The 231936-nt window shown below is 43.1% G+C and overlaps 1 protein-coding gene and 2 non-coding genes across 3 annotated transcripts; 2 read left to right on the top strand and 1 right to left on the bottom strand.

Annotated features, from left to right (window-relative positions):
- Positions 1-53814: 53814 nt before the first annotated feature.
- On the bottom strand, positions 53815-174116 carry LOC126214885 (synaptic vesicle glycoprotein 2A-like). The gene is made up of 9 exons (XM_049941530.1): positions 174022-174116; positions 153540-153701; positions 147990-148152; positions 140726-140847; positions 132982-133223; positions 80885-81054; positions 76063-76227; positions 55871-56181; positions 53815-53975 (listed from the first exon to the last, which is right to left on the bottom strand). The coding sequence occupies exons 1-9, from the start codon at positions 174026-174028 to the stop codon at positions 53815-53817; spliced, it is 1503 nt and encodes a 500-aa protein (XP_049797487.1). The 5' UTR covers positions 174029-174116.
- Positions 77559-77633, top strand: Trnas-cga (transfer RNA serine (anticodon CGA)). Its single transcript has one exon. It is a non-coding gene; the product is annotated as a tRNA-Ser (tRNA).
- Positions 77860-77934, top strand: Trnas-uga (transfer RNA serine (anticodon UGA)). The gene has a single exon. It is a non-coding gene; the product is annotated as a tRNA-Ser (tRNA).
- Positions 174117-231936: the final 57820 nt, after the last annotated feature.

Below are 231936 nucleotides of genomic sequence, written 5' to 3'. Positions count from 1 at the left end.
GGATATCAAGCTCTGTTCTGAACTTCAGATAAGAATTCAAACCCCATGTGGAAGTTATTTTATTATTTATGCCATGTGCTAGTGGGGTATTTAGACTGAATTTTTGTCACTGCACATGTTTGGAGAATGTTTGGTTGCTTAAAAATAGTTTTTTTCCTTGTGTTCAACACCTGTCAGTATCACAACATATACTAAATATAATTACAGTCTTTTTGATATCTCATGTAATTTGATTACAACTATACGTAAAATTATAGGAGAGTACTAATAGTTTTCTGACAGTATCAGTTATGTCATTTTGATATCTCACATAATTTGATTAGCAAGGTATGTAAAATTGCAGGATAGTGCTAATAGTTTATTGACATTATCAGTTAAGTCTTTTTGATATCTTATGTAATTTGGTTAACTCTGTTTGTAAAATTATAGGACAGTGCTAGTAGTTTACTGACACTGTCAGTTAAGTCACTGTAGAACTTCTGTAACTTGTATAGATTTTTCTATAAATACATTTCTGGGATGTTTTGTCTTTAATAATTCAAAATTAGACATAAATGAAGAACAGTTTCAGAGCAGAAATAGACTTATTGCCCCTCACAGTGGTTTTCTTATAATTACTTTTGAGGTAAACGTGTATATGAATCAGCTAATAAGAGATATGTGGTAACACATGAAGATGAAACTTTTTGAAGTAAATTTGAAATTTGACTGTTCCAAGCTTTTTTTCTGTGCACATCTTTCAACTGCATATTCTAATTTTTACAACAGTTATGTATGGAATGGTTATGTAGGAGTGCAAACAGTTGGTAATATATGTGTACGGTGTCTGTTCTTTTCGACATGTCTGAAAGAACAGACACTCTAGTGGATTGTTACAGCCATGAAAAATGAAATTTCAATTGTTTACAAACATCAGTTGTGTACGGGACATTGATATAATCGATGGGGAGAGTTGAAAATTTGTGCCCTGCTGGGATTAACCTGGGATCTCCTGCTTACTAGGCAGGTGCTCTAACCCCTAAGCCACCGAGGACACAGGAACTGGTGCGGCTGTGTGGATGTATCCCAAGCATTACACCATACACATGTAATGACCGCAATCCCAAGCCAAGTATCATTTCTGTGCAGATGCACACACATGCTCGAACTCATGCGGGAATGCCACGAGCATTGAGATCAATGGGCATGGAGCACTACTTTTGTAGGGTGTGGAGTAAGTTGAGGATGTGTCTGTGGGGGAGGGGGGGGGTGCTTGGGATAAGTCAGCTGCACTGACTCCTGTGGCCTCGGTGGCTTAAGGAGTCACGGAGTCACAGCTCCTGCCTAGTAAGTAGGAGATCCCGGGTTTGAATCCTGGTTGGGCACACATTTTCAAATCTCCCCACTGATCCTATCAACACCCCATACAAAGCTGCTGATGGTAATTCATTGAAATTTCAATTGATAATACTTGCATGATGTTTGCATTCTTCTACAATGCCTGCTTTTGGCAGACAGGCATAAAATCCTTCCCATAAATCTGAGGCACTCATTAAATTGCAAATGTTATTGCATTGGAGCATAACTTGTAGCGTTTCTCAACAAATTTAATAAACACAACACATACACGTAACAGAGACTTTAGTCATCAATAGTATATTTTCCTTTACTGTTTACAGCAGTCTGCCATTGCTGGGGTAACTTTTTGATTCTGCAACCATAAAAATCGTGTGGTTTGAGGCTATGAACTCATTGAGCCATGTTCAGAGAGCATTTTCTTCCAGAAAGGAAGTTCCTTGAAGGTTGTTGGATACACTACTATCTAGACTAAAATTCGATTACATGATAAATCAGTCAAATGTAAAGGCCATACATTCAACTAAATACCTAGGAATTACAATTTTGAACAACTTAAATTGGAATGAACATGTAGAAAATCTTGTGGGGAAGGCTAATCAAAGACTGAATTTTATTGATAGGCCACATAGAAAATGTAACAAATCTACTAAGGAGACTCCTACAATACACTTGTCCATCCTCTTTTAGAATACTGCTGAGTGGTGTGGGATCCTTACCAGATAGGACTGATGGAACACATCAAGGAAGTTCAAAGAAGGGCAGCACGTTTTGTATTATCGTGAAATGGGGGAGAGAGTGTCACTGAAGTGATACAGGATTTGCGGTGGACATCATTAAGACAAAAGCATTTTTTTGTTATGGTGGAATCTTCTCACGAAATTTCAATGACCAACTTTCTTCTCCGAATGCAAAAATATTTTGTTGACACCGACCTACATAGAGAGAAATGAACATCATAATAAAATAAGGGAAATCAGAGCTTGTACGGAAAGATATAGGTGAGAATTAATCTGAAGGTGGTTTGATGAACCCTTTGCCAGCCACTTAAATGTGATTTGTAGAGTATCCATGTAGATGTAGAGTGGAAAAGGTGAAAATCTGAGGGCACACGATCAGATGAATAAGGTGGGTGCAGAATGCCTTCCCAACCCATCTCCTCTATCTTCTTTTTTGTCAGTGTAGCAGAATGCGGGCAGACATTATTGCAGACTAGCATCACATCACACTGTCTTCCTGCTTGTTGTTCTCGGATTGCGTCTGCAAGATGTATCAGTTGTTGACAATAAATGTGAGCAGTGTTGGTTGCACCTCACGGAAGCAATGTCAAGTACACCATACTGTCACTGTTCCACCAGATGCATAACATTATCTTTTGTGGACGCATGAAGGTCTTTGTATGCGGAGTTGTATCTTTGTTTGGGCTAAACCATTCCTTTCTTTTCCCAATGTTAGCATGAAGACACCATTTCTCATCACCAGTAACAATACAGGACAGGAGCGTTCGCTGTTTTTCATGAGCCAGTTGATGGCGAGCAAGCTTGGCTCAGAGCATGCGGTACCCATATCCTCAATTTTTCAACCTTCCCCATTGCATGCAAATGTCATCTGATGGTGGAAAGATTGCATCTGATCATGTCTACCATTTCTTGAGTACAATGAGATGGATGATTGTGCATTAATGTGTCCAAATGATCTTCACCAAACCCTGAAGGTCTTCTTGAATGTGGAGACTCACTAATGTCAAATTGATTCTCCTCAAAATGAGAAAATCAGTATCTCCATTTGACACTCCATTTTCTGCTGTCTGCAGTTCAGCTCTACTCACTGTCTCCAAATGACAAAATGATAATAGCTCCGGTGAACTACAAACAAAATAAGACAATCGATAAATGAAGCCATAGCAATCAGAACATCAACATGCAAAACAAAAATGCTGTGAACTTATGCAATAACCTAACTAATACTTTCAGGGCACCTTTTCAATCCTGTGACCTTCTCGGCCTGAGAACTGTTACAGACAGTTAAAGAAAGTTCTGGCCATTTCACTGGGATGTGCTTCCTCGGTTTAGCCAATACTGACCTATAGTATGCTGCTGTAGCAGTAGTGTGAGATGGAACTGTATGCTGGTAAATCATTCTGTGAGACTCGGTCATAAAGTCCTTACTTATGACTGATGGCACAAAACAGAGGAAAACTGTAGTCCCAACAAGTCCAAAACAAACAGTTAAAAGGGGCTGCACGCACAAGAATTGAGATTGCCAATATTAACATCTATGGTTCTTATTTGTCTCTGATGTCCATGAGGGCTGATCAACAATGACAGAGACAAATTTTTATTACTCTTTTTCGATGTTTGCATGATCTTTTTCAAAGTAATCGCCTCCTCCTCGAATGCACTTTTTATAGCGTCTCTGCGAGTCCATGAATATATGTTACTGACCATCCTTTGTTATGTTCAGAAGAATTGCCTCAGCTTTGTTGAACACTGCTTCAGAGTTCTCAAATTGAATGTCCCAAAGCCTCACCTTTATTGATGAGAATAAAAAAATAAATAGGATGGTGCAATATAAAGGCTATAATGTGGAAGTGGTACACAGGTAATGTTGAATTGAGCGAGAAACTCTACGACCTGATTTGATCCTCCTCAAAATGAGAAAATCAATATCTCCATTTGACACTCCATTTTCTACTGTCTGCAGCTCAGCTCCACTCACTATCTCCAAATGACAATATGTGAACTCAAATGGCTCCGGTGAACTTCAAACAAAATAGCTTGCAGCAGGTCATGATGAAGTTGCCACCCTGTCCAAGAAAGTTCTGGCCATTTCATTGCAATGTGCTTCCTCAGTTTAGCCAATACTGATGTACAGTATGTTGCTGTAGCAATAGTGTGAGATGGAACTGCATGCTGGTAAATCATTCATGAGAATCAAACAATGTCATCACTATCACTTTCCCTGCAAAAGGAAGCACTGTTGCCTTGCCTGGTGTAGCAGAACTGGCAATTTCCACACTGTGCTGGCTCATTTCATAATGATGCAGCCAGTGATAACTGATTACAATTCACAGCTTGTCTCCATTCGCACACCCACATACTCGACGGGTACAAACACAGGCCACAGGGAGATGATCATACATAATCATAAAGACACTACTATGTGAAATTCTGAACAATTCATTGAGACTTAGTAATGATACCTAATGATCCTCATAGACAATGACAGTAGCTACGTTGATCTTGGCTTCAGTCATAGCAGAAGCTGAAACACTAGGCCCACCTTGCTTAACACTAACAAGTTGGTGTTCTTTCAAGCCTTTGAACTGCCTAAGTTGCATGAGGCAATGCATCTACATTGTATGCTTGCTGCAGCTTTCGTAAGTTTCAGTGGCTGAATGGTTTGAATGAAAACAGAATTTTACTGTGGCATGCTGCTCTCTCACATTGTCTCCATTGTTTGGTATGTGAAATGCCAAGAGCGTTTCCAAAATACGGTGTTATTATCAACCTACCGATATGAGAGTGCTGCTGCCTATGGAAATTATACATAAAATATTCAAATGTTGAGGGTACAGATAGGAAACTATCACCAATGCTACAAGAAAAAAATCAGTCTCAGTCTCTGTTCATCAGCCCTCATACATTTGTCTGGCGATTATTAAATGGCAAGCATACACCTTTATAAGAGGGCTAATAGTTTTATGACATCCAGTCCTGGTAAGGCATATGACAAAGGTTGTCCGTGGTATCATACCATTAGGGCTTCCTTCTGACCTTATTCTGGTACTACAATTACATCTACATTTATAATCCGCAAACCTCCTACTGGTGTGGGGCAGAAGGTACTTTTAGTACCACTATCGGAGCCCTCTTCTCTGTTCCATTTAGAGATGGCTCACGGGAAGAATGATTATTGGTAAGCTTCTGTATCAGCTCTGATTTCACCTGAGTACAAATGACAGCTCCACCAGTGCACTGCCCTTTAATATCTTGTGTACGCGACATATCACTATCAGCAACTAAAATGACAACAGGATTCACCTCAGTGTAAGTTACAAATGTTCCTTCAGCTCAGAGCAGTCAGCCCCAGTGAAAAGCAAGAGTTCTGCACAAGATGCTGTAAAGCTAGTTTGCCCAGCTGTAGCTTACAGCAGGTCATGCTCCCCAACTGTGTAAGTGTGTTAGGCAGGCTGTTGGCTGATCATAGTCTCTAGGGAACACTAAAGACTGACAACTGAAAAAGAGATCACAGTGCAGATAAGAGATGGGTAACATCAAGACAGATAATGAACTTATCATAATTTCTAGTGTTTTTCTGCCAAAACTGGTCATGCTAGCTATTGTAGACTGTCCATAATTATTATGGATTTATGGCCTTAATGACAAAAGTTGTGAGAAGTTACTGAGCTATTATGGAAAAAAAAAGTAGTACTGTTTACATTTTGCTGATCACATGCTACTAAACTGTTTTATATATAGTAATGATTTCCTTCCTGAGTATGCAGTAAACCTGTCTACAAAAGATTTCATCACCACGGCTTAGTGAATGTATTGCAACATTGTTTGCAGCTAATCCTGAACTGCCGATGTTTGCAACATGCTGTCGGTGTGTTTGCAACATAAGACCATTGTTCCACAGCTGTGTAAGTACAGATCAAAAAACATCAAAAGAACATTGTTAGTGGCCTGCTACCACTAAATACCACTGTGCAGCATCAGTATTTGATTTTGCTCTTTCTGTAGCATTTACTGAGTGTATGTTTTTACATTTCTTCCTTTACAGAATGAAGTGGAAAAGAAACTCATCACACTCTGTGATGAAGAGGAGTGCATCTGGAATTTTTGAAATCTTAGTTACAAAAATGTTAAACATAATTATGACTGCCTTAAAAAAAATTAAAAAATTGTTTATTGCTTTTATCAGCAGCAGTGAAACACACAAAAAAATTAAGTCTCTTTTTCAATACTGCAGCAACTAAAATGACAACAGGATTCGTTATCTGACTCTGGAAAAATCTGTTGTCAGCAAGTTACATCAACTGCCACCATCAAAACAAGCAGTGACAGCAAGGAAATGAATGACTCTTTCTATGAGGCAGAAATGAATGTATGCAGGAGGTAGCAGTCAGTAGTGAATGTGGAGGTGACAGAGGGATTGTCAACTGCAATACCCTGTCAATTCATTGAAAGCATCAGTGACACCATGGCAGAAGAAGATTTATTTATTGAAAATGATAATAGGTTTTAATTTTGATCTGTAAATTAAAAAAAATACACTGAGGTAAGAAAAATCGTGGGATATTGGATTTAACAAGTTGTTGAAAGTCCCTTGCAGAAATATTGAGCCATGCTGTCTCCATAGCCATCCATAATTGTGAAAGTATTACCCGTGCATGATTTTATGCATGAATGGACCCCCTGATTATGTCCCATAAACGTTTGATGGGATTCATGTCAACCAGTCCACACCATTATGGAGCCAAAACTAGCTTGCACAGTGCCTTGTTGACAACTTCAGCGAATGGCTTCATGTGGCCTTTTCCATACTCCAACCCTACCATCAGCTCTTATCAACTGAAATCAGGACTCATCTGGTTCAGGCCATGATGTTCTAGTCATAGGGTCCCACCAATATGGTCACGAGCCCAGGAGCTGCAGGTGATGCCATGCTGTTGACAAAATCAATCATGTAGGTTCTCTGGTGCAAAAGCCCACCAATGTCAAATTTTGTCCTGATGTCCTAATGGACCCATTCATCACACTTCCTACATTGATTTCTGCAGTGTTGCTTGTCTGTTAGCACTGACAACTTCACCCAAACGCTGTAGCTCTTCAGTTGTTAAAGTGAAGGCCGTCAGCCAATGCGTTGTCCACGGTGAGAGTTAATGCCTGAAATTTAGTATTCTTGGCACGCTCTCAACACTGCAGACATCAGAATATTGAATTCCTTAATGATTCCCAAACTGTAATGTCCCATGCATCTAGCTCCATCAATCATTCTGTGTTGAAAGTCTGATAATTCCCATTGTGGGGAAGGTTTTATAGTTACCCTGCTAAAAGGACACATCAGACAACAGACATTAAAAATTACTGATGCCATAATTTTCATCATTGTGTTGAAGTGATACAGCTACTGCATAACGCTCTGAAAGCATTGTATTCTTTTTTTAAAATTTGTGTTGCATTAAAAACGTTTTTCTGCTATTTTCATATACTTGTAACAAAGGCAAGTTCACTGATAACAAATGATGTAGTTAGGTTTTACCTGCTTAAACAGTATGCTAAAATTCCCACAATTTTGTGGATTCTTCAAAGATGGAATTTTTTTAGTTCATAGTGGCTAGAGAGAAAGCACTACATAAGTTTTAACAGTGAATTGGAAAGTACCAGTCATGGCCCAATTTAAGAGTCCATCATGTTATTGAGATACAATTGTGGAGGCCTGTACTGGACCCAGGGCTCAGTTCTTTGGGATGTTCTGCAGCACTCAGGGGAGTAACATTAACTCATGCTGCTAGAAACCAGGTCTGACAAGCATTCTCTGCCATTAGAACAATATGATATATTAATACAGAGCACAAATAGTAGCTAATCATATACAGTATACACATTATGAAACAAATTAATAAAAATCATGTGTTCAGGTGGAGCTTCTAGACTCATCTGATACTTTATAGAAGGCATAGCCCAGTCGATATATGAGGCATGTCCGGAAAGTACCGTTTTGGAAAAAGCCTCATAAAACATTTTTTTCAAATCAAAATTTATTTTTGAGAGAAAGAGCATTACTTAAACTACTGTTTTTTGTAGTTCCCACCATAGTTCAGACATTTGTCATAGCAGGAAACCAACTTTTCTATGCCCTCTTCACAGAAAAATGACACCAATGAAGACAGCCACAGCTGAACACACCGTTTGTGTCATTTTCTGGCTGTTGAGTTTCTTCCTAGATGTGAAACCATCAGTGTGGTATGACAGTAAAAGAATGAGAAAACTCCATCAAGCAATTTGAAACGAAAGGTGTGGAATGCTCAGTCGAGGCACAGTGTTGTTGCAGGACAACGCACATCCTCATTTTGCTGGTGTCACTCAAAACCTTATTCAGCAATTCAGTCAGGAGCAGTTAAATGCTTCGCCATACAGCTGCAATCTCGCATCTTCCGACTACCACTTGTTCTTGAATTTAAAGTGCGATTTCAGGGTAGGCGCTTTGACACCAATGAAGATACAAAAAAGGTAAAGACAGAACTGAAGGAAGTAGTACGGGAAGTTACTTGTGTTCTTTTGGCAGAACCAGGAAAATCGGGAGACACCGTGTTATTTGAGCTAGGACAGATAAGGCGAACTTTGGCACAAGACCTTCCCCAATGGAAGCAGCAGGTCATTGAATAGGTGCAGACACTAAAGAACAAAGTGAAAAGCCCCTCGCATCCGATGGGTAGCGAAGGGAATCACTCCCCATACCGAAATGACAATAGGCAAATTCATTACGGCACTCCACTTGATCACACGTCATACCATAGTCCGACAGACACAGTGCATAATCACACTGAAGTGAACAACCCACCAACACTCAAAACCCAAAAGCAGGAAGAACGTGTATTGAAACACAAAACATATCCAACCTTTCACCCGCAAAAACGTGACATACACCCGATCGTATTTTTGCAAAACTTCTCTGGGGTATTTCCGAACAGTTGGGCAGACAAGCAAAGAATACTGTTTGTAACGGGGTATATAACAGGAGATGCCGCGTTATGGGGAATATAAATGACAGACAAGTGCACGACCTATAATGAATTCGAGCTGATGTTTCTGAACAAGTTTTGGAGTGATGGTGTTCAGTAGCGCTTAAGAAAAGAAGTGTTCAATGCCGAAATGTTCAATTCGAAACGCGGCAGTCTCAGAAGATATTTCGAAAAATATTCAGCAAAAATTAAATTCTGGGACTCGCCAATTACAAATAATGACGCGATCATGACTTTGAAAACTAAATTGCCCGTCTCTATAAGGGAGAAGTAAGTTAATGTTTCCGATGACGATACCGAAGCATTTCTTTCCGTATTAGACACATTGGATTTGGTTCGCGAAGTCGCGATAGCAAATGGTGGTAGCGCTACGAATTGAGAAAGCAGACGAAACAGTGGAGGAAGAGTGCGCGGTAACGGCGCTTACTACCAACTGTCCGGCGGCTACAAAAATCAACAGGTGTCATACGGAAATGGACAGTTTCGACCGAAGGATAACTCAGCACTCAATTATCCACAAAATCAGTACGGAAACAAACCACCACAGCAAGGAAATTATCAGATTGGACCAGACTTTAACAAAAAAATGGTTCAAATGGCTCTGAGCACTATGGGACTTAACTGCTGAGGTCATCAGTCCCCTAGAACTTAGAACTACTTAAACCTAACTAACCTAAGGACATCACACACATCCATGCCCGAGGCAGGATTTGAACCTGCGACCGTAGCGGTCGCGCGGTTCCAGACTGAAGCGCCTAGAACCGCTCGGCCACTCCGGCTGGCAGCCTTTAACAGGACGCGTGAGTGGAAATCAAATAAATGGCATGGGACGCGTGGAGGACAACAAAATTTCGCTAATAATGACAACACAATACACTATATGGCCCAGAACACATCCCGACCTCACAAATATAAATTTTTACGGTCACTCAAATGATGATGCAGGAAATCCGAAGCCGAAACGGCAAAAGACTGCACAAATCTGTTATGCGCAAAGTGGATCGTACACGAGACAAGGTCCTTGCCCACCACACTTCGTGCCACAGTCACTCAACACCAACACGAAACGGAGGAGACGTTAAGGGCGATATCCGATAGGGAGAACCACCACAATGAGGAAAACTAGAAACAGCATTTTTTTGCCTCCACAAGAATGCTGCAGAACGAGATGGGGGCACGGAATCTATGAACTCATTTCAAGTAGGTGCAATAAGGTATGACAAAGGCACCGACTTAACGTTATGACTTATTGCAAGAGACTGACAAGGACAGTGACGACATATGGGACGAACAAGTTCAGGCTTCTACCAAGATTTCAATAGTCAAGATGCTCATAATCGCTATTATTGATACGGGAGCCAATGTTAATGTTTCATCTTCATGTTTGTTCAAGCAAATTTCTTCAGTGAGTAAAGTTTTATCGCTCCGTATACAAGACTGTACGGTGTCTGGAGCAATAGGGCCTATGACACAGCATGTAATCTTGCAAGCGCAACTTTAAGTAAATATTGACTATTTATGTTATGTCCAATTTTCTTGTAGTAAAGAACCTAGCGGTACCATGCCTCCTTGGAGTGGAGTTTCTCAAACTGACAAAACCAAAAATTGACATGGAAATGGGACTTGTAGATTAACGGTGAACCAGCAAGAGGTAACAATAACAATGTTATGCACCAAGGTGAAACCAGTGCTTAACAAATGTCAATTTAAGGTGCGGTACTTCACTGACAGAGAAAGTTACGGACAGACAGATGATGAAACAAATCCTGTAGATATTTGTGAAGACGAATATGTTGACTTACTACCTGACAAGACCGAGTTAGATAAAGCTTTTGAAGCGACTGGTTTGGCTACGGATCAAAGGAGTGAACTTTTCAACTTGCTAGTTAGTCATGTGCAGATATTCTTCAACAAACCTGGAGTAATAAAGGGATATGAATATCGTATGGACTTGATTCCCCATAAGACCTACTGCAAAACGAGCTACGCTGTTCCCCAATCACGACGCGAAGCTGTCAAACGTGAGATTAGGAAAATGTTAGTCCGGAATGTGATTGAGCCGTCACGTTTTCCGTATTCGAGTCTCTTGTTATCAGTTTTAAAATCTGATGGAAGTGTGAGATAAGTTTTAGACGCAAAATAATACCGCCGATTCGAACGAGACCCGAAGCCTTGGAAGAACACTTGTAGAAGTTTAATGGAGTTAAATTTCTCACCACGACTGACTTAAAAAACTGGCAGGTGAGATTAGCGCCTTAGTCTACAAAATACACGGCATTCATATTTGCAGGCCGATCTTATCACTTTACAGTCATGCCCTTTAAACTGAATGTGAGTTCGGGAGTTTTTATCTCTGCGATATATGTTCTAGGACCGGAGTTTTTGGATGAAGTAACTGTGAATATGGATGACGTCCTAATAGCTTCGAAAACATGGGAAGACCATGTGATGACACTGCAGCAGTATTTAAAAGATTTATGAATTATGGAGCTACGGCCAATCTTCAAAAGTCAAAATTCGGTAAGAGAGAGATCAAGTTTTCAGGACATATCATCACAGCAGAAGGGATTAGGCCCGATTCTGATTAGTTGGCAGCGATTAAGAATTTTCCCATACTTACAACAAAAAGACAGCTGAAAGGTTTTTTAGGCATTGTGTCATTTTTCAGGCGTTTCATGTCGAGTCAGGCAATGCACAACGAAGCTCTTCATAATCTGTTAAGAAAGACTGTATTAGAATTCGGATTCTGAGTGTAAGAAAGGGTTTGAACAAATTAAAAATAGTCTTGTTAACAGCAATATTCATCATCCTAAGATAGATAAAGAATTTTGTATTATGTCCGATGCTTCGTCTGTGGACATTTGATCCTGTTTGTTCCAAACTGACATCGTTGATGGACGTGAGCAAGTTGAAGTAATCAGCTTCGCTAGTCGAGTCTTAACAGAATGTGAGAAGTTGTATTCTGTTACGGAGCTCGAAGCCCTTGCCATCATCTGGGCATTTAAAAGATTTAACTACTACATACACTCCTGGAAATGGAAAAAAGAACACATTGACACCGGTGTGTCAGACCCACCATACTTGCTCCGGACACTGCGAGAGGGCTGTACAAGCAATGATCACACGCACGGCACAGCGGACACACCAGGAACCGCGGTGTTGGCCGTCGAATGGCGCTAGCTGCGCAGCATTTGTGCACCGCCGCCGTCAGTGTCAGCCAGTTTGCCGTGGCATACGGAGCTCCATCGCAGTCTTTAACACTGGTAGCATGCCGCAACAGCGTGGACGTGAACCGTATGTCCAGTTGACGGACTTTGAGCGAGGGCGTATAGTGGGCATGCGGGAGGCCGGGTGGACGTACCGCCGAATTGCTCAACACGTGGGGCGTGAGGTCTCCACAGTACATCGATGTTGTCGCCAGTGGTCGGCGGAAGGTGCACGTGCCCGTCGACCTGGGACCGGACCGCAGCGACGCACGGATGCACGCCTAGACCGTAGGATCCTACGCAGTGCCGTAGGGGACCGCACCGCCACTTCCCAGCAAATTAGGGACACTGTTGCTCCTGGGGTATCGGCGAGGACCATTCGCAACCGTCTCCATGAAGCTGGGCTACGGTCCCGCACACCGTTAGGCCGTCTTCCGCTCACGCCCCAACATCGTGCAGCCCGCCTCCAGTGGTGTCGCGACAGGCGTGAATGGAGGGACGAATGGAGACGTGTCGTCTTCAGCGATGAGAGTCGCTTCTGCCTTGGTGCCAATGATGATCGTATGCGTGTTTGGCGCCGTGCAGATGAGCGCCACAATCAGGACTGCATACGACCGAGGCACACAGGGCCAACACCCGGCATCATGGTGTGGGGAGCGATCTCCTACACTGGCCGTACACCACTGGTGATCGTCGAGGGGACACTGAATAGTGCACGGTACATCCAAACCGTCATCGAACCCATCGTTCTACCATTCCTAGACCGGCAAGGGAAGTTGCTGTTCCAACAGGACAATGCACGTCCGCATGTATCCCGTGCCACCCAACGTGCTCTAGAAGGTGTACGTCAACTACCCTGGCCAGTAAGATCTCCGGATCTGTCCCCCATTGAGCATGTTTGGGACTGGATGAAGCGTCGTCTCACGCGGTCTGCACGTCCAGCACGAACGCTGGTCCAACTGAGGCGCCAGGTGGAAATGGCATGGCGAGCCGTTCCACAGGACTACATCCAGCATCTCTACGATCGTCTCCATGGGAGAATAGCAGCCTGCATTGCTGCGAAAGGTGGATATACACTGTACTAGTGCCGACATTGTGCATGCTCTGTTGCCTGTGTCTATGTGCCTTTGGTTCTGTCAGTGTGATCATGTGATGTATCTGACCCCAGGAATGTGTCAATAAAGTCTCCCCTTCCTGGGACAATGAATTCACGGTGTTATTATTTCAGTTTCCAGGAGTGTATATGGTAAGAAGATCAAAGTCTTTTCTGATCATCAGGCACTCTTTCTTCTTCAAACTTTTAAGCTTCAACAACCCCGCTTAACCAGGTGGAGTATGTTTATACAGGAATATGATTTTCAAGTAGTATATGTTAAAGGAAAAGACAATATTATTGCCGACGCTTTATCCCGATCACCAGAAGGATTGCCTTGAAACCAGCGAGTTAGTGGAACAAATGTCTAATTACCGAATTATCTTAATGAAAGACCCGATCCACAGAAAATATTTTCTTCAGTTGTGTAAAGATATCCGAGCTCTCCAAGATACTGATCCAAAATGGACAAAAGTTAAGCAGATCCTCACAGAAAAGCCTAATCATAAAGTGTCGAGATTTTATAAATTGCACAATCTGGTTCTATTTCACAAAACTTCTGGACCTATAAAACGATGGTGCGTATGTATTTCAAAAGCTTTTGTTGAACATCTATTGAGGCACACACACATTTTCTGGGATCACTATGGCCCGGAGAAACGTAAAAGAAAAATTTCTTCATATTGTTATGTTCCAAATCTGCATCACGAAGTACGTAAGTTGCTAAGAGATTGTACCATCTTCCAGAAGGCAAAAGCACTAAATATTTCTTCGTTGATTCCCCTCAATCCTATTCTTCGGAAAACAACCAAATCAACTCCTGAATATTGATATGGCTGGACCGTACCCGGCTGGACGGGGAGGTGCAAAGTATCTAATAGCCATTCTCGACAATTTTACAAAACACATTAGATTGTATGCAGCAAAATCTTCTTGCGCCAGGCCAATTGTAAGGCGTTTAGGAAGTGACTATTTCCCACGATTCGGCGTACTCTAGCCGATGCTGTCCGACAATGGTTCGACCTTCATTTGTCGTACTTGGCGTGAATTTCTCGCTCGCCAAAGCATTCAGCACATTTTAATAGCCTATTACCGACCTCGAGGAATTTAATCGATTCATTAGGACCTATGTTCCTAACAGGCAGACTAAGTGGGTCGAACTTGTTACTCCGTTTGAAGAGATTATTAATAATCTTCCACTCTTGTCAACAGGCTTCACACCGCATGAACTCATGTCAGCCAACAAAGAGTGAAATGAATGGATCAATCCTCTTCCTAAGGTGGATGACCAAGAAACTAGTTTAGACACCAAAATCAGGCAGGCATTGATTTCACTGACAACGTATGAAAGCCTCCGTAAGAGGTCATTTGACAAAGGGGTAAATAAGGTTATTGAGTTTAGAGAAGGTGAGAGAGTCGTACGAAGTGCTCATTTTAAACCATCGAAGCTATGAAAGAAAAATCTTAAGTGGCAGCGCGTTTGCGAAGGCCCGTATGTTATTGTCAGGAAGTTACTTGCTAGCCGACCCCGTGACTGGAAGGATTAAAGGCCTGTTCCACCATAGTGACATAAGAAAATCCCGCAATGGTAACACAAGAAATTTACAGGCGTTAGTAGTACGAGGCAATTACAAAGCATCACCAGAGAACAAGGTAAGTCGTCGACGTCGAATGATAACTCAAGAAAAAATGACAAGTCAGTAGTTAATACGTCTGGAGGTCATCATACAGTGCTGACTGTTGAGGAAAGCTTGTACCGATCTGTTAATTGAATACAGATAAAGGAAAAGTCAAAGGCAGAACTTAGTACTATATTAAAACAAATAAGCCCTCGGTCACAAATATTAAGTCAAAATTGACCAGGTTTCGATGCTACTATGAGCGTCGTCTTCAGAATTAAACTAACTGTTCTAAAACATAATAGGTATATAAGACATTAATAAACTAAAGTGTGTACCGACTTTTTTTTTGAGAAACTGAAATCACTCTGAGGGCAAGTTGTAGTCCTGTGTAAGATAAAAGGTCATAACTCTTCGTGACTAGAATCAAAGAACAACAGAGGATATCGTAATGAGAGCGACACATTACCTAAAAAAAAAAAGAGTCAATTATAATATACTACAGAACATGTGTAAATTCCGATGCTTAGAAGAAGTAATACATGTAGAAAACTCCATTACGAACAGAGTTTTAAAGTCTATAGCAGAGAAGTTATGCTGACACAAAAGTAAAGGAAGGGGTAGAGATAACGCTATATTATAAGTTCCATGGAAATATTATGCTTAAGAAATGCCAGCTGCATGACTAAATGTAGCGATTAATAACAGGAGTCCGCAATGCTTTACAGAGTGATGTCGCAGAAGAAATAAAAGTGAATGGATGACAGCTTCTTGTAGAAGGCTACAGAGTCAAGTAACCAAGTGAATCAAGTAAATAATTGGTCAAATAAGCAAATGCATAGAGGCATGTAAATGAATCAATTATATTTTCCAAGTGAATGGCATGCAGAAAGCAATTGCACCAGCATAAGCGCTCGCATATAAATGTTTCTTGTTTAGTATGATAATTATTATAATGTCCAGATTATTTAAATGCTGATTTTTGTGATCCTTCATAAAATCTTATCCAAAATACCGACTCCTGATAATCCTTCAAACATACTATTCCAAGGATCAGCTCATAGACGTTTACTTGAACTATCTGGGCGAAGCAACTCATATGAAAAGCGTGCAGGTTCGCGACGAGGTTAGTTAAATTTTACTTGTTGAAGCCAATTAGAGTCAAGCCAATTGTTTGGCATGCAATTGAGCTTGATGTCTTTGTAACGGGCAATTAGTTAGTCATCGCCCATATGTGTTTAAGCGAATAGTATTCCGCATGGAAAAGGAGGCAGTCTCTCTGTCTGGAGGCTGTCCTCAATTAAAATAACACAGTAAACATAAGTTAATGAACACATAAACAAAAGAGTGATAAAAAGAGGCATGTTCTCAAAGAGGAAGTCAATTAGTTTGTCTTTGAGACAATTTAAAATGTAATAAGAATTTGACGGTAAAGAATAAATGAAATTGGTAGCTGAGTTTATAAGAGGAGATTGAAAAATAGACTTAAGTGGAAGACGTTAATTTTAACTGGTAGGCAAGAGAGTGCCCTAAAGAAAATGATAGACAGCAGTTCTGTACCGGACGTGACCATTAGATTAAGAATATGTATGTATAATAAGCAAACTATGTAAATATTATTAGTCAAGGTATCTTGTTATCCTTCTGTGAAAGTGTTACTTCTACAAAGAGAAAGTGAGATGGAAGGACGATGTTTAGTTCACGAACGCCTATCAAAGTGAAAGTGAAAAATTTGTGCGTCGAAAAGCGAGTCTGTGTCTCGACTCTTTATACCACACTTGTGTGCATCAGTTTTATTTTTAACGTGTGCAACGGTCAGTGAATAAGTATCGTTCGTCATGCAGCCCTCGCAAACCAGCAAAATAACTTCTTTTCACTTTACCTGTGAGTCCTTTACGGACAGTTGACATGTGGTACACCGAGATGACTTCGTACAGGCTTCCTCGCTAAAGCAACAGCAGCAATCCTCAAACAATGTGCTTTAAACGCAGCACGTCATCGGCGGACAACACAACACATACCCAATCTACGATTGCGCGCGCGATACTGGCCGGTGTTTGACTGTCAACATTGCTGCGCAGCGGCGTATGAGAGAAATAATGGGTGAAACTTTAATGGCCGGGTCCGCGTGGCTCGCTCCGACAATAATTGAGACTTCATACTACTTTGAAGGACATTGTTCTATATGTACTTAGCAAACATCATATTTTAGAGACTGAAACAGAACGATTTGTATTAAGCAAGGAATAAAATGGTCACGACTAGAATAAATTTCAGTAACGGTCAGAACGACGTTTATATTTGCCTTAACCGCTGTGCGAAATGAAAGAAAGAAAGAAAGAAAAAAAATATCTTTATCCATCCTGAACCCATTGTAAATAAACCGATAATTTTAAGTAATACTAATGCAGACTATTCTCTATTTATGTTCCATGTTCCATGAGTTGACGGAGAATGGTAAATTCCATCCAGTCAAGTGGTAGGAAAGGGACTCCAATCGTGAGCGATTCTTGACAAACAATTCGACGGCACAGAGTGAGCCACAAACGAATGTACAATGTGTATAAAATAAGAAGGAATATTACGATGAAATAAACACGAGCCTATCGAGCTTGTAGAGGCATTGAAAGTTTGGAAAACTTGTGAAAGAATAATGGAAATGTCATGTCAATTTCATAGTTTGTAAGCATTTTAGGATTATTTAGGTACTTCTATTTATATGAATTTTTTTTCTCTGCGGCAATGCCTGTCATCTCCACTTAATGTTCAGGGTGATCAAAAAGTCAGTATAAATTTGAAAACTGAATAAGTCACGGAATAATGTAGATAGAGAGGTAGAAATTGACACCCATGCTTAGAATGACAAGGGGTTTTATTAAAACCAAAAAATACAAACGTTAAAAAAAGTCCGACAGATGGTGCTTCATCCAATCAGAATAGCAATAATTAGCATAACAAAGTAAGACAAAGCAAAGATGATGTTCTTCACAGGAAATGCTCAATATTCTTCAACAATAGCAGTAGCCGAGGAATAATGTGAACAGCACTGTAAAGCATCTCCGGAGTTATGGTGAGGCATTGGCGTCGGATGTTGTCTTTCAGCATCCCTAGAGATGTCGGTCGATCACGATACACATGCTACTTCAGGTAACCCCAAAGCCAATAATCGCACGGACTGAGATCTGGGGACCTGGGAGGCCAAGCATGACGAAAGTGGCGGCTGAGCACACGATCACCACCAAACGACGCGCGCAAGAGATCTTTCACGCGTCTAGCAATACTTTTGTTTTGTTCTAATAAAACCCCATGTCATTCCAAATCTGTGTGTCAATTTTTTCCTCTCTATCTACATTATTCCGTGGTTTATTAAGTTTTCAAATTTATACTGACTTTTTGAGCACCCGGTATATAGCTCTTTATTGTGACCAAAACACAGCTGCAGTTGAAATGCACAAAGACAATTTTTACTAATGGTCTTTACAATGAATATTTTCTCTGTTATGGTATATTTCTGAAACGTCAAGTGTATAGTACTATATGACTACTCAATTTCAGCAACTGACATGTATTGAAAACCACTAATATGACGTGTGACAAGAGGACGGAAGTAATACCTCCGATATTACTCCCCTCCTCATGGGAGGCAGTGTAATATTAGTATCCGTTTCGATAGCTTAAATAAACTTGCATTCGATAATGTAACCATGCAGGCTCATAAAAGCCATATAATTTGTGTAAAAATTTCTTAGATCGTCGCTGAGCAGCGACCATCTGATATTTCAAAGAATATCTTACGCGCCACAGCGCAGAATACGAATTGTTCATAAACTGTTTCAATAGCGATATTTTGTGTTTCTTATTTTTTGACAGCTGAAGAATTGTAATCCTCTTCTGTTATCATAGTCCTGATATATTTTTTAAACATGGAGGATGCATATGTGGTGTGGTCCACAATCACTAATTAGTTATTATAAAATATTACTATTTTGCAGTGCTATGTAAGAATTTATGTGTGCATATAAGATGAAATATTGAAGATGTTAAAGGACTTTATTTAAAGAAACAGCCAGCAAGATAGAAAATTGAAATTGTACAGAGCCTATTGTTAGCAATACTGACTAATTAAATTGGTTATTGTGCTCTCAAATGCTGTAGTGCCTGCTTATTACTTAAAGTATTACCATGCTATCCATCTCCTATTAATGGCAATGGTAATATCAGTGTTTTTATAGTTTTCATACAGCTAACAGGGACCGACTGCATGTCGGCAAATGTCGTAGTTAAGGCAGAAGGCGCATTGCCATTTACCTTGTTTGTAATTTAAATCCGATTTCTTTTAACGTGTGGTGTGGTATAGCAAAGAAAATTTCCAGCTCTGTCTGGTCCCTTAGGTTTCTCTGTTCCTAGTTGCTATGTCTCATATCCGGTCGTGACCGAACATGATCACGACACAAATAAATTAAGGGGCATTGCGAACTCTGTTCTTAATCTTGAGAACGCTACGCCTTCTGCAAACAATTTGAGGTGACATATGAACTATCACATACAGTACTTAAGTTTTTGAAAAGTCTTTGCTCTTCCGGGCAAGAAGTGGTGCAAAACTGACAACAGATTTCTGAATCTCCACAAGAGAATAATAATTTAATCACAATATAAATATATTTAAAAAAAACACCATAATGAACAGAGATATGTGGAAGGTATAATGATGCAGAAAAGGTTAGAGGAATTTTGAAGAATAAAAATAATAATAATTATTATTACCATAATTATAAAAATTATATTACTGAGTTGGTGCATACGTTTGCAACGTTCCTCCATAAATTTAATAAACACAACATGTACACATGACAGACCTTAGTCATCAATAATATATTCTCCTCCACTGTTTATAAGAGTTTGACAGTGCTGTGGTAACTTCTCGATTCTGAAATCATAGAAATCACGTGATTTTGAGGCTAAGAAGTCATCGGGCCATGTTCGGAGTGCATCCGAAAAGGAAGTTCCTTAATCTGAGGGCACAAGTTATGGTGAATAAGGTGGCTGTGGAATGACTTCCCAACTCAGCTTCTATGGCGTGTTTTTTGTCAGTCTAGCAGAATGTGGATGGGCATTATCATTGAGTAGGATCACTTCACGCAGTGTTCCTAGTCATTGTTTTTAGATTGTGCCTGCAAGACGTCTCATTTGTTTAAAAATAAATGTCAGCACTGATGTGTACACCTTGGGCAAACAACTTTTAGTTCTCTACACAGTTTCTGTTCCACCAGATGCATAACATTGTCTTTTGTGGATGCACGCATGTCTTTGTACTAGGAGTTGCTGCTTTGTTTGGGCACAACCATTCCTTTCGTTTCCTCACGTTACCATAAAGACACTATTTCTTGCCACTAGTATCTACACAGGATAGGAATGGTCAGTGTTGTTAATGGGGCAGCTGATTATGAGCAAGCAGAGATGCACATATTGCCACCCACTGATTTGCATGATTTTTGGCTGAGAGCATGCAATACCCATACACCCAATTTCTGAACCTTCTTCATTGTGTGCAAATGTCACATGATGGTGGACTGATTAGAGTTTGTCACATTTACCAGTTCTTGAGTACAATGATGTGGGTCATTGTGGTTTAATGCATTTAAATGATCTTCACTGAACCACGAAGGTCTTCCTGAACATGGAGGGTCACTATTGAAAATTGATCCTCCTTAAAAGAATAAAACTATTTTAATTCTGTGCTCTGTCCAATGGCATTATCCCTATACATGGCACAAGTGTTTCTGGCTGTCACCCCTCTACTGAACCGAAAAAGAAGAAAATGTCATAAATGTTACGATTTCTCCACTTGGCACTCCATTCTCTAGCATGCACATCTCCACTATCTCCAAATGCCAGAATGGGAATGTGTAAACTGAAACAGCAACAGTGAGCAACAAATAAAAAATGAGAATTGATAAATAAACTCACAACAACTGGAATTCCAACATGCAAAACAAAAACACTATGAACTTATGCACCAAACTAATAAGAAGAAATATATGTAAATGAAAGAGAGAGGGACTTTCACTTGATTAAAACAATGAGAATGTAACAAAAATAATATGTATAATTTTAAAATAGCACTTGAGTTCACAAGATTGCAAGAAGTGTACAACAGAACTTCTGGAGAAAGAACAGCCGATGCCGGTGTGGATACCCTCAGCCACGGAGCTCCTTCAACTTCGCTTCTGATGGCAGCAACGTCGATGCAAGGCCGCATGCTGCAAAAGAGGAGGAAGGACCTTCCATTAGTTCATGAAGCAGCATAGTGCAGACGGGTGGCAAACATTGTAATACAAGATGCACAAACTGCCATTCAGTTTGGTCACATTGCTGAGGTTGTCCTACATGAAAGGCAAAGTAGGATTTATTCTATGTATCTGCTGGGAATGGGTGACAAACCACACAACTGCAGTGGTCTGTGCCTGGAGTCATGCAACACCTTCGCCATTCTTGTGCCTTCTGCAAAGCACAATTTGTATGTGTGTGTGTGTGTGTGTGTGTGAGTGAGAGAGAGAGAGAGAGAGAGAGAGAGAGAGAGAGAGAGAGGGAGGGAGGGAGGGAGGGAGAGAGAGAGAAAGAGAGAGAGAGAGTGTCTCACTAGTCGAGCCATTCCCTGCACATATGGGTGCCAGATTGGGGAAGCGCTGGGTTATTGAAAGTGTGTGAAATTTAGTTTGAGTACATAGAGACTGTGCTTTAATAAAACCAAAGAAACATTCATTTTCATAGGAATATTGGTTCTAGATTGGGTACATATAAAGCACTATTGTCCACTATGAAAGATTTCCCAAATTTTTAGTTGTTAGAATGATGGTACCCCAACAGTGGTGTGCTTTATCATGCAACTGGTTTACAAGTGTTACATTTGTACTTCATGTATCTGGTTGTTGCATAACGTCTCCAGGAAGCTGCCTGTGGTTTCAGCAACAGCACTACGAGAAATTGTCATGCTCTATATGCCCTCTTCTTGATCTCTTTCATCATTACTTTCCTGCATACCTTTTAATTAGTTGTTCATCCATTAATGTCTCACTGATAACCTTAGTGATGAGTGTGTGTAAGCCGATGTTAATGTTCAATCTGTTTCACAGTTTTCCTTGTTCAGCCACTGTATCAATTTCCCTACCTGCTGGAATCTTGCAGAAGATGTCAATATACAAAGTATCAGTAGCCAACAATTCCGAATTAACTGACTCGTTGCTGTCGCTCAGTGCTGGATCCAGATTAGCATCAATGGCTGGCTGCACTTTTCTCCCACTCTTCATTATGGTGGCATTGTCCACGTTATCCTATGCTTCTGATGTTTGGAAAATATTGTCATGTAAGTTGACTTCTTCCCACACCTTCGACGTAGACTCAGTGAATTCATTTTCGTATTTGTTCAGTAAGGAGACAAGAAGTACATGCCGATTATGATAGTTCATTGATTTCAAAATTCCATGGCCTGAATTAGGGCTGTCATGTTGGGTGGAAGAAGCACTGCTTATGTACCATTCGACCTTAGAGTTACATCAGGAGGATCACTGGGTGGATTGTCAGTTGGAAGGATAGCTTTCAGAAGAACCTTTTTTTCTTCTTCAGCTCTTTTCTCATAGCAGCTACAAATGTTTTGTGGAATCAATGAGAAAATATTTCTTTGTTCTTTCATGCTTCCTTCAGAGCTCAATTTTGTACTGGTAATCTATTTCTGTCTATGTGTTGAAAACAATGTGGATGTTGAGGCTTCCAATCTTTATAACTCCCATTTGCATTACAACGTGTCATTAATGCTACATGCTGTTTCTTTTGGGTGTACAAATTACATTGCTTTGAAGGAAGCAATTTGTAGGAGATGGCCATTTCATCGGCATTGTACAAGGCATTAGCAGGTGAATATTCTTCCTCTGATATCTTCTGTATCTTCTTTAGAAACTCTTTTGTATATTTTTCAATAGCTGACCAACTTTCCTCAGTGACTGTCAGCTGTTGCATGCTGTGTCATTTCTTCTAGTTCAGCAGGCACAAATCACTTGCTGCAGACAAGTTACTGCCACCAAGTTGTTTGTTAAATGCAACTGCTTTTTCTTTATTATCAAGAATTCCTTTACTACATTTTCGTATGAACCATCTTTAAACAGCTACAGCCAGTTCATTATTCTCACAGTTTTCATAACCTTCTGTTTTCACAACTTGCTCTCCATTTGAGTTTCATGCTGTCAAATAGCATCAACTTTCCTTTTGAAGTCATAAATAGTTGCTCATCCAACACTGTACTTTGCAACAATGACTTTCTGCTAAGGAACTTGATCTAACATCTAAAGTTTTGAGCTTTGCTTGAGATCTAATGTAACAAGTTTCCTTGTAGAAGCAATGCTACTGAACTATAAAGAAAGCCACCATTTCAAACAGTGTAGCATTGTTTAACATGGTAATAAACTAACAAACACTGTTGTGCACAGTAATTCATTGTTGTGCAAGTCACTTCTACTTGAATGACTAGATGCCAGAAGGGGGCCATATTACTGAGAGGCCTAATCATTGAGGGCAAGATAAGTGAGAGTTCAGTGCATTCTAATACTAATTTTATGTAAATACCTGTATAACTTTTTTAAGTATGAGAGTATGTGCTGGCTCTATGGTGTAAGCTAAAGGCCAACAAATTCAATCAAAACAAATGTCTCGTCAAATGAAGGTAGTAGCTTTTGTCAATTTCAATAATTTTTATTTATTTTTGGATTATTTTAGTCAAAGTGTGAAAGAGTGGCAACATGCCATTGCCAGCCAGTGTCCATAGAGGGGAGCATAAATAACAACTGATTTCAAAAGTACCCAGAGATACCCAGTTGGAGCCATGTTTTTCTTTCTCAATTTCTTAGTCTATTGACTGTTTTAATGCCATCCTCCATCTTGTCCCATCCCAGCTAATTTTTGAACATCTAACTACTACACCCAACATCGTCTTTTTTCTGTACTAAATATTCTACTATCCATCCGCCCCAACTGTTTTCTCCTCTACTGTTCCTTCCAGTGGCATGTCAACTGTTGCTGGATGCTGAAGCAGATGTCCGGTTAACGTGTCCTTTCGTTCTTATTTTTCTTTTTATATTTAATCTGACCGTTTAATTTTTAACATTCTTCAATGGCCTATCTTTCAAATGCTTCTGGTTTCTTCTCCTCTGGATTTCCGGTGGTCCACACTTCACTTCTGTACAACACCGTGCAGTAGGTGTACATTTTCAGGCAATTCTTCCTCATTTCTATATGTGACGTGTGATAATCTACAGCTGACATCTTTCTTGCTTCAAACCACCATGTGTAGTCTTGTTCCCTGGACAGGAAAACTCTTTCACCCTTTCCACTACCGTGTTCCTCACAGTCACGACTTTAAACGAATGACTGCTCTGCTTTCTACCTCTCTTCGCCTCATTCGTCTCTGCTTTGTTTCTTCTGAGGCTATGTTCTACACTCACCATTTTGTCAGTTCCTTTATGCAGGTTTTCTGCATGTTCCATACATTCAGCCACATTGGCTATGCCATCTATGATCATCAGCACTGGTATCCGTTCTCCGTGCTCTCTTATTGCTCTTTCAAAATTTCCTTTCACTTCCTCTGTTGCTCCTTCCATGTCAAAGTTTTGCGACTCATTTTAGTTATGAACCATGTTGGGCAGCTAATTTATGTTAATTACTTTCATTACTTATAAAAAAAGCTCTTGACTGCAGCATTTGCAGTTAATAACAAATAAATGATCTACACAAATGAAAATAGAGTATATTACAATCTTTTTTTTCTCTCAACCAAAAATGTCTATGTTGGACAACAGATTTACTGATTGCAGTTAATCTTTAAAAGATTCAATCATAAACCCTTGATTCAATAATAATGTCACAAGGGCAGGTCTGATGTGTGTCATTGATTTTGGCCACTTTTTGCAAGGATGTTCTACATTGAAAATAAACAGACATGTGTTTTGGCTTTTTACTAAACATGTCATAGCTTTTGAAGAAAATCAAGGCCAAAGTCTATTATGGAACATTCTATTTTCAATGCATAGCATTGAAGAATAATGTAAGAACAAACATATTGTATTAATATAGAAGGTGACCCAACAAGGACTTTACAACTTTAGAATCAGATAGAAATTTATTGAGATAACTGATAGAATTAGTAAATGTGTCATTTTGTAGCAAACAACCTCAGCTTCACATGAAAATGCCATGCGTCATTTCGGATCGATGTGACTACCATTTGTGGTGCAGCAAACATCCCACTGGTAATCAATTTATTCCCACATCAATTGCAGCAAATTGGGTGTAACTTGTGCAGCAGCAGCATGGATTCAATTTTACAGATTGGCTAAATTGTTTGGTGAGGGAGGAACACACACATCATCTTTAATGAAACCTGAGAGAAAGAAATCCTGTGGTGTCAAGTATTAGGAGCAAGGTGGCCATGCAACTGGCTCCCAACAGCCAATCCAACAATCTGGAAAGCGATAATTGAGAAAACTTCAAACTTTCCTGAGGAAATGAGATGGTGCATCATCTTGATAATAGTAAACCATACCATCTCAGTCATCTTTGTCGATCTGTGAAATGAAAAACTTTTCAAGCATATCCAGATACCCAAAATATGCACCACCAAAGGTAGCCATTTTGACAGTGCACTATGCTCACACCCCTGGTGGTGGAATGGGGTATTGATGCACTACATGAATCAAACATGAGTTTGTTTCCTACAAAATGAGACATCTACCAATTCTGTAACTTATCTACAGGTGTTGTACTTCCAGATTGCTGGTCTGTATTTGATTCATGGGTGTTTTCTCTTTTTTTCTTTTCCTTTTTTTCCCAGTGTATTTGATAATCAGATTTTTCTTTGCATTTTTTTAAGTAAAACATTGGGAGATACATTTAATAATCAAGTAAGTATATGTAATGTATTCACAGATTGCTTAATCCTCATTGTCTACTTGTAAGTGCTCTCACAATCAGTGGGGTTAAATGTATAATAGAAATAGGGAAGACAAATATTTTTCTCACACCATGCCCAATACACAGACCACATCTCACCGCATTGACATGCTTTCCGATACAGTGCCCATAGGAAAACATATCTATTTCAAACTGTTATAGTCAGATTTATTAGTTATTAATATGAATGTGTACCAAGCATATAAAAGCATTTCTTGAAAGGTACATGCGTACAACTGGTTACAGACCAATGCATGAATCTAGATAGCATCCACCCTGTCTTGCAATTCTCTGCTCTACTGTGATATCACCTAATTTTGAAGCTGTGCAATGAAATTCTTTATCTGTTGAAACAGTGAACATCACACAGTTGACAAATAGAGGTACACTTCTGTAGTATCGTTTTCACAGTCAGGTCAGTTGAGCACCATTATCTACAAAAATCCTATCGTAGTGCATCATGTAGCACAATGAAAATAACTGTCAATATATTATACATACTTATTTGATTATTAATGTCACCTTCTGATGTTTTATTTAAAGAAAGGGAAAGAAAGGTATACTCATTATCAGAATATTATCAGATACACCCTAAAAAATATCATATCAAAACAAAAGCATGACCAAAAATCAAACACAGACCAGTGATTTGGTAGCCTAATGCCCTGAGAACTTTTTTTTTAATCTCATTTTGTACGTTATTCTTTGCATTTGTTGTTGACAGCACTTCCAGATGCTGCAAAGGATGGGTTACTTAACAGTCACATACAGCCACTCACCCAACGAAAGATATGTACTGAAAGACTGGAAAGACACACAGGTCACACTAACATTCAAGAAAGGCAGAATGAGTAATCCATTAAATTACAGGCCCATATAATTTAATGTCGATATGCAGCATGATTCTGGAACATACTTTGTGTTTGAACACTGCCAGACGCTTAAATTTGATTTGCAGAGTATCCACATAGACGCAGATTATGAATTATCTTGAAGAACAGTTTATTGACAAATAATTAACATGGACTTAGAAGACACCATTCGCATGAAAGAGAACTAGCTCTTTACTCACACGAAGTGTTGAGTGCTATCAGCAAGGTATGCATTTCCAGAAGGCTTTTGAAACTGTACCTCACAAGCGGCTTGTAATCAAAGTTGTGCTTATGGAATATCATCTCAGATATCCAACTGGATGATTTCCTATCAGAGAGGCCACAGTTCACAGTAACTGATGTAAAGTCATTGAGTAAAACAGAAGTGATTTCTGGAGTTCCCCAAGCTAGTGTTAAAGGCCCGCTGTTGTTGCTTATCTATATAAATGAGTTAGAAGACAATCTCAGCAGTTGTCTTAGGCTTCTTACAGAGGCTGCTGTCATTTATTGTCTAGTAAAGTCATCAGAAAATTAAAACCAATCACAAAATGATTAAGATAAGATATCTGTATGGCCTGGAAATTGGCAGTTGATTCTAAATAATGAAAAGTGTGAAGTATCCACATGAGTGCTAAAAGGAATCCGTTAAATTTCAGTTACATGATAAATCAATCAAATCTAAAGCCCATAAATTCAGCTAAATATCTGGGAATTATAATTACAAACAACTTAATTGGAAAGGACACACAGAAAATGTTGTGTAGGAGGCAAACCAAAGACTAAATTTTATTGGCAGAACACTTAGGAAATATAACAGATCTACTAAAGAGAGTGCCTTCACTACACCTGTCTGTCCTCTTTTGGAGTACTGATGTGTGGTCTTGGATCCTTACCAGACAGGTTCATTGGTTGATTTAGAGAGGGGGCAGGAGTGGGGTGGGGGGAACCAAACAGCGAGGTCATCAGTTGCATTGGATTAAGGAAAGAAGTTGGGCATGCCCTTTCAAATGAACCACCCCAGCATTTACCTGAAGCGATTTAGGGAAATCATAGAAAACCTAAATCAGGATGACCGGACATGGGTTTGAACCATCATCCTCCCAAATGTGAGTCCAGTGTGCTAACCACTGCACCACCCCACTCAGTTTACCAGTTAATGGAGTACACTGAGAAAGTTCAAAGAAGAGCAGCATGTTTTGTATTATCACAAAATATGGAAGAGAGTGTCACTGATATGATGCAGGATTTGGGGTGGACATCATTAAAACAAAGGCGTTTCTTGTTGTGGCAGGGTCTTCTCACAAAATTTTAATCACCAGCTATCTTCTCCAAATGTGAAAATATTTCATTGATACCAACCTACATTGGGAGAAACAATCATCATAATAAAATAATGGAAATCAGAGCTCGCTCGGAAAGACAGATATTTGTTTTTTCCACACGCTGTTTGAGAGTGTAATAACAGAGAATTATTGCTAAGGAGCTTCAGTGACTCATATGCTAGACACTTATGGGCGATTTGCAGAGTATCGATGTAGATGTAGTAGACAGGGCCTGAATGCAGTGTACAACTAACTGACAGTCGTCATTTACAAGGAAAACCAGACCTGTGCAATGTGTCAGAGGTTGCTACAGTGTCCCACTGATGTCCCTCATGAAGCCTGTCAATCTCTGGCCACTATGAGTATCACTCTCCAACAGCATTTGAGAAATTTTGAGCAAGTCGGTGAGATACGTGGACACAGCCATAGCATAGCCTTCACGTCGACAGTGACCTTCCATTTCTGTTGAGTAACATTTCCTTTTCCCAAACTAAAATAAATATGCATTGTACAAGAATGTTCTTGTCTAAAAGTGCATTGCGTATTCTCAAATACTGTTTAGCTTCCCTAATATCTGCAAAACTGTCTTCTGCTGGTTCACGAAAACGTCAGTTCTCTTCTGTTACTTTCTACTTTATTATGAACATACAGGATGACAACAAGCGACAGGATGGTCCCTCAGGCCTTCACCTACTGTGGTCCTCTGGAAGATGCTCATGCCATTATCGTCGAGCGATGTGCCTCCCTTTACTTCCCTTTCCTACGACTGCAGGTGGTGAGGTACATAACAGGATGGTTGATCTCCAGCTTACCCCCCACACAACTCTCTAGCATGGATGCCTCAAATGATGCTAAAACAGTTTTGTGAAGTCGTTACAGTGTCCACTTTGCTGACAATACAAGTGTTATAACGAATCCTAACTGAGTAATTTGAACACACGAATACATAAATAATATTGTCTTGAAAATAAGTGACTGGTCTCCTACAAATGGACCGTCACTGAACTTAGATAAAGCAGAATACATCCAGTTCAATACTGCACAGGGCCTTACCAAGTCGTCAGAAATGTAAGTCAGTAAATGAAACAGAATATTCTAAAACTGTAGGTGCTTGCATTGCTAATAATGTCAACTGGAAGTAAAATGTTATGGATCATCTTACATGTGCAAGCTCTGCAACTTTTGCACTGTGGGTAATATCAGATTTTGGAGATCAAAATGTAAGTACATAGACTTAGTTCTCCTATTTTCATTCACTTCTGCTGTATGGCATTATATTTTGTGGTAACTTATCATTCAGAAAAAAATGTGTTTCTTAGATAAAAGAATTTAATGAGGACATGTAATGTAGCAGAGGAGGGTAATATTTACTGTACCTATTGACACCATGTCAACTAACATATTCAGTACCATAACCATGTATTCTATCTGTATTTTGTGTGCACTGACTGATTTAAGTATTCATATTTTTACTGTTGTGTGGATTTTAATTCAACTTCTGTTTCTCATTTGTGCAACTTTTATCCAATTAGTTAATTTTGTTATCGAAATTAGTAATCGCCAACATGTTAATAGTGCTAAAATCAACTATAAACATTTTCTCATACCAGAAGAAATACTTGCAACAGAACATAGTTCATACACATACAATGGAATTATGATAGTAATAAAATGTACAAAGTACACTGAGGTGACAAAAGTCATGGGATACCTCCTAATATTGTGTTGGACCTCCTTTTACCTGGCACAGTGCCAGGTCTCGTGACACGACACATTGTCATCCACAAAAATTCCATTGTTGCTCGGGAACATGAAGTCCATGAATTGCTGAAAATGGTCACCAAGTAACTGCATATAGCAATTCCCAGTCAATGGTCAATCCAGTCGGACCAGAGGACTGAGTCCATTCCATGTAAACACAGCCCTCACCGTTATGGAGCCACCACCAGACTGCACAGTGCCTTGTTGACAACTTGGGTCCAGGGCTTCATGGGGTCTGCATCACACTTTAACTCTACCATCAACTCATACAAACTGAATTCGGCACTCATCTGACCAGCCCACAGTTTTCCAGTCATCTAGGGTCCAAGTAATATCATCAGGAGACCAGGAGAGGCACTGCAGGCAATGTCATGCTTAGGAAAGGCACTTCAGTCAGTCGTCTGCTGACATAGCCCACTAAAACCAAACTTCACAGCACTTCCCTAACAGATATGTTCATCCAACATTGTATCTGCTCTACAACGAATTGCACTCCAGTGAAGGATTTATGAATGTGTAGTAATATGATGTTTTTTTTGTGTGTGTGTGTGTGTGTGTGTGTGTGTGTGTGTGTGTGTGTGTGTGTGTTTAAGACAGGGAGAGAGGGTACATTGAACTATTTAAGTATAAATCACTGTATGTACACGCAGGGTCAACATTAATGAAACTGATGAACTGCCGGGAGGGGTACCTGACTGTGAATGGAGGAAAATAGGTCCTATGAACATGTGTCTGGAAATGTATGGTGTGCATGCAATGACAACAGACCATCCTGGAACACAGTACAGAGCTGCATCACATCCTGGTCACAACAGATGTTCAAAGTGAGCTCCACAGGATGCAGTGTACACGTTGACACATTTCTCTCCAAATAGCGCCAGAGGTGTCATGAACATGCAGTTGAAGGGTCTGCACACCAGAAACTGGTTCAGCATACACAGAACTTTTCAAATGCCTCCAGAGGTAAAACTCCAGAGGGTTTAAGTCCGGTGATCTGACAGGCCAATCTACAGGGCTTCCGTGCCCTATCCTGTGTCTAGGGAACATGTTGTTAAGGTGTTTGCGAGTGATAATGCATACGTGGATGGAGCTCCGCCATGCAGAAACCACATAAACTGTCCTATTGCCAAAGGCACATTCTCTAGCAGCCCAGGCAAAGTATTCCACAGCAACTCCAGGTACGTTCCTCCACTGAGGCATTGTGGAATAACTGGTACAAGTATGTGGTCGCCAAGAAACCCTGCCCACACATTGTAGCTGAACCAACGCTGATAAGATGTTTCATCATTCCCCTAGGATTGTCTGTAGTCCACAGATGACCATTATGCAGATTGTTGATGACAGGTAAAGGTTACTTCGACGGTAAAGAGGATTGATGACAGAAATCCCAGCATTGTGATCGCCTGGCGAAAAAACCATCGACAAGAGCCTTCTGTAGAGTGAAATCGGCTGCTGATAATCCCTGCACTCATTGCATGTGATAGGGATGGTAGCGGTTGTCATGCAGGATACACATAATCGTACTTTGGCTCACACCATATTGGCAGGCCACTTGCCAGCAGCTTGCACTGGGGTTCGTCTCATTATCCTGTACAATCCAGTCCTCCAAAACTGGTGTACGCACAGTCCGCTGTCTCCCTGCATGTCCGTCTATCTGAAAGGACTCGTGATCACACAAACGTCCAAAAAGGGCTTGAAATGTTGTTCGATGAGGTTGGTGTCTTTGAAGGTACTTGTTTTGATACAATTGTGCTGCCTCTCGACCGTTTCCACCTGCTGGCACATACACAAACACCATCTCGGCTTGTTTCTGACATGGATACTGGACCATTCTGCTGCTTACAATACGCTGCGTCAATCACACAGTCTGCAACAAACAAGGAACACATGGCACACGGTCAAAGGAACTTCCATTCGTCAGCGCCATCTACCGTGGCAATGATACATTTCCAGACAGATGTTTATAGGACCGTTATTCATTCATTTCCAGTCAGGAATTGGTCCCTGCAGCTTGTCGATTTTGTTAATGGTCACACTGTACGTGAAAATATAAATAAACACTTTGGTAAACATGTTGCGTTATTTTCTTCTGAGAACATGTACTATATATAACTGTAAACCTACACTTCTGGCCATTAAAATTGCTACACTACGAAGATGACGTGCTACAGACGCGAAATTTAACCGACAGGAAGAAGATGCTGTATATGCAAATTATTAGCTTTTCAGAGCATTCACACAAGGTTGGCGCCGGTGGTGACACCTACAACGTGCTGACACGAGGAAAGTTTCCAACCGATTTCTCATACACAAACAGCAGTTGACCGACGTTGCCTGGGTGAAACGTTGTTGTGATGCCTCGTGTGAGGAGGAGAAATGCGTACCATCACGTTTCCGGCTTTGATAAAGGTCGATTGTAGCCTATCGCGATTGCGGTTTATCGTATCGCGACATTGCTGATCGCGTTGGTCAAGATACAATGACTGTTAGCAGAATATGGAATCGGTGGGTTCAGAAGGGTAATACGGAACGCCGTGCTGAATCCCAACGGTCTCGTATCAGTAGCAGTCGAGATGACAGGCATCTTATCCGCACGGCTGTAACGGATCGTGCCGACTGATCTCGATCCCTGAGTCAACAGATGGGGACGTTTGCAAGACAACAACCATCTGCACGAACAATTCGACGACGTTTGCAGCAGCATGGACTATCATCTCGGAGACCTTGGCTGCGGTTACCCTTGACGCTGCATCACAGACAGGAACGCCTGCGATGGTGTACTGAACGACGAACCTGGGTGCACGAATGGCAAAACGTCATTTTTTGGGATGAATCCAGGTTCTGTTTACAGAATCATGATGGTCACATCCGTGTTTGGCGACATCGCGGTGAACGCACATTGGAAGCGTATATTCGTCATCGCCATACTGGCGTATCACCTGGCGTGATGGTATGGGGTGACATTAGTTACAGGTCTCGGTCACCTCTTGTTCGCATTGACGGAACTTTGAACAGTGGACGTTACATTTCAGATGAGTTACGACCCGTTGCTCTACCCTTCATTTCATCCTTGCGAAACCCTACATTTCAGCAGGATAACGCACGACCGCATGTTGCAGGTCCTGTACGGGCCTTTCTGGATACAGATAATGTTCGACTGCTGCCCTGGCCAGCACATTCTCTAGATCTCTCACCAACTGAAAATGACTGGTCAATGGTGGCCGAGCAACTGGCTCGCCACAATACGCCAGTCATTACTCTTGATGAACTGTGGTATCGTGTTGAAGCTGCATGGGCAGCTGTACCTGTAGACACCATCCAAGCTCTGTTTGACTCAATGCCGAGGCGTATCAAGGCCGTTATTACGGCCAGAGGTGGTTGTTCTGGGTTCTGATTTCTCAGGATCTATGCACCCAAATTGCGTGAAAATGTAATCACATGTGAGTTCTAGTATATTATATTTGTCCAATGAATACCCGTTTATCATCTGCATTTCTTGTTGGTGTAACAATTTTAATGGCCAGTAGTGTAACTCGTTCTCTATCATAGTGAGAGGACACTGTTATGGTCGACAGGACATCCAAACATTCAACTAACGTCTACATACCAACAACGTATCCTCCAAGGATGGCGATGGCGAGGACGCAGTTGGAGTCTATGAGGGCACCCAGCATGAGTGACGTGATGAAGGTGCCCAGGCGGCCGAAACACAGTGACAGGCACACCGCCATGGCTCTGCAATAAGAAAATGCACACTAACAGCTCTATAATGTGGGTAATTGAGAGGTAAAACTCGGTGATACGCGATGATCGGTGGAGAGAGAGGGGTGTTTATGCAGGATCCCAGCTGGCATAAAAACCTTACCGTGCGCCACTCTGAACAACCTATGTTCCCCTTTGCTGAATAGAGAGGTCTTATATTAATGTCAAGTCTGTAAACTAGAACAGCTGGTCTCTAGTATTAACGTACCTTATTGTCGATTCGATAGGAGAAAGTGTATGTACCTTCATTGCTTGCATAGGCTCAGCTTGAATTTGCTGTACGATCAGTTTGTCCGATTTGCAGACTTTGACATACTTTTGTTTTAAACGATAACATTTACGTTTGGGGTAGTATGCCGGTGCCAGCCCCATCATACAGGACACGTACGAGTAAGTATCAAAACTCCCAAAAATTTCAATTTTGTATGAAAATGGTTACGCATACATTGGAATACCCATACATGCCTCTTACATTGGTGTGGCAAGTGGTGACAGGCTTAGTGGTACCGAAAATACACCAATCAGCCAAAACTTAATGATCGCTATCCACCATGACGTTTGATGCCGCATGGTGGCATTCCGAGCACGTGACTCAGTAACGAAAGTACGTAAACAAAGCAGACATGGAGACGCATCAGCCTAGCGAAGATATGGGCTGCAAATGGGTAAATACATTGAGATCAGTGGCTTTGAGAAAGGGGAGGTTATCATTATGCGTAGCTTGTGAACGAGTGTCTCGAAAACAGCGAAGCTGGACGAACGTTCATGTGCTGGTGTCGTGAGCATATATAGAAAGACGTAGAACAAGACTGAAACTACCACTAGACGCTAAATAGTTGGACGCCCCTCACTCTTCACAGAGAACGTTATGTTCAGAGAACTGTCTGCCCTGCAAAGTAGGATAGATGGTCATCTGTGATGTCTCTGCGGAAAGAGTACAACGCTGGTGCATGCGGAAGTGTTCCAGAGCACACTGTTCATGGTACATTGTTGAACATGGACCTCTGCAGCAGACCACCTTTACACGTTGTCATGTTGGGCCAACGACTTCGTCAGTTACGACTGCATTGGGCACAGGACCGTCGGGATTCGACCGTCGATAAATGGAAACATGTCTGCTCTTCAGATGAATCTCATTTTTTGTATACTAGGACTATGGTTGCCTTCACAAACTACGTCATTGAGGTGAAACGTGGCTCGAAACGTGCAGTATGCCATGGACACAGGTTGGTGGGAGCAGTATCATGCTATGGGGGACATTCTCCTGTGCTTGCATGGGACCTGGGGTAGTAATCAAAGACTTGCTGACAGCTGTGCATACCTGCATCCCTTCATGCTAGATGTCTTCACTGAAGGCGATGCCATCTTTCAGCGGTATAATTGTCCATGTCTCAGACACATAATCGTGCTACAGTGGTCTGAGGAGCTTTATATTGAACGCGTATTGATGTCTCAGCGAGCAAATTCGCCCAATGTAAATCCTTCTGCGTGGCTATTGGGAGCCATCTCCAAGTACGCAAATTGGTAGCCCATTACTTACGTGAATTAAATCACCTGTGCGTAGACGTCTTATATTACATAGCTTCAGAAACCTACCAACATACGGATCCAAGATATGCAGAATTAGTGATTTATTTCGTCCCAGAGACGGACAAACAAACTATTAAGCAGGTTTTGACTCATCAGTATAAGACTGGAGTGGAAAACACACATCCTGACCAGAAAAGTGAAGCGAAGGAGGAGACAAAATGAAACTTCATACTTTGAGAGGGTGCCTGATTACAAAATCGAGTCTAATTTGCATAGAAGCTGGCAGGATGAGCTCCCATATCAGTATTTTATTGCATCCCCCCCCCCCCTCCCCACCTTTGGTATGGATGCAAACACTGAATCAGTTGGGAAGGATTTCATAAATCCACTGAATCCTTTCCTCAGGCAACCTGGCTGGCCATTATATTTTCTAATTGGCCCTTCACATCCTGGGTACTGTCACTGGGATGGGCTTCTGATGTCCAAGCTGGTCTCTCATGTGTTCTATCAGGGACAGATTTTTTTTTTTGGGGGGGACGGGGGGTTGCTGACCACAACTCATCATTATATAAACAGTTCACAGAGACAAGTGCTACCTGTAGATGAGCATTGTCCAGTTGAAAAATGAGACCATGATTTTATCGCATGAGAGGCAACAGTTGAGGAAGCACAATATTCACAACATACCGTTGTTCCATCAGAGTTCTCCCAATCAGTACCAGCCATGACTTAAAGTCATAGCCGATGGCTCCCCACATTATAACACCAGGACTAACATCACTGTTCCTGTGCAGTACATTAGAAAAATGGGACTTCTTCCCAGGTTGCCAAGATACTGGGTAATGATTGTCGTCTGAGGTATGGCATAATCACGATTCATCAGTGAACACAATGTGACGCCATTAATCAGCTGCCTATGCTTCCTGGTCACAGCACCAATGTAAATGCAGCTGTTAATGGCAGTCTTTAAATGGGAATCTTGATGATGAGTGTGACTACCCTCTCATTCCTATGCAGTCCAACACTGGGACGCTGTCACATCTAAATCGCTCATGAATTTAGGCATTGCACAATTCGACCCACTGGCCAAATGGAGGCCCACAATGAGGCCCCTTTCAAACTCTGTCAGGTGCCGATAATGTGGCCTCACATTAGTAGATGGCTCCTCACAGTGATCATTCAACATTTGACATTCTTCACGCCCCTTATATGAAGGGCTTATTTCAATAGTGGTACAAATCCATTTTTGTTCATTCTGAGATATAGAGTCCTAAAGTTAAATGAGCGCTGAAAAATCTGCAGTTGAGATACTAGAAATATTCAAGCATATGGCTTCTTGCTAGAGATGTACCTTTCTTTCTGTTTGTTTGGACCATTAATGTCAGAAGCATTATAGACAGAAAAGTGGAGGTAATGGACTTGTACCACTATTGAAATAAGCCCTTCATGTACACTGTCATGCTTGGTGATAACACTAAACATGAACAGTATCAATACACTCTAGTAGTCGTTCTAATTGTTGTAGAGAATTGCAATTCTAATCATTTGCAAACCCACCAATGATGTCTCTATTAACATCTGACCATATCTTCTGGATATTTAACTTTTTTGTCAGGCAGTGTACTTCATGCACTTTAAGATAGGAAACCCAACTTACATCATCCACGTCTGCACCAGTTTTATTTTTCCTTCCTCATAATTTGTTCACAATGTCCTAAACTTGCTCTCTAGCTGATGCTGGTAGAAGGTACAAGCATTTTATGTCCTGCCTACGGCAAAATTTGCGATCTAATAGTATAGTGCCTGTGTGTACCATACCCTTTACAAAATGATTTTTTTTCCACTCACCAGCCAAAACATTATGACCACCTACCTAATAGCTGGTATGTCCCCCTTTGGCACAGATAATAGTGATGACACATCGTGGCATGAAAGCAATGAGGCCTTGGCTAGTCGCTGGAGAGAGTTGGCGCCACATTTGTACACCAAAGTCAGCTAATTCCTATAGATTCCAGGGAGGGGCCGATGAGTTCTGATGCCACATTCAATCACATTCCAGATATATTTGATCAGGTTCAGATCTGACGAGTTGGAGGGCCAGCACATCAATTGGAATTCACCACTATGTTCCTTGAACCACTCCATCACACTCCTGGCCTTGTAACATGGTGAATTATCTACTTGCAAAATGCCACTGCCATTGGGAAATGTGATCGTCATGAAGGAGTGTATGTGGTCATCGTGGATTATTTGTTACCTGAGAGGCAGTTTCTTACAAAGATGGTTATTTCTTACATTTTTGGGGTAACACGTGGAACTTATTGCTCTGTAGGGAACTTGTTACAATTTTGCTGTAATGTGGACAATTTGTTACAGTTTTATTGTAACATAGAGAGGTCCACTGGACTCATGGATGCCCACGTGAATGTCGCCTAGAGAAAAATGGAGCCGCCATCAGCTTGTCTGTGCCCTACAGTACAGGTGTTGAGGAGCTGTTCCCTTCGAAGGCGACGCATTCGCGCCCTCTCATCAGCACGATGAAGAAGGTAACGGGATTCATCAGACTGTGCAATGGTCTGTCACTGCGCCAACGTCCAGTACTGATGGTCACGTGCCCATTTCAGTCGTAGTTGCCTATGTTGTGGTGTTAACGATGGCACATGCACAAGTCATCAGCTGTTGAGACCCATTGTTAGAGTCATAGACGCACTGTCTGTTCAGACACACTTGTACTGTGCTCAGCATTGAAGTCTGACGTTAGTTCTGCCACAGTTCGTGGTCTACCCTGTTGTACCAGTCTGCCCACATACAATGTACAACATGTGTAATGAGGGGTGGCTGTCCAAACCCATGATGTCTGGACATAGTTTCGCCTCGGTTTCCCCACATGTTGAAGGCACTCACCACAGCACTCCTCGAACACCCAACAAGTCATGCAGTTTCTGAAATGCTTGTGCCAACCCTGCAGGCCATGACAATCTGCCATCAGTCAAACTCATACAGATCATGCACCTTCAGTGTTTTAGACATGGACCGCACACTCACTGATACTAGATGCACCGTATGTGTGTGTCTGACTAGTAGTCATTCCTTGCCAGGTGACACTCTACTGCCTGGGCATGTTTATATCGACAGTAGGTCGGTGGTTATAGAGTTCTGGCTGGTCAGTGTATTTGCCACCATATGCAAGGACTATGACCGTTGCAAATCGTGCTAGCAACTACTTATCACCACTCTTCCTGAGACGATCTCTGGGTTACATCTTTTAAATTTTCGTGTCTGGCAGATACAATTCTAGCACATGTGATGACACCTTCTGAAGCACATTGTTCCACATATCACACAGTATTCTGTCCATAACAATATCATGTATGCTTTTTATCACTCAATATGCTCTTTTATTCTTCTGTTACATGTCTATGCTGTCCACAGTCAAAAATATCACTGTTTACTTTTTAAATCCAAAAATGGTTCAAATGGCTCTGAGCACAATGAGACTTAACTTCTGAGGTCATCAGTGCCTTAGAACTTAGAACTACTTAAACCTAACTAACCTAAGGAAACCACACACATCCATGCCCGAGGCAGAATTCGAACCTGCGACCGTAGCGATCGCGCGGTTTTAAATCTCATTCAGAAATCTTGAGGATGGTTGGTGACCAGATATAATGTGGATGAACCATGAGAATTGATACATATCACCCATCAGTAACCTTTCACTAATGTTAGAAAATATCTCCTAAACACGCGTTACACTATTTGTCCTATCCCATGCTTCCTTTTCCTCACATTAACTTGTTTCTTATTTCTAATTTACTATCAGAGTAATTGCCTGGCATAATGTCATGGATCTTCTCTAGAGCCAGTACACTGCTCCTCTATACGAGGTCTGTTAGAAAAGTATGTGACTTTTGGCTAGAAAAAAGAAAATGGCTTACCGGGAGCGGTAGACACCTAATCACCTTCAAAGTAGTTCCCTTGGGACTCCACGCACTCCTCCAGGTGTTGCCGCCATTGTTGGAAGCATGCCTATTTCGAAATGGAGTTTAGCTCAGCTGCCATAATACCCTCTCTTGTCTGAAATCACGTTCCTTTCAGTGGCCTCTTGTGTCTGAGGGACAACCAGAAGTCGCTGGGAGGTATATCAGGAGAGTAAGAAGATGCGTCCAGGTTTTCGTCAAAAAACGTCTGAATCGAGTGCGAGGAATGTGCTGAAGCATTGTCGTGATGGAGGTGCCAATTTCCTGTTGACCGCAAGTTCGGTCTTTTGCGCTGCACAGCATCATGTAGGCGACGGAGGACATCTGTGTAGTACTCAGTGGTGATTGTTTGACACTGTGGTGCATACTCATGGTGTGCCACATCGCAGGACTCAAAGAAAGCAGTAAGCCTCACTTTGACGTTGCTGCACACTTGGTGGGCCTTCTTTGGTCTCGGTGACGATGAATGCTTCCACTGTGACGATTGGGATTTGGTTTCTGGGTCATACCTGTACACCCAGGGCTCATCACCAGTGATTATGTTGTTTACGTAGCGTCACCGTCTGTCTTGTAAGACTTCAAGGCATAATTGCTTTTGCTCCTCTTTCAGCAGCTATGGCACGAATTTCGCCGACACTCTCTTTGTGGCCAAATTTTCTGTCACGATGGAATGTGCCGAAAACGTGCCGACGCCCACAGCTTCTGCAATTCCTCTGATAGTCACATGTAGGTCCCGCATCACCACAGCATTCACTTTGACAATGACCTGGTCACTTCAGCATGTTGATGGGCGTCTGGAGCGTGGCTCACTATGCAACGACGAACAGCCGTCTTGAAACCGGTTGTACCACTCCCTAACCTGTGTGATGCCCATAGCATCGTCAGTGAAAACTGTCTGAATCTTCTGAATGGTTTCCACTTGGCTGTCGCCCAACTCCTGGCAAAATTTGATGCAGTAGCGCTGCTCCAGCCGTTCCGTCATTTCCCTCGCTATGAAAAACTGACACGAGCATTACACACTACCTACATCTACATCTACATACATACTCCGCAATCCACCATACGGTGCGTGGCGGAGGGTACCTCTTACCACAAGTAGCATCATCTCTCCCTGTTCCACTCCCAAACAGAACGAGGGAAAAATGACTGCCTATATGCCTCTGTACGAGCCCTACTCTCTCTTATCTTTGTGGTATTTACGCGAAATGTAAGTTGGCGGCAGTAAAATTGTACTGCAGTCAGCCTCAAATGCTGGTTCTCTAAATTTCCTCAGTAGCGATTTACGAAAAGAACGCCTCGTCTAGAGACTCCCACCCGAGATCCTGAGGCATTTCCGTTACCTACCAGTAACAAATCTAGCAGCCCGCTTCTGAATTGCTTCTATGTGCTCCCTCAATCCGACCTGATAGGGATCCCAAACGCTCGAGCAGTACTCAAGAATAGGTCGTATTAGTGTTTTATAAGCGGTCTCCTTTACAGATGAACCACATCTTCCCAAAATTCTACCAATGAACCGAAGACGACTATCCGCCTTCCCCACAACTGCCATTACGTGCTTGTCCCACTTCATATAGCTCTGAAATGTTACGCCCAAATATTTAATCGACGTGACTGTGTCAAGCGCTACACTACTAATGGAGTATTCAAACATTGCAGGATTCTTTTTCCTCTTCATCTGCATTAATTTACATTTATCTATATTTAGAGTTAGCTGCCATTCTTTACACCAATCACAAATCCTGTCCAGTCATCTTGTATCCTCCTACAGTCACGCAACGACGACACCTTCCCGTACACCACAGCATCATCAGCAAACGGCCGCACATTGCTATTCACCCTATCCAATTTATGTAGATAGAAAACAACACCGGACCTACCACACTTCCCTGTGGCACCCCAGACGATACCCTCACCTCCGACGAACACTCACCATCGAGGACAACGTACTGGGTTCTATTACATAAGAAGTCTTCGAGCCACTCACATACTTGGGAACCAATCCCATATGCTCGTACCTTAGTTAGGAGTCTGCAGTGGGGCACCGAGTCAAACGCTTTCCGGAAGTCAAAGAATATGGCATCCGTCTGATACCCTTCATCCATGGTTCGCAAGATATTATGTGAAAAAAGGGCGAGTTGCGTTTCGCAGGAGCGATGCTTTCTAAAGCCGTGCTGAAGCATGGACAGCAACTTCTCTGTCTCAAAGAAATTCGTTATATTCGAACTGAGAATATGTTAGAGAATCCTGCAACAAACCGATGTTAAGGATATTGGTCTGTAATTTTGAGGATCCGTCCTTCTACCCTTCTTATATACAGGCGTCACCTACGCTTTTTTTCCAGTCGCTCGGGACTTTGCGTTGGGCAAGAGATTCGCGATAAATGCAAGCTAAGTAAGGAGCCAATGCAGTAGAGTAGTCTCTGTAAAACCGAATTGGAATCCCATCACGACCTGGCGATTTATTTATTTTCAACCCATTCAGCTGCTTCACAACCCCAGGGATGTCTATCACTATGTCCTCCATACGGGAATCTGTACGAGATTACTGCTTGCCAGCAACTGATTCTATTGACGGCGAGAAAAAATTTACGCAAGTGCACATAGGTTCAACGTCCGCATAAAAGGCGTGGTAGATTCAAATCCATCAGGTGACAAAAAAAAAAATAATAATAATTAAATAAAAAATAAAAAAATAAAAAAGTAAAATAGACTTCCTACCTTTGATACGGTCATTCAACTGGCCATATCCCTAAAATCACACTGAGGGGATCTCCCAATGTTGTACAGTAGGCCCTGTGAATCGTATCAAGACCTCAGAGTGTGCTTATTATAACAGTTTCGCCAGTATTGCCACTGTCAGTTTATAAGCCCAAACACCAGCTCTCTCTGTCAAGACGCTAGCTTCAAAGTACTTGCTATATATTCTGATCAGCCATGGCGGTATGCTATGTATATTTTTGGCTATATTCACATTTAACGGATAGTGGCTGAGTCTGTGATGCTGACACGAGGTAGGAAGTTTTGCGTTTCGTGTAATATGATGCCTAAATACCCATATTTTTCTACTCTCTGAATGGCTTCTCATGAATCTAATCATAGGATTTCAGCCTATAATTATGTACATGATGTAAAAAAACTAGCAACATAATGAACATAAAACTGAACTTGAACATTTACAAGAATTTTAATCGTTGTTCTACACAGCATGGTCCATCAAAGCACCATCCAAACTGATACATGCATGGAGACGAAGAGCAATGTTGTCACAAGCAGCTTGACACACTAGTACTGGCATCCTGCGCAACTCTTCTCTGGTATATACCAGTAGTTTGGCAAAACTGCATATGCAATAATACAATTTGTCCCATAAAACACCCCATAAGAAGAAGTCATGTGGTGTCAAATGGGGAGATGGAGCTGGCCACTCCATAGGCTCATGTCGACTGATCCAGTGGTTCAGGAATGTTCCATTCAGCCACTTCCTCACTTGTATGGCACAGTGTGGCGGTGCTCCACCTTGCTGCCACCACAGGTCACTAATGCTGTGCTGACAGTAAAGGATGCACAGAGTCTGTAAGGTATTGGAAGTAACGTTCTCCAGTAATGGTATCACAAAAAAAGGATGGGTCAGTCAACCATTATAAGAGAGACCACCGCTAACCATGATATCAGGGCTTATTTCACGCTTAATGATGCTTACGTCAGGGTTTTTTTTCCTCACTCAACTGTGTCGGCTAACAACTCCCGAAACATGAAGAGCCAAAGAAACAGGTACACATGCGTAACATCGTGTAGGGCCAACGTGAACACGCAGAAGTACCACAACACGACGTGGCATGGACTCGACTCAGTCTGAAGTAGTGTTGGAGGGAACTGACACCATGAATCCTGCAGGGCAGTCCATAAAATCCGTAAGAGTAGAGGGGGTTGGCACGTTGTAAGGCATCACAGATATGCTCATTAATGTTCATGTCTGGGGAGTTTGGTGACCAGCGGAAGTGTTTAAACTCATAAGAGTGTTCCTGGAGCCACTATGTAGCGATTACGGCCGTGTGGGGTGTCACATTGTCCTGCTGGAATCACCAAAGTCCATCGGAATGAACACTGGACACGAATGGATGCAGGTGATCAGACAGGATACTTACGTACGTGTCACCCGTCAGAGTCGTATCTAGACGTATCAGGGACCCATATCACTCCAACTGCTAGCGCTCCACACCAGCTTGAACAGTCCCCTGCTGACATGCAGGGTCCATGGATTCATGAGGTTGCCTCCATACCCAAACATGTCCACCCACACGATACAATTTGAAACGAGACTCGTCCGAAGCAACATGATTCCAGTCATCAACAGTCGAAAGTTGGTGTTGATGGGCCCAGGTGAGTCAGTCATGAAGGATACACAGTGAATCTTCGGCTCTGAAAGCCCATATCGATTACGTTTCATTCAATGGTTCGCACACTGACAACTGTTGATGCCTCAGCATTGAAATCTGCAGCCATTCGCGGAAGGGTTGCACTTCTGTCACACTGAAGGATTCTCTTCAGTCGTCGTTCGTCCCGTTCTTGCATCAGTTTTTTCTGGAGATTTGATGTTTTACAGGATTACTGATATTCACAGTACACTCGGGAAATGGTCGTACAGGAAAATCCCCACTTCATCGCTACCTCAGAGATGCTGTATCCCACCGCTCGTTGCGCCGACTATAACACCGCGTTCAAACTCACTTCAATCTTGATAACCTGCCGTTGTAGCAGCAGTAACCGATGTAACAACTGTGACAGACACTTGTTGCCTTATTTAGGCGTTGCTGACCGCAGCGCCGTATTCTGCCTGTTTACATATTTGAATACTCATGCCTTCGGCGCTTCAGTGTAAAGGACTGATAATATTTATGATTAATTCTGAGCCGTGGTAAAATTTGCTGTTTTGAAGAGAGCGCTGCAGCGCGTAGTGTAAAGTAGTCGCTCTCCGTTTCTGGCGGTGGTGCCGCTGTGGCAATCGCAGCTTTGGTGTCTCCCTCTGGTGGGAAAGCGAAAAGGTTGCCTGTTCACGTGCATTCAAGGGGCGCGATGAGCTCGCCAGTCGGTCAGTCTGTCAATCTGAGTCTAGTCAGTTGGTCAGCCGGCTCAGTGTTGGGCGGTTAGTGTCTGTTTGTCTTCGGAGTACTAATATGTCTGTCCTTTGGATCAACTTTAAAGTCAGAAAATGAGAGTCTTGCCACTCCGCCAGTAACAGAATTCAGCTAGAGGTCGCCCGGTCGGGGCTGAGTTGCTGCATCTGAGTCTGCGCGTTAGGCCGCCAGTCTGCTCGAGTTGCTCGGGCAATGGTCATTGGCGGTTGGATTGGTCGGTTGGTCGGTCGCGCACTGAGACACGAGATGACTTGTCCACCTTGAGCGTCGGCGCATGTGAGGTCCCCACGTGAGTCCAGTGGGCAGCGCCGTGTAGAAAGGGTTAGTGGCTTTGCGGTTCGCACGAGAGAAACAGGAGCGAAACCACGACATCGAGCTGGCCGGGGTGAGCTGCGACGCCGTGAGACGGGAGATCAGCGCGCCTTCCTGCGTCCGTTGAAGCGGCTGGCAGCGGACGGTTCGGCAGAGGGTTGGGGGTGCTGCGCCAGAAATCGCAGTTTATTAGAAGTTAAATGGTTGGAGATATGTTGTTTCATTTACTTGTTAAATTTTACTTGTTTTCATGGTGAGGTCACCAGCCGCTTTGTTTTGGGGTCGTCTCACCGTTCTTCTCCGTTTGCCCACCCGCGGGAAGGTAGTTATTTGTGGAATGGGTGGTCCGTTTTTCCCTTGTGGAATTGGGGAGGTTTAGAGCAATCTGTGGTTCGGGTTGTTTAGTAACCCCCCCGCCAATCTGCCGTACGTTAATAGCTGCCTCTGTCATGTTTGTCGGATTCGGTGTTAACAAATTTATAGAATTAAGGTAAAGGCCGAATTCGTGAAATACGTTTTTGTCTTGCCTATCATCTTGCGAGGCGGTATATGTGTAATGTAGAGCATGTTTTACATTTTATGTAAGTCTGAATTTCATGGCTTTTATTTAAATACGCATTTTAATGAAGCTGTCACCCTTCCACCGTCAGAGCCCTTTTAAAAACAAACTGCACTTTTGGTGGCAAATAATTTCTTAGTGTGAGTGTTTGTACCATTTCCATCCCTCTTACAGGGTGCATAGTTAATGTGTTTGTGTGAGTTGTTAAAATTTTTAGTTTAAAGTAATTTGGTGAGTTGCAGATTTGCACCAGTGTAGGTTTTCAGAGGTCGTTGTGAGCGGTCGTGACTGCGGCCGTGTTGAAAGGGGGCGGAAGCTTCTCAGCCCGAAGGTTGCTTTCTGATTGTAATTTGAAGTCTGTTTTTCAAAAGCCTTTTAGGAATAAAATTCACATTTGTTAAAGGTAATTTTGTTTTCCATCAGTTACTTCCTGGCAACTACTTCCACGCTCACCTAGTGTGGTTAAATGTGTTAATGTTCTTGGTGAATCGCTAGTACATAAATTCTTTAAGAAAAGATTTTGTAAGCTAAAATTACCGGTTCAAATTCCTTCTATCCTTTGCTTAGTACTGCCTTTAACTCTTATTTTTCAGCTGATGATCACCGTACAGAAACTTGTAAGCTTACACAAAACAGTTCCTCAGTGCATGTTGGACTGACTCTGTTCGTGTCGCTCGTATGCACTCGAAAAGAAAATGAAATCTGTCCACTTCATTTGGGAATGCTTACCTGAGATAGGTGGGGACGGTATCGACGACGACGACGTTGACGACGGACACGCACATCCCGGAGAGCACGATGAAGGCCATCGGCAGCAGCAGCACCTCCAGGTCTGACTGCGCCCACAGCACGGCCACCCCACAGGCCCCGGACACCGTCAGGCACACCGCTGTAACGGGAGCGGCACTCGTCAGTAGTTCTGGGGAATGGTCGGGGAGGGTCAACACCTAAACCTGTGCATCACTCTGGAGCTTCCACAGAATGAAGTAATAGTGCTCCCACAATACGATGGCGGCGAGGGGCAAAAGTAACGGGAATTGGGCTGCGGTGGAGAGGAAGAGTGGGGGAACCCATTGTTCGACCAGGTGTCCGTTTTGGTCACGCCACGTGAGTCAGTGTGCGCAGTTGTGTCGCTGTGAGTGCATTGGTTCGCCCGTGAGAGTTTTTTTAGAAAAGCAACTTCCTCCATTTCGGCAAAAACGTGATGGCAGACTGTCGAGAGCAACGTGTGGCTGTGAAATTTTGTTTCCTGTTGGGGAAATCGGCCTCGGAAACTATTGTAATGCTTAAGACTGCTTGAGGGGATGCTGCCCTAAGTAAAAACAGACTCTAAAACCGGTTTTCAATTTTTTTAAATGGACAAATGTCAGTTGTAAACTATCCCCGTTCAGCACGCCAGTCAGTGTCAAGAAGTGACGAAAACGTCGACAAAATCAATCCCTTCGTTCGTGAAGACCGTTGCCGAAACATTAATCAACTTTGTGAGATGTCTAGATTATCATGGAGTTCAACTCAAAGGATTTTATCTAAAGTTTTGCTCATGAGAAGTGTTGCAGCCAAATTTGTCCCTCATCTTCTCGCAGACGAGCAAAGCGACCATCGACTTAGGCACGTTTTGAGATTCACAATCAGCCCAAAGAGGACCCTGAATTTCTTTTCGAAGGTGGTTACTGGTGACGAATCGTGGTGCTATCGATACGACCCCGAAACAAATCAGCCACCCACTGGAAGACAAGCGACTCTTTTCGTCCCAAAGAAGCTCGCCAAATGAAGTCAGACATCAAGAGGATGCTCATTTGTTTCTTCGATTGCAGAGGTGTTGTGCAAGTGGACTTCATTCCCCTGGGTCAAACTGTCAACCAGGAGCTCTACTTGGAGATTTTTAAAAGGTCGAGGGAGAGTATCTGGCAGAGAAGGACAGATCTTTGGCGCACAGGCGACTGGTTCTTCCATCATGATAACGCGCTGGCCCACACCGTCCTCTCTGTACAGTAGTTTTTCACCAAAGTGAATTTAAAAACTGTTTTGAACAATCGAAGATCCGTTTGAGGAAGTGCATTGTGGTCAATGGAGAATACTTTGAAGGTGATCAAAATTTGGTGTAAAAATATTAAGAAATAAAAACGTTATGAGGGATTTCCAGTGTTTTTTTGGTCCCCTCTCGTAGCCTCCAGAAGCACCATATTATTCCTCTCCATGCACATGGCATTACAAACTCAGAGGGGAGGATTATTTTTACTTAATGAGTTTGTATATTCAGTCTACAGCTAAACTGACACATCAGTTGACAAACTGCCTATTGGTGTCTGTCTCGTGTTCTTTGGCCAATGCTTGTTTGATGATTTTTCTGATGTTTCGCCAGTGATCCTGGGTCACAGAACATAATTGGCATTGAAAGATGGTGATGCTATGAAACTCTGGGGCTCCAGTTTAGGACCATTATTATTTTTCTCTACGAGTGTTAAACACTGATGTGTTGCAGAATTGTTGAGGCTGTCGTGGCCACTTGTTGACCAACTGCCTGTTGGTATCTGTCTCGGGTACTTCAGCCGACGTTCGTCTGATGATTTCCCTGAACTTTCACCCTGCCCGGCCTACAAATGGTTCAAATGGCTCTGAGCACTACGGGACTTAACTTTTAAGGTCATCAGTTCCCTAGAACTCAGAACTACTTAAACCTAACTAACCTAAGGACATCACAAACATCCACACCCGAGGCAGGATTCGAACCTGCGACCGTAGCGGTCTCGCTGTTCCAGACTGTAGCGCCTAGAACCGCACGGCCACCCCGGCCGGACACGAGTGATCCTGGATCACAGAACATAGTCGGCATTGCAGCTTGGAGCAGGTGGAGAAATCGGCCGTGGTGGAGTACGTGCTGTGTGAGACTGACCGCATAGTAAACTTCGCCGACACAGAAGTTCCTCTCTGTAGAGAAGACCTATTACATCTGCTTGTCCAGAGAAGCTACAGAATTACACAAACATGAGAAAAGCTTCAACAAGAAACAAGAAAGCCTCATGGTGAACGGATCCTGGATTTCTGTGCTGCAGCAAATTACTGTTGCAGGTAGCAAGGGGAGAACTGCACCGGAAATGACCACAGAAAAGCCCTTGGACGTTGGCGTACCAGGTACATGTTGTTGTTGTGGTCTTCAGTCCAAAGACTGGTTTGCAGTTCTCCACACTACTCTATCCTCTACGAGTCTCTTCATGTCCGAGTAACTACTGCAACCTACATCTTTCTGAATCTGCTTACTGCATTCATCTCTTGGTCTCCCTCTATGATTTTTAACACCCACACTTCAATACTAGTGATCCCTTGATGCCTCAGAATGTGTCTTGCCAACCGATCCCTTCTTCTAGTCAAGTTGGCCACTAATTCCTCTTTTTCCCAATTATATTCTATACGTCCTCATTAGTTACGTGATCCAGCCAGCTAATCCTCAGCATTCTTCTGTAGCACCACATTTCAAAAGCTTCTATTTTCTTCTTGTCTAAACTGTTTATCGTCCTTGTTTCACTTGCATATGTGGCTACACTCCACACAAATGCTTTCAGAAAGGACTTCCTGACACTTAAATCTGTACTCGATGTCTTCTTCAGGAACGCTTTTCTTGCTATCGCCAGTCTACATTTTATATCCTCTCTACTTCGATCATCATCAGTTATTTTGCTGCCCAAATAGAGAAACTCACTCACTAATTTAAGTGTCTCATTTCCTAATCTAATTCCCTCAGCATCACCTGATTTAATTCGACTACATTCCATTATCCCAGTTTTGATTTTGTTGATCTTCATCTTATATCCTCTTTCAAGACACTGTCCATTCGGTTCAACTGCTCTTCCAAGTCCTTTACTGTCTCCGACAGAATTACAATGTCATCAGCAAACCTCAAAGTTTTTGTTTCTTCTCTATGGACTTTATTTCCTACTCCAAATTATTCTTTTGTTTCCTTTACTGCCGGCCGAAGTGGCCGTGCGGTTAAAGGCGCTGCAGTCTGGAACCGCAAGACCGCTACGGTCGCAGGTTCGAATCCTGCCTCGGGCATGGATGTTTGTGATGTCCTTAGGTTAGTTAGGTTTAAGTAGTTCTAAGTTCTAGGGGACTAATGACCTCCGAAGTTGAGTCCCATAGTGCTCAGAGCCATTTGAACCAATTTTTTCCTTTACTGCTTGCTCAACACACAAATAGAGTAACATCAGGGATAGCTACAACCCTGTCTCTCACCCTTCTCAACCATTTCTTCCCTTTTCTGCCCCTCGCTTTTATAACTGCCATCTGGTTTCCATACAAATTGTAAATAGCCTTTCACTCCCTATCTTTCACCCCTGCCACGTTCAGAATTTGGAAGAGAATATTCCAATCAATATTGCCAAAAGCTTTCTCCAAGTCTGCAAATGCTATAAACGTTGGTTTGCCTTTCCATAACCTATCTTCTATAAGAAGTTGTAGGCCAGGTACCTACAAAGTGGCAATTATTGAACCATATGAAAATCGTCATAACTTCTGAACGGTTTGCATTAGAACGTTCAAACTGCACGGTTGGTCACGGGGCATGATGGGAATTAGTATGCACATATTTGGTTTGGTTTAGCGACGAAGCTCACTTTCAGTTGGATGGGTTTGTCAATAAGGAAAGTTAACGCATTTAGGGGACTGAGAATCCGCATTCTGCGATCGAGAATTCGATTCGCCCTCAACGGGCGACTGTGTGGTGTACAATGTCCAGTCACAGAGTACTCGGTGCGAGGTTCCTTGATGACATGGTGACTACCGAACGGTCCGTGAAGGTTTTGGAAGATGGTTTCATCCCCATTATCCAAAGTGACTCTGATTTCGAAAAGATGTGGTTCATGAAAGACGGAACTCGACCTCATCGAAGCAGGACAGTGTTTGATGTCCTGAATCAGCATTTTGGGGACCGCTTTCTGGCTCTGGGGTACCCAGTGGCCACTGGCATGGGCCTCGACTGGCCGCCATGTTCTCCAGATCTGAACACATGCGACACCTTTTTGTGGGCCATATTAAAGACAAGGTGTACAGCAATAACCCAAATTTGTTGCAGGTCATCGACAACTTCAATGTTCCGGATCATGCAGAATTTCGCTGTTAGTGTACACTACATCATCGCCGATGATGGCAGGCATATCAACACGACATAACCTAAATCCCAATATCTGTAGTGACGGTTACATCTACATCTACATCCATACTCCACCTGACGGTGTGTGGCGGAGGGCACCTTGAGTACCTCTATCGGTTCTATTCCGCCGGCCGGGGTGGCCGAGCGGTTCTAGGCGCTACAGTCTGGAACCGCGCGACCGCTACGGTCGCAGGTTCGAATCCTGCCTCGGGCATGGATGTGTGTGATGTCCTTAGGTGTTAGTTAGGTTTAAGTAGTTCTAAGCTCTAGGGGACTGATAACCACAGCAGTTAAGTCCCATAGTGCACAGAGCCATTTGAACCTTCTATTCCAGTCTCGTATTGTTCGTGGAAACAAAGATTTTCGGTATGCTTCTGTGTGGGCTCTAATCTCTCTGATTTTATCCTCATGGTCTCTTCGCGAGATTTACGTAGGAGGGAGCAATATACTGCTTGATTCCTCGGTGAAGGTATGTTCTCGAAACTTCAACAAAAGCCCGTACCGAGCTACTGAGCGTCTCTCTTGCAGTCTTCCACTGGAGTTTATCTATCATCTCCGTAACGCTTTCGCGATTACTAAATGATCCTGTAAAGAAGCGCGCTGCTCTCCGTTGGATCTTCTCTATCTCTTCTATCAACGCTATCTGGTATGGATCCCACACTGGTGAGCAGTATTCAAGCAGTGGGCGAGCAAGTGTACTGTAACCTACTTCCTTTGTTTTCGTTCGGACTGCATTTCCTTAGGATTCTTCCAATGAATCTCAGTCTGGCATCTGCTTTACCAACGATTAATTTTATGTGGTCACTCCATTTTAAATCACTCCTAATGCCTACTCCCAGATAATTTATGGAATTAACTGCTTCCAGTTGCTGAATGGCTATATTGAAGCTAAATGATAAAGGATCTTTCTTTCTTCCTTTCTATGTATTTGCAGCACATTACACTTGTCTGCATTGAGATTCAATTGCCATTCTCTGCACCATGCGTCAATTCGTTGCAGATCCTCCTGCATTTCAGTACAATTTTCCATTGTTACGACCTCTCGATATACTACAGCATCATCCGCAAAAAGCCTCAGTGAACTTCCGATGCTATCCACATGGTCATTTATGTATATTGTGAATAGCAACGGTCCTATGACACTCCCCTGTGGCACACCTGAAATCACTCTTAATTCGGAAGACTTCTCTCCGTTGAGAATGACATGCTGTGTTCTGTTATCTAGGAACTCTTCAATCCAATCACACAATTGGTCTGATAGTCCATATGCTCTTACTTTGTTCATTAAACGACTGTGGGAAACTGTATCGAACGCCTTGCGGAAGTCAAGAAACACGGCATCTACCTGTGAACCCGTCTCTATGGCCCTCTGAGTCTCGTGCACGAATAGCGCGAGCTGGGTTTCACACGATCGTCTTTTTCGAAATCCATGCCGATTCCTACAGAGTAGATTTCTAGTCTCCAGAAAAGCCATTATACTCGAAAATAATACGTGTTCCAAAATTCTACAACTGATCGACGTTAGAGATATATGTCTATAGTCCGCACATCTGTTCGATGTTCCTTCTTGAAAACGGGGATGACCTGTGCCCTTTTGCAATCCTTTGGAACGCTACGCTCTTCTGGACACCTACGGTGCACCGCTGTGTAAAATCGAAATGGTATCCCATCAGGTCCAGCGGCCATTCCTCTTTTGAGCGATACATGTTGAATGAAATGTGTGCACGCTGTTACTAATTTACAGTTCTTTTCATATAGTTCAATAATTGTCACCCTATATAATCTGCAGCCGCAAGCTCGACACCACCACCAGCAACGGCGGGTGAAGCTTTGACAATGCCAGCCACTCGTGCTGGTGAAATGTCGGAAAAATAATCAAACTAGCGTCGGGCGAGGAACCCTAGACAGAAGCTAACAGGCTGTTTGTCAAGTGGCCACGAAAGCCTTAACAATTTTGCAACACATCGGTGTCTAACATTCAGAGAGAGAAATAATAATGGTCCTAGAATGGAGCCCTGTAATTTCTGAGCATCGCAAACTAAGAGTAATTATTAGCGACGATTGTTTTTAGCCAATATATTGGGTTGTCTCATAAGTTCGTTAGTTTTACTCGCGCGTTCCATCTACATCGTCTGCAAATCCTGCACCCGCCATGTCTCCCAGGGTAACACAGGTGTCTAACCACCCACACGACGTAGTGGCAGTGGTGGGGCGGCCAGAACTTCCACCCACGCCGCCCACGCCAGACAGCCCCGCACGCTATTCGTTCGATTCTTTCGTCAGTCGACTGAATCGAGTTATCGAGTAGTTGCACTTTCCAATGTAGCATGCACGTCCGCGTCATCGTATTTTATTCGTTTCTGGCACAAAGGTAGCTAACACATACCTACGAGAAAAGCCGCGGCCATTCCAGTGAACTCGATACGTTATTCCGTCTGGCATTCGTTCGAGAAAAGTCGCGAATATTCTACTGTTTTCTTGTACAGAGAAACTTCCATACGTAGCGTTATACATACAAACTATTCGCCGAATAGGAAGCTAGTTCACATTCATGGCTTAGCTCTATTGAACACTCACCCTGACATTGTCCTATTAACGATGTAATTAACCAATTTGTCAGGAAGAATAGGCACATAAATTCATCACTAAAGGAAGGGAACCACAACTGTGACTTTTTTATAAGATGGCATTATCTCGTATATGTGTATAATCAGTTTAAATAAAACTTTCTTAAACTCTGCATGTGATCGTTATTATTTTTTTTTTTTTAGCTCCCCCTCGTTGAGGTTTTTCTGTATTTGCCACTGCGTAGAGGTCAACAACTTGACGCGCTACTGGATACGTCACTGAGTTTTTGTGCCTGGCAGTGTATTTACAATCTATGGAAAGCAAGAAGCGACATCTCCGACATCTTATGCTGGTTTACTATCGTAAAGGGAAAACCGTCTCACAATGCGGAACTCATGAACTGAGTGTAGCGAATCTGATCCAGCATGTGTCCACCTGTGACTCATTATTCAGACGCAGTCAGAATGCTCCTATTCTGGAGCAGCTGGTAACTATAGATGAGAAGTGGTTCGCATACAGCAACGTCCAGAAGCGTACACCATGGCGCAAGACAGGTCAGCCACCACTATTGGTTCCTATACCAGGGCTGCATCCGAGAAACGTTCTGCTATGCATCCAGTGGGATTGGAGAGGCGCCCTGTATTACGAACTTCTTCCGAATGAGATTACCAATTCCAAGAAATACTGTTCACAATTGGATCACCTCGAGGCAGCCACTGATGAGAAACGATCGGATTTGGGAGATGTCATCTTTCAGCACGACAACGCTAGACCACATACCTCTCTGGTGACCCATCAAAAGCCGTGTCTTTGTGAGTGGATTGTTTTACCCCAACCGTCCTATTCGCCAGACATTGCTGCTTCCGACTTTCATCTGCTCCGTTTCTGAATGGCAAACGCCTTACCTCCTTCGAGGACTGCAGGCTGAACCTCGAAGAGTTCATCAAACTGAAAATCCCCACATTTTGAAGGAATGGCATTTATAAGCTTCCAGAGAAGTGGCAATATGTTGTCGACAATAGTGGTGTATACTGCAGGAATCAAATAGTTTGTTTACAAAGCAGATTCGAGCTTGGGTGTGAATTGTGGAAGCAGACAGGCCGGCAACCAGTCTGAGTTGTTCCATATCCACAGCACAGCTACTGTGCTGTGGATATGGAACAACTCAGTATTTATACTTAAAGGCTATATTTAAAATATCGCCATTACCTCGTTCTGCGTCTCCCCTCCCTTTTGCATTCATGGGTGATACGTGCATGGTCATAATACAACATGCACACTGTGGGACCATAGGTCTGTCGAAATATAATTATTTTCGTCACACTGCCACAATTGCAACTTTAGTGTTTAGGTCCGCCATTGCAACAACTGTAGATAGGATATTTTATGATTGCGAGAAAATAATTATAGAGTTACACAAGCTGTAATATTGCGTTCCCTGTTGTTTCTCATATATGTTAACGGTCTACCGTTTAATACACATCAAGCAGAATTAAGTCTTTTTTGCAAACGAAATATTCTGATCAATCCCTATCATACGAAAAAGCAGAAACGTAGCTGTAGCTGTAGCTGTAGGTGGTGAGTAAGAACATTAAGAGTCAACCCGTGCACTGAAGCTGAGACGATGCAATACCAGGTGATCAGTTAGGCCTAGTTAGTTAGCCATTTTGCAGGATATATAGCAATGACATGGATCTACATAGCTTACAGAATATTAACTTACAAATGTTTAAATATAGCTACACTATGCCCACTTACAATTGAGTTCACTTGACAGTAAACAATATTTACTTTAATGACACAAATATGCAACACCTTTGCAGAAAGTAAGTCACAAGTTTCTAAACAAAAATTACCTTCTCTGTTTCTCAGACATTTCTAACTAATCAAAGAATTTGGTAGCAGCATTATCCACATCTTTCTGAGCTAAATCAATAATAACGAAGAGTAATGATGATTTTTCTTATAGAATTGTGGTTTACGTACCACTAGGGAATCCAGAAACGTTTCGCAAATATTTATGGGAATTGGATATACTTTCTTAGCAGGGGCTTTGGAAATTGTCTCAGGACGCAAATTTCGCCCACTCCTAACAACTTCGCCTTCTTTGAAGGTATGAAGCTCGAAATTGTTATGTATTACACAGAATATGAATGTGAAAGATCTCGAAAAGTTATTGACCAGTTTACTTTAAATTTTTAGACGGTGCCCCTATAAACATTCGGACTGATACAGGCTGTGTATTTTTTTAAACAAGAGTATACAGGTTTTTTGTTAAAACCGACTGCAAGGAAGAAAATTCTGTGCTGTGAAAATGTGTGGTTGCGTTTTAACAGAAAACTTATGTATTGCTATTTAAGAAAACATGCAGCCTGTATCAGTCCGAATATTTATTAGGGTACCGTGCAAAAATTTTCAGTAAATGCGGTTATGAACTTTTCGATATTTTTGCTAACATTTCTCCTTTATAGTATAGATTATTTCTTCTTTTATAAGGGAAAATATTACTGTGATGTAATGGCTTCTGCAAACAATCCACTGTAGACCAGCGTAATGTAAAAATGTAGCGCTGCACTGTTCATTCGTTTCTCAAAACTAGTCGCTGCACAGACTCTACACACGCCGTCAGTTTGACATCAGGACCATGACAACAATCTTATCATTAGCTTGTGCGAAAAACTGAGTCAATATCCCTCTCAAATGAGAGGGATTTTGAGCTCAGAATGAGGATAACATAGATATACCTTTTGTCATGCACTTCACAGTGATTCACAGAGTACAGATATAGATGCAAGAGTGAACGAAATTATCAAATAGAAGAAATACGAGATACACCAACGACATGTACATTTGCCATCTTGCATACGACATCTTTGGTCGAAAGCTGACCGTAAGTGGGGAGTCCTCAGTGGTGCGTGAAACTTACCGAGGATCGTCTTCTTGCTGACGACTTTGATAATGGGGCTGATAGCGATGTAGCTGACAGCAAAGCCCGCGCCCGTGATGAGCGTATTCTGGAAGCTCACTGGGTTCACCGTGGCGACGCACACCTCCAGTGCTGGAGGCAGATCCAGGGAAGCAGCCCCAGTGGTGACCTCACTGCCCCATCTGGTCAGGCTGTTCGCCATCACGTCCGGCACGGTGGTCGTCCAGTTGGCTCCAGGCTCTGCACTCAGGAGCACTGCTGTCCAGTTGCTGACCATCACATTCTCAGCTGCTGTGTAGGTCTCCATCCCACTGAAATTTATTTATATTATTTTCCTCACAATACTGAGTAAAAAAGGCTCTTATTCTAATTTTTGAGAAAACACTCTTATGTAGTTTTATTTGTTTTCCCAAAATATCACAAACAGCATACCCAAAAACTGATGACTGCCATGAAGATTGTGTATGAGCAACCTGTGGGAGTAGTTCGTATTGATGATGAAAACACAAGAGAATTCCCAAGGAAGAAAGGCGATAACCTCCAACCCTTATTCTTTAACGTCCTTTCGATAAAATAATGAAAATATGCAAGTGTTGAACACACAGAAGAAGCTTCGAAAGTGGATAATAAGCTAAAGCTGCTCTATGCAGGAGATATAGTTGTAGTGTAACATGCCATTTCGTTGAGAAATGCCATGGGGCACTCTTAGGCTCTTCGGAAAATGGAAGATATTCATGTGAATATAGAGAGGAAAACTACACTATTGGCCATTAAAATTGCTACACCACGAAGATGACGTGCTACAGACGCGAAATTTAACCGACAGGAAGAAGATGTTGTGATATGCAAATGAGTAGCTTTTCAGAGCTTTCACACAAGGTTGGCGCCGGTGGCGACACCTACAACGTGCTAACATGAGGAAAGTTTCCAACCGATTTCTCATACACAAACAGCAGTTGACCGGCGTTGCCTCGTGTAAGGAGGAGAAATGCGTACCGTCACGTTTCCGACTATGATAAAGGTCGGATTGTAGCCTATCGCGATTGCGGTTTATCGCATCGCGACAATTCTATTCGCGTTGGTCGAGATCCAATGACTGTTAGCAGAATATGGAATCGGTGGGTTAAGGAGGGTCATACGGAACGCTGTGCTGGATGCCAACGGCCTCGTATCACTAGCAGTCGAGCTGACAGGCATCTTATCCGCATGGCTGTAACGGATCGTGCAGCCACGTCTCGATCCCTGCATCAACAGATAGGGGCGTTTGCAAGACAACAATCATCTGCACGAACATTTCGATGACGTTTGCAGCAGCATGGACTATCACATCGGAGACCAAGGCTGCGGTTACCTTTGATGCTGCATCACAGACAGAAGCGCCTGCGATGGCGCACTCAACGACGAACCTGGGTGCACGAATGGCAAAACGTCTTTTTTCGGATGAATCCAGGTTCTGTTTACAGCATCATGATGGTGCGTTTGGCGACATCGCGGTGAACGCACATTGGAAGCGTGTATTCGTCATCGCCATACTGGCGTATCACCCGGCGTGATGGTATGGGGTGCCATTGGTTACACGTCTCGGTCACTTTGAACAGTGGACGTTACGACCCGTGGCTCTGCCCTTCATTCGATCCCTGCGAAACCCTACATTTCAGCAGGATAATGCACGGCCGCATTTTGCAGGTCCTGTACGAACCTTTCTGGATACAGAAAATGTTACGCCTGCTGCCCTGGCCAGCACATTCTCCAGATCTCTCACCAATTGAAAACATCTGGTCAGTGGTGGCCGAGCAAATGGCTCGTCACAATACGCCATTCACTACTCTTGATGAACTGTGGTATCGTGTTGAAGCTTCATGGGCAGCTGTAGCTGTACACGCCATACAAGCTCTGTTTGACTCAATGCCCAGGCGTATCAAGGCCGTTATTACGGTCAGAGATGGTTGTTCTGGGTACTGATTTGTCAGGATCTATGCACCCAAACTGCGTGAAAATGTAATCATATATCAGTTCTAGTATAATATATCTGTCCAATGAATACCCGTTTATCATCTGCATTTCTTCTTGGTGTAGCAATTTTAATGGCCAGTAGTGCAGTTCACAGGCCGAACTTTTTAGCGTGCAGTAGAAGGGTCCAGCCCAAAGGATGGATCATTAACGTTCTGGTAATGCTATAGTGGCATTGCCTGCATGCTCTCGTCATATTGGACCGCACAGTGGATCAACACAAGTGTGCATCTATCCCTGGGGACCATGCCAACCTCTATATACAGTTTGCTTTTCCTTGGTACGATAGCATCTACCAGCAGGACAATGCAACGTGTCACACAGCTCACAGCGTATGACCATGATTCGAAGATCACGAGGATGAGTTTATCATACACCCGTGGTCACCAAATTTCCCAGACTTAAACCCAATCGAAAATATATGGGGCCACTTCGATCAGGTTGTACCCACCATGGGTCTTTAACTGTGAAATCTGTCTATGGCACTGGAGTTGCCATGGCTTCACATAGCTGTAGGCAACTTTCTAGAACCTCACTGCTTCCTGCATGTCTTCCAGCAGTCTGCGTTGCAGATGGTGGTTATTCAGAATTTTTTTCTCAGTTAGAGAATTGCAGTTCATTAAGAATGTGTGGTGTCACTGCGAGACACCACACTTGCTAGGTGGTAGCCTTTAAATCGGCCACAGTCCGTTAGTATACATCGGACCCACGTGTCGCCACTATCAGTGATTGCAGACCGTGCACCGCCACATGGCAGGTCTAGAGAGACTTCCTAGCACTCGCCCCAGTTGTTCAACCAACTTTGCTAGCGATGGTCCACTGACAAAATACGCTCTCATTTGCTGAGACGACAGTTAGCATAGCCTTCAGCTACGTCATATGCTACGACCTAGCAAGGCGCCATTATCCTTTGTTATTTATTTTGGGATGCATGTACAGTCAGACCGATGTTCACCAATTATAGATTAAAGTTAAGTATTTCACCATCTGCGTCCGTTTTTCTAAGTTCTAATTTCCTTGTCATTTTCCAGACCTTACGCCAGCCTGCGTGAGCTTAAACGCGTGCCTTTCGGCTTCCTCCAAACCCCGTGAATTGGCTCTTGCCAATTCACAACATATGGCGACGAGGATGGGATTTTGCGTTCGTATTTGCCCTGATTTACTTGTGTCATGGCTTCGCCACAATCTCCAGATGTACTGTCCGAATTTTATCGCTTGCAGAATCAGCAGACGCAGGCCTTATTGGATGCCATTGGACAGCTCATCCAGGGTCAGCGTGCAATGCAAAACGATGCGGCAGCCGCCGCTCCACCGCTCCCGCAGCCACAACGCGCAGTTGCACCACCTTTTCGTCCTTTTGATGCTGCACTGGAAAGCTGGACGGAGTGGTCACGCCAATTTGGATTCCATCTCGCCGCCTACAGAATTCAAGGTAATGAGCGGCAGCCTTTTTTGCTTTCTTGTGTCGGAGTGTCCACCTACCGTGTGATAGTGAAATTATTTCTCTGACGCGACGTAGCAACTCTGTCCTACGACGAAATTTTGTCTGCATTAGATGCATATTTCAAAGAATCAGTCAATGTAGTTGCAAAAAGGTATACCTTCTTTCATACCAAACGTACGGCAGGACAATCTAATCGGGAGTGGGTTGCAACCTTGCAAGGCCTTACTAGGGATTGTGCTTTTGAGTGTGAATGTGGACTCCCTTATTCAGATACTATGGTGCGTGATGCAATTGCACAGAACGTTTCTGATGTTCGTGTAAGGGAACAGATTTTGAAACTAGTCAATCCCTCCCTTCAACAAGTGATGGACATATTGGATCGGCAGGACACACTTGACTTTACTCAGGAATCATTTGAAACTTCACCAGCCGTGTGTCACATTAACCGGCCCGCCAGGCGAGCTGCATGGAACAGTAAACAGCCCTCGCACCCGTCCGCGCAGCTGCCACCAAGCTCTCCGCCACGTGTCCCGCGCCGGCAAGCACATGTAGTGAAATCATGCCCGTGGTGTGCTACTAGACATTCGCATGAGAATTGCCCGTCACGCCAGGCTATTTGCTTTTTCTGTAATAAAAAAGGACATGTTCAGAGTGTTTGCCAGAAAAAGCTCCGATCAGACACTCACAACCATTCCAGGCCCTTTGCTTCGCGCCAGAATCGGAATCGAACCAAGAATACTCCGGCTCGTGAACCTTCGCCCATGGAAATTCATGCAGTTCATTCCACTCCGTCCAGTGCCACTCTCTCTAACAGTGACTGTGTTCGTCCCACAAATAGTGTGCGTCGACATCGACGGAAATCCCGTCAAGTCGCAAGTGATTCTGTACCAGTGTCTGTTCACGTTGCACGAGACAGTCGCTCTTGTCGTCAGCAGGACAATAAACTTTTTGTAGACTTGGACATTCATGGCAACGTGATACCATTTCAGCTTGATACCGGAGCTGCAGTTTCCTTGATCAATCAAGACACGTACACACAGCTGGGCACCCCTCCGTTGCGTGCCGCAAATGTTACGTTAAGTAGTTATTCAGGACAAGCAATCCCAGTGTTAGGACAGTGCAACCTTCCTGCAACATACAAGGGACAAACAAAACTTGTGTCATTTTACATCCTTCGTTCTTCTTCTGCAGTGAACTTGTTTGGTTTAGATTTATTTCAGTTGTTTAACTTGTCTATAGTCAATCAAGTCCTATCAGTGAACCAGACTGTGCCTTCAGACAGTGTTTCTCGTCTATGTGCAGAATTTGCAGACATTTTTGCACCGGGCCTTGGTTGCGCTAAGAACTATGAAGCACATTTGGAACTGAAAGTAAACGCGCAACCAAAATTTTTCAGAGCGCGCAATGTTCCTCACGCATTGCGTGATGAGGTCGCAAAAACATTACACGATTTGGAATCACAAGGTGTGATTGAACGTGTGCAGGCTTCTCTCTGGGCCTCGCCCTTAGTAATTTTGCCAAAACCTTCTGGAAAATTGAGACTTTGTGTGGATTTCAGGGCAACAGTGAATCCACAACTAGTGATTGCAACTTTTCCTTTACCCCGCCCGGAAGATCTTTTTGACAAACTGTGCCCGGGTAAATATTTTTCGAAGTTGGACCTCGCAGATGCGTACTTGCAAATACCGGTGGACGAAGAATCCCAGCGCGTTTTGGTGGTTAACACGTACCGTGGTTTGTACCGATTCAGACGACTGCCATTCGGGTGTGCATCCGCCCCTGCATTGTTTCAGCAATATCTGCAAAATGTTTGTGCGTCGGTCCCTACTGCAGCGAACTATCTGGACGATATTGTGATCTCCGGAAAGACAGAAGAAGAACATTTAGCCAATCTCAGAACATTATTTCAGGTCTTGCGACGAAATGGTCTTCGCTTGCGGAAGGACAAATGTGTGTTTTTTGCTCGTGACTTACCCTACCTGGGACATGTAATCAATGGCCAAGGCATACATCCCAGTCCCGAGCACCTCCGTGCCATACAAGACTTGCCTTCGCCGCAGAATTTGAAGCAGCTACAGAGTGTGCTGGGAAAAAAATTAATTATTATCATCACTATGTGCGCCACGCCTCTTCCATTTCAGCTCCGCTTCATCGCTTACGCCGTAAAGGTGTTCCGTTCGTCTGGACGACGGAATGCGAACGCGCCTTTCGCCAGTTGAAATCGGCGTTGCTTTCCAATACTTGCCTTACGCCATTCGATCCCCAGAAGCCCCTTTTGTTGATGGTGGATGCATCGGATAACGGGATCGGTGCTGTGCTTGCGCACAAAGATGGATCGCATGATCGCCCTATTGCCTTTGCGTCCAAATTGCTCTCGTCTGCGCAAAGAAATTATTCACAGATCGAGAAAGAAGCTTTGGCTCTCGTATTTGGTGTTACAAAGTTTCATGATTTCTTGTATGGTCGTCACTTTACCATCATCACAGACCACAAACCTTTGACATCGCTTTTTCATCCGAACAAGCCTGTACCTCCACGAACAGCGCAGAAATTCATTCGCTGGTCTATATTCCTCTCGCAGTACCGCTACGATATCGTGTATCGGTCCACTGCTAAGCACGGAAACTTCGATGCGTTGTCCCGTTTGCCTGTTGCTGAGGATAGAGCATTCGCTTCTTCCGAACTTGCTTGCATGTTCATTGATGCGGAAACCGATGACGTGGTCGAATCGTTTCCGATTGATTTTCGTCGTGTAGCTACATCCACAGCTGCTGACCCTGTCCTTGCTACCGTTTTGCGTTTTGTTGCTACGCAATGGTCCTTGTCAAAGTCACGGATCGAGGATCCGTTGGTTCGCCGATTTTTTGCTCACAAGGAGAGACTTTTTGTACGACGTGGTGTTTTGCTGTTGCGTTCTGCTAATGATCAGTCCAGGGTCGTGGTCCCACGTTCGTTACAGTCCTCTGTCCTACGGCTTCTCCACCAAGGACATTGGGGTATAGTGCGAACGAAACAACTTGCTCGTCAGCACTGTACTTGGTTCGGACTCGTTGCTGCGATTACGAATATGTGCTCTTCTTGCATGGCGTGTGCTGAACAACAATCCGCACCACCGCTGAAATTCTTTGCATGGCCGAAAGCCACTTCCCCTTGGCAACGCTTACACATCGATTTTGCTGGTCCTTTCTGGAATGCTCGATGGTTGGTTGTCGTAGATTCATTCAGTAATTTTCCTTTTGTTGTCCGGATGTCTTCCACGACGTCATCTGCCACCATTCAAGCGTTATCCGCTATCTTTTGTATTGAAGGTCTTCCACAGACTATTGTTTCCGACAATGGCCCACAATTCATGTCCGCAGAATTTCAGGCAAGGCCAATGGTATTCAACATCTGACATCCGCGCCGTTTTCGCCTTAAGTCAAACGGTGCCGCTGAATGATTAGTCCGGACTTTCAAGTCACAGAGGTTGAAGCTGAAAGAGTCGCATTCTCGGGAGGACGCGTTATTCCTCTTCTTGTCCTCGTATCGCTCTCAGCCCCGAGATGGTCGCTCGCCGGCTGAGTTGCTCCACGGTCATCTTCATCGAACCTTGATGTCTTTGCTACATCCGCCGCATCAGGTTCCTGTGCAGCGGCAGACACCTGCTTTTGCCCCAGGCGACGTTGTCTCCTATCGTAACTATCGAGGTTCACGGCGTTGGCTCGAAGGGCGCATTCTTCGCTGCCTCAACCACGCTATGTATCTGGTTTTGGGGGCCTCTGGTGAGGTGCGCCGGCATCTCAATCAGCTGCGCCTCTGTCGTCGCACGGGTTCTGCCGCTCCCCGTCTGCTTTCAGCGATGGTGCCGTCCGGTCAGCGCCCTGGGGACCCATCTATTGGCTCTCTCTCATCCCCAGGTGTTACCGACGCTGCCTTCCATTTTGCCCCATGGCGACGCGCCGCCGCCTGTTCTCCCGCCGGCGACGCCCGCAGTGGACGCGTCGCTGCAACCGCCGGGCGCGTCCCTGGGTCACGCGCCGCCGATCGCTTCCCGTGACCAGCTGTCCTCCGACATGGAACTCTTGCCCGCTCCGGACCACATGGCGTCTTCGCCCGTCGGGTGCCCTGACCCGATGGTGGTCGACCCTTCGGCTCCTCCTGTCTCTCTACGGTTGCAAACACTGCATGTTGGCGAGCACCCTGGAGTAGGTTTTCAGGCGTTTCCTAGCTCCCTTCGGGCCGAATGGCAGGGTGCGGGTGGCACAGCCTCGCCTGTTGTTAGGCTCCCCACCTCGTCGCATACGTCAACATGGGGTCCTCCCCACGGCGGGCGGAAGCCTTGTAACACAACCGTTTGCCGATTTGCGGGGGAGGAATGTGGTGTCACCGCCAGACACCACACTTGCTAGGTGGTAGCCTTTAAACCGGCCGCGGTCCGGTAGTATACGTCGGAGCCGCGTGTCACCACTGTCAGTGATTGCAGACCGAGCGCCGCCACACGGCAGGTCTAGAGAGACGTCCTAGCACTAGCCCCAGTTGTACAGCCGACTTTGCTAGAGATGGTTCACTGACAAATTACGCTCTCATTTGCCGAGACGATAGTTAGCCTAGCCTTCAGCTACGTCATTTGCTACGACCTAGCAAGGCGCCATTATCCTTTGTTATTTATCTTGGGATGCATGTACGATCAGATCAATGTTCACCAATTATGGATTAAAGTATTTCACCATCTGCGTCCGTTTTTCTAATTTCCTTGTCATTTTCCAGACCTCACGCCAGCCTGCATGAGCTTAAACGCGTGCCTTTCGGAGAATGTACTTGTATAAAATGCTTTGATGAAAATTTTAATCCGTTTTCGTAATTCCAAAACATAGAAAAACCTGCAAATATGTAACAAATTTAAAACTGATAAACGGTTGTGGATAAAGGACGAAGGGTATCACTGATAAATGAACGTGAGGGGCATATGCAGAAGGAAGAGGCAGCAACAGAGCACCTCTGGAAAGCAAAATGAACCCCAGGAAGCTTCTTCATCGCCTTTGCAACATGTCTCTTCTACCTGACTCTGACATTATAGAATGGATAAACAAGATGAGAGACATAGTACCATACTTGAAGAGGAGTAAACCAGTAGCTCTTGTGCTGGTAATTAAACAAATGCTGTGCTTTTGTGAATGTTGTGGCACACTTCCCATATTAGGTACTATCTATTACCTGCATATCAGTTGTTTTGTTATGATGGGTGGCAGTGAGTAAGTAAGGTATATAGTATATGCTATAATATTCCGGGCGGGAAGGAGCGCCTGGTCCCCGGTGCGAATCTGCACGACGGATTTGTGTCGAGGTCCGGTGAACTGGCCAGTCTGTGGTTGGTTTTTAGGCGGTTTTCGATCTGCCTCGGTGAATGCGGGCTGGTTCCCCTTATTCCGCCTCAGTTACACTATGTCGGCGATTGCTGTGCAAACAAGTTCTCCACGTACGCGTACACCACCATTACTCTTCCACGCAAGGGGTTACACTCGTCTGATGTGAGACGTTCCCTGGGGGGTTCCACCAGGGGCCGAACCGCACAATAACCCTGGGTTCGGTGTGGGGCGGCGGAGGGGTGAAGTGGACTGTGGTAGTCAATGTGGGGTTGTGGACCACCGCGGCTGCGCCTTGGACGGAGCCTCTTCGTCGTTTCTAGGTCCCCGGTTAACACACAATACAATTGCTATAATGTCAGCTACCCTCACTTGTCTGCCTGTTCAGCTATGCATAGCTCACTATTGCACCCCCATCCCAACTGCCCCAACATACGATGACATGATATGGCATGTGCAGCAGGAGCGTGCGTCTGTGCATCATGCTACTGAAGTAGGTTTACATTTTACGATATGTATATTATGCAACAAATTTAATAACTTTTTGACATGGTCTATGTTCACTAATGTGAAAAAAAGATGTTCTGTTCCCTACATCACCCTCTTAGGAGTGATTTTTTTTTCTTTCTATACTACGCTATGTCTTGCCCGCCCGGCTAGCCGCGCAGTCTAACGCACTGCATCCTGAGTGGGAAGGCGTTCCGGTCCCCGGCACCAATCCGCTCAGCGGATTAATGTCAAGGTCTGGTGTGCCGGCCAGCCTGTGGATGGTTTTTAAGGCGGTTTTCCGTCTGCATCGCCGAATGTGGGCTGGTTCCCCTTATTCCGCCTCAGTTACACTATGTCGGCAATTGCTGCGCAAACACTGTCTCCATGTATGCGTACACCATAATTACGCTACCACGCAAATATTTGGGGTTCCACTCATCTCATGTGAGACATTCCTGGGGGGGGGGGGGGGGGGGGGGTTCCACTCGGGACCGAACCCTACAATAACCCTGGGCTCGGTGTGGGGTGGCGGTGGGGTGGGTGGACTGCTGTGGCCTGTTGAGGGGTTGTGGTCCATTGTAGGCTACGGCAGGACGAAGACTCTCCATCGTTTGTAGGTCCCCAGTTCAATGCACACACAACCTATGTCTTTCCTGAGGCATCAGGCTAATTCCACACCAAATTTCATCAAATTCCTTTCAGCAGTGCTGTCATTACAATGTAATAATATTATGACGGCTTGATGAAAAGAAATAGCTTCGAATTTCTTACGTGAAGATTTTTAAAGCTTTGTAAATAAAACAAACTTTAGTATTTTAAACATAGCTGCGCAACAGCAACGGTTCCACGTAATAGGATTAAAAACAGCCGACCAGTTGCAAAGGATAAAGTAATCTTTACCGTGGTTTCGATAGATTTAAATCTATCTTCTTCAGAAGAAGATAGATTTAAATCTATCGAAACCTAGGTAAAGATTACTTTATCCTTTGCAACTGGTCGGCTGTTTTTAATCCTAAAACAAACTTTATCAACATTCCATATATTTTTTCTTCATGTCTACATATATTTCTTGTCAATGAACAAAGTTCCACCACGTCTGCTTGTACCACTTCATCACTATGAAAGTGAAGTCCTCAAACGTGTTCTTTAAGTTTTGGAAACAGAGGAAAATAGGATGGGGTTCAGTCTGAACCGTATGGGGGCTGATCGATAACAACTGATGCTCTTCAACCAACACATTCATTGCTTTATTTTGCTCAGTTTTTTTTTCGAGTCATTTCATTTTTAACTCCATATTTCCTGGTTTTTCCTACTGCTCTCCTCTTATGTGGCAATAATCCTACGCACATATTTCTTTTGTAGTGTTGATCTGTCCATACCATACACTGTAACTGGTACCTTAACTGCAATCTAAATTCGCATTTTGATTTTCATACTTATCTCTTTCAGTGAGACTGCTTTCTTAGTTGTTCAAAACTGTCCACTTTTTTAAGAGTATACTGAGTTGTTCTTCTTGTCTGTCCTGTTTTGAAGTTCACATTACTTTTCTTTTGTCTGCATTCACTATCACTTCTTTTCTTTTCAGTTTCCTCATACCATTCCACTACAACCCACTAAAGGCTTTCTGGAGAGCCAGCCACCAGTACAATGCTGCGTACCAAGTGCCCACCTACCACTTACATACATCCTCCCAGAACAGCACATGACTCTTTTTTAGATTCGATTTGTTTGTTAATATCTTGTGGATGATACAGGCTCTTGTAAATTTATCTTATAGAGCTGATCCTGCTATTAAGTTCCAGCTAATAATCTTCTTCACTAACTCGGATCCTCTTCCCTGAAGATTTCATTCATTAGCTGGAAAAAGAGTTTATTTCCCTCCCTAAACAATCAAAAGCATTCATAGCCATAGTTCCATCACTCCAACCACATATTGTCAGATTAACCATTAATACAATGTACTTTACAATGAGCATAAGGTTCCTCTTCCTCTATGGTCCGTATACAGTAGAATACGTCCATTACATTACATTTTACATAACGTTCGTTGCTAATGCAGACTCTTTGGTTATTCCTTGGCGGGCCACCATAACACCTTCCATCAGTGGCTGCACAGAATAGTATGTCCACCTCGGCAAATGACGTCTTCCATTCACCATTCTTGCCCACAGGAGGTACAGCTCCTCCCTTTATTCTTGCCTCTGCACAAACGGAAGCGTGACAACAGGGTTTGGCTCTACTGTAGCTCAATTAACTTAAAATAATACACTACTGGCCATTAAAATTACTACACCAAGAAGAAATGCAGATGATTAATGGGTATTCATTGGACAAATATATTGTACTAGAACTGACATGTGATTACATTTTCGCGTAATTTGGGTGCATAGATCCCGAGAAATCAGTACCCACAAAAACCATCTCTGGCCGTAATAACGGCCTTGATACGCCTCGACATTGAGTCAAACAGAGCTTGGATGGCGTGTACAGGTATAGCTGCCTATGCAGCTTCAACACGATACCACAGTTCATCAAGAGTAGTGACTGGCGTGTTGTGATGAGCCAGTTGCTAGGCCACCATTGACCATTTTCAATTGGTGAGAAATCTGGAGAATGTGCTGGCCAGGGCAGCAGTCAAACATTTTCTGTACCCAGCGTCGTGCATTATCATGCTGAAATGTAGGGTTTCGCAGGATGTCGCCAAACACGGATGCGACCATCACGATGTTGTAAACAGAATCTGGATTCACCCGCAAAAATGACGTTTTGTCATTCGTGCACCCAGGTTCGTCGTTGAGTACACCATCGCAAGCGTTCCTGTCTGTGATGCAGCGTCAAGGGTAACCGCAGCCATGGTCTCCGAGCTGATAGTCCGTGCTCCTGCAAACGTCGTCCAACTGTTGGTGCAGATGGTTGTTGTCCTGCAAAAGTCCCCATCTCTTGACTGAGGGATCGAGACGTGGCTGCACGGTCCGTTACAGCCATGCGGATAAGATGCCTGTCATCTCGACTGCTAGTGATACGAGGCCGTTGGGATCCAGCGCGGCGTTCCGTATTACCCTCCTGAACCCACCATTCCATATTCTGCTAACAGTCATTGGATCTCGACCAACGCGAGCAGCAATGTCGCGATACGATAAACCGCAATCGCGATAGGCCACAAACCGACCTTCATCAAAGTCGGAAACGTGATGGTACGCATTTCCCCTCCTTACACGAGGCATCACAACAACGTTTCACCAGGCAACGCCGGTGAACTGCTGTTTGTGTTTGAGAAATCGGTTGGAAACTTTCGTCATGTCAGCACGTTGTAGGTGTCGGCACCGGCGCCAACCTTGTGTAAATGCTCTGAAAAGCTAATCACTTGCATATCACAGCATCTTCTTCCAGTCAGTTAAATTTCGCGTCTGTAGCACGTCGGCTTCGTGGTGTAGCAATTTTAATGGCCAGTAGTGTAGGATTTTTTAAAAAATTTTATTGCTATGTGTTTCCAGGCAGTGTAGGCCAGCCCAGCCAATGTGCTGATCGAGTAAGCCATTCGACGGTATTGTTGGCATTATGTCAAACAATCCCAGCCAGAAGGGCTTGCTGTACTGGGACATCGTTGACGAAGAGTGAGGTAATGTTTTGTAACTCGGGCACTTGCTTGCTACCACGAAACTCCCACACCGTGAATTTAACAGGGCTGAGCAACCCGTGCTTGAGCGGTACAGAGAACTAGGAAAATCTGACGTGACAAGCAGAATGAAGCAAACTTACTCATCTCACTCTAGTATGACTCTGACAGAAGGGTAGATATAAGAGTATTTTATTTATTTTTTATTTTGCGTATGGCAATACAGCGACAATATTTTAATTAAGTACAACAATATGTAAACGAAATGTATAAAAAAACAATGTGTAAATAGTACATGTGTAAAAAACAAGCATTAGCACAAAAGGATAAAGTACAAACACTCAAGACAAAATAACTGCACGTTAAAAGCTTGGCAAGTCTGAGTAGAAACTGATTCATATGTTTAAAGCTCAATATCTAGATTGCACAGCCAATCCAAAGGAGAGCGTTTCACATATATAAACTCAGAGACAGGTGCGGCGTATCTTTTTAACGGGCATTCCTCAATAATATGGCGGACGTTCTGCTCTGGTGCTCCACAGTCACAAGCTGGTGAGTCGCATAGGCCCCACTTGTACTTATATGCATTAAATCTTGCATGGCCCGTTCTGATACGGTTTAATTTAGTCCAGGTGCATCTCTTCAGGTCAAAGCCCGGTAATTCCAGAGTAGGATCTTGGATTCGTTGTTTATTAATACCAGAATCATTCCAAAAGTGCCGCCATTGCTCCTTGATGTCAGGTTCTTGTGTATTAACCCATATAGGCTTCCGTGACTTCAAGCGGGTCGATGGTATTTCGTTCAAAACATCATGGATTGGTAGATTCTGTGGGTAATCTGAGTCATGAATTTTTGATCACTCTCTTGCTGCTACTTCTTGCCTTCTCAATTGTGGAGGTGGGATATTGTTTAGAGTATGCAGCCAAGAGAGTGGGGTGGATTTAATAGTACCCGTTATTATTCTCATACACTAGTTCAACTGGACGTCGATTTTCTTAGTATGAGTGCTCGAATGCCAGACAGCAGAGCAATATCCGTCAACAGGATATACCAGGGCTATTGCGGCAGTACGTAAGGTGGATGCTTGAGCTCCCCAAGTCGAGCCAGCCAATTTTCTCAGGATGTCGGTGTGACTCTTTAGCTTTTGGCTTACGTTTTCTAAATCTTTTTGTAAGTCAGGAAGCGGTCTAGTGTTATGCCAAGGTATTTGGGGTTGAAGTTGTGTTTGACTCTTTGTTCACAGAAGTTCACATTCAGTTCCTGGTGGGCCATTTTATTGTTCAAGTGGAAAGCACACACCTCAGTCTTGGTTGGATTAGGGCAGAGTCGCCATTTTTTATAATAGGAATTCAAGGACTCCAGATCTTCTGTGAGTACGTTCGCTCCTTCCCCAAGTGTTTTAGTTTGTACAACTAGTGCCAAATCATCGGCGTAGAGTATAAATAATCGAGCTTAGGGGCTCAAAGCAGCCGCTCGTGCTGCCATTCCGTCTGCGTCTTGAACTGGAGAGAATGGTAAGCAATTGAATTTCAGAAAAACCACGATTCACCATTGGTGATGGAAATCGGTTGCCAACTTGCCATTGATTAATTCATCGAGTTTCGGCATGAGGCACACAATACCTGAGGCGTGGCAGCTGCGAGACTTCCACCAACATGGGGAGATGGGGTCTAGCTGGCCTCTGCCCTCTGACTTCGGCTGGTGGACTGCAGGCTGCCTACGATTCAGCTGTGGGAGGCGCAACCTCGTGGCCTCCTAGCTGCCTGGACGTCTTTGGCCACTGTCCTGGTCTAAGAATGTGGGGTGATGGTGGCATTGCTTTTAGGCATCAGGGCATCTGGCATAGGCTATTGCACTTATACGCATGATTGGAGACAACGAGATGTGCGGCTGGTCCTTAGCTGACACAACTCTGAAGGATATGGGTGGCCCAGGCTTGCTCGAGGAAAGGGGGCGTTCTTTTTGTGAATCGCGGTTGTTAGCATCCGACTTAGTAAATGAATCGACTTCATTTACTTCCGGTACGATGGACGTCCAAACATTATGGGCAAATTTTAAACACATTGTAAATCACGCATTGGACAAGTACGTGCCGTAAAAGTGGGTTACGGACTGGAACGACCCCACCGTGGTTTAACAGCGCAATTCGGAGAATACTCAGGAAGCAAAGACAGTTGCACTCGCGGTACAAGAAAGATCGGGAGAATGAGGACAGGCAAAAGTTAGTAGAGATTAGTGCTGCTGTAAAAAGAGCGATGCGCGAAGCATACAACCACTACCACCGTCATACCTTAGCAAAAGATCTTGCTGAAAACCCAAGGAAATCCTGGTCTTACGTAAAATCGGTAAGCGGGTCGAAGGCTTCCGTCCAGTCACTCACTGATCAGTCTGGCCTGGTAACGGAAGACAGCAAAACGACTAGCTGAAATTTTAAATTTAGCATTAGAGAAATCTTTCACGGAGGAGAATCGTACAAATATACCGCCGTTTGAGTGTCGTACAGATTCCCGTATGGAGGACATAGTGATAGACATCCCTGGGGTTGTGAAGCAGCTGAATGGGTTGAAAATAAATAAATCGCCAGATCCTGATGGGATTCCAATTCGGTTTTACAGAGAGTGCTCTACTGCATTGGCTCCCTACTTAGCTTGCATTTATTGCGAATCTCTTGCCCAACGTAAAGTCCCGAGCGACTGGAAAAAAAGCGCAGGTGACGCCTGTATATAAGAAGGGTAGAAGGACGGATCCTCAAAATTACAGACCAATATCGTTAACATCGGTTTGTTGCAGGATTCTCGAACATATTCTCAGTTCGAATATAATGAATTTCCTTGAGACAGAGAAGTTTCTGCCGGCCGAAGTGGCCGTGCGGTTCTACGCGTTGCAGTTTGGAACCGCGAGACCGCTACGGTCGCAGGTTCGAATCCTGCCTCGGGCATGGATGTGTGTGATGTCCTTAGGTTAGTTAGGTTTAACTAGTTCTAAGTTCTAGGGGACTAATGACCTCAGAAGTTGAGTCCCATAGTGCTCAGAGCCATTTAGAGAAGTTTCTGTCCATGCATCAGCACGGCTTTAGAAAGCATTGCTCCTGCGAAACGCAACTCGCCCTTTTTCCACATGATATCTTGCGAACCATCGATGAAGGGTATCAGACGGATGCCATATTCCTTGACTTCCGGAAAGCGTTTGACTCGGTGCCCCACTGCGGACTCCTAACTAAGGTACGAGCATATGGGATTGGTTCCCAAGTATGTGAGGGGCTCGAAGACTTCTTAAGTAATAGAACCCAGTACGTTGTCCTCGATGGTGAGTGTTCATCGGAGGTGATGGTATCATCTGGAGTGTCCCAGGGAAGTGTGGTAGGTCCGCTGTTGTTTTCTATCTGCATAAATGATCTTTTGGATAGGGTGAATAGCAATGTGCGGCTGTTTGCTGATGATGCTGTGGTGTACGGGAAAGTACGTCGTTGAGTGACTGTAGGAGGATACAAGATGACTTGGACAGCATTTGTGATTGGTGTAAAGAATGGCAGCTAACTCTAAATATAGATAAATGTAAATTAATGCGGATGAATAGGAAAAAGAATCCCGTAATGTTTGAATACTCCATTAGTAGTGCAGCGCTTGACACAGTCACGTCGATTAAATATTTGGGCGTAACATTGCAGAGCGATATGAAGTGGGACAAGCATGTAATGGCAGTTGTGGGGAAGGCGGATAGTCGTCTTCGTTTCATTGGTAGAATTTTGGGAAGATGTGGTTCATCTGTAAAGGAGACCGCTTATAAAACACTAATACGACCTATTCTTGAGTACTGCTCGAGCGTTTGGGATCCCTATGAGGTCGGATTGAGGGAGGACATAGAAGCAATTCAGAGGCGGTCTGCTAGACTTGTTACTGGTAGGTTTGATCATCACGCGAGTGTTACGGAGATGCTTCAGGAACTCGGGTGCGAGTCTCTAGAGGAAAGGAGGCGTTCTTTTCGTGAATTGCTACTGAGGAGATTTAGAGAATCAGCATTTGAGGTTGACTGCAGTACAATTTTACTGCCGCCAACTTATATTTCGCGGAAAGACTACAAAGATAAGAGAGATTAGGGGTCGTACAGAGGCATATAGGCAGTCATTTTTCCCTCGTTCTGTTTGGGAGTGGAACAGGGAGAGAAGATGCTAGGTGTGGTACGAGGTACCCTCCGCCACTCACCGTATGGTGGATTGCGGAATATGTATGTCGATGTAGATCTGGTGGTGCACAGGCACAGCAGCAGCTGCTACCACGACTGAGGACAACAGGCGTCACTGGATGAGACTTAGGCATTGTTGCATTCTGACGTCAGCTGTGTTTACACACACAGTGTACCTTGAGACCAGCCAGGGTACCCTATAAGGTTGCTTGATTAAACATCTGTCAATGCTATCACTGTTTCACTGCACGCACTCCCTCAACATTTCTCTCGCCCTTCATGAGGCATAGTGACCCAGGAAGGCGAGTGCCGAAGCAGCATAAAACACGATTCATCTGCAAAGGCCAACTGTCGCCAGTCAGTGGATATCCAGTTGTGGTATTGCTGTGCAAATTCCAGCCTTCATCATCGAAGAATAGCTGTCAGCATGGTTGCATGAATCAGGTACCTGCTGCTGAGACCCATACGAAGCAACGGTTGCTGAACGGTCATTGAGGAGACACTGTCGGCATCCCCTAGGTTCATCTGGATGGCACTTGCTCAACAGTTGCGTACCTATTCGCCCACACACGTCTCCACAGCCGTCATTCACCAGTCGTGGCTCACCAATTTCCTTGAACCCAGTTTTGGGTAGTGCCATTTTGCCGTGCATGGTATTCTTTAACCGTGGTGGCACGTGAACACTTTACAAACCAAGCCATTTCGGAAACATCTCCAACCTCGGCCAAAACGTCAACGAAGATGCCCTTCTGGACATCAGAGAAGCCGGCCGGAGTGGCCGAGCGGTCCTAGGCGCTACAGTCTGGAACCGCGCGACCGCTACGGTCGCAGGTCTTGCCTTGAGCATGTATGTGTGTGATGTCCTTAGGTTGGTTAGGTTTAAGTAGTTCTAAGTTCTAGGGGACTAATGACCTCAGCAGTTAAGTCCTATAGTGCTCAGAGCCATTTGAACCATTTTTGAACATCAGAGAAATCGCTGCATTTCTGCATTACATCAACAACTGCACTGTTTTCCACACAGTCCACCTGACACCGTTTATTGACCCTCCACTGCTATTTTTGCCACCTGTGAGTGGTTATTGTACATTAACAGCAAATATAGGTGGTGGTCATGTCAGTGTGACTGGACCGTGTAGAACGAACAAGGGATATTGAATGTATCCAGAGAAGGGCAGCATGAATGTTAACAGGTTCGTTTGGCTTTCAGTTATCCCACAAAAGCCAACTTATAACCAGTTCTACGTGTATAATGTAGGAATTAGTAAAACTCCCTACATATCTCTCTCATAGCGACCATAAAAATAAGATTAAACTAATTACAGTACGCACAGAGGCATTTAAACAGCAACTCACCGAGTAATGCACAGTATTGATTTAGATACCGAAAATAATGAAAATGCTGAAACGCACCTCTGTTATGGGGTTAAAAGATTTAATATGAGGACAGGCTTCCGTACACACTGGCTAATTAATGAAGTGTGATTGTACCGTACCCACTGTCAATGACCAATGACCTCAGCAGTTTGGTCCCATAGGAACTTACCACCACCAACTGTCAATTTAGAGCTGGTGTTGGACCGTAAATTTCTCTTACATGACCTGCGCTTGGTCTTTTTCGTACTTACCATTTTTCAGTGCACATCGATTTGGCTGAAATCTGGATAGTTATTCGCAGAAGCTAAATTATTAACATTGTTATTACAAATGTTACTCACAACTTTTAAAAGATACAACACTGTATTTTAGTTTACGACATCTATAGAGCTGCTCAAATAATGTAGTCTATGTAAAACAGTCATTCCAGAATGAATTTTCACTCTGCACCGGTATGTATGCTGATATGAAACTGAGAGGGGAATGGAGTCAGAAGCAATGGAATCAAAAGACAGAGCACATAGTGGAAATGAAAAATACAGAGAGTGGAGACCATACATAGGATGGGGAGGGGGGGGGGGGGAGGGAGGATTTGACCCTTCCAGACCTGCGAACTATAACACATAGGTATAGGGGAGGGCGTATTTTGGAGCAAAATTTTAAATACATATGTGTAGGGGTAAAAGTAAGTTGAACCTCCCAGAATTTTTGAGCTCCCAAGATATGGTGGAGGCAGTGGCATTGAGAGTGAAAGACAAAAAGAGACAGGGTATGTGGGAGAGGAAACAGTGGCAGTGGGATACACTGCGAATAAATGGGAGAAAAAGGAGACTGTGGGTAAAAGATACATATAGACAGGGAGATGCTGAGTATGAAAGCGTAACTACAAAGAGAGACTGGGTAAAAGAATTTAGAACAAAGTGCGGATTGTTCGCTTGCCAAAATATTTGTTAAGCAAGATGAAATGGGTAGTGAGTGAGGTAACTGGTTCCCCAAGTTTCTGTCGAAGTCTTTTAAAGAGGAATATTCGCATTTTTTGTGCTCCAGCAGAAGTATTTTTCCAGTGGTAATTGATTACTTGGGTAACTGATAGCCAAATTGGGTAGGATATAAAATGCAGACTGGTAACAGCTAGAAAAGTTTTTGTATAAAGCTGATGTTTGACAACATCTATTACAGGTGTGTTAGCAAGTCTTTTTAAAAGTTTCTCTGGAGTGTAGCCTTATATGGGAGGCCAACAGTTCATATGAATAGAGAAGTAGAGAATACAAGCATTTGAAATGCGGTGCTACAGAAGATTGCTAAAGTTTTGATAGGTAGAAGAGAACGAAGAGGTTCAGTATCGAATTCGAGAAGGAAAGAAATTTATGGCCCAACTTGACTAAAAATGGGTTCAACTGATAATACATATTGTGAGACATGAAGAAATAGCCCACTTGATGGTAGAGAGAAGTGTATGGGACAAAACTTATAGAAAAAGCCCAAGGTTTGACTGTGGGTGTCAAGTTCAAATGTATATACTTTGCAGTATCTACTTAGAGATGAAGAGGCTTGCACAGGGCAGGGGAGAACTGCATCAAGCCAATATTCAGACTGAAGACCACAATGTCGAGGAGATTTATGGAATGCCTCAGTGGGACACTATCAGACGAGAGCCGAGCAGACACCCAACAGCTCCACTAGGGATGGCTTCTGAGCTCCTGCCTTCACCCTACGCGTCGCACGCTGAGCTTACCTGGAGTAGTTGGCCTGGAGCAGTTCCACAGTGACTGGTGGTGGCTGCTGGCCCGCCAGCACGGCGATGACGTCACACACAGTGGCAGGCTGGTTGGGGTAGGCCTCACTGTACTGGCCCATGCGGTTCAGCAACTCTGGCAGCCAGATGAGGAAGCCGTTGGAACTGCAGGATCGTGCACAGGTGAGAAATGATTCGTGAATGAGTACCTGCTTGTTTGTAGCTCACACTTTTCACAACTTGCTTTTATGAAGAATGGGTCAATATGAGCAGCCAGTCATGAATTATGAACTCGAAAAAATGAAAATTGTGTAATGAATCTCTTGTTTATTTGGGTGGTACACATCTGTAGTGCTGGTATGCAGTGATATCCCTGCACATTGCAAGTGAAACTGAAACCAAACACAGCAGTCAAAGTTAAATTGCTGAAGCGAGAGGCTATGGTCGATGTATTAAAGTATTCCCAGATGTTTTGTCTATGACTGCGAGAGATACCTTCAGAGTAAAACAGCGACTAGACTGTTTTACCTCTGAAGAGGTCTCCCGCAGTTGAAGATGAAATGTCAGAGAATATTGTACTTTTATACGTCTTATACGTGAACCATGGCCTCTTAGCATGGAAGTTTCACCAGATAAATATAACTTACTAAATCAGGAGGCACAGTCGCTACTCTGAAAAAGATTCTGGTTCCTAACCTGTATTAAACACCTTGTGTTGTGGTAGCTTAATATTTACTTGATTATAATGGTATTTTTGAAGCAAAAAGAAACAGTATCACATTTTCGTGCCCATAGGCAACAATCTAAAAACGGAAACTCTGCTGCAGAATAGAAAGAACTTCCAGGAACCGCAGATTTGTCTGTCTCTGCCTTAGTTCCAAACAGAACATTGTCTCGACTCAACGTCATACAAATTTAAAAATCGCTGTCATTCAGTTCTTGTGTGATCACTGTACTGGAATGTTGCGCCTAAAGATCTCGCCGAAGAATTCTCTGAACACTTTGCTCCAACCATTGCACAGCAGCTGCAGCTGTAGATTTTGATGCACAGCGCTCTGAATTTGGCTCAGGTGAATCTCTCGCATCAGCTACATTTCTCAGTTCTGTGATGATGAAGGAACAGTCAGAAGATTTAAGTTTAAATGCAAACCTGTTTGCCTGTCGATTGGAGCCAAAGTGTGAACCATTTTGTGATGTGAGATTGCATCGTCACATCATGTGCAAATCTGACACAAAGCGAACTCTGCAACAGTATCAGCCAATAGCCATTTCAACAAACTCCTCGGAACTGAAACGATGACGCTTCCAAGGACAAGGTGTGGCTGCCAGAGAAAATCGTATGTATACATCAGATCAGTATTATTGCTCGCATCACGGTATTCCCTATTATGCATAGCTATGACACTTGAAGATTGGGAAGATTGGGGACATTATTGTGCCCCAACAAGAATATATGTACCGGCAGAAGTAGAGCTGTGAGGACTGGGCGTGAGTCGTGCTTGGGTAGCTCAGTTGGTAGAGCACTTGCCCGCGAAAGGCAAAGGTCCCGAGTTCGAGTCTCGGCCCGGCACACAGTTTTAATCTGCCAGGAAGTTTCATATCAGCGCACACTCCGCTGCAGAGTGAAAATCTCATTCTGGAAACATCCCCAAGGCTGTGGCTAAGCCATGTCTCTGCAATACCCTTTCTTTCAGGAGTGCTAGTTCTGCAAGGTTCACAGAAGAGCTTCTGTAAAGTTTGGAAGGTAGGAGACGAGGTACCGGCAGAAGTAAAGCTGTGAGGGCGGAGCGTGAGTCGTGCTTGGGTAGCTCAGTTGGTAGAGCACTTGCCCGTGAAAGGCAAAGGTCCCGAGTTCGAGTCTCGGCCCAGCACATAGTTTTAATCTGCCAGGAAGTTTCAAGAATATATGTGTTTAACGTCCAAAACTGTTGCTGGTAGACATGGGCTATTAGCAGGAACCTGTTCTTACAGATCCAGTGTTCACCATATGATATGAACGGTTCAATTCAGGATGGGAAGTTGTAGGGCCGAGATGCTCCATTCTTCTGGTGTGCTGGGCACTAAGAAATGATTGAGTCTTGCGTTTTCTTCTGGCAATGTAGATGTAGATGTACATGAAAGACCCTCAAGGACCACGCTCATTGATATATGTGGATACTGAGTGAATGTAGTGTTAGTGATTCTCTTGTCATGGTTATCAGCGATCAGAAGGGCTATCTGTGACCCCTTCTGTTTTCACTCTACAGGCTGTAACTGCCAGTGTTTAGAGATGAGTAGTGTTTGCATCATTCACGCTAGGGTAGAGCCATGCACTGGCGACGAGTACATAGTCCTACTGAACAGTTTCATCCATTTGAACTGAACAGGATTGCATTGTGGGCCTGCAGGAAGATGGATGGACATATTGATCGGCTGCAGCACACGTTGGGCACAATGTATAGGTGGCGTATCGTTGCTTTCAACAGTGGTCTGTGGAACACGTCCACACCTGTACACCAGGCTCTGGATGACAGACACAGGTCCAGATTGATGCCAACAGCAATGGCCAACTGAACATCAGACGAGTAAGAAATACTGGCACATGTTTCACTTGCTGTGTAATCAATAACCATTAAGTGCTGTCTGGTAGCAGGACTCTGATCACACATTCCTCTGGCCAGCCTATATGCAACAGGACTGATCATGCATTCCTCTGGCCAGCCTATATGCAATAGGACTCTGATCAAGCATTCCTCTGGCCAGCCTATGTGCAACAGGACTCTGATCGTGCATTACTCTGGCCGGCCTATCACAAGGCTATCGCCGGGCACAGCTACTCTCTTATCATGAAAGAGTCAACTGGAGAGTGTCATGTTGCTCTGTTGTCTTGAACGATGAGAGTAGGTTCCGTTTGTATGCGAGCAGTGGATGTACACATGTATTGCGTGTACCTAGTGAGCTGCCTATTCCAGAGTGCACAATGCGCAGGTCCCACACCAGGTTTCATGGTTTTACAAGTCACAGTGAGATATGGTGTTTTCGTATGGCAAAGAAAAAATGGTAGAGATATGGTGTGAAAGTGAATCGATGAATCCTCCGCCACGCAATAATGAGTGAATTGTGGAATAGTCATATAGATATATACTACTGGCCATTAAAATTACTACACCAAGAAGAAATGCAGATGATAAACGGGTGTTCATTGGACAAATATATTATACTAGAACTGACATGTTCATGCAGTTTGGGTTCATAGGTCCTGAGAAATCAGTACCCAGAACAACCACCACTGGCCGTAGTAACGGCCTTGATACGCCTGGTAATTGAGTCAAACAGAGCTTGGATGGCGTGTACAGGTACAGCTGCCCATGCAGCTTCAACACGATACCTTAGTTCTTCAAGAGTAGTGACCTGCGTATTGTGACGAGCCAGTTGCTCGACCACCAGTGACCAGACGTTTTCAATTGGTGAGAGATCTCGAGAATGTGCTGGCCAGGCCAGCAGTCGAACATTTTCTGTATCCAGAAAGGACTTACAGCACCCGCAACATGCGGTCGTGCATTATACTGCTGAAATGTAGAGTTTCGCAGGGATCGAATGAAGGGTAGAGCCACGGGTAGTAACACATCTGAAATGTAACGTTCACTGTTCAAAGTGCCGTCAATGCGAACAAGAGGTGACCGAGACGTGTAAACAATGGCACCCCATACCATCACGCCGGGTGATACGCCAGTATGGCGATGACGAATACACGCTTCCAATGTGCGTTCACCACGATGTCGCCAAACACGGATGCGACCATCATGATGCTGTAAAAAGAACCTGGATTCATCCGAAAAAATGACGTTTTGCCATTCGTGCACCCAGGTTCATCGTTGAGTACACCATCGCAGGCGCTCCTGTCTGTGATGCATCGTCAAGGATCTCCGAGCTGATCGTCCATGCTGCTGCAAACGTCGTCGAACTGTTCGTGCAGATGGTTGTTGTCTTGCAAACGTCCCCATCTGTTGACTCAGGGATCGAGACGTGGCTGCATGATCCGTTACAGCCATGCGGATAAGATGCTTGTGATCTCGACTGCTAGTGATACGAGGCCGTTGGGATCCAGCACGGCATTCCGTATTACCCTCCTGAACCCACCATGTTCTGCTAACAGTCATTGGATGTCGACCAACGCGAGCAGCAATGTCGCGATACGATAAACCGCAATCGTGATAGGCTACAATCCGACCTTTACCAAAGTCGGAAAAGTGATGGTACGCATTTCTCCTCTTTCCACGAGGCATCGCAACAACGTTTCACCAGGCAACGCCGGTCAACTGCTGTTTGTGTATGAGAAATCGGTTGGAAACGTGCCTCATGTCAGCGCGTTGTAGGTGTCGCCACCGGCGCCAAACTTGTGTGAATGCTCTGAAAAGCTAATCATTTGCGTATCACAGCATCTTCTTCCTGTCGGTTAAATTTCACGTCAGTAGCACGTCATCTTCGTGGTGTAGCAATTTTAATGGCCAGTAGTGTAGATGTACTGGGTTGTGTCATAAAACGAGCGTTTGAGTCAGTGAGAGATGTGAGAACATGTTCCATATTGTTTGACTCTGGAATTGCGTGAACACAGGGCTTATCACCTTTGAATGAAACGTGGAAGTGACACTAACATCGACCAGGTGTGTTAACAGTACTGGAGCGTAATGCACGCTACTCTTACAGACTCGAATAGTCGAGTAGCTTAAAGCCGTGACATCCACGACAAAAACTGATGAAGTCTTCGTGATGCAATAGGGCCATTTAGTTACCTGTCTCTGGACTGGATCAGACACTTACGTTAACTGGAGGCGACACCCACCTGGCGTAGAGCCCGAACTGAATGAAGCAGGCGACGACGGTGTAGAGCAGGTATGGCGGCTTGAACAGCGGGACCGTCTGCCTCCACATGTGGCGAGCGATCGCTAGCGGAGACTTGGTGTTGACGCCCACTGGCGATGACGTCAGCGCGTCCCCCTTCAGAGCCGCCACCTGGACACAGGCACGGGCGGCGAGGTCAGAGGCGTCCCAGCGACACACGACGCGCTGCTGGGGACTTCATCTACCGGGTGATCAAAAAGTCAGTATAAATTTGAAAACTGAATAAATCACGGAATAATGCAGATAGAGAGGTACAAATTGACACACATGCTTGGAATGACATGGAGGTTTATTAGAACCCAAAAATACAAACGTTCAAAAAATGTCCGACAGATGGCGCTTCATCTGATCAGAATAGCAATAACTAGCGTAACAAAGTAAGACAAAGCAAAGATGATGTTCTTTACAGGAAATGCTCAATATGTCCACCATCATTCCTCAACAATAGCTGTAGTCGAGGAATAATGTTGTGAACAGTACTGTTAAGCATGTCCGGAGTTATGGTGAGGCATTGGCGTCGGATGTTGTCTTTCAGCATCCCTAGAGATGTCGGTCGATCACGATACACTTGCGACTTCAGGTAACCCCAAAGCCAATAATCGCACGGACTGAGGTCTGGGGACCTGGGAGGCCAAGCGTGACGGAAGTGGCGGCTGAACACACGATCATCACCAACGCTTTCTCGCTGGTGCCCGCAGAGTCTAAGTCCGTTATCAGCGTGTGACGTAACGAAGGTCATTCGTTCCCTATATAAGCGATATGGCTGACGCTACAGATCACTTTATTAATAATTATAGTACAGAGTTACATCACCAGTTAGAGTTACATTCTCAGCAAGTACACCAAGTCCTTTAATCCATACATGTATTTTTTCATCATTACTAACTTTACGACAGGAACGGGTATACAATGAAAAATGGGGTGTTTTCTTTTTTTTTTTGTTCTAATAAAACCCCATGTCATTCCAAGCATGTGTGTCAATTTTTACCTTTCTATCTACATTATTCCATGGTTTATTAAGTTTTCGAATTTATACTGACTTCTTGATCACCCGGTATCTATACTCCGCGAGTCACCTTACGGTGTGTGGCGGAGGGTACTTCTGGTACCAATATCTCTTCCCCTCCTTCTCTGTTCCATTCGTGAATGCTGTGTTGGGAGATCGACTGTCAATAATCTCTAGTACAGTGGTTCCCAATCTGGGGCCTGATTACCTCTCCAGACGGAGTGGCCGAGCGGTTCTAGGCGCTACAGTCTGGAGCCGCGCGACCGCTACACTCGCAGGTTCGAATCCTGCCTCGGGCATGGATGTGTGTGACGTCCTCGGGTTAGTTAGGTTTAAGTAGTTCTAAGTTCTAGGGGACTGATGACCTCAGCAGTTAGGTCCCATAGTGCTCAGAGCCATTTTTTGAACCTGATTACCTCCTGAGGGGTAAAATGAAATTTTCTGAGGGGTAAAAACTAAAATATTCGATTCTGTTTCAGTCACGAAACTAATTTATTTTCAAAAGTTCGTCACAATTTTCTAAGACTCTAAAGTTATCGATAAATACTTTTTCTCAGTTACCAGCATTAATGCGGTAGAGGTCATAGGTTTCTCATATAGTCCATCCACTACACACATATCTTGCATTTTGTGCCGCATATCGTTGATGATAAAAGTGAGACATATACATAAGCAATGCTAAACATCTGAGAAAACTGTCTTCTGCAAGTTTCAGGTAGTACCTGCAGTAGTCCAGAAATTGCGTTATTACTCGCTTCGAAACAGATACATAAATTAAATGTAAACGTAGGCTTCCGTGGCCGTTGTCACAGTCAATAAAATGCTTCTGGGTTTGAGGCCGCATTGTCGTCTCTATAAAATTCCGACGTTTCGGCGACTGTTGCAAGGCGCCTTCCTCAGGGTGTATTGCTAACTCCTGAATGAGCTTTTCTTTTTTCTTTATTGATTTTCAATTCCCCCCGAAGGGGGCGGGCTGGCAGCAGCTTACTACGCTGCTCTACAGCCTACAGACTTTTTTCAAATAAAGGAAGAAGAAAGAAACAAGGAAAAACAGGCGATAAAATGGTGATTTAAAGTGTAAAATGGCGTAAAACTGCGGAAAGTTAAAACAGAAAGCAAAAGGGGTTGGCAATGTAGATAAAATACACAGGAATCAGACAAGTAACATAGTAGACACACAATTAAAAAAACACAGCGACAGCCTGGTTTCTGTTCGCAAGAGATAAAAGGCACACCCAGCGACAGTATGATGGCCGTTCGCAACAAGTCCCAAAAAACACAGCACGGAACACTCACTGTAAAACACGCACTGTAGAACACTCACTGGAGAACACTGCACGAAAGTGGCAGCACAAAGATGACACTCCCGAGCCAAAGGCAGATGGGGGGGAGGACCTGCAGGAGGGGGAAAAACAAGGAGGGAGGAGAGGAAAAAAAAACGAAAAGGGGGGGGGAACCAAGGAGGGAGAGGACTAATAAAGGGGGAGAAGGGCAGACGCGAGAGGGAATGAGAGGAGGGAAATGTAAAAGGACGCGGGGGAGAGAAGGGGGCAAAGAGAGGGGAGGTGGGGGAAGAAAGAGGATGGAAGGGGGAGGAGAGGGAGCCTGGGAAAAGGACAGAGGAAAGGAGGGGGAGTGAGGATCAGAGTTGATAGGAGGGATAAATGGAGGGAGAGAGGGCATCATCCGGGATGGGGAGTTGATGGAAGCCACCTTGGGAAAGGAGATGTAGCGTGTAGAGATGGAGGGTAGGGGGGATACAACGCTGAATGAGCACTAGTTTGGTTACTTATATACTGTGGAGGAGTGCTGCCATTGGATGTGATGGTGCAGAGGAAGGGCACTGGGAGTCCATTGTATTGGTCTTTGCATTGCATGTTGTCATTGGCGGAAATAGGCCTTATCCATTGGAGTTTCATTTACTGCTTGCCACTGGTGGAAATCGGCGAATAGGGAACTGAGCGGTGACTACGGCGTAGCGTTGTTCACTAACTCCCTAGTATCGACTAGGCCGCGTCAGCACTCTGTGTACCCTCCGGCGCTGTGACCTTCCGCGTGACTATTACTTTGCGAGAGCTGTCCTTCCGTAAAGCTGTCACTGCCGGCAGCCAAGACGGTGGGAGTCGGTACCCGACTTCTCTATTCATACTGTCGGGTCGCTTGGCTATTTCTACAGCCTCTCTAATCTTCTTCCTCAAACTAAACGGCTGTTTCGCCAGTACGCGGGCCTCTCGAATTTCGATCTTCATCCTGAATTGAGAGTGCGACACAGAAGATACTTAATAAGAGCTACTATAGTGCTGTAAACAGTATTATTATTATTATTATTATCATCGTTATTACTGATACTATCAGTGGCTATGGTCAGACACAAAGCATTAACAGAAGAAGTCTTCCAATTTCTGCTAGTTGAGAAGTAAGGAGTGCAGCAACGTAATGATTTACGAACAGAAATTATAGTGCACACATTTTAACTTGGTTGATTCTAAACGGGGTTGCAGTGTGCAGTTCAAGCAAGTGCCGCAATGGAGAGGAGAAATGCAGGGGAAGAATGCCTTGTAACAAGTGTCTACCCTCACTGTGGATAGTTAGCTTTGTTATCTGAGTAGGAGTTGTAGGTAGCACTTGCGATTCAGCTCCAATTCCTTCGTCGTTCATTCTAACACACACACACACACACACACACACACACACACACACACACACACACAAACAAACAAACAAACAAACAAAATATGATCCATCTTTCATCATTTTAAAAATAAAAGTGTTCCAAGAAAGGTCTTTAATGCAGCAGTTTAATTAAGTGCTAAAGTTGGTTATAATGTGGGGGAGGTGGGGTGGGGGGTAACAGACGGCACGGGGGGGGGGGGGCGGATGCCGGGGGCACTAACTAATGTCTAGTTGCACTCAGGGTAATGGTCTAAGAAAGGCTAGGATACACTGCTCTAGTATTAGCTATAATTTCTCCGATTCTCTCATGGCGGTTAATTCATGAGATGTTGTTGTTGTTCTTGTGGTCTTCAGTCCTGAGACTGGTTTGATGCAGCTCTCCATGCTACTCTATCCTGTGCAAGCTTCTTCATCTCCCAGTACCTACTGCAACCTACATCCTTCTGAATCTGCTTAATGTATTCATCTCTTGGTCTCCCTCTACGATTTTTACCCTCCACGCTGCCCTCCAATGCTAAATTGGTGATCCCTTGATGCCTCAGAACATGTCCTACCAACCGATCCCTTCTTCTAGTCAAGTTGTGCCACAAACTTCTCTTCTCCCCAATCCTATTCAATACCTCCTCATTAGTTATGTGATCTGCCCATCTAATCTTCAGCATTCTTCTGTAGCACCACATTTCGAAAGCTTCTATTCTATTCTTGTCTAAACTATTTATCGTCCATGTTTCACTTCCATACATGGCTACACTCCATACAAATACTTTCAGAAACGACTTCCTGACACTTAAATCTACACTCGATGTTAACAAATTTCTTTTCTTCAGAAACGCTTTCCTTGCCATTGCCAATCTACATTTTATATCCTCTCTACTTCGACCATCATCAGTTATTTTGCTCCCCAAATAGCAAAACTCCTTTACTACTTTAAGTGTCTCATTTCCTGCCGGCCGCTGGTGGCCGAGCGGTTCTGGCGCTACAGTCTGGAACCGCGCGACCGCTACGGTCGCAGGTTCGAATCCTGCCTCGGGCATGGATGTGTGTGTTGTCCTTAGGTTAGTTAGGTTTAAGTAGTTCTAAGTTCTAGGGGACTTATGACCTCAGCAGTTGAGTCCCATAGTGCTCAGAGCCATTTGAACCATTTGAATCTCATTTCCTAATCTAATACCCTCAGCATCTCCCGACTTAATTAGACTACATTACATTATCCTCGTTTTGCTTTTGTTGACGTTCATCTTATATCCTCCTTTCAAGACGCTATCCATTCCGTTCATCTGTTCTTCCAAGTCCTTGGCTGTCTCTGACAGAATTACAATGTCGTCGGCGAACCTCAAAGTTTTTATTTCTTCTCCATGGATTGTGATACCTACTCAGAGTTTTTCTTTTGTTTCCTTCACTGTTAGCTCAGTATACAGATTGAATAACATCGGGGAGAGGCTACCACCCTGTCTCACTCCCTTCCCAACCACTGCTTCCCTTTCATGTCCCTCGACTCTTATAACTGCCATTTGGTTTCTGTACAAATTGTAAATAGCCTTTCGATCTCTGTATTTTACCCCTGCCACCTTCAGAATTTGAAAGAGAGTATTCCAGTCAACATTGTCAAAAGCTTTGTCTAAGTCTACAAATGCTAGAAACATAGGTTTGCCTTTCCTTAATCTAGCTTCCAAGATAAGTCATAGGGTCAGTATTGCCTCACGTGCTCCAATATTTCTACGGAATCCAAACTGATCTTCCCCGAGGACGGCTTCTACTAGTTTTTCCATTCGTCTGTAAAGAATTCGCGTTAGTATTTTGCAGCCGTGACTTAGTAAACTGATAGTTGGGTAATTATCACATCTGTCAACACCTGCTTTCTTTGGGTTTGGAATTATTATATTCTTCTTGAAGTCTGAGGGTATTTCGCCTGTCTCATACATCTTGCTCACCAGATGGTAGAGTTTTGTCAGGACTGGCTCTCCCAAGGCTGTCAGTAGTTCTAATGGAATGTTATCTACTCCCGGGGCCTTGTTTCGACTCAGGCCTTTCAGTCCTCTGTCAGATTCTTCACGCAGTATCACATCTCCCATTTCGTCTTCACTTATGTCCTCTTCCATTTCCATTACATTGCCCTCAAGTACATCACCCTTGTATAGACTGTCTATATACTCCTTCCACCTCTCTGCTTTCCCTTCTTTGCTTAGAACTGGGTTTCCATTTGAGCTCTTGATATTCATACAAGTGGTTCTCTTTCTCCCAAAGGTCTCTTTAATTTTCCTGTAGGCAGTATCTATCTTGCCCCTAGTGAGATAAGCCTCTACATCCTTATATTTGTCCTCTAGCCATCCCTGCTTAGCCATTTTGCACTTCCTGTCGATCTCATTTTTGAGACGTTTGTATTCCTTTTTGCCTGCTTCATTTACTGGGTTTTTATATTTTCTCCTTTCATCAATTAAATTCAGTATTTCTTCTGTTACCCAAGGTTTTCTACTAGCCCTCGTCTTTTTACCTACTTGATCCTCTGCTGCCTTCACTATTTCATCCCTCAAAGCTACCCGTTCTTCTTCTACTGTATTTCTTTCCCCAATTCCTGTCAATTGTTCCCTTATGGTCTCCCTGAAACTCTCTACAACCTCTGGTTCTTTCAGTTTATCCAGGTCCCATCTGCTTAAATTCCCACCTTTTTGCAGTTTCTTCAGTTTTAATCTACAGTTCATAACCAATAGATTGTGGTCAGAGTCCACATCTGCCCCTGGAAATGTCTTACAATTTAAAACCTGGTTCCTAAATCTCTGTCTTACCATTATATAATCTATCTGAAACCTGTCAGTATCTCCAGGCCTCTTCCATGTATACAACCTTCTTTTATGATTCTTGAACCAAGTGTTGGCTATGATTAAGTTGAGATGTATGAGGGAGGAAATAATAGAACTACATTATGGCTGCCAGTACTAATTTGTATCCAGCTCACCATCGTCGAAAGGCAGCTCTCTACAACCATTGCCAAGTTTCTAAAAATGAATCGATCCCTCTTCGTGAAGACTTACTCTCGTTGCACAGCAAACGCGTCAAATCCAGAAGACCAACGTATCAAGTAGGGGTGCATATGTTCTCAACGGAGTTCAACCACGACGCTTAGTGGAAATGTGTGTGGCAAACAATGGAAATCCAGAATCACGAACTTACTGACAACCCAACTGTTAAAGTTCCAGTCTTTCAGCGTTCTATGGAAATGTAGGTGCAGTTGAACAGATACCAGGCTGAACAAGGGATGAGCAAATACAAAATGCACAAGTGAGCCTTTTCGATTCACAGTATGTGTGGCGACTTTCAGACAACGAGGCACTTTGTAAATGAGTGTCCTAAAAGGTGTTTCCCCAGTGAAATTGAGAAAGGGCGTGAGGTATCCACTTTGGCGCTTCACTGGATAGAGTCTTCAGACATTCCTGTGTAGTCTGGGAATTTAATGTTTATACACTGAAGCAGCGAAGAAACTGGTATAGGCATGAATATTCAAATACAGAGATACGTAAACAGGCAGAACACGGCGCTGCGGTCGGCAACGCCTATATAAGACAACAACCGTCTGACGCCGTTGTTAAAAACACGACGGTTGCCATCAACGCGGATGACACAGCCATCCTTGCGCAAGACTGGAAACCGTCAAACTTTAATAACAGACGAAACTTCCTGGCAGATTAAAACTGTGTGCCGGACCGAGACTCGAACTCGGGACCTTTACCTTTTGCGGGCAAGTGCTCTTCCGACTGAGCTACCCAAGTACCACTCACGCCCCGTCCTCACAGGAGACGAGATACTGGCAGAAGTAAAGCTGTGACGACGGGGCGTGAGTCGTGCTTGGGTAGCTCAGTTGGTAGAGCACTTGCCCGCAAAAGGTATAGGTCCCGAGTTCGAGTGTCGGTCCGGCACACAGTTTTAACATGCCAGGAAGTTTCATATCAGCACACACCCCGCTGCAGAGTGAAAATCTCATTCTGTATTAATAACAGACTACAGACAGCACTCACAACCGTCGAGCCTTGGTTGGAGAAGTGGCGTATTAAAGTAAACGTCGACAAGTGAGAGGCAGTTCTGTTCACTCGCAGGCCAAAATTACTGCGCAGACACCAAACTTGCAGACAAATTACACTACATGCAAGCCCAATACGCTTCACTGCGAGAGTCAGATACCTCGGTGTTTGGCTAGACCGGAAGCTTACATGGGGGGACTACATACATGACCAACAGGGCAAACGCGAGGCTCAAACAACTCTATCCTATGCTCAAGAGGAATAGTACACTGAATAGGAGGGTGTCTAGGACATTACACATGACACTGATTAGACCATTGATGACATACGCACCTCCCGTCTGGGGATACGCAGCGTCCACACACCTGGACCGCCTCCAGAAAATACAGAACAAGGTATTACGTATCATAAGCAATGCTCCCCGATACACGCGGACAGCGGACCTTCACCGAGAATAACGACTGGAGACTCTCCAGGTGGTATTCAAAAAACTGGCCACACGTCTACAAGAAATCAAGTCACTCCAACAATCCACACACCCTACACCTGGGAAGCTACGATCACAACCATAGATGGAAACACAAGAGCCCAAAGACACTCCGTAGGGACTAACCATCTATGGTAACTTCGTAACTACGCAAACGACACAATGAGACGAGCCCCTCCACATTAGCCATTGACTAGCTTGCCAGCTGAGTCTCTGCCACGAGAACTGGCAATCGCAGGGAAGCCAAACACGACTCACAAACAAACTCCCAACACATACCACACTGCCAGTTCTTTCGAGGACCATCGAACTGACAAATCTACAACGACATGGCTGTGTTACAGGAGCACCAGCAGCAGCAGCAGCAGCAGCAGCAGCTGGCCCAGGAGACATCGCCGGCAAAGCAGCAGCAGCAGCAGCAGCGCTCACCTCCTCGACAGGACTGATCATTCCATGACAATCTGGCATTGCTTCTATGGTATTGATGCATGATACCCAACCGCTACCGTAACCTTACCTTGCACGATCTGTCGCAGATAGCGAGAAACCGCTACTGCCCTTACTACCCACCCTGACACTGTCGTAGAGGTTTTTTTCCCTTGGCACTTGCTTTGGCACTTTTTTTCCTCTGCCCTTTAAACCGCTCTTCTTTCAAGCTTGATTCTGTCAAGCTTTTTCGACCACTTCTGTCTCCCAGATGCGTCCGTATTAATGGGTAACCTTACCCAGGCGTACGGATAACATCGCAGTTCCTCGCTCCTGCGATCTCCTCGATTCTAAATACTAACAATGCAGAGGTGACAGTAGACCTTTTGAGTTGGCCACCATGCTTGTGCGAGAGTGGAGGGGCTCACACCTATGACGGAGTTGTTAGGTCTGTTACTACTGCTACAGTAGCAGGTTATCAAGATTTGAGTTTGAACGTGGGGTTATAGTCGGCACACGAGCGATGGGACACAGCTTCTCCGAGGCAACGATGAAGCGTGTGTTTTCCCGTACGACCATTTCACGAGTGTACCGTGAATATCAGGAATCCGATAAATATCAAATCTCTGACATCGATGTGGCTGGAAAAAGATCCTGCAAGAACGGGACCAACGACGACTAAAGAGAATCTTACAATGTGACAGAAGTGCAACCCTACCGCAAATTGCTGCAGACTTCAATGTTGGGCCATGAACCATTCAACGAAACATCATCGATATAGGCTTTCGGAGCAGAAGGCCCAGTCGTGTACCCTTGATGACTGCACGACACAAAGCATTACGCCTCGCCTGGGCCCCTCAACACCGACATTGAACTGCTGATGACTGGTAACATGTTGCCTGGTCGGACGAGTCTCGTTTCAAATTGTATCGGGCGGATGGACGTGTATGGGTATGGAGACAACCTCACGAATCACGGACCATGCATGTCATCAGGGGACTGTTCAAGTTCGTGGAGGTTCTGTAACGGTGTGGGGCGTGTGCCGTCGGAGTGATATGGAACCCCTGACACGTCTAGATACGACTCTGACAGGTGACATGTACGTAAGCATCCTGTCTGATCAACTGCATCCATTCATGTCCATTGTGGATTCTGACAATTCCAGCAGGACATTGCGACACTCCACACGTCCAGAATTGCTACAGACTGGCTCCAAGATCAATCCTCAGAGTTTAAACACTTCCGTTGCCCACCAAACATTATTGTGCATATCTGGGACGCCTTGCAACGTGGCATGGAAGCAGTGAGGCGTTGGTAGGTCGCTGGGGTGAGTTCGCACCAAATCTGCACACACGTAATTCCGGTAAATTACTGGGAAGGGGTGATGAGCTCTGACGCCACGTTCAATCGCATCCCAGATGTGTTCTATTGGTTTCACATATGGCGACTTGGGGGGGACAGCACATCAACTGGAACTGACCACTGTGTTCCTCGAACCACTCCATCACACTCCGGGCCTTGTGACATGACGCATTACGTAGTTGAAAAATGCCACTGCCGTCGGGAAAGGTGGTCGTCATGAAGGGGTGTCCGTGGTATGCAACGAGTGTACGATGCTGCTTGGCCGTCATGGTGCCTACTGGACCCATGGAAGGCCACGCGAATGTTCCCCAGAGCATAGTGGGACCGTCGCCAGATTGTCTCCATCCCGCAGAACATGTGTCGAGGAGGTGTTCCCCTGGAAGGCGATGAATTCGCACCCTCCCATTGGCATGACGAAGAAGGTGTCGGGATTCATCAGACCGTGCAACGTTCTGGTACTGCGCCATCGTCCAGTGCCCATTTCAGCCGTAGTTGTCAAAGTCGTCGTGTTAACATTGGCACATGCAAAGGTCGTCGATTGCGGAGGCCCATCGTTAGGAGTGTTCGGTGCACTGTGTGTTCAGGCACACTTGTACTCTGCGCAGCATTAAAGTTTGATGTTAGTTCCACCACAGTTCGCTGCCTGTCCTGTTTTACCAATCTGCCCAGACTACGACGTCCGACATGTGTGCTGAGAGGTGGCCGCCGAACTCCACGATGTCTGGACGTGGTTTTATCTTGGTTTCCCCACGTATTGAAGACACACACCACAGCACTCCTCGAACACTGGGCCAGTTCTGCAGTTTCCGAAATGCTCGTGCTGCTCGAACAGACTCAGATACCGGGCGCTTATAATTCTTATCGGACCAGTCCCGTACCCAGCCTCTGTGCTGAGTCTGGCGAACCGCCACTTACCATCCGGCGGCAGCTCCTGCTGGTGCGCCAGGCTTGTAAGTTTCTTGCAGCTCCCAGCTCGCCTGCTCACAATCTTGTTGCCCATCCACCTCTGGACCGCCTTTTTTCCCGCCGTCCCCGGGCTACGTTGCCGTTTGGGATCCGTGTGCAACGTGTACTAGAGTCCCTCGGTGTGGAGTCTGTACAGCCCCAAATCCAAGGTTTTAACCGCCTGCCACCCTGGTTACTGAAGAGGCCCGGAGTGATTTTAGATTTATTGCAGTACAAGAGAGATTGCACTCCAGCCACCGTTTTTAATGCAGCATTTTCTGCCATTTATCTGAGCACTACGACTATGTAACTATTTTTACGGATGGGTCGAAACAAGGGGATTCTGTTGGTTGCTCAGTTGTTTTTCATATCGTGTCCTCAAGGTCCGACTGCCTCAGACTTTTGCTGTCTTTGATGCAGAATTGTTTGCGATCTTGCGGGCACTGGAGCACATGAGACATTCTTCCTCTCCTAAATTTCTTGTCTGTTCCGATTCACTCAGTGCCCTTCACTCATTGCAACGTTTGTATCCGGCAGACAAAATTGTCCAGACTATCCAGGACTCCCTCCTCCGACTACAGCGACTGGGGAAGGTTGTAGGTTTCTGCTGGGTTCCGGGGCATGTCGGCATTGCTGGGAATGAAAGGGCAGATCTCGCAGCCGAGGAGGCGTGTCTCGCCCCACAAGTATCTCAGTGTGCTATCCCCTTGCACGCACTCACCTCGCTGTTGAGCTCACGGGTCATGCGTCGGTGGGAGGATGAGTGGCTGGAAGTGACTGACAATAAGCTCCGTATAGTCAAGCCCACAACGCGTGTGTGATGTACTTCCTTCCAGCCCCGTCGACGGGACGAGGTTCTCCTCACTCGGCTTCGGATTGCCACAGCCCTATGACGCACGGCTTCCTACTCCGGCGAGAGGACCCTCCAATGTGTGGTGCTTGTGGCGTCCAGGTCACTGTGCGCCACGTTTTATTGGATTCAATTTATTTTCTGACCAGCGGGTCGCGGCTGACTTGCCAGCGGACCTGCCATCTCTTTTAGGCAACACTCGGACGAATGTGGTTAAAGTTTTAAAGTTCTGTGCCCTGTCAAATGTTTTTACAAAGATTTTAGGGAGAGGATTTTAATTTGCTCACTGTGTGACAAGCTCGCCCATATTTTATCCAAGTGGCCAGCCAATAACAATTTCCTGTGACATTCTTGTTGCTATGTTTCCCCTTTCCTTAGGTTTTACTTTCTTATGTAGCATTTTCCTTCTTTTCCTGCTTTCTTTGTGTGCTTTAGTTTTCTTAGGTCTGTCCACATTCGTTCCTTTTAATGTGTGTCAGGGCGCTGATGACCTCGATGTTGAGCGCCCATAAGCCCCAACACACCACCACCACTATAATTAAACTTTTCTTATTCAACACGTTATAACTCGGAAACTAATTACTGTACGAGGGCCCGCATCTCGTGGTCGTGCGGTAGCGTTCTCGCTTCCCACGCCCGGGTTCCCGGGTTCGATTCCCGGCGGGGTCAGGGATTTTCTCTGCCTCGTGATGGCTGGGTGTTGTGTGCTGTCCTTAGGTTAGTTAGGTTTAAGTAGTTCTAAGTTCTAGGGGACTTATGACCACAGCAGTTGAGTCCCATAGTGCTCAGAGCCATTTGAACCATTTGAACTGTACGAGGACCAAACTTTATAGCATTAATGTCAAGGATATGGCGAAGACAAATAATGCAGAATCGGTTGAATTGAAACGCGCCGGCCGCGTTGCCGAGCGGTTCTAGGCGCTTCACTCTGGATCCGTGCGACCGCTTCGGTAGCAGGTTCGAATCCTGCCTCGGGCATGGATGTGTGTGATGTCCTTAGGTTGGCTAGGTTTAAGTAGTTCTACGTTCTACGGGACTGATGACCTCAGATGTTAACTCCCATAGTGCACAGGGCCATTTGAAACATTTTTAATGTGCTGCTACGGTACATCATACCATTACATACCGGTACTATTGCTGCTACAAAGAGATTCAATATGGCGCCCGTCAGTCTCCAGAAGGGCAGGATTGCAATCTGCACGGCAGAACGAAGTATGTTCGTAGGTAGACTGGCTACCTCTCTCGATATGCTGCGCTTCAGATCAGCACGTGTGTGAATGTTTCTTGGTAAACCCTGTCCTTCAGGTGCCTCCACAACCAGAAATTACAGGGAGCGAGAGCAGGTGATCGTGCCGGCCAAGCATTTGGAAACGATCGGCTGGTAATTCGATCGTTTCCTAATGTGTTTCGGAGAAGCAGGTGAATTTCACAAGCCCGCATCTCGTGGTCGTGCGGTAGCGTTCTCGCTTCCCACGCCCGGGTTCCCGGGTTCGATTCCCAGCGGGGTCAGGGATTTTCTCTGCCTCGTGATGGCTGGGTGTTGTGTGCTGTCCTTAGGTTAGTTAGGTTTAAGTAGTTCTAAGTTCTAGGGGACTTATGACCACAGCAGTTGAGTCCCATATTGCTCAGAGCCATTTGAACCATTTGAATTTCACAAACGATGTGCAGTAGGGCCCCATCTTACACGAAAACTGTTGAGTTCAGTGCTTCTCTCTCTTGTAGGGCGGGTATGACATGCTGGCGAAGCATATCCCACTAATGCTGGCCAGTCACACTGTACATGTTTGGTCCTTGAGCGTCAGTCTGTTCAAAAATGAATTGGCCAATGATGAACGTAGCCACACCATACGGTGACACGTTCACCGTACAGAGGAACTTCATGCACAGTAACTGGAGGTGAAGACCCCACACTCGGCTATTCTGTGTGTTCACCTCACCCACCAGAGAAAAATGAGCTTCGTCTGTCCATAGCATGCTCCAGGGCCAGGCCCCATCAACTTCAGTCCTTGCAAGAAAGTGGAGATCGAAGTCAACACGTCGTTGTGCGTCCTGTGGTGCAAGCTGCTGTACGATATGGATCTTGTTCCGGTACCGTTTGAGAATGTTTCGAAGCACCTTTCGTACAGTGGACCACGGGATGTTCAGCTGTAGTGACACAGCACGTGCACTGCCTGAAGTCGGGAATTACGCGCAGCGTTGTCTGCCACAGCAACAGCGATGTCATCAACCACTTGTGGTGCAAACGGTCGCCGGCCGCGGTGGCCGAGCGGTTCTAGGCGCTTCAGTCCGGAACCGCGAGTCTGCTACGGTCACAAGTTAGAATCCAGCCTCGGGTATGGATGTGTGTGAAGTCCTTAGGTTAGTTAGGTTTAAGTAGTGCTAAGTTTTAGGGGACTGATGACCTCAGATGTTAAGTCTCATAGTGCTCAGAACCATTTGAACCATTTTTTTGCAAACGGTCGTCGGTCTCTTCCCGGAGCGACGCCCAGTTCTGCAGTCGATTCCAACTTCTTCATCAAGCTCCGCACAGCAGGTGGAGAAAGAGGACCCTTCTGTAATCCTTTCAGCCGGCGATATTCTCTAAGTGCAGCTGCAGCATTACTGACGTTTTCATAACAGAGCTTCACCAATAATGCCCTGCTCGTCTAGTCCAAGCTCATGTTGACACGTCAACTAGAGTGCAATGCGACTGGTCAGGTGTGCGAGACAATGAATCACGATGACTGATCACGGCACCTGTTGACCGTAGTTGGACCTGGACGGTGGAACTGTGACGGATAGAAATGGTGCACCCCATACTCTGGACATTAATGCTACCAAGTTTGGTACTCGTACGGTAATACACTACTGGCCATCAAAATTGCTACACCAAGAAGAAATTCAGATAATAAACGGGTATTCATTGGACAAATATATTATACTAGAACTGACATGTGATTACATTTTCACGCAATTTGGGAGCATAGATCCTGAGAAATCAGTACCCAGAACAACCACCTCTGGCCGTAATAATGGCCTTCATACGCCTGGGCATTGAGTCAAACAGAGCTTGGATGGCGCGTACAGGTCCAGCTGCCCATGCAGCTTCAACACGATATCACAGTTCATCAGGAGTGTGGCGTATTGTGACGAGCCAGTTGCTCGGACACCATTGACCAGACGTTTTCAATTGGTGAGAAATCTGGAGAATGTGCTGGCCAGGGCAGCAGTAGAGCATTTTCTGTATCCAGGGAGGCCCATACAGGACCTGTAACATGCGGTGGTGCATTATCCTGCTGAAACGTAGGGTTTCGCAATGAGCGAATAAAGGGTAGAGCCACGGGTCGTAACACACCTGAAATGAAACGTCCACTGTGCCGTCAATGCGAACAAGAGCTGACCGAGACGTGTAAACAATGGCACCCCATACCATCACGCCAGCTGATACGCCAGTATGGCGATGACGAGTACACGCTTCCAATGGGCGTTCACCGCGATGTCGTCAAAGCACGGATGCGACCATCATGATGCTGTAAACAGAAGCTGGATTCATCCCAAAAAATGACGTTTTGCCATTCGTGCACCCAGGTTCGTCGTTGAGTACACCGTCGCAGGCGCTCCTGTCTGTGAGGCAGCGTTAAGGGTAACCGCAGCCACGGTCTTCGTGCTGATAGTCCATGCTGCTGCAAACGTCGTCGAACTGTTCGTGCAGATGGTTGTTGTCTTGCAAGCGTCCCCATCTGTTGACTCAGGGATCGAGACGTGGCTGCACGATCCGTTACAGCCATGCGGATAAGATGCCTGTCATCTCGACTGCTAGTGATACGAGGCCGTTGGGATCCAGCACGGCGTTCCGTATTACTCTCCTGAACCCACCGATTCCATATTCTGTAACCCACCATGTTCTGCTAACAGTCATTGGATCTCGACCAACGCGAGCAGCAATGTCGCGATACGATACACCGCAATCGCAATAGGCTACAATCCGACCTTTATCAAAGTCGGAAACGTGATGGTGCGAATTCTCCTTCTTCCACGAGGCATCACAACAACGTTTCACCAGGCAACGCCGGTCAACTGCTGTTTGTGTATGAGAAATCGGTTGGAAACGTGCCTCATGTCAGCACGTTGTAGGTGTCGCCGCCGGTGCCAACCTTGTGCGAATGCCCAGAAAAGCTAATCATTTGCATATCACAGCATCTTCTTCCTGTCGGCTAAATTTCGCATCTGTAGCACATCATCTTTGTGGTGTAGCAATTTTAATGGACAGTAGTGTAGTTTCAGTGTTATAACGCGTGAAATAGCGAAAGTAATTATAAGAAGCCGGTATTCTACACACTGACGACACGCTGATTGATACTACACGCACCGTGTGTGTGCATGACTAACAGTCATTCCTCGTTATATCGATAGTAGGTCATAATGTTCTGGGCCGGCCGGAGTGGCCTAGCAGCTCTAGGCGCTACCGTCTGGAACCGCGCGACCGCTACGGTCGCAGGTTCGAATCCTGCCTTGGCATGAATGTGTGTGATGTTCTTAGGTTAGTTAGGTTTAAGTAGTTCTAAGTTCTAGGGGACTGATTACCTCAGCAGTTAAGTCCGATAGTGCTCAGAGCCATTTAAACCGTAATGTTCTGGGTCATCAATGTATGTACATACAGGGTGATTCCATGACGATGTTACAAGCTTGATAGATAGGTAGATAGAGAGAGAGATGACAGAAAAGGATAAATGTATCAGCTTATCAATTTGAGGTAAGGATTCCTGTACTGGAAACAAATGAGTCAAAAGTTATAAGTGAAAACTGTTACGATACCTCTGATAGTGAAATACGTGTACTGGTGATGCTGTCGCTTAGATTGTAGTGTTGTGTCTAGGAAGCCTGCCTACTCAGTTCACTGGACAAACAATCAAACAACCCGTATTAATGTGTTTTATTACAAAAAGACAATTGCAGGTACTTAACTTCGGCAATTACACAGATGTGTTGCAAGCAAAGGGCGACATACGAAATAATGTCTTTGCAGTGACTGCTGATCTCCGAATGACAAAAGTGTGTCCTGAACTGCTATCCAAGTGGCTACCGTTGATGCTGCTATAGAAGTGGGCCGCCATCACTCGGGCGCGGCGCTCATGTCCTCTTCACACAGGGGCCGCTGCTCGAGCGTTGTCGTCCTGGAAGGGAGGTCGGTCAGCGTACGACTGGCTCACTTCTTCTCACAGCCTTCTCTTCCCTGTCGTTCCCGACTGGCGTGCCGCGCTTGACTTTACGCCGTAAAAGGTAGTATGGACGAAAATAAGAAATGTTCAGTAAACATGGGCTTTAAAATGCATACCTTATTCAATAGAGCAGATCTGGTTCATAGTAGCGAAAACTTCTCGGAGCTTTAGAGCCCGTGTTTACAGCACTTTTTTTCTAGTTTTGGTCCATGCTATCACCTCTGCCTGTCACACAATCTTAACAACAGCAATGCCAGCACATGTACTCCATTGTCATATGTATCAGAGCGGTTTTCGCTTATAATTTTCGTTTCCAGTACAGTGACCCTTACCTAAAACAGATGCATTTATCCTTTTCCATTGTTCTAGAAAGTGTGTAACGACATCAAGGAATCACACTGTATATGCATACATTTACAGGCGCCTGAGTCTATAACTTTGACACTCTGTAACGTCATTGGATGACGTTTCCGGATATGGGTTCCTGTGTAAAACTTTACCTACCAAGCCTCCTCCACAGCCTCTGGAAATATGTAATACGAATTGTGAAACACTGTTGTAATAGCTAAAAAAGTTTTTTCAGTGGCTTAAATTTCTGAGGGCAGTAACACTAACGAATAAAATGGGCGTATGTGTCAGAAAGTTTTGATTTAAATCTCTTGAAACTGCCACGTACGTTTAATGCATAGTTCCCTTGTTTTCCAAACGTACCCCCGCAGGGATCTTAAATAGCAATTTTCGTACAACACGTGAGTTTCTTGCCACACCATCCTGTTTTGTAACATAGTTATAGGCCACATTGGCCTTTCAAAAATTAGTGATGAATTAAAAACCGACTATGACTGCCATATCCATGTGTGCTTCACTTTCACTGAAGTTGACTTTATATTGGCGACACCTGACGCCAATTGTATGAGCACAGATTAATTTTTATGATCGATAATAACTTAACACATTCCCGAGGAAACTGAAACACTTACCTGTTAAGGCCTTCAATGATTTATTATGAAATATTATCTGCAGTTGCATTATGTGAGCTCGCTGATGTAATTTTCGTTGTCGTCGTAGCTGAGATGTACAGCTAGCGCCGCACAGCGGTGTTAGCGCTAGTTACTTGGCTGTTAATGCAACGGAGCTAACAATAAGTAGATCTCGTGGTAAGGCAGTTCTCGTGAGTGCCATGTAAACACCACAAATGCGGCATTTGGCAGGGTAGTGATCATAATACGTTATATTATTCACTTTTGTGAGATCGTAATCGATATATGATGCAACAAATTGCGTCATTACTTTTAGCTTCATTTGCGTTACACTACTCGTTATCTTCCATTAGTAATTTCTTTATCAGCCATCGTCTTCTGATTTAAACAAGTCCACTCGAGTAGACTGCATCTGCAGAGATTTTTTTCTTGAACCGAAATTTTATGTTGGTGACAAACTGCAAACCTAAACTTTTCACTCTATGTAAGGCCATAGGAGCATGGTGTTTTCCGAATATACTTTTGACCAGAAAGCGATTCTGGTAGCTAGAGCCCAAGGTTTTCTGTATCATGCCTTTTGCGTTCTTGAGGTAGTATTTCCATAGAAACTTTCATTTCCTAACACATATTTCTTTATTTCAACAGAGAAGTGAAATACTAATTTTCATACATTTAGTTTCAAAAAATTTTTTAAATATCGAAATATTTTCTTAAAATTTTTCATCCCCTATTTTACCTTCACAGGAGTCGAATTTCCAAAAACAATGACATACTTATTGTTTTATTTGTAACTGAGAAGACAAATTCCACCGTTCATAGAGTTATTAGCTTAATGTTCATATATTTCGTTTTAAAGAATTTTTAAAATAGCGGAATATTTTCTAAAAACATTTCATCCCCTGTTTCACTCTGACAGGAGTCGAATTTCCAAAGAACAATGACATACTTATTGTTTTATTTGTAACCGAGAAGCCATATTCAACCGTTCATAGACTTTGCTTCATAAAACATTTCATCCCATATTTCACCCCTTAGGGACTGAATTTCCAAAAACACTGAACCACATATTTTTTAATTGTAACTAAGAAGTTAAACACTAATTTTCGTAGATGTAGCTTCAAATATACTTTGTTATTTCCGTAATAATGATTTAATTTTCAAGGAAATCTTTCGCCCACTATATCACTTCAAAGGGCTTAAATTTTCAAAAATGCTGAAACAAGTATTTCTTTATTTCTGATGAAGAAACCAAATACCGATTTTCGTAGGTCAAGATTCGAAATAGCATAAATGGCGACGTTTTTTAAAAAAAAAAAAGTGTTTCATCCCCTATTTCACCCTATTGGTGGGGAATGTGACTGTTTTCAGAAAACGTCATATTGAAATTTTAGAATTCGGGACCCTCCTTAAACTCTACACTGATGTGACGAAAGTCATGGAATACCTCCTAATATAGTGCCGGACCTCATTTTGCCCGCATAGTGCAGCAACCCGACCTGGCATGGACTTAAGAGGTTGGAAGGCCCCTGGAGAAATACTGAGTCACAATTGCGAAACTATTGCTGGCGCAGGATTCTGTGCACAACTGACCTCTCTAGCATGCCCCACGAAAGTTCTATGGTATTAATGTCGGGCGATCTGCGTGGCCAACTCGTTCGCTAGGATCGTCCAGAATATTCTTCGAACCAGCTGCGAGCAATTCTGGTCAGTGCCATGGCGCATTGTCATCCGTAACGTGAAGACCACGAATAGCTGCAAATGGTCTCCAAATAGCCGAACATAACTATTTCTAGTCAACGATCGGTTCAGTTAGACCAGAAGATTCAGTACATTCCATGTAAACGCAGCCCAAATCATCATGGAGCAATCGCCAGCTTGCACAGTGCCTTGTTGACGGGTCCATGACTTCGTGGGGGTCTACACCATATTCGAAACGTACCATCAGCTCATACCAAATGAAACCGGGACTCATCTGACCAGGCTTCGGTTTTCCAGTCGTCTAGGGTCCAAACGATATTGTCACGAGCCCAGGAGAGGCGCCGCAGGCGATGTCGTGCTGTTAACATAGGCACTCTCGTCGTTCGTCTGCTACCATATCCCAGTAAAGCCAGATTTCGTCGTACGTCCCGCCTCAAGTTTTGCGGTTATTTCACGCAATGTTGCTCGTCTGTTAGCACTGGCAACTCTAAGCAAGCGCCGCCGCTCTCGTTCGTTAAGTGAAGACTGTCGGCCCCTGCTTTGTGCGTCGCGAGAGGTAATGCCTGGAATTTAATATTCTCGGCACACTTTTGACACTGTGAATATCGGAATACTGAATTTCCTAACGATTCCGAAATGAAATATGTCATGCTTCTAGCTCCAGCTGCCACTCCGCGTTCATAGTCTGTTAATTCAGTTCGTGCGGCTGTAATCACGCCGGCAACCTTTTCACATGAATCACCTGAGTCCAAATGACAACTACACCAATACACTGCCGTTTTATACCACGTGTACGCTGTAATATAGCCATCTGCATGTGTACATTTCATTAGACGTACCATTAGAAGCCGACCTCGGGGAAGATCAGTTTGGATTCCGTAGAAATGTTGGAACACGTGAGGCGATACTGAACCTACGACTTATCTTACAAAATAGATTAAGGAAAGGCAAACCTACGTTTCTAGCATTTGTAGACTTAGAGAAAGCTTTTGACAATGTTGATTGGAATACTCTCTTTCAGCCGGCCGGGGTGGTCGAGCGGTTCTAGGCGCTACAGTCTGGAACCACGCGACCGCTACGGTTGCAAAGTTCGAATCCTGCCTCGGGCATGGATGCGTGTGATGTCCTTAGGTTAGTTAGGTTTAAGTAGTTCTAGGGGACTGATGACCTTAGAAGTGCCATAGTGCTCAGAGCCAATACTCTCTTTCAAATTCTGAAGGTGGCAGGGGTAAAATACAGGGAGCGAAAGGCTATTTACAATTTGTACAGAAACCAGATGGCAGTTATAAGAGTCGAGGGGCATGAAAGGGAAGCAGTGGTTTCGAAGGGAGTGAGACAGGATTGTAGCCTCTCCCCGATGTTATCTGTATATTGAGCAAGCAGTAAAGGAAACAAAACAAAAATTTGGAGTAGGAATTAAAATCCATGGAGAAGAAATAAAAACTTAGACGTTCGCCGATGACATTGTAATTCTGTCAGAGACAGCAAAGGAAGAGCAGCTGAACGAAATGGAGAGTGTCTTGAAAGGGCGATAGAAGATGAACATCAACAAAAGCAAAACGAGAATAATGGAATGTAGTCGTATTAAATCGGGTCATGCTGCGGGAATTAGATTAGGGAATGAGACGCTTAAAGTAGTAAATGAGTCTTGCTATTTGGGGAGCAAAATAACTGATGATGGTCGAAGTAGAGAGGATATAAAATGTAGACTGGCAATGGCAACGAAAGCGTTTCTGAAGAAGAGAAATTTGTTAACATCGAGTATAGATTTAAGTGGCAGGAAGTTGTTCTTGAAAGTATTTGTATGGAGTGTAGCCATGTACGGAAGTGAAACATGGACGATAAATAGTTCAGATAAGAAGAGAATAGAAGCTTTCGAAATGTGGTGCTACAGATTAGATGGGTAGATGACATACCTAATGAGGAGGTATTGAATAGAATTGGGGAGAAGAGAAATTTGTGGCACAACTTGACTAGAAGAAGGGATCGGTTGGTAGGGCACATTCTGAGGCATCAAGGGATCACCAATTTAGTATTGGATGGCAGCGTGGAGGGTAAAAATCGCAGAGGGAGACCAAGAGGTGAATACACTAAACAGATTCAGAAGGATGTAGGTTGTAGTAGGTACTGGGAGATGAAAAACCTTGCACAGGATAGAGTAGCACGGAGAGCTGCACTAAACCAGTCTCAGGACTGAAGACCACAACAACAAACCATATGTATGCTGTAATATCGCCATCTGTATATGTGCACACCGTTGTCCCATGACTTTTGTCGCCTTAATGTACATCTTTGAAACGTAGGTAGTGAATAAAAGTCAATGACAGTTAACGAAATTTACATTTTTTAAATTTTCTGTGGAAATACGGCCCAACTTCTCTGTGTACAGATTACGGAAAATGCATTGGTATGGCTAAGATTGTGCTGAAAGAGATTTTTAGCTTCTGGACCCTACTTGTAGTTCAGTTGCCTGATATACATTTTGTAGCTGTGGGCTCAGCAACCGTGTATGGAATTATATAAATTTTAATAGTCAACTGACAGGACTATGTTCATCAGAATGGTAAAAGCTACCTAGAAAAATATATAAAACTAAGCTCCTCCCGAACAGACCATCAAGGCCTATATTATGATTTAAATTTCTTTGAAGCTGCCAGATAGATCAAAAGTGTAGTTCCCTTGCTCTACATACTTAACTCTGCCCAGAATGTTTCAAATCACATTTAAAGTGCAGTAGGACTACCATTACTACTTGATATTGCGTTTAATTAATATTTTAAGGCATTCAACTGCGTTCCAAAAATTAGTAATACCAATAACGACGGCCAATACCAAAACGCGAAGCTGTATATTGTAGTTGACTTTATATGATCGACAGCTGACGCCATGTGAATGGACACAGATTAATTTCGTGGTCGATAATAACTTAACACATTCCCGATGATACTGAGACACTTACCTATTAATGCCTTAAATGATTTATTATGAAATAATATCTGCAGTTACCGTACATTACGTGAGGTCGCTGATATTATTTTCTTTGTCGTCGTAGCTGGGATGTACAGCTAGCGCCGCACAGCGACGTTATCGCGAATTACTTGGCTGTTAAAGCAACGGTGCTTAACAGTTCAGCTGATCGCGTAGTAAGGCAGTTCTAGTGAGTGCCATGTAAACACAACAAATGCGGCATTTGGCGGGGCAGTGAACGTGATACGTTATAGTATTAACTCTTGTGAGATCGCAATTGATATATGATACAACAAATTGTGTCATTTCCTTTAGCTTCATTAGCATGCCACTACTCGTTATTTTCCATTGGTAATTTGTTTATCAGTCATCGTCTCCTGATTTCAACAAGTCATTTATTACTTATTCAAATACACGCATACACTCCCTCATCTAAGCTCTATCCAATCCAAATCCCACAACTGCCTCCTCGAACTCCTCTCTGGCCGGACATGGGGTTGAACCCCTGTACAGCTCCAAATCCTTAATCCGTCCCATCCTCTGCATGCCAGTCCCATCTGGATATCCACCCCCACCCCCCCCCACATTCTATAAGTCCCTCCAGATCCTCGAGCACCATGCACTCTGCCTCGCCTTCTCTATATGCCTCCCGTCCCCCACGCGAATCCTATATGACGTGATTCCTTTCCCCCATCTGCTCTTCCTCGAACATATCTGCAGCCACTACACCTCCCGCCACCTTGATCCCCCTCATCCCCTGGTTTCTCCTCTCCAAACCCCACCCTCTGCCACATCTTCACCATTGTGTCCCCTCTACCGTTCACCTCTACACCCTTCATCTCCTTTCCCAAGGTGGCTACCGTCCCCCTCACAGATGATGCCCTCTCTCCCTCCATTTATCCCTCCTATCAACTCTGATCCTAACCTCCCCCTCCCTTCCCTTGTCCTTTACCCGGGCTTCCTCTTCTCCCCCTTCCATCCTGTTTTACCCTTCTACCCTCTCTCTGCCTCCCTTCTCTCCCCCGAATCCTTTTGTGTTGCCCTCCTCCGCCTTTCCCCACTCCCTCTCACATCTGCCCTGCCCCCCTTATGAGTCCTCTCCCTCTGTCAGTTCCTCCCCTCCTCCCCCCACTTCGTTTTTCCTCTCCTCCCCCCTTTTTCCCCCCTCATCTATCCAGATCCCCCCCCATACTCCCTCTCACATCAGCCCTGTCCCCCTTATGAGTCCTCTCCCTCTCTCAGTTCCTCCCCTCCTCCCCCACTTCGTTTTTCCTCTCCTCCCCCCTTTTTCCCCCCTCATCTATCCAGGTCCCCCCCCCCCCCCCAACTGCCCTTGGCTGTGGTGTGTCATGCTCTTGCCTACTTTTTAGTGCAGTGTTTTAAGTGATGTGTGTCTTTTCTCAAGTGTTGCAAACAGAAATCACACTGTCGCTGGGTGTGATTTTTTTTATATCTCTTGCAAAAAGAAACCAGACTGTTGCAGTGTTTTTTTAATTGCTGTATACTATTTTACCTGTCTGCTTCCTGTGTATTTTATTAGCATTTCCAACCATTTGTTTTATGTTTTAACCTCCACAATTTTCCGCTATTTTACAATTTAAGTCACCGTTTTCATCGCCTGCTTTTATTGTTTATTATCTTCTTCTTATGATTTAAGAATTCTGTAGGCTGAAGGGCGATGTACTAAGCTGCTGCCAGCCCGCCACCTTCGGAGGAAATCGAAACTCAATAAAGGAAAAAAAAATGCATACACACACGCACACACAAGCTTGCGTGTTTTCTGTTAATTCTTAGTTGCTTCTCTACAATTTCTAAGTTAGCCCCCGCTGCTCCACTCGAGTAGACTGTACGGACTACAAAGATTTTTTTATCTTTAACCGAAATTTTATGTCGTTGACAAACTGTAAATCTAAACTTTTCACGTTACGTAAGGCTACAGAAGCATGGTCTTTTCCGATCAGAAATTTATTCTGGTTGCTGGAGCCCAAGGTTTTGATTAATCATGCCTTTTGCGTTCCTGAGGAGAGATTTCCATGGAAACTTTCATTCCCTAACACATTCAACAGAGAAGTGAAATACCAGTTTTCATAGATTTAGTTTAAATTTTTTTTAAAAAGCAAAATATTTTTTTAAATTTTAACCCCCTATTTCACCCCTGCATTGGTTGAATTTCCAAAAACAGTGACATACTTATTGTTTTATTTGTAACCAAGAACACAATTTCAATCTTTCATAGACAGCTTTAAAATGCGTTCGTAATGAAATTTTTTATAAAACATTTCATCCCATGTTTCACCCCCTTAGGGACTTAACATTTCATCCCATATTTCACCCCCTTAGGGACTGAATTTGCAAAAACACTGAAACACATGTTTTGTAATTGGAACTGAAGTTAAACACCAATTTTCATAGATGTAGCTTCACAATTAGTTTGTTAGTTCTGTAATAATGGTTTCATTTTCAAAAAAAATCTTTCGCCCACTATTTCACTTCCATAGGAGTTAAATTTCCGAAAATGCTGAAACACGTATTTCTTTATTTGTGACGAAGAAACCAAATATTAATTTTCGTAGGTCTAGCTTTAAAATTGCCTTAATAGTGACATTTTTCAAAAAAAGTTTAATCTTGGCCGGGGAATTTCGAAAAATCCGTACTTAAACGACGCCAAACTAAGTTTCTATTCGTAGCGATATGGGCTCGGCAATGATAGTCTATCAATCCGGACATTTGCTTTTAGATTATTATTACCATCTCGCTGAAGATGTGGTTCATCTATGAAACCAGATTAAAGGCTGTTTGATTTTACGCCAAACACGTTTTGCTTTCTTTTATATACGAAGTAGACTTAGTGAGCTCCAATACATGTTTCCTGAATGCATGTAATAAATGTGTTACGTTTGCATATATGTTATTGTATTACAATTGTTTTCCGTTATTCTGTTATTGTTTAAGAAACATTTTTTTCGTGCACCAGTTTCGTAATGTTAAATTACTGCTTAGTGCTCACCATGATCATTTGTTGGTTTTCTCATTGCCGAGTGTTGTGACCTCATCCCTTAAGTAAATGAATGTTGGACTAGACGTCTCAACCACAATGACTTCAGCTTTTCTTAATACTCGTACACCGGGAAGATGTAAGCCGTTAACCTTCTTCGTTGAGTTTTGCATATATTGTATTTATACAAGAAGAAATTTATTTCTTGATGAGTCTATGAACGTTTGATAAACCGAATCTCGATATGGAAAGAAGCATTTATATTGTGAGCAGTACAGAAGGTGATACGGGATGTCTCTGTTTCCGAAACAGTTCGCCAAGATACACTACTTGCCATTAAAACTGCCACACCACGAAGATGACGTGCTACAGACGCGAAATTTAACCGACAGGAAGAAGATGCTGTGATATGCAAATGATTAGCTTTTCTGAGCATTCGCACAAGGTTGGCACCGGTGGCGACACATACAACGTACTGACATGAGGCACGTTTCCAACCGATTTCTCATACACAAACAGCAGTTGACCGGCGTTGCCTGGTGAAACGTTGTGATGCCTCGTGGAAGGAGGATAAATGCGAAGCAGCTATTTTTCGGATATTTTTCTGTCTCTTCCCTTTATGGTAACGCCAAACCTGTTAATTACAGATGTTGTTGAGTCTTAGTTGTGTTGTATAGACACGTGTGATGGGTACCTGGCTAGTGGATTTTCATGCAGCGGCCCGTAGTTTCCGAGAAAATCCCTGTTGAAGTTTTATGCGACCACCGATACCCATGAAGTTTCATACGTTTCAAGCGAGAGAGCTAAGCACAGGGGCTAAGAAGGCTCATGCTTACCACGCTGGAGGTATGGTTTCAAACCTTGTCGGTGTTCATTTCTTTCAATTTCACCGTACAGAATATCGTTAAATCGTATGCGTCGTGCAAAATTGTTCGAAAACAGTAATTTTTAGGTGTCTGTATCCTCGCTTCTGTTGTAACACTGAAGAATGTGAGGATGTGTTGGAATAACGATGTGGGCCCATCAGTTGTACAGGACAATATTACTGTCAATAAATTTGAGCAAGTGAGTCGCTTCTTACCCTTTCAAGACAATTTAGCAAATACTAATGGAGAAGACAAGCTCAGAAAGATAAGGCCTATTTTTACGCACCTGAATGAAAAATTTAGTTCAGTTCATGGAGGAGTCATTAACTGTAGATAAACAGATGTGTGCTACCAAAGCCAGGCACCATCTCAAAATTTACATGCCAGATAAACGCCATAAATATGGCTATAAACTGTTTTTACTGTGTGGTGTATCTGGGTATGCTTACAAAAAGGAGATGTATACAGGACATGAATATGAATGGGACAAGAATGATGCAGAGCTGGAGCTTGGTGCCAGCAGCAATGTGGTTGTTAGATCTTGCCGGAATGTACCAGAGAATGTAAATGACAAAATTTACTTTGATTATTATTACACATCAATGCCGCTAATGCATTATTTGAAGGGAAGAGTCATTTTTATCTCTATGAACTGTTAGAAGAAATAGAGTTCACAATAAGAAACTCCCAGACGACAAGTCCCTGAGTAAAGAGGAAAGGGGTAAAAATGAGTTTATTGGAAATTTTGAAGGAACAGATAGATGTACTCTGGAAGGACAACAAGACAGTCACGTTGGTATCCACGTTTGTAGGACGTGACCCTGTAAGCAATGTAAAGACATATGATAGAAGTAGGAAGGAACATCTTTTTGTATCTGTCCAAAAATTTTGCAAATTTATAACAAACATTCGGAGGAGTCGAACTTCTAGACAGTTTCATTGGCAGATACAGAATCATAATGCGGAGTAAGAAGTAGTACTTTCGAATATTTTACCATCTTGTTGATGTAGCCACAATCAACAACTGGATTTTGTACCGCAGAGTTAACAGCGTCCGCAACCCAGTGTCTCAAGCTAAGGAGCTCCAATTAGCAAATTTTGGGATTGAACTGACTGAAAATTTGCTCAAAATTGGTTTCATTTCTACACCAAAGAGAAGATGGCCAAGTTTTATAGAGAAACCACGAGCAAAGAAGAAGAAGACAGCTCCACACCATCCAACTAAAAATGTCAGATTCGACCAGGTCGGACACTAGCCTGTTTATTTAGATAAAAAACAGAGGTGCAAAAATGAAAATTGCAAAGGTTATACCATTATTAAACGCAAAAAAATGTAACGTGGAGCTGTGTCTTGCAACTTTCACTAAATATCATGTACCGTGATTTTAATGTTTTCAGGTTTACTTTACAGAACTATCCTGCTTTAAATGCCACTGAGATCAATAATACGAAATTTAAGTTCAAAATCAGATATCTTATAAAATCTTTGTTCGATAAAATGTATTTGTTAGTTAATTTTCCTGTTTCATTTGCTGTTGTAAAAGTTTTGGCAACTGGAGAGAGTGTTATGTCTAAACACATGATGTAGCCAAATGGCAACAAGTAATAAATAATGACTTTCACATTGTTAAATGAGTTATATACTGTTTTCAATATTTTCCCATTCATTGGTGAACATTTTCTACCACATATATACTTTTTGCGCTAAAATAAAAATTCATGCAGTGTAGGGTTAAACTTCACGTTCAAGAAATCGTTCACACAGGAGAATCGTACAAACATACCGTAATTTGACCATCGGACAGGCTCCCGTACGGACGACATAGCAATAAGCAATCCCGGCATAGAGAAACAATTAAAAAATTGAAAGCAAGTAATTCACCAGCTTCGGCTTTCCAAACAGTACTCTACGGCATTTGCCCTTTACCTAACCTGCATTTATCGTGAATCTCTCGCCCAGCACAAAGTCCCAAGCGACTGGAAAAAAAAGCTCAGGTAGCTCCAATATATACACTACTGGACATTCAAATTGCTACACCACGACGATGACGTGCTACAGACGCGAAATTTAACCGACAGGAAGAAGATGCTGTGATATGCAAATGATTAGCTTTTCTGAGCATTCGCACAAGGTTGGCACCGGTGGCGACACGTACAACGTACTGACATGAGGCACGTTTCCAACCGATTTCTCATACACAAACAGCAGTTGACCGGCGTTGCCTGGAGAAACGTTGTTGTGATGCCTCGTGGAAGGAGGATAAATGCGTACCATCACGTTTCCGACTTTGATAAAGGTCGGATTGTAGCCTATCACGATTGCGGTTTATCGTATCGCGACATTACTGCTCGCGTTGGTCGAGATCCAATGACTGTTAGCAGAATATGGAATCGGTGGTTATAGGAGGGTAATACGGAACGCCATGCTGGATCGCAACGGCCTCGTATCACTAGCAGTCGAGATGACAGGCATCTTATCCGCATGGCTGTAACGGATCGTGGAGCCACGTTTCGATCCCTGAGTCAACAGATGGCTACGTTTGCAAAACAACAACCATCTGCACGAACAGTTCGCGTTTGCAGCAGCACGGAATATCAGCTCGAGGACCATGGCTGCGGTTACCCTTGACGCTGCATGACAGACAGGAGCGCTTACGATGGTGTACTCAACGACGAACCTGGGTGCACGAATGGCAAAACGTCATTTTTTCGGATGAATCCAGCTTCTGTTTACACCATCACGTCGGTCGCATCCGTGAATGGCGACATCGTGGTGAACGCACATTGGAAGCGTGTATTCGTCATCGCCATACTGGCGTATCAGCTGGCGTGATGTTATGGGGTGCAATTGGTTACACGTCTCGGTCACCTCTTGTTCGCATTGACGGCAATTTGAACAGTAGACGTTACATTTCAGATGTGTTACGACTCGTGGCTCTACCCTTCATGCGATCCCTGCGAAACCCTACATTTCAGCAGGTTAATGCACGATCGCATGTTGCAGGTTCTGTACGGGCTTTTCTGGATACAGAAAATGTTCGACTGCTGCCCTGGCCAGCACATTCTCCAGATCTCTCACCAATTGAAAACGTCTGGTCAATGGTGGCCGAGCAACTGACTCTTCACGATGCGCCAGTCACTATTCTTGATGAACTGTGGTATCGTGTTGAAGCTGCATGGGCAGCTGTACCTGTACACGCCATCCAGGCTCTGTTGGACTCAATGCCCAGGCGTATCAAGACTGTTATTACAGCCACAGGTAGTTGTTCTGGGTACTGATTTGTATGCACCCAAATTGCGTGAAAATGTAATCACATGTCATTTCTAGTATAATATATTTGTCCAATGAATAGCAGTTTACCATCTGCATTTCTTCTTGGTGTAGCAATTGAATGGCCAGTAGTGTAAAAAGGGGAAGTGAACGGACCCGCAAAATTACAGACTAATATCCCTCTGTTTGCTTCAGAGTCCTTGAACAAATTCTCAGTTCAAATATCATAAACATTCTCCAGACTGAGAAGCTTATATCCAAGAATCAGCATGGTTTCAGAAAGCATAGCTCGTGCGAAACTCAGGTTGTTATTTTCCGAGAACCATGGATGAAGGGCAATAGGCAGAGTCCATATTTCTAGATATCCGGAAAGCATTTGACACGGCGCCGCATTGCAGGCGGTGAACGAAGGTACGAGCACATGGAAAACTTCTTAAGTAGTAGAACCCAGTATGTTGTTCTCGACGGCGAGGGTTCATCAGAGACAAGGATATCGTCAGGAATGCCCCAGGGGAGTGATATAGGATTGCTGTTGTTCTCTGTATACACAAATCTGTGGTTGTTTTCTGATGATGTTATGGTGTACGGTAAGGTGTCGAAGTTGGGTGGCTGTAGGAAGATAGAAGACGACTTAAAATTTCCAAATAGTGTGAGGAATAGCAGCTAGTCCTAAACGTGGAAAAATGTAAATTAATGCGGATGAGTAGGAAGATAAAACGTGTAATGTTTAGGTACAGTATTACTAGTCTCCTGTTTCACACAGTCAAGTCGTTTAAATATCTGGGCGTAACGTTGCAAAGCGATATGAGGTGGAACGAGCATGTGAGAACCGTGGTAGAGAAGTCGAACGGTAGACTTCAGGTTATTGGGAGGATTTTAGGAAAGAGTGGTTCACCTGTAAAGGAGACCGCATATAAGACGTTGGTGCGACCTGTTCTTGAGTGCAGCTCTAGTGTTCGGGATCCACATCAGGGCATATTGAGGGACGACATCGAAGCAATTCAGAGGCGGGGTGCTAGATTTGTTACCGGTAGGTTCGAACAAAACGTAAGTGTTATGGAGATGTTTCGAGAACTCAAATGGGAATCCCTGTAGGGATGGCAACTTTTTTTTCCAGAAACACTATTGAGAAAATTTAGAGAACGGGCATCTGAAGCTGACTGCTGGACTGTTCTACTGCCGCAAACATACGTTGCGCGTAAGGACCACGAAGATAAGATACGAGAAATTAGGGCTCATTCAGAGGCATAGAGACAGTCGTTTTTCCTTCAGTTGCGAGTGGAATAGTGAAGGAAATTTCAAGTAATGGTACAGGGTACCCTCCGCCATGCACCGTACGGTGGCTTGCGGAGTATCTATGTAGATGTAGATGTTAAGTCAACGTGCCTCGATTGCTGGCACCTCTCAACTTCCTCTCTGACAGCAGCTCATTCTATGCTGCCTGTTGCTGTCCAGCGCCATCTGTTCGCCGGTTTTTGCACTCGTTTTTTTGGTTTCAATAAAACTCCTACATCATTTCGGAAATAGCTGTGAAGTTTTATCTCTCTACCTACATTTTTTTTTCGTCAGTCTTCTGACTAGTTTGATGCGGCCCGCCACGAATTCCTCTCCTGACACAACAAACAATAACTAGTTACTACGGCATAAAGAGACTAGCTAATTACCAAAAAATACACACAGTACTCGTCATATGTTATTTACTGAAGAACACTGTATACATTCACGAAACGTATTTAATTTCGCGCATTAACGATAGAAAAATCACTCCACGTATCCGCGAGTTTCGCGGCAGCCTAGTGACGGAAAACAACTCTTTCCGATTGACTTCTATAAGGCTCGTGACGGACACCTTCACTCTTCGAGGTTCACAACTATGAAATGACGAAGAGGCAACTGGGACAACAAACTCTCCCCGCGTACATTCTGTCCCGTGCCTCGCTGTAAACAAGCGTCACGCGGTTGGCTATCTGTGATCCCTCGTGAAGAATTCGCAGCACTATCACTCGGAGTTGTTTTCATGTGACAAGGCTTAAAAGTTCAATACTGTACTAACTCACTATGTTTGGGAAATTAGTTTGCCTACCTTATTATTATCATTCCGCATTGATTTACTTACCTTATTAACCCTCCTATCCCTATCAATTGAGATATGGAACAATACAAACGAAAAGAATAACATCCGCTAGGTTTCTTCGAGATTCGAACCCGGGTTCTCCAATTCCCAGCAAGTTACCTTTTTTTAATATATATATAGTTCGTTGCGTTTGGTCCTGGCGGAGGTCACAAGACATCCGTTCAAGTTGTTCGTTGATTCCTTGACACAGTTTTTTTTTATTACAGAGAGCACACAGCCCTCTGACCGAAACCGTTTCCCAGCCAGTTACCTTGGCCGTTGCGCTATCGGAGCTGTTGGCGAAAAGCGTTTACCATGTGGGTACAGAAGCGGCAGTTGTAAAAGTTTCTTTCCTCGATTTCTGGAAAAGTATGCGTTTTCGGATCCCATACCTGATGATGCCTATCGATCCCTCCAATTTTGAGTCGATTGCTCGTCATAACCTATAGGGGTGATTTTCTCAAAATTGCGGGGGTGTTGACCCAAAATATCTTAGAGTTCTTCGTTTTAGGTTGTACACAAGCGACCTGCCAAATTTGATCCGAATCGGTTGGCCGTATCTGAGGCCTTCCCCTTGTAAGATGAAGAGGGACAAGATACGACAAATACCAGGCGATAAAAAAGTGGACATACGACCGATTTGTCGAATCTCGTTGTAGTAACGCGAATGTAAGAACGAGAATACTTACGAGTGCGCTGCAGGTGCAGCGCTTCAATATACTGCCAACAAGGATTTTACGTTTGCTGCATTATCTTGGGCAAGAAATTTCATTTCGGAGTATAAAATTCGTCAACGGCACGTCACTTAATACGTCTCTCATAAGGAGGTACAAAATATAGAAGATATACCAAAGTGGCGGCTCTTTCCAGCACGCAAACGGATTCACTTACGACCGGTTTTAATCGTGATTACGTGATGAACACCGATCAAACAGGGTGCGAGTATCGGGTGAACATTCGACGCACGTTATCGCATAAGGGAGAAAAACGAACCCTTGTCGCAGTTGGTAGTAAAAACAATCTAACACATTCGTACACGGCGCAATATGCCATCACAGCCTCTGGAAAATTGTTGCCTAAGGTTTTCCTGTGTTTACAAGAAACGAATGTTACATTTAGTCCTCGGGTTATAGAATAGGTCAATCGTTTAACCGACTCATTGAAAAATGTTTACATTAGATGCTCCAAATCCGGGAAACTGACGAATGCGATTTACAGAACATTTCTTGAGAATGTTTTAAAACCATACTTTTCTGATAACAAGTTTTGTCTAATGTTGGATTCCTGGACCGGACAAATTAATACTACAATATATGACACAATGTTTCTAAATGGCGAGGGTCAGCCGAAGTGCGTAGTAAAAGTAATACCCCCAAACTGCACACCTGTGTGCCAGCCGTGTGATGTTTATTTCTATCGCCAGGTTAAAAACTTTATTTCCATTCTCTAGAATTGCAGTGTGCTTCTGGAAACCCAGCGGGAATTTCACAACCGCACGGATGCAATAACTATTCACAGCATAATTCATAACCAACTTTTAGCACCGATTTTTCAGGCAATGATATCATATGCATGGTACGCATCAAAATTAATTCCCGAAAAAGACATTTTTAAATGTAAAACAAGTTTGTTTTCCGCCGACTCTTCGGAGCAGTATAGCTGTCGAACGATTGTATTCATTAGATGTTCTTGGTGCCGTGAGTATCTTTGTTTCGAATGTTTATATGACAAGTACCATCTATCTAGTTGTTCGAAGAAAAGTGAGGACACGTAACAGTGATTGGAAGAGCCATTGTAAAGTGACCTGGAGTAACATTTTAGTTGTTTACTATCCCAAGAGGTTTGACAGATTTATTTGCCTACATTATTATTATCATTCCTTATTGATTTACTTACCTTATTAAACCCCCTATCCCAATCAATTGAGATATGGAAAAATACAAATTAAAGGAGTAACATCTTCTAGCTTTCTTCGAGATTCGAACCCAGGTTCTGCGATTCCCAGCCATTACCTTGGCCGTTGCGCTATCGCTGCTGTTGGCTTAAAGCGTTCACCATGTGGATACAGAAGCGGCAGATGTAAAATTTTCTTGCCTCGATTTCTGGAAAAATATACGTTTTCCGACCCCATACCTGATGATCAAGAAGGCTCTATTTACAATTATCTATCGATCCCGCCAATTTTGAGTCGATTGCTAGTCATAACCTTTAGGGGTGATTTTCTCAAAAACGCGGGGGTGCTGACCCAAAATATCTTAGATTCCTTCGTTTTAGGAAGTACACAAGCGACCTGCCAAATTTGAGCCTATTCGGTTGGCCGTGTCTGAGGCCTTCCCCTTGTCAGAGCAGCACTTGCAACCTACGTCCTCAATTATTTGCTTGACGTATTCCAATCTCTGTCTTCCTCTACAGTTTTTGCCCTCTACAGCTCCCTCTAGTACCATGGAAGTCATTCCCTCATGTCTTAGCAGATGTCCTATCATCCGGTCCATTCTCCTTATCAATGTTTTCCACACAGTCCTTTCCTCTCCGATTCTGCGTAGAACCTCCTCATTCCTTACCTCATCAGTCCACCTAATTTTCAACATTCGTTTGTAGCACCACATCTCAGATGCTTCGATTCTCTTCTGTTCCGGTTTTCCCACAGCCCATGTTTCACTACCATACAATGCTGTACTCCAGAAATACATTCTGAGAAATTTCTTCATCAAATTAAGGTCGATATTTGATATTAGTAGCCTACTCTTGGCCGGGAATGCCTTTTTTTTGTCATAGCTAGTATGCTTTTGATGTCCTCCTTGCTCCGTCATTGGTTATTTACTGCCTAGGTAGCAGAATTCCTTAACACCATCTATTTCGTGACCATCAATTCTGATGTTAAGTTTTTCGCTGTTCTCATTTCTAATACTTCTCATTACCTTCGTCTTTCTTCGATTTACTCTCAGTCCATACTGTGTACTCATTCATTCCGTTCAGCAGATCATGTAACTCTTCTTCACTTTCTCAGAATAGCAATGTCATCAGCGAATCGTATCATTGATATCCTTTCACTTTGAATTTTAATTCCACTTCTGAACCTTCCTTTTATTTCAATCATTGCTTCATCGATGTACAGATTGAACAGTAGGGGCGAAAGGCTACATCCTTACCTAACACACTTTTTAATACGAACACTTTGTCCTTGGTCGTCCACTCTTATTATTCCCTCTTGGCTGTTGTACATATTGTATATGACCCCTCCATCCCAATAGCTTACCCCTACTTTTCTCAGAATTTCGAACATCTTGCACCATTTTACAATGTCGAACGCTTTTTCCAGGTCGACAAATCCTATAAACCTGTCTTGATCTTTCTTTAGTCTTGCTTCCATTATTAACCGCATCGTCAGAATTGCCTCTCTCGTGCCTTTACTTTTTCTAAAGCCAAACTGATCGTCATCTAGCGCATCGACAGTTTTCTTTTGCATTCTTCTGTATATTATTCTTGTAAGCAACTTGGATGTATGAGCTGTTAAGCTGACTGTGCGATAATTCTCGCAGTTGTCAGCTCTTGCCGTCTTCGGAATTGTGTGGATGATGCTTTTCCGAAAGTCAGATGGTATGTCGCCAGACTCATATATTCTACACACCAACGTGAATAGTCGTTTTGTTGCCACTTCCCCAATGATTTTAGAAAGTCTGATGGAATGTTATCTATCCCTTTTACCTTATTTGACCTTAAGCCCAAAGCTCTTTTAAATTCTGATCCTAATACTGGATCCCCTATCTCTTCTAAATCGACTGCTGTTTCTTCTTCTATCACATCAGACAAATCTTCCCCCTCATAGAGGCTTTCAATGTTTTCTTTCCACCTATCAGCTTCCCCCTCTGCATTTAACAATGAGAATCCCGTTGCACTTTTAATCTTATCACCATTGCTTTTAATATCACCGAACGTTGTTTTGACTTTCCTGTATGCTGAGTCTGTCCTTCCGACATTTCTTTTTCGATCACATTTTTCCTGCAGCCATTTCGTCTTTCCTTCCCTGCACTTCCTATTTATTTAATTCCTCAGCAACTTGTATTTCTGTATTCCTGAGTTTCCCGGAACATTTTCGTACTTCCTCCTTTCATCAATCAACTGAAGTATTTCTTCTGTTATCTATAGTTTCATCGCAGTTACCTATGTTTTCCTTTCCAACTTCCGTGATGACCCCTTTTAGAGATGTCCATTCCTCTTCAACTGTACTGCCTACTGATGTATTCCTTATTGCTATATCTATAGCCTTAGTGAAATTTAAGTGTATCTCATCATTCCTTAGTACTTCCGTATCCGACTTCTTTGCGTATTGGTTCTTCCCGACTAATGTCCTAAACTTCAGCCTACTTTTCATCACTACTACATTGTGATATGAGTATATCTGCTTCTGGGTACGGTTTACAATCACCCGGCCTTTTCCAAGTATAACTCCTCCTCTTGTGATTCTGGAACAGGGTATTCGCTATTACTAGCTGAAACTTATTACAGAACTCAATTAGTCTTTCTCCTCTCTCATTTCTTGTCCCAAGGCCATATTCTTCTGTAACCTTTTCTTCTACTTCTTCCCCTACAACTGCATTCAAGTCCCCCAAGACTATTAGATTTTCATATCACTTTACATACTGTATTACTCTTTCAGTATCCTCATACACTTTCTCTATCTCTGCACCTTCACCTTGCGACGTCTGAATGTATACCTGAACTATCGTTGTCGGTGTTGGTTTGCTGTCTATTCTGGTAAGAACAACGCTGTCACTGAACTGTTCACAGTAACACACCCTCTGCCCTACCTTCCTATTCATAACGAATCCTACACCTGTTATACCATTTTCTGCTGCTGTTGATATTACCCGATACTCATCTGACCAGAAATCCTTGTCTTCTTTTCACTTCACTTCACTGACCCCTACTATATCTAGATTGAGCCTTTGCATTTCCCCTTCCAGATGTTCTAGTTTCCCAACCCTGTTCAAGCTTCTGACATTCCACGCCCCGACTCGTAGGACGTTATCCTTCCGTTGATTATTCAATTCTTTTCTCATGGTAACCTACCCCTTGGCAGTCCCCTCCCGGAGGTCCGAATGGGGGACTATTCCGGAGTCTGTTGCCAATGGAGAGATCGTCATGACAATTCTTCAATTACAGGCCACATGTCCTGTGGATACACGTTACGTGTCTTTAATGCAGTGGTTTCCAGTGCCTTCTGCAGCCTCATGCCGTTGATCATTGCTGATTATTTCGCCTTTAGGGGCAATTTCCCACCCCTAGGACAAGAGAGTGGCCTGAATCTCTGTCCGCTCTTCCGTCCTCTTTGACAAGGCCGTTGGCGGAATGAGGGTGACTTTTTATACCGGAAGTCTTCGGCCGCCAATGCTGATTATTAATCAAAATTTAAGCAGCGGTGGTATGCGATCTCGGGACCGAAGACGTGGATTTGTTTCCACCGGCTGCCACATGTATGCTGAGAACTGTAAGAAGAAATAGACACAAACCTATGTGCTTCCAGAGAGTGTGATGCATCTACAACGCAAGTATCCCTACATTTTAATGACACGTTGTGTTATATTGCACGACATGACGAATGCCATGTCGGATGACATGAGTCATGTTATACGACATGACATCGTTTATTTACTCCTGCGAAGGAGAGCTTCTGTAATACTTGGAGAGTAGGAGACGAGATACTGGCAGAAGTAAAGCTGTGAGGACAGCATGGTTAGCTCAGGTGGTAGAGCACTTGCCCGCGAAAGGCAAAGGTCCCGAGTTCGAGTCTCGTTCTGGCACACAGTTTTAATCTGCCAGGAAGTTTCAAAGATAACTGGATTTGCATCAAGACCAGTACCTACATCCAAACGAGAGAAAATAGACGAACAGATTGTAAGACTTGTTGTTAAAGAATATCTTCCGTTTAATGTAGCTGAGAGTGTAGAGTTTAGAAAAATGACTTATTTATTAAATGAATACTATGTACCTCCCAGTAGAAAAACGCTCTCCAACAATTGACTCTCTCAAGTGTTCGACAAGACACTAATGCGACTAAGATCTGCAGTGCAAGCTGCATCCTAGATCTGCATTACGACCGATGGATGGACATCTATGAAAAATGAGAATTATGCTCACCTCATTGATGCAAACTGCAATCTGAAGTCATACTTCTCACCTAGTTTAAAATTCCATGACAGGCATACAGCTGAAAACAATTCCAGTGAATTACAAAATGTAACTTCAACTTTTGGTATTACCAATAAAATTGTAACTTGCACTACAGATCATGTACCTAATATGGGGAAGGCTGTGATGATGTGCAAATCGTGGCATGTACTTTGTTTTGCACATACACTGATTTAATTGTGCAAGCGAGCCTTGAACCAGCTACAGACAGAAGGGCAAAAGTGAAGTCGATAGTGCAATTTTTCAAAAGAAGTCCTCAAGCACTTGAGAAATTACACAACATTCAGAAGCAAATGGGCTTCCCTACATCAACAAGGAAACATGATTGTCCTACGAGATGGAATTCCAGGTATGAAATGTTTGACAGGCTTTTGAAAATCAAAGAGCCTTTGCATAGCACCTTCGCCATCCTCCGTGTGGATTCATAAACAAAACTGTTCAGTGACGTTTGGTCAGTCATTGAAAAATCTTGCGAAATAGTATCTCCTTTTGAGCAAGTAACAATAGAAATCAGCAGCGTAAGAAATGTAACCTTGTCGAAAGTTCTCTTATTAAGCAAAGGTTTACAAAGTCATCACAGCAATGAAGCCATTAATACAGTAACTACTAAGCTTGAGGATGGAATCTGTACCCTCTTCGTTCAAAAGTTTGCAGATACAGCAATTGCTTATGAAGCAACATTATTGGATCCTCGCTTCAGAGAGAATGGATTTCCAAAACCTGGGCATTGGTTAAAAGAAACAAGAGATGCCTTAATTACAAGTGCTGTGCAATACGACAGAAACCCACTCGGTATTTTACAGACAATCCACTACCAGCCAAAGCAGTTGTGCTGAGCACATTCAGCTCTAGCAGTGTCAACATTTGGCAAGAATTTGACCAAGCTGTAGGATGGTTGAACCAAAGTATACACAATCCACGTGCTGCAAGTATAGTAGACGTTGATAAATGTATGTATGAATATGGCGCTGAAACACATATCACAAGATCGACTACTGTGACGGAAAGAAAACCATGTTGTTTCCTACGCTGTTTGAAATAATGAAACATCTTTGTATTATGGCCACCTCTATTCCATGTGAGCGCCTATTTTCAAAGCAGGGGTAAACAATAATAGACAAACGATCCCGTCTTTCAAGCGAAAAAGTATCAAAAATGATATTTCTAAACTACAGCTTAAATAGGTAGGCCTACAGTAGGTCTACTCAAAACTGAAACAGTAAAACTTCAGCTGATTTTGTTCTTCTCTGGACAATGTGCCCTGAATTTGTATTTGACTGTATTTTGTTTAGTCCACTAAATCTTACATGTAGCTGCCTTCACGCACATTTTTCTCAAATTTGTTGCTCACAGAAGACACTTGTTTTTGCTCACCATTCAGTGACTTTAATTTTTTCGAGTATGTTTATTTATTTACGTGTTTGAGAATAATTATCTGATTTATATATGTCGATGTTTGTATGTTTATATTTGTAAATGTGCTATGTTTGGATATTTCACAATACAGGCATCTTAATACGTGTGTATCATAAATAATTCTGAGGCAAATCAACAATGGTAGTTTGATACTTTTGTTTTTGGCGTCCTGATACTGTGATAAAAACTGCATTCCAACAGCAACTTAATTTCATCTCTGATTTCCAGGCGAAGTTTATAATAAATTGATAATACATCTGCTTGCTGTGAGTACTTGAGGGAACTCCATATACCTGTACATCAAACAAACTTCTTTAGCAAGAATTGTAAGTGGTTTGGAGCCAGATCTGACATACTGGTATCACAAAGGCGTTACACTGTATGAATTGGTTTAAATTTTAGTCTGGATTTTATACTTCAAGGAAACATACCGATCTCTGCGTTACTTTGAAATGTCTTAACATGTTTTCCAGTTCTATGAAGTGTACATATATGAGCTGTACCCAGCCGACTTGTGAATGTTTGATGAAAAGCTGCCATACTTGACCATTGTGTTACATGCTCCAGTCTGTTACGATATTTTTTGATCTGTTTGCATGTCACTTTGCAGTCCTCTGCCTCGCGGAGTGGCTGTGCGGTTTGAGTCGCCATGTCACGGATTGCGCGGCCCCTCCCGCCTGAGGTTCGAGTCCTCGCTCGGGCATGGGTGTGTGTGTCGTTCTTAGTATAAGTTAGTTTAAGTAGTTGTGTAAGTCTAGGGACCGATGACGTCAGCAGTTTGGTCCCTTAAGAATTCACACACATTTTGAAGATTTGCAGTCCTGCTCTGTGTGACAAATTAACCGTGAGTAAAATTTAACCGTGAGTAAGAAATGTGAATCATCCACAAGGAGTGCTATACTTCAAGGACCACAAGGGAATAGTTGAAAGAAGTTAAATAATAGTGATTCAGTTTTTGACTAGTGAAGTGAGCCAAGGTTTTCCAGTAGGTGTATTTCATTTCTTTAATGTGTTCATTGTGCTGTTACTGATTGGTGAACATAGTCTAGAGAACATATTTATTTTCTGACCAATGTCTAGAGTGATATCGAATCAATCAAAATAGTTGTGAATAAAATGCAAATCACAGTTAGGAGACTCGGAAGGTTCTACAGCTGTATGTTTAAAATTAATAAATTATAAGCTTCATAAAAATCTAGAACTTTTTAATCAACGCTATAAATAAAAATATTATTCAAACTGGTTTATAACGACAATTACTGTTCTAGTTCTTTTGGACTGGCCTCCAAATATTTCTCCACAATGACGAAAACTGCTATGTTCAAGTACTCTCTAAGTTTTCTTTTGAAGTCTGATAACGCTTCCACATATTTCACACTATTGACCTTTGAGGTATCTTTATCAGCAACTTTGTGTCATGAAATTTTGATATAATAATTATTTTTGTTTCTTGTGTGAAATTGTGCCCTTCTTTGTTTAACATACGCACACTGTTTATTTTTAAAAACATGATCCTTCTTTATAGGTACACGTAGGGAACCACCGGTATTGAGTATTCATTGAAATTATTCTTGCAAGATAGTCTGGGTAACAGCCGAGCAATACATCTTACTGATTTCGTTTGATGATTTATAGCCTGTTTCTACATGTATATTCGCTGCTCTGATCCGTATAATTATGCAGTATAACAAATGCGACTGAATTAAGACCACTGGACTGTTAAAAAAAATTCATTTTTCTGTCATTTAATTCCAAGTTTACAAGAATCAATTGCTTCTGGCAGCTGCCAATATGAACAATTTGTAAAAGCGCTTTTCTAGGTGTAATTCATGCTGGCAAAATGGTGCAAACAGGTATGTGACCCTAGTGTTATGTTACCATCCAGTCACTAAATAAATAATGGATAAAGTATTGCAGACCTTATGGGCATAACATCTAAATTCAGTGCCTCTATTTCGAGAATGTTATCTCAATAAATTATATCTCATGATACACCTTTTCAAGAGTGCATACAGATTATCACTCATAAAACCTATCAAAATTAGGCACTAGAATACAGGGCAACGAGTTTGGCAAAATCTTTATACTAACGTCTGTCCTCAGCCAACTGGAAAGTCACATGACACGAAAGCAGCACATTTGGTGCAGGAAATACGAAACTGCCAAGACACCTGACTGAAAGTTTCTTACTTTCTGCGATGATTGCCACTCTCCGCCTCATTTGTGTTTGTATGGCAATATTTATACAGTAGACATTCAGGATGATATAATCTGTAGGCGTATACGACTTCAAAGGACAAACTGTTTCAGTGTTTCGAAACACTACATAGTACTGTTTCAAAGCCGGTACATGTTTCAGATTGCCCAACTCTACGATCTTACGCGTACCACATCGTATATTCGCTTCTACTTGCGCTTATGATTGTCATTCATCAAGTTTATTAAGGCATACAATTGCCTTCCAAAAATAAGTGACGAGATAATACCAACAATGACGGACGTCGAATTGAAGTGATCCATAATTCTGAAATTGAGTTTATATCAGTGACAGCTGACGCCAACTAAATGGGTACAGATTAATTTCTTGGTCGATAATAACTTAACACATTCCCGGGGAATCCGAGACACTTACCTATTAAGGCATTAAGTGATTTATTATGAAATCATATATGCAGTTACATTACGTAAGCTCGCTGATATTATTTTCTTGTCGTTGTAGCTCAAATGTACAGTTAGCGCCGCACAGCGGTGTTAGCGCGAAATACTTGGCTCTTAACGCAACGGCACTAACAATTCAGCATATTTCGTGGTAAGGCAGTTCTAATGAGTGCCATGTGAACACCACAAATGAGGCATTTGACGGGGCAGTGAACATTATACGTTATGTTATTCACTCTTGTGAGATCGTAATCGATATATGGTGCAACAAATTGCGTTGTTACCTTTAGCTTCATTTGCATTTCACTACTCGTTATTTTCCATTGGTAATTTCTTTATCGGCCATCGTCTCCTGATTTTAACGAGTCATTTATCATTTATTCAAACACATGCATAAACACATGCACACACAATTTTGCATGTTTTCTGTTCATTCTTAGTTGCTTCTACATAATTTCTAGGTTAGCGCCCGCTGATTCACTCGAGTAGACTGTATGGACTGCAAAGATTTTTTTCTCTTTAATCGCAATTTTATGTTGTTGACAAACTGTAAATCTAAACTTTTCACGCTATGTAAGGCTACAGAAGCATGGTCTTTTCCGAACGTTCTTCTGACTAGAATGCTATTCTCTTTGCTGGAGCCCAAGGTTTTGATTAATCATGCCTTTTGCGTTCCTGAGGTGAGATTTCCATAGAAACATTCGTTCCCTAACACATTCAACAGAGAAGTGAAATACCAGTTTTCACAGATTTAGTTTACGTTTTTTTAAAATAGCGAGATACTTTCTTAAATTTTACACCCCCCTATTTCACCCCTGCATTGGTTGAGTTTCCAAAAACAGTGACATACTTATTTTTTTATTTGTAACAAAGAAGCCAAATTCAAACTTACATAGACATAACTTTAAAACGCGTTCGTAATGAAATATTTTATAAAACGTGTCATCCCATATTTCACCCCATTAGGGACTGAATTTGCATAAACACTGAAACATGTTTTTTAAATGAAACTGGCAAGTTAAACACAAATTTTCGTAGATGTAGCTTCAAAAATACTTTGTTAAGTCTGTAAAATGATTTCATTTTCAAAAAAATCTTTCGCCCACTATTTCACTTCCATACTGAAACACGTATTTCTTCATTTCTGACGAAGAAACCAAATACTAATTTTCGAAGGTATAGCTTCAAAATTGCCTTAATGGCGACATATCTTCGCTGGGGAATTTCGGAAAAAAAACCATTTAAACGACGCCTACAGTTTGAGATCAACACCGTCTCCAAACTTCAAGTTTCTATTCTTAGCTGTTTGGGCTGGGCGACGAGTAGTCTATGAGTCAGGACATTACCTTTTAGTTTATTACACCATCTCGCTGAAGATGTGGTCCATCTATGCAACCAAATTAAAGGCTGTTTGATTTTATGCCAAACACGTTTTGCTTTCTTTTATTTACGAAGTATCTTTAGTGAGCTGCAATACATGTTCCCTGAATGCATGTAATAAATGTGTTATATTTGCGTATGTGTTACTGTATTAAAATTTGTTTCTTTCGTAACAATAACAGAATAACGGAAAACAATTGTATTTTCATTATTCTGTTACGAAAGAAACAATTTTTTGGTGCACCAGTTTTGTAACGTTGAATTACTGCTTGGTCCTCACCATGATCATTTGGTGGTTTTCTCATTGCCGAGTGTTTCTTTTTCTTTGTTGTGATTTCATTCTCCTGCCCCATATGGGCAGGGGAGGGCTATCAGCGACACAATCCGCCGCTCTTCAGCCGAATGACAAGAACTAATACAAGACTAAAATGTTACATATAAGGCGATAAAACAGGTGGACATAAAACAGAGTAAGGGGAGATAATGGAGGTAAAAATACACTGACATGAAGACGTTCATGGGGGGACAATTAAAAAAGTCGACATAAAGTTAAAAAACAAAGTTGGCGATTCTTAAAACACAAAGAAGGCACTGAAGGCACACACACAGGTTAAAAGGCGGCCACAGTATTAAAAACGCTCTAGAACAGCACACTTTAAACCCACTTGGAGCACACATGATGAAGAAATAAAACTTCCAGGTGGGACCTGCCGAGGGAGAGTAGGGGCGTCAGCGGAGACTTAAGGGGCAGGAGATGAAGAGGGAAGACAAGGCAGGGGGGAGCGCAGAGACACTGAAGGGGAGCACAGGGAGGGGGAGTAGGGGAAAGCCGCTCAGCCAGCCGGAGTGGCCGTGCGGTTTTAGGCGCTACAGTCTGGAGCCAAGCGACCGCTACAGTCGCAGGTTCGAATCCTGCCTCGGGCATGGATGTGTGTGATGTCCGTAGTTAGGTTTAATTAGTTCCGAGTTCTAGGCACCTGATGACCTCAGAAGTTAAGTCGCATAGTACTCAGAGCCATTTCAACCATTTTGAACCATTTGAAAGCCACTCAGGAGAATGGAGGGAACCCTGAGGAGGAGGCAGAGGAAGATGGGGTTACAGTCGGTAGGAAGAGTGGATGTCAGGGTGAAGCTCATCATCCGGGAGGGGTAGATGATGGAAGTTGTGTTGGGAAAGGAGGCGGAGGGTGTGGGGACGGAGAGAGAATGGGACACAACAGTAAAGACACGGCAATGGGCTGGGGGTAGAGAGGAAGGGAGACACCAGGGGGTGAGGGGGATCAATGTGGCGGACAATATATAGTGTGCGGATGTGTTCAAGGAAAAGGAGTAGGTGGGGGAAGGGGATGAGGTCGTAGAGGATGCGCGTGCGGGACAGAAGGCAGATGCGGAAGGTGAGGCGGAGCGCATGGCGTTCGAGGATTTGGAGGGATTTATAGAACCTGGGAGGGGCGGAAATCCAAGCCACGCTGGCATAACAGAGGATGGGGCAGATCAAGGATTTATAGGTGTGAAGGATGATGGAAGGATGCAGACCCCATGTCCAGCCGGACAGGAGTTTCAGGAGGCGGAGTCTGTTGTGAGCTTTGTGTTGGATGGTAAGGAGATGGGGAGTCCAGGTGAGGTGGCGGTCGAGGGTGATTGCCGAGTGTTGTGACCTCATCCCTCAAATAACTGTATGTTGGAGTAGACGTCTCCAAGCACAACAACCTTCAGCTTTTCTTAATACTCGTATACTGTGAAGACGTAACCGGTAACCTTCTTCGCTGAGATTTGCATATTTTGTAATTATGCAAGAAGAAATTTATTTTTTGATGAGTCTATGAATGTTTGATAAACTGAATCCCGATATGGAAAGAAGCATTTATATTGTGAGCAATACAGAAGGTGATAAAGGATTTTTACTTCGAGTAATTGAAAATAGCTATAAAGGACATTAAAGCTGAAAGCATTTAATTTCAGTTGGACTGCTGTGCTGGAGATCCATTGTTTTGAGCTGAGTGCTCTAGTACACATAATCGCTGGTTGTGTAAGCAATGCGGAACTCAGCAGCAGTAACATGATTGAATGAAAAATTTCTAATACGACAGCGCAACATTTTTTTCTAAAAAAGACAAAGTGCAAAGTAATAAATAAATAATAAGTATAAAGCAATTAATGATGACCACTGAAAAATTTTTAAAATATTATCAATCGCAAATAAGTACGTATTATCCGCTGCAATACCAAATAGGGAGGTTGGGAGTACTTTATGCCTCTTTGGAAAATATTGTGATCTATTCATGTACTTTGTATGTTAAAATTTTGACACAGATGTTAATTATTTCTAATGATTTATTATGACAGGTTCTGTATTTGTTTTAAATCTTTCAATGAAACTATAACCAAAAATCTGAGTCGTGGTACTGATTGTGACTTTTTCCAGAAATCGTCATATTCATATTTTCTGATTCAGGACCCATCTTTATACTGAGGTGAAAAATATGATGGAATACCTCCTAATATCGTGTCGGATCTCATTTTGCCTGACATAATGCAGCAGTACGATGTGGCATGGACTCAACAAGTCGTTGAAAGGGCCCTGGAGAAATACCGAGCCATGCTGCATCTACAGCCCTCCATACTTGCGAAACTGTTGCCAGTGCAGGAGACTGTGCACTAACTGATCTCTCTAGCATCCCCCATAAATGTTTGGTGGCATTAATGTCGGGCGATCTGGGTGCCCAAATCATTCACTAGAATCGTCCAGAATGTTCTTCAAACCAGTTGGGAACATTTGTGCCCGGTGACATAGTGCATTGTCATCCATAACACGAAGTCCGCGAATGTCTGCAGACGGCCTCCAAATAGCCGAACATAACTATTTCCAGTCAGTTGGACCAGAGGATTCAGTACATTCCATGTAAACGCAGCCCAAACCATTATGGAGCACACCACCAGCTTGCGCAGTGCCCGGTTGACAACTGGGGCCCATGACTTCGTGGGGTCCACGCCATATTCCAAACCTACCATCAGCTCATACCAAATGAAATCAGAACTCATCTGACCAGGTCACTGTCTTCCAGACGTCTACAGTCCAATCGATACGGTCACGAACCGAGGAGAGGCGCTGCAGGCGGCGTCGTGCTGTCGGCATGGACACTATCGTTCGTCTGCTGCCACAGGCCAGTAAAGCCAGATTTCGTCATATGTCCCGCCTCGATTTCTGGGGTTATTTCACGAAATGTTGCTTGTCTGTTAGCACTGGCATGTCTAAGCAAAAGCCGCTGCTCACGGTCGTTAAGTGAAGGCCGTCAGCCACTGCTTCGACAGTGTGGGAGGTAATGCCCGAAGTTTGGTGTTCTCGGCACACTGTTGACACTGCGGATCTCGGAATACCGAATTTCGTAACAATTTCCGAAATGAAAAGTGCCATGCTTCTAGCTCCAACTACTACTCAGCGTTCAGAATCCTTTAACTGCTGTCGTGTGGCCATAATCGCGCTGGGAACCTTTTCACATGAATTACCTGAGTACAAAAGACTACAACAATACACTACCGTCTTATTTGTATACTGTATGTACGCTGTAATATAGCCATCTGAATATGTGGATGCTGTTGTCCCATGACGTTTGTCGCCTTAATGTACGTCTTTAAAGCGTATGTAGTGAATAAAAGTCAATGACAATTAACGAAATTTACATTTTTAAGTTTATTGTGGAAATACGGCCAGCACATCTCTGTGTACAAATTACGGAAAATGCGTTGGTATGGCTAGGATTGCGCTGAAAGAGATATCTAGCTTCTGGACCCTATTTATAGATCAGTTGCCTGATATATTAAACATTTTGCGACTGTCGGCTCAGCAACCGTGTATGCAATTATAAAAAATGTAATAGTCAGCCAACCGGTTACACACAATTTTTTAAAAAACACATTAACCAGGTTTCGTTAGTTCTAAGACTATCTTCATCATAACGGTAAAAGTTACCTTCAAAAATATATAAGGTATAAATAATATACATAAAATAGATAATATGTTAAAAATCTCAACTAAAACCAGAAAACAGTACATGCATGAAATCCCTTAACAACATTATAATTTCAGCACCAGGGCTCTCGTCAAATGACATTTGTGTTCCATGAGTTATTTTTCATTATCATTTTTATTCTTGACTCATGGAACACAAACATGTCATTTGACGAGAGCACTGGTGCTGAAATTTTGAAGATGTTATGTGATTTCATGTAATTTCAGTTTTCTGGTTTTAGTTGAGAATTTTCACACATTTATCTATTTTATGTGTATTATTTATACCTTATATATTTTTCTAGGTAACTTTTAACATTCTGATGAAGATAGTCTTAGAATTATCGAAACCTGGTTAATCAGTTTTTTTTTTTAAATGTTTGCATCCGGGTGGCTGACTATTACATTTTATATAATTGCATACACGGTTGCTGAGCCCACAGTCGCAAAATGTTTAATATATCAGGCAACTGATCTATAAATAGGGTCCAGAAGCTAGATATCTCTTTTAGCGCAATCCTAGCCATACCAACGCATTTTGCGTAATTTGTACACAGAGATGTGCTGGCCGTATTTCCACAATAAACTTAAAAATGTAAATTTCGTTAATTGTCATTGACTTTTATTCACTACATGCGCTTTAAAGATGTACATTAAGGCGACAAAAGTCATGGGACAACAGCATCCACATATTCAGATGGCTATATTACAGCGTACATACAGTATACAAATAAAACGGTAGTGTATTGATGTAGTCTTTTGTACTCAGGTGATTCATGTGAAAAGGTTCCCAGCGCGATTATGGCCACACGACAGCAGAAAGGATTCTGAACGCTGAGTAGTAGTTGGAGCTACAAGCATGGCACTTTTCATTTCGGAAATTGTTGCCTGTTAAGAAAATACGTCATTAACAAAAGTTAGCAAAAATATGTATTTTCTTATCTTCAGTGGTGGGCTCTCGCAGGAGAGCTTCTGTAAAGTTTGGAAGGTAGTACACGAGGTATTGGCAGAAGTAAAGCTGTGAGGACGGGGCGTGAGTCGTGCTTGGGTAGCTCAATTGGTAGAGCACTTGCCCGCGAAAGGCAGATGGTAGAGCACTTGCCCGCGAAAGCCAAAGATCCCGAGTCTCGGTCTGGGCACACAGTTTTAATCTGCCAGGAAGTTTCAACATCGCTCGTGTACAACTCAGCTTGCGCTTTTCCCACATGATATACTAAGAACTGCAGATGAAGCGCAACAGGTAGATTCAAAATTTCTAGATATCCGGAAAGCATTCGACACGGCTCTCCATTGCAAACTGTCAACGAAGGTACGAGCATATGGAATAAGTTCACAGATATGCGAGTGGCTCAAGACTTCTCAAATAACAGAACCCAGTACGTTGTTCTCGACGTCGAGTGTTCCTCGGAGACAAGGATATCGTCAGAAGTGCGCAGAGAATTGTGCTAGGACGGCTGTTGTTCTCTATATACATAAATGATCTGGCTGACAGGGTGAGCAGCAGTCTGCAGTTGTTTGTTGATGATGCCGTGGTAACGATAAGGTGTCGAAGTTGACTGACTTTAGGAAATCAGAAGACAACTTAGACAGTTTCCAGTTGGTGTGACGAATGACCCTAGCAAGTCCTAAATGTGGAAAAATGTAAGTTAATGCGGATGAGTAGGAAGATCAGATCTGTCAAGTTCGGATACAGGATTACTAGTGTCTTGCTTGACACAGTCAAGTCGTTTAAATATCTATGCGTAACTTTGCAAAGCGATATCAGATGGAACGAGCATGTGAGAACTTTGGTAGGGGAAGGCGATCGGCCGACTTCGGTTAGACCGCATATAGGACGCTGGCGCAACCTATTCTTGAGTACTACTCCAGTGTTTGGGACCCGTACCACGGCATATTGAAGGAAGACATCGAAGCAATTTAGCGGCGGGGTGCTAGATTTATTGCCGGTAGGTTCGAACAAAACGTAAGTGTTATGGAGATGCTTCGGGAACTCAAATGGGAAACCCTGTAGGGAAGGCGACGTTCTTTTCGAGAAACACTATTGAAAAAGTTTGGAGCACTGCATTTGTAGCTGACTGCAGAACGATTCTACTGCCGTCAACGTACGTTGCGGGTAAGGGCCACGAAGATAATAACAATAAATCGGGCCTCATGCGGAGGCAGTTGTTTTTCTCTCGCTCCATTTGCGAGTGGAGCAGGAGAGGAAAGTAGTGGTACATGGTACCCTCCGCCATGCACCATACGCTGGCTTGCGGAGTATCTATGAAGATGTAGATGTAAAGTGAACATGCCGCAATTCCCGGCGCCTCTCAATTCCGCCTCTCATTGCAGCTCACTCTACGCACTATTATCATGCTGCGTCATTGTCATGTTGCTGTCTAGCGCCATCTGTTGGCCGGTTTTTGCACTCGTTCTTTGGTTTCAATGAAACCCCCAAGTCATTTCATAAACGATTGTCAAGTTTTCTCTCTTCCTGCGTTATTACGTGAATTAATGCGTTTTCAAATGTTATAGAACCTTTGGGTCACCCTGTATTTTGTTACACATAAACAACAAATAAATACACATAATATAAGGTTAACATAAAATCGATTACTTTACACTTTTTTCCGGATACTTTGCTCATCGCTCGTAGTTCACAGAAAGCGTCTGGCTTACGATTTGGATCTTAAAAGAGTATAAATTTTATATGCTTATAATTACAATTTAACAATTTTAGAAATTTGTCCTGTACTTGTACTGTGAAACCTTGCATCTTTCCTAATTTCATGACTCTAGCTGAACGTTTCAGTGAGTGTATTTGCGAATATCAAAATATGCGACATAAATGGCCTATCTGTTGAATGGATTGACTTGGAAGTATAAATATTTTAAACCACCTAGGAACTGTAGACCTTGGTATGTGGCACAAATTAAAAAAAAAAAAAAAGATAAAATGCCCATATGTGTGAAATCTTATGGGACTTAACTGCTAAGGTCATTAGTCCTTAAGCTTACACACTACTTAACCTAAATTATCCTAAGGACACACACACACACACACACACACACACACACACACACACACACACACACACAGATGCTGTAACATCTCGGTTCAGTTTACAGTGATAAAAGCTATAGAAAGAATAATTTAAAATTAAGAATAGAATTTTTAGAGGGGAAAATAGTGTAGAATCAGAGTTCGGTAATTGCAGATCAAAATTATAGTATGTCAAGAGGTTTAACGTCTAAGTACAGCAAAGCCACGGAAGCTCCGTCATGGAGAAGGCAGTGACGTTAAACTCTTGTGATGAAAAACCTATAAAAAGGTCTGATCGTCATTATTGTAGCCTTTTTTTCTCTTGATTGTTTCGTGAAAGGGCGGGCAACCCGTGTCAGTCAGCGAGACAACAACTAGATTGGACTTTATCGTGTTAAGATTCACGATAAACTGTTACAATATTACGGAATTTAAAAGTGATGTAGTGTACGATCTCTGACTGTTGGTAGCAACGGAGTATTAAGGGGATATTAGGTCTTTAGTGCTAGATTGGAACTTTACGGACATATAGACGGCAGAAACTCAAATTATCTGCTGATACGAGTGAATTCAGAGGTACCGGTATTCAGATATTAACGTGTGGACTCTTGAAAGTGTCGTGTGCCGTTAGTTGCGAATCTGGACGTAGAGCGCGTGCATATCGGCATTTGTGGACTATTTAGATTCCTCCAGGCTATGAACCTTTTAAATAGACCATCATCCATCACCATCTTAATCCTTGAATATAGAGTGAAAGTGAAATACAAGAATGTTGTAGTTATTTCATTTACCTAGTACTAACCAGTGAAGGTTTTTCGGAACCAAATCTATTCAGCAGTAAGTCAGCACCATCTAGCGGAAAGCGTAGGCATTAACTAACACGCTAACTGAAGTGAACGTTTACGTGTTTTACGGACTGCTTAATATGAACTTTTGTGACACTCTGACGTCCCCACTCCCTCCGAAAAGTGGAGCAGGCTGTCTTAATCATAAAAGGGGAGAGTTTTAGCCGGACAAATTACTAAATAAAAGCGATATTTACAAGACTCGCAGTAATAGTAAAATACAAGACCCGCACCTCATCGGGGAGTCTTCGCTGTCACGTCGGGAAGTAAAGCCGGAAAACCTACCGACGATACGTATCTACGAGCAGACGTCGACGTGGAGTACCTAAAAAGGGAACCACGAGAGAGTTGGGGATGCTCCGCCGGGACCAGCCGCACAGTCCAGGACTGAAGCGCCTGAGACCGCTCGGCTAACCCCGCGCGGCCATAAATTTCAACCTGATTGCCTGAGAAAAAGGATTCTTAACAGTTGGGCAGACAGACGACAGGCAGGCAGGTAGACATGCGGAAAACAAAGCGATCCTATAATTTTTCCGTTAGAGGTATGGAATCCTGAAAAAAATGCTGTGCAACAATTAGGTGTCTAGAAAGTGCAAACTAGTGTTGAAACGCTTGACTTCTAAGGACGCCAAGTAATGCTGAAGCAAGGAAGGTGCTTTTAGTTTGGCTTACTGGGTACTTCTCCGGTGGGAGACCGCTGTTGGTGGCGAACATCTTGCGCAGGACTCCGAGAGCCTCGTCGTGCCTGCCGACAGCGAGCAGGAACTTGGGGCTTTCCGGCAGTAACAGCCACAGCCCCAGGAAGGTGGCGGCGCTGGGAACAGCGCCCAGGATCAGGAAAACCCTCCAGGACCGCATCGTGATCCACGGCAGTGGGGCTGCCCAAGGCTGAGGAATCACCGCCCAAGCCAGTCCTGAAACGTCAAGAAGTACTGGATCAGGAACAGGTTCCAGGATTTGCAAAAACACACTGACCAAGCCAATCCTTCAACACTCAGCTCTGGACCAGGAAGAGTTGCCAGGAGCACACACTGATCTGTATCAGTTACAGGTGCCAGGAGCTGGAGATATAGAGGCCAAGCCAATCATGAAACACTCAGCCTTGGATCAGGAAGATGCCATTCACAGCAGTTGGGCTGTCAATGTTCTGCAGAATCACCATCCAAGTCAGTCCTGAAATGTCAAGTCTTTGATTAGTAAGTGGAGACATCAGCCACAGATACACTCATGAAGACAGTCCTGGATCAGAAACAGCCCTCAGGTGTGAAGATGATTCATGGCTGTTGGGACACCTATGTCGTCCAGAATAACCCTCCAAGCCAGTCCTGAAATGTCAAGCCCTGGACCGGGAAAAGGTGCCAGGAGTTGTGTGATTACCAATCAATGAAATCTCTAAATACCAGGATCTCTATGAGGAAGAAGCCCATGTGCAGACGGTAATTCATAGAAGTTGGGCGGCCATTCTGCAGAATCACTGTACAAGCCAGTGCTGAAAGTCAAATTCCGGATCAGTAAGAGGTGCCAAGAGCTGCAGATACACTGACCAAGCCAGTCCTGAAACACAGTCCTGAAACGGCAAGTACTGGATCAGGTAGAGGTTCTGGGGTTTGCAAACACACTGACCAAGCCAATCCTCCAGCACTTAGCTCTGGACCAGGAAGATGTGCCAGGAGAACACAGTGATCTGTATCAGCTACAGGTGCCAGAAGCTGGAGATGAGAGACCAATCCAGTCAGGAAACACTCAGCCTTGGATCAGGAAGAGACCAGAGGAGTATAGAGTGATACATAGCAGTTGGGCTGTCCATGTTCTGCAGAGTCACCATCCAAGCCAGTCTTGAAACGTCCTTGGTCAGTAAGTGGTGGCATGAGCCACAGATATGGTCCTGAAACAGTGAGTTCTGGATCAGAAACAGTCCCCAAGGTGTGAGGGTGATTCATGGCAGTTGGGATGCCCATGTTGTGCAGAATAACCCTGCAAGCCACAGATACACTCATGAAGACAGTTCTGGATCAGAAACAGCCCTCAGGTGTGACGATGATTCATGGCTGTTGGGACACCTATGTCGTCCAGAATAACCCTCCAAGCCAGTCCTGAAATGTAAAGCCCTGGACCGGGAAAAGGAGTCAGGAGTTGTGTGATTACCAATCAATGTAATCTCTAAATACCAGGATCTCTATCAGGAAGAAGCCCCATGTGCAGACGGTAATTCATAGAAGTTGGGCTGCTGTTCTGCAGAATCACTGAACAAACCAGTTCCGAAACGTCAAATTCTGGATCAGTAAGAGGTGCCAAGAGCTGCAGATACACTGACGAAGCCAGTCCTGAAACAATGAGCTCTGGATGAGGAAGAGGCCCAGAAGCAGACGGTGACTCACAGTAGTCGATTATCCTATGTTCTGCAGAATAAACACCCAAGAAAGTCCTGAAACGCCAAGTACTGGATCATAAACTGGTGCTGGGAGTTACAGATTCACTGACCAGACCCATCCTGAAACGTGAGCTCTGGGTCAGGAAGAGGTCTTAGAAGCAGATAGGTTATCCATGGAAGTGAGGCTGCCCTTGGTTGCAAAATCACTGTACAAGCCAGTCCTGCATCAAGAAGAGGTACCAGCACTTGTGTGATAAGTGATCAGACCATTACTGAAACACTAAATTGTCAATCAAGAAGAGACAACATGTGTGCATGGCGATCCACAGCAGTGGTACTGAACACATAAATGAAATTCCGCCGAGCCAATCTGACACATGATAATGAAGAGGCAATAGGAAATGCAGATTCACTGACCAAATGATACTGGAACATCAAGTACTGCATCAGGAAGGGATGCCAATAGCTGTGGAGTAACTAACCAAACCACTACTGGAATGTCAGATCGTGAGGTGAATTTTAAAATTTTCCCAGCAAAATGGATATTTGAAGAAATTCACGTCAGGACTTGACGTCCAAGGATCACTTGCTCAGTGAACCCGCATCTCCTACTGCCTCTCCATTATCCACGCTAGTTACACTATGTGATCAAAAGTATCCGGTCACTGGGTTGAGAATGACTTACAAGGTCGTGGCGCTCTGTATCGGTAATGCTGCAATTCAGTATGGTGTTAGCCCACCCTTAGCCTTGATGACAGCTTCCACTCTCGCAGGCATATGTTCAATCAGGTGCTGAATGTTTCTTGTGGAATGGCAGCCCATACTTCATGCAGTGCTGCACTGAGGGGTGGTATCGATGTCGGTCGGTGAGGCCTGGCACGAAGTCGGCGTTCCAAAACATCCCAGAGGTTTTCTGTAGGATTCAGGTCAGAACTCTGTGCAGGCCGGTTCATTACAGGGATGTTATTGTCATGTAATCACTCGGCCACAGGCCTTGCATTATGAACAGGTGATCGTGTTAAAGATTCAATCGTCATCCCCGAATTGCTCTTCAACAGTGGGAAGCAAGAAGGTACTTCAAACATCAATGTAGGCCTGTGCTGTGATAGTGCCACGCAAAACAACAAGGGGTGCAGACCCCCACCATGCAAAACACAACCGGACCATAACACCAGCGCCTCCGAATTTTACTGTTGGCACTACACACGCTGACAGATGACGTTCACCGGACATTCGTCATACCCACACCCTGCCATCGGATCGCCGCATTGTGTACCGTGATTCGCCACACAACGTTCTTCCACTGTTCAATCATCCAATGTTTACGCTCCTTCCACCAAGCGAGGCGTTGTTTGGCACTTACTGGCGTGATGTGTGGCTTATGAACTGCTGCTCGACCATGAAATCCAAGTTTTCGCACCTCCCGCCTAACTGTCGTAGTACCTACAGTGGATCCTGATGCATTTCCTGAGATGGAATTCCTGTGTGATGGTCTGGATAGATGTCTGCCTATTACACATTAAGACCCTTCAACTATCGGCAGTCTGTCAGTCAACACACGAGGGCGGCCTGTACACTTTTATACTGTATGTGTCCCATCACGTTTCTACTTCACTATCACATCGGAAACAGTGGACCTAAAGATGTTTAGGAGTGTGGAAATGTCGCGTGCAGACGTATTACATAAGTGACACCCAATCACCTGATCAAGTTCGAAGTCAGTGTGTTCCGTGGAGCGTCCCATTCTGCTCTCTCACAATTTCTAATAACTACTGAGGACGCTGATATGGAATACCTGGCACTAGGTGGCAGCGCAATCCACCTAATACGAAAAACGTATGTTTTTGGGGGTGTCTGGATACTTTTTATGTGATTGACTTGGCGCCGCTTCCACTTTACGAAGGCAGCCCCACTACTGTGGATCACCATGCACTTATGGCATCTCTCCCATCATCTGCGATATTGTGGAATGGAAGATGTCTCTGTCAGTCTTTGATGGCTTACTTGAGGATGATTGGCAGGCGCCCAGTAGTAACATCGTGGGGTGTAGCTGACTATGTCCAGCTGTGAGTCGGAAATTTTTTCGAACACCAGGTTCCCGTATTGCAAGAGAAACCATCAACACGAAGTGCCCCATGGCTGAGGTTACACACGGCTGTGGAACCACCGCCAAATCCAGTTCTAAAACATTAATTCCTGGATCTTGAGTGCAAACTGTGCACAGCTGCCCATGAGTGCAGAATCATCTGCCAAGCCAATCCTGTAATGCTACGTCCTGAATCAGGAAGCGATGACATGAGTATACAGGGATTTACAGCTGCTAGGTTGTTCATGGCTGTGGAATAGCCCCACAGTCCAAGACTGGAACACACAGTCTGGAAGTTGAAACTTCCCGCCAGCTTAAAACTGTGCACAGGACCAGGACTTTGACCCAAATTTCCACCTCTCACAGGGAAATGCTATAGTGATGGAGGTATCCAGCTTTTGACAGAGGTAGAAGTAACTTTTTTTGTGTGCCAGGGAAGTGCGTTGCGAGCATTACTGTTCATGTTCTATATTAATCAATTGATAGATATCATTAATAGTAAATTCAGACTTTTCGTAGATAGTGCCGTTATTTATAGTGTGGTAATGTCTGAGAAAAGCTGCACAAGAATACAATCGGATCGAAATAAGATTTCAAAGTGATGCAAAGAATGGCAACTTGTTTAAATGTTCAGTAATGTAAAATCGTGCACTTCAAAAGTCGAAAAAGATTTAGTACACTATCACTATAATTTCAACGATTCACAGCTGGAAATGGTCAACATGCATAATTATAATGGTGTAACACCTGGCAGGGGTATGAAATGAAACGATAGCATAGGCTAAGTAGTGGGTAAAGCAGGTTGTAGACTTGGGTTTAGTGGTAGAATATTAGCGAAATATAATCAGTCTACAAAGAAGACTGCTTACGAACAACTCGACCGACCTATTGTAGCATATTGCTCAATAGTGTAGGACAAATACGAGATAGGACTAACAGAGGATATTGAACTGTTACAAAGAAGGGCAGCATGAATGGCGACAGGTTTATTTGGCACATAGGGGAGTGTCACGGACATAGCGAAAGAACTGTACTGGCAGACACTTGAAGATAGACATGAACTATCCTGAGAAAGCTTACTTACAGAGTTACAGAACCAGCTTTAAATTATGAATCTAGGAGTATGCTACAAAGCCCTCATAGGGATTGTGACAAAAATATTAGATTATATTGCAGCATGCACAGATTCATTTAAACATTCTTCTCACACTATACATGAATGAGACGGGAATACCTGGTACAATGCAAAATTCCCTCTGTTAATGTGCTTCGCAGCGGTTTGAACAGTATGCACGAGGACGTAGGCTCACGGAAATCTGTCACAGCTTTACTTCCTCCAACACATCCCTTCTGTTTTTGGAACTTCACATAAGCTTTCGTGCGTACCCTTCAGGACTAGCGCTCCTGGAAGAAATGTTATCGTGCAGAAATAGCTTAGCCACAGGCTTAAGGATTATTTCCAGAATGAAGTCATTTTTGATGTCCAGGATTATCAAGAGGTGCAAGAAGTGCACAGTGATCCACAGCAACAGTACTGCCGATAGCTACGAATTCACTGCCCAGGCCACTCCTGAAACAACAGGTTATGAATCAGGAAGAGGCGCTAGGGGCACAAGGTGATCCGCAGAATCACAACCCGGGCAAAATGGAACATCAAGTGCTGAAACATAAAGAGACATCATGAGCGCACATTATCCATGACAACAAGGCTGTCCATGGCTTCAGAGTCATCCCATTGCCACATGGGGACATCAAATCCTGCATCGGGAACTGACGACAGCAGTGCACGTTGATCCTTGGCAGGGGGGATACTCGTAGCTGTGGATATATATCCAAGCCATTTTTTTGGAACACCAATTATTGCATCAGGAAGAGGCATCAGGGTTTTACAGTGATCCTCAGGCTATGCCTGGACAACCAAGAGCTGGATCAAGAACGCAAATCAGGGAGTCAGTTCGGGTCAGGGCAGTCACCGATGAGGATTTTCAGAACACCACCGTCAGGTGTGCAGAGAGTTCAGATTCCTCAATAAAGGCAGGCATACTTCAGGAGAAACAGCTTTTGAGGGTCAACTTGTGTACATCATGCAGACACTGCAACATCCACGTGCGGCACTGACATCGAGAAATAGTCTGAAAGTAGCTCGGGCGCTGCAGTACAGATCCTTTGCAAGGTTCCAGTTCGAGTTTTTGTACAGCTCCTGGTAGATGTTACTGACACCACTCTAAATGACGCAGTGGCTTTCCCGGACTTCCTGTGATCTTTGACTTTTCTGACTGGAAATTGTGAAACCAGTCGTACAGCTGAGGCGACACTGCAAAGACAGCCAATCTGACTAGAGGCCGCTTGTGAGGAACGGTGTCAAAAGCTTGGAAATCTAGAAATGAGGAATCAACTTGAGATCCTCTGTCGCTAGCACTCATTGAGAATGAAGAGTCGGTTGTGTTTCACAATAACGGTATTTTCTAAATCTGGATTGCCCAAGTGTCAAAAGATCGATTTCTTAGAGGCGTTCCATATAGGGTGAACACAGTATACATTTCAAAATTCTACTTAAAATCCATGCCCGTGATATAGGATTATAATCTAGCGGGTTACTTCTTTTTCCTTTCTTCTTCAGTGGAGCGACATTTGCAACTTTTCAGTCTGTATGAGACCATATTTTGTCAAGGGGGCTGTTGGATATTATAGCTAAATATGGAGTTGTTGCATCAGCTTACTCCGAAAGAAACTTCTATGATATACATTTGGGACCAGAAGATTTGCTTCAGTACACAGCTGTGTCTGCAACAGACTGCTTAGGTATTGTATGAGCGACGTTCCGTAAGTTATGCCACACTTCTTTTGGGAGCAGTTGGCTTTATTGAGGATTCCAATAAATCATTTTACTCCCCACACTTTTGACAACAAACCCTGTTTTTCATATAATCTCCGTTCAGTGAGACGGCCTTATGCCACGTTACTGTGCGGACCTGTATACCTGCATGGTGTCACTCCACTGGTCGATATTGGAGCCGTAACATCCCCATCGGCCATGTATTGCGGAGTGCATCTTTCATTGGACTGAGAAATGGAAGTCAGAAGTCGCGAGTCCATGTGTAAACTTTTGAGTTCCCCACCTTGTGAACGAGTGTGCCAGCACTACCAGCAGAGACGTCCCGTTGAGCAGCGGGGAGTCTGATTGTGATCCGTGTATCACCTCGAGTGAGAGTGTCCGCACGTTCCAGCATTGGAGCAGTCAAAGCTATGTGCGGCTGGCTGGCCCACGGCAGATCGGACAGGTTTGTGCGACGTTGTAGTGGTGATGACAGACGCCTTGGCTGACGACTCACCGTGCTTTTGTCCACTGCCAGGTCCCCGTCGACATTCTGCAAGCGCCTATGAATATCTGCGATGCTCTGGTTTTCCGCCAAAAGAAACTCATTGATAGCTCTCTGCCTGGAACGCACCTCCGTCACGGACGCCATTTTGAAAGCTATGTATAGCTCCACTACCTATCGGAACTTCATGAAACTATACGGGAAGGGGGAATATTCCACGACGTCTCACAACAAATTTAGCTTTTTTTCAACCGACACTGGCCGAGAAAAAAATGTGTTGCATTACGTTTTGAACACCCGTCGTATCTACACTCGCGCTGTACAGACCAGCTAACCTCAACATTCGGTTGTACGCAACACATACGCTCGTCGCAGCTTGGGCCCACTATGTTTAGCTGCTCTGAGACCAACAGTTACGATTTGAAAATTTTTTTGCGCTTTTCTCGTAACTGGCCCGAGTGCATAATGAACATTGTTCAAATGAGTGAATCAATTAATATTGATGCCCTCCATCGGTGTTGTGGGGAAAATGTAGTGTTTCTACGACATAGTGGCTTACTTTTGTGTTTTCGTCTGGAGTATGGACTCGTAACGAGCCCCATCGTTAGACAGATCTCGTTGGCACTACCTGAAACTCACCCGGTTCCACGAGGAGCGCCATGGAGAGGAAGATGCAGACGTAGACGATGGCCTGGGTGCGCGTCTTGTCCGAGTGGAACTCCCCCAGGTAGGCGTACGTCACGGCAGACGGCCCGCAGATCCTGAAGATGAAACACAGAAACAGAAACACCCAGATGAAAGTGTGTATAACGCTCACCTTCAGCGACGAAGATAACTTTGTTTTAAACTAGTTGCAGTGTCCAGCTTTGCCCAGGATTTTTAATATCTGACACACAAAATGATTGGCCGTGCGCATTGTTGATGCTTTATAGCGAATTCAAGTCGCATGGGAAACTGCAATCGCTTTAAATCGAAGAGCAATTTGATCATTGGGTGTCTACAGAAAGTTACGAATCAACATGTCTTCACCTGCAGCATTCATAAAAATCAGGTTCTAGGTTTTTGGTTCTGACTTTTGCAAATATTCAAAAATTTCAAAAAAGTTGATTGCTGATAACAATTACGTCATACAATATGCTTTTTTTTTTCAAATGTGTGTGAAATCTTATGGGACTTAACTGCTAAGGTCATCAGTCCCTAAGCTTACACACTACTTAACCTAAATTATCCCAAGGACAAACACACACATCCATGCCCGAGGGAAGACTCGAACCTCCGTCGGGACCAGCCGCACAGTCCATGACTGCAGCGCCCTAGACCGCTCGGCTAATCCCGCGCGACCAATATGCTTTTATTAGTTTTAAATTGCAAACTATGAAACATATCTATAATGCAAAATGCAGCTAAAATCTGACGGTAAAATAGATACTTTTATCATTTCCGTCGCTTAAATTTCTGCAAGGTATATTTTGACTCTAAAAATATGTACATGTGCTTAATGAATAAATATTTTATTAATTTTTGTAATATTTTGTTCAATTTAAATACATGTTTACATCTAGAACAGGTGGAGAAGTCCAATTACACTCCTGGAAATTGAAATAAGAACACCGTTAATTCATTGTCCCAGGAAGGGGAAACTTTATTGACACATTCCTGGGGTCAGATACATCACATGATCACACTGACAGAACCACATGCACATAGACACAGGCAACAGAGCATGCACAATGTCGGCACTACTACAGTGTATATCCACCTTTCGCAGCAATGCAGGCTGCTATTCTCCCATGGAGACGATCGTAGAGATGCTGGATGTAGTCCTGTGGAACGGCTTGCCATGCCATTTCCACCTGGCGCCTTAGTTGGACCAGCGTTCGTGCTGGACGTGCAGACCGCGTGAGACGACGCTTCATCCAGTCCCAAACATGCTCAATGGGGGACAGATCCGGAGATCTTGCTGGCCAGGGTAGTTGACTTACACCTTCTAGAGCACGTTGGGTGGCACGGGATACATGCGGACGTGCATTGTCCTGTTGGAACAGCAAGTTCCCTTGCCGGTCTAGGAATGGTAGAACGATGGGTTCGATGACGGTTTGGATGTACCGTGCACTATTCAGTGTCCCCTCGACGATCACCAGTGGTGTACGGCCAGTGTAGGAGATCGCTCCCCACACCATGATGCCGGGTGTTGGCCCTGTGTGCCTCGGTCGTATGCAGTCCTGATTGTGGCGCTCACCTGCACGGCGCCAAACACGCATACGACCATCATTGGCACCAAGGCAGAAGCGACTCTCATCGCTGAAGACGACACGTCTCCATTCGTCCCTCCATTCACGCCTGTCGCGACACCACTGGAGGCGGGCTGCACGATGTTGGGGCGTGAGCGGAAGACGGCCTAACGCTGTGCGGGACCGTAGCCCAGCTTCATGGAGACGGTTGCGAATGGTCCTCGCCGATACCCCAGGAGCAACAGTGTCCCTAATTTGCTGGGAAGTGGCGGTGCGGTCCCCTACGGCACTGCGTAGGATCCTACGGTCTTGGCGTGCATCCGTGCGTCTCTTCGGTCCGGTCCCAGGTCGACGGGCACGTGCACCTTCCGCCGACCACTGGCGACAACATCGATGTACTGTGGAGACCTCACGCCCCACGTGTTGAGCAATTCGGCGGTACGTCCACCCGGCCTCCCGCATGCCCACTATACGCCCTCGCTCAAAGTCCGTCAACTGCACTTACGGTTCATGTCCACGCTGTCGCGGCATGCTACCAGTGTTAAAGACTGCGATGGAGCTCCGTATGCCACGGCAAACTGGCTGACACTGACGGCGGCGGTGCACAAATGCTGCGCAGCTAGCGCCATTCGACGGCCAACACCGCGGTTCCTGGTGTGTCCGCTGTGCCGTGCGTGTGATCATTGCTTGTACAGCCCTCTCGCAGTGTCCGGAGCAAGTATGGTGGGTCTGACACACTGGTGTCAATGTGTTCTTTTTTCCATTTCCAGGAGTGTATTTAAAAAAAAGACATACCGATTTATCAACTTACTTCATTGTATTTTTGGAAAATTCATCTCCTATTGTTTCAGCTCAGTTTTCAATGTTTCAAGTAGGGCTGTGTTCGAGCATGACTCGAACTGTTTCAACCACATACTTCACAGTTCGGGGAATCTCGTGTTCTGTTTGATTTTTTGATCGGCCCGCCATCTAGTGCCTGTTGTTGGTACTGTATCCGAGACCCGTCTTAGCATTTGTGTAGCACTGTAGATTTTAATAATTAAAATCACTTGAAACACGGCTAACATATCTTTTAGCGTAAATGGAGTGTGTAACAACGGCAACTAATTAATAAATACGAGTCTGCAATCATGTTTCTGTCAAATTCTCAATCTTTCGCTCGTCCCGTGATCTAGTGGTGTCTCACAATACTATCTCCGAGACTGGTATTGCCCCTGTAATTTATTTTCGCGATAGAAATTGCAATCAATTTATCACGATATTTTTCGTTTGTTAGGCATTTAACTTTCCATTAATTCTGTTCACAGTTTCATCTGAATATAGAAAATTGAAGCAAATCGGCCAAGAACTTTGAAGTAAATCAATGAAGTACTTTTGAGGACGAATGATTTGCAGTATCCAAATTGTGATACATTTAGCAGCATCCTGGTAGAAATAATTGGTTTGATTTGCTAAACTGAAGTAAAACCACAAGACGATACCTCGTTTTGTTGAACTCCCTAGGTTTCGGTTGTCAGTAGTTGTTGTTGTTGTGGTCTTCAGTCCTGAGACTGGTTTGATGCAGCTCTCCATGCTACTCTATCCTGTGCAAGCTTCTTCATCTCCCAGTACATACTGCAACCTACATCCTTATGAATCTGCTTAGTGTATTCATCACTTGGTCTCCCCCTACGATTTTTACCCTCCACGCTGCCCTCCAATACTAAATTGGTGATCCCTTGATGCCTCAGAACATGACCTACCAACCGATCCCTTCTTCTGGTCAAGTTGTGCCACAAACTCCTCTTGTCCCCAATTCTATTCAGTACCTCCTCATTAGTTATGTGATCTACCCATCTAATCTTCAGCATTCTTCTGTGGCACCACATTTCGAAAGCTTCTATTCTCTTCTTGTCCAAACTATTTATCGTCCACGTTTCACTTCCATACATGGCTACACTCCATACAAATACTTTCAGAAACGACTTCCTGACACTTAAACCTATACTCGATGTTAACAAATTTCTCTTCTTCAGAAACGCTTTCCTTCCCATTGCCAGTCTACATTTTATATCCTCTCTACTTCGACCACCATCAGTTATTTTGCTCCCCAAATAGCAAAACTCCTTTACTACTTTAAGTGTCTCATTTTCAAATCTAATTCCTGCAGCATCACCCGACTTAATTCGACTACATTCCATTATCCTCGTTTTGCTTTTGTTGATGTTCATCTTATAGCCTCCTTTCAAGACACTGTCCATTCCGTTCAACTGCTCTTCCAAGTGCTTTGCTGTCTCTGACAGAATTACAATGTCATCGGCGGACCTCAAAGTTTTTATTTCTTCTCCATGGATTTTAATACCTACTCCGAATTTTTCTTTTGTCAGTAGTAGGGTCGTTTTAATCATTTGCATGTGTGAAAGCTCCATTACATAGACAATGTTAGGCAACTACACATACATATGCTATATGACACACACACCACGGGGATTTAGAATCCTTTTTATGTGTTCCAGAAATCTTTTAAATTTGTGTAGCCTCTGCGTTTTCATCTGTCGCCAGCCCACCCCTTACTGAGGAATTGAAATGACAATAAGAAAAGAAAGAATAAAGCCGTGCAACAGCACTACTGATCATCAAATGGTTAATAGCACCGCCTGATTCATCGAGGTAATCTGTCATCGCATGTGGAGTCTGGTGCGTACAGGGTTACTGCGTTACAGGACCACTTGGCTTTGGATCCCTTAGACATTCTGGTGGATCATCGTGTTCTGTTTCGGGCTCTCGTGCACTTGGACAGATTACGAACTACACTGATGGAAAAAAAAGAAACTTGCAGCGCCAAGAAGAACCTGTGCGACATAAATGGAATTTGGTAGGCATGTTTTTTCATCGGAAAGATGTCTATTCAGATATCGTGCCAGTCGCATAAGAGTGGCCCCAGTAGTGCCACCATGAGGATGCAAACCAGATTCGCCTCAAACACACGTTGTACCGGTCGTCAGAGTTAGTTACCTTTGAATTGGACTTGGTCAGTTATTAATCAAAAATGCCTTTAAGGCAACAAAGAGTCCATTATCAACACGTGACTGAGTTTGGGCAAGGTCGTGTAACAGGGCTACGAGAAATTGACGTTCCTTCTACGACACTGCAGAAGTCTTTGCAGGAATATAGCACAGGTCACACCAATATTTAAGAAAGGAAATACTAGTAACCCATTGAATTACAGACTTCAATTTGCAGTAGTATTTTGGTTCCTATACCGTACACGAACATTATGAATCACTTTGAAGAAAATGACTGATACATAACCAACACGGATTCAGAAAGTATCGTTCTTGTGCAACGCAACTAGCTCTTTATTCCCATCAAGTAATGAGTGCTGTCCACAAGGGATCTCAGATTGATTCCATATTCCTACATTTCCAGAACGCTTTTGATACCGCTCCTCACAAGCGACTATTAATTCAAATTGCGTGCATATGGAGTATCGTCTCAGTTGTGTGACTGGATTCGTGATTTCCTCTCAGAGAGGTCACAGTTCGTAGTGATAGACAGTAAATCATCGAATAGAGCAGAAGTGATATCTGGCGTTCAGCAAGGTAGTGTCATAGGCCTTCTCCTGTTCCTGACTCACATAAATGATCTAGGTGATAATCTGAGCAGCCCCCTTAGATTGTTTGCAGATGACGCTGTAATTTACCGTCTAGTAAAATCAACAGACGATCAATTCCAATTACAAAGTGATCTAGAGAGAATTTCTGTATGGTGCGAAAAGTGGCAATTAGCACTAAACAAAGAAAAGTGCCAGGTCATCCACATGGGTACTAAAAGCAATCCGATAAATTTTGGGTATACGATAAATGGCACAGATATAAGGGTTGTCAATTCGACTAAATACCTAGGAATTACGAGCAACTGAAACTGGGAAGACCACATAGATAATATTGTGGGGAAGGCGAAACCAAGATTGCGCTTTGTTGGCAGAACACTTAGAAGATGCAAGAAACCGACTTGTCCATCCTCTGCTGGAATATTGCTGCGCGGTATGGGATCCTTACCAGGTAGGATTGACGGAGGACATCGAAAAAGTGCAAAGAAGAGCAGTCCGTTTCGTGTTATCGCGCAATAGAGTGTCACTGATATGATACGCCAGTTGGGGTGTCAGTGACTGAAACAAAGGCGGTTTTCTTTGCGGCGAGATCTATTTACCAAATATCAATCACCAACTTTCTCTTCCGAATGCGTAAATATTTTGTTGACACCCTCCTGCGCAGGGAGAAATGATCATCATAATAAAATAAGAGAAATTACAGCTCGAACGGAAAGATTTCGGTGTTCCTTTTACCCACGCGCCATTCGAGAGTGGAATGGTAGAGAAGTAGTATGAAAATGGTTCGATGAATCCTCTTCCAGGCACTTGAGTGTGAATTGCAGAGTAATGTAGATGTTAATGTAGGTGTAGATGAATGTGGCTACTGTTCATGACTGCTCGCAGTAGTCACCGGAATATGGGATTGGAAGAAGACCAGCTTCCGAAAGGGAAGAAAACCGTGTTCAGCGTATGGATCTGGCGCATCGTACTGCATCTGCAGCAGCAATTTGAACAGCAGTTGCCACCTCAGCAACACTGTTACAAATCGGTTACTTCAGGGACAGGTCTGAGCCAGACGGCCTGTCGCGTGATTTCCACTGGTCCCAAGCCTCCGCCGTTTGCTATTTCACTGGTGTCAAGCGAGAGTACACTGGCGGGCAGAGTGGAAGGGTGGTGTTTTCTAATGAAAACTAGTTCTGCCTCGATACCGGTCATGACCGTGTGTTGATTAGCCTGAGAGCAGTTGAGGGCCTGCAACCAACCTGTCTGCCTGCTAGACACACTGGTCTTACACCTGGAGTTTTGGTCCGGGGTGCGATTTCGTAAGACAACAGGAGCATTCTGATGGTTATCCCACGCACACTCACTGTAAATTTGTACGCCAGTCTGGTGATTCGACCTGTTAAACTGCCAGTCATGAACAAGATTCTGGGGGATGTCTTCCAACAGGATAACACTCGCCCAATTACCGCTGTTGTAACCCAACATGCTCTACAGAGCGTCGACATATTGTCGTGGCCTGCTTGATCACCGGATCCGTCTCGAACCGAGAATGTAGGGGACATCATTGAACGTAAACTCCAAAGTCATCCCCAATCAGCATTAGCTGTCCCTATACTGACGGACCAACAGGCATGGAACTCCACCCCACAAACTGACATTCGGCATCTTTTCGACACAATGGACGAGCGGTTCTAGGCGCTGCTGCTACAGTCGCAGGTTCGAATCCTGCCTCGGGCATGGACGTGTATGATGTCCTTAGGTTAGTTAGGTTTATGTAGCTCTTAAGTCTAGGGGACTGATGACCTCAGATGTTAAGTCGCATAGCGCTCAGAGTCATTTGAACCATTTGAACACCGGTTGTTAATGTACCAGCGTTTCACATTTGCAATGGCTTATCTCGCGCTTACATTGACCTGCGATCTAGCAATATTAATCACTTCACTATGTTATATAGAGAAAAATATTCCCAAAACTTCATCACTCTACATTAATTATTTTTGCGACAAACCGTGGCTGTATTGAATAAATCAATGAATTCGTCGATCTTAGTACCGAATACTTCATCATGCGACGCCGTTGGCTGCGATGAACTCACCAGACGCCGTTGAGGAACCTGAAGAATATGAGGAGGGGCAGCGTGGGCATGAGGGCGGCCGCCACAGAGCACAGGAAGTTGAGGGCGAGCGTCACCAGCAGCACCTGCCGCCGGCCGCGCGTGTCCGCCACGAAGCCCCACAGGTGCGAGCTCACGATCATGCCTGAGGATGGAACACCACGTTAATGCCGAAAATTCTACTAGCCGTTCAATTCAGAGACTGACACTGTCATGTCATATCAGATAGCAGCAGAACAACTATACACTGTGGGCACTGAAGTAGTCGGATACCTCCTAATATCGTGTCAGATCTGCTTCTCCTGGTGTAGTGCAGTATGGACTGAACAAGTCGTTGGGAGTCCCCCGCAGAAATACTGAGCCATACTGATTCTGCAGACGTACATAATTGCGGAAGTGTTGCCGGTGTAGAATTTTATGCACGAACTGAGCTTTCGATTACGTGTCATAAATGTTCGATGGGATTCACATAAGGAGATCTGGATTGCCAAATCATTCTCTCGAATTATCCAATTATTTTCGAACCAACCGCAAACAATTGTGGCTCTTAGGCATCCACAAAAATTCCAACGTTATTTGGGAACATTTAGTAGCCGAATACAACCTGAGGGTCTAGTCCATTCCACGTAAACAAAGACCACATCAGTATAGAGAAACCACTACCTTCGCGGCTCCCCCCGTTGGAGGTTCGAATCCTCCCTCGGGCATGTGTGTGTGTGTGTGTGTGTGTGTGTGTGTGTGTGTGTGTGTGTGTTTTGTCCTTAGTGCAAGTTAGTTAAAGTTCCACTAAGTAGTGCGTAAGCCTAGGGACCGATGACCTCAGCAGTTGGTCCCATAGTCCTTACCAAAAATTTCCAATTTTTCCTAAACCACCACCTTGCCCAGTGTCTTGTTGACAACTTGGGTCCATGGCTTCGTGGGGTTGCGCCATACTCGGTTCCTACCATCACCTCTTACCAACTTAAATCGAGATTCATTTGACCGGGTACGGTTTTCCAGGCGTCTGGCGTCCAACCGATATGCTCACGAGCCCAGGAGACCCGCTGCAGGCGATGTCGTCGTGCTGTTAGCAAAGGCACTCGCGTCGGTCGTCTGCTGCCACAGCCCATTAATGCCAAATTTCGCCGTACTGCCCTGACGCATACGTTCCTCGTACGTCCCACATTGATTTCTGTTGCTATTCACGGAGTGTTGCTTGTCTGTTACCACTGACAACTCTATGCTAACGCCGCTGCTCTCGGTCGTTAAGTGAAGGCCGTCGGCCACTCGTGGTTATATGTAATGCCTACAATTTGGTACTCTCGGCGCCCTCTGAACGCTGTGGATCACGGAATACTGAATTTCCTGACTTCCGAAATGTAACGTCACATGCAAAATATAGTGTGAGGAGGGCTATGGGAGAGGCATTCAACGAATTCGAAAGTAAAGTTCTATGTACTGACTTGGCAGAAAATCCTAAGAAATTTTGGTCTTATTTCAAAGTGGTAGGTGGATCAAAACAAAATGTCCAGACACTCTGTGACCAAAATGGTACTGAAATAGAAGATGACAGACTAAAGGCCGAAATACTATATGTCTTTTTCCAAAGTTGTTTCACAGAGGAAGACTGCATTGTTGTTCCTTCTCTAGATTGTCGCACAGATGACAAAATGGTAGATATCGAAATAGATGACAGAGGGATAGAAAAACGATTAAAATCGCTCAAAACAGCAAAGGCCGCTGGACCTGATGCGATACCAGTTAGATATTACACAGGGTACGCGAAGGAACTTGCCCCCGTTCTTGCAGCGGTATACCGTAGGTCTCTAGAAGAGCGTAGCGTTCCAAAAGATTGGAAAAGGGCACAGGTCATCCCCGTTTTCAAGAAGGGACGTTGAACAGACGTGCAGAACTATACCCCCTTATCTCTAACGTCGATCAGTTCTAGAATTTTGGAACACGTATCATGTTCAAGTATAATGACTTTTCTGGAGACTGGAAATCCACTCTGTAGGAATCAGCATGGGTTTCGAAAACGACGATCGTGTGAAACCCAGCTCGCGCTATTCGCCCACGAGACTCAGAGGGCCATAGACACGGGTTCCCAGGTAGATGCCGTGTATCTTGACTTCCTCAAGGAGTTTGATACAGTTCCCCACAGTCGTTTAATGAAAAAAGTACGAGCATATGGACTATCCGACCAATTGTGTGATTGGATTGAAGAGTTCCTAGATAACAGAACGCAACATGTCATCCTCGATAACAGAACGCAGTATGTCATTCTCAATTGAGAGAAGTCCTCCGAAGGTGTGCCGCAGGGGAGTGTCGTAGGACCGTTGCTATTCACAATATACATAAATGACCTTGTGGATAACATCAGAAGTTCACTGAGGCTTTTTGGGGATGATCCTGTAGTATATCGAGAGGCTGTAACTTGTGACTTGGCAAGACAGCCAAGCCACTATGATTGGTAGCCGAAAGGCACGCGTTAAGCTCACGCAGGCTGGCGTGAGGTCTGGAACAGGACAATGTAATTAATATAGCCAATAAGGTACGTTGCTGCTGGAATACTTAACTTTAATCATAATTGGTGAACATCGGTCTCAATGTACATGCATCACAAGATAAATAGCAAATGATAATGGCGGCTTGCTAGGTCGTAGCAAATGTCATAGCTGAAGGCTATGCTAACTATCGTCTCGGCAAATGAGAGCGTAATTTGTCAGTGAACCATCTCTAGCAAAGTCGGCTGTACAACTGGGGCGAGTGCTAGGAAGTGTCTCTAGACCTGCCGTGTGGCGACGCTCGGTCTGCAATCACTGACAGTGGCGACACGCGGGTCCGTAGTATACTAGCGGACCGCGGCCGATTTAAAGGCTACCACCTAGCAAGTGTGGTGTCTGGCGGTGACACCACAGTAACAATGGAAAATTGTACTGAAATGCGGGAGGATCAGCAACGAATTGACGCATGGTGCAGGGAATGGCAATTGAATCTCAATGTAGACAAGTGTAACATGCTGCGAATACATAGAAAGAAAGATCCTTTATCATTTAGCTACAATATAGCAGGTCAACAACTGGAAGCAGTTAATTCCATAAATTATCTGGTAGTAGGCATTAGGAGTGATTTTAAACGGAATGACCATATAAAATTAATCGTCGGCAAAGCAGATGCCAGACAGATTCATTGGAAGAATCCTAAGGAAATGCAATCCGAAAACAAAGGAAGTAGCTTACAGTACACTTGTTCGCTCACTGCTTCAATGCTGCTCACCAGTGTGGGATCCGTACCAGATGGGGTTGATAGAAGAGATAGAGAAGATCCAACAGAGAGCAGCGCGCTTCGTTACAGGATCATTTAGTAATCGCGAAAGCGTTATGGAGATGATAGATAAACTCCAGTGGGAGACTGCAAGAGAGACGCTTAGTAGCTCGGTATGGGCTTTTGTTGAAGTTTCGAGAACATACCTTCACCGAGGAGTCAAGCAGTATATTGCTCCCTCCTACGTATATCTCGCGAACAGACCATGAGGATAAAATCAGAGAGATTACAGCCCACACAGAGGCATACCGACAATCTTTCTTTCCACGAACAATACGAGACTGGAACAGAAGGGAGAACCGATAGAGGTACTCAAGGTACCCTCCGCCACACACCGTCAGGTGGCTTGCGGAGTATGGATGTAGATGTAGATGCGTCTAGCTCCAACTACCATTCCGCGCTCAAAGTCTATGAACTGCTGTCGTGCGCCCATAATCACGAATCACGTATCGCCGGAGTAAAAATACCTTGTGTGTGCGGTACTACTGCCGTCTGTACATGTGGAGATCGATATTTCATATCTTTTGTCACCTCCATGTATTACGCCACACATCAAAAAGCAGTTCAGGAATAGTGTGAATGATACATTTGTGGGAAGAGGTCTCCTTACGTAGTGAGTGGAGGTTACGGGACGTAACAGCTAAAGCACGGAGATGGAGTATACAGAGAAGAAAGCAGACGACGGCTCCTTTGATTTCTCTTACGTCAAGCGAAACTTTGCGCTTGGCGCAATATTGAAACCTCGCAAAAGCGAAACTATATAGCTGCTTATTACTACGGGTCGAAATGAACATTCTTACGAAACGGAAGTAATGTAACCGACGAAATGAAAACGTTTATTAAAGGAAACGCCAGTGAAATGAATTGTGATAAATCTTTAGCCAAAAACATGTCACATAAGCTTTTAAATTCATTCTGTTCGCATGTGTAACCTGTCGACTGCCACTACTTTTAGCTTCAGGTAACGCTCAAACTACTTTGTTATTTAAATATCGTTCTTTTTCCCTGCATCAATTTCTTTATTTTCTTAATTTTTTCCTCTGGGACTTTGAGCATATAAATCAACTTCACTTCCAACAGAAACAGCTGTCGTAGGACACTTTGCAGGAGTTTCAGTGTTTTTGTCAGTGCTGGAATTTTCATTCATGTTTTCAACCTGAAAGTAGCATATGGGTATTACTTACTTCCACGTCTGGATGAACAGTCAATAACGACGATTGACAGTCGTCCGAAATTAATTAGAAATAAACTAGCGTGCACGGATAGCTAAACAGCTTAAAGAAATTGCTCGTGGTAAGTGGGATATACGGGTTCGAGTCCTGGTCGGACACAAATTTTCATATGTCACTAATAGATACAATATCTAACACAGTTGATGCCAAGATATTCGCAGTCAGCGTATTTATTTCGAATTAAAATAGATATTACTCTGAATGAGGACAGTAGACTGCAATGATATTTAATTTATGTAAAAGTTTTAAGTTAGTCCAAGATCTAAAAATTCACTCTGACGTATTATGTAATATGAATCATATTCTTTAAATAAAAGACGATTCATGTGTTGCAAAGAGACTTCTGCCTTTGTCCTAAATATGAGTTGTGTTTGAGCGTTTCCATTATGCAACTGTTAGTGTGGAACGTGTTCTTCGTCATTTTCTTCCAGCAGTAACTATGACAATAACTCGTAATCACTAATTTGAGAAACGTGTGTCTCCTTGGACGAACTGTTCATGACTGAGCTGCCGGTTGCTTGCATGTTGCGCAATGAGGTAGTACACTCGTATAAAAATATAGATATGTTAAAGACCTAGGTAACTAAAAACACAGTCGTATTAAAATTCAGTGTTTTGTCAAAATTTCAAAACAATTGGTCAAGAACTTTCGAAGATACATCAATTTGAAAAAAAAAGAACATTTACATTTTTATTTATATGTGTTACGAACCCTTCTGTTAAAATCTTTTGGGGAGGGTGTGGGAGTGGGAGCCATGATCCTGCCGCTGTGCCCCTCCCCCACCCCCCCTCTCTCTCTCTCTCTCTCTCTCTCTCTCTCTCTCTCTCTCTCTCTCTCTCTTTGTCTTTCTCTGTCGGCAACGGATACGGTTCTCTCCGTGAGGACAGAGCCACATGAAAAATGTCTAGTCGGCTCATCTCGTAAGACAGATGTGTACAAGAGAAGAAGGAGAAGGCACGACCAGCGAGACACAGTGTTAGTGACGTGTGTACTCACCCACGTAGATGGTTCCGCTGAGGAAGCCCTTTTCGAATGACGTCATGTCGAAGTCGCACTGGGCCGCCGGAGTGACGTAGGCCGCCGCCAGAGACTCGAAAATCATGGAGATGAGGCAGAAGCCGCAGACAGTCACCAGCACGTAATGGAAGCGGCCCACCCCTGCAACACACGCGTTCCTACCAGCTGTGATTGATCTTGCAGGCTTCCTGAAGATGTGTCTGGTGGAGGACAATTAGGACTTCACAGTGCAGTTCTTCGCGTACCAGCAATATTTACTTAGGTACGCATTTCGTCTGGTAACATTACGGCCTTCTGGCTCACAAACCAGACATACTCATGAAGTTGAGACTCCACTGCATATGGTACATGAACAGCCCATAGTTAATATATGTAATGAATGTAAATGTGGCATATCCAAGCATGGCACTATGATATCCTCTCCCAGGCCTAAGGGGATTGTACGGTGTGGCAGTCCTCCATGCCCCAACCATGCAGAAGGTTTTAGTTTGGAACTGCGGTGTTTGGTCGAAGATGTGGGCGTCAAAAGATGGCCTCACGACAATGAACCTCTGATGGACAGTCGATGAAGAGCTGGGAATCAAATGCCAAAACGTTCGAGTATATCGGAGAACTTTGTAAAATATTTCAGAGTGATAAAGAATTTTCCAGAAGGTTCTAGAAATCTCTAAAATGATCAAGAATGTACTAGAATTTATTTCGCATCCCATCACTTTCATTTTCCCTGATCCTCTTTAAACGATTTCCAAGAGTATGTTGAAGCATGGATCTAGTCATCGCCTGTATTTGTCTTTCTGATGTGGATCCCCACCAGCAAAGTATAATGGAAGATTTGATAACATTCTTGAACATCCTGAAACATCTTGGGACATTCTGGAAAATTCTACAATATTCTGGAAAATCCTAGAACATTCTGGCACATTCCAGAAAACTCTTGGATTTTCTGGAAAAAGCTAGAACATTATGAAATATTATACAGCACTTTCGTTTCTGGTGGTACTGATGGTTTTCTTGTAGTGCAGTATAGAGATTTTACAGTGGTAGTCGTTGTGGTTGTAGAGTTACGAGTGTCTGAAGTGGTTGCCATCACACTGTGTTGGTCACTAGAACACGTTCTGGCTCTTTCCAGTCAATATACTTTTCGAGAGAAAAATTAGATTTCGTTGTATAATGATCTCGAGCTTTTACAAGTATTCTGGAATATCAACATACGTTTTTTTTTCTAGAAGATTCCAGAATAGTCTAGAATAGTCCGGAGTGCTTTATGAGGGTGGTGTTATAAGTCTGGTAAATTTCCATGAAAGAATGGAACATTTTTGTACTGCTTTCATGTTTTGTAAGCCTGATTATCCCAAGAATCGTATGAAGAATTTTAACAATTCACTGCGTCTAGTTCATTTCTGACAAGCGTCTAAGTTAGTGTGTCAACTGCGACTGAGAAGGAAGAAAATCAAGATTCATGCTGTTACTAAACATTTTCATTTGATGGGTTGGATTACTGTACAGATCAAAACAAAACTGGATGAAGTTCACGCGGGCTCTGCACCATCGTTAAAGACAATTTACTTTTCGATTCACGAATTTAAACGTGGTCGGTCAAGCACCGGAGATGAAGCATGCTCCATCCATCCAATTGAGGTCACTACAAAGGAAGCCATTGACAAAATCCATAATGCAGTGAACACATAGTGTGTGGTGAGGCGATCACTCTGTTGTAGAAATAATTCAAAAGCCAAGATCGCTTAAATACTGTTTTCTGGATAACCGGTTTCAATACACTAAAGGTGGCGTCGTCGGATCTGTGAAGATATAACGTGACAGGTTTGATGGAGGGCTTACATGAGTCACACTATATACATCACTATTAGTACAGTACCACATACCTGAATGTAGCTTAACGTTTATAAACCATTTGGATATAACGACACATGAGGTATACCAGTTGATATAAAATCACTGTCACAAAAATAAAAAACAACTGCTCTCATAGTCATTCTTTTCCATCATATATGTAAAACCGAAGTCACAAGATAAAACTACTTGGTACATGACCGCTGCTCGACTAACAACGGTCGGCATGACACTGCCCTATTCCGCGCTGGTTTCACCTGCTGCGGTTCTAGTGGTTCACGACCGGCCACCAGATAGCGCGGTCCCAGCAGCGCACACACAGTCCCGCGGTATAACCACTCATTGCTACCACAACACAACTTTACTATTACTGTTAATCAAATACCATGCAAAGAGCACTTTCGCATACACTCACTGTACATACTATACATGCTATGCATACTATACATACTATAAAGTACGTCAATTACACAGTAAAAACATCTGAAGCAAAGGCATTATCCATATTAGCGCCATACAAAACTACATACTATAATTTACCCTTATTGATATATGGAAGTCAGGAATTTACACACAGTAGCTGTTCATAGCACGACAGATACAATGTGACGAGTGATTAAAACCTATATGCTGGGCCTTACCTGTCTGGGCACTACGGTCTTAGGTATTGAAACACTAAAAAAGTACTAACGTGCTAGAAAAGGCTCTCACCATCTATACACTCATTATGAACGTAGTACGGACCGACTACGAAAACCTGTATAGGCACATGAATTTAAGAAAGGCCCGGTCAGAAAAGTCTTTAGCAGTTCTCTACAGGTGGTTTTCCGAGCATAACAGATACATAACACCAATCACAGTTTCTGAACTGCCCGCACAGGATCTCTAGAGCACCGTATCAATTATGTCAAAGAAATTATGATCCGCCGATTCTAATTGGTCGTTCAACAATTTGCTTGGAAACCTCTTTCTGGTTTTGTAAATTTCGATGTTTTCCAAAACGTTGAGCTTGCTTCCTTTAGGTCCTTTACGCAAGATTTTCATACCATGTTGCACATCAGTAAGTTTATGGTTGGAGTCCCGCAGATGGTCACTCAAAGCGGACTTATTGTGGGCACTCGTGTGCTCACGAAAGCGCGTAAAAAACGATCTCCCTGTTTGCCCCACATAAAAACCTTCACACCCACCACATTTTAATCTGTATACCCCTGTGTTTCTAAATTTGTCGGTGCTGTCTTCAATCGTATGCCTAAGTTTCGAGCGCAAACTATTTCTCGTGCTAAATGCCAGAACCACGCCGGACTTACGAAACTGTCGGTCTATTTTGTCAGAAGACGGGCCTTGATGTGTCATTGGAACATACTTATTACCCCTACTGTTGTTAGATGGCCTTTCATTCTTATCACTGCTTTTTTAAATTTTTGTATACAACCTGTCCACCACGGCCGCATCATAACCATTGCTACAGGCTATATGCATGAGAACATCTATCTCTTAAATGAGATTTTCACTCTGCAGTCGAGTGTGCGCTGATATGAAACTTCCTGGCAGCTTAAAACTGTGTGTCGGACTGAGACTCGAACTCGGGACCTTTGCCTTTCGCGGGCAAGTGCGCTGCCATCTGAGCTACCCAAGCACGACTCACGCCCCGTCCTCGCAGTTTTAATCTGCCAGGAAGTTTCATATCAGCGCACACTCCGCTGCAGAGTGAAAATCTCATTGTGGAAACATCCCCCAGGTTGTGTCTAGGTCATGTCTCCGCAATATCCTTTCTTTCAGGAGTGCTAGTTCTGCAAGGTTCGCAGGAGAGCTTCTGTAAAGTCTGGAAGGTAGGAGACGAGGTACTGGCAGAAGTAAAGCTGTCAGGACGGGGCGTTAGTCGTGCTTGGGTAGATCAGATGGTAGAGCACTTGCCCGCGAAAGGCAAAGGTCCCGAGTTCGAGTCTCGGTCCGGCACACAGTTTTAATCTGCCAGGAAGTTTCATCTATCTCTTGTCTAACGCTGCTCCGTTGCAACGGCAGCTCTGACAGCCCATGTATCATTGAGCAAAAATAGGACATTTTGTACTTAGGTGGATGGCTGGATTGCGCATGAATAACTAGGTCTGTAGCTACTGGTTTCTTGTAAATGCTAAACATATGACGGCCGGCTGCTTTAGTAATAGTGAGGTCTAAGTAGCTAATACTATTATTACTTTCAACTTCTGCTGTAAATATGATCTGCTTATGTATAGCATTCAGCGCATTTAAATAATCATTGATGTCTTTTCTATCACCTATCACGAGGGCTATGATGTCATCTACATATCTCTTATAGTAAACCGTATTCTCTCTTGGCGTTATATTATCCCTGAATAACTTACTTTCCAGGCTGTTTAGCGTACTAGCTAGGCAACTGCCCATTGCTAAGCCGTCACGCTGGTTGTAATACTTGTTACTAAACTGAAAGCAATTAAACGATAGTGATGTTTCTAGTAGATCGACAAATACCACAAGTTCGGCCTGGCTCAGCTTACAATGTTTTATCAAATTATTCTTGACCACTTCAAGACACTCTTTAATTGGAATATTAGTATACAATTTTTTTTATATCAAAAGATACCAGACAGGCGCCCTCTGGTACTGCTACATCCTTCAAGAAACTTGCCAACTCATAAGTATTCTTTAAACTGTAAGAGGTTTCAAACACATATAGTTATTTCAACTTACTATTAAGATATTTGTTTGACTTGGCGCTTTCCTTCCATCCAAAATCAGCCTAATGCTTTTTTCTACTTTGTGGGTCTTAACCTGTGCCCCAAGCTTAGGTAATTCGACCGCCATCATTTTTAAATCACACCTAGTTTTATCATCCAGCAAAAAATGAGACCGATCTATTGCTCTCCTAACTTCCATGTTGTTGTTGTTGTTGTCGTCTTCACTGAGACTGGTTTGATGCAGCTCTCCATGCTACTCTATCTTCTACATGCTTCTTCATTTCTCAGTACTGCAACCTACATCCTTCTGAATCTGTTTAGTGTATTCATCTGTCTCCCTCTACGATTTTTACCCTCCACGCTGCCCTCCAACGCTAAATTGGTGGTCCCTTGATGCCTCAGAACATGTCCTACCAACCGATCCCTTCTTCTTGTCGTGCCACAAACTCCTCCCCAATTCTATTCAATGCCTCCTCATTAGTTATGTGATGTACCCATCTAATCTTCAGCATTCTTCTGTGGCACCACATTTCGAAAGCTTCTATTCTCTTCTTGTCCAAACTATTTATCGTCCACGTTTCACTTCCATACATGGCTACACTCCATACAAATACTTTCAGAAACGACTTCCTGACACTTAAACCTATACTCGATGTTAACAAATTTCTCTTCTTCAGAAACGCTTTCCTTCCCATTGCCAGTCTACATTTTATATCCTCTCTACTTCGACCACCATCAGTTATTTTGCTCCCCAAATAGCAAAACTCCTTTACTACTTTAAGTGTCTCATTTTCAAATCTAATTCCTGCAGCATCACCCGACTTAATTCGACTACATTCCATTATCCTCGTTTTGCTTTTGTTGATGTTCATCTTATAGCCTCCTTTCAAGACACTGTCCATTCCGTTCAACTGCTCTTCCAAGTGCTTTGCTGTCTCTGACAGAATTACAATGTCATCGGCGAACCTCAAAGTTTTTATTTCGTCTCCGTGGATTTTAATACCTACTCGAAATTTTTCTTTTGTTTCCTTTACTGCTTGGTCAATATACAGATTGAATAACATCGGGGACAGGCTACAACCCTGTCTCACTCCCTTCCCAACCGCTGCTTCCCTTTCGTGCCCCTCGGCTCTTATAACTGCCATGTGGTTTCTGTACAAATTGTAAATAGCCTTTCGCTCCCTGTATTTCACCCCTTCCACCTTTATAATTTGAAAGAGAGTATTCCAGTCAACATTGTCAAAAGCTTTATCTAAGTCTACTTCCGTATTAAACATTTTAATTGGATTGTTAGTCATTTGCGTGATGTTGTTTTCGCGAAAAAATTGCTGTGTTTTGGAAACATAGTGAGCTTCCCGAATGCATACAGGCGGCCACCGACCGAGCTGTCTCACTCTCTCAACTGGAGTACCTCAGGACGTCGCATCGGGTCTCAGTTCGAATAGCAGCTCAGTACGTTGCTCTGTGCTCTTCCACAGTGATAGTCGTCGCCTCGCACCTAGCTGTGAGGCAACGTCATTCATTGTATACGATTGTGACGTGGACACGGACAAGATTGAAGAATTAGTAGAGACTAGACTTCATTGAAGTTAAGTACTCAATTGATTCCTGTAATAGAGTGTATTTTAACCACGTGTACATTTCGTGTTGTGTGAGTGGAAACCACCCTATCCTTATCCAGCCAGGAAACACAAAACATTACAGTAGGGCACAGCCACAACACTTATAACAGATTCAAGAACACAGCACAGAAAACAGTCACCACCAGGCGACTACACACAAATACCGTGTAACAATATCTGTAGCCTACATAACGGTCACAGTTCGGCGAGGAAGAGTTTTCACACGTTCCTCCTCGCATGGATTCAGATGCCCAGAAAAAGTAGTCACAAGGAGTTACGTCGGGCGAATGCGGAGGCCAGTGCGTCCCTGTGCCAATAATTTAGCAATAATTCAACGTAGTGACTCTGTTCCCTGGGTATTCATGAAGAAAGCGAAACACTTCTTCGGTGCGATGGGGTTGATCCTCCAACACTAGCCGTGTGGCGACAAACTGTTCCAAAATTGTAACATAACGCTCACTGTCGATCACAGTTGTATCACTCCAAACAAATGGGAATTTTCGGAACCCCACAATCGCCAGTTTTGTTTATTCACGACTTCATTTAGTTGGAAGTCTGCTTCCTCTGTAAACCAGATGCAGTCAACATCAAATCCTTCGTTATCAGTCGCTGTGAGAATATGGTTCGCGAAGTCAGTCCTCTTTCGCATAGCCTGACATTGGCTGGCGGCTTTGGATTTTTGATGGATACGTGCGTAGGCTCTGTGTCAGTATTTTATGCGTGCTCAAACGTTTCAAATCAGTGTCTGCTAGAAATCTTCGCACGACTTTCCTGAGTGTTGCACAATATTTCCAGAAAGCATGCCGGCATTGTCAGGACTAGCTACAATTTGCCTTGGACCAACATTTCCCGCTAGACCATCAGCTAAGCTGCTTATCAGTTGGAATTCGACGAAGGGCTTGCGAACGGTTTCCACCTTGGATCCTTTTGAAAAATTAAATCGTGTTTGATAACTGCTCCTTGTTGCCGTAGGGCTGTGATCTAGCCTGTCGTATTCAATTATAACAAAAATAGGTTGTTCAGTGAAATATATGATTTCAACCCCTTTCATAATATATTGCAGTGCCTGTGTTATTCTGAATAACGATGCAAAGTTCGTTTAGACATGCTTGATCTACAAAGGAACAGCCACTGCGGCAACTACAGTTGTCACGAAATACATTAAATATATTTGCAATTGCGAATATCGACAACCATTAGGTGTAGAATGGAAATGGTTCAAATGGCTCTGAGCACTATGGGAATAAACTGCTGAGGTCATTAGTCCCCTAGAACTTAGAACTAGTTAAACCTAACTAACCTAAGGACGTCACAAACATCCATGCCCGAGGCAGGATTCGAACCTGCGACCGTAGCGGTCTTGCGGTTCCAGACTGCAGCGCCTTTAACCCCAAGGCCACTTCGGCCGGCTGTAGAATGGAAAAACAACAGTGAAAATTTGTGCAGGACAGGTCTTGAACCCGGATTTCCCGCTAATCGCGAGCGGTAACCTTACCTTCTTTTTTTTGTTATCTTACACTACTGGCCATTAAAATTGCTACACCACGAAGATGAGCTACAGACGCGAAATTTAATCGACAGGAAGAAGATGCTGTGATATGCAAATGATTAGCTTTTCAGAGCATTCACACAAAGGTTGGCGCCGGTGGCGACACCTACAATTTGCTGTCATGAGGAAAGTTTCCAACAAATTACTCATACACGAATAGCAGTGGATCGGCGTTGCCTGGTGAAACGTTGCTGTGATGCCTCGTGTAAGGAGGAGAAATGCGTACCATCAGGTTTCCGACTTTGATAAAGGTCGGATTGTAGCCTGTCGCGATTGTGGTTTATCGTATCGCGACATTGACGCTCGCGTTGGTCGAGATCCAATGACTGTTAACAGAATATGGAATCGGTGCGTTCAGGAGGGTAATACGGAACGCCGTGCTGGATCCCAACGGCCTCATATCAGTAGAAGTCGAGATGACAGGCATCTTATCCGCGTGGCTGTAACGGATCGTGCAGCTACGTCTCGATCCGTGAGTCAACACATGGGGACGTTTGCAAGACAACAACCATCTGCACGAACAGTTCGACAACGTTTGCAGCAGCATGGACTATCAGCTCGAAGACCATGGCTGCGGTTACCCTTGACGCTGAATCACAGACAGGAGCGCCTGCGATGGTGTACTCAACGACAAACCTGAGTGCACGAATGGCAAAACGTCATTTTTTCGCATGAATCCAGGTTCTGTTTACAGCATCGTAAAGGTCGCATCCGTGTTTGGCGACATCGCGGTGAACGCACATTGGAAGCGTGTATTCGTCGTCGCCATACTGGCGTATCACCCAGCGTGATGGTATGGGGTGCCATTGGTTACACGTCTCGGTCACCTCTTGTTCGCATAGACGGCACTTTGAACAGTGGACGTTACATTTCAGATCTGTTACGACTGGTGGCTCTACCCTTCATTCGATCCCTGCGAAACCCTACATTTCAGCAGGATAATGCACGACCACATGTTGCAGGTCCTGTACGGGCCTTTCTGGCCAGCACATTCTCCATATCTCTCACCAGTTGAAAACGTCTGGTCAATGGTGGCCGAGCAACTGGCTCGTCACAATACACCAGTAACTACTCCTGAAGAACTGTGGTATCGTGTTGAAGCTGCATGGGCAGCTGCAGCTGTACACGCCATCCAAGCTCTGTTTGACTCAATGCCCAGGCGTATCAAGGCCGTTATTACGGCGAGAAGTGGTTGTTCTGTTTACCGATTTCTCAGGATCTATGCACCCAAATTGCGTGAAAATGTAATCACATGTCAGTTCTAGTATAATATAGTTGTCCAATGAATAGCCGTTTATCATCTGCATTTCTTCTTGGTGTAGCAATTTTAATGGTCAATAGTATATTTTGTTCGTTATAGGATTTGTTTATGGAGGATGTCGCCTGACGCTTGTTCCAGTTCATAGTCGTTCCACTGATTCAGTTTTTTTATTACAGAGGGCAGCTAACCTCAGACCGAACACGCTGAGCTACGTTGCCAGCACCATTTGGCTATCCGTGCACGATTCACGGCCAGACCCAAAGTTCCCTTTGCCGTCGACTATGCGTCTACGACCTGTACTCGTACATCCATCATGGATATTCCCGTACAGGCGAGATATTTTACCTGAAAATTGCTTGCCCGGTATCGGCGGGTAAATACGATATTACAGTGCCTGTGTTATTACGAATTACGAAGCAATGTTCCTTCGGACATGCATGCACGCCCAAAGAGCACGTGATTGACGACGTATGGAAGATCGGGTCTGGCCGTGAATCATGCACGGATAGCCAAATGGTGAGGCGACCGCTCGCGATAAGCGGGGAATCCGGTTTCGAGCCCCGGCCCTGCACGAATTTTCATTGTCATCGTTACATTCTACAGCTGATGGTTGTCTGTTAACGTGCTTCTTAACGGCTGTAGTTACTGCAGTGCCTGCTCCTTTGGACATGTATGCAGGTTAATGTAAGTGCGAGATAAACTATTCCAAATGTGAAATGCTGGTACATTAATAGTCGGCGTAACCGCTAGAATGCTGAATGCAAGCATGCAAACCTGCACGCACTGTGCTGGATGTCAGTTTGTGGGATGGAGTTCCATGCCTATCGGACTTGATCGGTCAGTACAGGGACAGTTAATGCTGGTGTTGTCGTCCGATGACGTCACACATGCTTTATTGGAGACAGATCTGGTGATCGAGCTGGCCGAGGCAACACGTCGGCGCTCGGTAGAGCACGTTGGGCTACAACATCGGTATGTGGGAGAGCGTTATCCCCTTGGAAAACACTCACTGGAATACTGTTCATAAATGGCAGCACAATATGAAGAATCAGGAGAACGACGTACAGATTTGCAGTCTGGGAGCGTGGGATAACCACTAGAAAGCTGCTGCTGTCATACGAAGTAACACCCCTGAGTATTTCAGGTGTAGGTACTGTGTCTCTAGCATGCATGCAGGCAGGTTGGTTGGTTGCAGGCCCTCAACTGACCTCCTTTTAAGGGGCTCCGGAAAGGCTCAAAATCATGAAAAGTTCAATTTTTACTTTTTTGCGTTTTCTGAATCTGCAAACTATTACCTTTTAATAGATATATAATTTATTCAATTCCGAAGACTACAACTATTTATAATTTTTTTTTGAAATGTGTTCTACATGGGCGTGACCCACTGTGGCGCTGTTAAACTGCTGTCAAATGGTGTTATTATTAACGTCCGTGTTCATCGGGTACATTTTAGTGATGTGAGATAAAGTATGTGTTGTGGCTAACCTGTGATGGTTCAATATATATCACTGGTGTGATTGTCGATTGTTTCATGTTTATTTACTCTATCGTTATCTCGAAAATATTCGTAATTAATTCTGTTTCTTGAGTCTCTGTTTTGTTGAAGTATAATAATGAGTAAAAGTAAAGTTATTAGAAATCCTCTGAAGGCTTTTAAGAAAAGGAGAAATGTTGGAAAGCCAAAGGTATGTGTTATTACTGTAAACAATAAAGACGATGAAAATCCCCAACATAGCTTGTGTCCCAAAGAAGAAGACAGTTGGTGCAAATATAACAAAGGATTGCTAACTGGTGAAGTGTACACTCATAAGCATAGTCTGCCTCATGCAATAATGGAGGTGATGAAACCTATTTTCAGAGACTTAGCAGCACCTGAACTGTTGAAAAAGTGTATTCACGGAAAAACTCAAAACCCCAATGATAGTGTAAATAGTGTTATATGGTCGAGAATCCCCAAGACTGTATTTGTTGGAATAGAAACACTTCACTTTGGTGTGTATGATGCTGTTGCGACTTTCAATGATGGCAACATTGTAAGGTGCAAGGTATTTAGAAATATGGGAATGAAGAAAGGTTCTAACATGGTACGAGCGATGCTTGCTTTAGACAAGGAACGCCTTCGGGCTGCAGACAGGGCTGTAAAGAGTCTAGAAATACAAGCAAGAGTAAACAGGAGGAGGAACAAGAGGAAGCTGGAGGAGGAGTTTGCAGAGGATGAAGATAATCCATCCTATGGACCTGGAATGCACTAAAAAGTTAATCCAATCTTTGTCGCTCGATTCCCAAAACTTTTATTTTCTCATACTAATTACATGTTTTCTAAGGATCTTCCAAACATATTAGTTTCAAACTTTCAGTAAATGTTACACAGTACCTTCTGCATAATTTAACACAGCCTTTTTCCAAAAAACTGTATATTTTTGAATATATAAATAAAAAATTGCAAAAAATGTTGTGAATTTTCATTACAATTGAAAAAAAAATCATCTGTAATAACTGAACTAAAATTTTGTAAAATCCCTGTGTTAAGTTGTAGCCCATATTCCAATAAATAATCTGTATAACGTTCAACTTCCTACCTCAAATACTTTGTGAGGAAAGATGTAATTTATAAGCGTTATTTTAACATTGCAAGTATAGGGCGTTCCGGAGCCCCTTAACCAACACACGGCCATCACTGGCACCGAGGCAGTACCAGATTCCATCAGAAAACACAACAGACCTCCACCCAGCTCTCGTTTGACACTACTGAAGCCTCAAATGGCGATGTTTTGGGGTCAGTGGAACGCGCTCTGCATGGCGTCTGTGTCGGAGCTGGCCTTGAAGTAACCAATTTGTGACAGTTCGCTACGTCACTGTGGTGCCAACTGCTGCTGCAGATGCAGTACGATGCGCCACCGCCATACGCCGAGCACGACTTTCTCCCCTCTCGGAAGCTGGTCTTCTTGCAACCGTACTTTTTCGTGGCCACTGCAGTCAGCAATCACGTACAATGTTACCTTCCTGCCTAGTCTCTGTGCAGTAACGCAGAAGGAACATCCAGCTCTCATAGCCCTGGTACAGGACGTCGTTCAAAGCTATTGATGTGCTGATAATGGAGTAATTGTCGCCTTAAAGGTATCTTTGTCTAACAGCTCGCCAAGTGCAATCTCTAAGGTATGTTGCGTTTACGACCGCTACATACGCATCCTGTTAGTGGCGCAGTTGGATCGAACTTTGAACAGATATAATCTGTTACATGTAGAAACACACCTATCAATTGTTGTTTATGTCGAACAACTCTTTCTTAGTGTTGCGCTTTTTCCGTCAGTGTATTTGGAACTGAGCGAAGGTTTGTGCCAGCCGCCGTGGCCGAGCGGTACTAGACGCTTCAGTCCGGAACCGTGCTGCTGCTACGGTCGCAGGTTCGAATCCTGCCTCGGGCATGGATTGGTGTGATGTCCTTAGGTTAGGTTTGGGTAGTTCTAAGTCTAGGGGACTGATTACCTCAGATGTTCTGTCTCGTAGTGCTTGGAGCCATTTGATTTGAAGGTTTTCTAAGGGTCTGCAAATCATGTAACTGAGGTGGGGCTTGGGTACCAGCCAGGTATTCACATAGTAGGATGTGAGAAACTGCCTAAAAATCACTTTCAGGTAGGCTGGCACAGCGATCCTGGACAGTAACGGACTGAGCAAATTCTATCCAAGGCCAGCGCAGTAAGTGGCGGTTAAATGCACACAGTTACCTGGGCATGTAAATATTGCCTGCTTTTAAATTTTTTATTATTTTCTATTTTCTTAAAACCAAAAGTGGGAGTGAAGCATTTTGGGCACTTTCCTCTATTAATATCATAGAAAATGTACCTGATTATTTGGAACAGAAAGTGAAACCGCCAAACAACTTTCTCACATTTGGTAGCCCTACAGGATCCAACAGTGGATGATTATCTTCACCTAGATGTGCTGCATCTCTAGAAACTCGTGGACCCTCTTCCTCGCCATATTAAGGCCGTTATACATGTTATTGGTGGTCATACACGGTATTTAGCATGATGCCTCTTGGGATAACCAACTTTTTTTTGGTCCCGTGTGCACACGTACACACGCCTGTTCCAGCGTGACTCACAGCTATACTGTGTTCATCATAAGAATCAACCCTACGTAACCATTACATCATGTAGCCTTCCGTGTGTGGCTTGAATCTCATTGGGTTTCTCTTCACGTGGAACGGAAGCCGAGCTGTGTCCAGTACATTCACGTACGACCATAAGCACCCGTTTTATGCTGTGTTACACGCTCATAGACTGAGCGATAATGCGGGACAACAGCTTTACCGGCGAATTTAATTTGCACAGCACTGGCAGCCAGCCGGCCGTAGTGGCCGAGCTGTTCTAGGCGCTTCAGTCCGGAACCGCGCGACCGTTACGGTCGCAGGTTCGAATCCTGCCTCGGGCATGGATGTGTGTGATGTCCTTAGGTTAGTTAGGTTTAAGTAGTTCTAAGTTCTAGGGGACCTCAGCAGTTAAGTCCCATAGCGCTCAGAGCCATTTGAACCATTTTGAACTGGCAGCCAGATGGTCCTACTAACCTGTAATTATGTGAGCTGTTGCAGTTCAGATGTAAAAAGAGACGAGCAGAGAAACAATATAGCTTCGAACGCCATTTAACTTTTAAAGAGAATGAAATAACATTCGATAAAATTCCAGCACTACCGCATGCTTCGTAGGTGACCAGACGGGAAGCATAAAATGCTCTCGTTCTCTCCTAACATAGTATTCTAATTACAAACAAGAGCGATGAAAATTGCTGACTTAAACACAGGGTAAATTTCCGAGCGAGCTATGTGTCATACAATAGCATACTGCAACGATTTCATCGTACTTTTGAATACCGACGCCACTGAAGGTATTAATTACATCAGTCGTCTGATGATCCATTAGCTTCTTCCTTACCCAAATCGGAAGAATACATTTCATTTCGGGAACTGTAACCTGCTACGTTGATAACGAGTCTCAACAACAGAATCCACGAAAGCACGAAGGCGCCGCATTTTCCCTTCTTCTTTTATGATGAGACGTTCTATATACCGCCAGCTTTCGACATTGACGTGTAAAAAACCTGCTTGCGTTAGTACGTCTGGTAGCGTAACGGTCAGATATTTCTCACGATAAATCCCTTAACTTCGCTCCAGATCAGTTCTGTTGGGAGCATATTGTAATGATACAGTAGCAAAAGTAAAAATGCAGCATTTATAAGGTGTGCTCGATGCTGTGAAAATAATTGTTCTTAATGTTTTTACGACACTTACCACTGTGGTTCGTGTGAGACTACATCTGCAGTATAAAATTGTCATAGTCCAGATAAAGAATATTCAGTTTTTACTTTTGTCCTAAAAATAAAATTATGTTTTCTTAATTTAAGCAGGCCTTTTTTATTAACAATCTTTCATAAAATATCGAAATTTAAGAATTTATATTTGAAATGAAAACAGGACTTTCGCGTGCAGTATGTAATTAGAAACAAGAATAGTACATTATTTATAAAAACACGATGATGAAATTTACAGTTACGTGATTGTGGTATTTCAAATTGAACGAAAAACGAAAGATAACCAAGGAGACATTTTAAGCAGCGATACATGAACTTCACCAGATTAACACCCCACTACGATACCGATTCCGTTTTATATCCATTGACTATTTGTACCTCTGTTGTTGTTCTGGTCTTCAGTCCTGAGACTGGTTTAATGCAACTCTCCATGCTACTCTATCCTGTGCAAGCTTCTTCATCTCCCGGTACTTACTGCAACCTGCATCCTTTAGAATCTTCTTAGTCTATTCATCTCTTGGTCTCCCTCTACGATTTTTACCCTCCACGCTGCCCTCTAATGTTAAATTTGCGATCCCCTGATGCCTCAGAACATGTCTTACCAACCGGTCCCTTCTTCGTGTCAACTTGTGCCACAAACTCCTCTTCTCCCCAATTCTATTCAATACCTCCTCATTAGTTATTTGATCTACCCATCTAATCTTCAGCATTCTTCTGTAGCACCACATTTCGAAAGCTTCTATTCTTGTCTAAAATATTTATGGTCCATGTTTCACTTCCATACATGGCTACACTCCATACAAATACTTTCAGAAACGACTTCCTGACACTTAAGTCTATACTCGATGTTAACAAATTTCTCTTCTTCAGAAACGCTTTCCTTGCCGGTCTAAATTTTATATCCTCTCTACTTCGACCATCATCAGTTATTTTGCTCCCCAACTAGCAAAACTCCTTTACCACTTTAAGTGTCTCATTTCCTAACCTAATTCCCTCAGCATCACCCGACTTAATTCGACTTCATTCCATTATCCTCGTTTTGCTTTTGTCCTTTCAAGACACTGTCCATTCCGTTCAACTGCTCTTCCAAGTGCTTTGCTGTCTCTGACAAAACTACAATGTCATCGGCGAACCTCAAAGTTTTTATTTCTTCTCCATGGATTTTAATACCTACTCCGAATTGCCGCGCGGGATTAGCCGAGCGGTCTTAGGCGCTGCAGTCATAGGCTGTGCGGCTGATCCCGGCGGAGGTTCGAGTCCTCCCTCGGGCATGGGTGTGTGTGTTTGTCCTTCGAATAATTTAGGTTAAGTAGTGTGTAAGCTTAGGGACTGATGACCTTAGCAGTTAAGTCCCATAAGATTTCACACACATTCTTTCTTTCTACTCCGAATTTTTCTTTTGTTTCCTTTATTGCTTGCTCAATATACAGATTGAATAACATCGGGGAGAGGCTACAACCCTGTCTCACTCCCTTCCCAACCACTGCTTCCCTTTCATGCCCCTCGACTCTTATAACTGCCATCTGGTTTCTGTACAAATTGTAAATAGCCTTTCGCTCCCTGTATTTTACCCCTGCCACCTTTAGAATTTGAAAGAGAATATTCCAGTCAACATTGTCAAAAGCTTTCCCTAAGTCTACAAATGCTAGAAACGTAGGTTTGTCTTTTCTTAATCTTTCTTCTACGATAAGTCGTAAGGTCAATATTGCCTCACGTGTTCCAACATTTCTACTCAATCCAAACTGATCTTCCCCGAGGTCGGATTCCACCAGTTTTTCCATTCGTCTGTAAAGAATTCGCGTTAGTATTTTGCAGCTGTGGCTTATTAAACTGATAGTTCGTATCTGTCAACACCTGCTTTGTTTGGGATTGGAATTATTATATTCTTCTTGAAGTCTGAGGGTATTTCGCCTGTCTCATACATCTTGATCACAAGATGGTAGAGTTTTGTCAGGGCTGGCTCTCCCAAGGCCGTCAATAGTTCTAATGGAATGTTGTCTACTTCCGGGGCATTGTTTCGACTCAGGTCTTTCAATACTCTGTCAAACTCTTCACGTAGTATCGTATCTCCCATTTCACCTTCATCTACATCCTCTTCCATTTCCATAATATTGACCTCAAGTACATCGCCCTTGTATAGACCCTCTATATAGTCCTTCCACCTTTCTGCTTTCCCTTCTTTGCTTTGTACCTCAACTGTATCAAATATAGTGCCTCGGAATCCTGCAATGCCGATTTTTCCTGTAAATTTATGAAAAACGTTAAGTACAACCTATTTCTCGCCACTTTTTAACCGCGTTCGACACTCATGTTTCACTACGGAGCAGGAAACAGCCTCAGCCATTTTCAGACTGCGTTTTAACAGCGCGAAAATCGGAGCACAACAGTGTGACTGTGCACGATTTTTGAAACAAAAACTACAAGTTAAAGAGTGACTAAGAAAACCATTGATGGCTGTGAATGTATTAGAATATCTTAGTTTCATTTAATGTAACTTAGTAATAAGGTATCCAATACATACAGAATATGTTGTTGTTGTTGTGGTCTTCAGTCCTGAGACTGGTTTGATGCAGCTCTCCATGCTACTCTATCCTGTGCAAGCTTCTTCATCTCCCAGTACCTACTGCAACCTACATCCTTCTGAATCTGCTTAGTGTATTGATCTCTTGGTCTCCCTCTACGATTTTTACCCTCCACGCTGCCCTCCAATGCTAAATTTGTGATCCCTTGATGCCTCAAAACATGTCCTATAAACCGATCCCTTCTTCTAGTCAAGTTGTGTCACAAACTTCTCTTCTCTCCAATCCTATTCAATACCTCCTCATTAGTTACGTGGTCTACCCACCTAATCTTCAACATTCTTCTGTAGCACCACATTTCGAAAGCTTCTATTCTCTTCATGTCTAAACTATTTATCGTCCATGTTTCATTTCCATACATGGCTACACTCCATACAAATACTTTCAGAAACGACTTCCTGACACTTAAATCTATACTCGATGTTAACAAATTTCTCTTCTTCAGAAACGATTTCCTTGCCATTGCCAGTCTACATTTTATACCCTCTCTACTTCGACCATCATCAGTTATTTTACTCCCTAAATAGCAAAACTCCTTTACTACTTTAAGTGTCTCATTTCCTAATCTAATCCCCTCAGCATCACCCGATTTAATTTGACTACATTCCATTATCCTCGTTTTGCTTTTAATACCTACTCCGAATTTTTCTTTTGTTTCCTTTACTGCTTGCTCAATATACAGATTAAATAACATCGGGGAGAGACTACAACCCTGTCTCACTCCTTTCCCAACCACTGCTTCCCTTTCATGCCCCTCGACTCTTATAACTGCCATCTGATATACAGAATATAGGCAAAATAATGTGAACACCTGTACTTACTTGGGGATGGTTTATTAATAAGAGGTTGGACCCTCATTTGCCCTTAATACAGCTACGATTCTTCTTAGAATGCTAGTATATAATGACTGTATAGTATATAATGTATAGTATATAATGACTGTATAGTTTCTAGTGGAATGTTGTGCCACTCTTTGATCAGAACCTCTTCTAACCCCTGTAGTGACGAGGGAGGCGGAAATCTGCTCCGGAGTCTCCGCTTCAATACCGCTCACAACGGTTCGATAATGTTCAAGTCTGGGGACTGTGCTGGCCAAGGAAGATCCTGCAGTTCAGTTGCACGCTCCTCATACCACGATTGTACCGTCCTGGCTGTGTGAATGGGTGCATTATCGTCCTGAAATATGGCATCATTATTGGGGAACAACGTTTGAAGTATGAGGTGCACTTGATCACCTAAAATGTTCAAGTAATCGTTGGCTGTAGCACGTCCTTTGAGAGTAATGGCAGGACCAGTGGAATACCATGGTATGGCTGCTCGCACCATCACACTTCCACCTCCATGCTTAGCTGTTGGATTCGAGCAGTCAGGATTGAAGGCTTCTTTTGGCGTTCTCCAGACGTAAACCCGGCCCGATGTTACGAAATAACGAAAACGTTGACTCGACGGACCATATGACGTGTTTCTACTGATCAGCCGTCCAGGATTTATGCTCCTGATACCACGTTTTACGCTTCTTTGCATTGGTTGTCGCCACTGATAGTTTCGTTATAGCAGCTCGTCCACAAATATTCGCATTATGGAGTTCTAGGCGGACGCTGTCGATAGATATGGGGTCTCGATGATGGCTATTGAACTCTGCAGTCACTTTAGCAACCGTAGTCTTGTGTTGTTTTGAGACAAGTCAATTCCACCCAGTATTACGTTTACACGATGATATCTTTCCATGTTTTGTCCAAGCTGTGATGACTACTGCAACAGTTGCTCTTGAAACTTTCAATAAGTTGGCTGTCTTGGTTACTGATGCTCCAGCTAATAGGGCACCCACAATCTGCCCTCTTTGAAACTCTGTTACATCTATCATTGCACGTCGTCCTCGGCCTTTGAATGCAGGTACGAATGATGATGGTGATGATGATGATAATGTTTGGTTTGAGGAGCCCTCAACTGCGCGGTTATCAGCACCCATACAAAGTCCAAAATTTTACACTGTCCAATTTCTGCACAGTCCAATCTAGTCACTGTCACGAATGATGATGATGAAATGATGACGACAACACAAACGCCCAGTCGTCGGGCAGACAAAATCCCCAACCTGCTCGGGAATCGAACCCGGGACCCCGTGAATCAAGAGATAGCAACGCTAGGCACTAGACCTCGAGTTGTGGACGCAGATGCGGAGTGTGCACTACTCGTAAACGATCTGCACTGATTCCTAACCCGTACTGAACAAGCACAGTCCAGCGCGACATGTGCCTTATCCGCGTTGTTGCCCGTCAGACACAACCATTCCATTACTAAGAATGTTCACATTATTTTGCCTATCTCTGTAAGTAGGACCTACTTGCAAGAGTGTAACAGCACTATAGTTCAATTCTTTTATCTTGCCGGTTCGCGCATGCCCGCTCAGACGCGGGAGATTGCTGCGTTGCCACTTCCACGCGCCAAGAGAAGCACCGCCGTAGTACAGTACAGTTCGCAAACTTACGTTTAGGGGGGAGCGCGCAGTTTATGAAGTAAAGCCACCACGGCCGCATTAACGCTTTCGCTGTTTCAGAGACGTGCTCCCCGCATTTTGTCATCACTGCACTGCTCGCCTGTGCAGCCACATGGTGTTTCGACTGCTTTGACACACTTTATCATTCGATTTCACAAAAACTATTTGGCCCAAAAATTTGATTTTTACACATCTTCTTGACTGATACCTTCCCCCCTTATGTGACTTAATTTTGTTTCGATGTTCAACGCAGTTATTGTGCATTGCACGAAATTTGGAAGAGTTTGCAGGGGTAAAAGTCCATAGCGTATACTTTCCGTTTGGTCGATTTTAGTTGCCACTAGAAATTTCAAAAAATTACATTCAAACGAATAAAATTCATGAAGTAAGACACTTCGATATTGTTTTTAAATAAAGAAATGATATGAAATGATTTTTAATAATGGTTTGAACTCAGTACCTTTCGCTTAGCAGCCAAACACTAACCATTACGCTAACGCAACTCGTCATTCAATTGTCTACCCGGAGGACTTTAAGATGTGGTGCAAAATACCGACAAACACTGTTGTTATGACTGTGAATTACTCACGTTTCATTGAAGTACAATAGGAAATAAACAATTACTGCTGTTCTTTATAGCAAAAAAGCGGTTAGTGAGAATGATGCAAACACCTTTCCTTGCTATCGCCTGAATTAGGAGGCTTATTGCTTGTTTGGTTTAATTAATAGAATATGAAGCAACTGGCATAAGGAATGCTTTTTCCAAACTTTCTATAAAAGAAAGTCTGCTATCAAGACATTGTTTTTGTTCAATTTATTTATGACTGAACGTTTCTAAAACTGAAGACACTCGTCTGTGCTCTGCACTGCAGTCGAGCTCGGGCAACGTCGTTCTCTGTTCATTGGCTGACTGTGTTTTGTGACGTCAGATGCGCAGAACGAACCTAAACTCGGCCGCCATCGTAAATGACGCGCACTTTAGTGTACGTGTGCTATGGCTTCTGACCAGTCATGGCGTTTGTGTTTGTCTACATCAAGTGTATTCTTACGGTGAATGTAGTCTGGTCCCGCAGTGTGTGACGCCTGGCACTGCACCCACCTGTCATGGCGACGGCCTCTTCGAAAGGTGTGGCAGTGCCCTCGGCTGGCCCCACTGCGCCGCCATGTTGCGCCCCGTTGGACAGCCGCTGCCAGTCCTTCCCTGATCCCAGGTCGGCGTCGTCGTCAGACCGTATCTTGTACACCCCGGCGCCAGTCTCCCCGCGCTCCTCGTCTGCCGATGCAACAGGCGGCGAGCGTCACACGAGAAAAAACAACCTCACAAATGGAAAGCATCAAAATGTGAATCATCCACAGTATCCAAAGACATATTGTCAGGTGTGCCGATAAAAGTAGCCCATCTAAGTAAAAAGGAAATGCTGTGAAATTACAGAAACAAAGAGCGGAAATGAACTTAACCACTTATTTACATTGAAAAATTCAATGAAAAATACATTTATAGAAGACGCTGGAACTGACCCACAGCAACATCAAACACATACAGGGTGACTATTACTGAACTACACTGAAGAGCCAAAGACACTGGTAGACCTGATTAATATCTTGTAGGGACACCGTGAGCACCCAGAAGTGTCGGAACACATCGTGGCATGGAGTCGACTAATGTCTGAAGTAGTGCTGGAGGGTACTGACACCATGAATCCTTCAGGGCTGTCCATGAATCCGTAAGGGGGTGGAGGTCTCTTCTGAACAGTACGTTGCAAGGCACCCCAGATATGCTCAACAATGTTCATGTCTGGGGAGATTGGTGGGCAGCGGAAGTATTTAAACTCAGAAGACTGTTCCTGGAGCCACTCTGTAGCAACTCTGGACCTGTGGAGTGTCGCACTGCCCTGCTAGAATTGCCCAAGTCCTTCGGAATACACAATCGTCATGAATGGCTGCAGGTGTTCAGACAGAAGAGTCGTATGTAGACATATGAGGTGTCCCATATCAGTCCAACTCCACATATCCCATCCACCAGCTTGGTCAATCCCCTGCCAACAAGCAGGGTTCGTGGATTCATGAGGTTGTCTCCATAGCGATACACGTGCATCCGCTCAATACAATTTGAAACGAGGCTCATTCGACCAGGCACCACGTTTCCAGTCATCAACAGTCCAGTGTTGGTGTTGACGGGCCCAGGCGAGGTGTAAAGCTTTGTGTTGTGCAGTCATCCAGGGTACAGTACTGGGCTTTCGGCTCCGAAAGTCCATGTTTCTATGAATGGCTCTCACGCTGACACTCGTTGATGGCCCAGCACTGAAATCTACAGCAATCTGCGGGTCGGTCCCGTTCTTGCAGCGATGTCGGAGAGTTGATGATTTACCGGATTCCTGATATTGGCGGTACACTCGGCTGACATGGTGGTACGGGGAAATCACCACTTCATTGCTAACTCGGAGATGCTGTGTCCCATCGCTCCCTGCGCCGACTGTAACACCACGTTCAAATTCCCTTAAATCTTTATAACCTGCCTTTTTAGCAGCAGTAAACTATCTAACAACTTTGCCAAACACTTGTTGTCTATATAAGCCTTGCCGGCCGCGGTGCCGTATTCTGCCTTTTTACATATCACTGTATTTGAAAAAGAGTGGCCATACCAGTTTCTTTGGCGCTTCAGTGTATACAAAAAAAAAAAGAAAAAAACCGTGGATTAGTTACAAACTATGGCATGGACACACTTTATTCAACATGTAAAAATCACTAGAGATATTCAGATTTATGTTATGACATGTTCGATATGCCTGCCCTCATTGGTAATGATGTGGCGCAGACGAATCGCGAAATTCTCCATGACCCGCTGAAGTGTCGGAACACTGATGGTGTCGATGAACTTCGGAATGGCTGTATTCAGCTCAGCAGTGCTTTGGGTTTATTTCTGTACACTTTATCGTTAATATAGCCCACGAAAAGGAGTTGCATGTGTTCAGAACCGGAGAATATGGCAGCCAAGCGCGGCCCATGCCAAGTGGCCTCTGGGTACCCCAGAGCCAGGGTGCGGGCCAGAGTGCTCCTCCAGGACGGCCAACACTCTCCTGCTTCGATGGGGTCGAGCTCCCTCTTGCACGAATCACGTCGAAATCAGGGTTACCAGCGGTAATGGGGATGAAATCATCTTCCAAAACTTACAGGTAATGTTTGGTAGTCACTGTGCCTTCATGGAACATCGCACCGATTATTCTGTGTGTGAACTCTGCGCACTGCGAAGTCACCCGTTGAGGGTGAAGAGACTTCTCTAACAATAAATGCGAATCCTCAGTCCCCCAAATGCGCCCCAATTTTGCTTATTGACGAACCCATCCAAATGAAAGTGGGCCTCGTCGCTAAATCATGTATCCGCATGCTAATTCCCATCACGCCTAACAATCCGTTCAGAAGTTATAGTTCAACAGTTGTCGCCCTGTAGCTGTGCACGTCCAAGCATTTCAGATACACCGGGCGCAGAGTTCAGACACCGATGGCGGCAACATCTCGGCTGATGTTGTCTTTGAGTTCCTGCATTGCGTGCCCATTCGTTTTATCACATGTTGTTAGATCCGGTGAACCTGGTGGTCATATATGTTTGCTGACAGTTCGTTCCTCAGTGAAAACATCTTGAACTTGTTCCTGGGGCACCTTAGACGCGTAGCAGTTGCTCCGTCTTGCTGGAAGAAGCAGTATCGTCTTTCATATTCAGTCAGTTGACCACAAAATGTATCAAAAACTTCCATACATGCAACCGGGTTGAGTGTGATGTCAAAAAATATCGGTCTAGAGGTGCGCTTTCCTGTTGCACCGCACGAAACGCCAATTGTTTCTTCGTGGAGTGGTCCCAGACACACAATGTTAGGGGTCCTCGTTGCGCAGCAACTCGTGTCCTGTGAATTCAAGTGACCGGAAAGATGCTTCATTACTTACGATATGATGAGGAAAGGGTGTAACAAACCATCGCTGATGTTATTCAAAAGCCACGTGCGGTACCCCACACGTTTCTGACAGGCATCCTCCCGTAATGGCTGCACAACTGTCACATGAAATGGCCTCAAATTAAGACTTTCCAGTATCCACTGCCAACTCCTCCTACTTACGTGCACCTCTTGGGCAGTTCATCTTGGGATCTGAATAATTCTTCGGAAAATGTTTGCAGTTACTTCTGGGGTACGAACTGAAGGAATTCTTTGTTGTTTTACATTTTGCACAGATCCGTAAGAGCTTCAGATTTTTTTTACAGACTCTGTATTGCTCTCTTTGCTGGAAGTTGTAACGTCCCTTAGCAAAAGACATATTTTATAGTAAAGAGAGAACATTGTGCATCATATTCTGTTATTGTATGGAATTATGTATTTTTTTATTATTATTTATTTTAGATAATATCTGTGTCGGCGAGTACTGAAACCGCACAGACGATAAATATCATACAAAGATAAGAATATACCACTAGTATAAATAATGCAGAACGAACATTAATTTCTCTGTCTTCTTCTTGGAGTTGTACGAGTAAGATAGCCTGTGACGTTGCAGTAAATGCTAACGTAGTCTTCTTTTGTCATGGTCGATAGATGTACGCCATTACGTACTCAATGTAAAAGGTGTGTATTAGTTAACATATTTGAATGTTTTGAATAGAGTTATTTAATGAAACCTTACATTATTATTTGTAGTAGGTTGCTTGGAATATTATCCCATCCTTTTGAGACATTTTCAGTTATTTAAATATTATCCGTGGTGCAGAGCTGCGCTACGAACGAACGAGCCGCTGCCGCGGCGCATTCAAAATGCATTAAAAGAAATCGATCATACCACAAAGAAGCGGGAAGGTAATAGTGAAATAAAATCATCTCTTTCAGCTTCCGGACTTGCAGAGCAGAGCAGCAGATTTTATGATGTGTTTTGCAGGTTGACGCGGGCTGCTGATAATATATTGCTAACAGTACAAAAGGAATAATTTACCTTCGTAACATAATAGGAATTTTGCTGTGCTTAGTTCTCGTCTGGCAAACCTTATAGTGAAAACGTATTTTTCTCCGACAATAGTCTCATGTTCTTGTGCTAGTCGTGGTAATTATTGGTGTTTTGCTCTTAACAAAAATCCACTGCAAAATTTAGATGTGAACAATCTTCGTGAACTGTAACATCAGTATTCATAACAAAGTAATTTCCATTTTCAATAACGATAAAGTAGGGAAGATATGTTGACTTTTATAGTGAGTTACAGTAACGAAAAATGTTCCTTTAATAAAAAGCCAGATACAGAACAATAAGAACCCAATATATTCTGTTTTGTTGAAAATTAATGATTATAAAGAAATTGATGGCACAGCATTACTAAAAAGTATTTCGCGGCTCTTTTCGTATATGCGTTACTACGCGAGCAATAATAAAGCAAAAATAATAGAAAAAGAGTATTACGAAAGTGAAACTGTCGCGAAACTGGCGCCCAACGTGGGGCGCCAGTTTCGCGACAGTTTCGCTTTTCGTAAAAAACTCTTTTCTATTATTTTGCTTTGTTTTATTATTGTGATTATTATTTGCGTAATAACGCATATACGAAAAGAGCCGCGAAATACCTTTTAGTAATGCTGTGCTTAGTTCTGGTCTGGCAAACCTTATAGTAAAAACGTATTTTTCTCCGACAATAGTCTCATGTTCTTGTGCTAGCCGTGGTAATTATTGGTGTTTTAACAAAAATCCACTGCAAAATTTTGATGTTGAACAATCTTTGCGAACTGTAACATCAGTATTCATAACAAAAGTAATTTTCATTTTCAATAACTATAAAGTAGGGAAGATATGTTGACTTTTATAGTGAGTTACAGTAGCGAAAAATGTTCCTTTAATAGAAAGCCAGATACAGAACAATAAGAACCCAATATATTCTGTTTTGTTGAAAATTAATGATTATAAAGAAATTCAAAGCACAGCATTACTAAAAGGTATTTCGCGGCTCTTTTCGTATATGCGTTATTACGCAAATAATATTCACAATAATAAAACAAAGCAAAATAATAGAAAAGAGTTTTTTACGAAAAGCGAAACTGTCGCGAAAAAGTCCTATGTGCTGATACTTGACCCCGAAAATTTCACGAGTTTCCTTAATCGAACCTGTTTTCACAACTTGAATTGTTTCTTCTATAGAGAAACTCATTTTGCAGATCGCAAAGAGAAACGTTTACCCACACGGATGAAATAAAGTGAAATACTGGCAGAAGAATCCAAACGATCGATTTTGCATAAAACTGTCCGTTGTTATACCTGTTTATTTCAATGTCGAAATATTGTATTCGCATTCAAGGAGGAACTGCGCTACTTTTAACGGTGCCGCCGTGTGTATTTCAAAAATATGAAAAGGTTTTTGTGAGACAGCCACCATTCAAAAATTTTTCTTGGTGTGGTTCAATGATTTAACCCTTCATTGCTAGTGTGGATGACATTCGTGAACCACATGATTTTTCCCGCTATATTTTGTCTAACAGACAATGAGCTAAATTGGGTTCGCGCCATTTTCAGTACCTTTACTTTCATCTACATCGTAAGCCAGCAAACAAAGCGAGGGAAATACGACTATCTATATGCCTTCCGTTGAGCCCTAATTTCTCGTATCTTATCTTCGTCGTCCTTACGCGCAATGTATTCTGGCGGCAGTGAAATCTTTCGACAGTCAGCTTCAAATGTCGATTTTCTAAATTTTCTCAATAGTGCTTCCACCTGAGTTTCCAAAGCATCTCCATAACAGTTACGTGTTGTTAGAACAAATTTAGCAGCCCACCTCTGAATTGCTTCGATGTGTGCCTTCAGTCCGATCTGGTACGGACTCCAAACGCTCGAGCAGTACTAAAGAATAAGTCGCACCAGTGTTCTACAAGCGGTCTCCTTTACAGGTTAACCACTCTTTCCTAAAATTCTCTCAATAAATCGATGTAGACAATTCGCCTTCCCTGCCAGAGTTCTCACATGCCCGTTCCATTTCAAATCGCTTTGCATCGTTATGCCCAGATATTTAAACGAATTGACTATGTCAAGTAGGAGACTAGTAACACTGTATCCCAACATTACAGGTTTGTTCTTCCTACTCATCCTCATTATTTCCGCATTTACAGCTAGCTGCCATTCATCACACCAACTAGAAATGTTGTCTAAGTCGTCTTGTATCCTAATACAGTCACTCGACTTCTTACCATACACCACGGTATCATCAGCAAACAACAGCAGATTCGTGCCCCCTCTGTCCGCCAGATCATTTACACTGAAGCGCCAAAGCAACTGGTACAGGGTGTTTCAAAAATGACCGGTATATTTGAAACGGCAATAAAAACTAAACGAGCAGCGATAGAAATACACCGTTTGTTGCAATATGCTTGGGACAACAGTACATTTTCAGGCAGACAAACTTTCGAAATTACAGTAGTTACAATTTTCAACAACAGATGGCGCTGCGGTCTGGGAAACTCTATAGTACGATATTTTCCACATATCCACCATGCGTAGCAATAATATGGCGTAGTCTCTGAATGAAATTACCCGAAACCTTTGACAACGTGTCTGGCGGAATGGCTTCACATGCAGATGAGATGTACTGCTTCAGCTGTTCAATTGTTTCTGGATTCTGGCGGTACACCTGGTCTTTCAAGTGTCCCCACAGAAAGAAGTCACAGGGGTTCATGTCTGGCCAATAGGGAGGCCAATCCACGCCGCCTCCTGTATGTTTCGGATAGCCCAAAGCAATCACACTATCATCGAAATATTCATTCACGAAATTAAAGACGTCGGCCGTGCGATGTGGTCGGGCACCATTTTGCATAAACCACGAGGTGTTCGCAGTGTCGTCTAAGGCAGTTTGTACCGCCACAAATTCACGAAGAATGTCCAGATAGCGTGATGCAGTAATCGTTTCGGATCTGAAAAATGGGCCAATGATTCCTTTGGAAGACATGGCGGCCCAGACCGGTACTTTTTGAGGATGCAAGGACGATGGGACTGCAACATGGGGCTTTTGGATTCCCCATATGCGCCAGTTCTGTTTATTGACGACGCCGTCCAGGTAAAAATAAGCTTCGTCAGTAAACCAAATGCTGCCCACTTGCATATCGCCGTCATCAATCCTGTGCACTATATCGTTAGGGAATGTCTCTCGTGCAGCAATGGTAGCGGCGCTGAGGGGTTGCCGCGTTTGAATTTTGTATGGATAGAGGTGTAAACTCTGGCGCACGAGACGATACGTGGACGTTGGCGTCATTTGGACCGCAGCTGCAACACGGCGAACGGAAACCCGAGGCCGCTGTTGGATCACCTGCTGCACTAGCTGCGCGTTGCCCTCTGTGGTTGCCGTACGCGGTCGCCCTACCTTTCCAGCACGTTCATCCGTCACGTTCCCAGTCCGTTGAAATTTTTCATACAGATCCTTTATTGTATCGCTTTTCGGTCCTTTGGTTACATTAAACCTCCGTTGAAAACTTCGTCTTGTTGCAACAACACTGTGTTCTAGGCGGTGGAATTCCAACACCGGAAAAATCCTCTGTTCTAAGGAATAAACCATGTTGTCCACAGCACACTTGCACGTTGTGAACAGCACACGCTTACAGCAGAAAGACGACGTACAGAATGGCGCACCCACAGACTGCGTTGTCTATATCTTTCACATCACTTGCAGCGCCATCTGTTGTTGAAAATTGTAACTACTGTAATTTCGAAAGTTTGTCCGCCTGAAAATGTACTGTTGTCCCAAGCATATTGCAACAAACGGTGTCTTTCTATCGCTGCTCGTTTAGTTTTTATTGCCGTTTCAAATATACCGGTCATTTTTGAAACACCCTGTATAGGCATGCACATTCAAGTACAGAGATATGTAAATAGGCAGAATAGGCGTCGTGTTCGGCAACGAAGACAACAAGTGTCTGGCGCAGTTATTAGATTGGTTACTGCTACCACAATGGTAGGTTATTAAGATTTAAGTGAATTTGAACGTAGTGTTATAGTCAAGTGTCTGGCGCAGTTATTAGATTGGTTACTGCTGCTACAATGGTAGGTTATCAAGATTTAAGTGAATTTGAATGTAATGTTATTGTCGGCGCACGAGCGATGTGACACAGCATCTCAGAGGTAGCGATTTCCCCGTACGACCATTTCACGAGTGTACCGTGAATATCAGGAATCCCGCAAGACATCAAATCTCCGACATCGCTGCCGCCGGAAAAATATCCTGCAAGAACGGGACCAACGATGACTGAAGAGAATCGTTCAAGGTGACAGAAGTGCCACCCTTCCGCAAATTGTTGCACATTTCAATAGTGGGCCATCAACAAGTGTCAGCGTGCGAACCATTCAACAATACACCATCGATATGAGCTTTCGGGGCCGAAGGTCGACTCGTGCACCCTTGATGACTACACAATTCAAAGCTTTACGCCTCGCCTGTGCTCGTCAACACCGAAATTGGGCTGTTGATGACTGGAAACATGTTGCTTGGTCTGACGAGTCTCGTTTCAAGTTGTATCGCCCGGGTGGACGTGTATGAGTATGGAGACGACCTCATGAATCCATGGACCCCACATGTCAGCAGGTGACTGTTCAAGCTGGTGAAGGCTCTGTAATGGTGTGAGGCATGTGCAGTTGGAGTCATATGGGACCCCTGATACGGCTAGATGCGACTGTGACAGGTGACACGTATGTGAGTATCTTGTCTGATCGACTGCTTCCATTCACGTCCATTTTGAATTGCGACGGACTTGCGCAATTCCTGCAGGAGAATGCAATACCCCATACGTCCAGAATTGCTACAGTGTGGCTCTAGCAACACTCTTCTGAGTTTAAACACTTCCGCTGACCACCGTGCTCCCGAGACATGAACATTATTGGGATGCCTTGCAACGTGCTGGTGAGAAGAGATCTCCACCCCCTAGTACTCTTAAGGATTTATGGACAGCCCTGCCGGATTCATGGTGTCTGTTCCCTCCAGCACTACTTCACACATTTGTAGAGTCCATGCCACGTCGTGTTGGGGCACTTATGCATGCTCACGGGGCCTAAACGATATTACGTGTACCAGTTTCTTTGGCTCTTCAGTGTATGTATATCGAGTACAACAGTGGTCCTGTCACATGTTAGTGCGGCACTACTGACTATATGTGAGTCTGTGATGAACTCTCCAGTCGTTACCTTTGGCTATTATTGGTTTAAAGTTAGAGACGTTGCATTGTTTATGAAACGTTATTATAGCTTATGGACCACAGGTCATCTGCCCAAACTCCACTGCTACTATCCGAAACAGAGTAAGTTCAAATGTTCAGGAATTCTTAAGGGACCAAACTGCTGAGGTCATCGGTCCCTGAGCCTACACACTACTTATCCTTACTTAAACTATGCTAAGGACAACACACACACCCATGCCCGAGGGAGGACTCGAACCTCCAACGGGGGCAGCCGCCATAGAGTAAGTGTTTGTTACTTTATTGCTTTCCTAGATTCAATCCAATTTCCATGTGCGCAATTTTAGGCGTATCGGAACTAATTACCATTGATTTACCTTTTACCTAGAATACTTAACCACTGAAAGTAAATATTCTCTTCACTTTTAGTTTGTGGAATATATACCAAAGATAAAAAAACCTAAGACAAAGTTTAGCAAAGATCCTGATGTGTGGCGGGAAAGGTTCCATGAGCTCAATGACTCAGAGAACAAAAACTGTGTACATGAAAACGATCATGATCCAGGAACAGAACAAGAAGTTTCAGAAAATGATGAATTTAAATCACAGGAAGAAGTAATTCGCGAGGGCGTATTTTTTTAGGAAATGATGGAATTGCTAAATGGAGAAACACTAATTATCCTACCATTGTTCGAACAAGATCTTATAATATTATTACGTATTTACTTGGACCCAAAATTCAAGCTCGCATAACAAAGAAATATGTTATTCTTGGATGATAAGCTAATACGCATTATTGCTATGAATATTATATTTACATCAATGAAGTTCGTGGTACTTTTTCTACGAAAAGGGATGCTAAAACAACAGATGTTATAGAGATCGCACCTTTCATTGGTTTGTAATATCTGTGTGAATTTCTGAGACATTCCAGAAAGAATTTATCGAAGTTGTTGGATAAGTCAGAGAGCAATGGACTTGGATCACGTCACTTATGCATAAGTGAAAAGTGATTTGGGTTTCTCTAGAGATGTCTGAGGTTTGATAGTGTCCTCGATAGAGGTGTTCACAGACTGGCAAGTTGGCTGCTATGGTAGAAGTCTGGAGCTGTTCACCAGCAACTGCCAAACATATTTCTCACCAAGTGTATACCTTACTCTATATGTGTATTAAATATATTATATTTAAATAATAAAACTCTAACACTGATTAAGGAAACGTTAACCGACACTAGCTCTAAAGGTAAATTCAAGGGAGTAATTTCTGAACCAATTCAAATAAAGACTGATGTTAGGCAGGGAGATGGACTCTTCCCCGTTACTGTTTAACTGTGTTTTGGAAAGGGTAATTACAGAATGGCTAGAGCAATAGTCGACTCAAAATATAGATCAAACAATCGAGTTAGGTAGAAGCAATAGTAGAGTAGATTGCCTCACTTTTGCAGATGATCTGGGAAAATAGCAAAGCTCAAAGACAAATTTAAATTGTTGAAGAAGTTGCTGAAAAAGTAGGACTATAAATATCATTTTAAAAAACGGAATATATTACGTGCAACAAATAAGCACCAAAGTTTTTGAAGACTAAATATGGAAAAATAAAAAGTATTTCTCAGTTTAAATACTTGGGGGAATCATCCACGAAAACGGTGTGGTAAAAGCTGAAAACGAAGTCGGCTGTCAAAAAATGGCAACTGCAATCAGATTAACACAAAGTATTTATAATAAAAAATCACTTTCTAAATTCAATAAACTTAGGAATTGCAGCAGTGTAATCAAACCTGAATGTATGGAGCAAAAACTTTAATTTTAAATAGAAAGAGGGATATTGATGGAATTCAAAAGAGAGAAAGAAAGATTATTAGGAAAATATTAGGCCCCAAAATTACTGATGGAGAAACGTATTGTCTGATAAGTAATAAGGAAATAGAAGAATACACATACATGGTGACATGAGAAAACGAAGACTTAAATTTTATGGGCACATTAAAAGAATGGTACCCACTAGGTTGACAAAACTGTACGAAAACAGAAGTAAGGCCAAAACTGAGCCACTGGATCGCTGCGATTAAGGAGGGTCTTAAAGTAGCCCGTATAACTCAGGCAGACGTCACAGATAGAAAAACATTCAGACAAAAGATATTTGATTGGAAGAATGGTCAGAGAAAAATTAGAAAACGGACTGGAACACCGTGGTCTGATGAAAGAAAGAGACTTCATTCTGAAAGGTTGAAACAAATTTGGACACAAAGGAAGGCCAACCATCGAAAGCGACATCGATTAATTGTACCTCGCATGGTCCTTTTGGTCCGCTACGTGAATAATAATAATATTTAGATTTAAATAAAACACACCTAAATCACTCATACAAACTGTTAACAGTGTCCAAATACGCCGTTTCTATTATGGGTGATACCTGTCACCCACACGAGTGACCGTGTGAGGAATTATCGCGTGGGCGACGGAGGGTTAACAAAGCAACATGTTTCGAAGGACACGCTTCGTCCTCAGGCTACAATGGCTACACGAAAACGTTTAACGAAAGTGCACATAGGTATCAGGTACGGTTCTCAATGAGGAGAATTAATTGTACCTCGCGTAGTACTTTTGGTCCGCTACGTGAATAATAATAATAATTAGATTTAAATAAAACTCTCCTAAATCACTCATACAAACTGTTAACAGTGTCCAGACACACCGTTTCTATTATGGGTGATACCTGTCACCCACACGAGTGACCGTGTAAGGAATTATCGCGTGGGCAACGGAGGGTTAACAAAGCAACATGTTTCGAAGGACACGCTTCGTCCTCAGGCTACAATGGCTACACGAAAACGTTTAACAAAAGTGCACATAGGTATCAGGTGCGGTTCTCAATGAGGAGAGGCCACATGCGGTGCAAGACATGATGGAACTCGCGATATAACGCATAAGCAACCTGCTTTGGTGGAGTGCACAGAAACGTAGTTGAAGCGACTTAACTTGCTCTCACTGGGGCGACAGCGGTACAACAACGACACCATTTTGTGTCATGTCGCCCAGCTCAACGAGGAATGCTGGCTGCTCCAAAGATCTGCATCATATCGTGCATGGAAGAGGTGAATTTGAAGTCATCCTAAGGTAGGCAACCCCAGATAACTGGTGTCGAAGTATTTGCCTGGTCTCAGGTGCTAGGCCTCAGTTATCACTTTTATACTGGTACCTAACATTGAGGTAGCAGATGACATGGGACAGCGATTTCCACATATAGAGATGGCGGAGGTATCGCACACACGAGGTACAGAAGGGCAGTGCATTGGCGCAGCTGTCATTTGTATTCAAGTGATTCGTCTGAAGAAGTTTCAGACGAGATTATGGTCGCACGAGAAGAATTAAAACACTTCAAACGCGGATCGGTAGGTGGACCTTAACATTAGGGACACCCCATTTCGGAAATCGTTAGGGAATTCAGTATTCTGACATTCACATTGAAGGCATTACCTCTCACCATGGACAGCGGCGTTTGCGTAGAGTTGGCAGTGCTAACAGACAAGCAACACTGCTTGAAATAACCACAGAAATCAGTGTGTGACGCATGACGAACGTAGCCGCTAGGACAGTGGGGTGAATTGTGGCGTTATTGGGCTATGGCAGCAGAGGTCCGGGGCGAGTGCCTTTGCTAACATCACGACATCGCCTGCAGCGCCTCTCCCGGGGTCGTGATCATAGCGGCTGGACCCTAGACGACAGGAAAACCGTAGCCTGGTCAGATTAGTACAGATTTCAGGTGGTAAGAGCTGATGGTAGCGTTCGAGTGTGGTGCAGACCTAACGACGCCACTGACTGAGGTAGTCAACAATGCAATGTGAAAGCTGGTTGTTGTTGTTGTTGTGGTCTTCAGTCCTGAGACTGGTTTGATGCAGCTCTCCATGCTACTCTATCCTGTGCAAGCTTCTTCATCTCCCAGTACCTACTGCAACCTACATCCTTCTGAATCTGCTTAGTGTATTGATCTCTTGGTCTCCCTCTACGATTTTTACCCTCCACGCTGCCCTCCAATGCTAAATTTGTGATCCCTTGATGCCTCAAAACATGTCCTACTAACCGATCCCTTCTTCTAGTCAAGTTGTGCCACAAACTTCTCTTCTCCCCAATCCTATTCAATACCTCCTCATTAGTTACGTGATCTACCCACCTTATCTTCAGCATTCTTCTGTAGCACCACATTTCGAAAGCTTCTATTCTCTTCTTGTCCAAACTAGTTATCGTCCATGTCTCACTTCCATACATGGCTACACTCCATACAAATACTTTCAGAAACGACTTCCTGACACCTAAATCTATACTCGATGTTAACAAATTTCTCTTCTTGAGAAACGCTTTCCTTGCCATTGCCAGTCTACATTTTATATCCTCTCTACTTCGACCATCATCGGTTATTTTACTCCCTAAATAGCAAAACTCCTTTACTACTTTAAGTGTCTCATTTCCTAATCTAATTCCCTCAGCATCACCCGACTTAATTTGACTACATTCCATTATCCTCGTTTTGCTTTTGTTGATGTTCATCTTATATCCTTTCAAGACACTGTCCATTCCGTTCAACTGCTCTTCCAAGTCCTTTGCTGTCTCTGACAGAATTACAATGTCATCGGCGAACCTCAAAGTTTTTACTTCTTCTCCATGAATTTTAATACCTACTCCGAATTTTTCTTTTGTTTCCTTTACTGCTTGCTCAATATACAGATTGAATAACATCGGAGAGAGGCTACAACCCTGTCTCACTCCTTTCCCAACCACTGCTTCCCTTTCATGCCCCTCGACTCTTATAACTGCCATCTGGTTTCTGTACAAATTGTAAATAGCCTTTCGCTCCCTGTATTTTACCCCTGCCACCTTCAGAATTTGAAAGAGAGTATTCCAGTCAACATTGTCAAAAGCTTTCTCTAAGTCTACAAATGCTAGAAACGTAGGTTTGCCTTTTCTTAATCTTTCTTCCAAGATAAGTCGTAAGGTCAGTATTGCCTCACGTGTTCCAACATTCCTACGGAATCCAAACTGATCTTCCCCGAGGTCAGCTTCTACCAGTTTTTCCATTCGTCTGTAAAGAATTCGCGTTAGTATTTTGCAGCTGTGACTTATTAAACTGATAGTTCGGTAATTTTCACATCTGTCAACACCTGCTTTCTTTGGGATTGGAATTATTATATTCTTCTTGAAGTCTGAGGGTATTTCGCCTGTCTCATACATCGTGCTCACCAGATGGTAGAGTTTTGTCATGACTGGCTCTCCCGAGGCCATCAGTAGTTCTAGTGGAATGTTGTCTACTCCTGGGGCCTTGTTTCGACTCAGGTCTTTCAGTGCTCTGTCAAACTCTTCACGCAGTATCTTATCTCCCATTTCGTCTTCATCTACATCCTCTTCCATTTCCATAATATTGTCCTCAAGTACATCTCCCTTGTATAAACCCTCTATATACTCCTTCCACCTTTCTACCTTCCCTTCTTTGCTTAGAACTGGGTTTCCATCTGAGCTCTTGATATTCATACAAGTGGTTCTCTTCTCTCCAAAGGTCTCTTTAATTTTCCTGTAGGTAGTATCTATCTTACCCCTAGTGAGACAAGCCTCTACATCCTTACATTTGTCCTCTAGCCATCCCTGCTTAGCCATTTTGCACTTCCTGTCGATCTCATTTCTGAGACGTTTGTATTCCTTTTTGCCTGCTTCATTTACTGCATTTTTATATTTTCTCCTTTCATCAATTAAATTCAATATTTCTTCTGTTACCCAAGGATTTCTATTAGCCCTAGTCTTTTTACCTACTTGATCGTCTGCTGCCTTCACCACTTCATCCCTCAGAGCTACCCATTCTTCTTCTACTGTATTTCTTTCCCCCATTCCTGTCAATTGTTCCCTTATGCTCTCCCTGAAACTCTCTACAACCTCTGGTTCTTTCAGTTTATCCAGGTCCCATCTCCTTAAATTCCCACCTTTTTGCAGTTTCTTCAGTTTCAATCTGCAGTTCATAACCAATAGATTGTGGTCAGAGTCCACATCTGCCCCAGGAAATGTCTTACAATTTAAAACCTGGTTCCTAAATCTCTGTCTTACCATTATATAATCTATCTGAAACCTGTCAGTATCTCCTGGCTTCTTCCATGTATACAGCCTCCTTTCATGATTCTTGAACCAAGTGTTAGCTATGATTAAGTTATGCTCTGTGCAAAATTCTACAAGGCGGCTTCCCCTTTCATTCCTTCCCCCCAATCCATATTCACCTACTATGTTTCCTTCTCTCCCTTTTCCTACTGACGAATTCCAGTCACCCATGACTATTAAATTTTCGTCTCCCTTCACTACCTGAATAATTTCTTTTATCTCGTCATACATTTCATCTATTTCTTCATCATCTGCAGAGCTAGTTGGCATATAAACTTGTACTACTGTAGTAGGCATGGGCTTTGTGTCTATCTTGGCCACAATAATGCGTTCACTATGCTATGCACTCCTATTTTTTTATTCATTATTAAAACTACTCCTGCATTACCCCTATTTGATTTTGTATTTATAACCCTGTAATCACCTGACCAAAAGTCTTGTTCCTCCTGCCACCGAACTTCACTAATTCCCACTATATCTAACTTTAACCTATCCATTTCCCTTTTTAAATTTTCTAACCTACCTGCCCGATTAAGTGATCTGACATTCCACGCTCCGATCCGTAGAACGCCAGTTTTCTTTCTCCTGATAACGACGTCCTCTTGAGTAGTCCCCGCCCGGAGATCCGAATGGGGGACTATTTTACCTCCGGAATATTTTACCCAAGAGGACGCCATCATCATTTAATCATACAGTAGAGCTGCATGTCCTCGGGAAAAATTACGGCTGTAGTTTCCCCTTGCTTTCAGCCGTTCGCAGTACCAGCACAGCAAGGCCGTTTTGGTTAATGTTACAAGGTCAGATCAGTCAATCATCCAGACTGTTGCCCCTGCAACTACTGAAAAGGCTGCTGCCCCTCTTCAGGAACCACATGTTTGTCTGGCCTCTCAACAGATACCCCTCCGTTGTGGTTGCACCTACGGTACGGCCATCTGTATCGCTGAGGCACGCAAGCCTCCCCACCAACGGCAAGGTCCATGGTTCATGAGGGGGGTGGAAGCTGGTGTGAGTACATAATAGTGTGGGCTGTATTGATGTGTAATGGCCTGGGACCTCTGGTCTAACTGAATCGATCATTGACTGGAAATGGTCATGTTCGGCTACTTGGAGACCATTTGCGGCCATTCATGGACGCCATGTTCCCAAACAACGATGGAATTTTTATGGATGACAATGCCCCATGCCGGCCACGGTGGTCGTGCGGTTCTAGCGCTGCAGTCCGGAACCGCGGGACTGCTACGGTCGCAGGTTCGAATCCTGCCTCGGGCATGGATGTGTGTGATGTCCTTAGGTTAGTTAGGTTTAAGTAGTTCTAAGTTCTAGGGGACTGATGACCTAAGATGTTAAGTCCCATAGTGCTCAGAGCCATTTTTTTGAATGCCCCATGTTCCTGGCCCACAATTATTCTGGACAATTTGAGAGAATGATTTGGCAACCCTGATCGCGCGGCATAAATCCCGACGAAGATTTATGGGACATAATATCTACCTCTACATCTACATCCATACTCCGCAAGCCACCTGACGGTGTGTGGCGGAGGGTACCTTGAGTACATCGTTTCTCCCTTCTATTCCAGTCTCGTATTGTTCGTGGAAAGAAGGATTGTCGCTATGCCTCTGTGTGGGCTCTAATCTCTCTGATTTTATCCTCATGGTCTCTTCGCGAGATATACGTAGGAGGGAGCAATATACTGCTTGACTCTTCGGTGAAGGTATGTTCTCGAAACTTCAATAAAAGCCCGTACCGAGCTACTGAGCGTCTCTCCTGCAGAGTCTTCCACTGGAGTTTATCTATCATCTCCGTAACGCTTTCGCGATTACTAAATGATCCTGTAACAAAGCGCGCTGCTCTCCGTTGGATCTTCTCTATCTCTTCTATCAACCCTATCTGGTGCGGATCCCACACTGCTGAGCGGTATTCAAGCAGTGGGCGAACAAGCGTACTGTAACCTACTTCCTTTGTTTTCGGATTGAATTTCCTTAGGAGTCTTCCAATTAATCTCAGTCTGGCATCTGCTTTACCGACGATCAACTTTATATGATCATTCCATTTTAAATCACTCCTAATGCCTACTCCCAGACAATTTATTGAATTAAGTGCTTCCAGTTGCTTATCTGCTATACCGTAGCTAAATGATAAAGGATCTTTCTTTCTATGTATTCGCAGCACATTACACCTTTTCTACATTGAGATTCAATTGCCATTCCCTGCACCATGCGTCAGTTCGCTGCAGATCCTCCTGCAGTTCAGTACAATTTTCCATTGTTACAACCTCTCGACATACCACAGCATCATCCGCAAAAAGCCTCAGTGAACTTCCGATGTTATCCACAAGGTTATTTATGTATATTGTGAATAGCAACGGTCCTACGACACTACCCTGCGGCACACCTGAAATCACTATTACTTCGGAAGACTTCTCTCCATTGAGAGTGACATGCTGCGTTCTGTTATCTAGGAACTCTTCAATCCAATCACACAATTGGTCTGATAGTCCGTATGCTCTTACTTTGTTCATTAAACGACTGTGGGGAACTGTATCGAGCGCCTTGCGCAAGTCAAGAAACACGGCATCTACCTTGGAACCTGTGTCTATGGCCCTCTGAGTCTCGTGGACGAATAGCGCGAGCTGGGTTTCACACGATCGTCTTTTTCGAAACCCATGCTGATTCCTACAGAGTAGATTTCTAGTCTCGAGAAAAGTCATTATACTCGAAATAATAAGTGTTCCAAAATTCTACATCTGATCGACGTTGGAGATATAGGTCTATAGTTCTGCACATCTGTTCGACGTCCCTTCTTGAAAACGGGGATAACCTGTTCATTTTTCCAATCCTTTGGAACGCTACGCTCTTCTAGAGACCTACGGTACACCGCTGCAAGAAGGGGGGCAAGTTTCTTAGCGTACTCTGTGTAAAATCGATCTGGTATCCCATCAGGTCCAGTGGCCTTTCTTTTGAGCGATTTTAATTGTTTCTCTATCCCTCTGTCGTCTATTTCGATATCTACCATTTTGTCATCTGTGCGACAATCTTGAGAAGGAACTACAGTGCAGTCTTTCTCTGTGAAACAGCTTTGGAAAAAGACATTTAGTATTTCGGCCTTCAGTCTGTCATCCTCTGTTTCAGTACCATTTTGGTCACAGAGTGTCTGGACATTTTGTTTTGATCCACCTACCGCTTTGACATGAGACCAAAATTTCTTAGGGTTTTCTGCCAAAATAGAGAGGTGAGTTGGTACACACCAGCAACACTTTCGCAATTGTGGACCGCTATAGAGACAGCATGACTCAATGTTTCTGCAAGAGACTTCCAACGATTTTTTGTGTCCATGCCATGTCGAGTTGCTGCACTAAGCGGGTCATAAGAAGGTCCTACACGATATTAGGAGGTACCCCAAGAGTGTTTTCACCTCTGTGTAATTTCCCACAGAATTTTTATTTAGACCTATTACTGCAGTTGTTTCACCCAGGACACACTATGAAAGAGACGTACGTCGAGGCTGAACTATAACACTCGGGATTGGACGGGATCAAATATTTTTTTCTGACGAAGTCGTCCTAGTTGTTAAGAAATCTAATCACTTCAGGTTGATAGGACACAAGCAGGGGTATTAAGTAATCGTTAATTTTGTAACAGAGGAAGCACTTATGGCAAAAACTGTCGATAAATTTAGGCCACATGTTAAGGTCTATAGTCCCTCAGCACTGCAAAATTTTTAAGATTCTAAGTCAATTCAGTCAAAAGATAAGGCCGATTAGGTCAGATCTTTTGATACTCGAAAACTCACTCGTAAAAATCTATTGACCTATAATCATTATAGTTGGCAAGAAGCAAGGTTTCACAGTACAAGTAAAGGAAAAAATCCGAAAACAGTTAATTTCCAATTATGTAACACGAACAAACGCTTTTTGCCATTTTTATCCGCCTGTCTGTTTGTCTGTCGGTACGTTAGGACACCTTTTTCTCATGAACATTTAGGCTTATGAAATGTAAATTAAAGTCACACACTACACAGCCAAAAAATTCAAGCTTGTAAGTTTCGGTCATTCATGTTATCATATTTTGGTTCTCGCAAAGTCACTCATGAAAAGGTGTAGGGTACCTGCCGTTGTCGTAGAATCATGAAATTTGGCGAGAAGCATGGTTTCACCGTACAAGTAAAGGAAAAACAAATCTGAGAATTTTTAAACTGTAATTATATCACATAAAAATACCTTTTTACCATTAGAACATACTTGCATCCATCATCCATCAAAATCACAATATTACTGTATCATACATAAAATGCAAGTTGTAGTCATGTTTTAGTACGCGAATAAAAATATTTAATTAAATCTTCTATGTATACATCTCTAAACTGAAGTTGCCTGCTCGCTTCTTTTTCTGTGTCTGGACTAGTCTCAGGAAATACTGTAGAGATTTTGATACGGTTCTGGAGTTCCTGGAAACGTTATCTTGTCGGTATCTACATGGAAAATAGGCAAAAACCGCTGAGATTCAATTCATTCATCCTTGTAATCGAGGTTCTCGATTCCCATGATGGATAAACTACACATATGTACATGTTTAAGTTTTCACAGGACCCCTTAGAGTTTTGCTCGCAATTGGGCAGTTTCTTAAAATAAACTTTCAAATTAGTACTTTTCAAACATTTTATGTTCGTTTGGACATTGTCTGATAAAAACATCCCATTACACGGTCAATATACATAACTCTTCTAGAATTTATCTTCTCTCCAGTAGTGGTTAACTGAAGATGTACAATAGTTCACATCCTTTTCAAATCCACATTTCTCTACCTGACGTTGTCTTTCACAGCTCTGAAACTTTAGTGTGTTGTATTTTCTTATGTAGTATCCGGAACACTTGCTCATCTTTTTATCCTGATTTCATATATGACACGCATATCCTTGAACTGGTTCCATAAGTGATTTGTAGATGCTTGTTTCGGTTTTGACAATGATATTATGTTCTTTGAGATACCTTTAATACTGTTTTGAATTCTAATTTCATTTGCTGTACTGCAGATGGTTTCCAAATACTCAAATTCATCTACATGTTCTGATGCTTTGCTTTCTTCTTTGAACTTGTTATTGTCTTCGAAAATGCAAACGAACTCAGTATACAGAATTCTGATTTATTGTCATTTAAATACTTGCAAGTTACTCTGAGGACTCAGTTAAATTAGTCTCTCACACAGTTTGGTAGTGCAGTATTACACATTTTGGACTTTAGTTTGGATTTGACGTAACAGATATTGGCTGTTAATAAAGTTTTTAATCATGCACTCCATCTGCTGATTTTTGACTGGCGTTTCTGCAATGCCATGGTACGTTATGGAGTTACAGTTTCGTCAGCCAGGCTTCCGTCGTTACCTAAACGCCTCAGTTGCTTATTCAGCATGCCACGGTTGTGAATCTGTGAATACCGCTAGTTTTTGGTATTATTAAAACCCCGATTCCTTAAAGAATCTAACTCCCAGTTATGAAACAGATTCAAACGTCTGATTACTTTACAAACGCACCAAACACCACTGCGACTGAATTACTCTACACTATTTGTCTTTACGAATGTGTTAATGTATTAAATATCTGACGTTAAACGGGTTAGAAAGAAATATTGGAAAATGAAATGAAAGTTAAAACATCTGCAGATGTCTCTTTTGCATTTAATTTATTTACGCAACAAGTTTCGGTGTCCCATTACACCATCTGCAAGCCTTTTGAGCAATGTAAATTAGAGAAATCCAATCTCGTGTGCAGTCACAACAGAAGCGGAAGTACTGCTTGAACTGATTGTTTAGCCACAGCGTGGTGGATGTATGTTGGTGGAGTTAAAGCTGTGCTTATGGGTCGTGAGTCGTGTTTGGGTAGCTAAGTGGCTAAACACCTGCCCACGAAAGTTATAAAAGTCCCAAGTCAAAGTCTCGATCCAGCACACAGCTTTAATCTCGTAGCAGGCTTCAGTTTCTAGCATACTAGGCACATCTATCGCTTCGTGTCCGGAACTTACTTACTGTGACGGTAAGAGACCCGTAGCACCCATGGGGGTCCGAGGGGGAGACAAAAAGATGACATAAAACCATAAACCATAACACAGCAACGATTGGAGCAATTTTAGCCAAATTTGGTATACACGTGATTCGTTATTTGCGTAAATATACTGTGGGAGTAAGGCAGCTTTCTTACATCTAGAGCTTCAGGTGCGGTTGAGAGGGTTTGCCATGTACAAATGGTCGAAAACGAGATGGATTTTCCTCTATTTAGTTGATGTGGAATACTTCAAATGTATGAGGAGCACCCTGTCTCGTTTTTCTGCTGTTCAGTGCGTCAACAAGGTTACGAGAATGAACCAGCACTGCAGCGAGCCAATAACTTACCCAGCCAAAGACTAAGCTTCACTTCCTAAAAACACAGGTATTAGTTCTATACCTTTACTTCCGCCGTTTTACAAGAGATGGCAGTAGCAGCAAGTGGTCGTGCAGATGGCAAGTCGAAGTGTCGTACAATAAGCTTAGGCATTTGTAACCATAACGCCATCAAAATATTAGTCTATTTGAGGTTGCATCCCAAAGTTATTCTCGACTGAAAATGTTAACTTACGAGCCCATTTCTCGTCGTTTGCGAGAAGTATTGATTTTCTGCTTTAGCACGAAGAAATCTGTTAACGAGGCTTCTGCAATGCTGGGAAGGACCTATGGAGAGGCGTCTATCAGTGAAGTAACGTGCAGAGAATAGTTTCAGCGCTTCAAGAATGGCGATTTTGACGCCAAAGCCAGGCGTGGCAGTGGGAGGGAGAAGGTTCTGGAAGCTTCCGAAACGAACGGAAACAGTCACAGACCATCGTTATCAAAAACAGTTGACATGTCTGAGCTGAGCACTGAAAGACAAACAACCATAGTACGGCGACGGGCATGAAAAGATGATTTTTCAGCATGACAATATCCGACCCCACTCCGAAAACCCCATCAAAACATACTGGGAAAAACTAAATACATCACCCACCGTCTTCTCCAGACATTGCTCCCTCTGACCGTCACTTTTTTTAATGAAAGACACATGGTTTGGTTGACCAGCAGTACTGGTCACGTCAACAGGTGCAAAAATTGGATCAATTCATGTATGTGTTCAAAGGACATCTAGTTATTCCACCGCGAGATTCGCATGCGGCGTGAGAGATGGAGGAAAGCACACAACTCCGTTGGCCAATATCTCGAACCATACTTTTTTCCTTCATAAAAAAAAGCCTAGAGCTTCGAGAAAAACCGGCGAAAGCAAAGTTGTAGGCCTAATACACTTAAAGTTCTCTCTGAGTTTGCTTAGAGTTGACAGTAAAGAAATGGAAATGTAGTGAAAATGCACTCCAGTCATTAAGTCCCATAACATTAAGTTATAAGATTGTGAGAGTACAATGTAGGGGCACTTTATCTAGGTGTACACAGTCAAGGAATAACCGTAAATAAATGGGTTATTATCAATAGGGAAGAAAATCATTTTAGTTTTATATTTATCAACAAAAAATCTACATGGTCAGAAAACTACAGCAGCGGAAAGGTAAGCGTTTATTGAACTTTACAAAAACTAAAAGCGGGAAATGCATACTCTTTCAGTCACAATATATTAAAAGAAGTCAAATATTTCAGTTAAAGATTACCTAAAATATAATGTTTTTATTTGAGAATTAATAAATAAAATATTTCAGATGAAGATTATAATCATGCAAAAATTTTGGGAAAAATAAGCTATTAAAAATTTAGATGAATATACAAAATTATATAATAAATCCGAAATTTCAATTTTAAAAGATATTTTCGAAAATTTAAGAGATACTTGTAGTGAATCTTGTAAACTCGATCTATCTTGGTACTTTACAGCTCCTTGTTTATCTTGGTATTCTATGTTAAAACTGACTATAATTAAATTAGGCTCATTAAACAATTATGATATGATTTTAATTCTTGAAAAAGGAAATCAAAGATATGTTAAATGGAATAATACATATACGAAAAATTTTGGGCAAAAAAAAAACAATCAAATTATATTGCATGCTTAGATTCAAATAATTTTTATTGTTGCTTTTTACTAACCTTTTTAAAAATTACATTACTTTTATTTACTCAACTATAGTGTGAATTCTCAAAACCTAGCCATTTGACATGAATTTTATTACTTTTGTTATTTAAAACTTTTTCAACAAGAAAAACAACTCGAAAATTCGTTGCCATTAGTTATTTTTCATAAAAATGTCCTTTTATTTATTCATCATTTCAATCTTTCAATTTATATGTGATCACATTAGAACAAATAGGATCTACATTTCAAAAATTTTTGGTGATGTATTTAATGTATATTCTTTTTCGAAAATTTCTTTAAATTTACTTATTCTCCCTTTGTCATCAATTTTGTATTTAGCACTAGTATTTGACAAATTTGTTATATAAACAATTTACAATAACTTTTCATTTTCTTTGTTTGCATCTTTTACTTTCATTTTTATTGTTGTATGTTTTGTGTTATATTCATCAACTAATTTCGTTAATCAAACCATTTATAATTCCCTGATATTAAAATTTTTTCCACATTTCTTCATTCAATGTTCTATTAAATTGTTCAGCAGCAAATGCTTTTAATTCAGTAATTACTATTAAATTTTTCATTCATTCTTGAAATTCTTTATTATAAAATTCTTTACCATCTTCTCTTCGTAAATTTTTTGGTTTTCTCAATTCGAATATTTTTTCAAAACAATCAACTATATTTTTTCCTGTTTTGTCATTAATAGTAATAGACCAACCAAATTTTGAAGAAACAACTATAACAGTTAGAAAAATTTTATCTTATATTATTTTCGAAATTGCTTTTGATTTACCAGAATCTGTTTCAACTAAGTCAGCATACCATAACTCATCATCTCCAAAAGAAATTATATTTTCTCTTTAAAAATTTTTCCTCATTGGTTCATGTAATTCATTGACAAATTGTTCACAAATATTTAATCCAGTATCTCCAATTTTTTATCAGATTTGCTGTTTTTAGTTTTACAAATTGAAAAAAGACTTCAATTCTTTGTTTTCCTTATTTAGTTGTTACCCTATGAGGGTTATGTGTTACAGTAAGTATTTTATATTTCAAAAGGTAAATGTAATTATGATTCTCTATTTCTATAGAATTAAATATAATTAAATTATTTCACCAAATATGATTAACTTTATATTGACAGGACCAGTTTTAACAGAATCTTTTAATCCCATATTTTCAAAATCTGATTTGTGATTCTTGTTGATTGGCTGTTAGTAGTTGTTTTGTACAATTTGTCAAAAACACTCATCAAATGATCAAAATCTCTAATTGTTAAATGTCTGTATCTATTTTTACCAAAAGCAACACTTTTGTAAGAATAAAATCACATTCATTGAAATTGTGCTCTTTTTGTTCACCTCCAGTCATAAAAGTAAATTCAATAATTTGTTTATAATACACATTATCTTTAAGATTGGTTAACTAGTTTAAATATGGAGTTAAATCTTTTTTTACAGGAAGAGTCAGAAAAATCCTTATCTGTTTCCTCTTTTGTAAGGTAATTAGTTAGATTAATTTCAATGAGCTGATTAAAATCCATTTTACAAAATTGTTAAGGCTTTCGTGGCCACTTGTTGACAAACTGCCTATTGGCTTCTGTCTCGGGTTCTTCGGCCGACGTTCATCTAATGATTTTTCTGACGTTTCGCCAGCACGAGTGGCTGGCATTGTCAAAGCTTCACCCTCCATTGCCGGTGGTGAACTGGAGGCGAGCTCGCGGCCGCAGACTATATGTACCTGGCGCGCCAACGTCCGAGGGCTTCTCCGCGGTCATTTCCGGTGCGGTTCTCCTCTTGCTACCTGCGACGGTCGTTCGCTGCAGTACGGGAAGCCAGGATCCGTTTACCTTAAGGCTTTCCTCTTTCTTGTTGAAACTGTTCGCGTGTTTTTGGATTTCTACAGCTTCTCTGAACAAGCGCGTGTGATAGTGCTTCTCTACAGCCAGAACTTCCGTGTCGGCGAATTTTATAACGTGGTCGGTCTCATTCAGTGCGTGCTCTGCCACGGCCGATTTTCTCCACCTGCCCCAACCTGCAATGTCGCTTATGCTCTTTGATCCTGGTGTTAATGGATCGTCCAGTCATTCCGACATAAACTTTTCCGCATGTGCAAGGAATGCGGTATATTCCCGACATTGCAAGTGGGTCTCTCTTCTCCTTCGCCGATCTAAGACACTCTTTGATCTTCCTTGTCGGTTTGAAAATCGTCTTTACGCCATGTTTGCGCAATATACGGCCGATTCTGTCCGTCACTCTGGGAATGTATGGCAGAAAGGCCGTACCCGACATTTCTTTTTCTGGTTCCTTACTTCGCCGAGTGTTTGGCTCTGTTACACTTCTAATGTAATTTGTGGAGTACCCATTGCTCCTCAGAACAGTTTCCAGGTGTTGCATTTCTCGTTTGAGGTGTTGAGGCTCACATATTCGTCCTGCTCTCGTTACGAGCTTACTAATCATGCCTCTTTTCTGGCTCGGGTGGTGGTTTGACAGTTTGTGCAGGTATCGGTCCGTGTGTGTCGGTTCAGGATCAAAGAGCATAAGCGACATTGCAGGTTGGGGCAGGTGGAGAAATCGGCCGTGGCAGAGCACGCACTGAATGAGACCGACCACGTTATAAAATTCGCCGACACGGAAGTTCTGGCTGTAGAGAAGCACTATCACACGCGCTTGTTCAGAGAAGCTGTAGAAATCCAAAAACACGCGAACAGTTTCAACAAGAAAGAGGAAAGCCTTAAGGTAAACGGATCCTGGCTTCCCGTACTGCAGCGAACGACCGTCGCAGGTAGCAAGAGGAGAACCGCACCGGAAATGACCGCGGAGAAGCCCTCGGACGTTGGCGCGCCAGGTACATATAGTCTGCGGCCGCGAGCTCGCCTCCAGTTCACCACCGGCAATGGAGGGTGAAGCTTTGACAATGCCAGCCACTCGTGCTGGCGAAACGTCAGAAAAATCATTAGATGAACGTCGGCCGAAGAACCCGAGACAGAAGCCAATAGGCAGTTTGTCAAAATCCATTTTACTGACGTAACTATTCAACTGAGTTAAAATACTTGACATTAAGCTTAAGTAACAAGATTCCTTAATTCATTAACTAAATATCGTTTGTTCACTGCATTTTTAACATCAACAGGTTCATTTACACTTACAGTTCTTCTACCTTTGCAATTAATATAAGCCCTAGTTACTTTAAAATGACATATAATTTTTGAAATTGTTTAATTGCATTATCTATTTTTAAGTCTACTTATGATGGCATATCTTTAAATTATATGTCTAATGGCTGTAAGAATAGTTATATATTTTTGAATTTTGACACTAATTCTTCCTGAAGTTTCGTATCTATTGTTGATTCAATATTTTTTATTTTTGATTGAAAATAGTTGGCTGCTGATTTAATATCTTTAAATTTTGAAATTAATTTATTATTAATTTTTTGTTCTAATAACTGAAAATCTTCTATTTTTCTAAATCGTTATCCAGTTAGCACATAACGTATTTCCAAAAATGTCCATTTTCTTAAATTTAAAATATCATAATACATATATAATAGTTTTAAAACAAGCAAACACAAATGACTGCAAATACATTTGTCAAAATTTGATATTCTCTCAATGTTATAACTAATTTTTTCCTAAATAAGTTACTAGTTGTTTTGGTATATTTGCTCTGGAGAAAAAAATTTTGTATTTTAATTCTTAAGATAACAAATCCAATGAGTGCCAACATGATCACAAGTATTTACATTTACTGATCGACATTCTAAATTTTTTGGGTTGTCAGGTAAATCATCAGTCATAAAAAGGCCATTAAATATTTAACTTTTAATTGCTAAGTAACTGTCAACAGTAATGGTAAAAGTTCACTTTCATGTTTTGTTTCTTTCTCACTCATTTATATTAAATATTTTTTTCACAACAGGAATACCAAATCTAATAAGCAAATTTCCATCAACTTTTTACTTTTTTTCTTTTTTGTGCATCACTTAAAAACTGTAATTAATTTTGGTTTTATTTCACGGTTTGGAAGTTTAGTACAATCAATACTTAAGCTTTTCATTCATACAGATTAAAGACTAATAAAGATTTTTTAGTCCACATCGCTTTTCATCAATATTTAATACAAATCCAAATTTTCATTTTCCATACATTATTCCCCTAACTGCAGTTGTAGCTAAATTTTCATCAATTGGCGTGTCTGAAGCATACGTTCTTTTTACAGTTAACTGAAGTTTATTCATCATCTTCATGTCATTTTTCTAATTCTTTATTATATAAAACATATTATGTTCTTAACATTGTTCATCTAGTAGCTTTATTATTTTATCACCACATGCTAATATTTAATTTAGTCCCAGGGCCACACAATTAAAAGCAGATAAATGAATTTCAAATGTTAAATTATTACATGGATCATTAATTAAGCATTTTCCATATTCACTTTCCCTAAAAGTATGTGGTAAATTACTCAAAATTCTAACAAAATATGAGATTCATTATGGATTGTAAATTATAAATGATTAAATTGATTAGTAAACATTTTTGCTGTTCTAAATTATTTATTTATTTGCAGATAATTCTGCACAATGTATTACTTCTCAGTGGTGGGCTCCATATGGTTCCCGAGTTGTGCAGCGACCATAAACCATAAAATTACCAAATAAGCAGCAACCAGTCGCATAATCATGTTTCCTTTTGCAAATCGATTTCAACTCATTAACAGCCATTATCGGTGCTTTCAACATATATTTTCCCTGAGTAGTAGCACTTTCTTAGGTACAGGTCAAACATAAAGTCAAACATAAAGTCACTTTATGTTTGATCTGTGCTTAAGACAGTGTTACTACTCGAGGAACATATATTTTGAGACTGGTTGATGCTTATTTGGCAATTTTAATCAATCTATTACTCCTTATTTATTAATTAATTGACAAAAATCGTTTATCCATATATATTCACTGGTTTTTCTGAATTAATTTTACTAAACCTTCACCATCATTTTCAAGTGAATTATTAAGATTCCATTCTGAAACAAAAGGATAATAACTTTCGAAATTTTTGTTTTATCAGATAATTAAATTTTTTCTTTTATTTGATTTAATTTTATTTGGATTATTGTCAGAATATACAGAATTTGAGTTGAATAAAATCCTAGTTTAATTTTAGAAATCAAGGTAGTCAAATTCTCTACCTAAATCATCCATAGTAATTTGTTTTTTATTTAATTAAATACACTAATCTATCAGTAACTTTTTACTCATTTTTTATCACCATCAAATTCAACTGGGTATTCACCAATATCTTTATAATAATCAACAGGTCTTAATCCAAAAACAGTATCTTCATTATGATTGGTAATTTCATTACTGCTTCAGTTATATTTATTTTTTGACATCTTTGTCTGTTGATTTTTTCTATTATTAACTTCTTATTCATATTTATTCAATAAAAAATATGTATTTATGTTCAGTTAATATATACTCTCTTTTATCACTATCCTATCATTTAATTGTTGGAATATCGTTAAATTCTTCTAAATAATGTAGATTATAAGGAATCTTTATTTTTTAACTCCTCTATTTTCGCTAACACCTCTCAAACCATTCTCACTGAAACCTTTGCTTCTTTGCTTAGCTTGTTCAGTTGCATCAGTAACTAGGTGATCTCCTTTTTTAAATTTTTCATATTCTGTTCTTGGTTGATTTTTTTATTTTGGAACTTTTATTTTATTTGTTTAGCTTTTTTAGTGAGTTCTCGATCATTTTTAAAACATTTATTAAGGATAAAAAACAATAATATATTTTTCAACTTGTGTTGATTGTTTATGTTTAAGATTTTATATTTAATGTTTATGTGTTTACTGCTTACATTCAATGTTTTAATGTTTAAGGTTTTTATCTTTAATGATCAAAAAATGCTTAATCTTTTCTCTGTATTAACAATTATTAATTTTTCTTGCCATATCTATTGTTATAAAGCCAAATACAATCTTTATTCCAACATTTACTACAAATATCTTTTAAAATAGTCAAATTTTACATCACCACCAACAACCTCATGATAAATATGCTATAAATTTGTGTCATGTTGTATGAAAATATTTAAAAAATTGATATTATTGCAGACTGAGTGTTTAGGTATTTTAGAGTACGTTTCAGCTAAATAAAAACAATCTATTTTTTTGGCTATCTGTAGTTAAATATTGCTAACTATAGCTTGAGTTTGAAGAACAAAATCATCAAAAATTAAATTTGTATTATTTTTACATGCATCAAATAGAATAATTCATCATTATTTTCAATAAAAGAAACAATTTTATCATCAATTTTGTTTCAGTTTTTTTCACATATTTTTATAATCTTTATTTTTAGATCTAAACTTTAAGAATAAACATAAAAATGAGTATTTTTTTCTAATTTAACCACCCTGGAGCTAGAATAAAATTATCAGTCATTAATGTAGTTCTTCCACAACATCTTGGTCTTATTGTTAAACATTGAATGGAATTTTTAGAAAATTTATTTTTATTTTATTTTTTAATTTTATTCAGGAATTCTTATTTTTGGTTCCTAATTTGTTATTGATTTAAATAATTTTTAATAACTTATTATTTCAATTGAGCGATAATTCATCCGTTCTGAAAAAAGATTAAGTGTTCCAAAAAAAGAAACTAATAAAAATATCTCACTATTTGGTTTTTATTGAACTTTTTGAAGTACAAATATTACATCGAAAAATAATAAATCCTGCAGTATCGAAGAAATGATAGAAAATCTTGTTGGCCAATATAGTTGGAAAAATTTGGAAAATTTTATTCAGCCGAGGAAACCTAATAGATACATTAAAGAAGAAATATTTTTAAACAGAGTTATATTTTAGTGATATTAAATTATTTATACATAAAGCAGGTTGTACTGGAAAAATTTTAGGATTTAGTAATCAAATTATTGAAGCTAACTGCAAAAAAGCTAATGATATTTCTAAAATTATTCCGTTTGAATCAATGAATATAAATTTTAATGTAGGTGATCGAATGTTTGATATACACAATTATCATATTCATTGAGAACTTATTCATTTGAACCAAATGCTGAATTTGGAGGACCAATAAATTATGAGCCAAATTATCACATAAATATTTCAATTTTTGTTTCTATTTAAAATTTGATAATTATTATCACTGATGAAAATGGTAATTTGATTGATTTCAATGGTGGTTGTTTAACAGTAATTTTAAAAATGAATTAATAAACTTTTCTGTAATAAATCGTGAATGAAATCTAAAGTTATCAATTTTACTCATTTCTTGTTATTGAGGAAAAATCTAATTTAAATCTTCCTAAGAACAAAACAGAAATTAATATTAATATTGGCAATGGATGGACTCATTCAAATTGATCACAACTGTGTATGACATTTGATGGTTATTCACGAAACTGGAACGAATTTTTCAGCATATGTTGCAATTTTATATTAAACTATATGATAATTATGTGTTACAATTGTTTGATATTTTTACAGTTACAAAAGGAAACAATATTTTATCTAGAATGGAGCATCCATCAGTTTCTTCATCAGCTCTTATTCGATTAACTTCATCTCTATGAAATGAATTAACGTAGAAGGATATATTCTTAACAATGATAAAGTTAATAACAACAAAATGAGGCACTTTATCCATTAGAATTACTTGGTATATTTTTTAAGAACTTCAAAGAAATAATTTAGGAAGGATATTAGACCATTATTTTCACTTGGAGTTCAAGAAAAGATCAAGAAGATTCTATTCTTTGATGGACTACTCATAATGGTAATAGTACACTTCTAAAGAAAAGGTAAAATCGTTCTAAAAGGTATGGAAATTCGTGTTTCTGTTGTTAAATATTAACCAGAATGTTCTCTTGAAATAGAACAAGAAAGGCTGAAAAACTCAAAAATTCTCATTTCTTTCTTTGAACTACAAACAGTTCAATTTGGTGGATTAAATGGAAAAAGAAATTTAAAATTCGATATTAGTAATTATTATAATTTTCATGAATTTAATATGCCTCACTTTACATTTGTCGTTTTCTGAACTAATCGAAAAAGTAAGCAATTAAATGATTCTTCTTTATTTGATCATGTTAAATTACAAAATATTTATGGAAAATTTCTCAGGAATATGGAATCTTGGTCCCCCAAATAACTTTTTAAAAGCTTATGATGCTTTTAGAGATTTGAAAAGAAGAACACAATTAAATAATGATGTAAATGTAAATGCCATCAATTTTATTCAAAATTATCTTATGTATGTCATAAATATGTCTAGAAGAATGAATGTCTTAACTACTCAAAAAACAATGAAATTATGTGAATTTTTAATAAAAATATACCTAATGATACAATTGTATATACAAACATGTATGGTAACAAAAATTAACTTATGATTCACAAGATAGAATTTAATTGAAAATTTTTAATTATATAAATGAATAAAAAATTTTAAAAGTTATAAAAGTGTTATCTTCATTTTTATATTTCCTGTGAAATGTTTTGAGAAACACAGAGAAGATAAAAACAGAAAAATTTAGATTTTCAAAAATTAAAAAATTCGATAAACGTTTTAGTTTTTGAAAACCTAAATTTTTTCTATATAAATAAAAGCAAAGTAGAATGAACATGAATGGTAGTGTTGAAAATCTAGTAAGTGAACTTAACAGTTACTATAATGGGTATGCGGAAATGTTCACTAAATTATCAGAATTGAAAATAAATCTTACAGTAGTTCAAAAGCTGAAATTTTAATAACTAAATATGGTGAAATAATTTATTACTCTTAGATGATAAATACAAAATTACTCTTCCAGACAGATATATAAAGTCTTTTCAAAAGACGATGATAAATCAAAGGAAATTGATGGATGACAATTTGTTTACTGAGATAAAAACAAAATAAAGATCCTTCGGTTCTTGTTACTGAATTTTAATATATTTTAGAATTTTTGTATTTTGTAACTTTAATTTTTTTAATATTAAATTTTAAATCAATAAATTTATTTTTTTAATCAAACTAAAATTTCGTTCACAGATAGATCTTTAAATGGGGGAATTGACAAAACTAAAAATCTTAGTTTTAAATCCGAGAATTTTAAAAAAATGCGCCCTTTGGTCCAGAATCAGCATACATACGTATACTAATTGCGCCCTCAGGTTTTCACTTTTTCCGCTCTCTATCGAACAAACTTCAACGAAGTTCCTTTCTGGACGAAATGCACTCAGAATATGACTCGACGAGCTCTTCGCCTCAAAATCACGCGATTTCTACAGTCGCGGAATCGAAAAGTTAGCCAGCGCTGGCATACTATTGTAAATCGTGAAGGTGTATATATTATTGAAGACTAAAGTCTCTGTTACGTGTATCTGTTGTGTTTATTAAATTTATGGAAGAAGACTACTAACTAATGCACCAACCCAACAGTTCCCCTAGCGGTATGAAACACTGCAGCAGCGGTCGACTGTGGTCCCATAAGGCCGTTAACATCACTTTCCTATAAGATGGCACACAATGGAATTTTTTTGTCACAGGCGAACCCGAATGTGTTGAGAGTATGCTGTGCTGCTTCGACTCTGGGTTGAAATACAGTGTCGTTTCATTACCAGTAACAACGTGAACCAGGAGACTGCCAGCCTTCTCGACACACAGTAGCAGATGGTCGAGTTTATGTCACATCACTGCCCACGTATATCACATTTTTTGTTGCTATGCTTTAATGCACAGTATAGGCAAATTTTGTCACGGGAGGCTAGGGAGTAGATAGGAGCACAAGGGAGACTCATCGGACGACGCGCCAATTTCTCGCATGCGTGAAAACCGCCGGGCTAGGGAGAGCCGTATCATGCTGCAGCAGAGAGAGACAGTGGGGACTGACTCACCACGCTGGACGCCAAGAAGTGAACGTTTGTCATTTTATATTTCTTGGTTAAACACTGGTATACAGCTCCAACCATGCTGATGCCGATCCTTGCATTGAGCACTTGTTAATAATAACTTCACTATCGCTCAGTTCACTGGAAACGCTAATAACAAATTTTACTGACTATATGTGCTTATTGACGGAAAGGATGAGCCAGTCGAAAGTGCGCCCTCAGAAGGCAGGCGCCAAACTGCTGAGATAGCTCGCGACTCGTCTACGATCGGTTCCCGAAGAGATAATACACGAATCTGTGTCTAAAATCTGATCTCATGTGAAGACGGAAGAGTTAGCTGAAAAATTGTATCGGCAGACATGCGACGTTGTGTTAATCCAGGGCTGTCTGCGTTCATTTCTCGAGGAGGCAACACGCAAAGTAGTGTGTGAAGTGCCACTCCGCATAAAGAAAGAATTATTTGTTAAAGTTGCCGCGGAAAACAAATTTGCGCGATGCCATGTGGACTCTAAGATCGTATGAAGCATTTTGTGACTTTTGCGGTCCTCTGGAACTGATTATTGACAACTTGGAGTCTTGTTATGAATTTTAACGACAGGCTGGCTCTAGAAATCGTTTTACTGATTTTGCGATAGGAGAACCAATAGAAACTTAGTTGGCATCCGATTTTCATTATGCTCTAGCATTTACACTACTGGCCATTAAAACTGCTACACCACGAAGACGACGTGCTACAGACGCGGAATTTAACCGACAGGAAGAAGATGCTGTGATATGCAAATGATTAGCTTTTCAGAGCATTCACACAAGTTTGGCGCCGGTGCCGACACCTACAACGTGCTGACATGACGGAAGTTTCCAACCGATTTCTCACACATAAACAGCAGTTGACCGGCGTTGCCTGGTGAAACGTTGTTGTGATGCCTCGTGTAAGGAGGAGAAATGGGTACCATCACGTTTCCGACTTTGATAAAGGTCGGATTGTAGACTATCGCGATTGCGGTTTATCGTATCGCGACATTGCTGCTCGCGTTGGTCGAGATCCAATGACTGTTAGTAAAATATGGAAACGTTGGGTTCAGGAGGGTAATACGGAACGCCGTGCTGGATGCCAACGGCCTCGTATCACTAGCAGTCTAGATGACAGGCATCTTATCCGCAGACGTGCAGCCACGTCTAGATCCCTGAGTCAACAGATGAGGACGTTTGCAAGAGAACAACCATCTGCACGAACAGTTCGACGACGTTTGCAGCAGCATGGACTATCAGCTCGCAGACCATGGCTGCGGTTACCCTTGACGCTGCATCATAGACAGGAGCGCCTGCGATCGTGTACTCAACGACGAACCTGGATGGACGAATGGTAAAACGTCATTTTTTCGGATGAATCCAGGTTCTGTTTACAGCATCACGAAGGTCGCATCCGTGTTTGGCGACATCGCAGTGAACGCACATTGGAAGCGGGTATTCGTCATCGCCATACTGGCGTATCACCCGGCGTGATGGTATGGGGTGCCATTGGTTACACGTCTCGCTCACCTCTTGTTCGTATTGACGGCACTTTGAATAGTGGACGTTACATTTCAGACGTGTTACGACCCTTGGCTCTACCCTTCATTCGATCCCTGCGAAACCGTACATTTCAGCAGGATAATGCACGACCGCATGTTGTAGGTCCTGTACGGGCCTTTCTGGACACAGAAAATGTTGGACTGCTGCATGGGCAGCTGTACCTGTACACGCCACCCAAGCTCTGACTCAATGCCCAGGCGTATCAAGGCCGTTATTACGGCAAGAGGTGGTTGTTCTGAGTACTGATTTCTCAGGTCCATGGACCCAAATTGCGTGAAAATGTAATCACATGTCAGTTCTAGTATAATATATTTGTCCAATGAAACCCGTTTATCATCTGCATTTCTTCTTGGCGTAGCAATTTTAATGCCCAGTGGTGTGTACACCTGACGTAAGTCAGTGTGATGATTCGACCTGTTGTGCAGCGAGTCATGAACAGCATTCCAGAGGGCAGTTTCCAACAGGATAACGCTCGCCCACATGCAGCTACTGTAACCCAACAAGCTCTACAGAGTGTTGACATGGAGTATTGACATGTTGCTTTGCCCTTCTCGATCACCAGACCTGTCTCCAATCGAGCATATATGGGACATCATCGGACGACAATTCCTGCGACATCGGCAGCGGGCATTAGCTCTCGCTGTATTGAGCGACGAACTGCAACAAGTATGGAACCCATCCAGCAAACTGAGATCCGGCACCTGTACAATACAATCCATGCACGTTTGCACGCATGTTTTCAACATTCTGGCGGTTGCATCGCTTATTAATGTACCAGCATTTCGTGTTCTCACTGGCGTATCTCGCTCTTGCATTGACCTGTGGTTCAAAAATGGTTCAAACGGCTCTGAGCACTATGGGACATAACTGCAGTGGTCATCAGCCCCCTGAACTTAGAACTACTTAAACCTAACTATCCTAAAGACATCACACACATCCATGCCCGAGGCAGGATTCGAACATGCGACCGTAGCGGTCGCGTGTTTCCAGACTGTATGACCTGTGGTCTTCCAGTGCTTATCACTAAAATATGTACAGTATGTTACGTAGACAAATACATCCTCGAAATTTCGTTAGTCCACATTAATTATTTTTTTGGTGTTGCGATTTTTTCCTTTCAGTGTATGTGGCATATACGGGCAGAAATGTAAGTAGCTGTATTAGTAATCTTTACAGGCGTTCGTGTTCTCATTTAAAAATGATTTTATTAGTGTTGACTTGTGCAGTATTACAGAATTCAGGGATTTTTTAAGCCTTCCTCATCCTCCACCACCTGCTAATAATGACGTCATCTATAGTTACATGATCTTCCCGTCATCTTGCATAGTCACTTAAAGCTTTCGAGAGATATTATCTCTCCCGTTAGGAACAATGGCAGGTTGGGTCTTATCTCAACGAGAGGGAACTTATCCCCTGCTATTAATGCGTGCTCGTATTGTCCTCAGGGCACGACGCGACTCCTGTGAGCTACTTGCATTGATGTTTCACAACACGACGTCAGGGCAGCTCCGTACGAGGCGACTTGAGAATTTTATGAACAATAGTGTAACGTCAGTGACTTTTTTTGGCTACCTCTTAATTCCCGTTGATCATCTCTTACCACCAACAGTTCTGAAATAATTGTACACATTCACCTACACGCTGTCCGCCCCCGGTAGCTGAATGGTAAGTTCGGCGCTAGCGGCCGTGCGAAGCGGAGGTCCGATACTTCCGCCTGTGCGGCGTGTGCGAGTGTTTGTTTACTTGTGGACTTAGTCTGCACGCGGGCTAGTAACAACGATCATGGCGAACAAGTACAGGAAAACTACATTACGATTCAATTTCTGCAAAGACTACGAACGACCAAAGGCTTTAGCAGTGGAACGATTCATTCGAGAGGACGTCAAGATACCGCCAAACGATATTATCGGAATTCACCTATCCATCGTTAGTCCCACGGTGTATGTTAAGATGGTAAATGACGCGGCGTGTGAGAGAATTCTACAGGCGACAAAAGCAGGTCTCCGATTTTGCCATAGTGACGGGAATGTCGGCACGGTAACTGTAGAACATGCTGGTCTGGGTATACGGACAATACGTGTTTTTGAGCTGCCATTTGAGCTCCCGGCTGACGAAGTTATCGAGGCTTTTAAGCCATACGGCACAGTACATGGTCACACAGCAGAACGCTGGACACAATTCGCCACATACCCCGTTCTTAACGGAGTGCGGCAGATCACTATTGATCTTCAGAAGCATGTACCGTCCTATCTGACAATTGGTGGTTGTCGGGCGGTGGTGATTTACGATGGTCAACCACGTACATGTTCTGGATGTGGCCAGGAGGGACACCTCAGGTCGAACTGTATGCAACGGCGGATTACGCAACTGCCTTCAGATGTGCGGGAGCCGTCGCCGGCGATGACAGTACTACCGATCACCTATGCCAAAGCCCTCACTGCGTCCGCCGATGACCGAAAGGACACGGCCCCGGTGGAAGATCAAGATGGCACTCTCCGAAACCTTGTCGCAGACGTAGGGATGACAGAGCATGCTGCTCCGTCGAGCATACAATCTACGGCGACAACATCAGATGAGACCGAACTCCCACCAAGCACACCGATAGTACAAGAAGCAGTTCCAGCCACTACGGATGCTGTTCCGTCTGAAACGCACTCTGAGACGACATCATTAGTTTCGACCGAACTCCCGCCAAGTTCAACGATGGGACTCGAAACACTTCCAGTTCCTACGGATGCTTTTCTGTCGGGCAGCCGTGATTCCCTGCAATCTGAGGACACGGACGGAAGATCACGCAAACAGCGTTCCCCGAAAAGGAGGAAACGGCGGCGTCGCACGACATCTCCTCGGGATGACTCCCCTTGCCCCGACGACGATGTGCCTGTGGACCAAGACGACACAGCAGCCTCTACGAAACAGGATGAGGCACTGGGAACTGTTCGATCCGACCCACAGCGGTCTGTCACATTGACGGTACCGGGAAGTGGTGATGCTGAAGAGAAATCACAGCCAGTTGGCTCTCCAGACGCAGATGCTGTGGCTATGGACACGAATAAATCACAGCCGGAAAAGATGTGGTATGAGGATATTGAGGAGGCGCCGGACGTCATACAGAGGCAGCCGGCACTCACGAAGACGGACTAATAATTGCTGAAGGTGAAGGGAGAGGGGCGAGAGAACGTCTTCTAACTCAGCCCCCGGCGCCGGTGCAGGGAGATGTTGTTGCGCCTCGACAGAGTGGGATGCAACGCCATGCGAACCGTATTGCGACATTAAATATCAATGACGTGCGTTCACCGGCCAAAATACACCTACTGAAGGAAACGGTTTGGGCATCTGATGTGGATATTGCTTTGCTGCAGGAAGTCCACATAGCTGCACTCCCATACATCGCAGGCTACCAATCCTATTCGTCACATGGAGGTCACAATGGGAGTGGGGTGGCAGTTTACGTGCGAGATGGCTTCCCAGTGGAAAACGTGTGTTATCTTCCGTCGGCCAGGGGAATGGCTTTCACGACGTTTGGGACACGCATCATCAATCTTTATGCACCGTCGGGAAACAATCGGCGGCGGGAAAGGGCGCGATTTTATGCAGAAGACATTGCTCCACTATTCCATGGACGTTCTGAATGTGTAATAATTGGTGGAGATTTCAACTGTGTTCTCAGCCAGAAAGACCAATGGCCGCAAGCAAACATCAGCCAGGAGTTGCGAATCGTTGTCAACGACCTTGTACTTAGTGACACGTGGGAATTACGACATGGAGCTGCGCCGGGATACACCTATGTGACAAGTCATTCGGCGAGCAGATTAGATCGCATTTATATCTCACGGGCTCATGCAAATGATGTCCAGGACGCGGAACGCTGGCCATTGGCATTTTCCGATCACAGCGCTTACATCTGTACGGTGCTTCTTCCCCGTAGAGAGGTGTGGAACAGTAAGGCCCCGTGGAAACTAAACATTCAACATCTCCATGATCCTGAATGCCGTCAACGGATCCTTGAGACATGGACGTTGTGCGAGCGAAGGGTTGGAAGGTACGCGACGAAGCTTGATTGGTGGCTGACTTGTGCTAAACCGGCGCTTCGCCGTACGTTCATCTCATATAGCAGGGAAATGGCAGAATGGCGCCGCCGTACCACCGACTTTTATTTTGCAGCACTGCGCGACCTGGATGATGGCCCGCCGGGTCAGGACATCTGGATCGAACGCAAAAGGATAAAAGCTAAACTAGTGGCTTTAGCTCGGAAACATCTTCAGGGAACCATGGTGCGCGCCAGATGTCACGATACGATAAGGCACGAGATTCCTTCCATGCACCACGTCGTGAATGAACGAAAGCACCGACGACGCGTTTTGGTACGGGAGTTAATCACCCGCGAAGACCGAAGAGTGACGCGTCAAGCGGACATTGTCTCTGCATTCGTCGACCATTACCAACACATCTATCGGGAAGAAGCAGCCTCTTTCGATGACCTCGACCGTATAGCCACGTCCGTCTCCCGCACATTGACGGTGGAAGCAGCGGGAACCTTACTGGAAGCCATTAGCTGTGAGGAAGTACATGATGCGATCGCACAAGGCGCGTTGAATCGGTCCCCAGGCATTGATGGGCTTCCTGCTGAATTCTATCGCGAATTTCGCAACGAAATGGCACCGCGATGGACGGAAATGTACAACGAGATGTTAAATTCCGATGCGCCTATTCCACCGGCTTTTATGGAAGGCCTCCTGGTGCCAGTACATAAACCGAAGCCAGGAATTACGGTCACACATTATCGCCCCATCACCCTGCTTAATGCCGACTATAAGATCTTTGCACGGTTGCTAGCGTCCCGATGTCGTACGTTAATTCGTAGCGTTCTCTCTCCGGAACAGACGACACCGGGTGGATCGGTGAATGTGCAAACAGCTACTGGCGAATGCCGTGATGTGATAGCGCTGGCGGAGGAGTGCCGGCTTAAAGCGGCGATGGTGGCGGTTGATTTTGACAGTGCTTTTGATAAGGTGCGCCACAACTATCTGTATGCTGTACTGGAACAAATGGGTTTTCCAGACCGTTTTACTGGTCTCATTAGAAGGATTTACGGGGGCGCACAATCCTTGGTACAGGTTAATGGGCGTATAGCAGGGCCCATTCAAATTCGACGATCCATTCGCCAGGGCTGCCCTCTTTCGATGCTGCTGTTCGCGATAGCGTTGGAACAATTAATTGGGAGGCTCACCAATTCTCTTTCTGGGATGGAACTACGGGGCTACACCTTCAAATGTCGTGCCTATGCGGACGACCTCCTGCTGCTCGTTCGTTCTGAGGAAGAGGTGAAGACGGTCCTTGAACTGTTGTTGGACCACAGTGTGACGGCGGGTAGTGCAGTGAACATGAACAAATCGGCGGCAATGCCGGTGGGAAGGGGCCTTACGCCGGAAGAAATCAGTCCGTTTCCTTATGTGCAACGATTCCGCTATCTCGGCATCGACTTTACCTCATCTGTAAAACATACTGCGGCAGTTAACTACCGACGTATTTTACAGACAACACGTACCATGGTCCGACAACATCTCCTACGGCGCCTTGATCCTTTGCAGCGAGTCGAGTACCTGAACACTTATGTGGTTTCTCGAATGGTGCATATTTCGCAGATCCTGCCCCTACCACTCACGCTCGGACGTCGACTTCAATCAGCACTAGGCTATTTCGTGATGATTGGATCGCCCCTCAAGGTGCGATACGAAACGCTCACTCTCCCTACGGACAAGGGGGGACTCGGACTTACGAATGTTCACTGCTGTGCGACGGCGCTCCTTCTAGCCACAATGTATAAGCAATGGCGTAGCGGGCGTGATTCCCTTACATCCCGCCTACTGGATCTCCTGGTTCCAGCGTCCCTCACACCTCCGGTGGCGGTGGGCAACATTACGCCACATTTTGCGCATGTCTCAACATTTATCGTGGAACTTAGTTATATCAGAGACGAGCTTCCGCGCACGAGACCGCCATGCGCGAAGGATTTTGGCTGCTACGACGGATAAGTTGTAATGTAATTGAACTGAAACACCCCAGGTTGCATTGGCCGAAGATTTGGAGACATGTGCACCAAAAATTCTTTCCTACCTTCGTTCGGGCACTGTGGTTCTCTGTCGCCTGTGGCAAGTTCAACACCCACCAACGGCTCCATGCAATAGGACTAGTGAACACTCCACTATGCCCGAAATGTCAACAAGTGGATGACGACCATCACCGCTTAACTTGTATCGCGGTGGAGGACGTCTGGCTCCTAGGAAGACAGATGTTGGCTTGCTACCTCCGTGTGACCCCGCAACATATTACACCTGCTTCCTTCTTACATCCGGAGAGTGACTACTTTCCGGCGACTAAATCACAGTCGATCATCTGGATCAAAGGTTGGACGATCGCGTACCTCTATGGGGATACTGCCACGTCGCGACTCGACTTTTGGTATTTCTTGCAGCAAGCCCACAGTGAGGTTCATAGATGGTCACACTATCGGAAAACCTTTGCCAACTATCTTCAGGCAGTCTTCCTTGACCCCCCACGCAGTTGGAATGTGCCGGGTGCAGTCGGTGTGCACATTTGACGGCTGATGATGAACCTCACGCTTCTCTCACCACTCACTATGTAATGCACATACTATACGATGAAATGGTCTATATGTTCCTTTTAACAGAGTGATCCTTATTGAAAATAAAATAAAAAAAAATGGTCAGCGTGACGGAATGTCAATCATACGGGCCCGAGTTCGATTCCCGGCTGGGTCGGAGATTTTTCTCCGCTCAGGGACTGGGTGTTGTGTTGTCCTAATCATCACCATTTCATACCCATCGACGCGCAAGTCGCTGAAGAGGCGTCAACTCGAAAAACCTGCACCAGGCGAATGGTCTACCCGACGGGAGGCCCTAGCCACACGACATTATTATTATTATCTACGCGGTCCAGTCATACTCATGAGACCAATCGCTGACGTCAACGTGCAATAATCACCCACAGACAGCAGGTGGCAGCACTAGCAATGTCATTTACATAAAGTGTGCTGGGGGGGGGGGGGGTTGCAGTTGTTGCGTTAATGAGAAAATGGAGCTATTGAACTAGCATTCAAAAGGGTGGAAGCATTTCCGAAATTGTTCAGTTTGTAAACTTTTCGTCTACAGCTTCTAGCCTAACAAAGAATGCCAGAAATTTCATAATACCAATTTATTTTTCAATATGATACCCGTGTACACACGTATACACTTGCGGGCACGTTCAGATAGCTTCTGCAAACCATTCAAATTACAAGATCCTCAATTTCGAGTCCAACCAAGCTTACACTGCATCATCATTGTCAAATCGTTGTCCTCTGAGGTCTTTTTTTAAGTCTTGGGAAAGAAAAAAGTCTGATGGACCAAATATGGAGAATATGACGGATGACGAAACAATTCGAACCCGCAGTCACGCAAAATTTCCGATATTGCGAGGGCTTTGTGCGCCGGTGCGCTGTCGCGATGCAAAAGAACTCCGCGAGCCAATTTTACGCGCATTTTTTTTTCTCTATCTCAAAGAGCGCAGGAGGGTGCAATAGTATGATGCATTTATAGTTACGAGCTTCTGCAAATAATCCGCTATAATTACGCCTTTTGCATCCCAGAAGACCGATGCCATCATCTTACCGGCTGATATTTGCACCCAGAATTTTTTGGGGTTACAGGATGAAGGGTGTCTCCATTGTTGTGAGTGTTGTTTTGTCTCAGGATCAAAGTGGTGAATCCACGTTTCGTCCATAGCGGATGATTTCTTCACAACATTGCACACGCTCCCATCTCTGATCTGCATTCAAGTCTTTCGGGACCCACCGAGATGAAACTTTCCGCAATCCCAAAATACCCACAACAATGTCATGAGTACGCCCATGGGAGATTCAAAACGTGGTTTCAGTGTGCTGCAACGTACGAGGGGCGTTTGAAAATTCCGTGCAAAAATAAAAACTACTTACGTGTTTGGGGTATACCTTTTTTTTATTTTTCGACATAGTCTCCTTTTAGACATACACTTCATCCAGCGCTGTTCTAATTTGTTGATCCCTTCTGAATAATAGGAATTGTCCAAATCGGCAAAATAGCTATTAGTTGTTGCAATCACCTTCTTGTTTGATTAAAATCTTTGTCCCTCCAGCCATTTCTTCAAATTGGGGAACAAATAGTAGTCTGAGGAAGTCAAGTCTGGAGAATAGAGGGGATGTGAAACGAGTTGCAATCCTATTTCCATTAATTTTGGGACCACAACTGCTGAGGTGTGTGCCGGTGCATTGTCGTGATGCAAAAGGCCTTTTTTGCTGTCCAATCGCAGGCGTTTTTCTCGCAGCTAGGTTTTCAGACGGTCCAATAACGATGAATAATGAGCACCTGTAATAGTTTTACCCTTTTCCAGATAGTCGATGAGGATTATCCTGTGCGAATCCCAAGACAGTCCAGTCGTAGAAATGGTCTTCACCTTTTTTGGTGCAGATTCTCTCTTGGTAACCCATTGTTTAGATTTGGTCTCAGAAGTATAGTAATGTATCCATGTTCCATCCACAGTGACGAAACGACGCTTAAAAGTCCTGCAGATTCTTCGTGAACAGCTGCAAACCATTCTTGCAACACTTCACAGGATTCCGTTTTTGGTCAAGCGTGAGAAATCGCGAAACCCATCTTGCGGATAGCTTTCTCATGTCCAAATGTTTATGCTAAATATTATGTATCCGTTCATTCTAGTTGCCCACAGCACTAGCAATCTCACACACCTTAACTCTTCTGTCATCCATCACTATATCATGGATTTCATCAACGATTTCTGGAGGTGTAACCTCTACAGGGCGTCCAGAACGTTAAGCATCACTTGTGCCCATATGGCCACTCCGAAAATTTGTTAAACCACTTATAAAACGTTCTAATCGAAGGTGCAAGGTCACCGTAAAGCTTAAGAAGCTTCTCTCTAGTCTGCTGAGGCGTTTTGCCTTTCATAAAGTAACGTTTAATCACCACAGGAAACTGTTTTTGGTCCATTTTTTGACAATTACTCGAGTGCGTTGATGCACACGAATTCCAAACACAAGGAAATAGACCAATATGGCTGAAACTTGGTGTGCGTTCTTTCCAAAGATGCTACTAACTATACATGACCTCCATACGCGTCGGTGGTGCCATCTCTCGGACTTTGCACGGACTTTTCAAACGCCCTCGTAGTTCGACGATCCTGCAAGGTCGTATCGTCAATTGCAGTCACTGTTTCATCAGTGGCAACGGTGACAAGTCTTCCACACTCGTTCTTCCACTTTGAAGTCGGACACCCAGTTTTTCGCTGTTGCATAAGACGGAGCACTGTTCTTAAGTGTATTCCGCGTGACCTCCGCAGTTTCCATGGGCGTCATTCCCTTCAAATGAAGATATTCAATCGCAGCACGCTTCTTGATTCGATATTCGCCATCTTGCTTACTCTTCGATATACAACGCATCCTAACGGCAAAACTAACGAAACTGGAACTGTGAAATTTGACTCGCATACCCACAAAATATCACTATAAAAGTAGGTGGTGTAGTTTGTGCGAGACATTACGGTAACTGTCTCTGGCTAGTAACTTTCGGACCGCCCCTCGAACATCCGTGGCAAAATGTCGCTGTCCAAAAGCGCTGCCGAGGCAAGTGTGGTGCACCGTTGATCATAGATGGCAGGGCTTAACGACGGCTGTGGAGATGTGAAGTGCGAATAGACGTGCAACTGTTCAGCAACTGACCGCCCACCTGAACCAAAGGGCTACCGGCTGTGGTTCCTCAGTAAACGTTCAGCAAACGTTGCTGCTTTATGGACTTCCGCAGTAGGCGCCCGGTTGATGCACCCTTGGTGACAGCTGTTAATAGGCGAAGGAAGCTGGAATCTGCACTGAGTAGCGACAGGTAGCCCTTTGAAGTCATTCATGTTTTATGCTCCTTCAGACAGATGGCCGTTGGAGTGTAAGGCGTGAAAGGTCTGGAATCAAACACCCTGGAAGCAGGAGGGAGCGCTACGGCCAGGGGAATGTTTTAGTGGCGTTGTCGTTCTGGAACGCACAGTGGATCGACGCAAGTATGCATCTATCCTTTATGTCCCCCCTTACACGGAGAAATAAAAACTTTGAGGTTCGCCGATGACGTTGTAATTCTGTCAGAGACAGCAAAGGACTTGGAAGAGCAGTTGAAAGGAATGGACAGTGTCTTGAAAGGAGGATATAAGATGAAGATCAACAAAAGCAAAACGAGGATAATGGAATGTAGTCGAATTATGTCGGGTGATGTTGAGGGTATTAGATTAGGAAATGAGACACTTAAAGTAGTAAAGGAGTTTTGCTATTTGGGGAGCAAAATAACTGATGATGGTCGAAGTAGAGAGGATATAAAATGTAGACTGGCAATGGGAAGGAAAGCGTTTCTGAAGAAGAGAAATTTGTTAACATAGAGTATAGATTTAAGTGTCAGGAAGTCGTTTCTGAAAGTATTTGTATGGAGTGTAGCCATGTATGGAAGTGAAACATGGAAGATAAATAGTTTGGACAAGAAGAGAATAGAAGCTTTCGAAATGTGGTGCTACAGAAGAATGTTGAAGATTAGATGGGTAGATCACATAACTAATGAGGAGGTATTGAATAGAATTGAGGAGAAGAGAAGTTTGTGGCACAACTTGACAAGAAGAAGGGACCGGTTGGTAGGACATGTTTTGAGGCATCAAGGGATCACAAATTTAGCATTGGAGGGCAGCGTGGAGGATAAAAATCGTAGAGGGAGGCCAAGAGATGAATACAATAAGCAGATTCAGAAGGATGTAGGTTGCAGTAAGTACTGGGAGATGAAGAAGCTTGCACAGGATAGAGTAGCATGGAGAGCTGCATCAAACCAGTCTCAGGACTGAAGACCACAACAACATCGGTACGATGATATCTACGAGCAGGACAGTGCAACGCTGCGTCGTTCGAAAGACCACCGGGATGAGTGTACCGTACTTCCCTGGCCACCAAACTCCGTGGGTTTGACCCCAGTGGAGAGTCTGTCGGACCACCTCAGTCAGGCTGTTTGTGCCATTTCAGGCGCGAAACCTACCGTAGCTGGCTAAGGTACTTGCGTCGGCAGGACTCCAGTTGGTACCTTCTAGGGCCTCACTCATGCTCTTCCTTCACGCCTCGCATCGGTCCGAATTCAAAAGGTGGTTATCCAGGCTTTTGACAGCTGGTAACATTAAGGGGGGCAGGACGTGAAACGGGCCGACTTGGAGCAGGGGAGGCACCACAGGACATTTTAATTTACACTGTCTATACTTTTACAAATAAATTCATAAAACTTTGTTAGCATGACCAGGAGGGATTCAGGATTCACACTCATAGCAGTGCAAGTTCAAAAACATAACAAAACAAATTTTTTTACATGTGAAATTTCATCATTTTTTACTTGGTATTAGCTGCATTTGTTGCTGTAGGTTCACTTTTCTTCATAAGTAAGAGAGATTCTTCGATGAATTTTGCACAGCATACACACCATAGTTACAGGTGTATGAAACTCTAGAATTACCCAAATCTGTTAAAAACTGTGGTAAAAATTGAGATAATTAACTATAAAATTCGAGTTTTCTCTAAACACGAAGTTTAAAACGTAACAGCCCATTCATTTTTCATACACCTGTAAGTATGGTTTGTAAGCTCTGCAAAATTCATCGAAGAATCTCTCTTACTTACGAAGAAAAGTGTAGCTATAGCAACACATGCAGCCAACAGTAAGTGAAAAAAATCATGAAAATTCACATTGAAAAAATATTATTTTTTCGTGTTATTGAACTTGCACTGCTATGAGTGTGAATCCTGAATCCTTCCTGGTCATGCTGACAAAGTTTTATGAATTTATTTGTAAAAGTATAGACAGTGCAAATTAAAATGTCCTGTGGTGCTTATCCTTCTCGAAGTCGGCCCGTTTGACGTCCTACCCCCCTTAATGTAACTGGGTGGTGTACATTACTAAATAGCCAAAACCACGTAATCCCACTTGCATGTCGCGTATCTAAAGGCTTTCAGGGGTAATCGAATGCGATTTTCAGTATTTCGTACAAAGAAGAGACAGTTTTAGCATCCCACTTAGAGAATGAACTGACATCATTTAGTTCTAGTAAGATGGATGCAGAGGAATTATGGGCAAAGATCAGAAGGGCTGTAAATCACACTCTCGAGAAATATGTGCAGGGTAAGTGGATTAAGGACGGGGAAGACCCACCGTGATTTAACAACGAAATTCGGACGAAGCGAAGGTTGTTGCACTCTCGGTTCAAAAGAGACGACAGGCAAAAGGTTATAGAAATTCTTGCGTCTGTGAACTGATCGACGCGCGAAGCTTACAATTGCTACGACCGTCATGCCTCAGCAATAGATCTTGTCGAGAACTCGAGAAAATTCTGGATCTGTGTAAAATCGCTAAGTGGGTCTAAGGCTTACAAGTCTGTCGTTGACCAATCTGGTGTGCGAGTAGAAGATAGCAAAACGAAAGCTGAAGTTTTAAATTTTGCATTTAAGAAATCGTACAAAAGTATCGTCATTTGACCAACGCACAGACTCCCACATGGAGGGCATAGTAATAAGCATCCCCGGCGTATAGAAACAACAGCGAGAGATGAAAGCAAGTAAGTCGCCAGTTTCGGATGGAATCCCAGTACCGTTTTACAAGGAGTTCGCCACAGCACTGTTCCCTTACTTAGCTTACATTTACCGCGAATCTCTATCGCCAGCACAAAGTGCAGGTAACTATATAAAAGAGGCAAAAGAACAGACCCATAACATTACACAGCAATATCTTCAACATCGGTTTGCTGCATAATTCTTGAACATATTCGTAGTTCAAGTATAATAAATTTCCTTGAGAAAGAAAGAGCTCCTGTCCACAAATCAGCACGGTTTTAGAAAGCATCGCTCGTAGGAAACTCAATTTGGCCTTTTCTCACATGAGATACCGCTAACTGCGGATCAACGGCAACAGGCCGGTTCTGTAATCGTAGATTTTCGAAAAGAATTTCACTCGATGCCATACTGGCGACTGTTAAGGAAGGTACAAGCATACAGGATATGTTCACAGATATATGTGTGGCTCGAACACTTCTCAAGTAACAGAACCCAGTATGTTGTCCTCAACAGCGAGTGTTCATAAGTATGGATAAAGCAGGAGTTGCCATTTTCATAAAACAAGGGTATAAATACAGAACTGTTGAAGTAAGCAAATTTTGTGTTGATCAGCACTTTGAGGTTTGTGCATGTGAACTTCAGCTAGATAATGTTGTGTTGATATTAGCAACACTGTACAGGTCTCCACTAGGAGACTGGGAGCTGTTCATAAAAAAGTTTGACTCCCTATTGTGCTGTCTGTCAGACAAAAAGAAGAAGTTATTAATCTGTGGTGATTTCAGTGCTAACTTTCTAAGCAGTTCTGATAGGAAAAGTGAGCTAGAAGTGTTGTTACAACATATACGAGATGCGGCTAGAAAAAAACCGGACTGATGCTGGAAAAAACATTTATTTACAATTATTTACAATTTCATGTTATCTCCTTCAATGTACTCTCCTCCTCGGTCTCTACACCGCTCCATACGAATTTTCCACTGTTCATAGCAATGCTGCAGATCATTTTCGGTAAGTCCATACATTACTTCCGTCGCTTTTTCTTTTACTGCTTCAACAGTCTCAAATCTAGTTCCTTTCAAAGCTGACTTGACTTTAGGGAAAAGAAAAAAGTCACAGGGGGCCAAATCAGGTGAGTAGGGTGGATGATCTAAGATGGGAATGTTGTGTTTTGCCAAAAACGTCTTCACTGACAACGCACTGTGAGCTGGGGCATTGTCTTGGTGAAGGATCCATGACTTTTTTCTCCACAAATCGTTCCGTTTTCTCCGTACTCGCTCACGTAGGGTAGCCAGGACGCTAATGTAGTAATGCTGATTCACTGTTTGTCCCTCTGGTACCCAATCAATGTGCACAATCCCTTTGATGTCAGTTTTTGCTGACAATGGTCTGCCAGTGCGAGTGTCATCACTGGTGTCTTCGCGGCCATCTTTAAATCGTTTAAACCACTCAAACACTTGTGTTCGCGATAAACAATCATCGCCGTACACTTGTTGTAACATTACAAACGTTTCACTTGCAGATTTTCCTAGTTTGAAACAAAATTTGATGTTAACACGCTGTTCTTTCTGTACACTCAACATTTTCCGACGCACAGACAAAACGTCAACTACTTAAAACAGACGCCACGGGGAGACTGAGTGCAGGAGGCAGATGAAACTCGAGCAGTAGGCGGAGCGAGAGTCACGTGACAGGCCACGCGACTTTCAGCCTTATTGCATTCGTTTTATTGTTTCACCAGTACTAGTCCGGTTTTTTTTCTAGCCACACCTCGTAATTTAGAATCAGTGATCAATTTCCCTACATGTATAGCTCAGGTCAGTAGTGCTCTAATAGATAATGTATTTGTAAAGCAAGAGGATGTAGAACAAACACATGCTTTCCCTGATTAATTTACAAACCGTAACAGGGCGTACACTTCAGAAACCGTTAAGTAAAAGTGTGGGTGCTCAACCCGGTATCTATAGAGATAGTTTAGGAAATGTAAACTGGGAAGATGTAGGTAATGAGCCAAATGCTAATGATAAATGCAGCATATTTCTTGATAAATTTATATCCCTTTTTGAACATTGTTTTCCAAAGAAAATTACTAAATGTAACACCACAAAGTTTTCAAAGAAACCTTGGATTACTACAGGTATTAAAGTATCTTCAGAAAGAAAAAGAAAACTGTATGAAACAGCAAGGACTAGGAAAAATCCAGAAGTAGTTTTCACTATAAAAATTATTGTAATATACTGAGAAAAGTTGTAAGGAAATCAAGAAATATGTATGTTAGAGAAGAAATTAACAACTGCAGCAATAAAATCAAATCAGTATGGAATGTTGTTAGAAGGGAGACAGGAAAAGTAACCACTGGCGTACGAAGTATTACTGTTAAAGAGAATGAGACCATATTAACCAACAGTACACAGGTAGCCAATGTATTTAACAGTCACTTCTTAAGTGTTGGAGTAAAAATTGGTGAGAATAGTTCAAAAGAAAAAGCCAGACAGTACATGGAAGAGTCAGTTTTGAAAAATTTTAGTCAGATAAAGTTTCATCAAACAACCTTTTGTGAAATAAGGAAAATTATTAAATCTTTGAAAAATAAATGTTCTATTGGAGTAGATGACATCTCTAACAAGTTATTAAATCAATGTGGAGCAATTACAGCTGCTGTTTTGAGTCACATATGTAATGCATCACTGACTCAGGGTATTTTTCCACACAGACTAAAATATACCATTGTCAGGCCTCTCTACAAAAAGGAGGAAACCACAGATGTCAAATATTACTGGCCAGTATCCTTGCTTAGAGCATTTTCAAAAATCTTTGAGAAAGTAATGTACTCAAGAATGGTTAGCCATCTCAACAGTAATGGGATACTTAGTAAATCACAGTTCGGATTTCAGAAATGCTGTTCCACAGAGACAGCAATATATAATTTCACTGTCCACATAATACTTTAAATAGTAAAATGTCACCAGTAGGAATATTCTGTGACTTATCCAAAGCATTTTATTGTGTGAACCATGACATTACGTTAGAGAAATTACAATTCTATGGTTTAAATGGAACAGCATATGAGTGGGTTAAGTCATATCTAGAGAACAGGAAGCAAAAAGCATATAAAGAATGCTTCAAGTGATTCAAAGGAGTTTGCCACTTCATCTAACTGGGGTGAAATTACGTTAGGTGTTCCACAAGGTTCGATCATGGGTCCCCTCCTGTTCTTGATATATGTGAATGACCTCCCTTCTTATGTGAAACAAGATGCACTGTTTGCTGATGATACAAGCATAATTATTAATCCAGTAAAAGAAAGTCTGATAGAAAATGATACAAATAGGGTCTTTGGAAAAGTGACTGGTTTTCTGCGAATGGGCTTGTTCTGAACTCTGAAAAAATTCAGTACATCCAATTTTCTGCTGCAAAAAGTATAATTCCTTCAATAAACGTAACACACCAAAAGAAGTCAGTAGCCAGGGTAGAGCATACTAAGTGTTTGGGTGTACATATAGATGAGAATCTTAATTGGAAAAGCCATATTTTGGATCTTCTAAGGCGACTAGGTTCAGAAACTTTTGCAATCAGAATATTTGCCAATTTTGAGGATGTAGAAATTAGTAAGCTACCATACTTTGCATACTTCCACTCTATGATGTCATACGGAATAATATTCTGGGGCAACTCAACACTTAGGCAAAAGGTATTAACTGCTCAAAAGAAAGTAGTTAGAATAATGTGTGGGGTTCATAGTTGCACATCTTGTAGGCATCTTTTTAAAAGGTTAGGAAGTCTTACAACTGCTTGACAGTACATTTAGTCAGTAATGAAATTTTTTCTCAACAACATGGACCAGTTAAAAATCAACAGCGATATACATGATTACAGTACCAGAAAAAAGAAAGATCCACACTATCCTTTACTTAACCTATCTTTGGCACAGAAAGGGGTAACATATGCTGCTGTAAAACTTTTTGATAAATTACCAGATGAAATAAAATGTCTGACAGACAGCAGTAATAGTTTCAAAAACAGATTGAAATCATACCTCCTTCACAACTCCTTCTATACCATAGTTGAATTCTTGAATATGAGTAAATAAATCTGGAGATATAATATATGCATTTTCTGCTATTTAAGGAAATGGGATAGATAATAGAAATATTTACGTATAACACTAAAATGTAAAAAAATAAAAAGAAACTTGTTTCCTGTGCACTTTTCTTGTGCATTTAACACGTTCCACATCATAACAGTTTATCCGTGCTATTGATCAGTGGAACACGTAACTAACTAACAAACTACAAAGGTATCGTCAGGAGTGTCCCAGGAAAGTGTGACAGGACCGGTGCTGTTCTCTGTTTTCATAAATGATTTGGGGGTCAGGGTGGACAGCAGTCTACAGTTGTTTGTTGATGATGCCGTTGTGTACGGTAAGGTGTCGAAGTTGATTGACTCTAGGAAGACACAAGACGACTTAGACAAAATTTCTAGTTGGTCTCATGAACCAGATACCTCTAAATGTGGAAGAATGTAAGCTAATGAGAATCAGAAGGAAGATCAAATCTGTCGTGTTCGGAAACAGTACTACTAGTGTACCGCTTGACACAGTCAAGTTGTTTAAATACCGGCTGACAATTCTGAACCATATGAAATGAAATCCTCATAACTTCTGAACGGTTTGCGATAGGACGTTCAAACTGGGCGGTTGGCCGTGGGGCATGATGGGAATTAGTATGCGCATGGGCACGCACCTTGTTGTAAGTGTAGCGACGAAGCCCACTTTCATTTGTATGAGTCGTCAATAAGCAAATTTGCCACATTTCGGTTACTGAGAGTCCGCGTTTCGCGATCCAAAAGTCTCTTGATCCTCAACGGGTGGTGCGCAATGTCCAGTCACGGAATAATCGGTGCGACATTCCTTGATGGCACGGTGACTACCGAACGGACGATGATTCCATCCCCATTAATCAAAGTCTCATTACGACGAGACGTGGTTCATGCAAGACGTAGCTCGACCCAATCGAAGCAGGAGAGTGTCGGATGTCCTGCAGGAGTACTTTGATGACCACATTCTGGCTCTGTGGTACCCAGAGGCCAATGGCATGGCCCTCGATTGGCCGCCACATTCTCCGGATCTGAACACATGTGGCTGCATTTTGTGGCGCTATATGAAAGACAAGGTGTACAGCTATAACCCCAAAAGCACTGCTGACCTGAAAACATCCATTCAGGAGTTCATCGATAGTATCGATGTTCCGATACTAGAGCGGGGCCTTCGGAATTTCGCTATTCGTCTGCGCCACATCATCGCCATTGATGGCAGGTATATCGACCATGCCACAACCTAAATCCGAATACCTATAGTGACGCTTACGTGTTGAACAAAGTGTGTGCACGCCGTAGTTTGTTACTAGTTTACACTTTTTTTCATGTTGTTGTTGTTGTGGTCTTCAGTCCTGAGACTGGTTTGATGCAGCTCTCCATGCTACTCTATCCTGTGCAAGCTTCTTCATCTCCCAGTACCTACTGCAACCTACATCCTTCTGAATCTGCTTAGTGTATTGATCTCTTGGTCTCCCTCTAGGATTTTTACCCTCCACGCTGCCCTCCAATGCTAAATTTGTGATCCCTTGATGCCTCAAAACATTTCCTACCAACCGATCCCTTCTTCTAGTCAAGTTGTGCCACAAACTTCTCTTCTCCCCAATCCTATTCAATACCTCCTCATTAGTTACGTGATCTACCCACCTTATCTTCAGCATTCTTCTGTAGCACCACATTTCGAAAGCTTCTATTCTCTTCTTGTCCAAACTGGTTATCGTCCATGTTTCACTTCCATACATGGCTACACTCCATACAAATACTTTCAGAAACGACTTCCTGACACTTAAATCTATACTCGATGTTAACAAATTTCTCTTCTTCAGAAACGCTTTCCTTGCCATTGCCAGTCTACATTTTATATCCTCTCTACTTCGACCATCGTCAGTTATTTTACTCCCTAAATAGCAAAACTCCTTTACTACTTTAAGTGTCTCATTTCCTAATCTAATCCCCTCAGCATCACCCGATTTAATTTGACTACATTCCATTATTCTCGTTTTGATTTTGTTGATGTTCATCTTATATCGCCCTTTCAAGACACTCTCCATTCCGTTCAGCTGCTCTTCCTTTGCTGTCTATGACAGAATTACAATGTCATCGGCGAACCTCAAAGTTTTTACTTCTTCTCCATGAATTTTAATACCTACTCCGAATTTTTCGTTGGTTTCCTTTACTGCTTGCTCAATATACAGATTCAATAACATCGGGGAGAGGCTACAACCCTGTCTCACTCCTTTCCCAACCACTGCTTCCCTTTCATGCCCCTCGACTCTTATAACTGCCATCTGGTTTCTGTACAAATTGTAAATAGCCTTTCGCTCCCTGTATTTTACCCCTGCCACCTTCAGAATTTGAAAGAGAGTATTCCAGTTAACGTTGTCAAAAGCTTTCTCTAAGTCTACAAATGCTAGAAACGTAGGTTTGCCTTTTCTTAATCTTTCTTCTAAGATAAGTCGTAAGGTTAGTATTGCCTCACGTGTTCCATATAGTGTCTAGGCCTAACAATGCGAAGCGATATCAGGTGGAACGAGCACGTGAGATGGTAGGAAGGCGAATTGTCGACTTCAGTTTGTTGGGGGAATTATAGGAAAGTGTAGCCCATTTCTGAAGGAGACGGCATATAGGACGCTGGTGCGGGAACTGAAGTTGGAATCGCAGGAGGAAGATGAAGTACTTTTTGAGAAACGCTAACGAGAAAATTTAGAGAACCGGCACTGAGGCCGACTTCAGAACGATTCTACTGCCACCAGCGTATACTGCACGTAAGGACCGCGAAGACGCGAAGATAATATGAGAGTACGGAGGTACATAGGCAGATGTTTTCCCCTCTCTCTGTTTGCTCGTGGTACAGGAAACGAAACGACAAGTAGCGGTACAAGGTACCCGCCGCCACACACTATACGGTGGCTTGCTGAGTATGTATGTAGATGTAGGTGTATGTTATCGATCGTCGTTCTCGTATACTTTAGTCTGCCTTCCACGAGCATACTTTCGTCCCGCTATTGAGACGCAGAACCAGCTGCTCATGGGGAGGAAAAAATGGCTGAAGTGGAAGACGTAAGCGGCCACGCAAACGCGATGAAGTCCTCCTTACTCGCCTTCACCCAGGACACATTCTTCTCTTGCTCCGGCGATAGGACTCTCCAGTGTGTCATGCTTGTGGTGTACAGGCCTTTCTGTCACGGAAATTACTAGGCTGTGCTTTCTATTCAGACAAGAGGCCAGCAGCTCATCTGTCATCAAAATCGCCCTCTCCTTTTGGGAGGGGGGGGGGGGGGGGGGAAGGAGAGGTTGGTGTTACAAGTCGTCTATCCGTGTACCTGTCCGTGACATCGTAACTCTCAAACGATAGGTCTGATTTCAATGCAATTCTTTTTATTTGACAGCTGGTTTAATCATGATACCTCTATGTTCCATGAAGGTCTGTTCAGCCTTTTAAATTTCATCAGAAAAATTAAGTAAATCTGTTTTCCCTCATCGAGCTCTCCTGATATACACTACTGGTCTTTAAAATTGCTACACCAAGAAGAAAAGCAGATGATAAACGGGTATTCGTTGGACAAATACACTCCTGGAAATGGAAAAAAGAACACATTGACACCGGTGTGTCAGACCCACCATACTTGCTCCGGACACTGCGAGAGGGCTGTACAAGCAATGATCACACGCACGGCACAGCGGACACACCAGGAACCGCGGTGTTGGCCGTCGAATGGCGCTAGCTGCGCAGCATTTGTGCACCGCCGCCGTCAGTGTCAGCCAGTTTGCCGTGGCATACGGAGCTCCATCGCCGTCTTTAACACTGGTAGCATGCCGCGACAGCGTGGACGTGAACCGTATGTGCAGTTGACGGACTTTGAGCGAGGGCGTATAGTGGGCATGCGGGAGGCCAGGTGGACGTACCGCCGAATTGCTCAACACGTGGGGCGTGAGGTCTCCACAATCCATCGATGTTGTCGCCAGTGGTCGGCGGAAGGTGCACGTGCCCGTCGACCTGGGACCGGACCGCAGCGACGCACGGATGCACGCCAAGACCGTAGGATCCTACGCAGTGCCGTAGGGGACCGCACCGCCACTTCCCAGCAAATTAGGGACACTGTTGCTCCTGGGGTATCGGCGAGGACCATTCGCAACCGTCTCCATGAAGCTGGGCTACGGTCCCGCACACCGTTAGGCCGTCTTCCGCTCACGCCCCAACATCGTGCAGCCCGCCTCCAGTGGTGTCACGACAGGCGTGAATGGAGGGACGAATGGAGACGTGTCGTCTTCAGCGATGAGAGTCGCTTCTGCCTTGGTGCCAATGATGGTCGTATGCGTGTTTGGCGCCGTGCAGGTGAGCGCCACAATCAGGACTGCATACGACCGAGGCACACAGGGCCAACACCCGGCATCATGGTGTGGGGAGCGATCTCCTACACTGGCCGTACACCACTGGTGATCGTCGAGGGGACACTGAATAGTGCACGGTACATCCAAACCGTCATCGAACCCATCGTTCTACCATTCCTAGACCGGCAAGGGAACTTGCTGTTCCAACAGGACAATGCACGTCCGCATGTATCCCGTGCCACCCAACGTGCTCTAGAAGGTGTAAGTCAACTACCCTGGCCAGCAAGATCTTCGGATCTGTCCCCCATTGAGCATGTTTGGGACTGGATGAAGCGTCGTCTCACGCGGTCTGCACGTCCAGCACGAACGCTGGTCCAACTGAGGCGCCAGGTGGAAATGGCATGGCAAGCCGTTCCACAGGACTACATCCAGCATCTCTACGATCGTCTCCATGGGAGAATAGCAGCCTGCATTGCTGCGAAAGGTGGATATACACTGTACTAGTGCCGACATTGTGCATGCTCTGTTGCCTGTGTCTATGTGCCTGTGGTTCTGTCAGTGTGATCATGTGATGTATCTGACCCCAGGAATGTGTCAATAAAGTTTCCCCTTCCTGGGACAATGAATTCACGGTGTTCTTATTTCAATTTCCAGGAGTGTATATTATACTAGAACTGACATGTGATTACATTTTCACGCAATTTCTGTGCATAGATCCAGAGAAATCAGTAACCAGAACAACCACCTCTGGCCGTAATAACGGCCTTGATACGCTTGGGCATTGCGTCAAACAGAGATTGGATGGCGTGTACAGGTACAGCTGCCCATGTAGCTTCAACACGGTACCACAGTTCACCAAGAGTGACTGGCGTATTGTGACTAGCCAGTTGCTCGGTCACCATTCACCAGACGTTTTCAGTTGGTGAGAGATCTGGAGAATGTACTGGCCAGGGCAGCAGTCGAACATTTTCTGTATCCAGAAAGGCCCGTACAGGGCCTGAAACATGCGGTCGTGCATTATCCTGTAGAAATGTAGGGTTTCGCAGGGATCGAATGAAGGGTAGAGCCACCGGTCGTAACACATCTGAAATGTAACGTTCACTGTTCAAAGTGGCGTCAATGCGAACAAGAGGTGACCGAGACGTGTAACCAATGGCATCCCATACCATCACGCCGGGTAATACGCCAAATACACGCTTCCAATGTGCTTTCACCGCGACTTCCCCAAACACGGATGCGACCGTCATGATGCTGTAAACAGAACTTGGATTCATCCGAAAAAATAACGTTTTGCCATTCGTGCATCCAGGTTCGTCGTTGAGTACACCATCGCAGGCGCTTCTGTCTGTGATGCAGCGTCAAGGGTAGCCGCAGCCATGGTCTCCGAGCTGATAGTCCATGCTGCTGCAAAGGTCGTCGAACTGTTCGTGCAGATGGTTGTTGTCTTGCAAACGTCCCATCTGTTGACTCAGGGATCGAGACGTGGGTGCACAATCCATTAGAGCCATGCGGATAAGATGCCTCTCATCTTGACTGCTAGTGATACGAGGCCGTTGGGATCCAGCACGGCGTTCCGTATTACCCTCCTGAACCCACCGATTCCATATTCTGCTAAGAGTCATTCGATCTCTACCAACACGAGCAGCAATGTCGCGATACGATAAACCGCCATTGTGATAGGCTACAATCCGACCTTTATCAAAGTCGGAAATGTGGTGGTACGCATTTCTCCTCCTTACACGAGGCATCACAACAACATTTCACCAGGCAACGCCGGTCAACTGCTGTTTGTGTATGAGAAATCGGTTGGAAACTTTCCTCATGTCAGCACGTTGTAGGTGTCGCCACCGGCGTCAACCTTGTGTGAATGCTCTGAAAAGCTAATCATTTGCATATCACAGCATTTTCTTCCTGTCGGTTAATTTTCACGTCTGTAGCATGTCATCTTCATGGTGTAGCAATTTTAATGGTCAGTAGTTTACATAATACGAGGGTTGTTCAATGAGAATTGCCCCATATCTTTTTAAAAAGCCATTAATATATATAGACAAAGGTCCTTGTCGGTGCTTCACATCTGATGTTT

The sequence above is a fragment of the Schistocerca nitens genome, chromosome 12 (genome assembly GCF_023898315.1).
Source record: "Schistocerca nitens isolate TAMUIC-IGC-003100 chromosome 12, iqSchNite1.1, whole genome shotgun sequence".
Taxonomy (NCBI): domain Eukaryota; kingdom Metazoa; phylum Arthropoda; class Insecta; order Orthoptera; family Acrididae; genus Schistocerca; species Schistocerca nitens.
The sequence above is the reverse complement of the archived record's forward strand: the minus strand, read 5'-3'. Positions and strand labels throughout refer to the sequence as shown.

Bases quoted from the DNA above. Each gene is read 5' to 3' on its own strand.
- LOC126214885 (XM_049941530.1), bottom strand. The intron at 133,224-140,725 runs GTGAGTTTCAGG...TTGACGTTTCAG, and splicing joins GGCGCTCCTCGTGGAACCGG to GACTGGCTTGGGCGGTGATT. The intron at 53,976-55,870 runs GTAAGTTTCACG...TGATTCCTGCAG, and splicing joins CAGCAAGAAGACGATCCTCG to TATACACCACTATTGTCGAC.